The 260,853-nt window shown below is 41.5% G+C and overlaps 1 protein-coding gene and 1 non-coding gene across 2 annotated transcripts; both read right to left on the minus strand.

Annotated features, from left to right (window-relative positions):
* Window positions 1-16,085: 16,085 nt before the first annotated feature.
* Window positions 16,086-204,681, minus strand: Dock11 (dedicator of cytokinesis 11). Its single transcript, XM_051141591.1, has 53 exons — window positions 204,370-204,681; window positions 150,189-150,305; window positions 150,015-150,104; window positions 148,943-149,025; window positions 147,836-147,905; window positions 147,405-147,500; window positions 133,173-133,307; window positions 130,477-130,654; window positions 130,013-130,092; window positions 128,794-128,877; window positions 124,838-124,978; window positions 123,466-123,678; window positions 119,202-119,324; window positions 117,826-117,908; window positions 114,996-115,118; window positions 114,739-114,815; window positions 112,814-112,998; window positions 112,660-112,725; window positions 110,628-110,720; window positions 107,925-108,048; window positions 101,253-101,374; window positions 100,718-100,804; window positions 99,889-99,978; window positions 94,038-94,156; window positions 91,613-91,682; window positions 91,402-91,527; window positions 90,224-90,295; window positions 86,934-87,080; window positions 86,081-86,164; window positions 84,386-84,497; window positions 82,060-82,238; window positions 80,355-80,471; window positions 76,898-76,973; window positions 76,236-76,345; window positions 74,201-74,312; window positions 65,069-65,135; window positions 63,451-63,498; window positions 61,316-61,458; window positions 58,351-58,466; window positions 54,227-54,364; window positions 49,333-49,515; window positions 46,816-46,929; window positions 44,365-44,580; window positions 44,219-44,276; window positions 38,616-38,722; window positions 33,908-34,030; window positions 32,099-32,212; window positions 30,954-31,100; window positions 25,178-25,388; window positions 24,353-24,543; window positions 23,572-23,672; window positions 21,912-22,050; window positions 16,086-16,648 (listed from the first exon to the last, which is right to left on the minus strand). Exons 1-53 carry the CDS (start codon window positions 204,469-204,471, stop codon window positions 16,529-16,531), a joined length of 6,222 nt encoding a protein of 2,073 aa, XP_050997548.1. The 5' UTR covers window positions 204,472-204,681; the 3' UTR covers window positions 16,086-16,528.
* A 46,377-nt stretch (window positions 204,682-251,058) lies between these two features.
* On the minus strand, window positions 251,059-251,338 carry LOC127186016 (small Cajal body-specific RNA 13). Its single transcript, XR_007830272.1, has one exon. It is a non-coding gene; the product is annotated as a small Cajal body-specific RNA 13 (non-coding RNA).
* Between the last annotated feature and the right edge of the window lie 9,515 nt (window positions 251,339-260,853).

Consider the following 260,853-nt stretch of genomic DNA (forward strand, 5'->3'; position numbering starts at 1 on the left):
CCATTTGAGTCTTTCTGCTTCTGGGTTAACTCACTCATTATGATCATTTCTAGCTCAATCCATTTGTCCACAAATTTCGGGAATTCCTTGTTTTTAATAGCTGAGTAGTATTCCATAGTGTATATGTACCACAATTTCTTTATCCATTCTTCTCCTGAGGGACACTTAGGCTGTTTCCATGTTCTGGCTATTATGAATAAGGCTGCTATGAACATGGTTGAGCAAAGTTTCTTGTCGTGTGCTGGAGCATCTTCTGGGTAAATTCCAAGGAGTGGAATAGCTGGGTCTTGAGGAAGCCCTATTCCCAGTTTTCTGAGATAGCACCAGATAGATTTCCAAAGTGGCTGTACTAGTTTGCATTCCCACCAGCAATGAAGGAGTGTTCCTCTCTCCCCACATCCTCGCCAGCATGTGGTGTCACTTGAATTTTTGATCTTAGCCATTCTGATGGGTGTAAGATGGAATCTCAGCGTTGTTTTGATTTGCATTTCCCTGATGACTAAGGAGGTTGAGCATTTCTTTAAGTGTTTCTCAGCCATTTGATATTCCTCTGTTGAGAATTCTCTGTTTAGTTCCAAGCCCCATTTCTCAATTGGGTTATTTGGTTTGGTGGTGTTAAATTTCTTGAGTTTTTTATGTATTTTGGATATTAGATCTTTGTCAGATGTAGGATTGGTGAAGATCTTTTCCCAGTCTGTAGGCTGTCGCTTTGTTCTCTTGACAGTGTCTCCTGCCTTACAGAAGCTTCTCAGCCTCATGAGGTCCCATTTATTAATTGTTGACATTAAGGCCTGGGCCGTTGGTGTTCTGTTCAGGAAGTTGTCTCCTGTGCCAATATGTTCCAGGCTCTTCCCCACTTTTTCTTCTAAGTGGCTTAGTGTCTCTGGTTTTATGTTGAGGTCTTTAATTCACTTGGATTTAAGGTTTGTGCAAGGTGACAAATATTGAATAAATTTTTATTCCAGTCATTTTGGATATAAGGCATGGAGAAATCAACCTCTTTTGACTAGGAAATTCCATACTAGTTAGCTTACATAATGCCAGAAGGTATTATTCAGGTTGCTGAGGGATAAAAGACAGAAATGATCTCATCTCGCACCGAACTTTGAATGCTACCATCCTGACTGACCTGTCTGGTAAGATGCATCCACTGGAGTGGCATGACACTGGAGTGGCATGGCAGTTATAGGGAAAACAAACGGCTTTCTGATTGAATATGAGGCCTGTTCCACAGGAGGGATATCATGCCTGGCAGTATAAATCTGCTCAAGAGCTTATGAGTTGGAAGAATCACAGGCCCTAGGAGGAACCTACTGTTTTTTTTTTTCTAAATGGTCATTCTGTCAAGCTGCTTTCTAAATATTTATGTTTATGCCTATAGATTCATGTTCCTTCCAATTTTGGTGAGAGAAGCCTTTTTTTTTGAAATGGGTAACAATGCAGAGATTGATAACTGGCCAAAATGCAAATTTTGAAGAACCCTGAGTTCTCAGCTGTGGATGGAGCTATGTTACCCTCCCCCAATTCAAGGCTCAAAGTATATGTTGGAAGACTGGGAAAAACTAACGTAAGAACTGGCAGGTGAGGGGGAGTTCTTTGAAATGCTGATTTCTGGACCGGGTATGGCTTTTGCACACTGCAACTCACAGCAACTATGATTCCTACATGTATAAAGCCAGCAAACGTTCTAAGAGGAGTTTGGGGGAAGCAATGTCTCTTCCTTGGCAGAGATACTGTAGAGTCACCCTCGTTTGGGGACATGGCTGCTAGTGGGTTGCTCATACCACAGAGGATGGCTCTTCACCTGTGCACATATGGGAGGCACTAATTTGACTTGAGGGTTAGGTAACAACAAAAAGTAGAGGACATGAATTTGGGAAGAATATGTGGAGGGGGACACTAAGGAAAATTGGAGGGTAGCAATGATGGGCATGATTAAAATACAGTCTATACACTTCAAAGGATAACTAAAAATATCATTTTTAAAAAGGGAAGAGGAGGAAGCTGGGGAGGGCATGTGATTGGCAAGTGTCCATGGGCCACCTAAGGAGAACAACTCAGCAAACAGTTGGGTATGTGGCTTTGGGGCTCATGAGAGAGGCCCTAGCTGGAGACTGAGGAAGTGGATATTGCCACTCTTCCCCTTCTCCAGAAATAAGTTTGTTTATAAGTGTCCAACATATCTTCCCACTCACTTCATGAAGGGTCTAGAACTCCATTTATATGTTAAGTTCCAATGTTTGATTTAGTATTCAAAGGTTAGTGTCTACAGAAGGTCATAATGATTAATCTTGGTTGTCAACTTAATTGGATTTGGCATCACCTAGCAGACAGCTGTGACTGCGCCTCTCTCTCTCTCTCTCTCTCTCTCTCTCTCTCTCTCTCTCTCTCTCTCTCTCTCTTTCCAGAAAGGGCTAACTGAAGATGGAAGACTTACCCTAAATATGTGTGTGTGTGTGTGTGTGTGTGTGTGTGTGTGTGTGTGTGTGTGTGTGTGTAAACCTTTGCATTGGGTGGAGTCTTTGAATAAAAAGGAAAAAGTGAGCTGAGCACCGGCATGTGCTTCTTCTCTCTGCTTCTGCTGCCTCACCCTCCTGTTGCCACAACAGAGAGCTGCACCCTCCAACTGTCAGACAAAACTAAACCCATCTTCCCTTTGGTTGCTTCTTGTCAGGTATTTGGTTCTAGCATTGAAGGAAAGAACCAATCTAAATCCCGAGATTGAGCTACAAAGTGGATGAAGACCAGAGGGCTCTTGATAATTTATTTAAAGGGTTGGAAAAAGGAACAGAGGGCTCTAGTAGACTCTGGAACAAATCTAAATTAGCTTTTAGAAATTATGACAATCCTCTTGGGAGTGGGGGGTATTGGTTAGATGGCACAAAGTTGCAGCTAGAGAGTTAGGCTAGTTTTCTAATCTTTCTGACAGTGATGATAGCTTAGTGCATTCTGTATTGCCCAGAGAATGGGCATTAGACAATCTTATCACAAAGAAATAAATATGTGGCATGATAGGCATATTAATTTACCTGTTTTTTATTCTGCTACAATATGTATGTATCAAAACATTACATTGTACCCCAAAGCACATGCAACTTTTGTTAGTTGGAAGTGAAAACACACAGGCATGCGTGCACACACACACACTCAGAAGAATTAAGTTAGCCATTGACCTAGTTAGCTTTAAATGTCTGTCAGCTTGACACATCCCATCTCAGAATTCCTTGATAGGAGAAAGAATATCAGTTGAAAAACCATGCAAATAAGACCTGTGTGCATGTCTGGGGTGGGGTGGGGGCAGCAGATTTTCTTGTTAGTTGATGTAGTAAGCCCAGTCCATTGTGGGCAGCATCATTCCTGGCCAGGTGGTCTTGGAGTGTATTTAAAAACCAAGGCAAGCATTAGCCTGTACACGACTAAACAAACATCATTGTTCCAAGGTTTCTGCTTCAAGTTCCTGCTTGAGTTCCTGTGCTGACTTCTTTCAATGATGGACTGTGATCTGTAAGTATAGTCAAGTAAACCCTCCCCTCTCCTAAGTTACTTTTGGCCAGTGTTTTCTCACAACAACAGAAAGAAAAGTAGAACAGACATTATCAATAATAACACTATTCGTCTGGGGAATTTTTGTGTACCTGTATAGTGTCACAGGTAAAGCACTTGCCTAGGATGTGTAAGGCCTGGGTTCCATTGCTAGCACCATGGTGATACATGACCAAAATGGACTTAAGAAACTGAGCATATCTTCAGTGTACTAAGATGTAGCAGTTTATTACAGCTCAAAAAGGCTCTGCAGCTCAGCCATGTGGGTTGCTGCACGTAATCCCAGAATTTAGGGGGCAGAGATAGGAGAATTGCTGCAAATCCAAGAGCAGTCTGGATTACACATAGAGAGTCCTAGGCCACCCGGGGCTACAGAGAGCTGCCTCTGTCTCAAAGAGGCAACCAAATAACAAGTTGCAACCTTATTCTTTCCTGTGTAAATATCAGCCGAATGCTGGGGGAGGGGCATAAGGAGATTTCTCAATTGGCCTTGTCTAGGTTATGCTTAGGCAAACAGTAGGAAAAGGGACCCAAAGCCAGCACTTTTATGTTACCCAGCTCACATGGATTCCTTCTGAAAGCAGCACTTTTTTCCAGGGTATGAAAAGAGTGTTTACTTCTCTGTGTAACACACACATTTCCCTAGATTGAGCCCCTCTGACCAGCTCATTTCAGGAAGCATTTGTAACAGAGACTACAGAGACGGGTATTGCAAGTACTTGGGTTAGAACTGCAAAGGGGGCTGGGCACCCTCCGACAACTGCTTCCCAATGCCCTGTTTTCGTAGGTTTCTCTTTTCCCTTATGATTCCTCTCAGAAGGAACCTGAATCGAAGTTGAACCATCAGCTCCTCTGGATTCAAGCTCCAGACCTGGCAATTATTAATTAATCTCTAACAAGTTAGCTAGCCTCACTGTCTCCTAGGTCGCTCATTCATACCAAAGGAAGAATTAATAAATTACCTTACAAAGCTATATTGAACATTGAATTAGATAAAACTTTGTTCAAACTTTGATCAGGGCCAGCCCGGTACTATGTGTGTGACATCATCATTTCTTGCCATGCCCTCTTCTTCCCTCCTTACTCACCCGTCGGCAGCAATCCTACATGTGTTGCTGCTTTGGCTCCAACCCTGCCCTATGATTGCTGAGCTTGTGTTTTGTTTAGATATTATTCTGGTCGGGCCAACAGAAATAGGGAAACTTTGTGACTCAGTGGTGAGTCCTCACCTGGACCAGTTCATTCTTGCTATTAGTCATCTTGGTAAAAGGTCTTTCTCTCAAACCAGAAAAGAAATGCAACTAACTAACCAACTGAGCAAAACAATCTAAGAAATAACAACAACATGCGTTTTTTTTTCCTTTTTTTTTCTTTCGGTTTTTTCTCAGTACTGTACTTGAGGGGAAAATAGCACAGCTAGACGCCTCTAACATTGTCTAGTGTTTTATGTGGTCTGTTTATAAAATTCCCCTTTTCTGTTTGTAAGAATGTTCATTTAACAAAAGAAAATGCTGTAAATATTTGTAACAACATTTTTAAAAACAAGGCCAAAAAGAAAGAAAAAAAAAGGCTTTTGGGAACAAGTTAACATATAAAGTGGTTTTATATAAAACAGTGGTTGTCTTGTATATTTTGATAAGCAGCAGTACCAGATTTCATTTGTAATACAGTTTATGGTATTGGAAGAAAAGGATTCTGTGATTGTCTAAGTGAATTATGTTATAAATGCAAAGAGGAAAAATATTTAAAAACCATATTTTCTAAAAAAGAAAGAAAAAAATAACAACAACATGGAACAGATTTGTAATGGGAGTGGAAACCTTCCTTGGCATGTCTCAGGAGACTCTGACTTTGTCAAGATGGCAAGAAGTCTAGGAGGCGCCTGCTGTGTGGAGTAGTAGTTATGGGTGCTACGAAGCAAAGAGAGAGAGAGAAAAGCAAGAAACCAAGGGAAAGATGATATAAGTTGTACCCGTCTCCCCTTTTTATGAGATTGGGTGGCTCAATGTTTATTCCTGTTTTGGTTTTTCTTAGAGCATAGAAGACTCATCCTCTGTTCACTGCTGCTTTACGTACATTTCTTGATATTTTGGCTGTGAGTTTTAGCCTTTCATGGCTGATCTCTCTCTCTCTCTCTCTCTCTCTCTCTCTCTCTCAATAAAAATGAACATCTGCTTATATGTTTCGTGGCCATTTGTACTGTCCTCCTGCCAATTGCCTATTCATATTCTGCCCCCCCCCGCACTTTTTTTGAGACAGGGACTCACAGCCGCAAACTCAGTATGTAGCTGAGGATGACCTTACATTTTGGGTCCCACTACCTCTAATTCCCAAGTACTGACTGGAATTACATGTGTGTACCACTGCAACTGTCTTTATGTGCTACTGGGGATGAAACTCATGGTTTCCTGACCCTGGATTCCATTTTAGGAGTTTTATTGCTGTGTAGAGACAGCATGACTTTGACAACTCTTGTAAAGGAAAACATTGAATTGGGGCTGGATTACACTTTCAGAAGTTTATAGTCCATTATCATCATGGCAGGAAGCATGGTGGCATGCAGGCAGACACGGTGCTGGAGAAGGAGCTGAGGGTTCTACACCTTTATCTGAAGACAGCAGGAGACTGAATGAACTCCCTTCCTTCAACAAGACCACAACTTCTCCAACAAAGCCACACCTCCCATTAGAGCTACTCCCTATGGACCCATGGGGGCATTTTTTAAACACATTTTTATTGAAAAATAAAATAATTCATATTACATCTCATTTGCTATCCCATCCCATGCATCCTCCCATTCCTCCCTCCCTCCCGCTTTCACCCCAATCCCCTTCCCTATGACTGTGACTGAGGGGGACCTCCTCCCCCTGAATATGATGCTAGTGTATCAAGTCTCTTCTTGGTAGTCTGCTATCCTTCCTCCGAGTGCCATTGGGCCTCCCCAACAAGGGGACATGGCCAAATATGGGGCACCAGAGTTCGTGTGAAAGTCAGTCTCCAGTCTCAACTTAACTGTGGAGAATGTTTTGTCCCTTGGCTAGATCTGGGTAGGGGTTTGATGATGACTGCACGTATTGTCTCATGGGGGCATTTTATTCAAACTACCACACTGGGCAAGCATCCTATCAACTGAGCCACATCCCCAGTCCCCACTTATTTTCTTTACTGTGGATTGAAACCAAGGCCTCACACATGCTAGGCAATCATGCTACCCCGGAAGTATATGTACAACTATACTTTACCCATTTCCTTACTGAGGAATGTGATCTGAGTGACTTCTAATGACTCTTGTTATTATAGTTTGTCTAAAGTTTTGGGGTTTTTATGTTAAAAATCTGTGATCCGTTAAACCTTCAAATTTCATGTAAATGCATACTCAGTTATTCCAATATTATTTACTCAGCTTTTCCAAAAAGCTATTAAAATAAAACTTGTTTTGGAATAGGGTCTTGCTATGAAGCACAGGCTGGCCCAGACCTTGGCATCCTCTTGCCTCTGCCTTTTGAGGGGAATAAAGACATGCGCCACCATACCTGCTATCATGTTTACACTGTTTTGTTTTGTTTTGAATAAACTTTAGAATCACTTTGTCAAATTAAAAATTTTTATTTTGGAATGTTTATTGGGATGATCTTAAAATGATAGAGATTTAGGAGAGAAAATCCATCTTTCTGAAAGACATAAAAAAGGTTTACAATTCCCTTGATTTCAGACTTTTTCTTTTTAATCTTTCAATAAATAGCTCCCCCAGCCCTACCCCTACCTACTGATTTTTTGTTTGAGATTAATAATCTTGGGATGTTTTCCTTCTTCTGGCTTTTTCAGACAGGGTTTCTGTAACTATGTACACCAGGTTGGCTTTGAATTCACAGGGATCTACTTGTCTCTGCCTCCCAAGTGCTGGGATTAAAGATATGCGTTACCTCACCTGGTATAGGATTAATATTCCTAGAGGCCCTGTTTTATTTTATTAAAAAACTGAATTGCTTCTCAGGTGGCAACAGGAATAGAATCAGAACTGGTTAGCCTAGTTAGTGCAAGGATGGCTGCTAGTGGTGAGAAAGACTTTGCTTTCCTGGAGGATAGACGGGACAGCCAGCTACTGAGATCACTAAGCCAACTCTCAGCATCCTCTGGTCCCCATGTCTGGCTAACCTGAAAGTCAAGTACTGAGTTAGGAACAAAGGTCCTATGGACCATCCCTGCTTGTGCTATGCAAGCATGTGATGGGATAGATGGTTGGAACTAAAGAGAGAAACAGCCATTAATGGGAACTTAGGGCCTCATATTGGACCTACTGCTGAGATAACCAGCTAAAGGGTCCCCGACCCCCCCCCCCCAATATATATATATATCCAGACATGGAAAAGTCCAGGGAGGCAAATAGTTCTTCCAAGACAATGTTCCACATCTTCTGTGCTGTTCACATCATCAGTTGATTTAAAGATTTATTGTTATTATTTTTGATTATGCATAGATGTGTGGGTAGATATGTGTGGGTAACATTGAATGCAGGTGCCTGCAGAGGTCAGAGGTGTCAGGTCTGCTAGAGGTGGAGTTACACAGTTGTGAGCTACCTGTTGTAGTTGCTGAGAACTGAACTCACATCCCCTGGAAGAGCAGCCAGTGCTCTAAACCACTATGCCATCACTCCAGGCCAAAGTCAATGTTTTTGTTGTTGTAGAAGGGAATTGCGTGTGTATTAACAACACTGCTAGTCATTGCCTGTTGGATGTTCGTAACAACTTCCCCATTCAGTTATGGCAACAGAGTGTCTCTGGGCATTGACAAAGGTCCATTGGCTGGTGAAATCACCTCTAGTTGAAAAGCAGGGCCCCAAGACCTAAAGCAGTGGTTCTCAACCTTCCTAATGCTGCGGCCCTTTAATACAGTTCCTCACATTGCGGTGGCCCCTGACAATAAAATTATTTTTGTTGCTACTTCATAACTGTGATTTTGCTACTGTTATCAATCATAATGTAAATCTTTGTGTTTCCCAACTATTGTCTTAGGTGGCCCAAGATTGCTCAACCTCCAAAGAGGTCTCGATCCAGAGGTTGAGAACTTCTGATTTAAAGTAACAATCACTACTGAAAAAAAAAATGATGAAAGTGAGCATTCCAGACCAAACTAGTAGGATGTTAGTGGGAAGGATGGAGCAATTTAGAGTTAGTTGGCTTCCCAGAAAGGGGAAGTGCAAGGTACCCCACCCCCACTCAGCCACATCCTGATAGCCTGGTGGGTGGTGGCATAACTGATGTCTTAGGGATGTGTCATGATCACAGCAGGAGGGAAAAGAAACAGACTAGGAGCCTTATTTGCTCACAGCCTGTGAAAGAAATGCTTCCTGCAGAGCTTGGGACAGGCAGGGGCACCTAGGGTCCTGAGGTATTGTTCTTAGAAAAATTGTAGGTCTCTGTTGAAGTTCAAATCACCTTAAGGCCTATACCTAGTGGAGGGGACTGATCAAATCCGATCAATTTGTCCCAGTTACAGCAGTCTTGGGGCTGCTGTGCAAATGCTGTTAGTTATAACTGGCTTGGAGTTATGGAGCATAGCTGTGGGACTGGGCTCACCTGGACAATGGAAGTTGAGTAGAATACATAGCATGGGAACTTGGGAGTGCTCCTGGAGAGAAGAAAGAACTGAGTGATGGGGACCATGTGGCTCAGCAATGTTAGGGGAGACTGGGGCTAGTGCTTCACCAGAAAGGCAAGGAGAAGGTGTACTCCAACCCTATGCACACTACTTAAGGTTGGTATTATGTATCTGCTTGGGCTGAGCTGCTTCTAAAGTGTTACACAGAGAAATGAACTGGGTGTGGTAGCTCATGCTTGTAAGCTCAGGACTTTCGAGCCCAAGGAAGGATTGCTGTGAATTTGAGGCCAGCATTAGCTCCATAGCAAGACCTTTTCTCAAAAAAACCAAAACAAAACAAAAAGCTACAGAGGAATGGATAGACACTGGGGAAGGCAGAGTGGAAGGGGAAGTCTGAAAACCTCCCCTTCAATTCACGGGAGCCACAGAATAGTTATCTGTGGGCATTGGCAAGGCAATATGAATGAGAGGCACATGGTCAATTTAAGAAGACTGGTCGTGAGAGTTGTCTCTCCCAAATAGCTGCTGTATCTCTCTCCTAGTGGAAGAAAGCCAGAGTATGTTCCAGTAAGCAGTAAGGCAGGTAGAAACGTGTGCAAGCAAACACAAGACACCTGGCTTCTGTTCAGAAGACTACTATTCAGCTAGGATGTGCAGTGCTGGTTGGTAACAACCAACATCTCTATGTGTTTGCTGGTGCTCCCCACCACCCCCTCACAAAATTACATGTCAAAAGGGCAGAGAACTCCAAGATCTGGTGAAAATAAGGGTAAAAGTCAAAATGGCCTGATCTTGACCTAATCATGCACCATTCCGCTTAAAATGCAGTGGTTAGGACCAGAGAGGGTGTGATGGCTGGCAAAATTCTCTTAAGCTTTGTGGACAATATTGGAGTTACAACTCATGTGTGATGTGACAATTACGTAGATGTAGCAAGCATCACTTTTGTGTGTGTGTACAAGCAGTGCTCCAATGTGAGTGGGTACAAACTATTACATAAGTTACTGTGAAGGTCAGAATGTAAGCTTAGGACACCTTTCACCTTTTGAAACAGGGCCTCTCATTGGCTTTAAAGTTCTCCAAGGGTAACCTAGCTAGTCAGTGAGCTACAGGGATCTGTCTCTAGCACACCATCTCAGTATTCCTAAAATTACAAACACACACTGCCATGCTTGGCTTTTTATACGGGTCCTGGGGTTCCAAACTCAGGTTATTGTGCTCGGAAGGCAGGCACTTGAGTAGCTAATCCATTGCCCTAGTGACCTCATAGTATTTTCTACATATTATACGTGTTGACTTATTGAGCCTTTAGGGGATATAGGTAAAATTAATGCCTCCATTTTACAGGTGGGGAAACAAAGGCATAGGATTGAATAATGTACTCAGTGGAGAGTTGGGAATTCTGACCAAGTCTGGCTTCAGTCAATGCACTTACTAGCTATCCTACACAGAAGAATGCCAAAGCCCTCGAATAAAAGAGGCCAGCCAGAGCCCCTGGCAGTGGTGGTGATCTGTAAGTGCTCCACATCAACCAAACTGTGTCACCTAGAATTACAGTGTTTTAGTGAGACCCACCCAGAGGCTACTGTAGTGGTTGATAGTTCTAATTAGAAAGGAGAAGAATCCCAGGATGGTTCAGCCTACTGGGAGAGTTGGAATTTTTTTCCCTTCCAAATACTGTTTCCAGGGCTAAAATTCCATGGAGAATGTTATGATGGATCACACACACACACACACACACACACACACACACACACACACACAGTGTAGTGATTGGATTTAATGACCAGACTTCACATTGCTATTAAAATGAAGTTAAAAATTTTCCATTTCCTGTTTCAAGTTCTGCCTGAGGTTTCTTCGGCACGTGGAAGCTAGCACTCTCCCAGTCCTCACCAGTCCTCAGAGCTCTGTCCACACCTGCCTCTCCTGTGAAGCCTTTATTCTAGCCTGGCTCTGCCTCATGGAGCCTTATCCTGCCACTCATTTACTGACTCACCAGACTGCACTGTTACCTGGGTTACGCAACCTCTCTGAGGGCTAGGCTCTCTGGCCACATCATTTCACTCATTACAAAGGGCTCCAGGGAGATAGATCACTTTCTATAAGTTGGCCTTCCTTCCTTGACAGTACTTTCTCAGATGAAATAGATGAAAGGTTCTGGCACACATTTCACACTTGTGAAAAAGTAGAAGATGGACTTGTTCTGGGTTGTCCTGAAAAGTTACAGAATGTTAATTCAGAGCATCACTGGAAGGAGTATAGGATAGTTGAAAACATGGAAACAGGGTATCTTGACACCATATCTGATTTTATGTATAACTGGAGTCTATTTTTTGGTAATTTGTGTGTTAATTTTCATGGAACATATAGGGATCCTATGAATAAAATGGGCAATATGATAGGAAGAACTGACTCTGTTAGGAAACAGATACAAAGCATTCTGGAAGAAACCTACTAAAATCCCACAACTGACACCATTCTGAAAAGTAAAGGACTCACACACTTCTCCCAAAGATCAGGCAAAAAATACCTTCTCTCACTATTGTCATTTAAACGTGTTAGAAAGTTCTAGAGAGGGACCAGGTAAGAATATAAAATAAAAGGCACCAAGACTAGAAAGGAGTAGCCTAGGCAATGGTGGCACACACCTTTAATCCCAGCACTCAGGAGGCAGAGGCAGGCGGATCACTGAGTTCAAAGCCAGCTTGCCTAACAGACTGAGTCCCAGGACAGCCAGGGCTACACAGAGAAACCCTGTCTCAACCCCCGCCCTCTGACCAAGATTTAAAAGGGGGAAAGAAAGATTATATTAAGTGGAGAAAACCGAAAGTACCCGTTGAACCCTATTGAAAGTCATAAAAGAACTCACCAAGGTTTCAGCAGAATACAACACATGACTATGATATGTGTTCACACACACACACACACACACACACACACACACACACACACACACACACACACACACACCCCAAACCTGAAGAAACTGCTCAATTGGTAAAATGCTTAACTGTGAATTACTGAGGACCTGCCCTGGATCTCCAGTGCTATTTTTTAAAAAGCCAGGCATGGTGTTACATGCTTGTAATCTCAGCAATTGGGGAGAGGGGTAAGCGATAGGAGAATCCCTTGAGACTTGGTGGCCAGCCCCAGCCAGTTTAGCTGAATTGACCAGTTTCAGGTTTGTTGAGAGACCTCGCTTCAAAAAATGGATGGAGAAGCAATTAAAGAAGACCTCAACTTTGAACTCTGGCTTTCACACAATATACATAAGCCACACATACAAAAAACAAAAACAAAAACCAGTTGTTTGCATAAACTAGTAATAAATAATTGAATAATAGAATTAAGAAAACAATTTCCTATTGCACAGCATAAAACTTTTTTTTAAAAATAAGAAATTAATGAATAAAATAAAACCATAAATACAAGACTTTTGACTTTAAAAAAACTACATAAGAATTAAGAGGCTGTCATTTCTCTTGCAGTTGACCTGGGTTCAGTCCTTATCACATATACAGTGGCTCCCAAGCATCTGTAACTTTAGTTCCAGGGGATCTAATGCTATCTTCTGACCTCCAGTGCACCAGGAGCTTCATGGTGCATAGACTTATATGTGGGCAAAACACTCAGAAAATAAGTCTGAAGTTTAAAAATGATATACATTGTTGAAAGGCAGTAAAATGAGATAAATGAAAAACATTTTAAATATTAAGTGTCCATGTACTCTTAATATTTTGATGGTAATACTCCTAGAGATTATATTCACAGCAATTCCTATGCAAATTCCAGCTGCCTGCCTTTTCTCTTTTCTCTTAAGAAATCAATAAGCTTATCCTGATATTCATAAGGAAGGACCAGATTAGCCTTTGGAATCTTGAAAACGAACAGAGTTGAAGAACTCATACTTCCCATTTTCAAAACTTTCAGCAGAGAGAGGAATTAAGATCGTACACACATGTACATGCACACGCACACACACACACACACACACACACACACACACACACACACACACAGGATTAGCTTTAAAAAATAAACCCCAACTTTGCCTCATACTGACTCATTCTGAAATTTTGTCCTGCTTTGTGTGTATTAAGATATGGGCCACACCTAAGTGGAGTATTCTGTAGCTGTCAGTATTTAGCTGTCTCCTCAAATGCCACTCGCAGGCTGAGACAGGTAGAGTGCTTAAACCCAGGCATGTAGAGCCAGCCCAAGTGAACTAGCAAGATCCTGTTGCTTTAAATAAAAGCACCAGGAGATATATATTCAAATAGTATATGTGGGATGGAAGTTCTACTAGGAAAAAAACCCTGGCAATTCAACAATTAAAAGAAAAACAACCTGATTTTAGCCTACTAATGAGGTAAATCAACACATGGAAAAATAGTCAATATGTATATTAAAAAATTCTCATCTTTGACCGGGCATGATGATGCATGCCTTTAATCCCAGCACTCGGGAGGCAGAGGTAGGTGGATCACTGTGAGTTCGAGGCCAGGCTGGTCTACAAAGTGAGTCCAGGACAGCCAAGGCTACACAGAGAAACCCTGTCTCAAAACAAAAACAAAACAAAAACAAAAAAACAAAAAAGAAAGAAAGAAAGAAAAAAGACTCCTCAGCTTTGCCAGCTACCAGGGAATTCAAATCCAAACCACAATTAGATAGCACTCTACTCCTACTGGGATGACAATAATCAAAGAGGCAGATAATGGTGCTGGGGAAGTCAGGAGAACCTGGAACCCATGTGCACTGCTGTGGGAACCTTTGGACAGTCCTTCAAAGGTTAGAGTTACCAAGTGATCCAGTAATTCCATTTTCCCATCTATGCCCAAGAGAACTGAAAATACATCCACACAAACCAGGCATGGTGGCGCACGCCTTTAATCCCAGCACCTGAGAGGCAGAGGCAGGTTGATCTCTGTGAGTCTGAGGCCAGCCTGGTCTACAAAGCGAGTCCAGGACTACACAGGGAAACTCTGTTTTGAAAAACCAAATCAAAAACAACAAAATAAAAAGTAAAAAGAAAAAGAAAGTATACCACACAAGTACCTGTAAACTCGTGTTCAAAATAACAGTGTTCATAAGAGCTCTGTAATGTAAATAACCCACATGCCCAAGAATGGTTAAAAGACTGTAGATTTATATGAAAGAATATTATTCAGGCATGGAAGGGAATGGATTAATCAATGATATAGTCTGTGTGAATGAGCTATGGACATGGACGCATTGTGCTACGTGAAGTAAGCCAGGCACAAAAAATGTATGCATTGTATGTTTACAGGAGGCAGATCTATAGAGTTGGAGAGCAGATTAATGACTGCTTAGTGCTGTGACCTGACTGCTGCACAAGGGTCTCTCATGGGTAAGAAAATGTTCTAAAATTGAGATGATGCTTGTACAACTCAGTGAATGTACAAAAACATCAAATGAACTGAGTACTTCAAACAAATCAATGTATATGGTATAGGAATTGTATCTTAATAAAAAGGAAAACTCAGGAGGAGAAAAAAGAGCATGCTGGAGGCATTCTCAAATGACTCACACAGATGCAAAGTCTTTGAAGAATTTAACCTCAATTTCCATTAGGACAAAGAGACATACGCATTTCTCAGCGTGACCTTTATGTGTTTAGGGAATAGAAAAGCTGACCAGATAAACAAAATATATTTACTGACCAACTCCCAGGGCAGGAGCATAGCCTGTGCAGAAACTTATTCCTCACCTGTTTTTCTTTCCCTTTGTCTTTCCATGGCAGGAGTATTATGTTGTTAGAACAAGTTCATGTTCACTGGTATATTTCATGCTCAACCGATCAAAGCACAAAGTTCAGGACACACACACACACACACACACACACACACACACACACAGAGAAGTTAGAGGAGTAAGGGGGAGGGATGGAGAGATATTAAATCAATTACTCTGTCCTTCATCTCAGGTAAATCAGTATTTATTCTAAAAAAGCTTGAGTTCTTATTAGGATGATTTGTGTAGTTTATCAACTAATGACTCATCCTGAGTTCTCTGATGTGTTAGTCACGGTTCAAAGGCTGTTGCTAGTACTACTTTCTATTTAATTAAAAAAATGTTTATGCTACTTGTAGAAGGAGCCAAATCATATAAATAATGTAACAATAACAATTCCATATATGGGCATGATGCCATTTATGATGTGCTACTTACTATGAGATCTTATATGAAGTGAGCTATTTTATCTATGCTTTTCTATTGCTAAGAAGTTCCTTATACTCTGGATTATCCCAAATTACTGAAGGAATCTGAGAGTCCCTCGCAGATCGATGGAAATGTAGTTCCAAACTGGCCATTGTTAGATCTGGGTTTCCATACGGATACAAGACATGCTCCTGTAACCAGCAAGTTCTATCCCAGCGCTTGCTAATCCTGCAACTGAAGAAAATAGTTGTGGTGGCGTACACCTTTAATCCCAGCACTTTGGGAGGCAGAGGCCAGTGGATCACTATGAGTTCAAGGCCAGTCTGGTCTACAAAGTGAGTCCAGGACAGCCAAGGCTACACAGAGAAACCCTGTGGGGGGGGGTGGAGAAAAGTAAATAGTCACCAGCAAAGTCACCCCTAGGGCTCCCTTGACAGCTTTCAAGCTGCACAGACTATGGGGACTACAGATTCTCAAGGATGTCTCCCAAAGAGCAAGCTCAGGCAACAAATGTTGGAACAAAGCCCTGCCCTGCAGTACTCTCTCCTGCTGCATGAGGTAGAGGGATGAGCTCTGATGCGGAGAACCCTCAGATCAAACGGCAAGCAGTACATATGGATGCTATTTCTAGGGTAGCTTTTCTTTCCCAAGTTTTCCTGTTAAAGCATGGTTCTGTTATTTTTTTTTTCCTCACCCTGGCCTTAACTACTAATAGGCAGTGCTTCACATTCTCTCCTCAATTATCTATGTTCTATAGGTTTTTTAAATTGTTTTCTTCCCCAAGGATTCATAGGATAATAAGTTCAAGTTCTTATCAAGAACAATGCTAAATTCAAAGCATTATTTCCTTCACTTCGAATTACAAATAAGTTTTACCTTTTATTGGGTTCCATTATACAATTTTACATAGTCTCGTTATTATTAATCAGTAATTAAGCAAATTGAATGAATGGTTTTGAACTCTACTTTTCAGCATATAGATTTACCTAAAAAAGTACAAACCAAGCACAGTGGTGCAATGTTCCAGGCACTTTCAAGTTGCGTAAATATTTACAAATACGTAAGCACCCTGTATGAAAGCATGACAATTTTGGTGTCAGGAGGAAACACTCCGCACATATCAAATCTCTACATTTTAACATTTGCACAGCTCCGAATATTCCTGAGAAAGTTCAGTCTCATTGCCATTTCCTTCCACATCGCTTCATACTTCAGTGTATCTTGGGGAACCATAACCTCTGTCACTCGATGTACCACTAATTGCACAAAATACGTGTAACGTGTTGTTCATCCAGGGAGAATGAATTGTGTCTTCTTGTAATATCTGAAACAAAAACAAACAAACAAAAAACCCCCACAATTATCACCAACCGAAAATTTTACTGCTGAGAGAGAGAGAGAGAGAGAGAGAGAGAGAGAGAGAGAGAGAGAGAGAAAGACTGACTATATATGAAATTATAGGCATATTTTAATTCATCACCAACACTGGGCTACTTAAAACAACAAAGAGTAACATTACCGGCTTCAGGCTTCACAGCTGAGTTACAAAGGCAGCATATCAAAAAAGCAGAAAAGATCTGGTTACTCATTAGGAAAAACAAAAGGTCATGAAATGCAAAATTCAATAAAAAGAGACAGGATTCAATCCTTGAATTCTATTTTAACTTGTCCCCACCTTTAAGTAGGGATTACCCTTTGAGAAGAGGTTATGGGCTATCCATCTACCTTCTACCAGAGTTATTCTCAGAATCACCCAGGGACTTTTCACAAATGCTCCATCCCTGCAGATTTGAAATAATACTAAATGGAGATAGAAATCAAAAGTGCCTATTTGAAAGAAAATATAAGCTAATCAATATAAAATGGAAATAAAAACATATGAATATTATATTTCCACATGAAAATAAAGATATAGATTCATGTTGGTATACATTTTAAAAAGATTCATTTATTTATTATGTATACCATACGATACTTGTATGTCAGAGGGGCACCAGGTCTCATTATAGATGGCTGTGAGCCACCATGTGGTTGCTGGGAATTGAACTCAGGACCTTTGGAAGAACAGGCAGTGTTCTTAACCTCTGAGTCATCTTTCCAGCCCAGTATACATATTTTTAAAATTATTCAGTTAATGTGATCAAAAGCCAAATCAACGAAGGTTTTATGCTTAAATGAAATAGATGAAAAGAATGGTACACATATTACATTGCCTCTCTTTGAGTCCTAGCTTGGATCTTAAGGTTTTTGTTTGGTTCAGTTTTTTAATAGCTTTTAATATTCCTGGTTTTTCAAAGGACCTGAGTTTGTCTCCCAGTAATCTCATTGGAAGGATCACACTGTTTGTAACTCCAGCTCCAGGGGATCTGACACCCTTCTTTTCTTGCCTCCATACTGCACACACATGACACACACACACACACACACACACACACACACACACACACGCACACACACTGAACACATGCATATATGCACACAAATGTAAACAAAAATAAATCTAAAAAACCGCTGGGTGTGCTGGCTGTTTTGGTTTGGTTTGGTTTGGTAAGTTGAACACAAGCTAGAGTCATCTTGCAAGAGGGAACTTATCAGACTGGCCTTTAGGCAAGCTGTGGGGACATTTTCTTGATGAATGATTGATGAGGGAGAATCTAGCACTGTGGACAGGGCCACCCTGAGCAAGTGAGCCTAGTTTATATGAAGAATGTCGGCTGAGCAAGCTATGGGGAACACACCAATGAGCAGCTTTACTCCATGGCTCCTGTCCTGATTTCCCTCAATGATGACTATGATAGGGATGTGTAAGCCAAATAAACCTTTTCTTCTCCATATTGCTTTGAGTCAGATGTTTTATCACAGCAGCGGAGAACAAAGTAGGACATCTGTTCTCAGGTTGGCTTTGAAGCTTTAGTATTAAGCCTTGGTCTACAATTCTATGCACCCTATTATTGGTGTTGTTATAAATCACAGGCTTAAAGATATTTTAGAGGAATTTCATTTTACAAAAGTTTTAACTCATGACATGAATCTGAAAGCATGCTACAGATTTAACTGATGATTAATCAATTATTCATGTCTGTCAGGTGTGACAAGCAAATGAGACTGTCAAAACACCTACCATGGTCCTACTATGGCCACCACCAACTCTACCTAAATAAGAAATTTGCAATCAATAATCTTAAATTATTCTTTGAAAAATTTTTTATCGTCAAAAGCTTAAAGAAAAAAAGTTAAGGCATACTTATTTTATATAAATATAAAAAATTACTATATACTTTGGTATACTGAAACAATGTATATTAAAGAAGCCAAGGAAAATTCAGGCTCTTTCTTTTTTCAAGGAATCAGGCTCAATAGAACAGTTGTGAGCTCTTACTTCAGTATATACTTACCTACGCTTTGTCTCATTTTGTGGTAGGATGATCAATCTCAACAAATATGGCTGAAAAAACTTTTCTTTTAACCTTATTGAATATACCAATTCATTTATCAAAAAGTTAATGGTTTACATAAATAGGCAACATATAGAAACAAAATGTTTTCTTGGTTAGCTAATGGTTAGCGCACATCAAGGGCCTAAAATATTGATTTCCGACTAAGAAAAATGTTAATGGTTTAATGGAGTAACTGATATAGGCAGGTGGGAGATTGCCAGATGATTTAAAAAATTCATGCTTCAAGGGGAAAAAAACACAACAAAATGACCATTCTAAATATCTTGATCATAGTAGCAATAATAAATTGAGTAATTTGCCTTAAATTTGAATAATTTAGAATTCAAGACCAGGCAATGCAGCTGCATGCAAATGAGATAACTGTCAGACAGTATACATGGAGTCATTGTTACTATTTTTTTCCCATGTATTATAAGGAATGAGACTCCTCAAGCAGACAGCTTCTAAGAACCAGCTATGTACACCACTAATAACAGGACACACTGCATAATAGTGATGGTGCAGTGAGCCCTGCTCTCTTGTGCTAAGGGGTGAGGGTGAGATGCAGTCAGTAATGGAAGCAGAAAGCTTCCCTGGCTTCCTAGTCTTATTATCTCTTGGCTGCTCTGGGAAGGAAGGAGAAAGGGGCCTCTGAAAAGCAATGCCTTGCTATTTACATTTAGTTCTAAATAGGCTAGTAAAGGCGTCAAAAAGAAGACTGAAAGCCCCTCAAGCCTTCAGGGTTCCAGCTACAAAAAAAAAAATGGATGCATCTCATTAACCAGAACCTGAGAAAGAAGACTTTTACCCTAATGCCTGCTCAATACCTTTGGTTTCCCATCCTCTTTCTATATCAAAGGTTGGCTTAATAGCATGAATTCTGAGAACTGGAAGGATAGCTGTATTAGTATTAGTAAAGTGCTTACTGTACAAGCATGAGAACCTGAGTTCAGATCCCTAGCTCGTACCTAAAAAGCTGGGCATGGTGGTACCCATCTGTAATCCTAGCCCTGAGGAGTTAGAGATAGGAGGATCCCTAGGGCCCACTGGCCAACTAATCTTGCTCAGTTGCTGAGCTCCAGTTTCAATGAGAGACCCTGTGGTGCAAATCATTTGTCTACTTCCTGGGACAAGAGGCTTTGGAGAAAGTTGGTACTTTTGATGAGCACTTCATGACCCCATGCACACATGTAAAAGCCCTTGCCCTACTACGATGGCATACACCACCATGATGACGACAATGGACTAAACTTCTGAAACTGGAAGCCAGCCCCAATCAAATGTTCTCCTTTATAACAAACAAACAAACAAACAGAATGGATGCATAGAAGACTGGGCTTGACCTCATTAACCACTTATTTCTGGCTCACCCTGGTTCTCCATTATGAGCAGATGACAATGATTAGAAAAGTAAATTCAGGGTCACACCCAGTGATGACATTTCCCATAGCTCTTTAAGTTAAAGCATGCCAAAGAAATGCAACAACCTAGGAGGGTTCACTGAAGCTAGTCAGCTTTTGTGGTCTGACAAGTCTTTCTACCACGCACTGGGCCAAGCTGTAAGGACCAGCTTTCAGAATACCTTCTCTGGAGCCTAGCATGGTTGATGATGCCTATAGTTCTAGCACTTGGAAGGCAGAGACAGGAAGAAGGTCAAAACTAGCTTTGGTTGTAAGTGTGAGGCAGTGTGGGCTACATGAAACCTTGCCTCAGAGAGAAAAAGTATTTATCGGTTCAAGGTTTTCATTCATGAGGAAATGAGGAAAGTTTTATGATAAGCTCAAATGCTCTGTCAGTGAGGAAGCAGACCATTATTCCACAACTTTTACAAACATGAGTTAAAAAAAAAAGTTTAAATGGTTAACTGGCAATCCATATGCAAAGTAGATGTAAATACAAAGTCTAGGGCCTCAACAGATAGTCTACCAACATGGTCAGATTTCTATAATGATCAGTGGATATGTAACAGTGCTAAGTACTTAATGATGAGGCTTTGACTATAAGCTAGGATCAGGTGTTTACTTTTACTTTTCTCAGGCTGTTTTCCTAAGAAAGCTATAACTGTTCCGAACACTCAGTGATTTAGCCTGTCACCTACATCATAGCACCTAGTTAAAAAACTGTTATTGTATTTGCTTATGTGTGATATATGTATTTGTTTATATGGGTGTGCACACAGGTTCAGATGTGCTCATGGGCTCATGAGGGTATACTCTGTGTGTGTGTGTGTTGTTTGCGCACGCGCGCACACACAAGCCAGAAGAATGACACTGGGTGTCTTCTATTGGGCTTCATGTTAGGTTTTGGAGACAGGGTCTCTTACTGAACATGGATCTTACAGGTTTGGCTAGGCTGGCTGACTAATGTGCTCCAGGAATCCTCCTGTCTCCACTCCACTTCAAGCACTGGGGTTACAGGTGCGCACTGCTATGCCTCAGTTTTATGTCGGTGCTGGCTATCTGAACTCAGGTCCTCATGTTTGTTCAGTATCTAGCTTCTTATGGCCAAGATAAGAACATTATATAGGAACTTGGCTGCAGAGCCAGTCTTTTCACCTCATTAGGATCCTTCTTAAGAGACTCCTATAAATCAGTAGATTGAGATTTTCTCAGCTAGTTGTCTTTACTGTCATAGCACAAAGAATACAATGGCCTCTTATTGATCATTACTTCTGCAGCAGTTTTGGGTAATTGCTTCAAGTTTCATTCACATTACATGACTTAAATGGCTGAAGATATGAGATGAGCAAATTTTAAGATATGACCTAATGGTCCAGTAAATACCTCAGTAGGTAAAAATGCCTGCAGTCAAGCCTAAAGACCTGAGTTCAATTCCTGGAACCCGCATGATGTCAGGAAAGAACTGATTTGGGCATGGTTTCCTTTTATCTACACACACACACACACACACACACACACACACACCATGGCACACATGTGTCATATCACATGCATACTGTGGCACATAGCACCATTAACCTACCTACCTACCCAAAATCCATACATGTATACATCCATACAAAGTGAATAAATAAAAAGGTAATGAAAATTAAATGTAAACTAAATTTTAGGGTAATATATTTCAAACTAATATATTTTGGTAAGTAGTACTTTAGGGACCTCAGATTCTGTCCTCATTTTTAATACTTGCCTGCTCATGGATAATGTCAGACAATTCCTTTACCATGTCTCTGAAATTTGATTTTAGTCCTTCATGGTACTCAACTTGATCCTCTTTAATTAGCCTCTCATTTAGTTCAAGTGCAATGCTGCATGCCTGTATGAATTTCCTGTAGATAAACATGAAAACACAAAGGATAAAAGTTTTGTTACTTATTCTTCCAAAGTATCACCAACTATAGTTTGACAATTAATTTTGAGTGACTTTCTTAAATAAAGATCGGAATTTCTATTTTCTCACTATTAGTTGTGGTCATTTCCTTAGTCTGAAATATGTTTTAACTTTCTCTTTATCTTTGCTCTCTGGTTTCTGATCTATTTTAAAGCCTGCTTCAGTGCCTAATGCATGCTTTTAATACAACACTCAGGGGGCAGAGGTCAGCCTGGTCTACATAGCCAGCTCCAGGCTAACCAAAGCTATGTAGTGAGACCCTGTCTCCCTACAAAACAAAAAATAAATCAACACCTGGCTCAAAACATATGTCTTGCTAGGAACCTTAATGGAGTTATGTACAGCCACTCATTCAAACAGAATTCATTTGGGGTTTACTATTTGGCCAGTGTGTTGTGTGTTATAGGTATAAAGTATTTGCACTGGTAGGGATACGAACAAAGAGTAGAAGAACTATATAAAAGTCTTTTCTCCCATTATTTCATGGTAATTCTTTTTTTTTTTTTCCAATACAGGGTTTCTCTGTGTAATAGCCTTGGTTGTCCAGGACTCACTTTGTAGACCAGGCTGGCCTCGAACTCATAGAGATCCGCCTGCCTCTGCTCCCCAAGTGCTGGAGTTACAGGTGTGCACTACCAAGACCAGATTTATGTTAACTTTTATTCATTTATTTTTCAAGTGCTTAATGTTCACAATTAAGAGTGGATGCACATGGGTACATCCATTTTTTGAAATCCTGTCATAGCAATTAGTAGAATCTTGTGTACATGCATAGACTGTTAATAAATAGTACAGTCTATGCATGTACATAGAATGAGTACAGGCTACGCTGCAACCTGTAATAGACAGAAAAGTAATGATAAAAGTAGGGTGAAAACAAGTATATAGGTTACTATCTTTCTCTTTAGTCTATTTTACTCTATTTTGTCCTTATATTCTATAATTAAATTCTGCTTAGATATGAATCAGATGTTTTTCTGACCATTCACATGCCTTGGTTTACAGGGCTACTCACTGCAGATAAGCTAAGGCATTTTCCAGCTCTGCAGAGTCCAAGTGATAGAACAGGGAGACTAGAAGGAAGCCTGTGCAACCTTCCCAGCTCCACTCGACTCCTTCCCTAAATGGTCTGGAATGCTATAATGCAAGGTCAATCGGGCAAGGAAAGGACTCGTGTAATGAATATAGGCTTGTGCTTGTGTCATTTAAAATATCCAAAGCAATAAAGTAAGCTGGCGTATTTAATCCCTTGGGTCACAGGAGCGGTGTTAGTGTCTCTGAGCATGAAACAGATCATATAGTTCCTGACTACTTACTTAACAGTGCCATTTGGAGGACAACTAAGCATTTCAAAGAACACAGAGAATGCCCTTACCTGATGAATATTTTTATTGCTGCACTTTTTTGAAGAAGAAGAAGGAAAAAAGAATAGAGATATGATCTAGGAACTAACACTTACCTAAACATGTCTTTCAGCTCATTCACTTTCTTAAGTGGATACTTGGCAGCGTGGCTTTCATTTAAGAATGCTCTTGCATATGCTAATGGACCAGCATTGACCTAAATTACATAAGGGAAAAAATTTTGATAGTATGGCCAGCATGTAACCAACAGGAGAGTTTGCATTTCCCTTTTCATTAAAACCCCCAAGAGCAGGCTGGGCATGGTGGCACATGGCTTTCATCCCAGCACTAAGGGAAGCACAGGCAGGTGGATCTCTGTGAGTTCAAGACCAGCCTCATCTACAAAGTAGGGACAGCCAGGACTTGTTATTCAGATGAACCCTGTCTGAAAACCAACAACAACAAAAGAAAACAAAAGAAAAAAGAAAAAGTTTGGGAAAAAAACCCAAGGACTTAGGGGATGACAAATACACAATACACAGAAAAACCCATGGTGTAGAGATCTATTTCTTATGCTTAAGAGAAGATTGTGTGAAAAATCATTAACTAAAGGGATTAATGTGGTTAAATGATACACCAATAAATTAGTTAATGATTTCTGATATATAAATACAGGGTTTCACCAGCCTTAGAAGTTTATGTTAAAGTCTTCTGACACAATAGAAAATTCATATAAATGAAATGTGATCGACTTTGAATGTTAAATAAGAACACAGGGGGCTTTTTTGCACCCAATAAGAACATAACACACAATTGTAGTTAATGCTTTCTCTGTGCCCTTACAAAAGCAAAAGAAACAGCCCAAGCCCCTTTGAGCTTACTGGGCAACCACTGTACCTGCACAGAGACGCAGCCCTGCAGCTTTAGCTGCAGCTGAATCATGTCCACGTCAGCAGAGGAGCAAAGCTTGTGCAGCTCAGCAGTTTTATCTTTGATTTCATCAGTAGCAACATCAATTGGTTTTAAATTCACCTGTTGTTCACAGTTTATAGAAATTCTCTTTTTCACATACGGAAATGAGTTTGAAGCTGTGATAATGCGAAGACCAAGTTTATTTTTTTTTTTGAAGTAGCAATGGAATCACTTTATTTATTTATTTTTCTTCATTCTTCCCATATATATAATGCATCCTGACCACAGCCTCCCCTCTCTCCACTCCTCTCAGCTCCAACCCCCACCTCCCCACAGATCCACTGCTTCTCTGTTATCCCTTCAGAAAAGAGCAGCCTTCCGGGTGATATCAATTGGACATGGCATAAGAAGATGCAATAAGACTAGCCACAGACCCCCATGCCAAGGCTGGACAAGGTTATCACAAAGACCAATTTTAGAAAGTTATTAATTCAGTGGAATTGAAAGAAAAACCAGAATCAACATGTTTATGCCTTCCCATGCTTTTTTTTCTAGAAAAATTCCTTAGGGTGCCAACTAGTTCCTTCTACTTCAGGATGAAAGGATAAAATTATCTTTATGAGACACCTCTAAGCAATTAGGAGTGACATATGGGGAAACGATGGTTTATTACAAGGACATGTTTGTATAAACTTGTAAAATAACAAATGATTAAAATTTCAGTTACATGTGCCTGCTGGCCAGCTGGTACTTATGTATATGAGAAAAGACCAAGACAGATATGAGAGCAACACAACGATTCCCACTTACTAGTCAAGATGGTCCGGCGTTTACACTGCTCTTCTATGCAGCCTTGCTTTTTGCCTGATAATGTATATGGGGCCTCAAAAACAAATCTGTTGATATTATGATTTCTTTCAAACTCTGTCTTTCTTTCTGTGAGTTCTTTGTCATCAAAATAGGGCTTCACATAAGTGACTTGTATATGAGCAAATTTTGGATCAAGTTCTTTGGCATTTACCTATAAAGACAGATTAAAACCAAACAACAAAAATCAATGAGAAGAAAAGGAAAGTACAGCTGACTGATTTAAGACCACATTAGAAACACAGCCATAACAATTGTGCTCCTGATTTACTGTACACCTGCCTAGGGGAGATCATAGCTGTGTTTTATAGATAATTTATTTCTGACTATAAGAAAGGTACAGAAAGCTAAAGAGACTAACAAAAGTATAGAAAGAACAACAACAACAAAACCACCACTGTAATCCCGGCCTTCAGCAATTAGCACTATTTACATGTCACATATTTCTTTCCAATTATTTCTATGCATATACATTCTGAAAATTGATATTATACTGAAGAGTTTTATAATCTGATTTCTTAAATATTTAGTAAAATAGTTGTACAATACATGAAGCCTACTGCAATCAGAAGACATTGTAACTACCATTAGTTTATACTGAGTGTTGACACTAGCATTGACACTATTTATATTATTTGAGACAGAGTATCACACTGTAACTCAGGCTAGCTTGGCATTCACTATAGCTTACAGTTGTCCTCCTGGTTTGGCCTCTTCATTGTTAAAATTATAGGTGTGAAACAACACAAGTGGCTTGACATGACTTTCAATGGCTAAATGAATAAACATGAGTGACTGGACCATTCCCTTATTAATAGACACATTGGTTATTTTCTAACGTTTTTCTATGGCATGCCATGTTTTGGTGAACATCTGAGTTGAAAATGAGGTGCTTTTTTGCTTGATTATTTGCCTAACGATTAAGCCTGGAATCTCTCAACATTTACAAACTGGACCACAAATGCAATCCCTGTCTTGTTTAACCATTTTCCCCAATTTTTGAGGCACTTTCTAAGATATTATTTGCCCCAAATCAGCCTGAAGAAACCTTAAGAGAATAATGTCCCATTTCCTCTAAGGGGGGTCGGGTAGGTTTCTGTTTGCTCTCCTGAGCTACAGATACTTATTTTCATTGGGAGGTAGTTATAAGTTATTATTGGTTTTATACAGAAAGAAAACTAGGTTGGACTCAGGGACATATCTCTTTTCCTTTATCTTTCTTTCATAGGCAAGGAGATAGGAGATAAAAAGAAAGAAAAGGGGATATAGAAAAATAGAGGGATGATAGAACAAAAGGTAGATTATTGAACCTACTCCTTAACTCAAGGCCTTAATTGTTACTCACAAAGAAGGTTATTTTTAATTCATTGGTACTGAATTTTGTATATTGATGCAAATCATAGTCGTGTCAAATACTAGTCTAATTTTATCACAAGAATATATATCCTAGGTCTAACAGATAGATAGGATTCTATAGATATATAAGGTAAAATAGTTAAATAAGGTCTTCAAATGCCTCAGAGACCCACAGAATATGACATTTAAAGATGTTTTTATTATTCTAAAGATTCTTTGACAACAAGACAAGTTAACTCCTGACAACACTCAGCCGACCTCAAAGAAGATGAACAACATCAAAGAGCCTCCTTATGGAGTTGGCCTCAAATGTGGCAAACAAGCCACAGGGCAAAATGTTCTCATTTCTGCCACAGACAGAACTCTGCCTTAAAATGGGTAAGTTTGGATGCAGGCAGAGTTGACGACCACACTCTGCCAAGACAGGGTAAGCAAGTCCTCAATGGAGCCTGCCTCACAAATATGTCTGGCAGAGATGTTGGGCCAGAAGGCTGAAGATGAGGCTTCAACGTTATAGTGTTGGGTGACTGTTCAGGCAGTAACCTGTCTCAGTCATTTTTTCATTTTGGAAGCTGCTAGCCTGTACTTCTAGTTCACTCAGATATTTAAGTTTTATTCCTTTTCAAGTCTCTGATGGGGTTAAAGACCAGATAGTTTAGTCTTACAATCAAGTTTAGTTGGTTAGGGGATAAGATTTTTTTAGATAAAGATGGATGATTTAAGTTAATAGAGATGAGATATGATAGATATTGATTTTCATTCAGAAATTTAGACCCAACAAGATAGGAAAGATGTTTACTTCAAGTCTGACAAATACAAATAGCCAAATCACTATGAATGTAATATTTATATAACTCATGATTGTCTCATGGTTCTTCCTGTTGTATGTAGTTTATTTTATTCATGTGTAATAATATAAGTGTGTATGTTAAAAAAGAAATATAATAAAATATTTTTTTAAAAAGAAAAAATATTTAGTTTAAAAATTTATATAGATTTAAGAATTTTAATATATTATCTAAATATATCATCACAAAGTAGCCTACCAATTTGTTTTATCCACAGCAGTGTTTGATATCATGAGCGGATATTTTTAAAAAGATTTTATTTCTGTATTTTTATTTTATGTGTATGAGAGTTTGTCTACATGTATGTATGTACACCATGTGCATAGAGTGCTCACCAAAGCCAGAAGTGAACAACAAAATTACTAGAACTGGAGTTAAAGATGCTTGTGAGCCACCATGGGTGCTGGGAACTGAGTCTGGGTCTCTACAAGAAAAGCAAGTCTTCTTAACTACTGAGCCATCTCTTAAGCCTTCAAGGATAGGTATTCCTACTTATATCAGTTGACCCTAACCAGCAAAGGAAAGGGATCCAAAGAAAATACAGTGATTCTATGTTGAAGACATAAAAGTTTAGCCCTATGGCTGGGGGTACAATTCAAGTAGTAGAATTCTGGCCTAGCACGTACAAGGTATTTGATTCAATTCTCAGTAACAACAACAACAACAACAACAACAACACACAAAAGTCAAGCTAAAGTTGCTAGCCATTTCGTGAGTCATCTAAACTCCATGCAAGAAGTGCTGCTGCTGTCCTCGCTGTCTTTGTTTACTTGTGGATGCTTGAACTCTCCCGCATTCCCCCTTAACTCCAGACAAAACTCACAATCAGCTTTCAGATTTTCCCAACAAAGTCTGCCTTGTACTCTGGGTGCTGGTGACTTGTTTGCTGTCTCTTTGTCATTTATTAGTCACATCTGTCTGTGTTTAGTGAAAGGAAGGAAGGGAAGAAAAAAGAAAAACCAAAAACCAAAATCCAAAAAATATCTCCTTCCAGTCTCTGTGTCCTTTTGCCCTCCATACCAGGGAATAGGAAATATCTTAACTCCTGTTAAGTCATTTAAATCCCTTCTATTTCCTTGGCTTGCTCTAGAAACATTAACCTTTCCCTCCTACTATCCTTATCTTAGCTAAAAGATTCAGAAAGAATTCTCTCACTTTTTAGAAAAACCCCAGTCAATGTAATTATTTGGCTAAGATGAAACAGAAACAGTAAATAAAAAATTCAAGTGGGATGCCAAGCCTAAAATGCTTGTACATACACATATTAGGTAGTGCAGTTTATATATGAATAACAAAACAAACAAATGAAAAATCAAAACAAAACAAAAACACCAACCAACCAACAACACTCCTTCTTCCCAGCCAAGACTCTAGATTCATTTATGTATAGAGATACATTGATATGAATTTCCAATTTTGATACAAATGTACTTCCCATCCCTACTGTCCTGCATCTTGCTTGCTTTCTTTAATGACACATTTTGATATTGTCATACTGATAATGATAAATCATTCATCCTGCCAAACTTGGTGGCTAATAACACCTATAAATCTAGCACTTGTGCAGCTGAAGCCAGCCTGGACTACATAGTGAGTTCCTGGCCTGCTTGAGCTACAAACTGAGGCTGTTGCAATACTACCTCCACCCCCCCCCCCCCACAAAACACACAATAACAATAAATCACTCTTTTCATTCCTAGGAAACTGTACCTATTATATATTATTACTATTGTACATTATTTCTACCATGTAGGTAGGTATATTACTATCAAGCTTTTCCCAGGATTTCATAACACCAAACTTCCTTTAACAAACAACCCTGTGCATGTATTATATTTATAATATAAAACTTTAAACATGATATTGCTGGGCCAAAGGAAACATACATTTAAGGTTCTGGAAGACATGGCTAAACTTCTTTTCAAATTGCTTGTGCCTTTAAGCAGATTTTGTCTTTGGCAAGCAAAAAGAATGGTCTGTTTCTGTTTTTGTTTGCTTGGCATAATAGCTCAGGGCCATAATCCTCCCTAACTGCCCTTCCCCAAAAGCACACAAAGAACGTTTTAACTTTACAAGTCAAAAATTGAATTACTTATATAAAGTGGCAAAATGGTTGCATGGAATCTGTGAATTACCTTTCTGCACCTCTTAAACCATGTTGGGATGACTTGTGACAGCAAATACAAGATAAATTCTAGCAGTTTCTTGTTATACTATATTACTTAGGGAATAGTCACAAGGAAAACACCTTGCAGGTATGGTAACGTATACCTACTTTCAGTACTCTGAAAATGGAGGTGGGTCCTGCATTTCAGGCCTGCCTAAGTCAGTTCCTGTTCAGAAATAGTTTGCCAGCCTGAGTGTTGTTGTGTAACAATTTCCTAATAGGTAAAGCCCTCCATCTTGGTCCCTAAGATACAGGGTATACTAAAGGGAGGTGAAATACTGCATTCGTCAAGGAACCTCTCATCATAAGACACAATGCTCTTTGGACATAAACTATTTCATCTTTCAGGGAAGCTTGGTTAAGGAAGTAAACAACTCAATAGCCTCATGTGGTCCCTAAACTGACTGTAGTCACTATGTCTCTCCTTTCCCCAGCATATATAAAGGCTGCTGTTGGGAGTTTGAGACCAGCAAAAAACCAAACCAAAAGAATACTGGGGGATAGTGGCTGCAGTAAAACCTTTGACAGTACAGGCAAGAGGACCTGAGCTTGATCCCCAGAACCAGATAAAAAAAAGCTGGCAGTGCACACCTGTAACCCTAGTCTCAGGTTGGCAGAGACAGCAGGATCCCTGAGTTTGCTGGCCAGCCAGTCTAGCTAATTTGGAGAGCTCCAGGTTCAGTTAAAGACCTTGTCTCAAAAAATAAAATAAAATCAGGTGGAGAGTGACTGAAGGCCTTTAACATTGACTTCTATCTTTCACATGCATGTTTTCACATGTACATATAAACACATATGCACACACACAATAATAATAATAATAATCATAATCATAATAATCATAATAATCATAATAATAATGTAAGTATAGTCAATCTTTTTTAACTAGGGCTATTTTAGCTCAGTATAGCAGGTCTCTATGCCTCTGGATGATTTTAATGACACAGGAGTCAACTAAGAATCATGGTATAGAACTGTATTACAACAGCTGAACTTTATTAAACATGGTCTTTTCTATTACTATTAGTGAATATTTAATGTAACTCTATTGTCACTTTCTACGCAGTAACTCATTTAATGCATATAACACCACCACAAGGAGGGTACTGTTGTCTCCATGTTACAAGTGAGAAGACTCAAGCTCAGAGCGGCTAAGTGATTTCCCTATAGGCATTATAGTTAGCAGAGAATGGAGATTTGAGTCCTGGCCTCCCTAATTTCAAAGCCCCCATTCTTCCTGTCATTCCCTGATAGGATCATCCTCCATGCTTCTCTCCCACATATCACGAGCAATGTACTAAGTCTGTAAAAAATGAACAGTGATTTCCAAATGCACGGCACAGGTTACCTTGTCTGAATCCTGAATTATTTTGACATTTTCAGTACCAAATTTTTCACCATAAAGTTTCACAAGTCTCAAGGAAATCTCTGAAAGGCCAGTGAGCTTGGGTTCTTTATAGATGTACTCTTTTCCATCTTCTTCTTCAAAAAATGACTATTATAAAGGTAAAAAAAAGTAGTTTACAAATAATATGTGAGAAAAGCATCAAAGGGAAATATAAATCTGCAGAACTAGTGACAATAGATTTGACTACATTTAAAATAATACTGATTAATATTAGTTTTAACATATTTATGCTGGCTAGTTTTATGTCAACTTGACATAAAGTAGAGTAATTTGGAAAGTAGGAATCTCGATTGAGAATATGTCTATCAGAGAGGCCTGTAGGCAAGCCTGTAGGGCATTTTCTTAATTAGTGATCGATGGGGGAGGGCCCAACCCATTGTGGGTGTTTGTATCCCCGGGCTGGTTGTGCTGGGTTCTATGAGAAAGCAGGCTGAGCAAGTGATGAAGAGCAAGCAGTAAGCAGCACCCCTCCATGGCTTCTGCCTCCAGGTTCCTGTCCTGTTTGGTTACTACTCTAACTTCCCTCAGTAAAGGAGTATGGTATAATCTGAGATAAACCCTTCCTCCACAAGTTGCTTTTGGTCATGGTGTTTTATCACAGAAATAGAAACTCCACGTCAGACCATATTAATATTTTAATTTTAGTATATTAACACTAGAATTGTCAATTGCTTAAGCATACAAGCATATTATTATTGTCTGGAAGGGGAAGATGTAATATAGAATTATTTTTATTTGTTATAAATTTTAGTAATTATCCCCATGGTAAAGTTTTCTTCTGTGTGTTCTCAAATTCATAAGCATACAAACATATTATTGGTAGAAGGAGGAAACTAACATGGATTTTTTTTCATGAATTAATAAGAAATCCACACCTGGCATCCCTGACCTAATTAGAGAAGAGAACTAAAGTGAACTAGAACACTACACACTGAGCTCTAGAACACTACACACTGAGCTCTCTCCTGTGGGAAAAGCAAGACACATCTACAGAAGCAAAGACTGCACAAAGGCCATAGAAGTCAAAGGCAAACATTAAAAAAGCCAAACAGCTTGATGAACAAACTTTACTAAAGCACACTTACCTGGCCATAAAAGGCAACTCTAAAGAAAGTACCTAAAAGTCTTTTTTTGGTGTGCATAACCTCCAGAATTTTTGTGTAAGCGCCATGAAGAGTTCTATAGATTTGAGTCAGTTTCTGAAAACGAGAATATAGAAATTATCTCTGTGTTTTTGTCAGTCATGAAATGTATCAAGATCAACATATAACAGTTTAAAATATATCAATATTTAATTTGTTAAAAAAACATTGGGTTTTATTGTTTATTTTATTGTGATTTTGGAGACACGGTCTTGCTGTATAGCCTAGGGTGGCCTGGTACTCACTATGTACTCATTCCAGTACCAGAACATGCTGGGCTATTAGCACGATCTCCCCTCAAAAGTTGCAATAAAGGGGCTCAGCTACAGCTGAGTAGTGCAGAAATGGCCCAGCACGTGCCTGGGTTCAATGCCCAGAAGCGCAGAAACATTTCATATTGTGTGAATATGTGAATTTTACTTATTTATGCATAATTATTAAGTTCTTTCTTAATTTAATTTTTATGTGTGTGAATGTTTTGCTTGCACATATGTCTGTATACCACAGAGATCAGAAGAGACATCAGATCCCCTGGAACTGGATTCACAGTTGGTTGTGGGCCACTACGTGGGTTCTGGAAACTGAACCCAGGACCTCTGCAAGAGCAGCAGGTGCTCTTAACTACTGAGCTACTTCTGCAGTCTGACTTAGAAAAATTTTCAAAAAAATTTTTGGCGAACCAATGAGTTCTATGGGGTTTGCTAACAGGAGTATGGGTGAGATAAGCCTTTATAAGAGCAAAATGGACTCAGTGTCAGCTGTATCACCAAAAGCCCGCCTCAGTGTAACTCGCGAAAACTGAAGGCCAGGAGCACACTCTGCAACTTGCAGGTAGCTCAACAGGTTGAGGAATGTCTGTTTCAGGGACCTCTGTTGATCTGAGACTCTTCTGGGCAGCCCAGTTGCTCTGAGAGTGTCTTTTAGTAGTCCTTACCGTTTATATTAGAGAAGGCAGGGCTTAGCATCTCTGGTCAACTTCAGGGACTTCTTGAAGCTTTTGAGTTTAAAAACAGGTTTTGTTGTTGGGTGGGGGTTTTGTGGTTGTTGTTTTGTGTGTGTGTGTGTGTGTGTGTGTGTGTGTGTGTGTGTGTGTATTTTTAAATAAAGGGCCATTCTATGCAGTCTAGGCTAGCTTCAAATTTGAGGCAATTATCAGTATCAGTTCCACAAAGTGACTACCCTCAGCTCATTTCACCTCTACTCTCAAAATAGCTTAAATCCTAAGCCAGCCTCCTGCTTTCTGTACAGTTGCAGTAGAAATGATGATATAAACCCAAAGACTTGAATATTTAAAAAATTCCGCCCCATGCACATGGCAGCAGCCGTTCATTGGAATCTATCAACAGTTTTCCAGGCAGGGAAAATTGATAATAAACCCTCATAGCTGAATTATTGCTGGTATCCTCCTACGTTCCTTTGTCTGCCAGCACTTTTAGTCCCTGCACTCTAGCTCAACAAAGAATCATGTTTCTAGGGAGGAGAGTTACAATCTGCAATGGGGGAGTCTTGGAGATAGGATATGTCCCTAGCATGCTCAAGGCCCTGGGGTCCATCCTTGGCCTCACAAATTAAAAAAATAAAATAAAATAAGTATATTTATTTTATGATAAAATTCCAATGTTCTAATATAATGAACAACCCGTTTTCTTCAGAAGACACCAGAGTAAAAAGATAGGAACACATTCTATAAACTATCAGCCAAGACTGAAACAATGTATGTAAGGCAGGGATGCCAGTGTGTCCATTCCCTACCTCAAATTCACGGCGTTTCTCATAAATTGGAATGATCAACTTGGAGATCTCAGAAATGACTTCGTAACGCTCTGCCTTCCACAAGCCATCCACACACTGTTCTAGCAACTCCAGCAAAACCTCCTGCAGTAAGAGAAATAGTCAATGGGTATTAGAAAATAGCTTCGGACAAAGCCATCTTAAACCATCTTACCTTACTTGTAAGACCACATCTTGCCCCCTGCCCACTGCTTTCTTCTGAATCAGGATCTAGCTGTGGAGCCCAGGTTTCCTGCCCTCCAGCCAGTGAGCTTCGTGCCTTAGCCCCGTGAGTGCTGGGATTAACATGTACGCACCAGCATATACAGCATCACAACTATTTTCTAAATCAAATGTTACAAGCACTAGAAAATTAGAAATATTTCTAAAAAAATGAAATTACTATCAACAGTCAACTATATTTTGTTGATGTGAAAATAGAGAGCCTATGCTTGCAGTATCATGTTGAATTGAATCTTTTGCTTGTTCCAGATTATGGGCTCAGTGGACGTGAAAGTTGAAGAATGATTCACTAGAGGACAGAAATTATGCCAGGGTGGCAAAGGGTGGGTGGTAAGTGTCGAAGAAGGATGGTTGGATATCATCAATGAATGCTGTATGCACATTCAGATATAGCAATAATGAATCTCATGTAGGTATGCATATACAATATGTCTTAATAAAAATAAACAGAGAATATATAAATGCTTAGCCAAGTAAATTCCACTAAACTTGTACATCTCCATTTCTTTTCTTTCATATTGAAACAATATTTGCCCAGAACATTAGTCTTAAGAGAATGTGCCAACTTTTCAAGCGAATACATTAGTGGTTTAGGTCGCCATTAAACTGATACTATCCAGAGAAAGAACTCCTCCTTCCTATGAATGACCAGTAGGGATAGGATAATATCCTATAATAAAGCACTCTCACCTTCCAGAATCATTAACAGCTGCATACAACAATTTTGTGAAGCATCACTTCACTCAACAATATAAAGATAAGGCCAACTGCTGTGCTGCTGGCTTTAAGTTTTAGCAACTTGGTTTCTTTCAGATCTATGGAACTGATTGCCATAATGACCCCGCCTGTCTCTTAGACAATGGAACTCATCTTCTAGATGAAGCAGGTAGCAATATTCTATATATTCTTAGCTGGGAAACGAGGTGCAGTTTTGGCTTTATCCTGCTATAAATTGAATTGTATTCCCCTACATCAGTATTTCTCAACCTGTTGGTTGCTACCTTTGGCGGGGTTAGGGGAGGGTGGTGAACTACCCTTTCACAGGAGTGGCATGTCAGATATCCTGCATATTGGATATTTACTTTACGATTCATAACAGTAGCAAAATTACAATCATGAATTAGCAACAAAATAATTTTATGGCTGCGGGGGTGTGGGGGGGCTCGTCACAACATGAGGAACTGCAACATCAGAAGGTTGAAAACCCCTGTCCTAAAGTTGATGTTCTCATCCACCTCAGAATGTGACCTGATCTGGAAAAGGGTTGTTAGAGATACAATTGATTAAGATGAATATACCAATAGAGGGTGAGCCTTCAAGCCAATAAAGCTGGCACCCTCATAAGACACTGCAGGTATCCAGGGAAAATATGTGATCACAGAGCCAGAATCTATGTATCTGCAAACCAAGGAATGCCAAGGATCAACAGCTATCACCAAAAGCCAAGGAAGGCTTCTACCTGACTCTGGGGAAGTGGACTGTTTCCATGATGAAACCTCAGTTTCAGATTTCTCAACTCCAGGATGCTGAAGGAATGTATTTCTGCTGTTTGGAGCTACCCACTTTGAGGTACTTTGTGTGTAGCAGCCTTGGTGCCACGGTCTAAGTGTTCATTTCCCTCAGACTGACATGTGAAAATTCTAACCTTTTAAATTGTATTAGAAGATGAGCAAGTCGGGGTTGATGATGTCAAAAGGCAGAGCCAACATGAGTAGGATTTCAAGCAGCCTTTGAAAAGAAATCCTAGAGATGAGAGATGGAGCTCACTCCTTCTACTATGTCAGGGCACAGCAAGAAGAGGTCATCTATGGACTGGGAAGTTTGCCCTCCGTGGGCACATTGCCACTGGTACTTTGATTTTGGACTTCCCAACCTCTAGGACTCTGAGAAATTAATTTCTGCTGTTCATCAGCTACCTAGTCTATTGTGTTATGTTACAGCACTGCAGACAGAATAAGATACCCAGGAAACTAATAGTCGCTTCCTTCCCTCATCCTCTGAGCTTCTTTTCAAGCCCTGTCACTTTTACTTCCTAGATATTTTCTCAGGTCTGACCCTTCTCCACTTCTGTATCTATTGCTAAAGCTCAACATCTCATTATGTTTTTCCGTAACTGATCTTCCCGACTCCAGCCTTGGCACCTCTCAATACGTCCTCTACAGATAGAGCACAGAGTTCTGACTATGTCACTGAAAATGTGAAAGCATCCCATTACTCACAGGATAAGGGCAAGCTCCTTCATGTGGACACAGGGCTTGTGATGAGATGCCTCAAGTTTCTATGACCTCACCATTCAACATGCCAAGTGCCTCAATACCAGCAATGCTCACAGCAATTCTCCCGATATACCTCATGCCCTTCAAGCCCCTCCTTCGAATAGCATGGTACTACCCTTCTACATGTTGTTCCTGGTCCAGATAAGGAAGACAAGGTACAAATACTTTGCTCCCCACTCTACTAATCAGTGGGGTAAATATTTATAGTTCCGCAATATTTGCGCACTGTCTAGGTAACGGACATTCCAAATAAGCTGTGATTCTTTAGGGGTAGGAACAGGCTTATTTATCTAGACTGCTTTCTTCTGTGATTCGTATAGTGGGACTGTACAGCAGGTACTCAATCAATGTGACTACGTGAAGAAAGGGTCAGCATATTAACATTCAATGTCTATAGTAAGAATTTCAGCAGGTACATAGTAGCACACACCTCTACTCTTAGCACTCAGAAGGGAGAGGCAGATTGATCTTTGTGATTTCAAGGCCAGCCTGGTATACATGGCAAGTTTCAGGCCAGCCAGGGCTACATAGTGAGATCCTTTCTCCAAAATACCAAAAAGTCAGTTACAAACTAATGGTGTTTATTTCAGGAACTGAAAGGAATATACCACTACATATGCCTAATAAAGGAAATAACAAATGCTGAATAGAATATTTAATAATATACATACAAGTAACATTGTATATATGTATTTAAAAATACACACAGACACAGACATGTAACAATGAAAGGAAAAGAAGCTATGAATTTGGAAAAGTGTGTGGGGTATATGGGAAGGTTTGGAGGGGGTAAAAAAAAAAAGGGAGAAGTGATGTAAATATATTATAACCTCAAAAAATAAAAAATATATCAAATAAATCTTTAAAATTATCATATATCATTAAAAATCAGTATCTGATCACGATAGCCAAAAAGAAGTCTGGATGAAAATGAAAAGAAGAGACTTTCCTTCACCTCACAGAACATCTACTATACAATATTTACATTCAGTATATACAAAGGATCCTCACAAATGAGTTACAAAAAGTAGACAGCATAGCCATTAATCCCAGCTCTCACGTGACAGAGGCAAGTGGATTTCTGTGAGTTCAAGGCCAGCCTAGTCTAAAGATCTAGTCCCAGGACAGCTAGAACTACAGAGAAGCCATGTCTCAAAACCCAAAACAAATAAATATTTTAAAAATAAAAATGTAATTTTATGGGATGGCACACCACTTCAATCTCTGTGAACGTCACATTTGCCTTTTAAAAATTGACACCTATTTTTAAAATATAGGTTTCTTTGTGACATTGTCATGCATCCCTATCATATACTCCAACGATACTGACTCCACCTCTCACATCACAACCATACTAATCTCCCCTGCTTACACCTCTGACTTTGCATGCCACATACCTACATTATTTCAGTGATTACCTCCAGAGCGGAACTTGGAGATCATAGTTCACCACTTTACAGCCCTTTTAGCACCAACTCTACAGGCTTGCTGCTATGTTAGTGCTTAGCAGATCCTTACTGATGGACAACTAAAGCTGTTTTCTATCCATCTGAGGTAGAGAGCAGGAGATTTCCATTTGCACTACTTTGTTGCATATACTTTGCCTATTTGACGTAGAAGACAATGTTAACTCTAGTTTTCTGGAGTCCTTTTTCAGATGCTAGATGGGATCTGGTCACAGAGATCATGGTATAAAGATGGTAGAGACTGTATTTTAAAAAAATACTTTTATTAACTTTATTTTTATGAGTATTTTGCCTCTATGCATGTATGTATACCACTTGAGGGCCTGGTGTCCATGAAGGCTAGAAGAGGAAATCAGATCCATCCATGAAACTGGATTTAGAGGTAGTTATGAACCACCATGTGAGTGCTGCAAACCAAATCTGGGTCCTCAGAAAGGACAAATGCTCTTAACTGCTAAGCCATGTTTCCAGGCCTCTAAAAAGCTATGTTTTCAGCCCTCTAAATGCTACATTTTAAAACAAGATAATGGGAAGATTTACTGAGACAAGATTCCTGCCAACAGGAATTCCTTTGACTAGACAATTTATTACGCTCACCAACCCTTGGATATTTTCAAAGTTAAGCCAGATCTAGTAACCTTTAATATAGGTACACTTTGAAATGGGAACTTTCTGTAAATGACAATGCAGGCCCTGGGGTCTTACTTCACTGTAATGAACATCCATCATTCCAGCATCTTCTTTCATGGCTCCTTCTTCATCTATATTGGGAGTAATTTTCTTGAAGGCTGAACACCCACTAGGGAACAATTCTGTGTGGAAAACCAGAAAGGGGGTAAATGTATTACAAAAAAAAAAATGTTTGGTAAGTAAAAGACACCCTTAAAAGGATATGCTACTTTTATAACACAAATGACTTTGGGTCACAGACATAAGTACAAGTTTCAGCTAAAAATAATTTTATGTATTACTCAGATCTATTACATTCTATTGTTCTTCTTCCTTCCCAAAGTGAGCCCAAATTCATCATAAGTAAGTTGTGACTTTGGTGCACCATCTTTAATGGCTGGTATAGATGATTTTTTGGTATAAAAGTTATATTAAAATGTTCATCCTTTGCTTGTTTACTCTGTACATATCATCTAGACAAAAGGTCAGACATTTTTAGGTAACTACTGAATGACCTTAGGTAACTCTAGTGTTTACATTTCACTCTGAGTTGGAAAAGGAATTCAGTCAGTTATTGGAAGAGCCTAGCCTAGGATTTATATGACAGGCAAGAAGTAAAACAGGCAAAGATAAAACATCCTTGGAGAATGCAACATTAAAAAAAAGGCATGCATTTGACTGTATCACTGTGTCATTGTATAAATTTGGATGTTTGTCTCCTTAGTATTTATAAAATTTCATCATCATCACTACCACCACTACCATTATAACAAGAATAATAATAAAGGGTAGTCTGTGAAAAATAACATGAACACATGTTTGGAATAAAGCTTATCATGTAAGAAGGGCTAAATGATTATTATTGCTAAATGAGCCTATCAATATTGTAAAGTAACTTTCTCAAGATAGAATTAAACAACTGCTACCAGCTGGGTCCCTGGGAAGCAGGGAGTAAACTGGAGCTGAAAAGCACTTTTTACAACTGTGACCCATATTGTTCTTGTGGAGCGAGAATCTGGGTGGAGAGAGCCACATGTTTTCCTACAGTCTGGATTTAGAGGAGAACAAAGGCATGCTTCAGATGTGGCTGGCATCACATTTGTAACCATCTGCCTGGTTCTTTTCCTTGCAAGTGCTGAGATGGCGGGGGGGGGGAGGTACAAGCCACCTCACTTTGACTGGAAATCTTGATCTTAATGCTTCATAGCTATTTTTTTTATATTACTACATGCCATGCTAGAGAAAGAACGATGTAAACAGTCCATTTAGGTACACCCACTTAAAGTCCAAGTGACCTCATGAAAAGAATGGGTAGGATTTTGGAGGATGGGATAGCGGCACCAATTCTTTTTTTAAAAAAATTAATATTTATTTTTATTTTTTTACTTATACATTTATATTATTATATCTATATAAAATAAAATACACAGAGCAAGAAGAAGCACCAAACAATCTGGAATTATATTAATGTTATATTCATAGTGTTTTGGCTAATTGTATATGGCAACCTTGAAGAAGACATTTTCTTATCTTGGTAAGTCTAAAATTCTGAATGTAAATCAATAAGAGACGACTGGCAGCCAAAAGAGTAAGAGGTAAGATCTTGAGGGGGAGCATAAAGGGGAGTTAGGAACAAAGAAAGGGATGAAGTGCTTTGTGAAATGCTAGCTAGATGACGCTGGATACAAAAACTTGGGGACGAAAGCAGAACTACCATAAAAGGGATGAGAAGAGGAGATGCTGTGGAGAAGGAAATTGCATCCTCTGGGCTTATGGGCGAAGCTGAAGGCCTGAAGCTTTGCTGAAGGAGGGTGCTATATAGTAGTACAAGAATGCAGAAAACTTGACTCTTGTCTTCCCTGGGGAGAAGTGTTGTGCCCTCTCTCAGGAAAAGAGAGAAGAATGCCAAAGCCTGCTCTTTAGGGAGTGAGATCCCGAAATGCTAAGGTTCTCAGACAAAATGAAAGAAACACTGACTTGTCCTGCTTGGAACTTACATTTGAGAATAAGAAAGAAAGAGTAACAACAAGAGGCCCATTATCACTGCTTCCAGTTGACTTGGGTAAAGGGAAGAGCGTGAGAATCTATCTGTAAGGCATCTCTGGTACAAAGAGCAAGGACACGGCTGCCTGTTTGAGGGTGGGGTGGGGTGGGGTGGGTCAGGGTTGACTCTATACCTCTTTCTACTTTCATTTTCTTTTCTTTTTCTTTTATGGGGGAGGTGCAGGGATGAGACAACCTCTCACACTATAGCCTGGACTCACTATGTGGCACAGGCTGGCCTCAAATTTCTAACTCCTGAATACTGAAATTTCAGGCACGAGCCACCATTCCCTGCTCATTCCTTCCCCCTTTCCTGGCACTTCAGTGCCTCGAACAAAGAATGGAAGATTCCAGTAGTGGTCCTGCACTTATGTTGACACTCCTGGGGGCCAGGAAACTACTAGCTAGAACAAACTTAATATTTATAAAAAGAAAGTCTAAACAATAGAACATTTGGTTCCAATGTGTCAGCTAATTAGCATTCTATTGCATCTCAATTAAGAATATTTTTACAGTGCACTTTAAGAGAAATGGCTTAGGGGGTGGCAGAGGGTATAACTCAACAATGGAGGACTTGTACTATGTACACTACCCAGAGTTCCATTTGAGAGAGTTGGAGAGAAGAAGGGGGTGAGGTGAGCTGCAACTATGAAGCTTAGAAATAGCAGAAAACAAGTTTTTGGTGCTGCATACCAAAACTGCTGTCAGGGATTGAAAATGTGAACCCGCTTTTTGTCTTCAGTATCAATGGACAATTAATTGAAAACAAATTCTAGACTGTCTTGATGGTCATCACTAAATGTTATTTAAAACATATTTGCTTAAAGAGTCAGGTCTTTTCTAGATCTGATGCTGATGGGTTGCAGAATTCTCACACTGGATTCCCTAGGGGCCAGGAAACCACCAGCTGGAACAAACTTTATTTTTATTTAAAAAAAAAACCCAAAAACAACAACAAAAAAATCCTCTACATGATAGAACATTCGTTTCCAATGTTTCAGCTAGGCAGCATTTTATTCCATCTTGATTAAGAATATTTTATAGCATTCTTAACTGTTTTAGATTAGCCATCTATCTTGATACCACTCTCATAGTTTAAGCAGCTAATTGAAAAAAAGAAGCTCTTTGGGTCTTTCTTTTTTGTTAATCACTAAATCTAAGGTAGAAACACCCTGAGGAGTTTCACTACTGTTTCCCTTTTAGAATCAGATGGTCTCTAGTTTAAGAAAGTTGAATTCTCCAGGTTCAAAAAATAGACAGGAACACTAAATAAGTATGTAAACAACATTCACATTTAACATTTCTTTGTTAAAGATGTAAAACATCATGTTTCCCTCCTTAACTCTTTGACTTTTACTGAAGGATAAATTTGAAGAACCCTGAGGATATTATGAATGGCTTCACTGACAAGTTTGGGCTTCATCCACTTGTTAAGACAGGTCAGATTGCTGATTAAGGTGGCTGCTTAGTGCTTAAACAACTAGAGGATGAAACAGCCTCTGTAAAGTTAAGGACTGAGTAATGGAGAGAAATTATTTTTGCTTTTGTTTAGTCTGAAGGTCTTTGTACCTGTGAGTAAAACAAGAATCTCGGGAAGAATTTCTAATATAATTAATTATCTATTTTCAAAATCTAACAGGTTTATTCTGAATGGACCTGGAACTCTTATTTCAGGTGTTCACTAATCAGAAAGCTTGGATAACAGGAAGGCAGTTTCTCTGGAAAGAATTTCAAACCATATTACTGTGTTTAAGATGCTCATATTTGTCAATGAATTTGGAATTGCAGGGATGCAACTTCAATTTTTAAGACAACTTGACAAAAATATCAGTGTTATCATTGAAAAAGATGAAGGTAGTCTGATTTTGGAAAAATTCTGTCTCCATTTTAGAACTACTTGTAGCATGGGTATATAGCTTGATGCCAACCATGCCTGTAGCCACTGGGTCAGTCCCTAGAACCAGAAAGAAAAGAAATCAATGACAACAATATATGTATGAAAAGGAAAAAACTGGAAGGCACTAATTTTTTGATTTATTTTCTTATGATACATAATTTTTAGTTTTTGTTGAATTTAAAGTCTTGGTGCTTGTGAGTAAAGCAAGATTATTCTCAGGAAGACTCTCTAATATAATTACCTATTTTTAAAATAGAGGATTAATTCTTAATAATTCTTAATGAGTCTGGAACCATTTCAGGGTCATACTCTGTAACCCACCCTGCCTTGGAATTCACCCATGTAGCCCAGGCTGCCTTGGATTTGTGCCTTAACCTCAATGTGTTGGGGTTTCAGACCCCAGTAGCTCTAGCTGAGTCTATCAATTTGAGAAATTAGATTGTTCTGAAGGATTTCAGTGTTAATTTAAAATACAAGTAAAATGCTGGAGACTCTGCTCACACACTTGCTTGCTTTGCATTCACAAAGCTCTGGGTTCGATCTCCAACACTGCATGAACTGGGCATAGTGGGTGCATGCCTATAATCCCAGGAGCTAGAGGCAGGAAGAGCAAAAGTTCAAGGTCACTCTTGGCTACATAAAAAGTGTGAGGCCTGCTTGGAAAATAAATGCATAGTTTGATCATTATAATCATATTGGGAGAAAAATCTCTCAAATGGCTATTATTTTACATGAACATGGGACCTTAGATGTGAAATGAAAAGCACAGAAATTCCAGAGTTAAAAACAAAACAAAAAAACAGGGAGCTGGAAAGATTGTTCAGTGGTTAAGAGCACTAACTGCTCTTCCAAAGGTCCTGAGTTCAATTCCCAGCAACCACATGGTGCCTCACAACCATCTATAACATGATCTGATGCCCTCTTCTGGTGTGCAGGAGTACATGCAGGCAGAAGACTGTATACATAATAAACAAGCAAACAAGAACAAAACCCATAAGGTTGTACCATAGCCAAAGGCCAAGTAATATGACTCCTTTACATTGCTTTCATTTTGCCCTCCTGTTACTTAGTTGACTGTCTTGAAGACAGCAGCACAGACATTGTGATAGATAGCAGATGTCTCAATTGCAATCGCCATTGCCAATTAATCTGCAAACCTTACTCAATTGTTTTGCTATTTGAGTACTAAGTCAGTGATATTGTTTGGGGACAGAGAACCTTTCAAGCTGATGCCTGATTTAGGTATGCAGAGCTGTTGCTATCCTTCAAGGACCTGATTACCTTTACCATTCAGGTGTCTCAGCATAAAAACCGTTCTAGATACCTAGACCATGGTGAACTTAAGGATGGGGGCGGGAAGCGATCTATCTGTATTAGAGTTTCTCTTAAGCCCCAAGGGAAAAAAAAAACCGAATTTGTGGCAGTTGTCCAGGCAAACAGTCTTGGGAAATAAACACTGGGCATCAGGCCCAGCCGTGTACTATTTAACTTATTCTTGTAACCTCCCACAGAAACTGAAGCCAAAATGAGCAACCCAGGCTTCTTTTATAAGGATGTCTGCTTAGTTAGCACTGAATGACACGGAAGGTAAACATAGTTTTAAGAGCTCGATCCTATCCCATTCACATCTGCAAGCTGCAAAGATAAAGATTATTTTGCCAGCTGAGAGTCCTCCCATCTCAGAACAGAAAGATCTTACTCTTTCGGTGAAGAAATTCTGCAACTAGAGCCGCTACATGGACATAACACATTGCAGCCTAGAAATGGATGACAAAGAAAGAAGTGTCAGAATATGTCCAAAGGAGTTTGAAGAGTCCCAGTGGGAACAAAGTTTTAAGTAGTCACCTCAGAAAAATCTCCATTTTTTATGTGAATTTTGGCCATGCTGTCAAGCCAAGTTTTCCTCAGTTCTGGTGTGCTGGCATAAGATTTGGCTAAGCTATACTGAAGATCAATTAGCATTTCGGGGTCTTTCTCATGCTCCTTCATTTGGGCAGTGGCCATAAGAACAGTTCGGATCCTCTTGGTCAAATCTTTGACTTCTGTGGGAAAAGCAGTTGCCTAATTTCAAAACAAAAGAAAACAAAAGACCCACATGGTTAGCAGTATTAACAAGAGGATTTAAACACGAACATGCACTCCTTAGGAACACAAGACAGTTTCTATTCCTTATTAACAGTTTTAACACTGTGTTGCATGTGGCAAGTCTAACAGGTTTTACCCTAGTTCTTTTTAAACATGTAACTAGGCTTTTGAACTTGATGGTAATATTCTCAAAGCACCAAAACCCATAACCTGTGCAGTCAGGCTATCTGGCTTTGGACCCTGGCTCTTCCATTGTGAGTTCTGTATGTTTGTGGGTTTACTTACAACAGTAAATGAAAGTTATAACCTTAACTGAAAGTTATTGACAGCACATTGGTACCAGGTACCAATCTGGGTGTTTTACATGTTTTACTTTTAAGAACAACCCTATAAATTAAGTAGTCTTCTCACGTATTTCTACCAATGGGAAAACAGACACAGAGGGCAGTTGAGAAGCTCAGCCAATGTCTCCCGATTGGCAAGTCATGGAGACAGGACTTGTATCCAGGCAATCTGGCTCCAGACCTAGTGCTCTGCAGGCAATTTCTCATATTGACAAGTGTGCCTATCTTGCTCACTCACTGGAACACACACCTCAGTGAAGACCCTGCTGCCGGTTTTCTCTTTCCACAAATGACAGGTTGTGAGTCACATCATATTCCAGAGAGGTTAAAGAGAACATTAACCTCTCAAAGTGTTTCTGACCCTATGATGGGGATGGGGCAACACACAGGGAACTCAATATGAAAATAATATACTGTTCTGCCTTGTTATCTGCTCTAAAAATAATTAGTAGCTGCATCTAAACCCTCTGTGCTCATTAACAGAAACTCCACTTCCTGAGGGAAAGGCTTACCTTATTGTAACAGGGATTATTGGTAATGGTGGCCTTTACAGTTAAAATTAAGTCATTCACAAATGAGTCAAGGGGGGAAGCCAAAGAGTTCTTCACAACCAGAGCCAACATCAACCCTATTCACTTGGAAAATGCCGCTAATTTCCCTGTATGCTCCAGCATTGAGCATGGTAACAACTGGAAGCAGAAGTTCTTGGAGCATGAGTAAAATAGCTGAAATAGTATACGCTGCTTTCACACTCATGGGATTAGTTGAACTGTATACTGATCCCCTGGGAAACCACCAGAGCTGTTTGAGAAGCAAACTTTCCCAGCCTGTGGGCAGCTGGCACTGCTCAGTGTTCCCCTCCCTGCAAGCAGCATTCCTATGGGAATGGCTCTTTTGACACACAGATTCCACATGTCCCAAACATCAAGTATGTTGTGACTGTGAGCTTTGGATTTTTTTTTTTCCGAGACAGGGTTTCTCTGTGTAGCCTTGCTTGTCCTGGACTCACTCTGTAGACCAGGTTGGCCTCAAACAGAGATCCACCTGCCTCTGCCTCCTGAGTGCTGGGATTAAAGGTGTGTGCCACCACAAGCAGCCGTTTTGGATTTCTTTTAAAAACGATTTTATACAATATTGTCAAATATACCAGACTCTGACCTTTCCCAAGAATGGAGACAATTCATGCCCCTGGGAAGACCCCAGGACCTGTCTTCCAGGCAACACAGCAAGAGGCGCAGTTTTACAAGGTTCTAGTTGTTAAGCTGTGTGAAACAGCAACGATGGTCAGAATCTTTGGCTTGATTCTGGTGGACTGCTGCTTAAGAGTGACAGCGTTGGGCTGTTACAGCAAGCCATAGTCGGTTCACATAGCTTTTGAAAATCACAGAACCAACAAAGAATGAAGCTCTTTTGTTCCATTTCTCATCTGTTGGCAATGGATCTACGAGCCAGGCTATGAAGTGAAATGTTTCTTCATTTTCAAACCCAGTGTTTAATTAGCCAGTATTATAAATGATAACAATTGTTATGAAAGAAACAACACTTTTGTGTTCTGAGCAAGTTTAGAAACCAAGCAGAGAAAACAACACAGATTCTATTACTAAGTGATGCACATTTGTTTCATCTATTTAGTTGGATAGAGTTGCTAGAGAGCCAGTGGTAGGTAAAAGCCATCAACTCATAAAGCTCACATTCTATCCATTCCGTATGAACAACCACTGGGAATGCCATGACAGTCTAAGGATATAAACTCCCTTTGTTAGTTTAAGTGCTTTTTATTCATTATTTTGCTGTTGAGGATCAAACCCAGAGCATTGCACATGTTATCTCACAATTCCAGCCAACACGGCTTCAGTTTACTCCATACCTTCATAGGTCTGTCGCTATTCGCAAAATTATTGATAATGAATAAAGACTCCTGAAATCTTGATCCTCCACTTAGTGCTACATCAGCTATCAGCTGACTTACAGCGATTATTATCTGTGGGAAGAAATAAAGGTTATGATTTCAAATGGCTTTGAAAACAATTGCACTTTGGGAGTTGGGGAGGGGTATCACTATACAGTGTCCAGGCTAGCATCTAACTAGCTATACTTGACCTCAGTCTCTTCCATATCTGGGACTGCAGGCTAATAGCTGTTTCCCTACTAATAACCCTTCCCCAGCTAACAGCTCTAATGGGACAAAGTAAGGCAGTGAAGATCCGCAGCTAGAGACTGCCTATATTACACAGTAGCACTGAGCCGAGAAGACCCAATCATGTTTAGAATCAGAGGTATTTCATCAGATAATCACAATGATATGAAGACGTAGAATAATCACTATTACCCACTGTGTTTTCTGTGCTGGGCATGATGCCAGTTGCTATATACACTTCATTTTTCACCCTCATACTAACCATGCAAGGTGGTAAATACTTGGCCTCATTTTACAGCTGAGCAAACTGGTTTAGCCAGATTAAGTAACTTGCCTAGGGGCGCTCCACACAGCAAGTAGTTGAGCCAGGAGCTTATCACAAGCAGTTTGTTAAATTCTGTGATTTCCACAAAATCTTGAGATTAAGTCCATTGTTTTGTTTTGTTTTTGTTTTGTTTTGTTTTTTGAGACAGGCTCTTGCTATATTATCCAGATTGATTTCCACAAAATCTTGAGATTAATACATTGTTTTTTGACACAGGTTCTTGCTATATTATCCAGATTGATTTTACATCTGTCTCAAGTGCACATCTTGCCTTGGTCTCTCAAGTATATCAGAGTATAGAGGTGCATGCTAGCATTCCCAGGTCAATTCTTTTTCATTTTTGGTTTTTGAGACAGGTTCTTGGCCTGTAGACCAGGTTGGCTCAAATGTGCAATCATTCTATCCCAGTCTTCCACATATTTGGATTTAGGCATGTGCCAACATGCTTGTTACTCTTTCATTATCAAATAAAGGTTTTGCTGATGCATGCAAAACAACGTGTATCACCTGCTGTGTCTTATCTAACAATCTTATTATTCAGTCATCTTACTTAAGCCTCACAAAAGTTCTGAGGTAGAGTATCTCCTGTTTTATATTTGAAGAAGCTGAGGTACAGAGAGGCCAAGGAAGTTACCTGCTCCGTGTCAGACTGTCATGGAATCTGAACTTGAGCACACAGTATCAAGACTCACACTCTAGAGTAGCCTTGTCCAAGAGAAAGAGAATGTGAGTCACATATATAAGTAGCTACAATGAAAAAGAGATGGAAGTGAAACTGACTTTATTTTTCATATTTATTTAGTGCGTGTGTGTGTGATCCGAGAACAGCTTGTAGGAGTTGGTTCACTCCTTCCACCATGTGTGTTTAGAGGCTCAAACTCAGGTCATCAGGTTTGCCAGCAAGCCCTTTTACCCACTGGGCCATCTTGTTGACCCAAAATTTATTCTGGTATCTTTTAATTACTCCCCAAATTTGACAAATCATTTCAACTTATAAACAATAAGACAACTTAGATGCTCCATTTTTTATGTACTTAGTCTTCATGTTTTCAACAGTTTGGACCAGTCTCACTTCAAGTAGCAGATATCCACATTGTCTGAGAGCTACGGCACAGAAAGGGAAATCTGAATATTGATTTCTTTTTAATGCTGAGACTGGAACCCAAAGCCTTGTGCATGGTAGGCAAGCACTCTACCACTGAGCTATAGCCTCAGCCCTCTTTTTACCTTTTGTTTTGAAATATTGTCTTTCATATTGCCCAGGTTGGCACTGACCTTGCTCTACAAAGTAAATCTTGAGGTTAATATCCTCTTGCTTTAGCCTTCCGAATGACGGTGGTATACATGTGTTTGCAGGTGTAGATGTGTGCCTGTGTGTGGAGGTCAAAGGTCAAACTTGTGTTCCATTCTTCAGATGTTGTCTTTCTTAACTTGGGAGTGGGGCACAAGGTCTCTCACTGGCTCAGAACTTGCCAAATAAGGTTAGGCTGGCTGGCCTGTGAGCCCCAGAGTCTCACCTCTCCTTATTTTCTCAGTTCTGGGATTACAACTGCATACTAACATGCTTGGCTTTAAAACAAAAATGCTTTTTCTTTATGTGTATCGGTGTTTCGCCTGTAGGTATGTCTATGCTCCTGTGCACCACGTACATGCCTGGTACACAAGGAAGCCAAAAGAAGACCTCAGATCCTGTAGGTTCTGGGAATCAAGCCTAGGTCCTCTGGAAGAACAGCCAGCCAGCTCTAAACTTCTGAGCCATTGCTCTAGACCCATGCTCAGCTTTTTGGATGGAATTCGGGTACTCATGCTTGCAGAATATGCACTTTGCCAACTAAACTATCTTTCCAGCTATAGATGTTGGTGTTGATAGAGACCAGTGACTGAAGAGGAAACAATAAAGAGGACCTTTGACTGGTACTCACCTGCAAGTGTGTCCTCAAAAAGGTTTTCCTTTTGGTATACTCAAAGTTGTTTCGCATCAAAAGATATAAAAGTGCAGATGCCTCATTCCTGGTTGAGCTAATCTTTGAAGTACAGCACTTTAAAACCTCATAGCAAAATGCAGCACACATGTTTACTCTTCCTTTAAAAAAGGCCGAGGGAAACTAAACAAGGAAAATAGAGATGAATACCTGAAAATCTAATCAAATCCACCAATTATCAAGTGCCAACTGTAACCTCACCTAAAACTCTGCTGGGTGCTTCAGAGGATAACAAATCACTATGAGGTCAGAGCTCTGTGCTCAAGATAGTCTGAACTTGTTACCATACAAACAAGCTTATGTCAATGACAGAACAAGTCAAGCCAGTAGAGAAGTCGCTATGATAATGTAAAGGTACTTGGCATAAATGCTGTCAATCTGTGAAGAGTCCAAGATCATCCAAAACATAAGACGACCAGGGCTTCAATGACATGCTGAATAAATGAATGATTGAATGATGAATGATGGCTGTCAAATGGGGCTTTAAAATGGGAAGAACACTTGCTTGTGTTCTAAAGTTCCACATGCTGAGAAAATTATAGCTGAAAAGCATTAGTAGTGAGATTGATCTTTTTTAAAATTATTATTAAGGAAAATGGAGCTAGGTGACGTGAAGTGCTCATATATACCTGTCAGTTTTCTACTCCACAAATATGGTCAATTAAGACATATGTTGCCATAGAAAAAGAGTGCCCAAGTGATCACTGAATTCTCAAAACAAGCAAGTGGCCTGGTGCTTTGAGAATGTATTCAGCCTGTTACTCTGTGGAAGATAAACTATAGATCTAATGTAGACTTATTAGAATATCCAATCCTTGCAAGTAGAGATAAGCAAGCTGCTTTAGAGGGCATAATGGCCATTTTTTAAAAAGGCATTCTGAAGCTTGAGTGTTACCAACTCAAAGTAGCTTCTTACAAATCTTTAATTTTGATCCACATTTCAGAAATCTATCTGCTTTATTTTACCTTGGTAGCAAATGCAGTATTAGGTTAACAATGGGTGTTTGATAAATGCCTTCTGGTTGTCAAACTGGGAAGTCTCAAAGTTTCACAGGATTAGATCACCTCTTGCTAGACAAACACTCTAGCATAAAAACCATTTAAGAGTGAACATAGCTAGGTGTAGTTAATACTTACAGTAAGTCTTCTTACACCACTTGAGACATGAACAATAGCCAAAGTCATGAGTAACTTCCTCAATGCCAGTTCTAATGTGCCCCTTTCATCTCACGGAGCACACTGTACCTCACAAGGATGCTGATACTCTTTCCTTCTTTGGCTTCTGTGACATCTTCCATTCTTGCCTTTTTTGCTACCTCTGTCACTGTTTCTTCTTGTCTCCTTTACAGTTTTCTCTTTCACCCCTTTCTGTGTTATCTTCTCCAATAGTTTTCCTCTATATCCTTCCCAGGAGAAATTCAGCCACTCTCCTGAGTTCGAGTATCCTTTGATGCTGATGTTCACCCTACTATGCTCTAGCTATACTAGAATATTCCAAACTTTTTCCTGATGCAAGACATTTGTAAATGCATGTTCTCCTTGGAATGTTCTTTCTTAAACCTTTTGTGTGGTTAGTCCTTCTACATACTTCACATCTTACTATAAAGGTGTATCAGTTGGTGACGACGCCCAAATTATGATGGTTCAAATGAAGAATTTTTAAAACATCACAGTAACAAAACCAGTTATGTGTTCAGCAGAAATTGTAACATCAAGTTCTGAGTTCTGTTCTCTTTCTGGGTGCAATGTGAGGTATGAAATTCATATTCCAGAACACAGGTGAAAGACATGGGATCATGAAGGAAAGTAACAAATGCCTTCCTTGTGCTATGTTGCTAAGGTATAGTGCTCAATGAAGTATATTGGTGGCCATTTTGACGCAGGTAGACAATTCTCCACTTAAAATGGGTTAACTGGATTGCTGCCCCATCCTTAGTTGAGGAACATTTGTACTCTATCTTAGCACTTTGCTTGTTTCTGTTCTAGACCTGAACATAACTATAAATCGTTCTTTTGCTGATCTCTATCTCCCAAGACTGAACTGTTGGAGGTTGGTCTGATGTATTTTGATGCTAATTACTGCTTGCTACCTTTTAATGTACCCCAAATATTGCCGTGTAATCTTGTTTGAAAACATATTCCAGTTTGAGCAATAAAAAGGCAATATACTTGGGCAGACAAATGGGATAGGTATGGCTAAAGTTTGAGGGCATTTGGGGCAGAGAGGTTCTCCGGATGAGAAGCAGTCAGATACTGGAAGAGGATATTGGGTAGAAGGGACAAGAGAGGAAGAGGAGAAGGAAGGAGGCTGTCACTGACTGTGATAGAAATTATTAGAAGCAGATGGTATGGGATTGGGGCAGAAAGATGTGGGAGGTAGTTTAGGGGATTATTATCTGCCCTGCCCCAGGTGAACCAAGGCTATTTTAAAATATAACAGGTGTCTGTGTTTTTGTTGATTGATAGCGAGTTAGAAAATAGCACCATAGTAATTATAGCCTAATAATAAACATTTATTAGGCCATACGACACTGAGCACCTTAGGTTGGAGAGTATTCTTGTTTTGTACCTCTACCATTGTCTCTCCAGTAGCTAGTACTGCAATTGACATAGGACTATGTTTGGTAAATACAGAACAGATGTATAACTCCAAGGCTAGCTCTCTGGTCCAGGGCTCTCTCCAGACCCATGTATTTCAATGTTACAGAGGCACCTGAAATCCAGTATGTCTACAAAACATTTTTGCCTTAGGAATAGTTTGTCCTCCAGATTTTGAATCTGCTGAACACCCACTATTTTATCAGTAAACTGGTGATCAAGTCTGAAAATTCTCTTTAGCATGTATTTTATCTCCACATCCACCCACCAATGGCTTTTTCTAGGCCTTCATCTCATTTTTTACTGTTTTATTTACATATTTTACAATGTTTTGTACTACCAATGACCTTTTTCTTTTCTTCTATTCTCCCTTTCTTTCTTTCTTTCATTCATTTGTGTTTCACTACATAGCTCTGGCTAGCCTGGAACTTGCTACATAGAGCAGGCTGGCCTTGAATTCAGAGATCTGCCTGCCTCTGCTCCCCAGCTATGCCTTTCCTACAGTAATTTCAGAGAAGCTTACTTTCCCCCATCACACCGATTCTCTCTTAATATATATCTTAAATACACGTTGTGGTACTTTCCTGCCCAAAACCTTTTCATGCCTACCTGATTCCCAAAAGATAAAGTCTGGCTGTTAAGATGACTACACACAGTTTTCTACTTGCCATTTATACTTCCAGTCTCATCTCCTGAGTGCACAAGAACTCCTCCAACTACTGTTGAAGGGAAACTTGGCTGAGCATTTTTATTTTCTCCTGGCCACACTCAGTTCTCTGTACAAACTTCACATCATGATGACATTTGTTAATTTACATATATTTGTGCATATATGTCTTACGTATACATTTTCATCTGTTGCACGGTAAACCCTCAGGATTGCATGCAGTAATTACCTACCTAGTACTGCCTAGTAACTGTTAAATGAATTGTTTCAACATGTATCTTCATGCATTTATCCTTTCATGCCTGTACAGCACTCACTTTTCCATAGGTTCCTTTATTCTTAAAGGATATTTAAGAATGGAAAATATTTCAAGCTTCATTTACCTAATTTGTGATTTTACGTAGAGTGAAAGGTAGGACTTGTTCATTTGATCTTGTACTGGCTGCCTATGGTTCATTTGCAAGACCCCAGAGTTCTACAAGTTAATTTCTACTTACAAAGTGCTTATATACAGCTTTTTTTGTTGTTGTTAATAAGCATCAGTGCAGTAGGTGGTATGCTAGGCTCATATGATAAACAAGATAAAGAAAAATTGGTTATTTTTAAATGACATTAAGGCTGAGCATGTGGTATCTTGGGTTCAATCTTGAGAGGCTAGTCTTATGTCAACTTGACACACAAACTAGAGTTATCTGAAAGAAGGCATCTTAATTGAGAAAGATGCCTCCATAAGACCTGGCTGTACAAGGCTCCTCTTTTTCTGTTAAGGCTGGACAAGGTAACCTAGTACAGGGAAAGGGTCCCAAAGGCAGGCAAGAGTCAGCGATATAACTCCTGCTCCCTCTGTTAGGAGTCCCACAGGAAGACCAAGCTACACAACTGTAACATGTGCAGAGGGCTTAGGTCAGTCCCATGCAGGCTCCCTGGTTGGTAGTTCAGTATCTGTGAGCCCCTATATTAGAGGCAGGTTAATTGATTCTGTGGGTTTTCTTGTGGTGTCCTTGACCATTCTGTACAGCCTTTTCTTAGTTAGTGATTGATGGGTGAGGGCCCAGTCAATTGTGCGTGGTGCCATCCCTGGGCTGGTGGTTCTAGGTTCTATGAGAAAGCAGGCTGAGCAAGCCATGAGGAGCAAATCAGTACACAGAATGACTTTTGCATCAGCTCCTGCCTCCAGGTTCCTGCCCTGACTTCCTTCAATAGTGAACAGCAATGTGGAAGTATACGCTGAATAAACCTGTTCCTCTCCAACTTGCTCTTGGGTCATGGTACTTTGTTGCAGCAATAGAAACTGGAACTAAACAGGGAGGAGATCCTTGAAAATGGGAATACTGAAAATGGGACAGTATGATGGTAAAAGCAACAGCAGATTCTGATTTTATAGGATTCTTTGTCAGGCCCTTGGCATACATTTTGGTATGGTGTGTGTGTGTGTGTGTGTGTGTGTGTGTGTGTGTGTGTGTGTGTTAAACAAGGCAGTGTAGTGAATGGCTTTTTGTGTATGTCACCATGATGAGCCCCATCGCTCCATTGTCCCTTGAGTTCCTAGAAGATTAAAGTTGTTCTTACCTTGCTGATGAAAGATCTCAGCGAGGCAAAGACATGCTTCAGTGATACTTCAGATTGTCCATTTTTAAGAAAAGCAAGGTGAATATCAAACACTTTCTTCATTAGTGGGTTGTGGCCGTCATTATTTAAAAGTTGGCTCTAAAAAATCACGGGGGAACAAAACCAATACAGTTAGTACCTCTCCCCTACATACAAGAGAACTAATTGTATTGCACCATAACTATCTGCTTATGAAACTGCTGTTTGGACTTTGGAAGTTTTAGACTATTTTACTAGAGACTATTCATGTGGTCTTTGACTTGAATTGAAAATCTCAAAATACCTTTAATCCCAGCACTCAGGAGGCAGAGGCAGGTGGATCGCTGTGAGTTCAAGGCCAGCCTGCTCTACAGAGCGAGTCCAGGACAGCCAAAGCTAACACAAAGAGACCCTGTTTCAAAAAAAAAAAAAACCAAAAAAAAAAAAAAATGAAAAAGAAAATCTCAAAACATCACATAAATTATATGCAGAATATTGAAATTTTAGCATTTATAACAGCTTAAAAATATACTCTTCCAATGGAGTTCATCAAAATGCAAAATGAACATAGGAAGAATATTTCATCTCCTTCCCCCCTTTCTGTCTTCTTCCTTTTCTTTTTTTCCTGAAGTTCTCTCTATGCAGCTCAGGGGCATATAGAACTTGAGATATATATATATATAGCCACCAGGCTGGCTCAAAGTCACAATCCTCTTGCTGGAATTATGAGTTTGCCCAGTCATAACTGGCTAGGAAGAATATTTTTTACTAACTCATACATTCAGAAATTTAAAAACAAATTCAAGGCAATTGGCCTTTGCATTGCTCTGGGAGAGTAATAATTAAGAGAGCTAACAATTCTTTTAAAAAGCCTATTATCTTATTTACTTTTGAAAGTGTATTTAATAGACGATATATTTATGCACTGGTGATAAGTTGATACCACAACTGGCTGTTTAAATGTCTCTTGTAAATGAGCATAAAGAAACAATAAACAGAGTTGTACAGAGGTATCATTTGGTTTATGAAATTAGCTTTAAAATAAATCACCAAAGGGCCATGATGTATATATAGCTCATTGGTAAAATGTCTCTCTACTATATGAAGGTCTCCCTGAGAGATCCCGAGTTCAATCCCCAACACTGAAAAAAATTGGAAAAAAAACCAAAAATTAAAATTAAAACGGGGCTTGAGAGATGACTCTGTCAATAAAAGTCCTTGGCATCCATCCTAGCACGAGAAACTCAGTTCAAATTCTTACAAATCATGTAAAATCAGACCTCACAGCAGAAGCCTCTGGAATCCTAGAGTTCCTATGGGAGTTGGGAGTCAGAAACAATTTCTGGAGGCTCTTGTGCCAGCTAGCCTATAGTACACAGTGGAAAAACAATAGAGACCATGTGCCAAATAAGGTGGGAGGCAAGGGCTCACAGTCAAGGATGTCCTTGTCCTCTGCACTTGGGCCTGCAGTCATATGCATGAATGCATATAGGTATACACAAATACACATACATACATACATACATACACACACAGAGGGGGGGGGACAAATTATCTAAAATCAAAACATTAGTTAACTTCTCCAGTTCTGCCTTTTTGCCTCTCAAGAAACTAAGCAGGTTACATCAGTTCTACCTGCCACACAAAACTAGATAAAGCTGTGACGGATCTAATGATAACACTGGTGGCGAGTACTTAGCATCATGGACTTCCATTATGATTGGTCTAACTCTGAATTTTGATCCTGCCACTGATGAGCTTTGCTATGTGAACCTCCCTGTAGGATCGAGGGTCCCTGTTTTACAATGAGAATTGTAAGTTTCTATACCATAAGGCTATCAAGAAGAGTAAAAGTTTAATCATTATTTGTATTTTTAAGTTTACAGGGACATAATTTGTGTTACTAAAAATCCACCAGTTTTAAGAGTACAATTCAGTCACTTTTAGTAAGTCTGGCAACAGAACTGAACTACTGTAATCCAACTTTAAAGCATTTTTGCAACTTCATAAAGATCGCATGTCCTCCTATGTCATTTTACCTCCCTTTATTACTCCAGCCTTCAAAATAAAAAGTAAGGCAACACAGTGATGTAATATGTGCTTTGCACACATGACGACATGGTTCGATGCTCAGCACCAAAACAGCAAATTAATGTTTGTGAAGCATTTAAAAGAGTGTTTGACTTTCACCAAGAAATACACAAGTATCTGTTAAAAAGTATCAGAAAAGCAGGGAGGAATGAAAGACTAGCCACGAGACCCAATACCTTATCCACTGACATGATGAAAAATAATATGTGTGTTATTTTAATTAAAACAAATAAGTATTTTGTACAGCCACCTACTAAAACTTCTTGTTAGTATGTTATATGATTTTCCTTTATACTGTCTTTGAGAAGCATGGAGCAATTTTCTACAGTATACCTGGAAGCATAAAGCAACTGACCATATTACTTAAGAATGAAGAAAAAGCAAAAAATCAACAAAGCAAAACAAAACACAAATAATCTGTAACTGAAGAGAAAGCAGTTGTGATTTTCCCTTTGGGGTTCTCATAGTTATGCTACCTTACATTATGTTCATGTAGTTTTTATTTTGTAAACACTCTCACATCTGTGATGTTATTTCAGCCTTCCAACATGCCTGCAAGCTAACTGACTTAACTTTATTTTTACAAATCAAAGGAATGATAATTTGGGTTGAGAGGAAAACCTGAAGAGCCTATCAGCGTGCCTGGACATTATCCTTAGAATTTACCTTGTTACAGTGGGTATTTTGACTGACTCTCCGATGATTTCAAGGAAAAACTAAGTTATTTTAATAAAAACATGAAAGAAAATTCTCCCTCCCTCCTTTCCTTCTCTCATTTCTTTTTTTTTATTATAATGTATTCAGATTACACCCTGATTGTTATCCCCTCACTTATATCTTCCCATTCCCCCTCCCTCCCTCTTTCATCCTGTTCCCCTCCCCTAGGTCTGTGACAGAAGGGGACCTCCTCCTCCACCATATGACCACAGCCTGTCAGGTCTCATCCTGGTAGCCTGCTTCCCCTTCCTCTGAGTGCCGCCAGGCCTCCCCACTAAGGGGAAGTGGTCAAATAGGGGACACCAGAGTTCATGTTAGAGTCCACACAACTGTGGAAAATAAGCTGTTCATTGGCTAGATCTGAATAGGGGTCTAGGTTTGCTGCATGTTTTGTCCTTGGTTGGCACAGCAGTTTGTGCAGGTCACCCTGGGTCCAGATCAGCCAGCCTTGATGGTCCTTGTGTATGGATCCTGAACCCTCTGGGTCCTTCTATCTCCCTTTTCTCCCAAACCACTCTCACCTCGAGTCACAATAGTGAGACCCAGCATCTGTCCCTATCCCCCACTGAGTGAAGACTCTCAGAGGGCATCAATGTTGCGTTAGTATCCAATTATAAGTGAGTATATACCATGTGTGTCTTTCTGGGTCTGGGTTACTCAGGATGATCATTTCTAGTTCCATCCATTTGCCTGCAAATTCAAGACTTTCTTTCTCCCCCACTTCCTTTGTCTACATAGCCTTGGATGACTTGGATCCTGTTATATCAATCAGACTAGCTTCAAATTTGTGGCTACTCTCCGGCCTCTGTTGCTCAACTCCTGACATTATAGGCAACGAGTCAGTATGCCTGGCAGAAAACTGAATCTAAAGACAAATATAAAACATGATTTATTTTGTTGTTGTTTTTGAGACAGGGTTTCTCTGTGTACCCTTGGCTGTCCTGAACTCACTTTGTATACCAGGCTGGCCTTCAACTCACGGAGATCCATCTGCCTTCCTCTGCCTCCCTGAGTGCTGGGATTACAGGCCTGTGCCACCTCTTAAAACAACAGAATTTAAGAGGCAGAGGTGGATTAAGAACATTTTAGTCTGAACACTTACACTTTAAGAATGATCAAGCTTCAGTGATTTCCCAACATTATACCATAGTTAGTCAAACCTGGCTGGCCGCCAGTGTTTCCTCACTTCTCCTACCAGGTTATTTTAAACTAGTCTATCATGCCTCTCACTAGCTAGTTACTGTAAAATGCTCTTCCTTCCTTGCAATGACACCAACCAATTTCACACTCATCTTTACCTTGAAGCACTGGGTGAAAAATGATATAGTGTCCAGTACTGTCAGAGAAACTTCAGTAGCAGTATTGCCTTCCAGAAGAGCCTGATGGAAAATGTCTGCTTCCGTCGTCACAGAACCTAGGGGAAGAGAAGCATAGTAAACTGTGCCCAGCACACACCTACATTAACAGCACTGAACGACTTCCTGCCAAAGCCTCACTGAGACAGTCTTGCCTTCTTAGAAGGAGCTCATGATACCAACAGGCCTCAGTGCACTCGTTCCTGATCGAGAGCCATCGACTGCTTGAAATCACTTGGGTTCACTTTTCACATCAGCACGCTATCATCTCACAAGCTCTGCAGCATGGATTTAGATGGCCTCTTTTGTGATGTGATCTCAGTAATGAGCTAATGTGATATAATTAGGAAATCCTGTGAGAGGCCTCTTAGGCTGTGCTGCCAACAGGGTTGGGAAAAAAAACGAGAGAGCCACTCAATTCAGTGTCCTACAGTCAGATGTCTTCAAGTCTGCCAGTGACAGAAGACTTGTTTCTAAATCCAAGGCTATTTATGGGCTGATGGAAGCAGGTTCATTGCACTTTTACAAGAAGCAGAAACTTGTATAATTTGTGTCCTCAGTCTTTTCACTTAGGCTTTATCTGTGGGGACTTTTTTTTTTCTTTCTTAAACTATTGGGCTTCACAAAGCCAGTTTTCTTGGCTTCTTTTTCTGTGACCTTTGGAGGACCATATGAAAATGAAAGTGTTCTCACTCTGAGCTTTGATTAATATTTGCTGATAGGGTATTTTCCCTTTATCTAATCCTCTAATGGCCCCAGTTAGGCAAGATTTCTCTCCTTGCCCCAGATGCCTTTTCAATGCTTTATCCCATTTAAATATACCTTCAACAAATAGTATTTAGACCTCATTATTATTATTTGGTGCTACTGGGGATTGAACAGAAGGTCTCATACATGGTACACACTCTATCGCTGAGCTAGGTCCTCAGCTTTTTGTTTTGTTTTGTTTTTACTTTTCATTGTATGATACAAGATCAAATTTTCTCAAGCTGGCCTTGAACTTGTGAACTACGTGCCTCACCCTCCTTGGTAGCTGGGATTACAGGCATGTACTACTAAGCCCAGCTAGAGTCAATTCATTTCTGCAGTGAGCATAGTGAACATAGTAACTCTAAATGAACATTGTACATGCTCTTTTATTAGGATGTTAGTACTTTCTATTAAAATTTAACGAAGCTAAAGAGATAGCTCATTAGTTAAGAGCACTTATTGCTCTTCCAGAGAACCTGGGTTCAATTCCCAGCATCCACATGGTGACTCACACTCATCTGTAACTCCAGTTCCAGGGGATCAATCAAATGCCCTGTCCTGGCCTTTACAGGCACCAGGCACACATACGGTGTAATACATACATTCAGACAAAACACTGATAAACATAAAATAAAATCAATAGATCTATAGTAATTGAAAAAAATAAAATTTGACAGTTGTGAAAAGGATATCTAATGTAAAAATTTATTAGCAGCAATTGCACGGAAAAGATCCTTAACACTAAGGAAAATATTTAAATCACATACAGTTGTTGAAAAGATTCATGTTACTAAACAGTCATGCATGATGAAATTATCCTATATCAATAAATATATAACAGGGATATGCAATTATAACCCTATGCATGAGAAATTATTTCCAATCACATCAGGGACTTAAACCAGGCCTGAAGAGATGGCTCAGTGGTTAAGAGATTGCTTTTCCACAGGCCCCAAATAGCAGCTGACAACTGTGTGCAACTCCAAGATCTGACACCCTCATACAGACACACATGCCGGCAAAACACCAATGTATATAACACAAGCAAATAAATGGTTAAACCAGGACTTGTGATTTAAAATTGGGCTTCATTCACTTACCAGGAACTGGGACAGAGGGGAAGGCATCCTATTGGGACTCTAAATGAGAGACGCATGGGAGAATAGCAAAATAAAAGGATCCAGAGGGTCCTAGAAATCTACAAGTAGAACAATATGATAGGCAGATTTGGGCCCAGGGGTCCCACTCAAACTAAGGCACCAGCCAAGGACAATACAGGAGGTAAACTTTAAACCCCTTCCCAGATCTAGCCAATGTTCAGAATATTCTCCACAGTTGAGTGGAGAGTGTGATATGACTTTCTCACGTACTCTGGTGCCTCACATTTGACCATGTCCCCCGGAGGGGGAGACCTGGTGGCACTCAGAGGAAGGACAGCAGGTAGCCAAGAAGAGACTTGATACCCTATGAGCATATACAGGGGGAGGTAATCCCCCTCAGGAACAGTCATAGGGGAGGGGAATAATGGGAAAATGGGGGGGGGAGGAATGGGAGGATACAAGGGATGGGATAAACATTGAGATGTAACAAGAATAAATTAAAAAAATAAAAATAAAATTGGGCTTCAGTGGTGACCCAGGGTTAAGTGCTTGCTGCAGAAGCATGATGAGCAGAGTGGGTGTGGAGGGGTGCCCAGAAAGAGGCAGACACAGGGATTTTCTGGTGTGAGTGGCAAGACTGGCCATATCTGGATTTGACTGAGAGACCCTGCCTCAGCGGATAGTGACATAAAGTTAAGAAACATCCCAGCTGGTTGGGGTGGTGCAACTATAATCCTAGCACTCAGGGAAGCAGAGGCAGATGGAGCTCTATGAGTTCGAGGCCAGCCTGGTCTACAGAGAAAGTCCAGGACAGCCAAGGCTACACAGAAAAACCGTGTCTTGAACGAAATTAAATTAAATTAAATTTAAAAATTAGAAAAAGAAAAAAGAAAAGGAAAGATCCCTGTTACCAACTTGGACTGCCACATACACCTGCACATACATTTGCACCCATAGGCATGGACATACCTATATACACACTACACACATACACATTAAAAAAAGATTAAATAGCATTACCAGGGCATTTCATATATCTCCCCCCACAGCTTACTTACTGTGATTAAGTGTGAATGAACTTTCTAAACTGCTAAGATGCTGAAGCCGAGCCTGCATCACTCCTGATCTGTTTCGAAGAGCTGGCATAGTTTGTGATTTTCGATCTATTCCAAAGTGCTTAGATAGCCAGGCATCATGTACCCTGAAATAAAATTTGAAATCAGTAACTGAAGTAAAGCTTGGAAGTGGTGGTATACACCTTTAATCCTAACACTTAGGAGGCAGAGGCAGGCTCTATGAGTTCAAGGCCAGCCTGGTCTACATAGTGAGTTCCAAGATAGCCAGGGCTACACAGTGAGATCCTGTCTCAAACCTCCATCAAAAAAACAAAAACAAAAACAAAACTCAACAATAACAAAAACTGAAGTGCTTCGATAATATACTCATTGTTTCTTTTAAACTGAAATGTGATTTTAGTTGATGTGTTTCCAGATAAAGATAATATGCTGCTCAAGATTCTATCAACTATTACTTGGATTAAATGAGGCATATTAGAAACTGTGAGCCATCTCTCCAGCTCCTAAACTATATAAAATTTTAGTGGATTTTAAAAAGAGCTTATACTATTAGCTAAGGCATTTAGAAAGCGCTTCCCACTTCTATACTTCTCAAAAACACTGGGGTTAAGTAGTCATCAATCCAGTAATACTGTCTTTTTGCAGGAAATGAGGAATGAAAAAGAGAAGACAGACTCTGAAATGGGAAGAGGCTGGCATCAAATGTTTAAGAATGAATATCAATCCAGTCTCCTTCTGGGCCACTTGCAACTGGGTCATATATAATCTCAGGAAGGAGAAGTTTGTCCTCTTATAATCAATGAGGTCAGAGTAACAGGATCTGAGATGCTCAGGTCTATGGTGCTGCTGATCAGAGCAGCTCATGGTCACAGGAAAAGATGGAAGTGGAACTCTTCTCACTTGAGATCTATACTAGGCTGTTCCAGAGACGCAGCAATGAACCACATAGAAAGGTTCTAATTCATGAAATTAGGGCAGGGGTGGTATGTTTACACATCCTATAATCCCTGCCCTTGAGAAGCATAGGCAAGGGCATCAGGAGTTTAAAGTCATCCTGGAGATGGAACAAGTTCAAGGCAAACTTGAGCTCCTTGAGAATCTGTCACCCAAACCAAAACCAAAACCAAAACCAAAGAAGAGATACAAACTCCTATGGATTTTAACTTTGAAAAAGACACCATTTGGTACTGGAGTCATGGCTCAATGGTTGAAGGTGCTTGCCACCAAGCTTAACAACATGAGTTCAATCCCTGGAACACACACTGTAGGAGAGAACCCACTCCACAAGCTGTCCTTTGACCTTCACACATTTGCCATGGCATGCACCAGTCCAAGCAAACACATTTTAAAAAGACTCTATATTCGAATTACTTTAATGAATATTCTACTTCATTTACATACATACACACTCATAATTGAAATATCCAAGACCTTTCTTTGCCTTGGGGACCTTCAGACATTCCCAACTGTTTTTTCCCAGTGCTTTGGATTGAACCCAGGACTTCATACATGCTAACAAAGTACCTAGGTGCACAAATTTATTTTCCTTCTTTTTCTTTTCTTTACTTTTTTTCCCTTTTTGTGTGATTTGGGGAATTGAATCCAGGGCCTTGTGCATGCTAACCAAATGCTCTATCACTGACTATGCCCCTGAGTCCCTCAAACTTTTCTTCATAAAGACTTAAGAGGCAAAGGACTAAACAGATAATATATAATGTATGTCCTAATTACTGCTCAGGGTTTCTATTCACCGTAGTATTGGGGGTGTTAACAGATTGTAGGCAAAAGTTAAACATCTAACAGTCACCCTTGCCTTTTGGTTTTCTGCCTGCCCTTATTTTCAGCCCTTACTTAAGTCCTCCAAGAAACACAAAAATCTGCTCGATGCTTAGGAGATCTCAGAAGGTAGAACCCTTCTGTATCGCTCTACTCATTCCCCTTTTGAAACCACAGTATCAGTTCCCATTGGTTTTAACTTTGACGGGATATGCTGAATACATCCCAGCTGCCCTCATGTTAACCTAAATCAGTATCTTAAGATTGACATGCCACAGATGAGATTGTTCTTTGTTGGAAAAGAATGAAGAAAGGGCAAGTTGTAGCACTGCAGGAATTACCTTGCTATGTTTCTTTTTCCCATATATCGGAAGTGAAACAAACATACTCTGGAAAGGCAAACAACAGTATGTTAGTAATATAGCCTACCTGCTGCAATTTAACAACAAATAAGTAGAAAGTCATATGTCCCAAAGACCAATTTACCTAAATAATATTATCATATCATACATTTCCACAGAATCTTTCCACATATATTTGCTATAGTTAAACAAACAGTAAAAGTCCCAAGTCTTTATATATAAATGTAATGAGTGGTTAAAAAAAACTTGCCCATGTGAATCATCCTTTGTGCACCATAACCTAGCAAAGGTGTCTAGCACTCAGTAAGACCAAAACATGTTCCTTAACTACAGAACTGGGGGTGAATGCTGTATTTTGTACAATGGTATTAAAATACTCTCTACTATTAATAATCATAAACACACGAAAATAGGAAAACTAACACCTACATCTCCATGAGCTCATTATTTCCCAGCTTCAACAGCTGTCACAGTCTTGTTTAAGTTCCATGAAAAGCAGGCTGCTCTTCCTCCTCCCTCTCATTCATCCTGTCTCTTTTCAAGCAAATTCTCAACATCACTTGTGTCTTCATTAGTAAATATTCCCCAGAATCTTTACAGTGTTTACAACCCTTGGGGGGGGGTGGAGAGGTGAGTCAGCAAACTAGAAAAGGGACCACAAAAAGGAGAAAGGTCTTCAGGGAAGGTTAGTGGAAGAAAAAAAAACTGGAAAAAAATGCAATAGACAACATGTACATGAAAGCAAAAATGTGGCTAATGGATGAAGGGGGCTAGCAGGAATGGGAGGAGCTCAGAGGAGAGGGCATGGGAGGATCAACAGAAATGACTTGTATGAAAATGCCACAATGGAAATCCCATTGTCTTTTATCTAATTTTTAAAAATGAATAAATACATATTTGGGAGAACTCCCTTGAAATCTTAACTGCTGATCTGCAGATATTTTCTGCAATTAAAAAAAAAGTTGAATCCACTGGTTATGTATCAATTATTCTTTTTATTTTATATCTGCATATATAGCATATGTATAATGCATATGTACTGTTTATATAAAAAATCCCTACATTTCATTCTGTACATAATTTTCCTTTTAGCTTTTGATAATGATAACATAGTAGCTCAGCATATAATACCTTTTAATCACTACAGTTGGTTTCCCCAGGATACATGTAGCTTTACATTTCTATATAGATCCATAAAACTGCATCTATTTGTTCCTAAAGTGGGTAGTATTTAAACTTATTCAGCTCTATTTAAGAGTTGAAAATCTTCAGTAATGCAGCATCTGCTTCAAATGAACGATACAAGCCAGCTGATAGCATTCTAGTTTCCAGAGGAATAATAAATACGAGTCCCACTCATCTGTAAGACAGTCTATTACTAAATCAGAGTTTTTCTATGGAGATCACAAGCATCCAACCTCCTTGCTTTTCTTTATCACTGGATGAAGAATGCTAGACTTTAGATTATTAAAATAACAGCATTTTCTACAATATTAGCAAATGAACAGCTGAAAACAGAAAAACTGTAACATTCATTTTTTTTTTCAACCAACTCTTCCCAAATAAATCGACTGTTTAGGAAAATACTGTAACTTACTCTAGAAGTATGAGAATGTTTATGAGCTCCTGAGGAGACACTTTATTCCAGTAAGTTAAGAGAGTATCTGAAAATAGGAAGAATAAGGTGTTAGATTCAAGAACCAAAAGCCATCACCACACTTCATCACTATCTTTTTCTTCCCACTGCCCAACACCCACCCTTTCTATCTTTTTAAAGACTGGGTGGTATATATTCCAGGCTGACCTCAAATCCACGATGATGATTCCTAATCCTCCTGCCTCCACTTCAGAGTTCTGGGATTCTAGGCCTACACCAGCAAGGGGAGTTTCCCCTTCCCCTTTCTTTAGGTAGGATGTCACTATGAGGCGAGGCTGGCCTTAAACCAACAAGTGCTCAGACTTTCTGCTTCCTGCTTTATCTCTTGGGTGCTACGATTAAAAATGTGTTTCATCACACCGTGCTTAAAAGAATACACACCTCTTTTTTTTTGCATTGATTTTAAATGTATTGTGTTCTCTTTTTATTCTAACCTTTTTATTTACTTTGTAACGTTGTTTGGGATCGTTTGTTCCAATCTATCATAGCTGAAGACAGAATAGGACCATTTTGTTTCTCTTTTACCCCCAAGGCTTAGCCAACTCTAAAATTTCACAAACAATGGTAAGGGTCAGGTGCCTTTATCTCCTCCAATTCAAAATATTTAAGAACTTTAGAGAAAGAGATTATTTTCTTCTTTAGATAATAAGGCTGGTGTTCTATTTCAGACAGAAGAATGTATTAAATCTATCCGTGTAAGTTTCTTTAACCCATTTCTTTCATTTTTTCCAATATACCTATTATGATCTACCTACCTACCTGCCTACAGGGTTTCATTTTGTTTGTTTGAGACAGGGTCTCATAGTCCAGGTTAACTTTCAATTCCTGATCCTCTTGCCTCTACCTCCCAAATGCTGAGATAAAGGGAATGTGCCACCTTCCCCAGCTCTGACTAAGAATATAAAAATAAAAATAAAGAAATAAAAATTATTAAATTTTATCAAGATACACCTTTCGTTTTATACTCTTCTGATATAGCTAACAGCATTAGCTATCCCTTTTGTAAATGGCAAAATCATTTATCATAAATAGTAGATAAATGACTTTCCATCTAAGCAACAACCTTCGGTAGACAAGGATTGAGGAGACAAAGCCGGCCTTGTGATGGAATAAGGTAGAATGAAAGGGTTTTGGTGTTGCTTCTCCTATTCTTAATACATCTTTTGATCCCAGTATGATACCAGGATCAAACCTAGTACTCTACATGTGCTCTGTTTCCACATACGGGCCTTGGGGATTGAACTCAGGTTACAAGGCAAGTGCCTTTGCAGCTGCTGCCAGCTATCTCCCTAGACCAGGTTGAAGACGCAGCCCAGATTGGCCTTAAACTTTCCATTCCCTTGCCTCTGCCTTCCATCGGCTGAAATTATAAAGCATTTTCTAAATTTTATTTTTTAACTGGGGTCTAGAGTCTTAGGAGGTTGTATAGGTTAGCCCTGAACTCAAAATAGTTTTACTTCCACCTTCTACAGTGCGGGAGCGGGGAGCACTACAGCATGGATCACTGTCCTCACCTTATTCCAAAACTTTTATATAACCCAAATATTAATAATCAATAGCCAAAATGTTCTTCATATAATTTGCTCTAAAAGATTAAGCTAACAGTAATTTCTGTGCGCGCACACACACCCCTGCCGCCGCCTTTTGGTATCTCCCAGAGAGGACCCGCCCCTTCCTTAGGGGGCGCGCATGCGCGGCCCTCGGCTTTAAAAGGGCTCTTCCGCTTAGGCTCAGAGGGCATTGCAGCAGCGCCATTTTAGAAGGCGGTGCGTTTCTCTTGCGCTCCTGCTTTCACATTTTTTTCTTCTTTCAACAACAAACTTTTGGTTTCTTTCTGGGAAAAAGAAACTGGGCGTTTTTTTTCATCCTCGGCCCCTGCTCCTCTGGACTGCGTTTTAAGGCAGCTTCTTTGCAGGTCTGTAAAGGGGCAGGCGGTTGAGTGTGGTGAGGGGCCTCACCGGCCCAAAGGCCGCGTCCCTCAGCGGCCCGAAGGCCGCGTCCCCTCCCGGCAGGCCCAGTCACCCTCCCAGAGGGCCGCGTCCCCTCCCGGCAGGCCCAGTCACCCTCCCAGAGGGCCGCATCGCCTCCCGGCAGGCCCAGTCACCCTCCCGCAGGGCCCGTCGCCTCCCGGCAGGCCCAGTCACCCTCCCGCAGGGCCGCGTCCCCTCCCGGCAGGCCCAGTCACCCTCCCGCAGGGCCCGTCGCCTCCCGGCAGGCCCAGTCACCCTCCCGCAGGGCCGCGTCGCCTCCCGGCAGGCCCAGTCACCCTCCCAGAGGGCCGCGTCCCCTCCCGGCAGGCCCAGTCACCCTCTCAGAGGGCCGCGTCCCCTCCCGGCAGGCCCAGTCACCCTCTCAGAGGGCCGCGTCGCCTCCCGGCAGGCCCAGTCACCCTCTCAGAGGGCCGCGTCGCCTCCCGGCAGGCCCAGTCACCCTCTCAGAGGGCCGCGTCGCCTCCCGGCAGGCCCAGTCACCCTCCCGCAGGGCCCGTCGCCTCCCGGCAGGCCCAGTCACCCTCCCGCAGGGCCCGTCGCCTCCCGGCAGGCCCAGTCACCCTCCCGCAGGGCCCGTCGCCTCCCGGCAGGCCCAGTCACCCTCCCGCAGGGCCCGTCGCCTCCCGGCAGGCCCAGTCACCCTCCCGCAGGGCCCGTCCCCTCCCGGCAGGCCCAGTCACCCTCCCGCAGGGCCCGTCGCCTCCCGGCAGGCCCAGTCACCCTCCCGCAGGGCCGCGTCCCCTCCCGGCAGGCCCAGTCACCCTCCCGCAGGGCCCGTCGCCTCCCGGCAGGCCCAGTCACCCTCCCGCAGGGCCGCGTCGCCTCCCGGCAGGCCCAGTCACCCTCCCAGAGGGCCGCGTCCCCTCCCGGCAGGCCCAGTCACCCTCTCAGAGGGCCGCGTCGCCTCCCGGCAGGCCCAGTCACCCTCCCGCAGGGCCCGTCGCCTCCCGGCAGGCCCAGTCACCCTCCCGCAGGGCCGCGTCCCCTCCCGGCAGGCCCAGTCACCCTCCCAGAGGGCCGCGTCCCCTCCCGGCAGGCCCAGTCACCCTCCCAGAGGGCCGCGTCCCCTCCCGGCAGGCCCAGTCACCCTCTCAGAGGGCCGCGTCCCCTCCCGGCAGGCCCAGTCACCCTCTCAGAGGGCCGCGTCGCCTCCCGGCAGGCCCAGTCACCCTCCCAGAGGGCCGCGTCGCCTCCCGGCAGGCCCAGTCACCCTCCCGCAGGGCCCGTCGCCTCCCGGCAGGCCTAGTCACCGGCCCACAGGGCCGCGTCCCCTCCCGGCAGGCCCAGTCACCGGCCCGAAGGCCGCCTCGCCTACTGGCAGGCCTAGTCACCCTCCCACAGGGCTGCGTTGCCTAAGGGTAGGCTCAAATCACGAACCAGCATTGCTGAGACTACCCACAAGGGAAGCGCTGCTGGTGCTAGTGTTAAGTGGCTGGTGGTCCCGCCACTTGCTAGCCAGTGACAAATTCTCAGCAGAAGCTCTTTGGCTATTTTGTCAGTGGCTCTGCCAAGCCCAAACCCACCTCTCTTGGTTACCAATAAGTGAAAAAAGATGGAGGCCAGCAGTAGTGGTAGCGAAGGCAGGGAAAATGACCCAAAATACTCGTGGATTGGTAAAGTAAAGGTTAGTGTAAATGATTTGGCATCAGATGATTTTAAAAAAGCATGGGTATCACTGAAAGAGGTCCATGATAAAGAGCTTTACCGCTTACAAATGAAATTAGCCAATATGAGGAAAGCACCGTTGACAGAGGGAAGGAGGTCTGGGACAGGATCAAAGATTAAATCACAGACACTTGACTCCTCCTACAGAAACCTATGTGAGCGCTGTTTAATGAATGAAACATACAAGGAAATGCTACAGCAAGAATTTAGTAGCTTGCAACAAAAAAATCTAGTGCAGATTGCTCAGCTCACTGTAGAAAATAACAAATTAAAAGAGGAGAACAAAAGGCTTTCTGAAAAGCTAAAAAAAAAGCCATCATATGTTCGTTTGAGTTTTTCAGATAGTGAGGATGATGATTTTGTTCCAGGTACTCAAAAGAAAAGGAAACATGTTTATACAGTAAAGGAGCCTTCCCAATCAGTAGAGGTGCATATCACTCCTAAGTATCCTGCAAAATCACACAATGAGCAGAAAAAATACAGGTGTAAGGCAAGAGTAGAACCAAGTAGAAGCGATCCAACTGCACAAAGCAATCAGGTAATCACTCAGGTATCAGAGACCTCATTTGAGCACGCCTCTGATGAGGATGATCAGGTTACCAAAGAGGCCTCATTACCGACAAGTAAAACTCATCCTGTAACACCCACAAAGGAAAACTCAAAGAAGGGTGAATTGAGTTTCTCAGCCCTTTTGGGAGTGAAAAAACATAGCTCCACACAAAAAGTGGGAAAAAATACCATGCCTTGGAGCTTTGAGAGCCTTTCCTCTGGAGAAGCTGTAATAGTATATGAAACCCCAGAGGAAAAGATGCCTAGTAAATCTCGTTTACAGTCATCCATGGCAAGGAAAAAAGATTCAAGTAGTACAGACGTGTTTCCTGTGGACTATACTTCAAAATATGTTCACGAAAGGAGATCAGGGCATTCTGTTCACAAAACTGACAGTTCAAAGAAATCTGGTAATGCTGTTTTGCCTTCCAAGGAAGACCCTACTGTAAATGTTACTGAATCTCAAAATGTAAGAAGTTCTGCAAAGAAGTCTAAAAGTGATTCTGACAGAGTTCATTCAGAGTCTGAGTTGAAAAGAAAACTCAACAAATAGGAAGACGTAGCAGCTTCCCTTCATGTTTTCAGGAAAATGTGGTTTTCCCCAATAAGATAGTGTCTTCTATAAATTCACATTATGCAACTAATAATAAAGCAATTCTATTTAGAACTCTTTGACACATGCCCTTTAGGTCCTTAAAATAGTGAATTGCTGTTAGTAAAATATATACAGATAAACATATATCAAAATCCCCTCCCCCTAAAACAATTGTGTACAAGTAGAACAAAGTTGACATTAAAGTTACTAAGGTTATAACAAAATGTAAAAAGTTAGGAGCACCTGAAGGATATGAACTTGTGAGAGCTCAACATTCAAATGTACATAGAGTAATGAAAATACTATTTACTAGACAAGGTCACTAGAACCACGCCTTTGCAAAGGTTCTGGATGTAAACTTTTTTTTTTTAAAGAATAAAATGAGTATGACTATGGGATGCAGTGTGACTTTAAACCTGCAAAAGATAAAGAGATTTGATGGAGACAACATTTATGAGTTACTGAAAATGTTTTCTCCACAAAGTAAAAACAGAAGAACAACCTAATTAATAAGGACAAAATACTCGACACACTAAAATTTGTAAGAGAACTATTAAGTTAATAAGAAATGAAAGTTATAGTTTTATCTGTGACATCAAAACATGCATCCAGACTTGGTTGGCAAAGTACATGGTGACTGCATGTATGGATGTGTGTGTACACTGCATTGGAAGGAGAGAAGCAGTCAGCAGTATTACTCTTTCCCTCCCCGGTTTTTCCACATGTGTCTCATATATATATATATATATTTGGCTCTTGGAATAGGAATACTCCTGTTAAATTCATATAAAAAAGAATGAACTTAACAGTATTCTCATACAATAATTTTTTTCATTTGAGAGCCAACAATATTTTTGAATATCACAAAACTATTAAAATTTTGATGAAATGTTTTATTCTATTTATGGTTATTTTTTGTATTTTTAAAAATTAATTCATTCATATTACATCTCAATTGTTATCCCATCCCTTGTATCCTCCCATTCCTCCCTCCCTCCCAGTTTCCCCTTACTCCCCTCCCCTATGACTATGACTGAGGGGGACCTCCTCCCCCTGTATATGCTCATAGGGTATCAAGTCTCTTCTTGGTAGGCTGCTATCCTTCCTCTGAGTGCCATCAGGTCTCCCCATCCAGGGGACGTGGTCAAATATGGGGCACTGGAGTTCGTGTGAAAGTCAGTCCCCACTCTCCACTTAATTGTGGAGAATGTCCTGTCCGTTGGCTAGATCTGGGTAGGGGTTTGCTGCTTCTATTTATGGTTCTAATAAAGAAACCTCATAAACATAACAATCAGTTTCCATATTATCCCACTTTTTATCTTTGTGGGAAGGCAAGAGCATTCTGTTTTTTTATCATTTGGAAAGGCAAAGCATTGTGTTACTGTTATATCTATTATTTCCTGACATGAACCTCCTGTTTTAAAAATTATTTTCTTTCCCAAAACATGGAGATACAATCTTTGACTTCAATATAATTTTGACAGTTTATTCTTAAGTTATATATTCCTGAAACCAATAGATTACAGAATTATTTGTATTGTTTTTTTTACTATGAAATGGTAGAATCCCAGCCTTTAGGAGGCTGAGGCAAAAAAAAAAAAAAAAAAAAAAAAAAAAAAAAAAAAAACTTTGACATCAGTGTTAACCTGTGCTACATAGTGAGTTCTAGGATAACCTAGCTAAGTGATGAGATGCCATATAAAAATTGGTTTTTGAGCTGCATCAATTTATTTCTCAGTTAATTATTTATGTGTGGCTAATAGTTTTAATATTTCTGTAGCTAACTGGCTATTAACTTATCTAATAATCTGTATTATTTTTATTGTTATTTTGTATTGTCACAGAAAAGCAAATAATGTTTGCTAAAATATGTAAAGATACCCTGGGTTTATAGCTCATGTGCTAGGCCCTAGGTTTCATCTCCAGCACCAGAAAAAAAATTAAATGAAAAATAGCCATGCATGCTGGCAGCTATGTCTAGTCCCAGCATTTGGAAGATAGATAAAAGGATTGAGAATGTAAGACCATTCTTTACTATGAAAAAAATGACTTGTATTATTGTGCTCTAGACTTTGTAATTCATATCTGATTGATCTGTTTTATTGTTTCTGCCTCACAAAAAAAAAGTATGTAATAGTTAGACTGTATAAAATAGCTGAGTATATAGCTTATGTGCTAGGCCCTGGGTTCCTGTCTCCAGTAAACAAAAAAATGTTTAAAACTATGGCCTAGGTGTTAGCTTGACAGTGAAGCACTGCTTAAGCATGTGTAAGGCTCTAGGTTGGTCATCTGACACCAGAGGGGAAAATGAAACAGCCAAGTGTGATGGGAGAAAAATGAAACAACCAAGTGTGATGGGAGAAAAATGAAACAGCCAAGTGTGGTGTGTACCCTTGTAATTCTAGCACTCAGGAGGCTGAAGCAAGAGGATCGAGAGACTGGATATATAGTAAGGCACTGTCTCCAAAATGTGCATAAGTTGGGGCTGGAGAGATGACTCAGCAGTTAAGAGTATTTGTTGCTCTTGCAAAGGAACTGCGTTCAGTTCCCAGCACCCACATGGTGGCTCATAACCATCTGTAACTCTTGGTTCTAGAAGATCTCATGCTCTCTCCTGACCTCTGCAGGCACCAGGCATATATGTGGTACACATTAAAAAATGAAATAAAATAAGGGGCATGGTGGTACATGTCTTTAATACCAGCACTTGAGCAATACAGGATAGCCTGGTCTACATGACAAGTTCCAGGCCATTTAGAGTTACACAATGAGACTTTTTTTTTAAAAAGCAAAAATAAGACGGGCATGGTGGTGCACGCCTTTAATCCCAGCACTTGGGAGGCAGAGAGAGGAGGATCGCTGTGAGTTCGAGGCCAGCCTGGTCTACAAAGCAAGTCCAGAACGGCCAAGATAACAGAGAGAAACCCTGTCTTGGGGGAAAAAAAAAACCAAAAAAAATATATTAAAAAAAAATAAAGATTTAAGATACCTAATAATCAGCACAAGATAGCCATAGGATAATGGTGTTTAAAACCCAGGTACTTTAAAAAAAATCTTATTTTAAATTTACTGATTTTTGCAGTGCTGAGAATTACTTTTCTTTCCATCTGTGCTAGGAATTGAACCCAGGGTCCCACATATGCTAGCCATGTGTTCTATCAGTGAACCCTCCCCTAGTTTACATTTACTTTGTTAATTGTACGTATTTATGAGGAACAATATATGTGTATACTGAACAATGCCCAGTTAGATAGATTTTACGTTCTTTAGCTTTGCATACTTTTTGGAAATGGAAGAAGAGGGTGGGATTTTGTAAGTAAATGTGGCATTTGAGGAAAAGATAATTTGATTTTAACTCCTGAGTACATATTGTTAATCCCTTGTTTATCGATAGTCATATAGTATAAAGAGAAATTAGTAATGCCAGCAGAGAATGCTGTTCTTCTCCAAGAAGAGAAGCAGCCTGACAGCCTGACTCCAGACAGCACCAGTGATGCTTAAGAAACAATGACTGACTCCAGACAGCACCAGTGATACTGAAGAAACAATGACTGACTCCAGACAGCACCAGTGATGCTGAAGAAACAATGACTGACTCCAGACAGCACCAGTGATGCTGAAGAAACAATGACTGACTCCAGACAGCACCAGTGATGCTGAAGAAACAATGACTGACTCCAGACAGCACCAGTGATGCTGAAGAAACAATGACTGACTCCAGACAGCACCAGTGATGCTGAAGAAACAATGACTGACTCCAGACAGCACCAGTGATGCTGAAGAAACAATGACTGACTCCAGACAGCACCAGTGATGCTGAAGAAACAATGACTGACTCCAGACAGCACCAGTGATGCTGAAGAAACAATGACTGACTCCAGACAGACAACACCAGTGGTACTCTAGAAACAATGGTGGCACCCCTTACCTTCAGAAAACCCTGGTTTTTTGTTTATGTTTTTCAAATCCTGGGTCAAATAAATGTTAAAATATTAATTTTGTATTACGGTTATTTCCTTCATACTTAACATATTTTATGCTTTGCTAAATAAATCCTTTAAAATTACTATTTTATAAGTTAATTAGTAGTTATTTTTAAATCCTATCAAAGATTCATATTCATGGGAACTTATTTTAATGTTCATCTTAGGGGATATTTTATGACTTAAATCTTTATAACTCTGTGTCTAACATGTATGTTCTCAGCTTATAGGCCTGAACCTATGAGGGGGATGTCTAGTACAGTTCCTACTGAATATGCTAGTTTCTAACCTTCAGAAATCATCTTTACTATATATAAGTAGCACATCAAGAGGTTTCTGATTTCATACTGATCCAGACGATTATACTGGGATACACTACTCCTTGAAGAGCTCTGTCGGGTCTGTAAGATAAAAGAGAGGAGACTTAGGAAAAAATATAGCAATTTTACACATCCTTAAACTCAATTATTTTTTTAACCACGGTCCTATTGGGGAAAACTATAAATTTAAATTTTATGGCATGTCTGACAGGTAAATGGGCCGAGTCTTCATTGGTACCATACCTAGTGATATCACTGGAAATTATTTCAAGGTTTTTATAAAGATATAACCATTAATGATATACTTGTTTTACTTCCATATGCTTTGTGTTGTAATAACAAAATTAAAATACCCAAATATAACTTTAATGAAAAATAGTTATTATATGGAGGAGGGATTATATGAAAACATGACAAACATTTTAGGGCTGGAGATAAAGCTCACAAGTAGATCAGTTGTCTACCCCATGCAAGTTCTGGGTTTAATTCCCCATCACTATCTAAAAATTACACTTAATTTTTTTTTTTTGTTTTTTTGAGACAGGGTTTCCTCTGTGTAGCCTTGGCTGTCTTGAACTTGCTTTGTAGACCAGGCTGGCATCGAACTCAGAGATCCACCTGCCTCCCCAAGTGCTGGAATCACAGGCATGCATCACTGTGCCAGGCTACACGTTTAAATTTGAATCCCTACATAGAATTTATTAATACCCAACTCCCAATCATCAAATAATCTATTTAAAAATGTGCTAATGATAAAAATAATTAAAATAAGGACTACCAGCTAATATTCCAGTGGCTCTTAAGGGGTGCTTCCCAACCAGCAGAACTGGCATCACCTTGGGACTTAGAAATACAAATTAGCAGGCCCTGTTTCAGACCCACTGACCCTCTGAAGGTGAGGTGCAGTCATTTTGTTTTGTTTTGTTTTGTTTTTCGAGACAGGGTTTCTCTGTGTAGCCTTGGTCATCCTGGACTCACTTTGTAGACCAGGCTGGCCTCGAACTCACAGCGATCCGCCTGCCTGTGCCTCCCGAGTGCTGGGATTAAAGGCGTGCACCACCACGCCCGGCTTTTTTAAGCCCTTCAGGTGACTGATACAAACTGAATGTGGCACGAAATAGTAGGAAAATTGCTATTTATAAAGACAGGTTCAGTAAAACAGCTTAAGTAAAACATCCAGTTTCACTTAAAAACAGGAGTGGGAGTTTATTAATAATTTAAAAAATATTTACAGACTCAGTAATATATGATTTCATATAGTGTGGCAGAACTTTACTGTCTAAAATGTGGGATTTTGGCCTCAAGGGAGGCACAGTTTTCATTTTAATTTTAGGCTTGAAACAATTTGATGGAAGAGTTAGGGGACTCTAAGACCCTAAGTAATACCAGGACTCTGAGACTATCAACTCAAGGACCTCAAGTTTCTCTCAAATGATTGCCATTTTAAAAAAGAAAGATTGAATCAGCCTTGCTCTGATATGTTTTAATTAAATGCGAGGCAGCTTAGAAATTTTAAACTGGGACCTTCCCTCTAGGTTACAGTGAGCTACAGTAAAAGAAGGTAAGAGAGTACTTGAGGATAATAGGCTTAGTCCCTATAAACAGAAAGATAACCAGGTAAACTGGACATCATGGTATTTGTCTGTCATTGCAATTACTCAGGAGGCTGAGACAGGAAGATTGCTTGAGGCCAGAAGTTTGAGATCAGCCTGGGCAACATAAGAGCCCAATTCAAAGCAGTAAATTAGAGGAGATTAGGAGTTCAAGGCTTGTCTGGGAGACATAATGAGCTTTGAGGCTTGCTTGAGCTTTGTCAAAAAACCCAAGACATCCAAGTAGCAGCTGCACGGATAGAAAGGTACTACTAAAATATTCAAAAATTGTGGGATTCGTTTTACAGATCCAGAATAGCCTATAGAAGAGCAGATGGCTGCATGTTTATTTTTAAAATTTTTGGTAGCCTAGCATGTCACTAGGTTATCCTATATATGTTTAGAGTCTTACATTGTCACCAGTACTCCCAGGATCTGGAAATCCCGTTGCTCCTTCAGGGATAAGGGAACCTCTTGAATCCTCCCTCTTAATTCCATGACCATTTTGGAAAGACCCATAGGCTGGAAAGAAGTCCAAGTTCTTGTTAGCAACAGAACGAACCATCAAAAATATTTTTTAAACTAAGTGCTATATTATTTTAAGTAAATCTCTGTTACAGGGAATAGATCCTGGTCTAAAATGTGAAATTTATATATCAAAACACTACAAGAAAACAAGTAAAGGCTAAGTGATTTCCCCTCTCAGAACAATTTGCTATGTATTACAATTCCTTGGAAGTCATATAATAGAGCCACGTAATACACAGAATAGTTTATATTATAGGCAATGAAATACAAGCCCAGAAAAGGAAGTGTCCTAACCAGTATCGGTGACAGTTAAGAGGAAAGAAAACCAATGTCTTTTGCTCTGATTTTTTCATTTTATTTTCTAGTTTTTCTGCTAGACATAGCCATTTTGATCATGCTTAGACAAACTAGAAAATGTGGCTGCATGTGTGAGTCACATTTTAACTAAACCTTAGGAACGCTCAGGCTATGTATAGTTTTATTGTGAAATATTTCAAAAAGAGTAGAGGTTCATTGTTAAGCATAATTTTTAAAGGGATTCATTACCCATGTCTTTGTCAGTGGCCAGGCTCCCTCTGTTTGTAGGTGAAACAAAGCCACATGGAAACTCATCCCTGGATGCCTGTAATAGAACATGATGCCTGAGTCATTTAACCAGTTTTTAATAGCACAAGAAATCTGAATTAGATTGTACCCTGATTTTATACAAAGCTCACTGTGAAAGTTACATCAAACACTATTCGTATTGAAATGGCATGGCTGCTAGCACACTTTAGTAATCGTAACCTCGGACCAAATGATAGAACTAGATGGCCGCAATTGGTATAATCTAAACATTGTTTCATTCTCTTCCTTGGAACCAAGAACAATGCTAGAAGCTGAAGTGTAACAAAACTCCCTAAGTGTAAGCTGCAAAAGAAAGAACAGACAGTAAAACATTTTCAAATAGCACTGTCAAATGTGTGTGGAATGAACATGAGCATAAACTATTATGTGTGAAGAAACACAGACCAATGTGGCACCCAGTGAGGTTACATCCACATTCCACTCATTAACACAATCAAGGGCCATAAGTAAGACAGTCACCAGGCAAGCTTAAAAGTGGCTTTTCCAGCTGGTGATGGTGGTGCATGCCAGTAACCCTAGCACTCAAGACATTCAGTGAGCAGAATTGTTTCAAGTTCTAAGTTAGCCTGGACTATAGTCATAGTAAGACCCTGTCTCAGTAAACTAATGGGACTGGAGAATGGCTTGGTAATTATGAGTGCCTAATTGCTCTTGATCAGAAGTCAATTCCAAGCACCCATGTGAACTGCCCACAACTCCACCTCCAGGGCATTTGCCACATTCTTCTGGTCTCCACAGGCACCTGCATACATGCACAAACCCACACTGACACACCATATATATATATATATATATATATATATATATACATAACTAAAAATGAAAATCAAATGCTGCCCTCATCTGATCTTTAAAAAGGTCTTTCTCTTATGGAAAAGTTAGGGGATAGAAGGACCTGGAGGGGACAGGAGCTCTACAAGGAAACCAATGGAGCCAACCAATCTGGGCCCCAAGGGGTGGGGGTGCTGCAGAGACTGATGCACCAACAATGGACCATGCATGGTGAGGACCTAGACTCTCTGCTCAGATGCAGTAAATAGACAGAACAGTCTCCTTGTGGGTCCAATAAGATGGAGAGTAGGGGCTGCCTCTGATATGGACTCCGGTGCCCATTCATTGATCACTTCCCTTTGGTGGGGCAGCCTAGCTAGGCAACAGAGGAAGAGGATGCTGGCTGTCCAGATGAGAGTTGATAGGCTGAGGTCAGATGATAGGAGAAGAAGGCTCCCCTTTTCTGGGAATGAGGGGAGGAGAGGAGTCGGGGAGAAAGGAAGAGTGAGACCGGGAGGCAATGACGGAGGGGGCTACAATTGGGATGGAAAGTGAATAAATTTTTTTAAAGTTCTTTCTCAGGAACTTGGGAGTGGCTTTCAAAATTAGCAGGAGCATTTTATGGGGAAATTTTTCCAGATTCCATTGTAAAGCATAGTTCAACTTGTCACCCAACAATATGAAATGACTATGCAAATTATATAGATGATCCAGGACCATTCAGAGTATGAAGATGGATAGGTGCTAACACTTCCACTGGGCCAACAAATACAAAGCATACAATTTGGGCACCGTATTTTTTGAGGTAGTCTTTTGTATAGTCCAGGCTTGCCTTGAATTTGGATCATCTTGCCCCAGCCTTTCAAGTGTTGGCACTGGCCTGACATCACTGTTTTTAGTAGGGCCAGTGGCAAATTAAAGACTATCCAGAAGCACTGACCAAGAAAATAAATGGTTTGGAATGACAACATGGTGATATAGGCCTGGAGAAAAATTTAGAAGGCATATGTGGAAAGGACAAATAGTGAAGGTGGAAACAAATGTTTTATAGGTCTCTGGGGGGGCAAAACTAGAAGCAGTTGACAGAAGCCCTTTAAGTCTAAGGTTGAGCAGGAATATTTTAATTATTACAAGTGCAAAGATTGTTTTGACAAATAGAAATCTAGTTATCTTTTAAGTCTTAAGTCACTCAACTGTAATCAACTAGAAGGGACTTACTATGAAATACTAAACCAACACTCTTAATAAGAAGCAGCAATGGAATTTTTTCATTGTCTGTAATATGTTTTAAGTAATTTATTTATTCACTTTACATCCTGATCATAGCCCTCACCCTCCTCTCTACCTTGTCCCTCCCTCCTCCCTTCTCCCCTGGTCCCTATTTCTCAGAAAAGGAGAGCCCCTACCAACCCACACCAGCTCATCAAGGCATGAGGACTGAGTGAGTCCTCTTTCTCTGTGGCCTGGAAAGGCAGCCCTGCCAAGGGGAAGTGATAAAAAATAAACAGGCAACAGAGCCCATGTCCCTTTCCTAGGGGACCCACATGAAGCCTAAGCTGGACATGGATACATCTATGTAGGGACCCTAGGTCCAGTCTGTGCATGGTCCTTTGTTGGTGCTTCAGTCTCAGTAGGCCCCTCTTGACCCTGGTTAGTTGACTCTGTTGGTTTTCTTGTGAAGCTCCTGTCACCTCCAGGTCCTCCCCCTGCCCCTTTTCCACAAGACTCCCTATGCTTCTTTTGATCCACTGCTGGGTGGAGCCTCTCAGAGGATAGCTATCTTTGAGCATCACAGAGTATCATTAATAGTGTGGTTGGACATTCTCTCAATCTCTGCTCTACCTTTATCCCTGCACATCTTGTAGGCAGGGTAAATTTGGGGTCAAAAGTTTTTGTGGGTGTGTTGGTGTTCCCCTCCATCCACTAGGAGTCCTGTCTAGTTAGAGGGTGTCCTCTTCAGTCACCATGAGCCCTGCTACTAGAAGTCTCAGCTAGAGTCACCCCCAAATCCACCCAGGAGCCTACCCAAGGAAGGAGTGCAGAGAGAAAATGAAGGTGGAGATCAGACCTGGGGAGAACGAGGTCAGGAAGACAGAGGGCTTGCAGAAAGAAGAGAAACTGGGCAATGGAATAATTTTTAAAAATTCATTAATTTACTTTACATCCCAAGCAAAGATATTTTAATCCCCAGTGTCTGGTACTCTGGAAGTGAACAGTCTTTCATTTTGTTCTTAAGATTAATAAATACACTGAAATGTATTAATAGCAGCAAATCTTAAAGAACAAAACAATAGAAACATCTGTGGGGTTTTTTTGGACCTTATTATTAAAAATGTGGTCTTTGGACTAGGAAGAAGCAGCCAAAGCTTGTTAGACATGCAGATTCTAAACTTCAACCTATGGCCTACTGAATTAAGATCTGTGTTCTAATACATTTCCCACACATTATTGTTTGAGATACACTGCTCTAGGAAAAGCAGTACCAATGTAAAATGGACTGAAAAGTAAATGCTTAAAAATAAGGATCATATAGCAAATTACCTCAATTCCAAATATATTAGGTAAAACAAGATATAACCCAAAACAGAAATGCATTAACACTTACAGAATTAGGCATGGCTGCACAGGAATACAAAGTATCTCGGCCTGCTAGTCGCTGTATATTTTCCAAGAGCAGACCAATGAATGGAAGGTACAACTGCGCTATTTTAGCTTGCTGGTTCTGAAAAATATCAAAACTTTATTGATCAATACTAGGTATATGCTACAAATGAATGGGATTGACCCCATATATAAAATTAAAGACTAAAAGTGAGCTAATAGGTACAAAAGGTAGAAGTATGAGATAACAGTTACAAAAATTATCCAAGAACTTTGTTGCTATTTGGACTTAAGTCACAATACAGAGTCCAGTGACAGCTCTCAAACATAACCACATAGAGGAAAGGTTGTTTATAACACTGGTATGCATATTTTATTTATAATTTGGTAAAATATCACAAATTACAGTAATATAATTACTTCTTAAAATGAAGGAGTCAATTTACTTTCAGAAAGAATTGTGAAAAAATGTCAAGATCTGCAGTAAAACAATCTTGGTAACTAAAACACACAACATGATTAAATTGTAGGAAAAAAATCCACCAGTAAATCAGCTGTTCAATTTAGTTATGATAACAAATTAAAGCATAAGTTTGTTTGTATTTGAATGTTAAATATTAAAGGATGAATTATCAAACATGAAATATTTTTTCCTTGAGTTACTCAATACTAGAGAAATAACTTAGGGTTATTCCAAATTTATTCAGTTTGTAACTTAGTTTTCCATGCCCTTAAATTGCAATATTAACGACATTTGAATACATAATTTAAATAGTAGCAGACAGCAACCAGAGCTATGGCTATACATAATGTTAAGTGTAGGTAAGATTTTTAGCCACATCCATGGTTATTACAGTAATATATTATCATACCATGTTTTTATTATAAAGAAAAATTCATATTACATGAAAAATTCATTTTATACATGACATACTAAATATGTATTATTAAACCAGTATCAATATATTTATTTAGGGATATGTGTATATATCTAAGGACATTAAGGTATTTGATAGTATATGCATGGTACAACTCTATATGATTTGTGTGTGTGTGTATGTGTGTGTATGAGACAGAGAGAGAGAGAGAGAGAGGAGGGGGAGAGGGAGAGAGAGGAGGGGGAGGGGGAGAGAGGGAGAGAGAGAGAGAGAGAGATGGAGGCCAGAGTATGGGATTTCTCTGGAGCTGAACTTACATCCTTTACAAGAGCAGCAAGCACTCTTAACTCCTGACCCATCCATCTCTCCAGAACCTATATGACTTTTAAAAACTCCTGGTTGGTTTATGTAATAAATGATGGAAGAGTCTGACTGGCCTAAATATTTATATTGAATACAAGAAAAATACATAAAGCAACCTAATCTCACTTCATTGTTACATATAGACCTTTATATATGTTAATTTAAAAATGTGAGTTGAGTAGCTGGGAAGACAGAGCTCAGTGGTAGAGACTGTGTTCACTATGTACAAGACTAAGGTTTGTTCCCTACCCAGATTCAAACTAGTAAAAGACGATTTGAGATAATGTTTTTCTTCAAGTAAACTTGTACATTAAAAAATAAAGTAACGATCTGAATTTATACCTTATCTATAAAAATACCTTTTCACTGATACTTACATTATGGTCTTCACTGTCATCATCATCTTGAATGAAAAATCTTAGTAGAAATTTACTAGTGTGCTCCCCAGAACTGTGTAGACATTCTTACCTTGTGCTGGTATCTAGTATCAAATGCATGCTTTATCAAAAGATTCTTTATGACAGAGATAGCTGTATATCTGATCTCATAATTGTCTTGAAGTGCAATGGAGGTTTCCCGTAGAAGTAGACCAACTAAGAAGTGATGTTTGCAATACTCATCTGATAAACTGTATTCAAGATTGGAATCTGCAGTACAATAAAATTTGTAACTTTAATAAAAATACACAATTTATTATTAGACACTTAAAATACTATAATCATTTGGTCATATGTGATCACGCTAGCAAGAACTATAATTTTTATTATTAACCAATCTGAACAATTCCTCTGTAGTACAGAATGAGCATGCAACATTTTTAGTAAGTAAGGACACTCCTAATTAGGGAGAGATGATTTGTTTTAATGATTCTTTCAGTCAGCAAGAAGGTCATGAAGATATTTTTTTCTGCTAAATTATTTCAAGTCTTAGGACCCTTACAAGAGAACCTAGAATGAAACGATTTTGTATTTGGCCATCTTTTAATACATTTCTTTATATCTGAAGAGATTTCATTTTAACTATAAGCTCAACTTTGTAGACCAGTGCTTGATTTCCTTATCCACTTATATTTATAAAGTGGGACAAGTAGACAAACTAGACAGCCTGATCATCACAATGATATTAAGTATTGATTTTTGCAGTGATCATTACATATTGGCTTGACCATTCATAGTAGATACAATGATAATACAAAAAGGCACCACATCTCACATCAGTTCAGCATCACATCTCATACCAATTCATAATCACATAAGTACAGCTCGTCTATTTCATAAAATCGCCACTGCAAACTGTATCTTTCACTCCTTTCTATCTCCATTAAATCCTACACATTAATACTGTGGTTGGGAGGGAGTTGGGACCAAATTTAGTAATTTCTATAGTAGGCTCTATATTTCCATTTATTTTAGATAAATGGCCTTTCATTTCTTTTGGCTGATTCAGAATGTAATGCAATGCAGTATATCCAGTTAGGACTTTTAAATGTTGTAAATTGTCTAATTTAATCCTAAATCCCAATGCCCTATCTACTCCTTTTCACTAACTGCCTCATCCCTATCAAAAAGACAGAGGAAAGTAGATGAGCCACACATGTGCTTAACTTAGTAATGGGTAGTAGATAGTGGTACTATGGTCTTAAAATATTTATCCATTTTTACTGGCTATAATTTCACCACTTCTATTAAACACTACCCCTGAATAGAGGCTTCCTTAAAGACCAAGGCATTGACTCTCCTGCACTGTCATGCTCTTTTGTGAATTCCAATCACTTTCTAGATTGAAGGACAACGTTGAATAACCAAGGTGGACTTATCTGGGTAGATTTTTCAAATGGCAATTGATTTTTTTTTTTTTTTTTTTTTTGCTTCAGTGACTTGAATAAATCCAGTTTGGTGTTTTCAACCACACCTTCAAGACTGTGGCTAAGGAGCCATTTAACAGGGTGGCAGAGAAAGCAACAAGCCTAAGAGAGGTGACAAACACTTAAAACAGACACTCGGCCCATCCCATGTCCCCAAGTGCCTTGCAGCAGAGGAACTTGCTTTCTAAGGACAGGCATTTGAAGGTTGATTCTTCAGACAACACTGAAGCTTATTTTAAGGATAAGCAAGCAGTTGCCTTTAAGATTCTTAAATATAAGAAATTAAAGGCTTACTTTGGCTAGGGAGGATTTGAAAAGCAAATAAAGCCCCCATTCATCTTGGCCATTCAGCAAATCAATTGTGTTTAAACACAGCATACTACTTTAGAGTGAACCGAGTTAAACCTACCTACTGAAGTCAAACGGTCCACCGCAAATGAAAAAAAATCTAATTAATATATGAAAAGAAAAGGGACAAATAAAAAACATAATAACATAAGAATAGTGCTATACAACAAAGCATTCAATAAAACTAACAACGGAGATTAAAACTGAGATGTTTCATAAAATTAGTGCATACAAGTTATTATTTTACTTTTTATATTTTTGATGATATCAGCAGAAATGCATTCACATTTTTTTATTTTGTCTTAAATAAAATTTAATATACTATTGTAGAAAGAACTTTCACTAGTGTCTGACATCTGTGTTTAGCAACAATATGTAACATATCAATTTTTTTCATACTAAGACTATTGCTACTGATACAATGAAGGAAATACAGAAAGCCACTAATAAGCCTATTATTAGATAGTAACAATTGTCAGGTTACCTTCAAGTTAACTGGTTTCATCCAAAAAACATTATGCTACACTAGTGCTATCATAAAAGGAAAAACAATCCCAAGTAATGGAAAATACAAATACATACCTTGAACTCTCTGTAGTTTAGGTTTTGCAAATGCCATTGGTAGGTTCAGAGGAATATAATGTTCATGATTGCAGATTGTTTGCAGGAACTCAAACTTGTATTCAGCAAGAACCTAAATGGTAAATGATATATCAGGTCTCATTTTGTATGCATTTATTTGTCGATGATTTAAAAATGATCTTCAAGGCCAGGTGTGGTGGCGAATGCCTTTAATCTCAGCACTCAGGAGGCAGAGGCAGGATCACTGTGAGTTTGAGGCCAGTCTGGTTTACAAAGCAAGTCCAGGACAGCCAAGCTAACACAGAGACCCTGTCTCAAAAAAACCAAAACAACAACAGCAAACAAACAAACAAACAAAAAAAAAAAAAAAAGAAAGAAAGAAAAGAAAAGAAAAGATCTTTAATTTCCCAACAGAAGTGCTTATCTTCCAAAGTATACTTGTGGGTGCAACCTGTATAGGAAAGAGTTAACATAGCTGGCCCAAGAGTGTAAGATTTTTAAAGGCCTACTGCAACATTGATGTTGGCTGGTGTCTTAGAAAAGAGATTTTGACAAGTTCCCTATGTGATAAGGTTTTTTCTTGGTGCCAGTCGGCTAGGCCCTTTGTACAAACAATGTGATTTCTGGTGAACACCTGGTTTTCATTCCTTTCTAAGAGTCTAGAATTTTGATCTGCTTCAAAACAAAACCAGTTCCTCAGTAAGAACTGTGGGAAGCAAGTATACAGCTTCATGTATGAGCATTCATGACAGAAACAGAGCCATGTGCAAGCCCCTAGTGACTCAGACCCTTAGGAATGGCAGTGCCTTCTTCCCCTGGCCAGAGTACAGAGTTTGTCAGAGTGTGCAGAAATAGCGACCACAGCTTCCTAGTCCCCTGTAGATGCCACCTGCCGGACTGCACACTGAAGCTGTTCCCCTCCTGTGATCCCCTACCTCCTCCATACATAATAACCAAAATAAGCCTGCTCCCCATTCAGCTATATGTAATAAATATACTGCATTTCTGGACTTCTGGCATGCCTTTATCCCACCCTAGGTTTCCTGTATGTGTGTCTGTTATTCCTTCATTCCCATCACCTCAGTTGGGTAAATCCCAAAGAAGCCTAAATTCTAAACAGAAACACTGCAGTCTTTTGGCTGTATTCTCGGCCTCAGTGGGTAAGTATGTCTTCACAAGAGAGAAAAAGCATGAGATGCCGGCGTTTGGATCACCACAGATGTCTTTTTCTTTCTTGCTCCTGCTGGGTATCCATATCCTACCACTTGAATGGATGGTGGTCAGAATTACGGCTATATGTTGAATCCTGTTAGTAAATTGCTGTATCTGTGGCTTCTCTTGAGGACCACCCCCCCAAACACTACCCAAGAGTCCTTGCTTTTGACAATACTCAAAGTACATAAATGAAAAGAGCAGTTCTGAATCCTCCAGAAGAGAATATAACTGTCACCTTTGACCTCATGCTTAAATGTCCAATAACCTACTACAAGTATGCCCTTAGAACTCACCTTGGGCCAGGTGTGGTGGCACATGTCTTTAATCCCAGCACTTTAATCCCAGGCAGAGGCAGACAGATCACTGTGAGTTCGAGGCCAGCCTGGTCTACAAAGCAAGTCCAGGACAGCCAAGGCTACACAGAGAAACCCTGTCTCGAAAAACCAACCAACCAACCAACCAAACAAACAAAGAACTCACCTTCGGATCTTTAGGACTAAATCCTGATATATAGTCATTTATCAAATTGAAAACAAATCCTCTATCCATCAGTGTCAAGCAGCGCTATTAAAGCAAAGAAGGAAGGTTAGTTACATAACTCTTTGTCTTAGTATGACTTTAAGTAACTTTTAAATTTGTTCTACACAAAGGGGAAACAGGAAGATTTCTGGGGCTTTAGGCTGCCAGCCTAGCTCCAGGTTCAGTGAGAGACATTGCTGCAAAGGAATATGGCAGTAACTGATACGGTTGCAGCTCTAGCCTCAGAGCAGGCACTTGGACACATGTAATGGGTACACACACACACACACAAACACACACACACACACACACACACACACCACTCACTCACACATACACTACACAGAGAAAATCATGAACCCAAATGCATAAGAAAGTCAGGGCTATGATAAAGACTGGTGGGGACTGACTGGCACAACAATTGCCCCTCCTAAGAGCATTCCATTTGAAATGTAGTTAAAGGTTTTGTGAAATGAGCACAACCGGTTGGTCTTCTGGGTCACCCAGAGCCTCTTATTTAACTACTTGCTTCAGCGGGAGGGGGAGTAAAACCTGGCTGAACTGATCCATCAGTCAGAGTCCAAAGAGTTATTTCAACAGCCTTGTAAACACCTAGCTGGGGGGGGGGCGGGGAATTTAGCTCAGTAGTACAGCATAAGCATGCAGAGGGCTTCAATCTTCAATAATGGGAACGAGAACCCAAAGCACCCAGCTTTTCCAGGAGAAAAGGACAATGTTACTGTTACTCCTTTGGCTTCCCAGCCCCCCTATCAGTGAAGGGCTCCTGAACATGTGTCGCCTGCCTTCAACTCACCTTCAGGAAGCTGGCCAAGCTATAATTCACGTTCCGGGACTCATCAGGGATCTCTGCATAGCGAATGGTCACATGGGGGATTATTGCAAGAAGCAGCGAATGTAAGACATGATGGTATGCCTCAGGAAACCTCTGGCCCCTGGGAAGCTTAAACACAAAGAGGAAAAAAAAAGATTCAGGGCTTGAAAGGGTCTAATTCAATCAACTGCCCTTTGACTGTCAAACATGTTCCATCATGGAAATGCCTTTCAACTAAAGTACAATGTTGGTCGTTCAACTAAACATTGCTAGTTGTTCAAGTATACTTTTTCCTAGACCAGTGGTTCTCGGTCTTCCCAATGCTACAACCCTTGAATACGGTTCCTCGTGTTGTGGTGAGCCCCAACCGTAAAATGATTTTTGTTACTACTTCCTCACTGTACTTTTGCTACTATTATCAATCATAATGTAAATATCCGATATGCAGGATATCTGACACGTGACCCCTGTGAAAGGGTCACTAAATCCCCTAATAGGATCATGGCCCACAGGCTGAGAACCATTGTTCTAGACCCTAAACTTAAAGGAACGATCTGATTATTTAATAACGCAAGTGTCTGGGAGTATCACTAGGCATAGCACAGGTCAATATAACCCAACTCTGGAATCCAAGCTCCTGGGATGCAGGCACAGCTGTTTTTTATTTGATTTTTTTTTCTGGTACACAACATGAGCATGTACCACAATTTAGTCTATTTTTATGAAAGTTCTACGAGATAGGTTTTTATTTTCTTTCCCATACCATTTCTATAACTGAGAAAACTTCTTTGTACCGGTTGATTTTTCTAATTAAAACATCTCAAATCTGAAGTGCTCTGACACCTGAACTTCTTTGAGACCTGACTCTACACTACAGATGAAAAATTCCAAACATGATGTTATGTGATGGGCTGAAGTTGAAACACAGGTGCAAATGTAATATCAAGCATAAAATTATCTTCAGGCTATGTGTATAAAGTATTCATGACACATGAATGAGTCTCATGTTTAGACATGCATCCTATACCCATATGCCTGTCTCAATATACGTATGCAAATATTTCCAAATCTGAAAGTGTCTGAAACCTTAAGCATTTTAGATCCGTAATTCTCAACGTGTATCTTTAAAATATAACCTAAAAACAAATTAAGAGGGTCCTGGGAGATTTCTCAGTGAGTAAAATGCATGCTGTGCAGACATGATGTCTTGAAAGAGCCAACACCACAAAGTTGACCTCTGACCTCCACACATGCTCTGCAGCTCACATGGGGCCCCACCCACACATCATATACACATAATGAAGGAGGAGGGGGAGGAGGAGAAAATTAAAAAAGAAAAACAAGTAAATGTACATACCACATTTCAGAAATTTATCTAACTGCATAAAAGTCTTTTTACCCTTTTTATATAGCTTAATCCTAATAGAAAGAGCATGTCTGATTTGCAACTTTTTCTAGTTGAATCTTTCCAACAAATTTTTATTTAAAAATATTTTTTTTATTTATATGTACGTGTGGGGGGCGGTACCTGTTGGGGTCAAAGGAGGGTGTCATATCCTAAGACTGGAGTAATGAGTGGTTAGGAGCTGCCTGACCCTGGTGCTAGGAAACACACTTGGGTCCTCTGGAAGAACAACAAACACTGAGCTATCTCGCCAGCTCCTCGACATTGACTTTATTTTTTCTTTTTATCTTTATTATTATTATTATTATTATTATTATTATTATTATTATTTATTTTTGGTTTTTCGAGACAGGGTTTCTCTGTGTAGCCTTGGCCATCCTGGACTCACTTTGTAGACCAGGCTGGCCTCGAACTCACAGCGATCCGCCTGCCTCTGCCTCCCGAGTGCTGGGATTAAAGGCGTGAGCCACCACGCCCGGCTTTATCTTTATTATTTTTTATTCTAATTTATTCAGATTACATCTCCATTGTTATCCCCTCATTGTATCTTCCCATTCCCCCTCCCTCCCTCTTTCACCCATTCCCCTCCCCTAGGTCTGTGACAGAAGGGGACCTCCTCCTCCACTATAAGATCACAGCCTATCAGGTCTCATCCTGGTAGCCTGCTTCCCCTTCCTCTGAGTGCCACCAGGCCTCCCCACCAAGGAGAAGTGGTCAAATAGGTGACACCAGAGTTCATGTCAGAGTCAGTCCCTGCTCTCCACACAACTGTGGAGAATGTGCTATCCATTGGCTAGATCTGAATGGGGATCTAGGTTTGCTGTATGCATTGTCCTTGGTTGGTATAGCAGTTTGTTCAGGACTCCTGGGTCCAGATCCGCCAGCCTTGATGGTCTTCTTGTGGGGCTCCTGAACCCTCTGGGTCCTTCTATCCCCCCCCATTCTTTTTAATTCCACAAAAAAAGCACAAAACATTAAAGGCGATCATTCTGTATAGTAAATAACTGGAAGATATTACCTGTAATTATTTCTAACTACATAGGAGATGCTGCACATTAAACTGTAGCAGGATATCTGATCGCACTGGGAACCCTGAGATTGTGTTGTTTAATGGGGAAAAAAACTGTTTGTAGTTCTGGTGTGTCTCAGCCCTAGCACACAACTTTAATCCAACAGCTTTCTGTAAACAGGATTAAATAAAGTAAACTCTAGGTCAAGAGGGTCAGGCAACAAGTTAACAGGAAGTGAACATAGGATCAGGAAAAGAAAGTCAGGACAGAGAGCCACATAGGAAATAGAAATGGGGAGGGGGACGTTCAGTTTGAGGGTTTCTTGAGACAGCACAGGGAAGGAGGCTTCCTTTTCCTTTTGGGAAGTTGGCTGAGGAGGAAGATCAGTAGCTGGGTGCTTTCTCTGCCTCTCTGAGCTTAGCAGGCTTTCTCCCCAACACCTGGCTTCAGAGTCTTTATTGGTAAATCGAACAATTAAGATTTTGTTAAAACCAACATTAAACTGTACAAACCTATGAACTATGGGGCCTAAGATTTATGTAAAATCCCCATTGTTTTTATAGATAACAATAGAAAAGTTAAAGGCAAGAATCATTTAAAAGAAATGGGGATTTGCATGTTATTCCTATGTGTAACATTAGCTTTCTTTATATATGTTACATGTTAGTCTTAAAAATATGCACAATTGCCACTTATCAATTAAAAAGGCATAGTGTGGTGGCTCAGGTCTTTAATACAAGCACTTGGGAGCTTGAACATGGGTTTGAGATCGGCTTGGATTAGCTTGAGACAGGCTGTCTCAAACATAATCAATGAATGAATTAATTAATCAAGAAATAATTATTGAACCTACTTACCTTAATTTTATTCTCTTCCAGTAAAAATGTGGCCATTGACTTTGCAATTATTTCAAAGAAAAACCATGAGTACTGAAAAACAAACACACAAGCCACAATAAATACCCAAATACTTGAGGTTTAGAAAAAAATTGACAGATCAAATCAGGAGTTTGATAACACTTTCAAGTGACCTCAGTTGACTATTAAAGATCTCAGTTGACTATTAAAGTCTCACAAAATACTTCTGAAGTTTTTCAAACAAAAAAAAATTACTGGTGCTGTATTGCAAGGTCAAGCTGCATGTACAGTGGAAAAATGGGAAAGCTTCCTTCATGAGATAGGATTATTTTATTGCTGACGTTGTTTTGGGGTAGCCATGATTGGTGATAGGAGCAAACTAACTTTTAGTTGTTTTTATTACTTCTTTTAAATTCTCTACAATGAACACTTAAAAGTTTTTATTAGCATATATTAATTATATATTTAATGGGTTTAATGATGACAGTTTCATTCATGTATATAATGTATTTTGATCATATTCATCCCACTGCCCCCTCTTGTCCTCCCTCCCTTCCCACTTGTACCCCTTCTACAAATACAGATAATAAATCCTACTGCTGCCTCCACTTAATTTGGATAACCCACTTTGGCTTTAGTATAATACTGACACAGCCTTGTAGGCTGACCTATATGGTTGGCCATATCATGTAATTTTAAAACTGGCATCAAGTCATTAACTAACACATCCCCCAAAGCCCATAACTCTATCACCAATCAGAGACAGTACAAAAGAATGAGAATCCTAGTTACCTGTTTATTGAGTGCCTACTACTTGCCAGAAATGATACTGTCAAACACTTGAACATAGGCATGAGGTAATAGGGGCCCAGAGCTGGTAAATAACAGCCCTAGGAGACAGGCAGACAGACAGACAGACAGACAGACAGGCAGACACACACACACACACTGTAACAGATACAAGATTGTGCCTCATCCAAAATGTATTTTTTACACATTTAATTGAGAGCAAGGGGTGTACAGGGAGGGTGAAGAAGGTTCTTCAAAGGATGCATGCGCAATGTAATAGAATGAGGGAGGGTCCAGGGCAAAAAAGATAAAAACAAAAATTAATACAGACGGTCACCAACAAGTATGCGGAGACTGGTTTTATTTCCAATGTTGTCCTCCATCCTTACCTTTAGAAGTTTATTTATGGCTAAGAAATCTGCAGACTGTTTCAATATTGCTATCATAGTAGTAGCCAGGGTTTCATGTATCAGCTGGGCCTGAAGAGTGCTCGGTTTTTCAGGTCTGAAGCTATACTGCAAACAGAACCAAATGAACCATCAGACACAATTGTCCTGGGCAATGGGTAAATTAACTGGCAAGAAAGCTTACTCCACAAACCTTGATGAAGGATCGTAAGTAGCTATCCAAACCTTCTTCGTGGCACTTTGACACAATGTGTAAGAGAACCCTGAAACGACATTCACGAAGGTCAGCGGGCTATGCTTCAACTAATCATTCTAGTGTGACTGGCAGATAAGAGCAAGTCTAATCCTGGAAACAAAACAAAACTAACAAAACACCTAAATGACGACAAAAGGGGTAACAGAACAGGTGGCTGTGGTCTAGGACTAGAACATACTTGGAGCCTTGCTATAAGTACTTCCTGGTTCACAAGGATCCTTTATTTTGGCAGCCCAGATGTTTCATCTCCTTTCTAAATCTGTGTATTCATTTAAAGTATGTTCATAGCCCTATGTTGTGAAAGAGCTCAAGTCAAGTGAACACTGAAATCCCTTCCAGTGAAGAGAAAAGGAACAGAAGTGAAAGATAAAGTGGCTGGGCAAGGTGGTGCACACCTGTGATGCTAGCCCTTGAGAGGGTAAGGCAGGAGGAGCAGCGTGGGCCTGCGTCCTGTGTGGGCTTACAGAACAAGACGGTCTCAACCAAAGAGAAGCAAAAACAACCAACGAACAGAAGACACCACAAAAACTGTGTCAAGGGGAAACGAGGGGCCAGACAGGGAAAACAATGTGAAAGCTGGAGGTCAATTTAAGAGACTAGCTGTACCCCTCCAACTGCAGCAAGCATCCGTGGCACCTGGAAGGTGTGCTAACAGACTGCCTGGCTCCTTGCCTAGTGTTTCTGACTTTGTAGGGCTGAGGTAAAGTTCAGTGATTAGCATTTTGATAAGCTTCCTGGGCATACTGCTGCTCCGGTGGCAGCTGCTGCTGCTGCTCATCTCGGAAATGCATGTTGAAAAACACTGTATTAGAATACTGCTTCTTCAATTTGCAACTGGACTGTCCGTGACTACAGAGATGGGCACATAGCAATGCATGTATTTGTAGTCTGGGGTCTAGGGCAAAAGGCTGTAGCAGCAGTACAGGCCGGAGAGGCAGACAGATCCTACACTGAGCACAGCATTTGTTCAAGTCTACTATTTTCACTTTGGAATGCAGGTGTGTTTTCCCCTCTACCTTATAATGTATCCTTGTTTGCTTTTATACAGCAACAACTTATTCTTCCTAGTAGAAGCTCTTGGCTTTAGTGTCACATCCTGTCCAGTGGGAGAAATACTGGTCATAGGGGGCTATATTAGTTTAAACTAAAATATCGGTTAAAAGTGAAATGAAATGCAATGAAATATTTGTTCCTCAGAAGAATTAGCCACACTTCAAAGTGCTCACTCACCAAATGTGTTAAGTGGCTACCTTATTGTTCAACACAGGTATAGAAGAAAAGTCAACTGAAATTTGTTTGTCTTAGAAATAGGCGTGGGGCAGTAAACAACAGTGCAAGAATAGTGTAGGGTTTCAACAATGTATGGGTCAACCAGACATAAAGTCAAGAAGCAAATATTTGACTTGAATTCTACTTAGACGAAATATATGCATAGAACACATTCCATTCAACAGTAAAAGAAGACACATTCTTATGTGCACACAAAATATTCTCCAGGAAAGAACATATATTAGGCTATTTTTTAAACTCTTAATAAGATTTAAGAAGATTGCAACCATACCCAGTATAGTTTTCAACCACAGTATGGTAAAATGAGAAATTGGCAAGAGAAGAAACTGTGGAAAACAAAAACAACAGTGGAAAGTGAACACCATGCTTCTGAACAAGCAGTCAAAAAGAAAAGAAGAAAGAAAGATAGAAATAAAAATAAACTTGCAGGAAAATGAATGGATTCAGAATGTATAACATTAAGTGAGGTCACACAATCTCAGAAAGAAAATACTCAGGTGGTCTCTACCATATGTTGACCCTAGCATGTGTACATATGTAAACAAATAAGCCTGTGAGCTCAGTGTAACGTGTATGAAAGAACAAGAGAGGCTGACTATCACAGGATTAGGAAGGCTGAATGCAGGTAATAAACACATGTTATGAAAGAGGATATACAGCTAACTGTTTTTCTACTTTTCTGTCGTGGAGTTTTTGGCTTTGGTTACATGCATGAAAATATGACAAATAGAGAAAGTGTAAAATCCAATGGGAAGCCCCACAGCTTCCATTCTGTATTCCTATTCTGGCCGCATAGAAGCTTCCCAAGACGTATGAACTTTGGGTCTAGTTAATTTAGGTGTGTGCTGTTTAATTTAGTTGCAAGTGTTTATAATAATGTTAATCTTTTTAAAATGTAAAGAAAGAAATCAAATGAAAAATTAAAAAAAATATCTTTCAGACCAGTGACAATGGGACATCATACCCAAACCAATGCAATACCACAAACACAGTTCTAAGAGGGAAGATTAGAGCCATGAAAAAAAGAAGATCTGAAGCAATTAGCTTCTTTCGTTATAACACCGAAACTCACATGGTGCAGTTGATGGGAACGTCATCTTCATGGGTCATGTTTGTGAGAACTCGGAAGAGTTGCATAAGAATTACAGGTAGAAACTGTATCATGACTTGGATCTCCATGGCATGCAAACACTAAAATAAGTCATTATTAGTTATGGAAACAAACAGAAATATGATCTAATTTGCAAATGTGAAACAATAAGAAAATTAAGTAATGAGCGATATATTGACTAGACTAGATGCTTGCTGAAACGTGCCCTTCTGAGACAGGGGACTTGCTAATAACTTAATCCACCCGTCATTTTGCTCCTTGGATTCTGCGAATTAAGTTGACGCCAATATAAACTAAAGACAGCAAGTACAACTTATCTATGGGCTTTGAAGAGAAGACAAGCAACTTTTGGTAAATCTGTACTCAGTGATGGGTGGAGGTTGGAAAGATCTGCCCACAAGCCCCACACATTGTATACGCTTTCTAAGATAACCATAGTCTCCAGCCACCCTAGCGGGAAGTTACATAAATAAGCTTTAGCGCAGAACATGTCTCTGTGAAGTTTGCTCTACTTTATCCCACATCATCTACTAAAGTGAGATCATTTTGCGTTTTAATATTCTTTTAAAATTTTGATATTTTACTTTGTACGTGTGTGTGCATGTGTAGGCACACATGTAGGAGCCTATGTGCCACAGTGCATTGTGTGGTCATAGGATAATGCACAGGAGTCGGTTCTCTCTTTGATTATATGGGTCCCAGAAATCAAACCCAGTCAGGCTTGCCACCTTTACCGACTACCATCTAGCCAGTCCTCCAACATTCACAATCTCACACACTTCTAATAATGGCAGTTACAATCATCCACTTGAAGTGTTGTGTATTATATAGCACTTTACATAGAAACGTTACATTGCTATCTGCTACATTTCTTTCTTCTTTCCACTTTCACTCACTCCATCTCTCCATCAGCCAAGAAAAAAGAAAATCCAACTTTGCCCAGAATTGTTCACATCAGTTCTATGTGTAGTGCTATAAGAAACACAATGGTGGACAAGCCAAGTCTTTGCAACACACACACACACACACACACACACACACACACACACACACACACACACACACACACACACACACACACACACACACACACACACACACACTTCCAGAACTCCATCATTTTATCTCATTTATCCCGACAAGAAATTTAGGATTCTGTGTAGCTTCTCTTCCAGCAGGTTCCCAGGGTAGGCTGGCAAGCTCCAGAAACATAGGGAGTGTCCTTCCATGGTTTTCTTTCCTGTGCACTCTCTCCTCAATTGTCTCTGCCACTGCCCCTTTCCCGGATACCCCCTTGACATTTTTCTAGAACATCTACACTTTCTCCTCATTCTCAGTGTATCCAGCACATATTTCCAAATGGCTTGTCCACCCCTCTCAGATACTGATTACACTAGACTCCGGTCTACCAAAATGGTTTTTTTTTCCTTTCTTTCTTCTTTTCAATTGCTGCTTAAGATGTGACAATTTCCCACATTCTAGGTAAGCACTCTCCTGCTGATGCATATCTTCAGCCAGCTAGATGTCTGTGGTGGCTTCCTGTTACTGTGAGCAGTGGTTCTCATTCAGGAGTCATCCATGGGAACCTTAGCAATGTCTGGGGTTATTTTTGGCTATCACAACTTTGCTGTGTACAGGCAGCGCGACTGGTACCTTCTGGGTAGAGGTCTAATGTTCTGCTAAACATCCTACAACAACGAACTCTCTTCCCCTAAATGCCAGCAGGGCAGAGCTTGAGCTATCCTCATCTGTGGAGTTAAGTTGAGCGAATTGAAGACCTAGCCTACATTTTGAATCTTGAAACTGATTACTATTCTTCAGAAAGCCAAACTAGCATCACCACTGCTCTTTAAATGTATCATATGCCTTCTTCCCTTTGTTCCTTCCTTTCTGGTTACAGCTTTTAGCCAAATCCCAATTAGTCATCTGAGGCGAATTCAAACCCTCATTTCAGCGAAGCCACTGCAGTGTCTCACTCACTGGGTGTGCTTCCAATAGCCAAACAGTGGAGAGCAAACAAACAATCTGAACCCGGCTCCTACTGTGAAGCAGTTCAGGGTCTAAAGGGGCAAAGACACGGAACTGAGTCATTGCAGTACAAACAGCAAATAGTAGGACAGGCACATGGACGCCATGTGCGAAAGACGTGGCGAGCGGGCTGCGAGGTGGTAGAAACTGTGGACTAAGCGGACAGGGAAATAAGCACTTCATGCAGACTGGAGCTCCTTGCTACCACTAGCTAGCTCTTCTATACTTGATTCTCAACAGCAGCCAGGGGGTCCTTTTTGAAATGCACATTGGATTATGCCACCTTTCCTTTGTGAAAACCCAACCAAACCAAACCACCACCAAGGCCATCAAGGGTCCTCCATGCTCAGGACACTCTGCAGGCTCAGCTCCCAGCAGCCTCACTCCCCACTAGCTGTTCCCTGTGTTCCAGCTAGCTTGTCCTTTTGCTTTCCTGCAAACAAACCAGTATAGGGTATGCACACCTGCCGTAAGAGTCTGTCATCGTCACCTACGTGTGGTTGTCTGCTTTGCTTTCGGGTTCTCTTTGGCCTGAAGTTGACTTTTCCACAGACAGGCCTTCCCTGACAACTCTACCTAGAATGTCCTTCTGGTCACCCGTGTTCCCGTTAATCTCTTCTTTTTTTCATGGCACTCATGGTTTCTATAGTTTAGTTATAATCTCCCTACCTCAACAAAACTAGGTCTGTCTACATTCTCCCGGCTACACTCCCAAGACTCAGGACAATGCCTTGCCCACAGAAAATGCTTAATAAGTTTTTGGTGAATGGCTGAATAAATAAATAAAGTCACAGAAGGCAAGGCAAAATCGGAGTCCCCGCTCTATATGTCTCAATGATATGAATCTTTAATACCTCTAATTCCACGTTAAGCATCTAACATTCAGTCACCTGTGTCTTTCAACAGTCCTCTGTATTAGGAAGAAGTAGCTAACTTAATTTTGATGTGTCTTTGGTTAGGCTGTAGTATGTTTACTGACATTTCTAAGTCATTCTTCGCTGCAAGCCCTTTAGCACGCACAAAGCTACTAAGTGCATAACAAAATTCAGCAAATAAATGAATTCATGAAACTGCCATTTACAGGAACAACGGGTATAAAGGTTTGCTGGGACGTTCATAGGACTAGGAGATAGGAGCTGTGTCACAGACTCGGCTTGGCTACCAACCACTACAGGCAAATCACCTCTACTTAGACTTCTGTTTTCTCATCCTCAAAAACTTTTGCACACCCTTTCTGCAGTTTCTGCAATCACATGCCATTCCACTTACTGCCACTAGAGGGCGTGTGTGCATTATATAAATATCAGACATTCCACACCCTTAAAAACAAATCCAGTGTACATTGTGTTCCCTTTGAAGAATACCAGTCTTTGAAAATGATGTACCTCATACCACTTTGTGAGAATTCTCACAAGGTTCCCTCCAGAAGGGAAAGCAATGACCTTAACGGATAACACATCCATCAATATAGCTGGAGTCTTCCTAGATAGTACTAACACCTGGATTTGAAAGTTACATGACTACTATACTTCTTAATGCTAACCAAGGCTGAGAGCCACCACTGATTGAGTGTGTCTCTGGAACAAAAATTGAGCATTTTTTACGCGGCAGGGAGAATAGTACTATAAAACTAAAGTTATGCCTGACCTGGTAGCTCTGTTCACCCCAGGTTAGTCCAGTCTGGGAAGATAAGGGAGGGGTATTGGCAGGTCAAGGCCTACTTGGGCTACATAGTGATTTACAGACCATCCTGGGCAACTTAGCAAAAAAGGCCTTGAAATTAAAAACTAAAGTACACATCTGAGAGAGAGCTCAGGAGGTAAATTACTTGCCAGCCAAGTATGAAGACCAGCAATGAGATTAAACTTCTGGGCACGGTGTTGCCTGCATGTAATTCCACTGGGAGGGACAAGGCAGCCTACCTAGTTTATTTGATGAGCTCAAGGCCAGTGAGAAGAGTCTGTCTTAAAAAACAAGCTAGACAGCTCCTGAGAACCAGAATACAAGACTGACCTCTGGCCTTCACGTGCATGCACACGCTTACACACACAGGTGCCCACACACATATGAACACGCACACGTATACAAAGCACCAAAAGGTGAGGCTCTAGGTGCATGGTAGAGGGTGTTGAAGTACCTGCCATGTGTGAGGTCTTGGGTTCCATTCTCAATACAACAGCAGCAAAAGAATCAAAAGCAAATCACACTTTCGTCTAACTCCTGCAAGGCTTCCTATCTGACTTGCAGAATGATAACCCCCATCACTACAGCCTCAGGCTCCCCAGCTCCTTGAGGCTTACCACCCCGCGCATCAGCCATACTATACTGCTTCCTGCTCCACAATACACCAAGCCAAGCTCCTCAGGGTCTCTGTACTGGCTGTTCTCAGCTCTGCCCCAGCCAGGAACTTGGATGCCATCGACTCTTAAGCTGTTGCTTAAATAGTACATTGCCAGAGGCATCATCATCTCTGGCCTCCGTAAGACAGAAAGTCCGCCACAAGCCTTGTTTTATTATAGCAGTGTTTGTCAACTTTCCTAAATGCTTGTAGCCATTTCATACAGTTCCTCGTGTTGGGGTGAGCCCCCTCCCAACCATAAAATGATTGTTGCTGCTACTGCATAACTGTGATGTTGCACTGTTACGAATTGTAATGTAAGTATCTAATATGCGGGACATCCGACATGCAACCCCGAAGGGGTCGCGACCCACAAGTGGAGAACCACGGCTCTCTAGGCTCTATCATCACCTGATGTGACATCTCCACTTGCTTCTTTCTATGCTCATTCCCTCCACAACAGGGGAAGCTCCTTGATAAGAGATACTGTTTTCTTTGCTTAGACCCCTGCTGTGGGCATCCCAGGAAGCCCTCCAGAAGCAGCCTGTCATGAACAATTACGGCCCAGCAGATGAGCTGTCTTACTTAAGCCTCACAAGCAATGGACATTACTCTTATCCCAATGTGACAGCTAAGAGACGGTCCCTGACTTTGTAAAGGTTAATCACAGATCTAGTAAACAACAGATCTGTGACCCAGAATCAGCTTCTGATTCCTGACCCGGAAGCTTGATCTCGCGCCATACCATCTCTCTGAAAGAAAAGGGTTTCCCGAGACCACTGCTGGGCAAAGCCTATGAGTAAAGGGCAATCTTGTGGAGTCTTCAAAGCAAGATGCCTCAGATTTGCCACAGCTAACCTACTAAGGAAGTAATGAATGAAATAAGTGCTGCCAGCCGGGGCCTAGGAAGTGCACCACAGTCCCAACCCCCAGGGAATAAGCCTACCATTACACTCTGCTACAGTATGGTATCTTTAAAGACTCCTCCGTGCCATGTGTAAACAGTGTTTGTATCTTTAGTAGGCCTGTACAATAGTCTCCCACCAATGCGCGCAGGGACATTCCACACTTTATGATAAGGAAAAGTGTTTTCATTCTTTCTGGCCTCCCACCTCCCCTCCGCCCCCCTTCTCACCCCCGGCCCCCCCCCCCCCCGACACAACAGCATGTTCTCCTTTTTAGTAGTAGTTAGCAGGATGAGCAAAGACCCCAAAAGCCATTTATGCGACTCAAATCATGAGGTGTCTAAACCACTGAGCCAAATTTTGGCTATAGCATTTTTCTCCCTAAACAGACACTTGATGGAAAAGGACAAAAGAGAAAGTGTCCTCCTCAGGCCCAAAGAATTTTCAACTGTTTGGCTGGTTCCTTTGTTTCCACATCAAAAATGCAGCCGCAGAAAGGCACGAGAAATGAATCTTTTGCAGAAAGCTGCTGTTTATTTACCTTTAAATATTTAATGAGCTCCCCTGGAACTTCCTTGGAGCCTGACTGAATTAGCTGGCAGTGATGGAAGAATTTGTGCACATGCAGATCCTGGAACAGAGAGGGAAAACGGCCATCTGACATTTGAGTCATTATCCTCAAGCATACGCTTTCCAGCTTTCCAGCTCTCCCTGATCTGACATCATGAAGGTCTCTCTAGCCGGGTATTCGAACACCCAGACCCCGTAGCCATCTCTACCAACTTAGGCACCCAGTGACCTCGGGACCATCATATAAAGCACCATAACCAGGCAAGCATGGTGTTTGCCTGAGCACGCAGGAAGTTGCCCAGCCAGGAAAGCACCTATTGAAGCCTTAAAAAAAAAAACTAGTGTACTCTATCAAATTGAGTTGCTTCTCTATCTTAATGAAATAAGCAGGAACAGAGGTCTGAAATGACAGCTGAAGAAAATGCAGCCTCAGGAAGGTCTGAGATGAATCATTTCTGGTATTCAGTATCCAACGTTACCATGACACTCTGCTGGGGAGTTCATTTGTCCCACATGAAGTCTGTTCAGGTTGACTCTGTGGATGGCGTGGGCCACATCAGAAGGTAGACAAATGAGATATTTATTTTGAACTGGCACTCCCAATTATTATTTGGGGCCCTTGAGGAAGCTACCTGTCCTGGCTTAGCCTTAGATTTTTGGTGTTTCAAATGGTCATGATAGCCTCTATGTGCCTTTTAGAGTCTAATTTCTCCGAGTGAGCAGGAAATTAAAAACAGTCCAGTTTCATGAGGAAACATATTCCACCATTCAGATTGAGAAATGAAGGTGCTGCCACTTACCTGTGTATAAATGGTTGATTCCAAGTGGCTCTTAATCTTCAACAAAGGCTTTGCACCATCCACCCACTTGATATCCGCATTTGATTGCTGCACATAAAACATGGCCATGAGCATCTCTATTTCAGCAAGTGATACATGAAGAAGCTACAATAACATCAGTGCATTTTAAAAGATTTCAGAAAGGAAGGTATTAGGCTGGCCCAAAAGAAGTACTGGAGAAAAGATGTGCCATTTAGAATAAATGTGTCCTAAATAATTTTAAGACTTCCAATCCTCTTTAGAGTTATACACATTACCACAAAATGAATTACTAAAATAGATGAGTTTTACACTTCATGCCCAAAATCCAGTTTTTACAAGTTAGTGAAACCATCAGTGGTAAACACAGAACAGAAAATTCCCTGCCTCACTTGACTGTAAAGGAGGAGCAGCCTGCAGGCCATACTTTAACGATTTCTGCCCCAAACTACACCAACAGAATTCTACTCTTAAATATAAAACACTATCACTTCCGCAAACATGGATGGCCCCCTACCCTTCTTGATTCTGCATCAGTCACATTCAGGTAGCCTGGGGGAAGATTGGCAGAGACTGGCAGCTGCTGTTCAAGTGTGAAGACTCTTCCATCCTTCAGCAATGGTACCCAGGCGAATCCAACTGCCAAAACAATAAGCAACCATAAGAAGTGAAATCACAAATACAATTAGCTACACAAATGTCTGCACGCTGGGGGAGGGGGCGGGATGGTGATGCTCCCGGGGATCTGTATGTGGGAACCCAGGTGCCAGGCAACTGCGGCACAGAGAAGGAAGAAGGCATTAGGATCATTTCCTACTCCCAGCTTGTCCACTCAAAGTTATTGGCTCTGTTATCTTTGGCAATAAAAATGGGAGCAACATAGCCTTTTCAGTTAAAAGAATTGAGGAGCTGGTTTAAGATAATACATGAAAAAAATACTGAAATGTTTAAAATGTGCCTCGATATCACCATCGAGGGCTGTTTGGGTATGTTTTAGAAGGTTCACATCTTTCTTATCCATCCGTCTACTCAGAGTTTAACGTCTCATGGTTGACAGCATCTCAGACAGCAGTGTGTTCCAAAACTTCTGACAGTAATCCTGGGATATGTGGTAGTATGGAAAATTAAGGTAATAAGTCAAGATTGCAGTCTACATTTGATACAAGGTAGTAAAAGTGTCAATCATTTAGACAGGCAGCGTTTTCCTGACTGGAGGTAGAGGAGGAATGGGGGGAGAATGCAGCTGGGCTACAGTGTTTAAGACTTCAGTCCACTAAGAGATCTCCTGCCACCTCTACATTTCTTAACACTTCTACCCCCAAAGGGGAAATCTTGGCTTTCTATTAGAAAACGTATTATGTTTTGCTATGCTAAGCAGAGCCATCTGTGTTGCTCAAGCTGTATAGTGTCAGTCTTAAAATTATAAAGATTACTCTGGACTTTTGAGTGTTTATAACTCAGCTGTAAAAAAAAAAAAAAAAAAAAGATAAAAGAATAAAAAATCCAAACTTGCTCTTGATGGACTTCTGGCAGATGAGAAGGGCATTTTGCAAATCCACTGCTTTCCAAGTCTTTAAAATTCTCTGCATGAGTGCCTATGCACGTATATGCCTGTGTGTGTTTATACTGTGAAACATAGAAGTCAACACAAATCTGGTTACAATGTTTTTATGTATATGTTTAATTTGGCAAATATGTTTACCCTTAAAAGACAACCAAAACATGGCCTTCACAGATGCTGTATCATGTCCAAAGAGCATCTTCTCTGGGGCAACTTCAAAATTGCTTCCCCCAGACCTCTGCTCTCAGAAAAAGCAGCCAACTGATGTGTGCAGAAGCACTATGAGGAACAACAGTGTCAGGAAGCCCAAGAGGCCTCCGTCCTACACAAAGAGCTACAGCAATTAAGGAATGCTGAGAGTAGAAGAAAGTCTTCCCCAGGGAAAGCACACCAATTGGATATCAAACACGAAATGGGTCAGCCCTGGAGGTATATACATACAAGTAACGTTATACAGACCGAGCGGGTTAAATTTAGGAATGCATATTCATAGACATATATGCATGTAATAACAAAAGGAAAAAAGAGGCCATGAATTTGAAAGAAAGCACAGAAGGGTATACAGGAAGATTTGGAGGGAAGGAATGGAAGGGGAAAATGGTGTAATTATGATCTCAAAGAGAGAAGAAAAAAGAGAGAAAGAAATGACGCTGTTGATGCAGTGAAACTGAAAATTTGACCAATGGGGGACAGGAGGCTTTCAAAGTAGAAACTAGGAAAACATATTTCTTATTTTAGAAATACTTCTCTTTATGGATTTTTTGAGGTATAATCTATACACTGTGTGTGTGTGTGTGTGTGTGTGTGTGTGTGTGTGTGTGTGTGTTTGCAGTTGCTCCATTAACAGAAATTAGAGAAAATTGTCATCACTCCAAAAAGAAACTCGACCGACCTTAGCAAGTCACTTCCTTTTCTCCCTGCCCCTAAAACCTATCAATCTACTTTCTGTCTGCACAGGAGTTGCTCAGGTGACAGTTTTGTACTGTGAGGCATCAGAGCCCGGCCAAGTGTTTCCCATTGATAAGAGTCATAGACAGCCCTTGGAGGCTGTAAAGGTACGCTATCAAGCATGCCATCTGGCTCAAAGGCAAGAAGCCACTTCAAGGCGGACAGTTAAAATTGATGAGTGACATAAAGAACCCCCACCTCATGCTTGGCGGACCATCTTGCCCATTGCTGTCTCTGTCTAAACTTTGGAGGAGGAAACCGCACTTTGTCACTCAGGAGGAGAGTGCTTGCATGTGTCGCTTAGACTTGTGTCTGCTTTCATCTCACCTCTCCAGGCTCCTGCTCTAAACTAACTGCAGTTGCAATGAGACTCCATAATATATTCAGCCCCTCCGCTTATTGGTAGCCCCAAATACATCAGTCCTGAACCTGCCACATGCTCGTGTGCCTTTTCTCTGCAATCGCCTAATTTTGAAACATCAGCGTTTACTCTGAATCATCCATCTGTTAGTCAGCCACTTGCCAGGTACAATATACAGACATCCCTGGGAATCTATAGGAGATTGGTCAAAGATCATCCCAGGGACACTAAAAGTTGTGCATGCTTAATCTACCTATATAAAATGAAATATTTATATGTACCCTACATATACCCTTCTGTATATTTTAAAGGATTCTTTTATTATATATAATATCTTCTGCAATATAAATGCTATTTGTTTTAGTCCACTGATTAGGGGACAAAAACAAGGGGGAGAGCCTATATGCATTTAATAGCAAGGCATTTTTGAGGGGTGGGGGTAGTTCAGAGTCTCTCTATGTAACTCTTGTTGGCCTGAAACTAGCTATGTAGACCAAACTGGCCTCAAAACAACAGAAATCCACCTGCCCCTGCCTCCCAAGTGTTGGGACTAAAAGCATATGCCACCAGGCCCAGATGCAATTTTTAAGAATGGCATTTACAGGGACTGGGGGAAACAGGCAGTTGGTAAAGTGCATGCCACTCAAGCATGGGGTCATGAGTTCAATCCTTAGCACCAACCTTTACAAAACCCAAGTATGAGGATGTCCAATTCCCAGCTCAGGGCAGTGGTGGGAACAGGTGGCTCCCTAGGGCTTGCTGGGCAGCTAGCCTAGCCTACTTGCCAGGTTCCAAGTCAGTGACAGACTCTGTCTCAATAAAAGACTGGGTGGTACCTAAGGAAAGACACTGGAGAGTGTCTTGCGGCCTGCTCGTGCATGTATACATTCATACACACAATGAACATAAACACAAACGCATACAAAATAATGCTTGTAATCCACAGATGGTTGACTATTTTCATAAGGAACTCTCAGGACTTGGAGAGGAGTTGGGGGGGGGGTTCAAGACAGGGTTTCTCTGTGTTATCCTGGGCTGTCTTGGACTCACTCTGTAGAACAGATTAGCCTCGAACTCACAGAGATCTGCCTGCCTCTGCCTCCCTGAGTGCTGGTGAAGGAAACAGCCTACCCTTCTTAAGGACCCCCATTAAGGCCAAAGTCTGGGAAAATGTAAAAGCTAGCCTACCCAGTCCTTCCTTAAGGACCCCCATTAAGGCCAGAGTCTGTAAATCTCCTCTGCTTAAAAAGTCCAGCTTGAACCAAGGACAGCCAGCTTGTATAGGGCCCAGCTTGAATCAAGGACAGACAGCGATATCACTATGTGTGTGGCAGAGTCCAACTTGACTCAAAGACAACAAGTTTGTGTTACAGCTTATGCTTAAAATTTCCACTTGAATGTACTTACCCGTCCCAACTAAGAAAGTTCCTAACGCCCCTGTACTGCTTCAACTAATCACATACTGTAAAATTCATTTCTTTGTCTAAAACCTATAAAAGGCCCATGCCTCTGCTTCTTAGGGTCTCCAACTCGAAAGAGTTGGCAGACCCGGTCAACAAATTCCTATGCGTTTGCATCGACAAAAGACTCTCTCAGTAGGGACTCCAGGAATAGACTAGAGGTCTCTCTAGAGGTCTCAGTCGTTTTTTTTTTTTAAAGATTTATTTATTTTTTATTAATTTATTCTTGTTACAACTCAATGTTTATCCCATCCCTTGTATCCTCCCATTCCTCCCCCCCCATTTTCCCATTATTCCCCTCCCCTATGACTGTTCCTGAGGGGGATTACCTCCTCCTGTATATTCTCATAGGGTATCAAGTCTCTTCTTGGCTACCTGCTGTCCTTCCTCTGAGTGCCACCAGGTCTCCCCCTCTAGGGGACATGGTCAAATGTGAGGCACCAGAGTACGTGAGAAAGTCATATCACGCTCTCCACTCAACTGTGGAGAATATTCTGACCATTGGCTAGATCTGGGAAGGGGTTTAAAGTTTACCTCCTGTATTGTCCTTGGCTGGTGCCTTAGTTTGAGCGGGACCCCTGGGCCCAAATCTGCCTATCATATTGTTCTACTTGTAGATTTCTAGGACCCTCACAGAGTCTTACACAGGGATCACAGGCATGCGCCACTGCACCTGGCTCCACAGAGGGTTTTAACTGAAAAGATTTAAGCCTTACACTTTTCCTTTTTTCTTTTTTTTTTTTTAAAGACAGGATCACACTATAGCACAGGCTAGCATTAAGCTCATGCCAATCCTTCTGCCTCAGACATCTGAGTGCTGCAATTACAGATGTGAGCCTCCACACTTGGATTTGCCGTTTTTTTTTTTTTTTTTTTTTTTTTTGTAATTCTTTTTTATTCTTCTTTTCTGAAATGGTCATAGCATGCCCTCCTCTTTATACAATGTTTTAAATAGGTTCCCCAACTGGTGTCCTTCTGTTCTTCTTCCTTCTTCCTGCTCTAACACTGTCCTTCACTTAGCTTCCTGGCCCATTTTCCTCCAAAACAGCTGATACTGGTGCTAATGGCATTGCAATAGTCCCACACTGCTAATAAAAGAAAGTCAAATGTACAGCCTGGTACTCAAATGCTTCTCAATCTGACATCCTGTGCGTCCCACACAGCTCCCTGGACTTCTAGGTATGTCTACTATGTACAACTATGTATACCCGACTCCATAAAAGCTGTTTCTTCATCCCAGAATGCCCCACCTTCCTGCTGTCACAGCATTACCAAGCACAATCCCATCCTTTTTTGTTTGTTTGTTTATTTGGTTTTTGAGACAGGGTTACTCTGTAGACTAGGCTGGCCTTGAACACACAGAGATGTGCCTGCCTCTGCCTCCCAGAGTGCTGGATTACAGGTGTGTGCCACTGTGCCAGGCCTCAATCCCATCCTTTAAGACTTCATTCAGATACCATGTCCTGAAAGCCTTCCCTGAGTCACAGCCACTTGTCCTTCCAGTAGCCGAGCCACTCACTCTTCCTTGTTCACAGATCATGACTTTCTCGTTGCTCACTATCATCGATCTTAAATTAGAACTGTCTACATAGGACCCATGTCATTAGCCAGATCATGTGCTCAATGAAGATGAGCTTTGGCCTGGTCTGGTTTTCTGTCAACTTGACATAAGATAGAGATCTGGGGGCAGGGAGCAGGGAAGGACCTTCAGTTGTGAAAATGCCTCAGTAAGACTGACCTACAGGCAAGTCCATTAGGCATTTTCTTGATTAATGATTGATAGGGGAGTGTCCAGCCCACTGCCATTCCTGTGCAGGTGGTCCTGAGTTCTGTAAGAGAGCAGGCTGAGCAAGCCATAAGGAGCAAGCTAGTAAGCAGCACCTCTCTGTGGTCTCTGTTTCAGTTCCCACCTCCAGGTTCCTGCTCCGAGTTCTTACCATGACATCCCTTCACAATGGACTACAAGCTGCAAACTGAAATAAACCGTTTCCTCCTCAAGTTGCTTTTGTGGTCGTGGTATTTTATCACAGCAACAGAAACTCTAAGGCAAGCTCTATATTGGAAGTTTTACTACATTCTCCACAGCATCTCCACAGAAAAACAATATCCAAAAATATTTGCTGGATGACTACATCCTGAGGCATGCTGACACTCATAAAGTGACAGTGACACAGGCTATGCTCCCAGTCCTTGGATGTTCTCCTAAAGCTGTCTACCACTGGTTTATTTAAAGCCTTCATGACACAGGACCAGAACTGATGCCTCACTGCCAAAGCTATTCGCTGTCATTAAATCTGTTCTCATTAGCAACAGGCAGTCCCTAGTCTCCCTCCAGCTCACAGATGCCCCTGGATCTGGGCTTATTTTTCTCTTCCTCAAAAAGCGGAACTGGAATTGCTAGGCAATTCTCCATAAAAGAAATAACAACACTGTATTGTAATAGGGTTCTCTTCCCGAGAATAGCATTACTACTTTATGTTGCTTAAAGTAGTTTGGCTGTGTTGATGAGCATTTGCACAAAGATCTTTGATACACGTGGAAGGAAAAAAAATCAACATATAATTTGTCTTTTGTCAATGAACTGTTTTCAGATGAAGCTGCCCAGGCTGGCCTTGAACTCCTGGGTTCTAGTAATCTTCCTCTCTTAGCCTCTAGAGTAGTCGAAACTGCAGATGTACACCAATGTGCTCGGCTTAACAATGGACTGTGTAACTCAGAAATACAATTTTTGGCCAAGGGGTGAAGTAGTCAACAATCTGATGAAAAGATGTCACATCCCAGAGAAAGCATTTATGGATGACCCCGGGTAGGATCCCCAACACCACAACAATCAAACAAATAAATAAGTAGCACGCATACCTGGAGTCTCCACTGTGTCCTGTTTTTTGGTTGTTCCTTTTGTATTGATTTCACAACTTACATGATAAAATGTAAAAAGCAAGTGATGTTTCTGATGCAGGTGAATGGGAAGTTCGATTTTAACCTGAAATGGAAGAGAAATTGCATACAGTATTTTGCTCTGCTTTGTTTGAGCTGTCAGGCTGGACTGTCAAATATGTAGCTCAGTTTCACCATCCACTTCCATAATTCTCCCCAAAGGATAAGCCACGTAGCCAAAGAGTGGATTTCATTTCAATGTACTTGGAATATTTTTCTGGTCAGCTTCAGTTTGACAGCACTATTCTCCTGAGTTGTAGACTTTAATACTTTTGCTGATTTAATTCTTCTTTCTGTATAACTCAATGGATTCTCCCAGCTTCAACTTCATAGCAGGGTTTTCTAAAACACTCGATTAAAACCCATAGCCTCAAGCCCAGGTATGACATGGCCCATTGTGATTCATTTAAAAGGAGCACTGAATTTACCTAAGTGGTTGTTCCTGTGTGCATAGAAAAATAAATGAGCTCTTATTACAAATAATATGTAAATACTCACCAGGGCTTTATGCTACCCACAAACCAAAGTTCATAAAAATTTCTCTTGGGAAAAAAAAGGTAGTTTTATTTTTGAACAGACAAAAAGATGTCACACATGACTCAAAAAGTTAAATTCAAAAGATGCTTACAAAAAATGATCAAGAGATTTCCTAATTATAAACCAATTACATGCTTATCTTTCCTATTAGCAGGTAAGAGACAAATTAAAGATGTAAATGATTTGATAACATGCCCATAGCCATTCAGATAGATGAAAATAACTATTTTCTCTGTTTTGCCTCATCAATATATAGTGAATGAATAAAAAAAGTCTATTATTTTAGACACTCTAAAAATAGCATATGTTCTGTGCACTAGTTGATAATGGCTATAGAGAGGCATATAAGAAACAGTATGTCGATGGACATTTGGTCCAATTATAGTACATGCAAGGCATGGTTGGCAGTACTGTCATCACCGTCTGTTATAGGTATATTTCATTACAGAACATGCCTATTCACAGCATCCAGACCATCTGGGCATCTAATGCTCTACTGCACATAAACATGGACATACTCTCCCCTGGGTAGCAAAACTGCTTCCTCCCCTAGCCTCAAAGAAACCAGGGGAAGTGCATTGAGCAAAGAATGAGTGGGGCCCAAAGCTGGGACATGAGGGTCCATACAAGAGCAGGTGGATCAGGAAAAATCCTGACAGCAGGGGGCAGGTGGTTTCAGACTAAGCCAAGAATGGAGACTTTAGGCAGAACCAGTGGAGCATCTGGCCCAGGATATCCATTCAGGCCACATGCAAAGACTAGGAATCAAAAGCAGCCTGAAAATTTGGATAAGCAAATATACAGAAGCCAGAAGAGGTGTGACAGAGGTATACTGGGCAATACGAAGAGATACAGAGATAGAGAAGCAGCAAGAAAGAGCCAGAGAGAACAGAAGAGGATGGCACAGCACTCCCCATTATATCCATTCCAGTGAGGTGGGCAGGGCAGCCAGTGGGACTGTGACACTCAGTTGTGCAGAGCTCCCCCTCTAGTGCTCCATTTATAGGCAAGCTGCCACTTACCACTCAAAAACAGTATGAGAAGAGAACTGGGTGTGTCTTCAGAAAAGCTATTTTGGATTTAGTTAGTTTGATTTATTTACTTATTTAACTTTGTTTTGAAATGAGCACTTGAGGTATTAAGTTTCAATGTGGCATTTTCTATAGGTCCCCCACCCCCACCTTGTCCCTGTTGCTCCTCTCTTGCCTCCCTCAGCCCTATCCCCCTGGCCTCATTTCTACTTCCTTCGTAGATATTCTCTATTGCCCCTCCCCTCTTTCCTCTTCCTCAACACCTCTTCCTCTCTCCCGGTAAGCTCTTTTCTAGTTTCATAGCCTACACCCACATTTATGTAGTTCATTCATTAGCTAATTTCCAATCCCGGGGTTTGAACGCAGGGCCTCGTGTATACTAGGCAAGTTCTCTACCTGAGAACTTCACCTCTTTTCAGTAAGTTTTTTGAGCTACATTTTCATATAGCCCAAGCTAGCCTCAAGCTGGCTATGTCACTGAGAATGATCCTGAACTTCCGCTTCAGCCTTCCAATCAAATGTTGGGATCACGGGCAAGTAACCATGCTTGGCTTACACTGAACTTTTAATGTTCATTCTGAGATACATCCTCATGAAGTCTTGAACTTTCACTACTCCAGAATAGCCAGGGTTGTAGGTCTACACCACCAAGCCTCGATCTGGACTTCTTATTTAAATGCTGAGGAAATGGGAGAGAGCCCAGAAGAGAAAGTGACTCCCTCATTCAAACAGAGCCAGTCTGATGAAAGTGTGCAGGCCCAGAGTCCCTGTTTGTGATTTGTGTACTATCTTAACTCAGGGAAGCCTTTAAAATTGTGACTAAATCTCTTACTGTCATCATAGGACACCATGAAGGCATAAACACCTCCTTTTGATGTGACATTTTCAATGTTAATGGAACAAAACATTCAGATGAGTGGTTTGAAATTTTAAATAAATACATACATACACACATACATACATACATGAACAAATGAGTGAGTGAATGAATGAATGAATGAATGAATGGAATTAGCAAGCATGGCCTTTTGTAATCACTGAAATCATAGGTCTTTACCTCATCATAGAACTCCGGATTTTGGTTGTGATGTGAGACCACAGCATATGCATTTGTGGTAAAAACAGACCCTGCGGGTTTGCCATAAATGCACTGCAAAAGAAGGAAACAGAATCACCACTCCAAACCTAGTTCTTTAAACAAGGTGCTATAGAACCACATACCTCTAAAGGCAGTGTGAGTAGGGGCGGGGCCAAATCCCATCAGCTGCCCTCCTGAGCCTGGAAGTGCCCAAGCATTTATGCAGTCACTCCAGATACCACGCCAGACAGTGCCTCGCTCAGCCATAAAACACTTTCCAACTTGTGGCCATGGAAGAAATACACTCCCTACTAGCTAACAGTGGAATGCTATATAATATCTTCTCTATTAGGGGACAACTCCTCTCTATAACCTTCTGGCTCTTCATGTGGAGAGCTTGATATGACAGGTGAACCTTAGTGAACAAGGTTTTTCTTTTTGAATGTTTCTTGTTCAGTGTTTATTTAAAGATGTTTAAAAAAAAACAACAGCAACCTAAAACTTTTTTAAAAAATCAAATGTCCATTAAGCTGCAGACAGACAAGCTCACTGTTCTCTTACGTTTTAAGCTTTGTTTGTTTGTTTGAAGCTAGGTTTTACTATGGAGCCCTGGTTGGCCTGGAACTTACTATGCAGACCAGGCTCCTCAACAACTCACAGATATCTGCATGCATCCTGGCCTATGCCTTTCAAGTGCTGGAATTAAAGGTATGCCCAGCTTCTCTTTACCTGTTATAATGTGACACTTTTTAAGGTACACGTTTTTTTCAAAATCATTTCTTCTCGGGCATTAGACATAAGACTTTCTATGGTTGCTTGGAATGCTCCCATTTCAGGACTAACCTGATTTTCTTTTACTTCCATTGGCCCAATAAGCTCAAGGATGAATATAGAGGCAGCATGCCAAGTCACTAACTGCTTCTCTCCTCCTGTGGATTGAGCCTCTAGGCCAGCTACGACATGAAATTGAGACTCCACAAGTACACGGTCAATTCTCCTGAAATACAGCTATCAAGGATTTTTTTTTCAAGAACTGCTGAGAAGTCACCTAAGGGTTTCTAAACTATATCAAAGGATACTGTAGGCAGGAGAGAGAATTGGCTATTCGCATCTCTACTGAAGAGACAAGAGGGAGAAAAACACCACTGCATTTGAGTCAGCTAATCCTTAATTTAATTTAATGTTCTCTTTGGGAACAATTGGGGAACATTGGGGCAATGCAATATTCAACATTTTAGTTGGGAGTACATAGGTATCGTTCTCATCCATTTGGCTGATTTAGATTCAGGTTAGAAGCAAGGAACCAGATACATACTTTGTAATGGTTGCATGGTTTGGGGCTTCTGATCAATGGGATTAAGAGTAAAGGTTTATAATGAAGCCATAAAGGCACTGCACCATGGTAGGTATTTGTGGCTGCACTGCATTCTCCTGAGACTCTGCCTTGTAGCAATCACAGAGCTATTTAGAGGCACTGTTTGGCTAGCCATAGAGCAGAAGTCATGCCGTCCTTTTGTCATCTCAAAAAGCCTGTTCGGGCTTCAAAGGGAAAGGAGTTTAAAGTCTCCTAATAGTAATATTATAAGGTCCCCTGAAGGGAACATTATAAACTATCCAGTCATAAAACATGACCTTGGAGTTGGGCCTTCGAGCAACGCAAAGTCAAGTGGAGCAAATGCCAAAACAGAATAAGGAAACCGTATCCACTTTCCCCTTCTCAAGATGGAACCCAGGACCTTGTGCATGCTAGGCAAGTACTCTACTACAGAGCAGGACCACCACATAGACAACCATCCCTATCCCCAATTTACCCATCATCCCAGCTTTGTAATATAGATCATTTAAAGGAACCCTTTCATTCACATGTAATAATAGGAAATGAAACATTACCTTTGTCACTCTAACACATTTTCTTGTTGCAATTTAAAGACATTAACCTTAAAGCATGACTCCATCAAGTACTAAAATTTTCATCTCTCTGATCTCTTCCCAAAATACACCAGAAACCAACCTTTAGCGCAGATGCATCACTCTCATCAGAATCCCGGAATTCCACACAGACGGCAATGTTCCTAGCCTAAAAGCATCAATCAGGCAAAATTGAGTCTCACAGTGAGCAGATGCTAAAGAGCATTACATGCTCCAAGAATGTATAGCTTCCTTACCTTGGCAAATGATTTCTGGCCGTCATATTTTAATTGCAAGGGATAGACATACAGATGGTTTTTGTAAATAGTGAATGGATAACAGTATTTTGTCATTTCTGGAACAAACTCTTCAACCTCCACAGTAATATTTTGACAATTCTTTTCAAAAGGCTTCAGAGGCACATATGAAGGAGTAATACAATCTATGGTGGGAAAAATAAACAGATGCAGCACATGTAACTTAACAAGCATCAACACAGTCCTGAATTTGTAAAAGATAAAATAAAATACATAAGGATTGTGTTTGCAAAGAACAGTTTCAGAACAGAATTCTTGGTTGGTGACAAAAAGTCAAAGAACTTTAAGAACCCGAAAAGGACACAGCCGAGTGCTGATTTTCATGGGATCCTTTACACCAGAGATGGGTTGCTATTTTATTCTCAACATTGAATGACTTGCCAAATATAACACATCATAATTTTGACAAATTGAAACTCTGCAAAGAACCCCACTGCCTTGTTCCCTCTGGAGGCTGCAATTTTAGCTTTCGCTGCAAGTTTTTATTGGTGTCAAGGAAAGCAATGAGAGTAAATTTATGCTTCCAATTAGCCCATGGCGAGTCACTTTAAAAAAAGTTAAGTTAGTGCAGGTGCAAATTTTCACTAAAGAAATAATGGAAGCTTTTTGAAATTATAGACCTTATGATGTGTTACCAATAATAAAATAAGATCTTACAGTCTCTGGGCAGTTTAACCACACGTGTTCCTGAAGCTGCCACTGTAGTAGAGGCCATGAGCAACATGTAGGGCTATGACACTGTCCTTATTGTAGAACCATGTGGCTGGATGAGGAAGACCCAGGCTATCCTGAGCCTAAGGACACAGCTTTGATTACAGTTGTTTTTTCTGATTACTAAAGCAATGGATGCTAATCATTGAACATCTGGAGGGACAGAATAAGGATTTAACACAGCAATCCATCACTCCACTCTCCACAGATGACTAGTGTGGCCATTTGACTGGTCTCCTGTCTATGCACATTTTACATAGCAAAATGAAAGTTCTATGGTATGGATCCAACTCGATTTTGATTATTTGACATTTTATCTGATATCTCTTTGAACAAATCATAAGCGCCACATTGAAACATTGCACCAAGTTTGATGGCACTCCTGTGACATAACTACTTGAAGCATACTGACAGTTTTGATTGTGTTAGTTTCCAAGTCCCCTTTAATGTAGAGAATGTTGTAAAGAACATCTGTATGCATATGCATAAACTCCTGCCTATATTTTAATTATTTTATTAAAGATGTATTTCATGATTCATTTGTGTGTTTGTATCTGTACAGATGTGTTCAGGTGCCTGCAGAGGTTAGGTTGGCCAATTTACTAAAGCTTGAATTACAAGTGGTTGTGAGCAGCAAAATGTGGGTCCTGGGACTGGGCTATTTCTCTAATCTTCTCAGTGATTCATTTTATGAAAATATAATCTCTTTCATTCTTACATGTTTTTAACTGCACATTAGCTATTGTTCCCTGTGTACAATCAATCCTTTAATGTTTTCTCAATGTACTTAAAATAAAATCTAAGGTGTTACCACAGTCTATACAATTCTCTGTATTCTTTTCTACTCCCATTTCCTGTTCTATTGTTCCCACCACATCCTACCACAGAGGCACACCAACTTCCTCTCTATTCATACAAATCAAGACTGCTTCCATCTCAAGGTCTTTACAATATATAGGATGCCCTCGGTTTGCAATGTATGACCTCGAACATCCTTTGCTTGCTAGCTCCTTCCCTTGTTGATGGGAGCAGCCCTAAGAAATTAAGACACTGGGTAGATCTGCAGTAAACTACTGATAGATACTCAAGCTCCAATTACAATTGTCAGTGTTTTGTTTTGTTTTGTTTGTTTGTTTTTTGCAATACATTCTTACTTGGTAAATCTACAGGAACACATTCCACTGTGATGTTCAGCTGTCCAGGGATAATCTGCAATTTTGTCTTTTCTGGCCTAAGTAGAAAGCAAGAATATTTTAGAGCTAAAAATGATGACTGGTAAATGCATTACTGGAAATCCAATCTCAAAGTTTTAAGTATTCAGTTTTGCCCATATGTAACTCACATTCATTACTTTAAGAAATAAAAAATTCATCCATTCTATGCATTCAGTATAATAAGGTCACACACTTACTTTTTGTATTCGGATAGCAACTTGAGAATGTCTTCATTTGACAGCTTGCTACTGTCTTGCTTATACAAAGGGGAAAATCTCCCATCCAGATCCAGAGAGCCCTGAATATCTTTGAAAATGGGTCTAGAATAGCAATAGAAAAGCTTGTAAAAAAAACAAACTTGGAAGGACCGATAAGTTCAACTAGTACTGATGAAAATGCGAAACTGTAAAAGTGCTGTGGGGTGCTTTGGTGGGCTCTCAGAAACTGAAGCACACACCACCTACTCTACAGCAATGCCATTCTCTTTCTAAGCAGGGATCCACATACTATCTGGATGCTCGCAGCATATTTATCTGCTACAACTCCAAACTGGTAATAAGCCACATACCAATTAACTAGTAAATGAATGAACAAAAATTTGGGGTGGAATGGCATCCAAAATTCTACACAGGAGGGATGAATCTCAAAATTATACTAAGCATAAATACCCAAGGCCAAGAATACACAGTGCAGGATTCCACTTTTATGATGAGGTCGGACAGATAAAATTTTATCTATAGTGATAGTCAGATGGGTGGATGCCTGGATACATAAGGATGCATAAAGGTGGGTAAAGGTGACCGGACAGGGCCTTGAGGAACCTTTCTGGGGAAAAACATTCCTTCTATACCTCATCAATCATGGTTAAAGTGGTCCTTACACTTGTGAACATTTATTAAGGTGGACTCTTAAATGTATATTCCTGAAAGGGATGTATTTTATCATAAAAATGATAAAAATTACATTGGATCCTAAAGATAATTTTATATAATGGATATATATACATATATACATACATACACATATATACATATATATTCATATAATTTTGAGGCTTTCCCTGCCTCCACTTTTGTTTTGTTTTGTTGTTTTTAAGATAGGGTTTCACAAAATAGCCTTGGCTGGTCTAGAACTTGGTGTATAGAGCAGGCTGGCTTCGAACTTACAAAGATCTGCCTGCCTCCCTCTACCTCTTAAGTGCTGGGATCAAAGATGTGTGCGCCACCACACCCAGCCTTGTCTACCATTTTAAGCAGCTATTTTACTGCTAAAATGGAAAGTAATATACAAGGACCTAATGCAACAGAAGTAGCAATAGCCAGAAATCCGATGCTCCTCAGCAGAGCCTGATGCGCACTCTTTAAAGTATTTACTTCTAGTAACAGGCTTATCATATACTTTGAAAATGTCCTGAACAAACCTTAGTAAATTCCTGCTACTGCTGCTGGTGGAAACAATCCAGGAAGGAGAAAATAGCCTACTTCCTCACCAGAACTGGGGGTCAGAGTTTCTCTCTGAAGCTTCCAGAATTAATTGTCTCAACTGGCAACACAGCACCAAGCGGTGTCTGTAACTGTCTGAGAACAGGAGACTGCCACAGCGGTCTGGAATTCCTGCTAAAGTGGCAGCCCATGTCCTGCTTCTACTCTGTCACCTGCTCTACGACTTAGACACGGCTTTCATTTTCTTTTTCCTTTCGTTCTGTGTCTCCATTTCTTCCTCTCAAAGATGGGGCAAGCAATGGTACCTGTCTCTTAAAAATATATACATTAGGCCCAGCGTGAGGGTGCATGCCTGTAACCCCAGCATCCTCAAGTCAGAGGCATAAAGGTTGCTGCAAGGTCAAGGCCAGCCTGGTCTGCTCTAGGCTAAGTAGAGTTTATTCTTTCAAAAAGAATAAACAAACAAAATGTGCATTAAGTACTCAGATCAGCTAGTGTTCTGAACAGAGGTATTCATAATAAACAGTAGGAGCAGCAGCTGGAGACTTTAAGGTAAAGGCATTACAGGCAATCATGTCTATAGTTATAAGCCACATTTGGCCTTCTAGAAGGCTAACTTGCATTAGTTTTTGCCATTTACATATCCTTGGCAACCATTTATTTTACTGGTATGAAAAACAAGGAAAAGTGGTGCCTTATCTATCAGCACGTGAAAGATTTTTAGAGCTTCACCCCAAATGCAATGGTTATACTGACAGAAGAGGTGAGTCACTTCAAATCTCCTACCTTGTGCTATTCCCCAGCGCCCAGAGAACATAACTGATTGAATTATTCAGGACATGGTGCCCTTTCCCAACAACTCCCAGTCAGTTGTACAGACTGTACCATAAACAGGCTGATGAATTTACAGTTCGAAGTGGGGATAAGCAAGACACAGGCTTCAAGTCCTCACTGTCTGTAGATTTGCAAGAATTGGACAAAAGACTTTCATAACATAAGAACCATAGGCAATGCATGCTTCTCAATACTCTATTCCCAAAGGACTGGCTGACTATGTCACCAGGAAACAAGAAAGTCTATTAATTATGAGCTTGCACATCATGACTACATTCTTTGCCATCCAGTTTTTAGTACGTTTTCCAGAATGATGCTGATGGTTTTCAAAGCCATAAACTCAGCCAACTCAGAAAACTGGGCATATTGTACATAATTTGTTACACAATCAAGTTCTCTGGGGGGGGGGAGCCTATCATGTTAGCAGTGAGCTCTGTTAAAATGTAAGATTAAGGAGCGGCCATCAGGTTAATCGAAGCCAAAAGAAATTTCCCTAAAGCAAGACTATCTAAACACAAGAGAGGTTTGGAAAGGGGTCTTGAATGTACAGCAAATTCTTGAAAGAAAGAAAGAAAGAAAGAAAGAAAGAAAGAAAGAAAGAAAGAAAGAAAGAAAGAAGCTTTACATCCGGAGTGTCCCAAGACACAACTGGCCTACCAGAGATGGACCAGTGAATGGCTGGTAAGAACAGTGGTCCCCAACTTCACAGACAACTAAAAATAGAAGGCTCGGGGACTGCATTTACACGAACCTGGCTGCCCAAGCAAAGGGCATTCGGTATTGTCCAAGGCGGCTACACACTTGTTTAGCTGTCCTGTGTACTTTCTGCGCTGTCTATGGTCAGAAAAAAGAAGATGAGTTTAGATTTGTTCAGTCACCGTGGATTCACCCTCAAACTTCCCCCAGATCATCACCACAACACACCAACAATCTGGAAAGAAACGTCTATAAAAAATATCAAATATTAAAATACATTATATCCTTAATACACACAAGGCTAAAGTATTTATTATTTTAAAGTGTGTGTGTGTGTGTGTGTGTGTGTGTGTGTGATGCTATGCTGGAGATCAAATCTACAGCCTAACATTCTACCACTGTGCCAAATACCTATCCAAAAAAGCAATTCCTAAAGGCATGTTGTTTTCTCCTTGACAACTCTTTCTTCATTTAGGAAGACAGACTAAAGAGATGCTGTTTGCACCACAGCCCTCTGCTAGGAACACTTTGGGCACTGTTAGTTAATGTGGATTTCCTTTCAGGCTGCTGGCAGATGCTCATTATTCATGGGGGAAGTTTGTTCTAGATACAGTTGACCTTTCTACTCCCAAGATAAGGCACAAGTGACAAGAGTCAATGCAATTAGTCTCATGTGGGCAGCAGCCGCTGTTTGAACAGGCAATGAGAGATGACAAAGGCGATAAGCTGCCTATAAGGCCTAAATAGGCTGCAGAGCACTGGCTGAATGCTCATCCCTAGGGATGCAAATTGTTAGACGCTTTTGTGTACATTGCAAAGATACCCCCTCCCCTCCCACACACACTATTGGTAATGTCTCCTCAGCATCTTCCACTTGATAAGTATTATTTGAATACAGTAAAATGCAAAATACAACAGATTGATGGCAATAACTGAGGTGTTATGAATGAATTGTTTCACAAACCCTTCTCTTCCCCAGATCTCAGATTTCTCACTTATAATGAGAGAGGACAGGATTCAAGTTTCTAAACAGTCAGGTGTCATGATCTAGAGTTTTGATAATGATAAAAGTGGCCAAATTTTAATGTTGGCATGTAAGAACATTCAGGAAAAAATATAAAAAATGAAAACTCCCCACCATGTAATATGTCAACATATCATGAAAGAAAGGAATAACACAGAATAAGTATGAAGGATGACATGGACCCATGGATAGCAGCCCTGTGAAGTCAATACATTGATAAAGTACTCACTGTCTAGCCTCAACACATCAGAGACAGGAATGGACCAGCTTTCCATAGCAGACAATGTGAAAGATCCTCAGTGAATATAATTTCCCATCAATAAGGTCACTGACAGTGCCTTTTAAGATACCAATAAAAGATAAGTTCTCTACTTAGCAGGAATATTTACCAACGATTTTTAAAATACCTTTATCGGATCTGAGTTTTTGATGTAGGGTTCTGCACAGTGTGTGATATTTCCCTGCAGCACCTTCTCGATTCTCACGACTAGAAAAATTTCAGGATGTGGGTTCGTCACTGAGAAGATTCCCTGTAAGGAGGGGAGGGGAAATGACTTCTGTTAAGATATTTTTATGTAACATACATATGGCTGTTTGGCAACAGATGTCGTGTAGTGTGCAGAGTACAGAATGTTGATATTCAACATAGGATCATATCCAGGATTCTAAGAATAGGTAGAACATTTTTGTTATTTACAGGGCTTTTGCCTTTTTGAGACAGGGTGTAAGTATATAGAGGCCAGGATAGGTTGGAACTCAATGCAATCATCTTGCCTCTGCCACCTGCATGCTGGAGCACTAGAATCCTAGGCCTGTACCACCGTATACAGAGGGCAGTGCTGGCTGGTTGCTACAGATTCCAAAGCTTTCATTGAATGTGTCTTTCCAGATGCAATTCCTATTTTGTAACTACTTTCACCACATTAAGTCCGTGAAGTACAAGTCACAATATGTTGCCAAGCTCCTTCCGCTTGGCTGTTTTGCAAGGGGAGTTCTAAAGACTTAATGAATACAAAACACATTGTTTGGTTTAATTGGCATATACTAAAGATAATCTATGTACCTCCCAAGTAGCTATAAGAACCACGCAATTCACTCACAATTTATACTGCATACAGTGAAGAAGGAAGATTAGACTTCGCTGCTCTAGATGACCAAGAGGTAACTCAAACAGGAGCCACACAAACAGGAGCCCCTGAGTTTGCCAGTCACATAAAGGCAGAAGTCACTTTGCAATCCCAGTGCTGGGGAGGAGACAGGAAAGTAGATATCTGGAGTCCACTGGCCAACCAGTCCAACTGGGTTCACAGTGATGCTGACTCAAAAAAAATAAAGTGGAGGAACTAGAAAGGTGGCTCGTACACCTCTTGCAAAAAGGCCAAGGAAGTCACTTCCCAGCACCCATGTTGGAGGTAGGGCTCATGACCACTTCTACTTCCAGCTCTAGGAACCTAACCCTCTTCTGACCTCCACGGATACTCCCACACCTATTCCTGTATATGCACACATCAGCACACACATGATTTGAAACAACAAAACATATTATTTGTTTGAAAAAAGAAAAAAGAAGTGATTGAGGAAGACACTATTTTTGACCTCTGGCCTCCACAACTGCATGCACACATATGTACACATACCCACATGGACACATACAGGCAATGCACAAACCCCTAAACCATCTTATGGAAAACTCTACAGATTAAAAACTTTGGTGCTGTCAGTGTAAAAGAAGGAAGCAAAAGCTCTAGAACTTGCCTAAAGGGCACAAATGCAGATCCAGACAAAGTCACATATCTCTTTTTGAATATATTTGGAATAACTACGCCATCCTTTGTCTTTCCAAATAAGAAATCCTCTACATACTGTGTCAGTGGATTTTTTTCTCTCTTGAAGGAACATCAAATGAACGTCAATAGAATAATTCATCATTGGGTCTTTACCAACATTTTATTTTCCTATTTGGTGTATTACTAAGTTTGTTAAATATTGCTTTCTCTTTTTCAAAGCATTTCAAACACATTATCTCATTAGTTCCAAATGGAAGCTTCTGAGATTGACAGAACATAATAGAAAACAGTGCGAGGGGTTAGCAGTGTCCCCTCCCCCACCAAATCAAAGAGCTTGTAGAAAGCCTGGGTGATGGATTCCCAAGCAGCAAGTATGAGCAAAAATGGAACAAGGTGCTTAAAATATGGGTGAGGAGTTAAACAGCCTGGGTTCATCTTCTGGCTTGGCCATTTATCAATTTAGGTAATTCACATCTTTTCTAAATCTCAGATTTCGATTTCTAACCCATGAAATGACATACTGAGCATAATAGTGTCATTGGAAACTTCTTATATGGATTAAATGAAGTAACAAACATTAAGTGTCTGGTTACCACTACGGTGCACCATCAAATTGTATCAAGGAGCCAGGCACAATGGGGCATACCTGTAATCCCAGCACTCAGGGAGGCAGAGGCAGGCGGATCCTTGTGAGTTCAACTCCAGCCTGGTCTACAAAGTGAGTCCATGATAGCCAAGGCTACACAGAGAAACCCTGTCTTGAAAAATCAACAAACCAACCAAACAAACAAAACAAAAACAAAAAAACTGAATCAAGGTCAGAAAACTTGGTTTCTGGCATTGCCGGAAACGTGCTGCTTGATCTGTGAGCTGGGCTAATAGATCTGAGCTGGGCTAACAGACCATCCCAGCTGGCCCCACAGAAGGTTTGCTCAGCACTGGACCTTGCATGCTGTCCTTTTTATTTTAATTGCTTTTATTTTTCAAGAAGGTAGGAGACAATCTATTCGAAACCAAATATGAGCAACCGAGGCCTGGTAACATAGATTCAGGTTACCCAAAATTTCCATGCTCCAATATAGTAAAAGCGTTGTGAAGCTTTTATAGAAATGAAACAATGGAATTAATAAATCAAGGCACTTTTCAAATCTGTTGGTGGAGTCATCAGGTAGGTGGATTATAGCAAAGTAAGAGAATCTCGGCAGAGGCTTTAGATGCTGTCCAGTGACATTCTTAGCCTTTTGGTTAGTGGAAACAGTGCTCTATTAACACAGTCCAAAAAGTTTCACCTGCAACATTCAGGTTATCCGTGTCTATAGTGGTTTCCCATTTGCATTTATTTGGCCCACTGTGGTTTCTTTGCTCTTCTAAACGTTTCTTTTTCAATTTTTCTTCCCTTTCTATTATTTGGCATTTCCTCTCCCCTTATTTCCCTCCCCTCCCATTCCTTCCATCTTACCTGACTTCCTCCATTCCTCCCTTCTTCCTTCCTTCCTTCCACTCACCCATCTTGCTATGTTAGTTAAGCTGGCCTGGATTTCCCAGGCTCAAGAGATCCCAAGTAGCTGATATATACTATCATGCCCAATAACATCAAATTCATGCTAAATAACTTATGCATAACTATGCCTAGCTATCTGTTTGCTGTATATTATTCCATTTTATTTTTCTGATTTTTCTTTAAAAATTTTTTTATTTTATTATAATCTATTCACATTACATTCTGATTGTTATCCCCTTGTTCTTATCTCCCTGTTCCCACCCCTTCCCGCATCCGCCCTATTCCCCTCCCCTAGACCTCTGACAGAAGGGGACCTCCTTCTCCACCATCTGACCATAGCCTATCAGGTCAGGATAGCCTGCTTCCTGTTCCTCTGTGTGGCCACAGGGCCATCCCCACCAAGGAGAAGTGATCAAATCAGAGGCACCTGAGTTCCTGTCAGAGACAGTCCCCACTCTCCTCCCTCATGCAAACATAGATATAAAGGTGCTAGTTATATACATGTTTAAAGGCTTTCCAGAGGCTCAGATATATATATGTACACACACACACACACACACACACACACACACACACACACACACACATACATACAGTGAGGCGACCGTGAAGAAGACTTCACCCTGGGCTTCCAGAATGACCCAAGTCATAATGCCAAGGAACTGATAGGCTCTTTCTAAAGGGGATTCTTGGCATCAGCCACTGTGGAGGGGCATTACTAGCGGGAAACTACAGTTCCCTCCTTTTGCTTTTTCAAGAACCAGTTTTAAAAGTTATGCTCCTTATACAGGGGGAGGAGGCCTCTCTCAGTCACAGTCATAGGGGAGGGGAGTAAGGGGAAAGTGGGAGGGAGGGAAGAATGGGAGAAATACAAGGGATGGGATAACCATTGAGATGTAATATGAATTAATTAATAAAAACATAGTTTTTTTAAAAAGTTATGCTCCTGCTTATAAGGGGCATGAGAATGTAAGGTCAGTTTTTCTTCAAAGAATAAACATTTTTGCCACCCATTGCCACACTTAGAATAGCACACCAATGTGTGTGTGCATGCGTGTGTGTGTGTGTGTGTGCTTGCGGTCACGTATGTGTGGCTGGCTCTATATTTGCATCGTATTTTACAAAACATTCCCACTGAATTTCATATCACGGTTCCACTTAAAATGCCACTCTGAAAAAAAATGCCACTCTGCCAACATGCTATTGACATGTTCATTGCTTTCCACTTTTCATTGCCAGTCTCAGTCAGCAAAAGACCATCTGTAACCAGATATTCGGAGAGGTGGAATGCTGTAAGAAAATTGCCTGGAACCACGAAGTAAGGCAAAGACGCTTCTCTTTCTTGTTCTGAATGTGCTGCCACAGCTAATGACCAACACTTACTTGCTTTATGTAGCATAACTGCGACTCGGCAATTCCATGGACCAGAGACTCTGGTGAATAGCCCTTTGCACTCCCATCATTGGCCAGTAGGGTAGAGGTGCCCCACAGCATTTCCCGTACAGAGGGCGGGTTCAGGTCCACATGAAAGTCGGCTGAAATTTTACAATTATTCTTTACATCAAATAAGGCAAGGTTGATGAAAAAGGGCTCGACCTAGGAATGAAGACAGTTGACATTTTAAAACTTAGACCTTAGAAGGCAAATCAAAAAATGAGGTTGTTTTTCTTTAAGTTTATTATGTTACTTTCTCAGTTTATTATTTAGTTAAAAGTGTACTATTGTTTTGCATAGAATAACAGGAAAGGCATTCAGAAATGGAAAATTTTGTTTTTAATTTTGTTAGGTATAAACTCCCAGGTTGTGAATTCACAAAAATTAAAGTTATATTTTAAAGATGAGTAGAATTCAAAAGTTTCATCTAAAGAAAAATTCATCTATGAATAAAACTTAAATATCTATACATTTACTGTCATGACTCCAAAAACAATGCTAACATTATAGATTATTTTTTTAATCCTTCTGGCATACTACAATGTACTAGACTTTATATTTCATAAGCATTAATATGAGTCAACAGCAAATTGTCCAAAAAAATGCTCTGCCCCATCAGCAAATTTGGAAGACATGATTCCTCTCTACAGATGGCATTTGAAAGGTGGTCACAAAGAGAAATTTCATGCCAGATGGCATAAAGATTAACCCTTTACAGCAGGAAACTGTTCTGGTATATTTTAGGTACTTTGAGAAAGAATCAATCATTACTTGATATTTTTGAAACTAGAAATCATAAATAAAGATGAAAATCAAATAGTCTCTTTGAGGGTTTGACATTTGCAGCGGCAAGGATTTCTGACTGTGTCAACTCATGATTCCTAATATTTACACAGACCAAAAGTGAATTTCATTCTACAGAGCAGTGAGAGAGCCTGGGAGATGGCACAGCAACTGTGCCTCATCAGGGCTTGGGGGCACTAATTTATTGCTATGAACCAATTTTCCAAAGGAAATCTTATTTCTTAGTCAAATCCAGTGCGAGGGGGATTTTTTCCAGGTTGGGGAGACATGCCAATCCTGAACAAAAAAGGATATTTTCCATCTGCTACTCAGAGTAGGTAAGACTTGCAGGAATCCTCTCAAGATGAGAAAGCATTGTATTTTGGCCCAAGAAAGAGGTGAAATTCTTCATGCCAAATTTATCATAATACACAACACTGGAATTTTTGTCCCACCAGTTAGTCCTAAATTGTAAAACAAGAAAAGTATTTCTTTAATAGGCTGGATCCAAGGCAGTTGAATGAAAGGTCATACATACATTTGTGGGTGGTCCTTTCACGTTGTCTCCAATGTGACCCAAGATATTGAAAGTTAAATCATGGCAATTCACCAGGAAACGCTTGTTGCACTTTTCTTCAAATGGCTTTACATCCGGCTCAATCCCTGAAAAGTCCAACCTCTGCAAAACAGATAGTATGTCATTGAAAAAGACAGGATTCATAGTAACATGATTTATATTCATTCGGATCAGTATATTGGAGATGGCAGCAGAATCCAATAGCTCTGTCCAGGCTTCAGTCAAGATTTTCCAGGAGCCTTTACAGCAACTTTCAAGCACTGACAAGAGAAGTTCTGGAAGAATCTGACCTAAGGCAATGAGCACTTCAGAAACCCACACCCTTGCCTACAAAACCCTACGCTACACTGCATGACTCCAGGACTCTCATTCCCCACATTTGTGACCTTGTCTTTCACTGTTTTTGCCTTTCACTGCCACTTTACTGCTCCAAATTGCACATGCCTCTTGGTTATTTTTCGAATATATCCAGCACCTCTCTCACCACAGGGTCTTTGTGTTTGCTGTTCTATGAGGAAGCCTGGCCCAGAAAGCTGTGTGGCTTGCTCTCTTATTTCACTTGTCTCTCTAATCAATTTTCACTTCCCCAACTATCTGTAAACAAAAAATGCATACAGCATGACAGTCTAAATGTCCTTCCTCATATTTATCTAACATTATTTTTCAGTATGTATTTAGCTGGGGTTTTTTTCCTTCCTCTTCTTTACAAAATATATCGTCAATGGTGACAGAATTTGTTTTCCTCACAAGCTTTTCAGGAGGTCAGACTGACAGGGATAGGTTTGAAAGCCTACAAGAGTAACATAGTGCTGTCAGACACAGGAGATCACATGGACACTGATGTCGTCATACAGATGAATGATAGTTTGAGGGGAAGAGTGAGTGGAAATGAGTCAGGGGTGATTAGTAGGCGGCTGGGAACCTAATAGAGGTCTGGGTCGGGGAGAAGGATTCAGAAGTCACTAGTATCTAGGGTGAGATGAGGGGCAACCCAGGCTGGAACCCTGGGGGTCACCTACATTTAAACGATGAACAGAGAGGAGTTTCTGCCTAGAGGCAGATAAACCAGCTCAGCTTGGAACAAAACTGGGGGATGTGCCCTAACTGCCACAAAAGATACATTTTTTAATGAATACTTGTATTTCAAGATAAATACAATTTTTAAACAAAAGATACTGGGAGTCAGTTCCTCTGAGGAGGGTAGGCATCTGTGTCTCCTCAGAGAAGCCTCTAGAAACTCCTCCAACTCCCAAGGCTCCCACAGACTAAGCCCCTCTGTTTACTTGCAAACAGGAAGCCACATGTAGATTATGGTTCACCTTATACTTTCACTAGGGCCATAGGCATGGGTAGGGGAGAAATGACTCAAAAGGAATTTGGTCAGAAATTACTGCCAAAAAGGAACAGTCAAGCCAAGAAATATATATATATATATATATATATATATATATACGACTCTTCTCAGTTACCTTAGCATCCTGGAGACTCTTAGGTAATTATGGCTGCTTTGACCCAATCTGTGTCTCTAACAGAATCCCTCTTTATAGGGCCTAACATGTAAAATGTGTGGCTTTCCACTCTGAGTCTACTTATCCACAAAAATAATGCAAGTGTGGGACTAGGCAGCTCCTTTTCTAACACTTACCTTTGGAGCCAGCGGAGGCAAGCCATGGCCATGGAGATCAATTCTAATTTCTGCCCACTAATCTGTTCTCTTTTCTGTCTTACTCACAAAGCAGAATGTGAAAAGTATCAGGGCCAAAGCACCCCAGCCTCCAAATCCTCCCTTTCCTAAGGCCCCCAAGTATAAACGTTGAGATGGATGGATGGTTCAGTTTGGTCCATACCCCATGAGTCAAAATAGCATTTCATTATCTCCTAAGTCCCAGGCAAAAATCTTCTCTCTCTGCATTGAAATGGAAGCAGAAATGGAAGCTGGAGTTACGGGACAGCACTCTGCCTTTCCTACTTAACATGGCATAGTCTGTGCTGAGCTGACCTTCCACAAGCAACGCTAAATTCAGTGTGTTTGTGCCTAAAGATTTATCACAGTTGTGGGTTTTCTCTTATTGTAGCCCACCAATAAACACAAAATCAGTTCAGTTTCATGGCCACAAAAACACTACACCACAAGTTTTTAAAGATACTTGGTTTCGTTTCAACCACCATCAATTGCCTCCTTTGTGCTCAGTCAAAGAGCCTGGCATGCCCAATTACAGCCAATTCTCTGAGGGCAAGCAAAGGCTCAGTCATGCTTGCAGCAAGTACATTTATGAATGAGTATCCCAGAGCAGCCATCTCGGAAACTCACTATTCTATTTTTTATTACATTTATTTACTTACTGCGTGTCAGTGTCCATTCCATGTCCATGTGTCCGTGTCCGTGTCCGTGTGTGTGTGTGTGTGTGTGTGTGTGTGTGTGTGTGTGTGTGTACACAACAAGCAGCACATGCATGAAGGTCAGAGGACAATTTTCTAGAGTTCTCTTCTATCTTTAAATGGCTTCCAGGAATTTAAGTCATCAGGCGTGGTAGCAAGCACCTTTACTAACTGGACCATCGCACCAGCATGTATGTATGCTTGGTTTTTTTTTTTTTTTTTTTGGTTTGTGTGTGTGTGTGTGTGTGTGTGTGTGTGTGTTTCACATAATTGACATTAAAACAATACATAAAAGTGCTATGAGTAAAATAGAAATTGTTTTGAAAAAACAATTCACTGGCACTAGGACCACTGGGTAAAGTGCCTATTGTGCACATATGAGTACCTGAGTTGGGAGCCTCAAAAAAGTCTGGCACAAAACTGTATACCCATAAGCCCAGAGCTGGAGGAAGGCATGGAGATAGGGGACAGGTGGATCCCAGGGTTTAGCTAAAACAGTAGCTCCAGGTTCAGTGAGAGATCCACTTCAATGTAGGAGGTGGAGACTGATAGGGAAGATGCTGTAAGTTAAATCCCAGGCCCCACAGCTGCACAGAAAGGTTCTCACACACCCTCCTTCTCATGCATGTATATGCCACATACACACCACACACCATCAAGTTTACATGGTAATTTTATTAATGCAGGAATTATACATAAACACTTTTTCAATTTCAAGCCACATTTAAAATTCAATTAGAGAACTCTATGAAGCATAAAAAAGAAATAATGAAATCAGTTTTCCTCCAATTATTTTATATTTTCCTAATATGTTTTTACTGAGCTAAAACCTGCTAGGCTCATGTAATACTTTTTTTTTTTTTTTAATTTAAAACAAAATCAAGATGGCTCAGCGGGTATAGGCACTTCCATGCAAGCCTGTAAACCTAAGTTCAATCCCCAGCACCCATTTAGGGGTGGCATATCTGCCTATACAAATAACACACACACACACACACACACACACACACACACACGTAATAATAACACCAACAATAATAAACTGTTCAAAAGAGGTTTCATATAGAAAAGGTGGAAAGAAGATGAAAATTTCACTCCCTAAATAATCTCATGAAATATTCATAATTAGGAAAACTATAATAGTTGCATTCTACACACTTTTCCTGGTCTTTATACCAATATCAAATGGAAAAAAATCCGTATATTCCATGAAATTCTGTACTCTTTATATTGCAGATATTCACTGCCACGAGATCACAGCTGTACTTAATGGATTCAGAGAGCACTGAAATCATCATTAGGCATTATTTAATTTATCCATGGTGAGCAGCAAGATGAAAGGATCTAAGAGGCTGAGAAAAAGATATATACATTCTGTCCCATGCTATTGACAGCCCTCTTAAGTGAGGAATCAGTCAAAGTGCATGTTTAAAGTGAGTAAGACAAATCTAAAACAATCTGCTTTCCCCACTAGTGGCCAAAAATCAATAATTTCAACATTTCTCTCAAGTTTATTTGAGTAAGAAATAGATCAATACCTGAACCTCTGAGTCGAAAGAAAAGAGATTCTGTCTTCCATCTCCTCTACTGAGTTTGTTCAGCTGTTCTGTTTCTCTGCCATACTAAAATTTAAAAATACATAACATTGCTACATTTCCATCAGAACAGTGCTAAATACCAGTTAACTATGCTGTTTATACAGATCACCAACACAATACGCCATTCTTTGTTTCCATGTATGTAATATGGGTAAACAAATGCTTGATTGGCTGAGGAATGCATCACCATCATTCAGAGTCATCATAAGATACAGATCTGATTGTTATACATTTCCACGAGACCAAAAATAGTCTACATTTTGTACTCAGTGTTAAAAAAAAAAAGTCCCAAAGACTTTGGATGCAAACAAGAAATGAAAGAGAAAATGCCATATTTGGGATCTCCATAGTGCTGGTCACGAATTATTGCATACAATTCTGATCCTATTGTCTTAGGGAAAATAATGCACTGTACAGTCTGGCATGAATAAAAATACAATAAAGATTTAACTAAATTCCACAAAATCATAGAAAGCTCAGGACCATGGTGTTATGAGTACATTTGCAATATTTTTTAAATGTTTTTAAATTTTTAAGAGAGGGGCGATTTAAAAGAGAGAAACAAAACTAAGTTTGTATCACTAGTCCATGGAAATGAATAAAGTAAAAATGTAAGTAGGCTCAACAAACATTCAAAGGAATAAGCGCTTTGCAACATTTAATTTTTTATAACATGGAGCACAGAGCAAATATATACCCTAAGACACACATGGCAATAACTATCTACGTTCAAAATTTGTTCAGCTCAAACTCCACACAAAAAGGTTCAGTAAAATAATAGCTCTTCACCAAAGTCTTTATCTGAGTAAATTATTCACATAATTTACATAAGAAATTAGCATGTGTCATAGGACTGAATACCATTTGCATGAGCTGTATCATTAATCAGCTGAAAGAATACTTATTTAATGATATATAAAAATCGATTGAAAAAAATGGATAAAATTGTTAAAGGTTACAAAAGCTTAGAAGTATTTTTTTGGTGTCTAGAAAAAAAGAAAAAAGATTTTTCCATACTGAGAAGTGGACACTTCCAAGTCCATCATTTAGAATGCATCTTTTTTTTTTTTTTTTTCCTAAAGGAAGCCCAGCTCTCCTATCTTACTAGCTTGCACTGCACTATGTCAATGGAAGGCAGGCTGTCATAAGAAACATATACCTTCATCAGCTCCGGATGCATGCTCCTTTCCAAACTGGCCATGATGTTTTCGGCTTTTCCTTGGCTGCTAGTTTCATCATCTGCAAATTCATTAAAAGCAGATGTTCCAAACCATACAGAGACCATTACTAATCACGGAGGAGTACGAGCCTCTCCCCCGCCCCACCCTTGCCCACTAGATTTATGGCAAAGAATTGTGATTACGAAAGTACAGGGGAAAATTTAAATGGACTTTTGAAAATCTGCCACGAATTTCTTATCCATTTCAGCATTGGTTGTATTTTAAGCGTCAGGTCCCATATGCAGTGCCAACTCTTTTAAAAGGCTATCCTGAAATCACTCCTCATAAAGAAGCACGTTGGCCTTCGATATTAAAGGTCTATCTTCAGCAAGCACAAAAGATGTTTCCTATATACAAAAAATAGGGTTTTACCTCAAGAGCGAATCACTGCAAAAATCCTTACCTTGTATTGTTTCCACTGTCTCCTTTTTCTCTTGCACTAAACTGTCAGTATTGATCTGAATAATCTTCTTCAACGTTATCAACCATTCCTCCATTTCCTGCTCCGTTTCAGCCGCCAGATAATGGCTATACTTATCTAACATCTTGAGTTCAAAAGCATGACGGCGCATTTTGGGGCACTAGAGAAAGGGGGAGGGAAAACACCTGGTCAATTGGACTAGCTACCCTTTTAATATTAATTAATTACATTCATTTATTTACTTTGATCTCGGCTCAGCCTAAATGTACACCATCACTTTCACCAACTCATTGGTGCTTTCAATAAGGTATAGACACTCCCAGACCATAACAAACCTATCTTTGGTGCTCCTCCGAGGCCTGAACCGAACGGAATGAGGACAAAGTCAGCATGAATCGTTTAAGGCCTTTGGTAGCCCTCACACTTACATTACCAAACTACTGCCAGTAAAACAAAAGTGAATTTTGTTATGTTCACTTGAAATTTTTTCCTTGCTCTATTTATAGATTTTCAAAACTAGCTGTTAGAAGCAAGCTAAAAATGTGACCTGAAACAAATACAATGTTTCCTTTATATTTCCTCATTAACACAGACATATTATTCTCCTCACCATGAACAGTATCAAATATGTCACTAGGGTCAAAGAGGGCCATAACTGTCTCACATAAAATTTGTGATTCTAAGTAAAATATGTAAAATGGTCCATACCGAATATTACAATAAAAAGGAAAAGAAAAACCCTATCCTGTCCTCATGCCTAATAACACATCCGTTTCTTTTACCACCTACTCTGACAAAAGAAGAGGCATACTGGCCCCCTCTCTAGCGCCTCAGCAATCATTTTAAGAAAGGTCCATAAATCAATACTTCCCCATTGCGCAGTCATTATTCAAGAAGAAACCATCCAAGTTCAAAGCATAGAAAAGAATGAAATTAAGCCAGCAGTGCAAGTCATAAAGATTTATGCATTTGAAAATACTAGAGAGAGGCAATCATAAATAGATGGGTGTGGGAACGACAGAAAGAAAAGGTCACTGGATTCGGGCTGATTGAGAAAAGCCAGAAATCATGTGTGCCTATCTTTTCTTGAAGTAAAACTTAAATGTATGATTATTATGGGCTGGGGCTGATGCTCAGAGGGCAAGCACTTGCCAGGTGTACTCAAGACTGGAAGTTCCAGCCTCAAGACTGTGTGCACAAAACCAAACCAAATAAAAAGCATATTGAATTTACACAAACGGTTACAGTTCCTTTTTTTTTTTTCCCCTCATTCAAACCTCTTATTGGTAGGGTACGTGGATCTTATTATTCCAATATTACAGTTTTGAAAAATAAAGATTCAGATAAATTGAAGTTATTGAACCAATCATCACTGTCTCTCCATCAGCTCAACACTCCTATTTGAATTGCCGTGTTGTGGCACCTAATAAGGCCTCCTCTCGCAGTCAATTAACTTACTATTCAAATATTTTCTCCGTCTTCTCTTTCCCACCTGACCTTCATCTATAGCTCCAGGAATCCAAATCAATAAACATTTACTAACTCCCTAAGGTGTGCACAGCCTTATTAATTATTATAGGAGGCCCAGAAAGGAGTGAAAGAGTGGTTTTGCAATACAAGCCCCAAAAGGAACAAAACACAATTTAAAGTGTGATTTCAATAAAGGAAACAGCCAAAAAGGTAGCCCAGGGGATATGAACCTGGTTTCGAGGGGTAGACAAGAGAGTTAGGAAGGAAACAGAAAACACTTTAAGGTTGAAATGGAATTGGAACTGAGTTTTAGAAAATAAGGGTAATTTAATGAGGGCCTTGCATCAAAATAAAACATGGATTAAGGATATTGCCTAACATGCACAATTCCCAGTATCGCAAAAAGAAATAAGAAACAAGGACGCCAGAAACATGCCTTAACTCCATGGAATACGCAGCTTATGAACAGAACACAGATTTACACAGGGGTGCAAAGGAATGAAGTACACAACAGGCTAAGGGCAAATCCCCATGGCCTTGAATTCCATGGTAAGAGCTTTAGATTTTCTTGTAAGCCTGGATCCAAATGTTTTGAAAAGGCAAGTGAAGAAGGATGCACTCCATGTCTCAGAAAGATGGGCTCAAGTAAAACAGCAACTGGAAGGCAGGAAAGCAAGACTTGGGGATAGAGAGATGGCTCAGTGTTTAGGAGTATCTACTGTTCATACAGAAGACCTGAGTCCAGTTCTCAGCACCCACTTTAGGCAGGGGATAACTGTCTGTAACACCAGCTTCAAGGGAATCCAGTGCCCTCTTCTGGCCTCCACAGGGACCTGCGGTCATGTGCACACACCCACATGCACAAGTACACATAATAAAAATGTTTTTTAAAAGCCCATCTTAAAACAAAAGGAGAAGGCAGAACTCTAGGGCAGGCAGTATACAAGGGATACTCAGAGAAGAATTAGGTTAAATTAAAAGAAAGTACGAATCAACAAGTACTTTGGAGTCAGTCTCAAATGGATTTGGTGGAATGAATACTGGTACTGAATGCAAGTGGCATACTGAAAAGACTCAGAGATTTCTAATACAGGTGTCTGGTGCAAGGAGATGCTATCAACCAAGAGGGAAAGAAGGCTTCGGTTTTGATGAGCTCATCAACAACCTGCTTGGAAGAAGACAAAGAATGATAACTTCAATAACCTTACCTGAACAACATCAATGCAGGCATCCAAGTAGATGCAACCTTTAGACTCTTTGGAATTTTTCTCATCTTTATAAGAATTGAGAATATATGAACCATCAGGAAGTTGAGTCAAGTAAAAATACCGTCTCTTGAACACCTATAATGAGAAATGCAGCAAAGATCCACATGAAACATATACTCATAGCAGTAGGACTGTTTACTTGAACTAAAAACCGTCAATGTTTTGCCAGCTACCATATCTGAACAATAGTCAGTCAATGCCCAGATTTTGTTAGGAATCAGGTTTCTGGGCTAGTGAGAGGGCTCAGCAGGTTAAGGTCCTTGACACTAAGCTTGTTGACCTGAGGTTGATTCCCAAGACTCAAATCGTAGGAGAGAGCCAACTCCTGAAAATTGTCTTCTGACCTCCACACATGCACTGTGGCAACTATGTACATATGTGTGTGTCTATATATATATACACATATATACATATATACATATATATATAGACACACACATATATGTGTGTATGTATATGTGTGTATATATATGTATATATATACTCAAGCACATCATGCATGTGTGCGTGTGCGCGCGTGCACAACCCCCCCCCCCGCGACACACACACACTGTGTTTCTTTGTTCCTTACTTCTTTAAAGACAGTATGAATTCAAATCATTTACCCTCAGATAATCAAATATATGGAGGATGATGACTATTTAACAGTTTAAGATGTATAAAAGCACTTAAATCACTGGCTTCTTCGCCCAACATCCTTTCCACCTAACTGCAAGCCACAACTGGATCTTTTCCAATGTTGTTTTATCACCACAAATCCAAGTATTAGAAGGCATTGTATTTGCATCACCTTTGTATCATATGACACTTACAGTGGAGCAGGGAGCTTGCTCTTGAACACTCCACTTACAGCTTCCTCCCAGGGAAGCAGAGACTCATGGGTTACCTTGCCAGTTGTTTGATGCCCTCGGTGCTGAAGTTTGAGTCAATAGGCCCAAGAGAACTGGGCCATGTGATCAGAGATGGGGTTGGTCTTTTGCTACAACTCACAGCAAAGCCACCAAGAATGAGAGAAAAGAACAAGACTACCTGAATTCCTTCATGTTGTTCCTTTATTTCTCCCTCAAAACACTCCCATTGAGCCCAATGAATAGAGTGAGCAGAGAGGATTAGGAATGCTATAATAATGTTTGTGTGCTTTTCTTCAATAGATCACAAACTATAGGCTGTGTCAAGCATTTGTCACTGTGAAGAGTAAAACTTATGCCAGTCATAATTCCCCAGGATGGTGCACCTAAAACCACTCCAGAATGTGAATAGTTAACAAACACAGAAAAACAGACTCCAAGTAATTATTAAGGAAACACATGCCTATGTGTAATGCCTTCCTCCCAGAGGCTGGCTTTAAGAGTTAATCTTGCCATTTGCAATCACCCATCTGATGCTCCAATGTGATCTGTGATCTGATATTTAAAGGACTTTAATCATGAAAAGAGCATTATGTGACCCAACTGTTCCTGCCAACTACTTAAAACTTCTGGCAAAGCATGTTGAAATACCGACTATTTGTTTCTCCATAGCATGAACAAGCAAAATTATACAGATGTGCTGTGTACTATTTCATTTTAGAAAAAAAAGAGCAGTGAAATAATAATAATCCTTACAGACATTTTGGACTTGTTTAAGTGCCATCTATTTGTGAATGAATACAAAAACAAAGCAGTAGGAGGAACCCCTTAGCAAGTCACACTGAGAAATGCTGCAGCTTCTATTTCAGGTAGTAGCCATATGGACTAGGTGGTATCAACAGCAGGAAGACCAAGCAGAAAACAGCTTGTTTTTTAGTGCCTCAAGGAAATGCTCCTTTATTGAATCTCAGAAATACAGAAAGTGTGCCTGTATGTGCATTTATGTCTTTCACATATTTCTATACAAGTCAAATAGCCTTTAGCTAAAGTGCTTGGAGCCAGAGAAGTAGTTGTGGTTACATCCTTAATCCAAAAACCTGAAATCAGTGAGTTTAGGATTTTTCAGATTGGTGGTACTCAAGGACTTCGTATATATGGATACATATTTGATATGTATAATTATAATATAATAACTATACCGCTATATATGTAACACACTGTATATAATATATAATTAACACATATTTATGTTTATGGAAAGAAATCTCTATTAATATGCAAGAAAATGTTGAGCAAAAATGACTACCATAGCCGGGCTGGCTGGCACATGCCTATAATGCCAGTACTCAGGAAGCAGAAGGGTCAGGAGTTTAAGGCCTTCCTTGGCTACACAATGAGTCCAAAGCCCGTCTGGGCTATGACATCCTGTCCCAAAAACAAACAACGAAAGCAGTGAAAATATTTTTTATATTTATGGATTTTTCATGACAGTGGTTAACATCTCTTAAGAAAACGATGGAACCAGAGAACCTAAAATTACATATTGAGCTTATTTTAAATGAGTAATTTACTGAGCATTGAGACTTTGTGAAAATATGACATTTTTAAAGTTATGACAATATTACATGAAAAAAACTAGAATATATCTTCTAGCCAAAATTAGTATGATTAAAAAACTGCAACCCAATTAAAATTTTAATTGTAACCAAATCTAAAACTCAAGGTGTATAGATTTAGTGATGCATCTGGCTGAATCGGCTTGCAGAGCCCACAGTCAATCATAAAGAGAGGCCAGAGAAGGAAAGACACAGAGCAAAACATTTGTGGCCCAGAGTCAAATTACAGTCTGCACAAATGCTTTCACGTACAGCTGTCTCACCAAGCAGACATGCTGCAGCAGCCACCACTTCCAAGATTAACAAAGATGTAAAATGATAGGAAACCACTCCCTGTTACATGGCAATTACACCTCATGGTGACACTGTGGGTAGTTCACAGATCAACGAGAGCATTTGCCTAAAAGAGTACTTGGAAGGAGCAGATGTCTCAAAGTTTTAGGATCCCCACCCTCATCCAGGATCCACTGTGACAAGGTCCTTGAGGCCGCTTCTTTTAGTCTCCTCATTTGCAACACAGATGGACCAGACTGGATATCTAGGTCATTATGTCAGACTCTACAGTCATTCACTGATCATGAAAAAATTACACATTAGCTTTCCTAGTGAGTTATCCCCATACACACACAAACACACGGCCATACATTAGAAGTTCACTGAACAAGTTATCCATTAGCTTTTCTAGGCTGACAGTTACACTTCCCATACACACTCACATGTGAGATGGCCATCCATCAGAAACAGAATGCTTGCACAGCGAGAAATTGTTTTATTTACTTTTTTTGAAATGGAGGTCTCACTGCATTGCTCAGGGTGACCTCTTACTCATGGTTCAATTGATCCTCCTGCCTCAGATACCAGAGTAGCTGTGACTACGTAGGTGTGACACTGTGTGTGTAGTTTGGAATGACTTTAAAGTCATCAATGCATAGAAATCAGTTTGTAAACAAACAACAGATCAGGAGATGTCTATGATCTCTTCTCATTCTAAAAGTCAATGATTATCTGGTTTTTTTTTTTAATTAATTTTAAATGGTTGTTTATGTGTATGGGTGTTTTGCCTCCATGCATGTATGTGCACCACTTGCATGCCTAGAGACCTCACAGGCCAACAGAGGACATCAGATCCCCCGGGACTGGAGTTTCAGATGGTTGTGAGCAGCCACACGGGTGCTGGTCATGAAGCCTGCATCCTCTGTAAGGCCACCAAGTGCTTTTCACCTCTGAGCCATCTCTCTAGCACCACTATAGGTTAGGTTTTGACTTCTGGGCTGTTTGTAGGTCCCCTTTTCCAAAGAAGAAAGGAACACCCTAAATCACACCTACAGAACCAGGAAGAAATCAGAAGCATGGCATTTTCAAACTGTAGGACACAGGTAAAGATTGTTGAATATTTCAGAAAGAAGAGAGATGTTCAACTAAGAATTCTACATCATAGCTCTCACTGAAAGGCCTCCAGTCCTCCGAAATCAATAGTGAATTATTTGACCGTTACCTGAAGCTATATATCCGCCCACCTCTTACCACCTAACAGAGGGGATGCGAAGAAATTTAAGTTCACAGTGGTCACTACTTAAACCGGAGTCCAAATCCTATGACATCCACAAAGAGAGTCTTTCCCATGCTCTGCAATGGCTTCTCACTAACATTACAACAAAATCTAAGCTGTGGGAGGGTGCAGAGGAGAGGGAGGGAGGGGGCTGGCCAGAGAGAAAGCAGCAGCTCTGCACTGCTACTGCATAATCAGGTGAGCACAAATAACAATGTAAGTTTCCACAATAAAGAAACGATAAATGGGAGCGTATGTTCAAGCTAACTTAAACATGATAAAGTGAATGTGTGTTTCCAAAACCTCACAATGACCGTTAATTCATCAGCTACTGCCAGCATGTAGTTTGTATGTTTGTATGGAATAGTTCAAATGGCCAGGTATGATGCCACACACTGTAAGGCAAGCACTTGGGAGCTTGTGATGTGGAGGTTGGAGGATCAAGAGCTTGATAGTAGTCCTAGCTACCTGAGACACTGTCTCAAAAAAAAAAAAAAAAACAAAAAACCACCAAAATAATAGTAATAATAAAAATAAAAGTTAAATAAAATTTCTGCCATACTTCAGAACATGGTATAGCCTCAGGTTTCTCCCTCCTCCCCTCCCCCTGGCCCTCGTGTGTGTGTGTGTGTGTGTGTGTGTGTGTGTGTGTTCAAATGCTCTCCATCTTCTTCGTCTTTTTTTTTTTTTTTTTGAGGCAGGCTCTCTCAGTGAACCTGACTTGGCTGGCTTAACTGACCAGCAAGCACCATGGTCCTCTGCCTTCCTAATGCTGTGATCACAAGCACAGCGGCACTTGGCTTCTATACATTGGTTCTAGGGGATCGAATGCCACTCTTCCTGCTGAAGGGCAGCGCTTTACCCACAGAGCCATCTTCTGAGCCTGCACCTGTGCATCTAATCATATTTCTCCAGCAACAGCGGTTTATGTGCCATTGCTCAAGAACCCCAAGGGAACTCCTTTGTCTTTTGTCTTCCTGCTCGCAGCCTGGGGTCCCCTTGCCTGAATGCTCACACAATCCCCTCTCTACTTCCTTTCAGGACTGTACTTGAGCCTCATCTCCTTGGACTGGCTTTCTATAAGTACCTGTAAACATTGTAGCACTATTCTACAGTGTGAGCCGCTGTCTCCAAACCTACCTCATTTATCTATCTCTTCTTAAATTTTCATCATTTCTTTCTAGACTATTAAGGTCATCTACTGCTTTAAGTCCATAATAATGCATATAAGTCATTAAAGTTTTGCAAAGAGGGAAAAAAAGAACCATTCATCCTGCACTATCTTATGAGTGGTTTCAGTTCATAGAGCAGTTTCTGTGCAATACCCACATCCTCTCATCTTCCTTGCCATTCTTTTTCCCTTAGAAAGTTAACACAGACTACAGTTCCCCATCTTACTTAATGAGACCTATGGATCCTGTAGCATGGTCTATTCAGGAGAGTGAAACAGACAGCAAGGTAGAAGAACTAATTGTCAGGGATCAGGTAATGCCAGGTCTTTTCAAGGCCCTGAGACGTTGGGATGGTAACCTTTTGAACCTCTTCTGGACCAGGAGCAAAGGCTGTTTGCCACTCAATTGCATCAAAGATAGAAAACAAGAAAAAAAAAGGTAGAGTACATCCTACCTTGCCTTCCAATTAGGAAAACCTTCTATCATTTTATATAACACATCACAAGGGTGTTTATCCATGTGTGTTACCTAGAGTGTGGATACTTCCTCTACAGTGTATGAACCAGAAATCCTAAGAAGGAATGCACTGAAGGACAAGACACAGGGGGGGGGGGCAGCAGCCATGTAAAAATGAGGCAGGGGATCTAATTAACTGATATATTAAACTAAACAGAATGGTAGGGGTAGCACTAAAGAGGAGAAAGCAGGATCCTAGCACTCATGAGACAGAGGTGGGAGGATTAGAGGTTCAGGACCAGCCTGGGGCTGCATGGTAAAACTATGGTCTCCTAGGAAAGCGAGGGAGCAAGAGCCATGCTGTGTCTCTGAGCTGTTCTACGCAAAGGTGAAAGAAGCGGTAAGAAGAAAACACAAGATCGACTTACACTCCGTTAGACAAGAATGTCAAGACATCTGTCTTTCTGGAGAGCCCCTTCCAGAAGGTGGGCAACCTATCCCTCATCTCTCCCCAGATCATTTTTCACTCCTACCACGTTTTAATAGATTTCACAATTCCACACTATGGGAATCTGGACAAAAACCACTTTTCCTTTTTTCTTGACTAGCTTTATCACAGCTGAGCACTGGAGATTTTTAAAAAATGAATTTGAAACAAGCCATAAAGAGGATAGCTACAATCTCCCTATCGTTGTGGTCATATTATTTTCTCAGACAAGGATGGCCTTGCTCAACTTCCTTTGGTCCTTCTTTCCTATTTCTTCCTCCTCCTCGTTTGCTTCCTCCTCCCTCTCCATCTTTTGTTTTGTTTGTTTGTTTGGTTGGTTGTTTTTAAGACAGAGTCTCACTCTATAGCCCAGACTAGCCTCAATCTCAAGGTGATATTCCTTCTCCAATCTCCCAAGTACTTGGCTACCAGCAAGAACCTGCAAACCCAACTTTTTTCTTACTTAAAATTTTGATGGTATCCTGTTGCTTGCATAATCAGGCTTACATGTCAGATCCTGGCCTCTCATAATCTACATAATATTAACTAATAACGACTGGTGTGCTTTCTGCTTGACTGTCTCTGACTAAGTGCCTTGCCTATGTCAGTTAAAGCTCTTAAACAAGTATCTTCATCTCCACATCACAAAAGAGAACCGGAGGCATGAAGTATACAGGGGAGCCAATCAAGTTAACCTAGAGTGGCTACCAGACCCCATCTAGCATGTGCTCTTTCTATGCTGCATCCACACTTCTTTGCCTTTGGAACTCCCTTCCTTTAAGGCTTGGCTATCTCAGATTCCATGCTCATGGAGTTGGTATCGGGGCAACCATTAAATAACCAATTATTTTTATTATATGTCTCACACATACCCCTAAGGGCCACAGGTGATACTTCTCCCTACCTTCCAGAGTACTAATACTATGTACTAATAAAGTATTCCTTGTATATTTGATGAAGAATTTGATGATTCCTAGGAGTATATGGCATATAGAAATCACCTAATACGTGGGTTGTGAGCAGTAGTCACCAAATGAGGGGAAAGAAAGTAGAAAAACAAATTATTGAGAGACACTGCCTATGATAAAGAAATATTAACCCATTCTGTTTCCTGGAAGATGCAGTCTAGTAGATTGCAGCATACAAATGGAGCAACCAATCAAAATAGATCTTAACCTGCTCTTGTTCTAATACACACAGTGACCTTGAGCTCCTCTGTTTTCTTGGATGAAATCCTCTTTTGATTTGCTGCTCTCCTCCTACCAAGAAGAGAACACTCCTCAAATAGTCAAACAGTAATAAGGACTTCTAGACTCTAGACGTATAACAAATGGCTCTCTTTTGTAGGGGAAAAAAAAAAGGAAAGGGCACCAGAAATGAGTCAGACATCAGGCAGTTGAACTTGCAACCCCGATAACACAGCAAGGCACTTCAACATTTAATTGCTGAGAATGGGGAGTAGAAAGCCTGAGGAATGTGATCAAACTGAGCCAAGAAGATGCACAAAGGTGGGTGTCCCAAGGGTTAGCCAAGAATGTGCAACTCTTTCAAACTAAAAACCACCCTCAAGAGCAAGGTTTTTTCCCCCTTTATTCCATATATCACTATGTGCCTTAGGAAAAACAGTTCTAAATACCAGGGGAAGGTCATGCCTGATAGGACAGCTATCTAGTCCACATTAATTTTCTCAGTGATAAGGAACAAGTTGGAAAGCAGATGTCTCTAGCAGCTACTTAGGAAAGAGAATGCAACCCAACACGCTCCTCTTAGGACTGCAGTTTCTTCCCAAGTGGTGATGTATTATTCTCTGCGATTGTCTTCAGCTTCTCTCCAGTCCCTTCCCAGGAATTGGAATGGGGTAGTAAAGTGGTTTCTCACTAAACAGGAAGCACAGACTGAGGAAACTGCTCACTGTAATAAAGCTTGTCCCGTCTTCATATAACTGCTAACAACAAGGCAATTTACAAGTGCTGGATTTAAAAAAAAAAAAAAAAAAAAAAAAAAAGGTCACTGTGTCCAGACAACAATCAGCGCTTTTGCCTTTGCAAGAGCTGCATGAGGCCAGCATCTTCTTCAGGGAGAGGAAATGCTTGGGCACCGTGACTCTGAGGAGTGACTGTGTCTCCCTGCAACACTAGATACATCATTAGCTGCTCCCCCACTGCCTGAATGTCTCAGTGATACTTTGTTGGTGGATAATGAGGTTGCCCAGGAAGCACTTTGGGGAAGATAATGACAATTGCAGTGAATAGTACTGACTATAGCTTAACTGCTCTGGGCTAATGGGGGGAGAGCAATACATTGGGGAAAATATAATTTTTATTCCAGCATCAAGAATTCAGCATAGTCCATGTGCCCTTCTTTTCTATAGAGTCCAGCACTATCAACTTGAATGCTGTGGCAGTCACCACAGGAGGTTTAATTTTTTTTTTAAGTAGTCCAGGCATAATTTACATTGGCTGTGCTGTTGATAGTGCATAACACTGCATGGTTGCTTTCTCAAATGATCACATAAATTGATAGTCTTCTGATTCTTTTTGTAAATCAACTGGACTATGCTGGGCAACTTCTGTTCCTTTTTTTTTTTTTTTTTTCATTTTACTTTTACATCGTCACTCATAAGTCTAGTTTTTTCTTTCCTTGCTCTTTGACTATCTTGCTCGTGACAGCTCAAAGGCCTAGGAGATTCAGACTTGCTTCTCAAAAAAAAAAAAAAAAAAAAAAGAAAGAAAGAAAGAAAGAAAGAAAGAAAGAAAAGAAAAAGAAAAGGAAAGACGAAGTTCCTGTGTATAATTTCAGCCATCTTCAAGGACTGCTTCTACCCAGCACTCTAGGTTTGGGTGTCTGTGAAATCATTTCACTGTGTATCCCACCCAGGCTGGCTTGAACTCTCCACCTGCCACCATCTCACAAGCGCTGGGATTAAAGGCCTATGCCACTAGGCCCAACTACTGAAGCAGACTTTTTTTTTTAATTCAGATTTTTTTGGTTTGTATGTTTTGAAATGAATTTTTAAACGCTTCTGAATACATAACTGACTTGAAGAAGCACACCTGTCAGCCACAAGGGGATATGCAAGCTGGTGTCAAGCCACAGCCCATCACAGAGACTCAGACAGTGTACAAAGAAAGAAGCTTGGCTTCTGTGGGCTGTTATTTGCCAACGAGTAATGATTAATATCTAGGCCTCCTGCAGCAGCTTCCTGGCTACTGGGAGTTAGCAAGGCCTCTCACAGCATGAATTTGCTGAAAAGAGAAGATTTTTCTGGGGGGGGGTCACTTCTGTGAGCCCAGGCACTGTGGTGCTGGTTGCTTCTCACCAGCTGCACCCAGGATAGACCTGCCTCAAGAACAGGGGAAATGACTCATCTTCCCATTGGCTTATGAGATTAATTAGCAGTCTTGATTTGGAAGATTTGTGTACTAGGAAGAAACGGAACATTTCCTTCCAGCATACCTCTAGCTCTGTCAGCCTTTGGCTTTCCTTGTAGCTCTTCCCGTCCTGACTGCAAGAGCTGGGCTGGCTACTCTCCTGGCCTGTGGGTACTTAGCATCTCTGAACCAATGCAGACTTCCAAAGAACTTCTCAGCCTGTGTCAGGGCATCGAAGGTTGCAAGGCCAATGCCCTCCTTGTGCTGTGCTTCACAGACCTGGACTGTTGCTTTAGCAACTGCCAGACCACCACCATTCCTAGCCCTTTGCTACACAGCCTTGTAGCCCCTCTGTTCACAGTGAATGAGAGCAGAGTAAAACTCTAAGGGCGCTAGCCCAGGAATGTTGAAGTATGCAATGGGACAATAATGAAAATACTTTAGTCTATATTGAACAAAGAAAGTTTGGCAAACTCTCTCAGAAAGTTCTAGCTGATCCTTCCTCTCATGACTATTCCAGTTTTGGCAGATCCCCAAATATAATAGTACTGCTTTGGTTTAAGAGGTGAAAGCGGAGAGCTTGGGACATAAGCCTAATTTGCAAAATTGCAAATAGAGATCCCCAACCCATAGTGGATGAGGATAGGGACAAATGAATTCTATAAGCAGAAATAAGTCTCAAACCTCAGCGTGTTCTTTATGTTTCCAAATGACTCTGTTCAAAGCTATGTAGCCTCACATGGCCAATTTGGTTTCTTTCTTTTAACTTCCTCTGTCTATTGTTTTTATTGAGGTTTTAAGAAGAAACAATAGGCTGGCAGTGCAACTCATTTGGTTGAGCTCATACCTAGCATGTATGAAGCCCTGGGCTCCATCCCTGGAGGAGATGGAGCAGACATTCAAGTTCATCCTCAGCTACATAACAAGTTGGGATACCTGAGATTCTATCTCAAAAGTAAAAGACGGAAGGGAAAAAAAATAAAATGAAAATTGTATTCTATAAGGGGTCCGGGGGCGGGGGGAAGGCAGGAAGAAAGAATAGAGGAAGGAAAACGGAAGGAGAGGAAGGGAAGGAGAGTGAGGATAAAGAGACCAGAGAGAAGAAAGATAGTTAAAAATGTGAGCAGCTCGAATAAAAAGAGATAAAGCAAAGAACCTAGCTCACCAGGACAAGGCAACAGAGCAGCTGGAGAAAAGGAGCAGCTGGCCTCTTCACCTCGCCCATATGGTCACCAGGTGACCTCAGACCTACTTACTATCCACTCCACGGATTTATGGCTCTTCCCTGACACCTCTGTAAGTGTGGGAGTTTTCAATTCAGAGATAGATGACAGCCAAGCTTGAACAATCAATCTTCGGCTGGCTGTATTAGTTTCCTAGTACTATAATAAATTACTTCAAACTTGGTGGCTTAAAACAACCCAGTTTTACTATGTTACAGTTCTGTAGGTTATACTGGTCTCCCAGAATAAAGCCTATGTAGGGGAGGGTCCATTTACACACCTTTGTTTTCATTTTACCTTCAAGAGGATGCTCAGTGTCTTTGGGCTTGGACTCCTTTCTCCTCCGTCTTCAAAGTAAGCCTCATAGCATCTCTCTATAACCCTGCTACTGCTCACATCTTTCCCTCCAACTCCCTTTCCTGCCTCCCTCCCTCTTCCACAGATCAGGAGCTTTGTGCTTATTCTGGGCCTGCCTGGATAATTCAAAATGGTCTCCCTACTGGCTTATTAGCAGCTTGAATTCCCTTTTGTAATGTAAGCAAACATTTACAGGTTCCAGGGGTTAGGACACAGACATCTTTGGGGATTCATTAGTCTTGCCACCACATCGCTGTGTGTTTTAAAAATTATAAAGGAAAGTATAAGCCATGTACTCCTTTTTTTTTTTTTTTTTTTTGAGACAGGGTTTCTCTGTGTAGCCTTGGCTGTCCTGGACTCGCTTTGTAAACCAGGCTGGCCTTGAACTCACAGCGACCCACCTGCCTCTGCCTCCCTGAGTGCTGGGATCACAGGAGTGCGCCACCACACTTGGCTCCATGAACTCTCTTATAGGCAACTGGAGGGTTGTTGTTTTTTTAACCTAAAACAATGTCTTCTTGAGAAGTTGAAAAGTTGTCAGCAAAGCAAATTGTTCTTCAATGGTATTTGAGAAATAATTTAAAACAGCCTTCTGGTGAACTGCTTAGTAAGTATTAATTTCTTACTGTCTTATGAATCCAGCTTGCCATACAGCATATTTCCTTAGTACTGTGCTAAACGTAAGGTGAAGGTAAAACAGCTCAATATTTGAGAATGTTATGGGAGGGGAAGGGAGTTCAATCTATGGCATACAAGAGCATATAGTCAGATGAGGGCAATAATCTCTATAGCTCAGCACAGCTGGCAACCATTAAGCATGTATTTAAAGATTATTTCAAATGTTCCCAAACACACACACACACACACACACACTCATGCCATGTTGATGAATATTTAGGCTGGTTCATGTGCCAAATATCCTGATCTACTCAATGTTATTATACATATATTGAAAGTTTACACTGTAACTCATAAATATGTGCGGTATGTACCCTTTTTTTTGTTACATACTTTTTAAAAAGAATAAAAACCCTAGAACCATTTCCTGACAATGGACACAGAGTTGTAACTCCCTCACACGTGCTTCTGCACCTGATGACTCTGATAGAACATGGCAGATAATAAGGATGGCAGGATGCTGGCCAAGAGAACAGACCTGCATCAGCTCAAATCATACTTCTCTTAATAAATTCTATATAGCATCTTCACAATACACCCAATGTTTATGATTATGTGTGACAAGGACGTAGAATAAGATAAATTACATATCTGTAAAAAATTAAGGATACAGCCTATAATTTTAAGTGTTTTTCATCTCAGCATATTAGATTTAATTTATTAATAGATTATTAAATAGTAGATATGCTGTTCATTCAGGACTTCATTTGTATTGCTGAAATAACAAAAATGTTTATGTGAGAAAAAATCATATTTCTGAAAACTTGGGGTGTGTTTCTTTATTTCTTGTATGTGTGTTATATACATGCATGTGCACATGTATGTTCTGGTGTATTCACCTGTGCATTCACATGCAGAGGCTAGAGGTCAACATTTATCATTTTCCCCTCATATTCTGAGACAGTCTCTCAGTAAAGCTGGAGCTCATTGCTTCATTTAACTTGCTGGTCTGTAAGCCCCTGTGATCCATCTGTCCCACATCCCAAGGGTTGTGATTACAGATGAATGCAATGTTACCCAGCTATTTTGTTTATATGGATATTGGGGATCTGAACTCAAGCCCTCACATTTGCACAGCAAGCACTAAGCACCCCCATGTTTGCATAGCAGGCTCCCACTAAACCATATCCCCAGCCTGGGAGCTCTGTTTAGCCATTGGGGTTCGCTGTGCCTAATTTGCTGGTTCTGGAAACTAAGAAGAAGAATGCCTATTTCATGGGGTTGCCATGCAGATTAATTTCAGAATATAAAAATGAGATAGATACAAAGTAACCCTGGTATGTTGTTTAAAATACACTGAGCCTCCAGTAAATGGATTCTCTTATCTCATATGTGAAAAAAAATCCCATGCTCTGATGTAACAAATACATAGGAAACATCTTACAACTTGGATTCATTAACTTAGGGGCTAGGAAATGAAAGTGAGAACAGGAGGACATAGCCACTAAAGGGAAAAGCAGCAGGCAAAATATTAAGATAGAATTTGAGTATTCCTTTGGTAGACTTGTATGGTTTCTACTTTCAGGCTATTTGAAAGCTAGAATGACCTTCAATACTTAATGGACCTGTGAGTCATCCTCAGTAAACCACATGAGATTATATTGAATATCTGAAAGAGCAGTTATATTGAGTATCATGGAAGAACTTGTTCCTCTGCTGAGAATCTTCTAGAAGCCCATTTGTTCTTCCTCTTAATTTTAATGTCTCATAAACAAAAGCCAAGCTCATGCCACCCAAGACATCCAAGGCTCAAAATGGTACTTTGTCCCTTTCAGTGTTCTTGGGTTTGTCTTCCACAAGTCTCTTCCACGACTTTACCATCTGGTCAAACTACTACCCTCTCTAACTAGGCTCTGAGCACCTAAGTCACTCGGTTTCTGTAGGAGTTAATGCGGTGGTATGTCTCTAATATAATTTTGAAGATACTGGACACAAGGGACTTCCCATCTTAGATATCAATATATTTCCCCAGTCACTAGTATTTAAAAAGTGTCAAATCCATTCATTAAATCCATTTCCACATAGGAACCTCTGATGCCTGTTTTTGCAAAGCTATTTTCTTCATTCAAATGACAACTTCTTTCTTAAGCTTCCTTATTCAGACTATAAGAATTTCATTACATGTATTTAAAAAGTTAACATTTCTAAACTTGTTCTGAGGCTGAAGTTTTAAAAATATGCATCTGTTAAGATTCTTCCATTAAAGTTTTTTTTTTTTTTTTGGTAGGGGAACAAATGAGAACAAAGTTTAATGACATATGTTTTTTTTTAAAAACCCACAATGAAACCTATTATTCTGCACACTAACTTGAAACAAAGGATTTCATGAGGGTTCATTCAAAACTAAACACTTCTCCGGATGCATTATGCATGCCAATATACTTCATATGACAGAATACTATGGCTACTACGTACCTTCATGGTTACTGTGATGGTGCTATTTACATTAGCTTTATGCAACCAACCTTGTTTTATCACACCACCCTTCTGAGAACATAAAGAAGATGAATCCTGAAATAGAATGAAAGCCATCAGTAAAATAGCAATCATCCAACCATTTATTTAGTCAACATTTAGAAGACACAGAACAGGCCCTGTTCCCATTTCCTAATTAAACATAAAGTTATCACTGTCCATAAATATTTAAAATATTGACCATAGAATGAAAGGCCCAGTGATATAAACACAGTGGACACTCAATAGTTACTAAAGTATAACCTTTTTTTTTTTATTAAAAACTATTTATTGGTTAGAAAGCTGGTCACAAATACTCATAGCCACTTGTTCCTGTATCTTTCATCTTTCCTTAACGAATTCCCTTTCATCAGAAGTGACCCAGTTATTACCTCATCTTTCTCACAGTCTTCATCAATCTCAAACACATGATTAGGGATCTTTTCTGGTCTCAGAGACTTGCTGAAAACACAAGGAAATTATTTTAGACACTGAACAAAACCCCCAAACATCACCAACAAACAAAAGTTGAAGATGTTGACTTCATTCCTTGGAAAACAAGAAAACGTGACACAAGAGATGGAAGAGGACTCTCCTCTTTCCAAACATGTAGAGCTTCTGTTTGCTTGTCTTATTTTTGCTAAGCAAAAACTCCTGAGTAAGCTACCTCCTCGGCCCTGCATTATTTGTATATACAGACTCCCACATATGCCACCAACTGCAAAGATAAAACAGAGACCAGGTAGGAATCAAAAAGGGCAGAAGTTGCTAAGAAACATACGCCAGGGCTGTTAGCAGAATGTTATCTTTTCACAGGTCAAAAAGCAACAGTGTCATTTTGGCTCTCCCATTTGTTTGCTTTGGGAACCTGGACTGCTAATGTTACTAGTTTCTTTCCTGGGAAAATGTTTTTGAAAGCTGCAGAAGGCTGCACAAATATTGTCTCTGTCTCTGTCTGTCTCTGTCTCTCTCTGTGTCTCTGCTAGATAAGAAGCTGTGAGATCAGCAGTCATGAAGTGGAGAAACGGATTCATTGGGTGGGTCAGACCTAGCCAGTTAGCAAATAGCAGAAAAGCAACTTGAACCGGGAGTACTGGGTCAGCGTTCTCCGGACATTCCTTCAGCTTCACTGGGATTCTCCCCCACCCACCCAAAGGATATCAGCAGGTGTCAAACTGATTTAAATAGCTTCTAACTTCTTCACTGACACCACTGGAAAAAGGTTCTCTATATTTTCTGGAATGAACTAAAGATTATTCTATTGTCAATATGGATGCACCAAAGCAATTGAACTCACACACAGTGGGAAGGGTGTCCATAAGCACAGTAAAAACATACTCAACTAGTCAAAATAGTGCATGAGCTAAACATGCTGTTACTTGAAGTTTGACTTATTAGAAATTACAACGGGGGTTTCACAAGGGTTTTCTAAAAAGCCAAATAGTAACAATGATGATGATAATGATAACTCTCCTGTTTCCCTTGGTCTCTGAACTTACCAAGGCAACATACGAAAGTCTCCAGAGAAGTCTTCATACTTATAGTTCAGCACATGCCAATCAGTGCTGTAGGTCTTAATACACTGTAAGAAAATAGGAATCGTCCACTTCAAACATAGGAAAAGAATACAAAGGAATATTTCTTTATAGACTGATAGAGCTGTCCGTGGTGGCACACACCTATAATCCCCAGCAGCCAGAGTTGAGAAAGGAGGATCTTAAATGTAAAGCCAGCCTAGGCTGCATAACAAGTCCCTGTCTCAAACAACCAACCAACCAAAGTCTGGCGAAATACCATCAGACTTTGTAAAATGAGTTGAGAAGTGTTGGTATAGGGATCTTGCTTGGGGGATCAAATGTGAGTTTATACCCCAGTGGTTCTCAACTTGTAGGTCGTGACCCCTTTGGGGGGAGGATGAATGACCCTCTCATGGGGGTCACCTGAGACCATCAGAAAACACAGATATTTACATTATGATTCATGACAGGAGCAAAATTACAGTTATGAAGTAGCAATGAAAATAATTGTATGGTTGGGGGTCACCACTACATGAGGAACTGTAGTAAAAGGTCACAGCGTTAGGAAGGCTGAGAACCACCGACCTAGCCCACCTGACAACAAACCCTAATTCATACATCCTTCTGAAAACTCTGACTTCAAATCCATGAAGAAATATTCAAATTCAAAAGAGAAATACAAATAAACAACGAATGAACCCCATGAACTACTTATAAATGTTTAAGCTTTACCCTCACACCATACAGACTTGTTAAGGGGGTTAATTAAGTCTAGTACTTTTATCTCCCATTTATAATAAAGTAAAAGGTTCTTTCAATAGTTGATAAACTAAACTTGAATTTCATACATGTATAACTGTTTTTTTTTAAATACCAAAAGCGTATGACAGGTGGTTTACAACTCTCTATAACTCTAGTGTCATGGGATCCAATGGCCTTTTCTGGGCCCTGTGGCCACCTGTACACATAAACTCATTCAGGCATATACACACAGAAATAATAAAAAGAAAAGAAAAATGATCCATATATTCTTTGGCTGGCCACTAAGCCTTACCTCTTTGACAAATAAGCTCTGGGCCCTCTTTTCAGCATCTTCTGGTACAGTAGACTGCACTGTTCTGCGCTGACGACCAATCACTGAGATCTAGAAAACAAACCACATTCTTGCCCTAAGAACTGGCTTGGAAAATAAAGTACTTATTCTTTTAAAAGGTGCTTGTGAACTCACAGATATGTCTTCCATGGGAAACATAAGCAGATCTCTGAGGGGGTCGCTGTAAATCTGCGTTTTCCGTTGGGTGATAACATTCTCATAGTCCAGGGGTTCAACAACCTTGGCCTTTTCCTTTGTAAGAGACCAAAAAAAAAAAAAGTCACTGTCAGACTTTCAGAAGAGGGAAATTCCTTTTTGTGTAGCAAAGGTACACTATTTCACAAAAGAGGGGGGGTTGTGACTAGGTGGTGGTGGCACACACCTTTAATCCCAGCACATGCTGTGAGTTCAAGGCCAGAACTATAGAGTGGCTCTACGGAGTAAGTTTCTGTACAGGCAGGGCTACACAGAGATACCCTATCTGGGAAAAAAAGGAGGGGGGAGACTATTGATACTAGTAGTACATAAAGCTACTTTAATGAGAGAAACCTTCAGAAGGGGAAATAGAATAGACAGAGGTAGCAGTTGAAGAGAGGGAGCAAGGTAGGAGAGGGAGCCCAGAAAAATATAAGGGTGGACATCAGACCTGGGGAGAGCAGGAGATGGGAGGGGAGAAAGGCCTGTAGAAAAAAGAGAAACTGTGGACAGGGGCATCTCTGTGACAAGCTGGAGACCTAAGTCAGGGTAGACTCCTGGGGCGATATAAGAGGGACTCTAGCAGAGACTCCTGATAGCAGGGGTTATGGAGACTGAAGAGGCCCTCCTCTAAACCAGACAGGACTCCTAGAGGACAGAGAGGAACACCAATCCACCCACAAAAACTTTGACCCAAAATTTACCCTGCCTACAAGATGTGCAGGGATAAAGATAGAGCAGATAGAGCAGAGATTGAGGGAATGTCCAACCAGTGCCTGCCCAAACCTGAGACCCACCCCATGGGAGAAAGGCAACCCCTGACACTATTAATGATACTCTGCTACGCTTGCAGACAGGAGTCTAGTAGACTTGTCTCTGAGAGGCTCCATCCAGCAGAACCTCAAAACAGATATTGAGATTCACAGGCAAACATGGGTGAAGCATAGGGAGCCTAGTGGAAGAGCGGGGGCAGGGGGGGAGAGAAGGACTGAGACATGACAGGAGCTCCACAAGAAGACCAATAGAGCCAACTAACCAGGGCCCAGAGGGGCCTGTGGAGTCTGAAGCACCAGCTAAGGACCATGCATGGACTAGACAGGTTCTTTATACAGATGTAGCCAATGGGCAGCTCAGGCTTCATGTGGGTCCTCTATTCAAGGGAGCGGGGCTGTCTCTAACATGGACTTTCTTGCCTGCTATTTGATCACTTCCCCCTAGCAGGACTGCCTTGCCAGGCCACAGGGCAAGAGGACACGCTCAGTCCAGATGTGACTTGATGAGCTGGGGTGGGTGGGTAGTGAGGACTCCTCTTTTCTGAGAAATAGGGAAGGGGGAAGGGAAGAGGGAGGGAGGATGAGACTGGGAAGTGAGGGGGGATGGGGATACAACCAGGATTTATTAAAGTGAATACATAAATACATAAATAATAAGAGAAACCTCCATAAATGTACACACACACATAGCAAATACATGTGAACACCAAGCATATGCATAAACAAACTCCTCCTCGCTGTACATAAGAATTCTAAAGAAAACAGTACCATTTTCTATATATCTATATGCCTTCCAAAAAAAAAAAAAAAACACCCTGAATTTTAAATCAAACCAAAATGGAATGTTTAAAGCCTGCGAGTCATTTAGTGAACATGTGCTATTTGCTGGGCACCTAAACAGGAGAAAACATGAACATTCATGTGCCCTGTCTATGGCAAGCATGAGTCATAGAAGTGCTTAGTCCTCCTGAAGAGGCATGAGAAGGTGGGGTTCCAGGAGGCAAACTCCATGGACGCTGGTTGAATGGCTAAGTGAGCTGACCACTGATACTAGGGCCCCAGCCAGAGGCTCACGTTACAAGAGGGTCAGTAAAGATGAGAAATCATAATAATATGACGTAGAAAGAGGAATAATAATAGTAGTAGTAGTAGCAGTAGTAGTAATAATAACAACAACACCAAAAGGGCTCTTTTAAAATACTGTATTTAGTACTCATCCAGGCACATAATGTGTTTTCATGAGGTCCACACCCATTCTCTCCTTTCCAATTGTTCTCCTACCTCCTCCGTTTTCTCTTTCAACTTCTTGTTTAAAATTCCACTGAGTCTATTTAGTGCTGCCTCTGTGTACATGAGGGTGGGACCATCTTCTAGAGCATGGGGTGGCTTCTCAGGGCCTATGTCCCCGAAGGGAACCGACTCTACAATGCTCAGCAGCCATCAATTGCCAATAGTTTCTGAGCTCTTTCTACAAAGTAAGTGCGTTCGAAGTGCTTTCTGTACATTTTCCAATGTAATGCTTCTAGCAACCTCTGAAATAGGTATAATCAATTCCCCCATCCTACAGTTGAGGAGGTCCTGGACTTTACTCAGGTTAAATAATCTGCTTTTCTTCAGAGTCAAAAGTCAACCCAGGTCTGTGCCTGTAAAAGACTTATTCTTTTGCTCTCACACAGTCTTTCCCCGACTCAGAAATGCACACAAAGATATTAATGTGCAAGGTCTTGAACTTGGATTATGCCCCTACCTACCTGCCTATCATTTTCTTTCACTGAACATACCATGATCTATTTTTACTTCTCTGACTATTCATAGGCCGGGAGCCTCCCACAATAGAAAACCCAGGCCTGTGAATCAAGCTTCATCTTTGTGAGAAATAAAGGGAGAAAGGACAACGCCCCCCTCCCCGTCCCGCTTTTCCCTCCCAGCGAGAATCATTGTGAACTGCTAGCATCTGAGCCAGTGGAAAGCTTTGATTTCTTCACTGCGAATGGTAGGCATCCAAGCATTCATTATGGGATCAACTTTGAGATATTCAGACTTGGTTAAAAACCATGTCTTGACATGCTATTTTAAACAACTACATTTAAATGTTTGAACATTGTATGTTAATACTTTCTAATAACGATGTTTCTTTGCAATGAAAGTATTTAAATTGGATTGATGGAAACTGAATAAAGATTTAAGATGTATTAAACTGGAGCTGGAGAGCTGGTGGTTAATGGTACTTGTTATTGCAGAAACCCTGTACTTACATAGAGGCTGACCATTTCCTCAGGCACCAGGAATGCATACACAAAAAAAATAAGTAAATAAAATAAATCTAAAAAATTTAAAGACATATTAAATCTTCACCACAAAAAAATGACGTTTGAAGAGGTAAATATGTTTAACAGGATTTAAAGATTGCATAATATATACATATGACATGGCCCCCATTAGTATGTACAATTTCCATGGTTTTGTGTGTCTGCTAAATGTTTAAAAATGAGCTAGGTGTGGTGATGCACACCTTTAATTCCAGCACTCAGAAGGGAGAAGCTTGCAAAACTCTAAGTTTGAAGCCAGCCTGGTCTATATAGTGAATTCTAGGTCAGTCAGTGCTATATACTGAGATCCTGTCTCAATAAAAAAAGTTGAAAAAAGGGTTTCGATCTCAATGGTAGAGCACTTCCTACTAAGCTAAAGGCCCCAGGGTTCAATTTTCAATAACACAAAGTTAAAAAAATAAGGTATATTAGAAATAGTCATCAGATTTAATGTGTGACCTGTTGAATTAGCATCCACTAACTTTTCACACATAATGAGTACCTTAGCAAAATGACAAAAAGAACTCTTCTTTTGATTTTCTCATGTCATATTAATATAAAAAGCCTATGTCAAAAATGAATAATGTGCTTAGAGGTAAACTATATGCCTTCTGAAAATGAAATCAACAGTTTCCCCACATTTCAAAGGTCATATATGCATGCTACAGTTTTTTAAACGGTTTTACTTTTCATTTCAGACTAATTCAACCTAATGTTCTGAGTCTTTATTTCTATTTCCTCTGGCACAACTAACAGGATATTAGAAAAACTAGAGTAAATATTCTGGGTACCACAATGCTTACCCCTATCCCAGTGGTTCTCAATTTGTGGGTTGCATTATCAGATATTCTGCATATCAGATATTTATATTACAATTCCTGACAGTAGTGAAATTACAATTACAAAGTAGCAACAAAAATAGTGTTCTGGTTGGAGGTCAACACACCATGAGGAGCGCTAATAAAGGGCCGCAGCATTAGGTAGGGTGAGTGAGAACCACTGCTCTAGCAGAAGATCTGGACCTGTGGAAAAAGGGGGGGGGGGGGTGGGCGAAAACATACATTTCTCTTCCAATGGGATGAAGTCATCAGAGGCAAGAAAAAGGTTGGACTTATGGAATTATCACAATTTAATAGTGGTTCTTCCCAAGAATCTAGGCTGCAGCCTTTATTGAGGATGCTTTGTTCTTTTCTTTGTTTTAATCATTCTCTCATTAGCCTTCCTTCTATGGTTACCAAACAAGAAAGCTCTTACTACATTTACAGATTTTTCCATGGATGGGGGCGGGGCGGGTTGGATCAAAACACATTACATGCATGTGTGAATATTCAATAAAATATTTTAAATTAAATATTTAAAAAAATAAAAGCTCAGCACACCCTTAATCTCAATGCTTGGGAGGCAGAAGCAGGTGGATCTTGATGATTTTGAGGCCAGTCAGGACTAAATCGAGAGACCCTGTCTCAAGAAAGAAAAAAAGAAAAGAAAGAAGAAAGAAAAACAGTGGAGTTTTCTTTCATGTTTGTGATTTATGATTTGTTCTTTTAGCTTTTGTAATAATTGGCCAAAAAGACATTTTTTTATAACCCCAGAGCCCTGCATTACAATAAATAAGATTTTCCCAATTTCAAGTAATAGCAAGGCCCTGAGGCGTGCTCCTGTGCAGCTCTGTAACAGTGTTGAACAATAGGCAAAGGCATTTATGCAAGCTGGAGTGAAGTGAGCAAATGTTTCAGTCTTGCCTTCCTAAGGAGTGACAAGAAAACTGGCAACCTAAATCTGGAACCTACTCAGTTTTCACGAGGGAAAAACAAATTGATCTGTCTTTCAAAGTTCTCGTTCCCTGAGCCCTACCACTCCCTTGAAATAACTTGCTGGTAGTGATCGTAGTAGATTTTTTTTTTAATATGATCATTTAAAGATCACTGTGAAACCACCTTAAGAAAGCACTTTCATCTGCATCCCACTGATCTTACAAAAGGGCCACCAAGTCCACACATGATCTAGTAGCATTTGAACCTTGTACATGAGGGGAGAGGCTCAGAGGCTCATCTGTCCATAGCAGCCGAATCACCATTCCCACCACTCAAGCTCAGAGTCTTTCTCTTTTTGCCAAGTTGGAAATGGGACCTTGTTCATGGCAGGAAGTGCTCTAGAACTGAGCGGCACCACAGCCCCAAACCACATTGTCTTACTCCTGATCCTTTTCCTTTTCTTGTCAGTATTTCACAAACTGGACAGATCTGTATCCAATCCTCAAATCAAAGAGGTCCATTGAGACTGAAGATGTAGCTCAGTGAGAGAGGGGCTTGCCTAGATTATATGAGACCCTGGGTTCAATTGTCGTTCGAAACATCTCCATTGAGATGCATTTATTTAAGGAAAAGCTTTCTGAGACTCCTGTAAAGGAGAATAAATCACCATTTACCTAATTCCATTTTTTTGGGTTTTTTTTGTTTTTTGTTTTTTGTTTTTTAAGGTAATGTTCACTTTGGAACTACGGTTTGAGATGTAGTACGTTGCTTCAAGATTATTTAAGCTGCGTGAGTGGAACTTTCAATGGCCTTCAGTGTGTAACTCCTACAACTACACATGTGCAAAATACCACGTCTGTAATCCTAAAATATGTAAATGCCTACATGCATGCATGAATTATAGTAGACAGTACAACCACTGGTGTTGATGGCGCGATCACGGAATGTCTCTGAAAGCACACTTGGCTAGTAAGTCTGTACAAATTAGCATTAGAAATATAAGCACGAATGCATTAATTTCAGACACAATAAAGGGGCCAGAGAGATGGCTCAGCAAGGGAAGCACTTGCCACACAAGCCTGATGTGAGAACCCATTTGAGGAGGAAGGAGAGAACTGAAACTGAAATCTACTCTCCAGAGCTGTTTTGTGACTTCCACATGCATACCGTGGCACATGGGCACAATACACACACACACACACACACACACACACACACACACACACACACACACACCACGTATATACAACAATGACAATAAACAATAATAAAATTTAAAGCACAATGACCTCATATTTCTCTGCAAACACCACAAAATCAACCAGCCTTACTTCTGCTTAGGTATTGCACTAAAGGTCATGAGTTTACCAGTAAATCTTCTATTTTAGAAACCAGTTCTCATAAAGAATGCAGAGAATGTGTCTTCTGCAAGTCTAAAGTGAGCACTGGCTACATAGAATCCCTTCTTAATCAGACAGGGAGGGAGAGCGGAGAGCTTAGCAGGGAGGGAGGCATGTAGCCAATTCCTAACCTCCCTCCACCACCACCACCCAACCCATCCTCCACATCAGGTTTCAGTGCAAGAAAAAACATGGCATCAACTGGCTCAAGACCATGATTTTGTCCAACATTTCATGGTTGTGATTTTGACACAAGACTAGTTTCGGTGGCATCTAGACTCTTTGGTTTTGTCCTTTGGTTGTTGTTTTCGAGAGAATGGGGGGCCTCCGCTGTAGTCCAGGCTGGCCCCGAACCTACTAGGTATCCCAGGCCAGCCCCAAACTCATGGTAACCCTCCCAAGTGCTAGGAACACAGGCATAAGGTAGTAGCACTGCTGAACATTCTCTTACGGAAGACGACAGTGTCAAGAAAGAACCATGCTCAAGAAGAGGTGAGTTTCCCTCTCCCTTTGTTCCTCCACCCCTTCACATGGCACTTTCTGAGCTCTCCTTTGTCATTCTGCTTTCCCTTCCCTTTAGCTACTCAATAGCTGTTTCTAGTGTTGTCTCTAGAGAATATCTTAAAATAACCCTCTGCACTCAAAATGGCCACTGGGGGCATGCAGTTTCCGGCAGGAGGGCAGGAGAGAAAACAAAGCAGGTTCAGTGTGTGGCATATTTATTGGGTCCCTACTAAGGGCCAGGTCCCTGCTAGTCCCTGGTGATATGGACATAAAAAGAACTAGTCTGTGCCCCTTAGAAGCCCCTAACCTACTGGAGAAGGTGATAAGCCAGAGACATCTATCTGACTTGATCCTAGAAGCTGTCTTAAAGCTACACTTGGCTCCTGCAGCTCTACCATACCTTTCAATGGCCAGTACTGCGTCTGGCAAAGTGCTGGCACAAACCACTTTACACACAAAAACATGGGAACCCACCTAGTACCATTTATTTTGATCAACAGCTTTCATTACATGAGAATATGCAATCTAGGATCACTTCTAAATGTCTACTTTTGTTCATAATCTCTAGAAGAAAGCCAAGGGTGGTGGCCCTCAGGAGGCTGAGGCAAGAATGTTACAAGTTTGAGGCCACACTGGATCACACAAGAAGTGCTTAGCAACACACACACACACACACACACACACACACACACACACACACACACACACACACACACCAAAAAGAAAAAATACCCAAATCCAGAATATCAGAGTCTCTTAATTTGTTATTCTTATGTGTGTATGTTCATGTGTCTATGCCTGTTCACATGTGTGGACACACATGTGTGGCAGTGCAGTGCAAGCGCACATGCATGAAGAGGCCCCAAGTTGATACCAGGTATCTTTCTTGATTATCCTCCACTTTATTTATTGAACCAATTCAGCTAGTCTGGATTGCTAGCCCCCCACCCCTAGCCCTGAGATCCCTGGTCTCAACCTCCTGAGAAGGCTGAGATTACAGAGAGGTCATTATGTCTGCCTAGCTTTCGAGACAGGTTTCCTCTATGTATCCTTGGCTACCCTGGATTCACTTTGTAGACCAGGCTGGCCTCAAATTCACAGAGATTCACCTGCCTCTGCCTCCCCAAGTACTAGAACTAAAGGTGTGCACCACCATGCCTGCCTAGCTTTTATGTGTGTGCTAGGGATTCCAACCCAAGTGCTCATGGTTGTGTGGCAAATGCTTTTACCTACTGAGCCAACTCCAGACAGAGACAGCCTAACCTGCCTCTTCTCTAACTCATAGTATGTTTACCATTGATTGTGGCATGCACTTATACACTCAACTATGCTATGGTTTAGTTTTCTCAGCAGAATCTTAAATACCTGGTTGGGGAGGGAAACTATGCCTTGTACTTTGCTTCATAGACTCAGCACCATCACGCACACTGTTAAGCACTATACACCTCTTATTTTAATTCTGTCAAAAATCCTATAAGGCTTTCCTCTTTTTTTAATGTTCATTTTACATAGGAGAAAAGTAAGGTTTAGGCAGATAGATGGAATGCCTCCTATTTATAGAGTAGGTCATTGCTCTTAACCACAATGTGTACCCATAAGCCTGTGTGCTCTAAACTCAAGATACTTAATAGTCCTTCACTCTAAGACTTGGAAACATGGCATACTGCCTGGTTTTGTGTGTCAACTTGACACAAGCTAGAATCATCAGAGAGGAAGGAGCCTCAGTTGAGGAAATGCCTCTATGTGGCAATTTTCCAACTAGTAATCAATGGGGGAGGGTCCAGCCAAGGTGGGTGGTGCCACCCCTAGGCTGGTAGTCCTGGGGTCTATAAGAAAGCAGGCTGGGCAAGCCATGGGATCAAGCTGATAGGCAGCATCCCTCCATGGCCTCTGCATCAGCTCCTGCCTCTAGGTTCCTGCCCTGCTTGAGTTCCTGTCCTGACTTCCTCCAATGAATGGCTGTGATCTGGAAGTATAAGCCAAATAAACCCTTTCCTCCCCAACTTGCTTTTCATTCATGATGTTTCATCACAACAATAGAAACCTTGACTAAGACTTGTTATCTTTTTCTGTTGTTTTGATTTTTTGTTCACTTGTTTTTCGAAACAGGGTTTCTCTGTGTGCAGCCCTGGCTATCCTGGAACTTGCTCCATAGACCAGGCTGGCCTGAAACTCACAGAGATGCACCTGACTCTGTCTCCTGAGTGCTGGGATTAAAGGCGTGCACCACAGTAAGGCTTTTCCTTCTTACCCTGAAGATGCAGGGCAAAGCTGACTGGTTTCTCTTAGATTGTAATTGGATAAGGAGTTTTGCGTTTCTAGACTGTCGCTTCCAATTTAGCATTTGTCTTCAACAAGCAGGGATTAACACCTTGGATCTTTTACTTTGGGGAAAGGAGCTGGCAGATTCAAGTGGGGAAGAATCAAATTACAAAAAAAAAAAAAAGTAAGATATTGTCAAGGGACCCATATCTAATTCATCTCAATATCCTCCACGGAACCTAGCAGAGAGTCGTGAGAACTCCAAAGCCAGAAGCTTTTGTGGTTCCTGGGGATATCCAGCTGCATAACACAAAGAGGCCAGTCTTCTGTCCAAGCTTTCCAAGCCAAAAGGGCCACCCAGGAGGTCAGGAGAGCGAACAGTCTTCAGAACCGATTTTTAGTTTCCAGCTTCAATTAAGGACTGACTTGCAACTCTAAGGATCAACAAAATGGGGTTTCAAAGTACTTAGAACTGAACAGAAAGGGAAAATAATGAATGATGGTAAATAATCCTCTATCTCTCCTTTCCTATTCCCTCCCCAATTTTAGAACTTTAACACAGAAAATTTTTAAGGCAAAATTACTTCCCCTTCCCAAGACGACTTGCTATTTATTTTGAGAACTAGTCTGAAAAACTCAAAAAGATTTTACTCTAAAGAAAGGACTGTATGCATGCTCTGAGGGGGTCATGCTTGCTTAAAAATATTTTCTTTACTGCCAACTCAGATATTATGCAAATAGTCCATATATTCTCCAGAGGGGTAAGAAAATTCTAATGAACTCTGTAACCCAAAGTTCACTGTAGCCAATAACTATAACTTGACTCAATCCACTGGCTCTCAGGCAAGAGCTGATTTGGACTCAGTTCCTTCTTGCCTGGTATTTACTTTGTGCTAATAAGTTTTCAATGACTCAAAAGTAAGTCAAGAAGAGGGGGAAATGAACAGATGAGCATGAGTGAATTGAGAGAGTGACAATTAGGATAATACTATTTTCATTCTGAGCACACCGTTATTGATGGGAATGCTCCGAGGTAATACATAACAAACAACTTTCCAGAAGAATCAAAGAACTGAACAAGTTCTCAAGACATACAAAATTATGACAATTTATTCTGTGCCTATCAGCTAATTTCAACTTGCCTTGAATGTTTGTGATTACCATAATAACAAGAACTTGAAGAAAATTCACACAAGGAGGAGTGACCCACCTCTAACAGTCCTACACTACTTGGGAAGCTGAGACAGAACTATGTAAGCCCAGAGTTCAAGGCCAGTTACCTTTAAAAACATGTTCTCATTAATCAGGCAGTGGTGGCATATGCCTTTAATCCAGCACTCATCAGACAGAGGCAGGCAGATCTCTGCATTTTAAGTCCAGTTGGTCTATAGAGCTAGTTCCAGGACAGTCAGGGTTATACAGAGAAACCCTGTCTCAAAAATAAACAAGCAAAACAAAAAGTTCTCACTAATGTTTTTTCCTTACTTTTAAACAGAGCCATAACATACTTTGAATTCTTCAGCAGAAAAAAAAATTTTTAATGTACAAAAGTTCCATAGATTTACAGTGAAAAACTAAGCACCTGAAGTCTCCTTTTAGCATCATCTGGACACAACTGTTTTCACTTTAGAATGTGCGGCTGTACATCATTTTCCACACTAGCTTATACCTTTCTATCTCATTGCTTTGCTTCTGATAATGGACTAAAGAAAACTGAAAGGCCCCAGCTTGAAAATGAATCTTGAAAGGGACAAAAAATCATCTTGCAACAAATCCTTTTTAGTCTTCCCTATATCTTGGGTCTACTCATTAACTAAAATGACCCCACCTTTGTTTTTCCCTTTTGTGAACCCCTCCCCATACTAGAAGTCTGTATCATTACATGAAAAAGTATATTGTAAAAGCCAGGCGTGGTGGCACATGCCCTTAATCCCAGCACTCGGGAGGCAGAGGCGGGCAGATCACTGTGAGTTCGAGGCCAGCCTGGTCTACAAAGGGAGTCCAGGACAGTCAAGGCTACACAGAGAAACTCTGACTCAAAAAAACCAAAAAAGAAAGGAAAAAAGAAAGAAAGAAAGAAAGAAAGACAGACAGACAGACAAAGCACCTTTGGCTTTTCTTAAGTTTGCATCTGTAAAAATTTGGGAGCGTTCCTGTTTCTTTGTACAACATTACAGGACACAGTGACCCAATCCATGTTAATCCTATTTATCCTACTATAACTCAATAGACACACCTGCCTCAGGCTGGCTCTGCATTTCACTCCCCTGTTAATCTGCACACACCCTGAGCAGATGTATGATCATATTCATGTGGCTTTGGTCTAATATAAATACTCTCCTACTAGTATGTTGGAGAAGTCAAGACGGGAACTGAAGCAGAGGCCACGGAGGAACGCTGCTTACTAGCTTACTCAGCCTGCTTTCTCATATACCCCAGGACCACTTGCCCACCCACAGTGGTCCAGGCCCTACCATAGCAATTATTAACCACGAAAATGCTCCACAGGCTTTCTTACAGGCCAATCTGATAGGGGCATTTCTTAACTGAGGTTCCCTCTTCCCAGATGACTCTTGCTTACGTTGAGATAACAAAAACCCAACCAACATACAGAGAAAGGGGACTTGAAGTATAACCAACGAAGGGCTTCTTAAACACCTAAAGTATACTGGTGGATGAAGAAAGCCAATTACTTTGTATGCTAAGTTTAACAAAAATTAAGAAGAAAGCTAAAACATGAAAAATAACCTATGCAGTTTCAAATTCTTGTACATACAAAAAGATAAAAAGCCTTGGTGTCTCCTAAGAGATGGGTTCCCAGTAAAGAAACCCAGTTGCTCATTAGATTTTGATGTGTGAGGAGATCCTACACCTCAGTCAAAAATTTTGCCGGCCAACCTTCTACAAAAGTGAAGCTTCCTGGTCAGTTGTTCCCAGAGAAATCTTCCAGGGCACTTACCAAACAAAATGCAAAATATTTAACTTGGCTGGGCACATTTACCAACCATCAGCCATGGGCCAGGCAGTGAGCTACAAGCTGCTGAAAGATGGACAAGCTACAGACGAGGCCCTCAGTGACCTCCTGAACTAGAGGAGCACACAAACATGCTTTCCCACAGAGAGCTAGGATGGGGCATGGCATGGACTAGGATGGTACTGTATTAACTCTTCCCGGGGTGGAAATAAATGTGTATTTATTTCAGTTAGGGCACCCATGGCAGAACATAAAACTGCTTCCACCCAAGTCAAGCTTGGTGAATTTATGGAGTTAGTTGGAGCTACAGGAGTGTGGGCAACTTATTGGCAAAAAACCCTACTCCTGACAGTTGTTGACTATTTATATACGCTGGAGGAGGGAAGCAGGGTCTTAGGACCCTCTCCTGTGCAGACACAGGCGCACTCCCTCCACTCAGTGAGGGAATGTTAGTGCCTGACAGCCTCATACAGTAACCCCAGCGACTCAGATATTAATACAGCAAGAGCTATGTCATGGCCAGAGGGTGAAGTTCACCACAGACATAAAGAGAGTGCTGTGCAGACCCCCCAGTAAGGGACAGAAAATCACCCTGGACTGGTTTCCTACTGTGGGAGTGGGGAGCCAGCAGAAGGTAGGTTGGTTTGTATTTTGTTTTTAAGCAAGGGAATGACATGAACAGATGTTTTGCTCATATTTATGCCCTGAAACCCAGAAGGTCCATGAAAATGGAAATTAACCCATAAAATGACAACATAACCTGAAATGTGCCCTACTGTCTCTATTTTCCAGGAGCAATACAGTGAATTGTGGAAAGCTGCTCATTAGCGGTGCATAGAGTTGCTTGAGGGAAAGCAAGTGGGAGCTTTGTATGAAGACTCTTTCCCTAAAGGACACCGCGAGAGTGTGTGCGTCTATCTCCCTCGCGACAGACTAAATTAACCCGAACATTTCATTTTGAAAAGATCAGCTGCCAATCTGTGACTTAATTTGTTCCCAACACCTCTTCGTTGGCTAATTTGATCCAGATCGGTTAAACTCCTCATGAGATGCAAGTTGGTTCACAGTATTCCTTTGTTTCAAGTCCTTCAGCGGCTTCAGATTCCCTGAACCTGCAGAAGACCCAGCCTGCCAAGAAGGGCTGGAGGACACTTTGTGATCTGGCCTCCAACCCCATTCCTCCTCCAGGCATGCCTTCTGACTAGAGTGGACATGGCTCACATGATCTCACTTTTGCTGATCCTGATTCCTCCATTTGCTTCTCTCTCCCACCCCACTACAAAAAAACTCTGTAAAGCTAACCTGATGTATCCAGGTTCGTGTGGCCAGCCCCTGACAGCCAATGCCAGTCACTTCCTGGAGCGTAGAACAAGTACTTTGCTTCCTTTCCCATCCTAAGCCACAAGCCAAGGGCTCAGATGCCGTTAGCGCTCATCAATTTTTCTCCCTTTCTCTCTCCACCAAAAGCAAGCTTTGTGATTGCAGGTTGATGGTCTTAGTCACTGCTAGGTCCCCGGGTTCTCCCCACATTATACCTGAATAGGTGACTGAGCAAAATACAGACCCATTACCAATATCTTTTGAACCCTCAGCATTAGGACTGACTTCCTCTTGTAGTCTCTCCAAGATGGGCACTCACTGACAGACTTTCATTAGGGAGAGAGCCAGGAGCCCTGTCCTGCACATGTGAAGAGCACGAATGCATTGACACACCACTCTTAGGATACATTCACGGGACTGCTGTATATATAGTTCTCGGAGGACAAGTCATATCTGCGCAAAGAAACACCAGTGATGGGCAGTGGGAAATGGTGTCAGTTTAGGCATTTGAGGGAGAGCCAGGTGGGGCGACACGGGCCTTTAATCCGAACACTCAGGGAGGCAGAGGCAGGTGGATCTCTGTGAGTTGGAGGCTAGCCTGGTCTACAAAGCGAGTCCAGAACAGACAGGACTACCCAGAAAAACTCTGTCTTAAAATACCAAAAGAAAAAAAAAATTAGCGGGAGATGACAATTCAAGCAAAAGCCCATTCATACCGGCTACAGTGGTTTTCTTCCATAGGGTTCCTCCCAAACAATCAATCTTTCTCTGTTTCTCCCTCCTGCTTTCAATCCCCTTCCATGTGCTGGCTGAATATGCCCACAAGAACACTCGCTGGTTTCCCCTGGCTAAAAGCACCCCAAAATACAGTCACATATGCACAGAAAGCAAGAAAGGCTTTTGCTATAACAAACATGCCCCCGGGTGCCCTTCCCTAAGCACTCCCACTCTGCAGTGCCCACTGCACCTCCTGCAGACTCTACCATGAGGACTGGGGACCTCTTCAGACCTCAGCCTATAGCACTGACTGAAAGGCCATCCCAATGACAAAACACTAACTGTCCTTGAGGATGCTCTGCCTCTTCTCCCCTGCATAGTCTTCAGCCAGGTGGACAGACTTGCCCTGCTCTCCATGTGACAGTGCATTTGGGTCCTGCTTTTGAACTGCATCTACTGTGGCCTCCACTCCAAGCCCTTGATGAGCCTCCCTGCTGTTTTTTTCTGCTATGCCCAATCCTAGGGGGAGGGAGAAATCTCAACTTGGTGCTCATAGGCTTCCCTCACTGATTCAAGTCCTAAGCTTAGCTGGGCTCTCCACCCTGCCCTGAAGCTTTTGCCTTAATTTCTCTGAAGCCTCTTATACTGTGGGCACCTGTGCCACCAGCCCACAAACAACAGGGAAGCACTAGGGGACACCGCTCAGTGATAAAGCACTCGCCTAGCTTAGGAAACTTGAGGTTTTAGGAATGGAGAGAATTCATTGACAATACCACATGTATAGCCCTTCATCCTCAAACGGTCTGGACCGTCCAGCAATCTCAGAATAATGGGTGACCCAGGAAAGAGTAAGATCAGCTGCCATGCTAACTTTCCTATAAATGAGCTGCATTATGGGAGAATTTCTGATTTTTCTATCATTGGAAAAGTGGTGCATATTCACTGAGGAATTGTTTGTTTGCTTGTATTTTTATTTTGTTTGGTTTGGGATTTTGTTTTGTTCTGTTTTGAGACAGAGTTTCACTGTGTAGTCGTGGCTGTCCTGAAACTCTCTCTATAGGTCATGCTGGTCTCAAACTCAGAGATCTACCTGCCTCTGCCTCCTTGAGTGCTGGGATTAAAGTCCTGTGTCACCAATGAAAAAATTTTTAATCCCAAACTACAACTTAGAAAAGTAAAGTCACTTAGCAACTCACTGCCTAGGCAGGAGCCCTGTGGACAGTTTCTTGTTCCTCCATCTCATTTCTATTTAGGTTTCTAGTTGGATTCCAATTGCATGTGAAGTTGCTTTCCGGTGGCCACAATGTTTCAGGTTATGTCAGAGCAACTTTAGCATAAAAGGAATTTACCATGAGTGTTCAAAAAAGTCCCTCCATGAGCATACTGGCTGTGTGAACACCAGACTGCTAGGCAAGAAGGGGACAAAGTTTATGAATTCTAGGCATTTTGCTGGGCACGGTAGGATTCCCCTGTGAATGTCAGCAACTGGGAGGTGGGACCGGCAGCACCATGAGTTCAAGGGGGTGTCAGGGCTATATAAAGAGCCCCTGTCTCAAACTGTCTAGGATTTCAATAGGCTATGTGAATCCCCAGCTTACCAAGTAGAATCTTTTCACTTGAAATGTCTGGACTTGCATCAACTGGGCGGGGGGTGGGGGGAATGCACGCAAAGACAGACAGTAGCAATAATCCAATTATAGACTTGGAGAGAAGCAATTAAGCAAATAAGCCTGGCTTTTTACTTTTTAAACATTTATTTTATTATTTGTTTGGTGTGTGTGTGAGAGGGGAGTAGGAAAGCGAGGAGAGAGAGGAGAGAGGGAGGGAGAGAGACAGAGAGACAGAGTCCAGTAATTGTGGTCAGAAATTGGTTCTTTCCTTTGACCATCTTCATCCCAGGGAATTGAACTCAGATCCTGAATCTTGATGACAAGTGCTTTGTTTACTGGGACATCTCATCCACCCAATGCTCCTATGCCTTAGATACACAACATCTGGGTATGTGTGCAGCACATGTGTGGAGGTCAGAGGACACCTTGTACAAGTCAATTCTCTCTTTCCATCTTACAGGTCCCAGGGATCAAAGTCAAGTGACTGAGCTTGGCAGCCAGTAACTTTCCCGGCCATGCCATTTCAATGGTCCACAAAAGTCAATTTTTTAAAAATATTCATTTATTTATTTTATGTATATGACTGTTCTATCTGCATGTACACCTGCAGGTCAGAAGAAGGCATCCTGCCAGTATAGACAGTTGTGAGCCACCATGTGGTTGCTGGGAGTTGAACTCAGGACCTCTTGAAGAGCAGAGTGTGCTCTTAACCACTGAGCCATCTCTCCAGCCCAAGTCAATTTTTTTTAAATGATAAATTTTCCTTTACTCCCAAAATGCACTTGTGATAAAACATATAGTATATGAAATATCACTGCATGGGAAGGCCCCCTTCATCTCTCTTGCATTCTCACAAAATTACTGAGGGTCACCCCTTGTTTTCACTGGCGATAACATTAGGAAGTAAGTGCATGGTCCCCTACATAGGTGGCTTTTTGGGGACATCCATTTGGTCTAATTATTTCATCAACACTGCCTATATATCTCACAATCAAGATAATTCTTGAAAAATAGCATTGATTTTCTTGGGTCAAGTGAGAGATTTGTTGCCATTTATGTCCACTCTATGGTGAGATTTCCTTTCTTTTCTTCCCCTCCTATCATCTACCTCTCAGGTTTGTAGTACTGGGGGGGGTGGCTGAAATCCAGGATCATGTGGTTGTTGGGCAACTGTCCTATCACTAAGCTACACCCACAAACCCAATAATAGTCTATTTCAAGAGGAACAGCAAAGACGGCTCTTTTCAAAAATCAGGCAGTGCCCATGAAAATGCTGAACACCTTTCTACAGCCTTCAGCACCCCTTCCCCTGCTAAAGGGCTACCAGTTTTCCTTCCTTTGACACCAGGCCACTTCTCTGAAAGAGAGCCAGGAAGAAATGTAAAGCGCTCAGGAATGCATAGTCAGCCATGTAGGAGCCACAGGCCCTATCCAGATTGGGGACTTCCCCTGTTTTCTGGTGAGCTCCACCACCAGACAGTGACCAGTATGCACAAACAGGCAGGTAGTCGCCTGAGGTTCCAGCAGTACACTTCTCTGACACGGAGACCCATGGGTGCACTAGCCACTGGAAGGCCCAGAGAGAAACACATGAGGGTACGGCAGGACCACCCAGAGTTCGAGTAGGGACTGTTCTCAGCATCTCTCTGGAAACCAAGAGCCCCACCTGCCATATGAAGTTTTGAATCTACCCCTGCAATGTGTGCTGCAGAAGCAGTGCCCTGTGTGTAGTCTGACAATAGCCAAAGCCTTCCCAAAACCCTGTTCTATACTGCTCATGCTATTCTAGGTGGCAGCACAGCTGCCCCCGGGGTTCTCTGCTCTTCCGTACAGTTGTTCCCATGCTGTGGCTGTAGCTCCGAGAACCACTACTGCTGAGGACAGACTTAGCGACAGAACGCCGGCTGTGGAGCTGTGTTTGTCCCAGCTCTGAGGCCTTTTCTATTTCTCTTCCAATAATGGATGAGACCATGAAGGTTCACTGTGTGTCGCTTACACAGGAAGTGGTAGAAAATGACTGTTAACTGACAAATGCAAAGTGGTTAAAAATAAATATGGTGAAATTAAAACATCAGCTTTACTTATGCAGAGTGGTGGATATGGATGTAATGCTTGGGGTTTTTTTGTTTTGTTTTGTTTTGTTTTGTTTCCTTTCAGTGTCTGAGACTGCTACCACTAAAGTATTCCTACTACAGTCCAAAAAATACAAGGACCAATTTGGTGGAAAGGTTATTATGGTGGGGAAAAATCTATATAGTATTCATCTGCCACTTCCACTCTTTTAAGGGTACATTTCAGTGGCAATAAATACCCTCCCACTGCCACATACAACGAGGCACATCTCTACCCCAGCATCAGGAACCTGAGGCAAGGGGATCAAGAGGTTGAAGCCACCCTGGGCTACATGGCGACACCCTATCTCAAAAACCAAATTACCAAAATAGAGTACAGTCACTGTTCTGCCATCAGTGCTTTTCACTTCCAAGCTTTAAATTGTATCAAAGAGAAACTCCTTATACATTAAGTACCAACAGTCCACCAACACCAACAGTCTGTTCCTCTTAGTCCCTGGCGGTCTCTATGTTCAACTTCTATGTATTTGCCTTGTCAACATGTCTCATTTCATTGGAATTGTACAGTATCTCTCAGTTTCTGTCTGGTTTTGTATACTTCCATGATGCTTTCGAGAATCACCCATTCTGTCACGTATGTGAGAATTTCATTTTGTAAAAGTGAGTGTTACACTGTACATACATATCACATTTGGGGTGTGTTTCACCTGGCATCTGGGATATTTCCAACTTTTGGTGACTGTGAGTAACACAACTAGGAACCTTAATGGGCATATATCTTTCAGCATCTCTATTTCAGTTCTTTGGCGAGATGTTCCTAGTTCTGTCTAGAGGCAATTCCATTCCATATTTAAAACTCTGTGAACCACTAAGTTATTTTCCACAGCAGTCACACCACTTTTAAATTCTCATCGGTACTAGACAAGCTCCCAGTTTCTCCATGTTTTAACACTTGTTAATTTTCAGGATTTTTTTTTTTTTTTTTGGAGGGGGTTTGGGCAACAACAATCCAAATGTGTGACATGGTACCTCACTGTAATTTTGCTTGATATTTCCATAATTTTTGAGCATCTTTTCATGTGCTTATTGGCCATTTGTTTGATCTTCTAAGGGAAATGTCTATTTAACTTTCTTTGCTTATTTAACAAGGTTTTTCCACCATTGTTGAATTGGAGGAGTTCTTCACATAGTTTAGATATTAGTCCTTTTGCAGACATATGTTTTGCAAATATTTCCAACCATTTTGTGGGTTGCCTTTTCACTCTCTGGCTAGTGACCTCTGTGTGAACAAAAGTGCTGGGTTTCATTTTGTTTTGGCAAGCTGTGCATGGTGGCAGAGGCAGGCAGATCTTTGTGAGTTCAAGGCCAGCTTGGTTATCAAAGCAAGTCCAGGACAGCCAAGGCTACACAGAGAAACCTTGTCTAGATAACAAACAAACAAAAACAAAACACTGAGGTTTTTTGTTTTTGTTTGTTTGTTTGTTTTTTATGTAGTCTAGGCTAGTCCAAGCTAGCCTTGAGCAGATAGTGGGCCTAATGTCTCCACCTCCTAAGAGCTAGAACTACTAATATGTACCACTAAACCACAGTCTCTTTCCATTTCGGAAGATGGAATCATGCTTTGTAAGCTTGGCTGGCTACTGTCTAGTCAATACATAGTCCAGGCTGACCTCGAACACTCATTCCTCTTGCCTCTGTCTACTCCCCTACTCAACCTCAATTTTGTTTGAAGAAAGCCTGTGTGAAAAAGGTAATAATTTTTTTCACAGCATGGAGGAATTGGGTCCTACCTCTTTCAGGCTGTTTGGGAACAGGAAGCTTCACAGCTTTGTTGAGAAAGGGGCAAGCAGCGAGGACTTTCTCATCACATAACTAACTCAGGACTCCTTCCCTCCAGGTTCCTCTTTGGAGAAGCTGCTGCTATTGAACCCCAGAGAGCCACAGAAAGGGAGCCCTTACTGGCTATGGCAGTGAGCTCTTTGGGTGCAGGCAAGGTGATGGAGACATGAGCTCTCATATGGCTTTTCAGTTTCATCAGTCCCCTTCCCCTAAGCAGTCCTTAAATACACAGCCTCACAACTGCAGGCACAGGAGAGAGTAGACTATTTGTCATTGTTGTGGAAAGGGACACCCAAGTTTTTTCTGCTGTGAAGAATCAAGACTCTCCAGAAGTGACTCACTGTTTTTGAATTTGCAAGCATATCTTTTGGTTTCGGTTTGTTTGTTGACACAGGGTCTCACAATGTAGGGTGGTCTGGCCTCAAATTCAAGACCTTTCTCCTTTGGCCTCCCAAGTACTGCAATAACACCCCTTCTAGCATGTCTCAGAACCGAGAACCTATTCATGCTTGCCTAGTGTTCTACCACTGAACAGCCTGAGCCCTAGGCATTCTTTCTTTTTCTTATCTGTCTGTTTTTCTTTTCTCTTTACATCTCACCACCCTATCCCACTCTCTAAATACTCTTGCTTGCAAATGGGCCTCCTAAATAAGAGGTTGTCATATGGGTGGTTATTCTCTAAATATTGTTGAAGCATAATTCTTCTGGACAAGGGGGAAAAAAAGTTATACTCAGTTTCTTCTAAAGATGGCCATGTGTTCATACATGCGCTCACAACCCCCTAAAATGGCCATGGCTCAGTACTTCATGTGAATAAACTGAATGTGCATTCCTAGAACACCAACGTCCTTAGCCCACAGGTTAGAAACACACTGCAGGCTGGGAAATTTGCTATCTTTAAAAAGATTTATTGATGTATGTGTGTATTCGCACATGGGCTCCTATATGCTCAGAGGCCAAAGAGAAGGCCAGAACTCTCAGAGCTGGAGTTAACAGAGTATGTTTCGGTTGTCATGTAGATGCTATGATCTGAAATCTAGTCTTTATGATTGGACAGCAAGTGCCAAGCCATATTTCTAGCCCCCCACAAACACAAGGACTCAGCAGGTAAGTGAAAGCCAGGGAGTCAGATACAGGGGACTCCTGGGACAATTCCCAGCAACCACATGGTGGCTCACAACCATCTATAATGAGATCTGGTGCTCTCTTCTGGCCTGCAGGTACCAGAGCACTGTATACATAGTAATAAATAAATATTTTTAAAAGAAATTGCTTTCTCTTTTCTTTTTTCTTTTTTTTATTTGTTTTAACATTGAGTCTCACTCTATAGCTCAAGCTGCATGGGAACTCACAGTGATTGTCTTGAGCCTCCCTAATACTGGGATTCCAAGTGTGTGTCTGTCATCTCTCTTTAAAATAACACAAATCATGAGGGGAACAATCCTGAACATTTTGAGCATGTTAGTATGAGGTTTACCCTCAAAACCATTGCATTCTGGGTAGTGCTAAAGACAAGGTGAGAGAGAAGGAAGGAAAAAGTGCTTCTGTGCTATGACTCTGGTGCCTATGGAAAGCAATGTTAGCATCTTACGCAAGACTAGCAACATCTCCTACAGTGGAGAAGGCTATCACATAGTATTAGGAAAACAAAAGAAGAGAGTGTAGGCACCTTGCTCAAGTGACTGGTGGAGTTGGTACAGCAAGTAGAGTTTGATGATGCCCCCTAATACTGTTCTGTGGTCTACCTGCCTCTCACATGTAAGTGGGAACTGTGCCTATTAGGAAATATTGCTCTCCCAGGTATGTTACCAAACAATTGACTTTGAGTTCATCAAAAGGAGACCTAGAAGAGGGGCAGGGCTCATCTTGAAGAGAAAGATTCGCCTGCTGAGTTTGGACCAGTAGACTGCCATGTACTACTAAGACAGCCACCAGGCTGAGACTGACAGCTTTCTTTGCAAGTTGCTGGAGGCTGACAGCTGAAAACCAGCAAATGGGACCCATTCCTACAACTAACCACAAGGAACTGAATTATGCCAGCCTGCACAAGTTTGGAAAAAGCATTTGAGCCTCCAGATGATGACCTAGTGCTGCCAAGACCTGTGAACTCAGAGGAGCACCTCGCACTGAGCCCTGCCGTGCTACTGCTCCAGAGAAACAGGGAACTTATTTTAAGCTTCTAGGTTTGCGGTAACATGCCATGCAGTAATAGAAAAGTAGTATGTTAGGGATTCAAAGCCAGGGCTGCTTAACCGTGGAGTGAACACTTTGAACCACTACAGGAACTTCTGTAGCACTCTTCTGAATTCCTAAACATTCCAACGCTTCCAAACCAGTAGAGAGGCTATATAAACTTCAATGGCAGAATGTTTGCCTAGCCAGTGTGAGGCCCTGGGTTCCATCCTCAGCTGGAGGGTTGCAGAAACAGAGGGAAAGAGAGAGAGGGGGAGAGAGGAGGCGGGGGGGGGCAGAGACAGAGAGAGAGAGACAGAGAAAGAGAGACAGAAAGAGACAGAGACAGAGGGACAGACAGAGAGAGAGAAGAGATAGACAGACAGACACAGAGAGAGACAGAGACAGAGAGAGACAGAGACAGAGACAGAGAAATGAGAAAAATCCCTAAATCTATGGAACAGTAATGTTTATCATCTTTTCCCTTTCTGGGGAAGTTTTTCAAGTTCAAGAATTTGGGGGGCCCATATTCTAGCACATAAGTCCACTTGCTGCTGCTATCTTTGAGATCTCCTGAAAGAATCCATAATCAGTAGAAAGCTGCCCCAATATAATGAGACTAGGTAAGTCATGGAAAATGAGCAAGACAGAAAACATAAGTTTTATTTACCCAAAACACCTTATAAGAGCAGACTTGGCTTTTATAGAGTTCCAGGCTGTGTTTCTGGCAACTACTGGCCCCCTGACTATTGCAGGAGCTACAAAAGCCACCATCTGTTGCTTGTAAGCAGATGATGACAACACAGTCCCTCTTTTCATGGGGCTCAGCTAAAAAGTCACTGAATGTGAGAAGCCCGTGGATTCCCTACTGGAGTTAAGTACTATAGAGGTGGAACCACAAAACCCTAACACTGTGCCGGCTTCCTGGAGAGCCTCCATCTGCAAGTCAGATCTCCCACTCCTCCCTCACACCAAACTACACACAGAGGCAACTCAGAGAACTATGTGGAGTGTTTGCTAGGGATAACCTCACTCAGAATATTATTACTATTACTCCCGATATATAAATAAAGAAACCGAGATGCTAAAGTTCATTCTCCCATATTCTATAGATAGAAAGTGGTTTCCCAACCCAGACAGCAGAACAGCCATTCTCAGCCACGTCTGTGCTATTCATTCTGCTCCTGCTCTGCAAACTAAGGTCTTCTCTCACCCTTCCCAGTACCTAGCAAAAAGCCTTCCCACAGGCATGCACAACCAATACTCACTGGTAACAATAAGAAACAAGAGCCCAAGAGAGTAGGGATCACTCATGGACATTATGAAAACACAGGGAAACTTGAAGAGTACAGAAGGCAACATGGGATTAAAGGGGCAGCCTGGGGACAGGGCCCACTTTTGTGGATGTCATTCTAAAAGTATGCGAATAGGATCTTACCACAGAGAACCCCAAATAAATAGAACCAACTAACTCTGGCTCGAAGATCATTTAAAAGCAAGAAAACTAACCCAGTTTTCCAGAGCCGATTTCTTCCTTTTGGGAAAGTTTCTGCTACACATCTGGAAATGATTTTCTAACATACTAATTCCAATGAGTCATCTACAATATTAAGCAATGATTCCATAGGGTGAACACTGATCATATTTTTCCATTAAGTGGCATTCCCTGAGGTCAATGGAAGACAAAGTCTGAGCCAGGCTTGAAGAAGCTTTTACCCTCCACAGCCCCATACTTGACTGTCAAGAACATGTGTTTAAGAGGCACAGAAGCACAATCTCTCTTCAGGCACTAATGCAAGACACACTGATACCCTTACTTTCCTTTCACTGGCCACACACAGAAGTTGGATCCAAAGGCTACTTGAAAGAGAAATAACCATGAGTAAAGCTAACAGAATATCATGATGGGGGCATGGAAAAATAGGACACTCCAAAATGCATGAGGTCGGGGATACAGTTGGGCTCCCTAAACAAAAGAGGAAAACAGGTCACAGTACACAGTCTTACAAGTGCTCAAGACCCATGAGGCTGCCAGAAAGAATCTACTAAAGGAATAATCTGCAAATGGTTGCTAGTACATCCCTTGCTCTTTCGGGCACATATTTAATATACTGGCTCCAACCACTTACTTTTAACCCATATCACATGAGCGCCCTAATATTTGAGACTGCCACTATTTATATTTAGAAGCAGGACTAAAATCCCTTTCTTGATGTCCTCTGGCCCTCGGATTTCTTTCAGGTTTCAATGAAGGAATAACTCATGTACTCACAGAACTAGTAGTCAGTGTAGAGCAGAATACCTACCTTGTGATCTCACCAGTTGGGAGGATGAAGGCAGGAGGATAAGAAGTTCAATGGCACCTTGAGAAAGGGGGGGGGTGGGAAGGAGGTGGCAGGAGTGGAGGAAGGGTAAGCTTTGGTAGGGATGTATTGTATGAAAGAAGAATCTATTTTCAATGAAAAAAAAAAAACACCTCTCAAAGGACAAAAAAGGGGGGAGGGGCTGTATCACTTAGTTGCCAGACATGACAACTGATTATACAGGCCAGAAGGAGTTAATGAAACTTCCCAGATTGACTCTTACTTCCTTAACACCAAATCTCATTTTAGGAGAACCCTCAAACACAACTCTCCTAAACCAGCACAATCCCCAACTACCCTCTAAACATTTGTCCTTATACACACAGACAAGTGTAGTCCTCACTCCTCACCAAGGAACCTTTGTGTTGCTACAGAGACTGCTACAAAAAGCCCACAACCAATCCAAATGCAGAACTGTGGAGTTCATTACAACTGGTAACCCGTACAAAACAGTTCCTCCACCTAAGGCTCAGGGAATGTTTCGGAGGAGGTGGGTGGGAAGGGTGCAAGAGCCAAAGATCAAAGAGTTTGCTGTGAGATTGTGTCATAGAGTTTCAGCAACATGACTGCCTAAACATGAGCTGAACAAGGAGGACAACAATAGACATGCCAAAGTGGACAGGAAAAAGCCCACAAGGCCTCAACCCTACGCAAAGAACTACCAGACAACTAAAGAATTCTGAGAGTGGGATGAATAGCCTTCCCCTGGGAAGAGCACACCAACCAGTCACTCTGAAAACATACATACGAGTAACATAATACAGACCAAGCAGGTTGTATTTGTATTTAGGAATATATATAACAGAAAATGAGTATAATATAAATATATAGTAAAATAAATAAAAATATAAATAAATATGTTTCAATTAATTAAAAAAGAGTTCACATGTGTGAAAGAGAGCAAGGAGGAGTTTATGGAATGTTTAGATGGAGGAAAGGGAAGGAGGTAAATGATGTAATTATAGTACCATCTTAAAAAAATAGAAAGAAGAAAAGTCTTTATATTCGTAACATAAAAACAAATGGATGGGAGGCAAACACAGTGGCGCATGCCTTCAATCCCAGCATTCAGGAGGGAGATACAGGAGTGTTTCTTTTTTTTCTAGGTCAGCCTGGTCTGAGTAGTGAGTTTCTTCCAATCATCATTATGTAGTGAGACCCTCAGAAACAACACAACACAACAAAAGGAATGGATGGGTAAATTGCTGATGAAGTAGGAGCTTTGAATGGAAAGGCTTGCCTCTCTTAGGACACTCAGATCATAGGCCTGGTCTCTGTAAGCAGGAGCTCCTTTTCCCTCTGCACTCGTGTGCCATTTTCCTTAATAGCATGCACACATCTTTGAATTTCACTCCTTATTCTTGTTGTTGGTTTTTAGCTTCTTTCCACTGCACTGTCCAAGCCTTTTCTTTTCAAGAGCACTTCTAATCCATAAGATGGACATCAAACATAACTGTTTGTATTTAGGTTGAATTTTGAATATTTCCTCATAACTTAAAAAAAAATAAGACAGGGGTGGGGTAAATGGCAGGAAGAAAGGCTGCTTAGTTTATTTAGTAAAGCCATTCTGCAGAACAAGAGTGATAGATACAGGCACAGGTTTGTACTCACAGAATGTTTAATATGAAGACTAAACCCCAATATGAGCCGTAGGCTTGGGGTGTCACATCAGTATGGCTTTGTTTATTGTTCCTCTTCTTCGAGACAGTTGATTAGCAGCATAGCATGGCCTTGAACTAGTACTAGTCATCTTTCTGCCAAAGTGTTCCACATGTTGGGTTTATAGGTATGCAGCACCATGCTTAGCTATTTTTTACACTAAAATATTTTTTTTTTCCGAGACAGGGCTTCTCTGTGTAGTCCTGGTGATCCTGGAGTCACTTTGTAGACCAGGCTGCCCTCGAACTCACACAGATCCACCTGCCTCTGCTTCCTCAGTGCTGGGATTACAGGAGTGCACCACCACGCCCCAGAAACATTAAACTCTTTTAATATTACATCACATACTTCTTCCCTTTCCTCCCTCCAACCTCTCTCTTCTCCCTTGACTCCCTCTCAAATTGATGGCTTTTTTATTATTGATATACATATGCATAAATAAATAAAAACAATATTCTGAGTCTGTTGAATATTGTTTCGGTTATATGATTTCAGAGATGACCACTTTGTATTGGATAACCAATTAGGGGATTCATCCCTAGGAGAGGCTAATTCTCCCTCACTCAGCAGTCATTGGTTGCCCATAGTTCTTTGTCTAGGGGTAAGTATATGAACAGGTTTTAGAATGCCGTTAGAATTATGGTGGTCTAATAAAGTGGCTGTAGAAGGTCGCCCTCTAATATCCATGACATCACTAGCCCCAGGTAGTTTGGCTAGGGTTCTAGTCCCACGACTTCCCTGCTACTGAATGCTCCTTACATCCATGTAGACAGCTGTTGTTTTACTGCCAAGATATGAATGCCACTTTCACGCCTTTAGGGATATCTTGTTACGCTGGCCACTGTAGTTCCTAGGCATCACTACTGGATAGGACTATTGACTGCTTCCCTCCCTTGGTAGCTTACACAGCACTTTATAGAGGTTCTCACATTAGATCCAGCTGAAATCTTTCAGGATTACTGAAGTCCTCTGTCTGAAGTGTATAGTGCCTTAGGCAATAGGGAATTGCTCTGAATCTCAGAGAGGCAACCAAGAGCTACAGCAATAGTCTATATTGTTTTGGTAATCACTTGGACTACCCTTACCAATTACTTGAACAGAAGTTTTTTTTATTTATTATAATTTATTCAGATTACATCCTGATTCTTATCCCCTCACTTGTATTTTCCCATTCCCACCCTTCCTCCCTCTTTCACCCTATTTACCTCCCTTAGACCTCTGACAGAAGGGGACCTCTTTCCCCACCATATGACCACAGCCTATCAGGTCTCATCTGGATAGCCTGAATCCCCTTCCTCTGTGTATCTCTGGAGGCACCAGAGTTCATGTCAGAGACAGTCCCATTCTCTACACAACCATGGAGAATGAGCTGTCCATTAGCTAGATCTAAACAGCGATCTAGGTTCACTGTATGCATTGTCCTTGGTTGTGCAGACTCCCATGGGTCCAGATCCTCTAGCTTTGATGTTCTCCTTGTGGGGCTCCTGAACCCTCTGGTTCCTTCTGTACCCCCATTCTTCCATAGCACTCTCAGCGCTCTACCCAGGGTCCAGCAGAGAGATACGGCATCTGTCCCTATCCCCTGCTGGGTGGAGTCTCTCAGAGGACATCTATGTTGGACTAATATCCACTTATGAGTGAGTATATACCATGAGTGTCTTTCTGGGTCTGGGTTACTTCACTCAGGATGATCTTTTCTAGTTCCAATGATTTGCCTGCAAATTTCAAGATTTTCTTGTTTTTAATAGCTGAGTAGTATTCCATAGTGTAAATGGATCACAGTTGCTTTATCTATTTGGTTGAGGGATATCTAGGTTGCTCCCGGATTCTGGCTATTGCGAATAAAGCTGCTATGAACATAGTTGAGCAAATGTCCTTGTTGTGTGGTGGAAAAATCTTTTGGGTATATGCCCAGGAGTGATATAGCTGGTCTTGAGGTAGAACTATTCCCAATTTTCTGAAAAATTGCCAGATTGATTTCCAAAGTGGTTGTACAAGTTTGCACTCCCACTAGAATGTTACCTTTGCTCCACATCCTCGCCAGCACGTGCTATCACTTGATATATATATATATTGTTTATTTTGGTTTTGAGACAGGGTTTCTCTGTATAGCTTTAGCTGTCCTGGACTAGCTTTGTAGACCAGGCTGGCCTCGAACTCAACAGTGATCCATCTGCCTCTGTCTCCCAAGTCCTGGGATTAAAGGCGTGGCTACCACACTCAGCTTGTCACTTGAATTTTTGATCTGAGACATTCTGGTAGGTGTAAGATGGAATCTCAAGAGTCATTTTGATTTGCATTTCCCTGATAGCTAAGGTTGTTGAACATTTCTCTAAGTGTTTCTCGGCCATTCAATGTTCCTCTGTTGAGAATTCTAGTTAGCTCTGTACCCTATTTTTTAATTAGATTATTTGGTTTGGCAGGAACAAGAGTTTCTTATGCTTGGTTGTTGTGTAATGGTTTCCTTTGAGATTGAAATATTCTACCCTTCAGGGCAAATTCCTTAAACAGGAAGGTAAACTACTCAGAATAGCTTCAGAAAGTCCCTGAAACCAAGCAGATTCACTAGGCCCATCTCTACTAAAGTGGAGGTCCACCTCAGTCACAGTCATAGCGGAAGGGAGTAAGGGGAAAATGGGAGGGAGGGAGGAATGGGAGGATACAAGGGATGGGATAACCATTGAGATGTAATATGAATAAATTAATAAAATATATTTTTTTTAAAAGGAAAAAAATGAGAGTCCCCCTCAGAAGAGCAGAGGCAAGCTGCAGAGAAGATTCTCAGACAAAACAACCTGCCAAGAAGACTCCAAGAGCCAGCCAGCTGCCTGGAAGCAGCAGAAACCGCAGAGCTGCCTGGAAGGAGTTTAGACCAACTGAGGCACCTGGGAAGGACCCTCTCCAACCTGTTGAGCTGCTGCCTGCAGGCTGGGCAGTGTGCTCCAGGTTCCCAGCTTTGTGAGTTGTTGGTCACCCATGCTGGGGTAGACTTTGGTGATACAGCTGTCTTTGAGTCAATTCTGTTCTTGTAAGTGACCCAGATAAAACTCATTGGTTCACCAAGTTGGACTCTGGTGGGATCTGTATTCTGGTCTAGTGTGGGCTCCCTATCTGGGGTGAGTATAGATGTGCTGCTTCTCCCCACAAAAAAAAATTTTTTTGACATTCAATACTAATCCTGGGCTTTTGCTAGCTAATCGATGGCTCTTGTGGGTAGCCTGTGAGCCCAAGTACCAGAACTTCATCATGTATGTGCATGTGTGAGAGACAGAGAGACAGAAAGAAATGGGAAAATGAGGAGAGGAGAATACAGAGGAGAGACGGAGGGACAGATAATACCAAGGATACTTGATAAAGCCCCAAAGAGTCACATTTTATATTTACCTACAATTTTCTTTCATCTTATTTTTTGCCTTCTGAGGGAAAAAAATGCAAGACCTTGCAGATGCTTAGGCAAGCACTTACTGCTGAGATAACCTCTCTACCTCATATTTCAGAAACATTTTTCTACTACGGATTAGAAGCCAGCTGTAACCCAATCTATTTTATTTATTTTTAGTAAACACTACCCACATTGAATATTTTTGTTTAAAAGACAGGGCAATGGGGGCTAGAGAGATGGCTCAGTGGCTAAGAGCACTGTCTGTTCTTCCAAAGGACCTAGGTTCAATTCCCAGCACCCACATGGCAGCTCACAACTATCTGTAACTCCAGTTCCAAGGCATCTGAATCCTACATACCAATGCACATAAAATAAAACTAAATAAAAATTTAAAAATAAATAAATAAAAGACAGGGCTAGAGATAAAGCTGGTGATACAGCGTAAGTTCCCATAGCTACAAAAAATGTAAAGATACTGAATAAATTGAAAGTCAACTTATTACAAGAAAGGTAAAATAAATGGTTAACTGGGCCTGATTACATGCCTATAATCTCAGTTATTCAGAGGCTGCAGTAGGAGAATCCTTGAGTTTAAGACCTGCCTGAATTAGAGAGTAGGTTCAAGGCTAGCCTGGGCAACTTAGACAGCCCCTATCTCAAAATAAAAGGTAAAAAGAGGTCTGGGAATATAGTCCAATGGTAATGTGCTATCCATACAATGTGAAAAGGCCAGGATTCAATCTCAGTCCTGAAAAATATTATCATATTATTCATATATGAATAATAAAATATAAAATGCATCTATATATTCATATTTATTTGATGTGGGGGGCTCTGTATGTGTGCATGTGTACTTCCCTGGGTGCAGTCAATTGTGGGTACATGTATAGAGGAAGCCTTTGGCTGTCTTCCTCTCTCCATTTCCACCTTGAGTTTTGAGACAGGCCTCTCACTGAGCCTCGTACACCAACCAGAGATTTGCCTGCCTCTAGTTCCCAGCACTGAGGTTACAGGCCTGGCTTTTGCTCACTGTGCAGGATCTGAAGCCAAGCCCCCATGCTTTCACAGCAGTCCTCTACTCACTGAGACCACTCCCTAGTTTGTTATAGAAGTCTCCTCTTTACTCTTAAGACAGACTCGCACTGTGTAGCCCAAGTTGCCCTCCAATTCACTATCCTCAAACTTCAGTCAACCAAGTATGGAATTGCCGCAGGCCTCTGTCACCACACCTCACCACCCCAATGCAGGGGTTTTTTTGGGGGGAGGGTGGTTGTAATCACCAATCTGGAACAGAGTAATAATGAAAGGAGGATGTGCAGTGTATGAAAAGTGATCTCCATGCTTGCTGCTCAGGTCTGTCCCAGGTTTTACAATTACTCTGAAATTGTTCATAAAAGATACATCAAATATTATAGTTATCGCTCTGAAAATAAACTAACTGTAATGGTTTTGTGCTGTGTTTTCTGCTGCCAGTGGACATGACAGAGAATTAGTTTCTCCTGTTGCTGGTAGTTTGGAAGGTTGCATTCCTAGTTCTGTTGCTGACTCACTTGGTATAATTACAGGGAAGCAAATGTGGATTGAACACTTTGAAGGTTTTGGATGAAAGCTACTAAGTAAAAGCCAAGCAATTTTATTGTTAGAATGAGGGATTATAAGTCAGAAATTATAACATCTGCTCTCCAGTGCGTGACCTGGGTGGCAGTATATCCTTACAATGAGTTTGTGGACAGCCCAAAGTCATGGTACATAGATAGCTGCCAATCACTGTTCTGGCTTTTGTACAGCTGTGTTTGCATAATGCTGGCTTCAGGGAAGTTAAATTTGGGGGGAATCATATCATTTTAGCAAACACTTATTCCATTTTTTATTGTGAATGAACTCTATTGACATTCTTTGCAAAGTAAATAATTCCTTTGGGATGCAAATGACCATTCATTAATATACATCTTTTGTAAGGTAATATTTTGTAAAGTTACATGTAATTTCTAGCACAGGGGTACTCCTATGCCAAAAGAGCTAAACTTTTGTTTTTGTTTTTAACAAAAGAAGCAAGACACAAGCCTATTCAAAAACCTACTAATTAATTTTACCTGAAATTTAAGTCCCCACCAGATATGATAGCTTACAGATAGAAGCACTCAGGAGAAAGAGGCAGAAGATTTGAAGTTCAAGGCCAGCCTGCCTGGTCCATATAATGAGTTCCAGGCCAACCTGGGCTACAGGACAAAATCCTGTCTCTCTCGTGAAACAAAACAAAACAAAAACAAAAAACAAAACAATAATAAAAATTCACATTATAAAGCTAGATGTGGTGACACATGCTGTCATCTCTACGAATGGAAGCTTGAGGCTGGAGGGTCACAGGTCCAAGGTGACCTGAGCTACATAGTAAGACTTTGTCAAGAAAAACTGAGTGTGGATTACGACCCCTTTGGGGATTCAAGGGACCCTTTAATATGGGTCAAATATCAAATATCCTGCATATCAGGTATTTACATTATAATTAACAACAGATGCAAAATCACAGTTATGAAGTAGCAATGAAACTAATGTTCTAGTTAGGAGTCAGCACTACATAAGGAAACTGGAATCAAAGTCTATTTCTAGACCATGAAAACTGTATTCACTCAACAGACAGAGAAGCTGTGATGTACAGATTACTGGGTAAGGAGCTGAAGGTCTGCAGAAGAAATTGTCTTAATTATTACTTGAAGCTGGTGTGACGGCACATGCCTTTAATCCCAGCAGTCAGGCAGCAGAAGCAGGTGGATCTCTGTGAGTTTAAGGCCAGCCTAATCTAACGTATTTCATCCCAGGACAGCCAGCTACATAAAAGAGGGACCCTGTCTCAAAAAAATAATATCCTAGCTCTCAGAAGGCAAAGCCAGGAGGATTACCACAAATTCAAGATCTGTCTGGTAAGTTAAAGCCTGCATAGTGAAACTCTGTCTCAAACAAAACAAAACAAAACAAAAAACTAAAAAACACCCCAGTATGTTTTGGCACATACACATAATCCTAGCACATAGAAGGGAGAGGCAGCTGGCTCTCTGTGGGTTCTGGGTCAGTGGTCTGCATGATGAGTTCCAGGTCAGGCAGGGCTACATGGTGTGAATCAGTCTCAAACAAAAGCAAAACCCAGAATACAAATAGCAAGAATAACACACCACCACCATCCTGAGTATATACTCTTATAATCCACATGCATATATCCATTATCAACAACAAATGTCCCACTGATACTGTCTTTGAGAACATCAATAATACCAATGGCTGCAATAATTCAGTGCTTCCTCTGAGCTAGGCACTGTTGAAAGAATGTCATTGCGTTGTTTTAATGAAGCTTCTCAACATTCCCATTGTGGTCTACACCAGGATTGTCTCCATACTGCAGATGAGGAGACTGGGGTAGAGAGCAATTAAATGGCTAAATTCACACCTATCAGAGTACATTATTCTACAAGGATAGAATTATACTTTATATCCAGTTTTACAATGGAAACTTTTCCCTAATGTGAATCATACAGTAAGAAGTCATGTCAATGGCTGCATGGTTTTCTGGCATATGGGTGTTAATTTGTTGGTTTTTTTAAAAGATTTATTTGTATTATTATTGAGCATGTTACATGTCCATATGCACACACTCATGTACACACACACACACGAGTGTGTGCATGTGGAGACCAGATGCATTGGATCTCCCAGGAGCTGGAGTTTCAGGTTAGTTTGAGCATAGCATCTCTCAAGTCCCTACTCCTTATTTTTGCACACTTAAATTTGTGTTTCCTTTGTTCTTGTGAACAGCATCACCGAGTCCCGAAGACAATGTTATTCTTCCCCTTTTACAAAAGACTGCAAGGAAGTCCCCTAAATCAATACAAACTATCAGTGCTATGCTGGGTCCTCTGGCACACTGACTACTGTGCATTAGCTCTTGCTGTTCGCCGTTCTCCGTTCTCCGGCGGGTCCCTTAAGGCATCAACATTCTAATGGAAGAGAAAGGCTATCAACAGCTAAAACGATGAGGCAGACTGAAATCAATGCGTTCTAATTCCTAAGAACTAGCAGGCAAACTGAAGAATGGCCTCAGAAACGCATAGCCCTGTCTAAAGTCTGGATCTTCTAATGCAATGACTTTATGGCAAAAAGGCCCATAGAGATGTGGTTGACTTGAAGATTCTGAAGTAGATCACTGTGGCTTAAAAGGCTGGGCTCTTAATGCTACTCCAAGTGTCCTTTAATATAAGAAAGAAGCAGAGGGAGATTTTTCACAGGTCAAAAAGATGATAGCAAAGACCAGAGTCAGTCAACCTCAGACTAAGGAAGCTGGTAGCTACTAAAGATGGCAGAACAAAAAAAGCAATAGATGCTCTTTCTGAAGTCTCCTGAGGGAATGTGGCCTGTGATTCTGATTTTGCACTTCTGACCTCCAAAACTATAAGAGAATAAATGTACTGTTTGATGCCACTTAGTTGGCAGCATGCTGCATAACTTCCAAAAAACAAACAAAACTAATATGCTACTCAGTGAGGTGGTAGAGTTGAAAATGGCCATTTGGTGTGGGCCCTCCTGGATAGACACACCTCCCCTTAGTAAGAGGGGGATGGAAGGGAGTTTCAGAATAAGAGGTAGTTAACAAAGGCAGGAAGTACCTTGGAAGCAGTGATAGCTCAGAGAGGCTAGAGTTCAGTCTGTAGGTAAGGATGTAGTGGGGGAAGAAGGGACAAAGGTAAGCCTACATTCTTGACTGGGTGACATGAAGGAGTCGGCATTTTTCTGGTCTTGGGGATTTTCTTTTCCTCCACCTTCATGAGAAGCAGCAGAATAGTGGACTATTTCTATGCATTTCAAGAAGATGGCTTGTTGGCCAATTGTCAAGACAGTTGCCACTAATTTGTTACAGCCCTCAGGGATATGCAAGCAAAGCCCTGCCCAGGTTAGTTCTCCAGGGAAGAAACAAGACACATGGGGGTGGGGTTCATCTACTCAGCTCCACCTAGTAACATCTGGGAGGATGCTCCTATGCCTCAGGAGACCCACTCGGGTTGCTCTGAAATGGAGCTGGCCTCTGCCAAACAATGACTCCAACAAAGTGAAATCCTCAATTAAGATGAGCTGTGAGAGCTGCGTTTGGTTCTTATGCAAAAGGTTGGACTCTAGAAAGGCCTAAGAAGCCAAAGGCTATCCTTTCCCAATTAAGCCCAGCAGCAAAGAAAAAAGAAATGCAGAAAGAAAAAGAAAGTGATGTAAACCAGGATGTTTTGTTGTAACTATTGATTTCATCATTGCTTAAAAATCTCCCTGCTTTAAAAAAACAAAAACAAAAACAAAAACAAAAAAACCTCTTCTTCTTTCAAATGGACCTAAATTCAAATCCAGAACATTTCAGGGAACGACTTTTCCAGATGTGCAGCCCCATGACATTCCCTTGGCACTCCAGCTACTGGATTTCCAGAAAAGGCACCTAGCCATCAGTAACTCAGGCCTCTGGAATTTTCCATCCTTGGCTTTAAAAAAAAAAAGTTAAAAAAAAAAAAAAAAACAACGCAATGCCTCTGACCGATGAACACTTTGAAGTCAAACAGAAGAGAAAAGGAAAGGAGAAGGGGAAAAGATGGGCAATGGAAATGGGATCTGGATGCGGTGGTATCTATCTGTCATCCTAGCATGAGGGAAGACGAGAGGATGAAGGAGAGAGAGAAAAAGAAGAAAGGGGAAAGGAAGCCCAGCGGGCATCTAGAATGATGTTAGCACAATGTGAAGTGAAGCAGAGAGGATCTAGAGCCACAGATTTGTCCTAAAAGGTGGCAGTGCAGAGAGGTGAGTACCAGGAACATGAACCAGCAGGGAGTCTACATGTGGAGAAAGGGCTATGGATGTAACTCAGTGATAGGGTTGCCTGCTAAGTTCACAATCTTCCAACGCGTGTGCGTGCACACAAGCACATGGAAAGGAGCAAAAAGGGGAGGAGAGAAGCTATGAGGAGAGAGCAGTGGAGCAGTTAGTTTGAATAGAAGTTGCCATATTTTTTTGGACCATAAGATGCACTTTTTCCCAAAAAAAGGAGGGGGGAATTAGGGTACGCCTTATGGTCCGATTGCTGTTTTTACCGTTTTTCTTGTTTTACTGCTCTAAAAACTGGGTGTGTCTCATGGTCAGGTGCGTCTTATAGTCCAAAAAATACGGTAGAAAAGAAAAGAAAGTGGTTTTAAAAAGAAAGGAAATAGTAAGAGGAAGCCAGCCCCAGTGGAAGCTGCTCTTGCAGTTACAGTGGATCAGAGGCGCAGTCTCCATTTGCTGTCATTCCTGTCCAGCAGGGTTTGCTGCCTCAAGAAATACAGGTTTGGAAGAGGTGTGATGTGTTGCCATTCAAGGCTAAGAAAAGCTAGGATGCAGGAAGAGAGGGCAGGCATGCCTGGTCCCTGAGTCCCTCTACCCTTGTTTCCCAAAAGAAATCAGACTCCTGTAGGTGTCTGGTAGTCAGTAAACTTGGACCTCCATTGGAGCTGGACAGCTGGTTTTCAACTGTTACATCCAATGAAGAACAAGTGCTTTTGAAATACATCAGCTAATTGATTTGGGGTCCTGAAATCTGCTGCTAGACAGCAGGCACTGTCTTCAGGCTTGAATATGTGTCTATTCACAAAGCCATTCCACTTACCTAGCACAAGTTTGGAAGCTTTTGAATTCTTCCTCTCTGGCTCTCTAAAAATAGGCTGCTGCCCCATTGAATATTGTTAATATTTTAATCTGTGGTATTTTTGTTTATTGTGATGTAAAAAAAATTCCTTCAGTTCTCTCGGATTATATCCTTTTGCCTTCTCTTATGTCTACAAGTTGGCTCTAAATAGACTTAGTCCATTATAAAGAGCCCACCAGGAAATGAAGCCTGGCTCCTGTTTAGTTCAAGCAACAGTTCTAAAAGCATGTCCCTTGGGATACTAGCATCAAGTGAATGAAAGTATCCATATTGATCATCAGCCAAAACAGCTATATACTATATCCCAACACACCTTTCTCCCCAGTCAGCACACACTCCAACAATACGCTGCTTTCTACTTGCCTCTGCTGTCTACAACAGGCCAAGAAGTTGTGGCCATCTAAGGAATCAAGTCTATCTTGAGGTTCATAGATGTAGTATATACTACCTCTCAGCCATGGAGCTAGGTGGAAGGCAAGGAGAAAGGGGAAGACCCCAAAACAGAGAGCAGTAAATTGGGAAAACAAGCTACAAAGTAAAGGCCAGTATGAAGGAAAAGAATCCATCACTTGGAGAATACAAACACCACCATAGAAGTCTTTCTTTAAAAAGTCCCAAATAGGACTATAGTTAATACGCTTGCACCTTTAAAAATTAGTAGATCACTCTTATGTAAGAGCAGAGTGCTTAAACACTGAAAATACCTGAAGATTTCTCTTAAGGTAGCTTAGAAAAAGAATGGGAATTAGTTTCCCCATGGAGGAGTCCAAGAACGTGGACTGGAAGAAACTGAAGAGAGTTACTGGACATTTTGTAGCTGCAGATTTTGAAACAAAATCTGTGATTTTCCCAGGGTTTTCAATGCACAGCCAGATCAGTTACCGGAGGGCTTGTAAAAGAATAGGCTGAGCCAGGGAGAAATGTAGCTGTGGCCAATTGGAACTGCTGTAAAAATAGCAGACACAACCCTCATCTGTGACAGAGTGCTTCTTCAGAGCTGTGAGGCGCTGTGCCATCAGGCCATCATGGATATTATACTGGCCAGGCAGAGGCTGAAACAAAAGCAGCCAGAAAGTGTTTGCGGTGCAGCCCTCTAAAATGGCAGGGACTGCATTCTGCGGAGAGAAGACGTTTCGAATTATCTCTCAGTTCAAATCATCACGAAGAAGGAACTCAAGAGGTTTCCCTGTCTCTTCCTCTGCCTTCTCCAACCAAGTGTTTTAGAAACCTATCTGGAAAGGGCTCCTGTGATTACCTTGAAAGCTCAGGAAGGTCCGCGTTGCCCCATCTAAATTGACCTTCAGCCTAGGTGAAGTATCTCTTACACAATGGACATGTGAGAGGCATCTTGGGACTTGTCAGCCAGAGTTACTCCGTGATGTGAAACCATCCCTTTCCCTTTTAAACACGTCTCCTGCATACACACATCTACAGCACCCCTACCCCACCAGTACATCTACATACCCTTACGGCTTCTCTTTTCCTTAGCTGAGAGTGGAAAATTCCATAGGCCTGAACTGGCTAAGCGCCTGCCTGTGGCTGGCCAACTTGTATCCTGAAACACCTTAAGTCTGAAAGCAGTGCCCTCTGTAAGAACTCCAGACTTATGAAGTCCTCTGCGGGGGCAAGGGGCGGGGGGGGGGGGAAATAATTAATTATGAAGAATGTCAGAAAGCAAGCTAATGAAAATCGCAGGTGAGAAACCTGCATTGCTTCCTTGTAGCTAAAATTCTCAAACAAGACTGTGCTTCTTCACTAGAATGCTGGGAAGGCATCTGCACCTGGCCTGTTTTCCAGTCTATCAAGATGCTGTTCACTTTTTCTCTTCCATCATAAGATCGGGAGCCCAGCCAACCTCAGGAGCATACCGATGCATTAACCTTTAGCAAGGCTTCATGGAGGTTGAGCACAAAAACTGCTCCCCAACACGGCTTCATCTCCATACCTGAAGCCAGAGAATATTTCCTTTACACATTAAGAGGAAAGTGCGAACGTGATTAAATTAAGGATCTTGAGATGGAGACAGAGATCATGTGCCAAAGAATGCACGAAGCCTCTGGAAACTGGAGAAGGCAACATATAGGATTCTCTGCTAGAGCTCCTAAGTGGACAGCAGTTTTGCCAAAGCATGGTTTCATCCCAGTGAAGCCCTTGTCAGACTTTTGATCTCTAGAACCAGAAAAAGGCTGTTTTCTGCGTGAGACTAGCTAGGCCACTGATCCAGGAGAAAACCAACTAGCGGCCTGCTAATGCAGTGGTTCTCAACCTGTGGGTCGCGACCCCCTTGGGGTTTCATATCAGATATCCTACCTATCTGAAATTTACATTACAATTCATAACAGTAGCAAAATTACAGTTATGAAGTCGTAACAAAATAATTTTATGGTTGGAGCTCACCACACAACATGAGGAACTGTATTAAAGGGTTGCAGCGTTAGGAAAGGTTGAAAGCCACTGTGCTAAATTTATGTAGCAATACCAGCCGCCATCAGAAAAGCTTCCTTCTGCAATAGAAAGGAACAAATACAGAAACTCACAAACAGCCTATATGCAGAGTAAGAGACCTTGGAACATTCAGTCCTAAATGGAATGTCTCCAACACGTCCCTCCCCTCAGGGCTCAGTCAAAGGTGATAGAGAACCAGGAGGAATCTAGGTCTTCTAAATACAACACAACTGACAGATATGAGCTCACAGAGACCATGGGAGCATGCACAGGGCCTGCAGAGGTGTAACCCAGATGAAAAACCAGCCCTGAGAGGGAGAGTGGGCACAAGCCCCCATCCCTAAGCCAGAAGCTGTCTCCAATAGACAATCGCTCACAAGGGAAAAGTTCGTTTTCTCCTTAGTCTCACCGGAGATACAAATCACACTTAAGGGCAGGCCCCATGCTCAGCAGTAGATGGCCAACACAAAATGGTATTTAGGGAGGATTTTTGTCTCCTAATGCTTTGTCTGGGTATTGTTTTCATTATTTTAACTTTATATACCTTTTGCTTATATATTATGGTTTCTGGTTTTTTTGTTTTTTATAGAATTTCTATATAGGTGAATGTGTGTGCCTCTGCATCTATGTGTTTCCTGTGTGTTTTTTCTGTGGCTCTTTTTTCCTGCTTATTTGTATTGTCCTATTCTGGTTTGTTTGTTTTTATTATTATCATCATCATCATCATTATTATTTGCCTGTTTGCTTTCTAAGGACGTGGATTTGGGTAGGTGGGAAAGTGAGAAAGATCTGGGAGGAGTCAGAATATATTGCATGTAACTGGGTGCGGTGGCTCACACCTTTAATCCCAGCACTTGGGATGCAGAAGCAGGCAGATCAATGTGAGTTCAAAGCCAGCCTGGTCTACAACGTGAATCTAGGACTGCCAAGGCTACACAAAGAAACCCTGTTTCAAAAAGCCAGAAGAAAAAAAAAGATTATATTGCATGAAAAAAACTGTTTTTAATAAAATAAATAAATAAATTAATTAAAAGTTCATGTCCTTTAAAGACACTAAGTTTGTGACAATATGCTAAAACAGGAATGGGAGCCTGATATACCATCTATCCCACTGGTCCAGCTCTTAGAACAACCCACCTGCGGACCTCCTTACCTGGGCACTCAGCCTCAGGTGAGTTTGCCCTTTCCTCCTTCCCTCCCTCTTTCCTTCCCTCTCTCCATCGATCCCTCCCTCCCTCAGGACACTGTTCCAACGTACAGAGCTTTAGCTGAGCAGCTGTAGAGGCACAGCATCCCTGCTCAGGAAGGCTAGCAGAGTGAGAAGTCACCTGTAGAGGAGCTGGGTAACCTGCCCAGAAACCAAGTAGGAACTCAGATATGGATGGGCAAGGGATCAGGTTAGAGACATAGGAGCTGAAAATTTAGTGGATGGTAGATTACCTGCTCAATGTATGGGAGTCTGTTGGTTCTATATCTAGAAACACACACACACATACACACACACTCATAACAACTCAAGCTAGACCAAAAAAAAAAAAAAAAAAAAAAACCTCAGAAAAAAAAACACACCAGAACCCAATAACCAGAAGTTAATTTTAAAGACAGCAGATGCTGGCTCTGTAGCCACAGCTATTCAGAAGATTAAAAGCAGGAAGACAGCTAGTTCAACATGTGCATGAACATCTGGAATGAGTTCAAGGCCAGCCACAGCAACTTATTGAGATCCTGTCTGAAAATTAAAGATAAGGCTAGAAATATAGCAGTGGTGGAGCACTGCTGGGCCCTAGTTCCAGTCATTAGTATCACCAAAAGAAATACAGAAAAACACAGAGCTGATTGTGACAATTTACACTTGAATCTCAGTACTTGGGAGGCAGAAACAATGGTCTCTTAGCTACAAGCTTTAAGGGTCATCTTAGCTACAAGTTTGAGACTAGGGCCCGTGAGGTGGCTGAGAGAGTTAAAATAATTGCTGCAAGCCTGATGATCTGAGTTCAATCCTGAGGCCTACATGATAGAAGGAGGTTGTCCTCTGACCTCTATAAAAGCACTGTGGCACAAGTACACACACAAGCACACACACATACACAAAATTCTGTTTTGGTTTTTAGACAAGATCTCAATGTGCAGTCATGGCTGGCCTTGAACTCACAGAGATCTGCCTGTCTGTGCCTGATGAGTGCTGGGATTAAAGGCATGCACCTTTAAGTTTTTAAATTTGAGGTCAACCTGGGTTACATGAGACCCTGTCTCAAAGTAAGTGAATGAATGAATAAATAAATTTAAGCAAGTCAATGCGCACAAACATACAGGGTACAACCAGTATAGTTTATATGACTTGAAACCAAGGACATGGACACTGAAAGTGAGAAACACTTGATGCTTCCAGGACTGGAGCAGGGCTGAGCTCTAAGTAGAGAAAGGAAGGAGGGTAAGCGGCAAGGGAGAAAGCTAGCATGTTATTAGAGAATTGAAGCAAGAAGCCTTATCGAGTTCACTTCGGCATAGCTTTGGCGGTCCTAGTGAGAATTCTGACAGACTATTTGTAAGGGACAGACAGAGGCCAGTTTCCTTAGTGAGCAGTCAGGAAAGTCACAAAAAAATGAAGGACCAAGTCTCCTGGGGGCAAACTTGAAAGCATTCTTTGCTTCCGGAGCAATAGAGCATGTCATAAACACTCTACTGGACACATAGGAGAAGCACCAGGCCCGGTGAGATTTTAAATAATGATTCCTTTCAGTTTATGCAAAAGTCGATGCCAGGTCTCCTTGGACATCAGCCATTTCTTGGTGGTAAGGTAGACACCTCGGAAGCAGGCACTCCTTCCTGCATGGCTCTACAAAGTCATTTGGTGCACTGGAGCTTTCGGAACTTGATAGCCTGTGAAGATAAACTGGTCACGCCAACAGCACTGTTCCATGTACTCGTGAGCACTGTGACAACAGGCCCTGTAAGGCATGCAGTTGGTCCTTTCACAATTGAGAAAACTAAACTACAAATATAAAAGGCATGGAAAGAAATAGAGATGGTGCTATTTTTGGACAGTGTTAACCAATCTGGAAAAAAAAATCCAAAAAGAAGTTCCAGGAAAATGATCTCAGGTAACTTTGCAGACCTCTAGTTCTTTTTTTTTTTATTATTAATTTATTCATATTACATCTCAATGGTTATCCCCTCCCTTGTATCCTCCCATTCCTCCCTCCCTCCCATTTTCCCCTTACTCCTCTCCCCTATGACTGTGACTGAGGGGGATTTCCTCCCCCTGTATATGCTCATAGGGTATCAAGTCTCTTCTTGGTAGCCTGCTATCCTTCCTCTGAGTGCCACCAGGCCTCCCTATGCAGGGGACGTAGACCTCAAGTTCTAAAGTGCCCCTTTTCTATATATTTAGTCAAATAGTCTAGAAAGGAAGAATAGCCAACTGTAAGCAGTTCTCAAAATTTCAACAACAACAAATAATCTTGTCCTTAACGTCGACTTTCCCATTAAAGAAACAGGAATGGGAACCTGATACACCATCTATCCCACTGGTCCAACTCTTGGCACAACCCACCTAGTGGACCTCCTTACCTGGGCACTCAGCCTCAGGTAAGTTTGCCCTCCCTCCTTCCCTCCCTCCCTCCCTCCTCCAGGACACTGTTCCAAGATACAGAGCTTATTTGGAAATGCAAATGACTTTCCATAAGCCATCACCAAGCCACACAGGAAAGGTTCGCTTCCCCCTAATGCTTGTAGAACTTGAGAGGCACACGTCAGTGCTTCTTCTCCTGTGCTTCTTCTTTTAAGGAGCAAAGATACTTGGGATTCATTACTGCTCAGTCATTTGGGAGTGACAGATGACCTATGGCCTGCCTCACTAGAAGCCAGGCTTCTTTTTTTGCCATTTATAGGATAGGAGTGATGACAATATGATATATGTTTAACACTGACCCATGGCCATATGACATCACAGACATAACAGCCTTAAAATTGGCCTGTAATAGGGCTGGAGTGATGGTTTAGCAGTTAACTGCACTGACTGCTCCTCTAGAGGACCTGGGTTCAAATCCCAGCATCCACCTGGCAGCCCATGATTGTCTGTAACTCCAGTTCTAGGAGATATACATATGCATACAAGCAAAAATACCTCCACACAGAAAACAAAATGAGTAAATCTTAGAAACAAAAATGGGGGTTATGGAAAACAAGGCCTTGACATCATCTGAAAAACATTCCACACAAATGAAATCGCGGGCCTTCAGTCACAATGCACTGAAATGCTTCAAATAAAGATATTCTCTCGGGGACTTCAAAGCACACTGGCAAATGATCTCCAGTTGCCTCTCACCTGGTAAAATATCTCTAGTCATTAGAGAAAGCAATATGGTGGAGAACATGAAGAAGCTAAACATCTTTCAACACTTTCCAGCACCTTGAAATATATGCAATCCAACACAAGCTGTCAAGAGAGCAGGAAGCACCTTCCTGTGGATGATAAACTCCAGAGGCAATAAAAATAAAGTGTCGAAGAATCGCAGGAAATCATTAAGAACACGATTTAGGTAGGATTGTGCAAGGTTGTGCACGAACAATAGGGAAACCACGTGTAGCTGGAATGGTTGCTGTGTTTCCCGACAGACTTGACTGGGGAGCTGGCTACACCACCCTTAACAGAGCCTAGCCTGCTATTACAGAACATGAATAGCAGAATAGAAGAGGACATGGGGAGTAAGGGTGTAGCTCAGTAGTAGCACGCAGGTTTAGCATCTGTGAGGTCCTGGGGTTGTATTCCCCAACACCACAAAAAAGGACATGAAGCCTGGAGATAATTATGAGTGGCGACAAGGCAAGGTTTCTGTGTATTTAGGTGTGTGCTCATGCGTGTATACACAGGTGTATACAGGGAGTTATGCATGCCCATGCATATAGAGGCCAGAGAATAAACAGCTTCATTCTCATTTTCTCTCTCTCTCTCTCTCTCTCTCTCTCTCTCTCTCTCTCTCTCTCTCTCTCTCTCTCTCCCTCTCTCCCTCTCCATATCCCCACCACCACCACCCCCAGCTAGGTCTTACCGGCCAGCTAAACTGGCTGAGCAGTGAGCCCAGGGTTCCACCTGTCTCACCTCCTCAGAACTGGGACTACAAAGGTGCACCACCACATCTGGCTTTCCTCCCATGGGTTCTGGGGATCAAGGCCATACCCTCATCTAAGCATTTTACCGACCAAGCTATCTCCCCTAGCACAACAGCCGCACGAATTATGTGTTCCAATGTGCTCTTAATGCCCTGCTAGCAAGTGGTTGGGTGGTCTGCTTTACCCATGGCTCTAACAAGCACGAGCTTAGTGGCAATAGCAGCTTAGTGAGACTGTCCCTTTGCCCCACTCCAGTTTCTGTGCAGGAAGCCTCCAGGGTGGGGCTGTGCAAAAAAAAAAAAAAATCAAAAAGGCATCTGGCTCCAAGCTGATACAAACGGCAGACCAATGTTAGCCAGGAATCCTTTTGCCCTCCTGGCAAAATCTATAGGAAATTATGAGATCTAAGTCCCCAGGAGAAACTTATTCTAAACGGACACGTATGATTTGTAAATCATAAAACAAAACAGAACAAAACAAAAACCATAAGAAAGGAGGAACTGCTTGAGCTCCCTCTCCCTCCCATGGCTTCCGGTTTCAGTGGTAAATAAAAGTTAGAGATTACAAATATATTTTTCAATACATCTTGTCTATGATTCTGTATCTCGGGAGGAAAAAAAATATCAGGCATGCGAATTGCTTCTCTGTACTAAATTGTATATCCCTGTGTGTGCACGCATCTGTGTGTGTGTGTGTGTCTGTGTGTGTGTCTCTGTGTGTGTGTGTCTGTGTCTGTGTGTGTCTGTGTCTGTGTGTGTGTGTCTGTGTGTGTGTGTGTGTGTGTGTGTGTGTGAGAGAGAGAGAGAGAGAGAGAGAGAGAGAGAAACAATTAAAGAAGTGGAGGTCAGGAATTGTGGAGGAAATGGGAGGAAATGGAGAGTGGGGGGATGGAAGAGTTGTGTCAATGCACTGCTCAAATATGAAGTTCTCAAAAAAATTAAGAATTAATTTTTTTAAAGCAAGGATGGGGCTAGCAATATGATTAAGATATATCACCAAAGCCTCTGGACCTGAGTTCAGTCCCAGACACCCACACAGTGGAAGGAGAGAAACTCCTGCAAGATGTCCTCTGACTTTCATAGGCATGGTGTCCCATACTTGTATACACACACACCAAAAAAATAAAGAAAAAGTTTAATATAATTAATTAATTAAAAGCCAGAAGTGTGGAATTTTAGGGGTTTTGTTTGTTTGTTTTTTCAACACAAGGTTTCTCTGTGTACCCTTCACTGTCCTGGAACTCACTTCGTAGACCAGGCTGGCCTTGAAATCACAGCGATCTGCCTGCCTTTGCCTCTCGAGTGCTGGGATTAAAGGCATGCACCACCACTGCCTGGCAAGTACCAACCACTGATTAGAGTCCACAGAGGTCAAGAAAGGAAATGCCAACATGAGCAACACATACATGTATTCTACAAATTTCTCACCATGCCCATAAAACATGGGGAAGGGGAACTCCATAGGAAAAGTCATACAGCTCAACAAATAGTGTTCATTCGTGAAGGCCTATTCAGCCTTGTTAAGACCAGAAGAGACTAAAATCTAAACAAATGTATAAAGGGAAAAAAAAAAAACACAAAGTGTTAGGGAAAGGGGGCAAGGGTAACAGGATTAAACAACTGAAGGTAGAAGGCAAACCCATAGCATCTCATCTGTTCTCCATCTTCTCTACATCAGTTATTATTGTCCATCTCATCTTCATGTCTGGCTCAGGACTCTCCCTTAAGGGTAGAGTACATTAGTCTCTCTGGGCACCCAGAGGAATCTGGCTAGCTTCTCATTCCATGATGTGCTAAAGCCAACTGCTCCAGCAAGATCTCCCCCTCCCCCACCCGAGTGAGTGTGTGTATATGTGTGTGGGGGGGGGGTGGGGGACTTCTACTATAATTCTAATGGGAAGTCTAGGGCTAGCCTACAGGTTATTCCTCCCCACTCTGGCTCCCATTTTCTCATGACCCCCAAAGGTACAAGCCTCTCCATCAGCCAATCACTCCTACAATCTCCTCTCTGTCAGTTCAGCCCCCGTCCTTTCCCGGTTCTTCCTCCCTTTCCTGATTCCACTTGGAACACTTTCCACTCTGACCTCAAGAACCCCAGGCTTCTGCCAAAACACAGCCCTCCCTGCTCAGCTTCGCTCGCCTAAACCTGGCCTTGCCCTAGCAATTCTTTCAAAGGGAGCTTGCTCATTTTCTCTTTCCTTCCTCTAGCGCCTTCCCCCCTGTTCACCAAAGCTATAAAACCTCAAAATTCGCTTGACTCCACCCCTCTCTCTTCCTCTTTGTTGTTTCTCTTCCCCTTGCTTCCACTCCCTCCCCCCTCAATGATCACGATCACCAAATTCTATAGATTTTATCACTGAAAAGCTTCTTATCTCCTTCTTACTGCTTCAGTTAAGGCCTTCCTTGGTGAAAGGCTTTCTTATCACTCTCCTGGACTATATATCTTCACTAGTACCCTGCCTCCAGGCTCTTCTCCCAATACTTAAAAATATCCCACAGCTACCCACAAAAATGCAAACTGTATACCTCCCGCATTCCAGGCACCCTGTGAAGTGCCCAGACCCAAAATGAGTAGGGGACATTCTGTGGGAGATCCTGAGGTGGGGGTATTTTTCAGCATTCGCTATTTATTTTTTCAAATTTCTTAGATTGTTTTTAATTCTTTGTGTGTTTCATACAACATGTTCTGATCATATCTATACCCTCCTCCAACTCGTCACAGATCCAGACTTCCTTCTTTACCCCATCAACTTTGTGTCCTTTGTATTTTAAACCCATTAAGAGCAATTTGTGGTGTCCAGATGTTCTTGGATGTGTGGCCTCCCACTGGAGCATGGTCAACCTTACTTTCACATTAAAACTCTAGGAACCAGCTGTACACCAAACATTTTTCATATATTAGTTCTTTATTCCTCACACAGAAGCTACTTATGCCTGTTCCCATTTCATAGACAGGGTTCCTGACCTCTCTTCATTCACAATGCAAGAAGTCAGACTTCGGGCCAAGACTCACTCTAGACCTGGTGCTCTTGTCTGCCTCTTCCATTCAGTGGGACACTCAACGCTTGGAACAGAGTCAAACAGAATGACAGAGATGGGAGGAATCCCGAAACTGAGTCACGTGTGAAACAAAGGAAAGAAATGAAGGCTCTCTGACCTCAGGAAGAGTGACACTGTAGTCTTTAATCCCAGCACTTGGGAGGCAGAGGCAGGTGGATCGCTGTGAGTTCGAGGCCAGCCTGGTCTACAAAGTGAGTCCAGGACAGCCAAGGCTACACAGAGAAACCCTGTCTTGGAAAAAAAAAAAGAGTGACATTGTAAATGGCATGGTGGTTGTCTCCACATGTTTCAAGGGTTGTCATGTGAAAGAGGAAGCAAACATGCCATGTGGCTCCAGACAGTAGGGTTTGTTGCAGACCAGCACAGAGCTCAACAGAATAATTTCAGCTCAAGTTTCCCAACACAGCCTCCTGTGAGGTTGGCTAAGGAAAATCAAAACAGTGCTTTCTCAGAGATGTGCCTAGGGGACACTGTTGCCATGAGTAATTGAGTGGCCAAGATCAGCATTTCGGTGCACAGCAGTATCACCTGGGGTGGCTTTAAAGAATATGTATGTGTGGCCCCACCCTTGACTCAGCCAAACTGAATTGTGAAGGGTGGAGATGACTATTGCAAGAATCCAAAACAAGGAAACAAGTCTGTGTCAAGGTTTCCTGTCCTTAAAAGAAGTAATATGGATGGGCCATCAACATAGGAAACATGTAAAAAAAAAAAAGCCCATAGGAAACACTGTTCAATTTCAACAATAATCAAAGAAATACAGATTAGAACACCAATGTACTCTTTATAGGTTATCAGATTATTAAGATGAAACATCTCCACCAGTGTCAGCATGGGAGAGGAGCAATCTATATTCTTGTACTTTATCTGTGGAGTACATTGGAACAACTTTCCACAGAACAATTTAACTGTGTTCTGTCCTGTTCTGTTGTTTTGTAACAGGGGATTGTAGTGCTCAAGATGGAACTCAAGGTCTGACACACAGAGTTACACCTCCACCCCTAAGAGAATTTTTCTTTTGGGGGGGGGGTTCGAGACAGGGTTTCTCTGTGTAGCCCTGGCTGTCCTAGACTCACTTTGTAGACCAGGCTGGCCTCAAACTCACCTGCCCCTGCCTCCCGAGTGCTGGGATTAAAGGCGTGCACCACCACACCTGGCTAGGAGAGATTTTCAATGTAGAAAAATGTATATGGGCTTTGGACAGGCAATTTGAAAGGCAGAAATTTAATCTACAGGCAAAATCTTGCAAATTGAAAATACCCTCCCAAAGATGTTTGGCCCAGTGCTAGCAGAACTGCAATCATGGAAATGCAGTATTTTAGCACCAACTAATAGGGTAGTCACCAAGCACATTTGGCTCCTAAGAAGATGAACTGTGGCAAGGGCAATTTAGGAACTGATTTTAATTCATTACATTTAAACGTCAGGCACAGTAGCACAGGCCTGAAATCCCAAGAGGCTGATGCACAAAGATTACAAATTCAAAACCAGCCTGAGTTACACAGAAAAGACCCTATCACAAAAACAAAAACAAAAACAAACAAACAAACAAACCAAAATAAAGTAAAACTTTTAAGGTATCTAAAGATACCAGACAACTCATGTTTAGGGCAGCATAAGACGAGAGAGAAACTATTGGGCCAGGGAGATAGCTCAGCAGGTGAAAAGTGCTAGCAGATCAAGCCTGAGGACCTCAGTTCAATCCCTAAAAGACATATAAAAAGCCAGGTGCTGTGGCCCTTGCCTGTCATCCCAGCACCCCTACTCAGAGATGGAAGGCTGAGATAAGAGAATTGCCTAAAAGCTCCTGGGCCAGCTAGCCTAGAGTAAACAGCTGCTCAGCAGAAACAATAGAGGTCCTATCTTTGTTTTTTGGGGGTTTTTGTTTGTTTGATTGATTGCTTTGTTTTTGTTTGTTTTTGTTTTTGTTTTTTTGTTTTTTCAAGACAGGGTTTCTCCATGTATTCTTGGCTGTCCTGGACTCACTTTGTAGACCAGGCAGGCCTCGAACTCAGAGATCCGCCTGCCTCGGCTAGAGGTCCTACCTTAACAATGCAAAGCAGAAGAGAACCAACTCCTAAAATTTGTCCTTTGACCTCCACACAGGCACTATGATGAAAATGCCTATATGCACACACACACACACTCACTCACAAGTGTACACTCGCAAATAAATACTTTTTAAATCTAAAATCTACGAAGAATCGATCAATAAAGGATCTATAAAAACTTGCTTATAGAATTGTCGGCAACCTTATTTAACATGTTTATATAGGAGTATGTTGACTAACATGAGCAAATATAAATAAGATATAGATAAGAGAAAAGTTATTTAAGGGCTGGGGAGATATGCTCAGCATAACCACAAAAAATTTAATTATTCATATATAAAAGTTAAACTGCAGGGCTGGAGAGATAGCTCAGAGGTTAAGAGCACTGACTGTTCGTCCAGAGGTCCTGAGTTCAATTCCCAGCAACCACATGTCACAACTATCTATAATGAGGTCTGGTGCTCTCATCTGGAGTGCCGTTGTACATGCAGGCATAACATTGTATACATAATAAATAAATCCTGAAAAAAAAATCAAGTGATCTTTTTTTTTTAAAGTTAAAATGCATACACTAGGATATTAACAGTTCCTTCTGACCAATGACATGGTGATACCTTAATCTTTTTTTCTAATTTTTCTTTACTGGATATCTATTAGGTGATAAAGCAATAAGAGTTTAAAGAAAGATGATCAGGATAGAGAAAGTCACAACCCTGAGAATGGCTTTAACATGTTAAGTGGAGGAAACCAATTCTGGGACTGAGGAGATAGCTAAGTGTATAGCAGCGCTTGCTATGCAAGCATGAGGAGCTGAGTTTGCCCCCCCACCCCGGCTGTGGGCACAGTGGGGTGGGAATGGGGGTGCAGAGACAGGAGGATCGATTGGTCTAGCCAAAGAATGGCTACTTCCAGGCAGTGAGAGACCTGGATTCAAGGAAATTAAGTGACACATGATAGAATGGAACACCAATCTTCTTTGATTCATGCATGAGTGCACACAGACGAGGACACCGCATGCGTGCACATGCCCACGAACACACACACACACACACACACACACACACAAGGAACACACACAGGAACACACACACACACACAAATGCACCAAGGGGCGGGGGAGATGGTTCTACTACTGTTTCACTGATGACCTAGTGAGATGGCCTCTCTGGTTTTATAACAGACTGAGTTTGTCTTTTGGACAAACCTTAGGAGTGGGTCACTCTGAGCCCTTGTAAGAGAAGCTATTAAAAAGGATTAATAAGGCCTGGCGGTGGTGGCGCACGTCTTGAATCCCTGCACTCCAGAGGCAGAGGCAGGTGGAGCACTGTGAGTACAAAGCCAGCCTAGTCTACAAAGTGAGTCTAGGACAGCCAGGGCTGTTACACAGAGAAATCCTGTCTCGAGAAAACAAACAAACAAAAAGGACTAAGAAGGGATTTTATGCCTCGGTGCCAAGGTTGTGGCTAACTTTTCTCCCTCTTAGCTCAATAAGAGCTGAACTAAGTCTTTGAACTCGAAAAGCATGCTCAAAAAGCCAAAATTGAAGCCAGGTATGGCAGTACATGCCTATAAAGCCCCAGTATCTATGAGGCTGAGGTAGGAACATTGGTGAGTTAAGGTCTTGATAAACAAGCAAACAAACAGCCAGGTCTGGCCAGGAATGTGGCCAAGTGGGAGAGTAGCACTTAGCATATTCCAGGGCCATGTGTTTTGTCCCCAGCATTGGGGGGGAATGTTTGAGGCCAAGCTGAAATTGACTTTATTCCACAGTGGAAGCTGTCACCTCCTTCCAAATGAAGCTGTGGGTTTTGTCCTATATTAAGTACTTTCCACAACCCCCCTGGGAAGAGGGAACAGGGGAGCTACTGAGTTTTTCAGCACTTGCCTTTAGGCAAGGCATGACAACCATTCTGCTCAAAGGTAGTCGTGAGCAGCCGGCTGGCGAAGGACGTGAACAGCTGCCGGCCCTTGTGAGCCTTTCTCCATCCTGCAGCACTACTCTCATGTGAAATCCTTCCATGGACCTGACCAATTTGCCTTGCCTTAAGGGGCTACGACTAGTAATATCTAACCATTTTTTTGCTGATCATAAGGAGCAAGCACTATTTCAACACCTACTTAGGAGATAAAAGAGGTTTCTCAAATGTCTTTGGTCCCTTCCAAGCGTCAAGGACTGTATCACCTGAAGCATAACAAAAATACAATCAGAACTCTGCACTTTAAACGTGCGTGTGTGTGTGTGTGTGTGTGTGTGTGTGTGTGTGTGTGTGTGAACATTTTCCATTAGCTTCACTGCTTGATGGTGGGTTATCACTGCTCCCCAAGCCTCTCTTAACAAATCCTGGTCAATGTCGAGCCAATAATTATCTCCTTCCCTGGTTTAAAATTGACCTTCATAAAAATGCTGAACTCACAGGAACAGGCAGCCATGAAACGGCCTCTTTTCTCTGCCTGGTCCCATACATAGTTAATACATTCATGGAAGTAGCAATGACGGCATGCTATATATAGCCAAGGCCCAAGGCTTCTGAATTTTTTTCAACAGTGAACAAAACTGAATGATGTTATGGACGTGCCAACAAGGGTGTTGCTGTAAAAAAAAAAAAAAGAAAGAAAGAAAGAAAGAAAAAAAAACCTAAACAGGAAATAGGTATATTTGTTCAGCTTGGTAGGGTTTCCAAGGGCTGTCAAGAATTACATGGGAGGAAAATCGTAGCCTGCTGTGCTAATCTTGCTGAAACTCTAATACTATCCCGGGTTTATGGCAGCAAGTGTAAATCCTGCCTCAGCTGTCCCTCAATAAACACTTGGGGCTTACATCAGAACTGAACCAGCAGTTGACAGCAGCTGCAGCATGGTTGTTTTGCTTTCCAGTCACCCATGGCTTTCCTAACTCTGGTTAACAGGCTAACTATACCGAAAGAAACAAAAACAGAAAGTGAACATACAACTTCGAGCTATTTATTTAGTAACCAACAAAAAGCATTACTGAAGACCCTAGATCCTACACACACACACACACACACACACACACACAAAAGACTGGAACTGATGGAAGGAAACAAAAAGGTCATCTTTATCCTTTTATAATCATAAAGCACCTAATGCCTTGCCTTGTACCAAGTAAGAGCTCAACAGATTGATTTAGATCACTAGAAACTGCTCCCCCAACTCCCCAAGCACTATAGAAAGGAGTAGACTGCACCCTTCTACATCCCAATATAAAAGCTAAACAGTAAGAGGTCTTAATCCCAAGTGAGGTCGCTGACCAGGAAACCCTGGCCACAAGCTGTAGCTGCAAGAAGAGTCTCGGTTAATAGATTGGTTTTTTTTGTTTTGTTTTGTTTTGTTTTTTTGCCCCAGCTTTGTCAAGAATGGACAGCTAGGAAGAAGCCTCTGCACCTGTGCTACACAAAAAGAATTATTGGTAGCACATGTGTGTAATCCTAGGACTCAGGAAGCTGAGCAGAATGACTCCCACCAAATACAAGGCCAGAGTCCCAGGCCAGACTCAGCTACAGACTGAGACCGTGTCTCAAAAACTGATCTTTCTGAAAGCCTGAAACCTTAGGAAGAACGTTAACTTTTCACTGTTATGGGAGGCTGGTCAAACGCTGGTCAAATCCCAACAGAGGTTGCTTCTGTCCCATTTATTCTCTTGCTACCATCCATCTGTCCATCTTCCCTCTCACTACTACGTGCTGTGGTAGATGGCTAGCCAGCCACCACTGTTCAGGGAAGGGTTTCTTTATGATTTTAGAAAAACCATCCTTGTTCTAGGCTGTCTGGATCACTTGCTGATAACCACTGAGGAAGACAGCCTGGTATAAATGCCTTGCACACAGCTTGTGCGGCTGCTCTCTTAAATGGCTGAGATGACAAGTGAAGTTCTGATCTGACCTCAACAGGTTCTTGCTCCAAAATCCAAGTGAAATATACAATAAGCCAAATCCTTTAAAATAACATGAAAAGTCTGGGTTTAGCTTCACCAAACAGCAGGATTAAACTTCAAGGGTCCAGACACGATAAAGAGATTTCTTTAAAGTCACTTGGCTCTGCACAGTTGCAGCTATTAGAAATCCGATTTTTATCTCAAAGGTACATATTTTCCCTTTGATCCTCCTCCAGAACTCCCACTAATGTCAACGTTCCCCACTCTCAGGATCAGGACCCTTGCCTCGCTTTAATGTTGGTTTTATTGCTGATTCTACAAGATCAACATAAAAATTACAAGGAAAAACTGCGAGGTTCCCTTCCCAGGAGAAGTTGTGCTAACAAAAAAGCCCTCACTTAAGTGGTGAAATTTAAACACAGCAACTGACACAAAATAATACACGAGTAGAAAGAGACAAAAGCCAGCAAAACTAGCAAAACGCACATTAATGAACCAGTCCCGACGCTTATTTAAGGCTTGGTCCCTGTTCAAAATAAATAAATAAATAAATAACTGGCAATGGGGGGTTGTTTAAAAGCAAAGGAGCAAGTGCCCCTCACCATCCATGGCTTTCCTCCAGATTTGGGCAATATGAACAGGGCTAATGAGGGTGCGTTAGGAGGGTTGGGGGGAATGTCAGAAGGCTCTCCAATCCCCATCCCCCAGCTCTGTCCACCGCCAAAACACCCCCAGTTCTCTGTGGTAGGCGTCTGGTTCTAGGTTCTTCATCCTTAAGACAGGAACACCGGTCTTTCCCTCATCTTCTTGCCTCCGAGCGCTAGCGAATTTCAGGGGCCACCCTCTCTCAGAGGCGACAGACTCAAAACCCATTAAGGCGCAGACCCCCCGTTGTTTCCAACCCCTCCCTCTGCCTTAGTGGCAGTACCCCTCAACACCCAGGCCCTCCCTCTCCCCAGTAGCAGGAGGAAGTCGCTGTGCTTCCTCTGTCCACACCACCCGCCAGAGCTTGGGCGCCCCAGGCTTTTTGGGTGGGGTTTTTTGTGTGTATGAGTGTGTGCGTGTGTGCGTATGTACTCGACGTGTATCCGCGCTTGAGTGTGCCTATGCAAAGGGTTCAGCGCATCCTTCCGCCTAGGCTGCCCCAGGTGCCCTCCCATGGGGGATCCGGATCTCCTCACGCCCTCATCTCCAGCTCTTTGTGCGGGGTCCTGGGGAGCGGGAGGTGCGCTCTGCAGCTCTCAGCCACCCCCGCCGGGGCGGGGACCCACGCTTGGTCCGCAGCTGTGTGAGACCTGCTTTGCCCTCCAGCTTCCAGCCTGGAGCCGGCTGGCGGGGCAGCTCTAGCCCTGTCCCCAGATTCCCGAGACTCCCGCCCCAGGGGCAGCCAGTCGCCAGAGCGAAAACTTAACTAGAACCGAGAGAGAGAGAGAGAGAGAGAGAGAGAGAGAGAGAGAGAGAGAGAGAGAGAGAGACAGAGACAGAGACAGAGACAGAGACAGAGACAGAGACAGAGACACAGAGACAGACAGATAGAGACAGAGACAGAGGGAGACAGACAGAGAGACAGACACAGAGAGACAGAGAGAGAGAAAGAAAGAGAGCTCATAGCGCACCGGGCGGCCGCTGTGGCGCCCATCCTGCTTACAGTCCCCAGCGCGCGCGCGGGAATCCACCGCGCTGCTCCCGGCGTGAGCGTGTGCTCCCCCCCACCCCATCCACGGGACTCCCAGTCGCTCGGCTACTCACCAGCACCACGGATCCCCGCACGGCCTCCGACACGCTCTGACGGAGCTCCGCTGCTGTGCCGGGCTTGCTCAGCCGCTTGGTGAATTTGCGCACTTCGGCCATGGCAGCGGCGGCGGGCAGGTCTCGGCGAGAGCGCTCAATGCCCCGGGCCCGGGCGGCCGCGGCTGCTGCTACTGCCTGTGTTTACACGCCAGCAGGCCGGCCACATCTCAGCTCGCCGCTCCGCGCCCAGCTCCCGTGGCTCCTCCTCCCGCCCACCGCTCCTCCCCTTTCCCTCCTTTTCTCTCCAGCTTTTGCAAGCTCTGGGTCCGGCAGGGCGGCGGCAGCGCCTGCTCCCTCTCCTTGAGTGGCCAAAAGCCTAAGAAGGAGGGTGTGTCTCCTGGAGGGGGAGGGAGTGCTGGAGGTGGGGGCGAGGGTCACGCGGGAAGGAGGGGAGGGGGGGAAGTGACAAGCACCGGGGCTCCGCCCGCAGCTGATGTTGCTGGTGCAGCAGCATCCGGGAGGCGAAATGAGGCAGCTTCTTTCTTGAGTGTATGGGGCGGGAGGGGGTCAGAGGTGAGTGATGAAATGTCTCCAAGAGTACGATGTGCCTTGGCCCAAGGCTCCTCTGCCTCCCTAAAGACCACTGGACCAGGGAAAAGGGGTGGGAGAAGTCTCAATTACCCTCACCCAGCAAGCCCCTGGGTCCCAGACAGCTTGAAGCTGGGAAACAACATGGAGCTGCTTGCAACCTATTGTGTACTCAGCCTGGTTGGGTCTTGCCTATGTCAAAGGACGAAGAGCAGGCTTGCTGCAGGAAAGATTCGCCTGGCTCCTGCACCCAACCCACTTCATTTCCTAGCCCAGGCATTCACCTCACAGGGCAATCCCAAGGAGGGAACAGGCTTCTAGAAGTGGGGTTTGCCCAGACAATGAGAGTCAGGTGATGATGGCCTCCAGATCCTATGATGGGTTGTGTAGCTCTGCAGTGTCTTTTTTTTTTTTTTTCGAGACAGGGTTTCTCTGTGTAGCCTTGGCCATCCTGGACTCACTTTGTAGACCAGGGTGGCCTCGAACTCACAGCGATCCAACTGCCTCTGCCTCCCGAGTGCTGGGATTACAGGCGTGCGCCACCACGCCCAGCTCTCTGCAGTGTCTTCACAAGGAGTAGGTGGCCCTAGCCCTGGGAAGACCATAGCCTTAGCTTCTGAGTTTCCCCAGAGCCCATATGGATTCCTGGTGATGGGCCATTTTCAAACTTTAAAAAATAAAATGAGCCGGGCGTGGTGGCGCACGCCTGTAATCCCAGCACTCGGGAGGCAGAGGCAGGCGGATCGCTGTGAGTTCGAGGCCAACCTGGTCTACAAAGTGAGTCCAGGACAGCCAAGGGTAACACAGAGAAACCTTGTCTCGAAAAAATAAATAAAATAAAATAAAATAAAATAAAATGAAGTGGGGCCTTTCATTTCATAGTAAAGGCTTGCAAGGTCACTAGCACTCCCAGATTCTTCTTGTTGGTGTCTTAAGCATGCATGCTTTACACCTAGTCAGAAAAATGTTCTTCAACTCTCAGAAAAACAATTTCTTAGAAGCTGGAGAAGCAGTTATCTCCAAGGTGGAAAACTTCCCCAGCAGGCCTCTCCATCTCGAGTATTGTAGAGTTCACCAAGTAAGAGCCAGGCACACAGACACTCATCATCCATCGAACACATGGCATGAGATGGTGCTGATCCACCTGCAAGTAACAGTTCCTACATTACACACACACACACCGAGTGAGGTCAACATGTAACAATGCCTGTCCCTTTACAGGAATTCTAGGTCCCAGATGAAGGAGACATAAACATGTTTTTTTGTTTGTTTGTTTGTTTACATCCCAAGTGTGGGATGAGGAACAGATTTGTGAGAGAGCAGGGGATGTTTATCCCCTTAGTAGTCGAACCACTTTGTCTGGAGCTTGGCTGTTACCAGCTGAAAAACATCCTTGAACAAATTCTGAAAGGAGCTATAAATGTGAGCCAAAAACAGGAGGAAAGGGGTCTTTGGAGACGTGGGATTGAGTGGCTGTTCATCACTGGCTTTCTAGACGCTCCTCCTCACAAGAACCTCTCCAGTGAAGGCTTCTGGGGCTTGGGATTTCAGCTGCTGCTCCAAGCTTGGACTGCTGCTCTGGGCTCCGCCTGAGGTTAGGGTTCCAGTTGATCCAGGTTCCAGCAGAAGAAATCCTGCTGATACCCAGGTTTCATTTTTGTGTTCTTTAATCTTGTTTTCCTCCAATTTATGCTAGTCAGGTTATAAGGGAGGTACGCTTGTTTGATAAGTTCATAATATGATTGTTAAGCAAATTGAGCCTTCACCAGGTCCTGGAAGAACCCTCCACCTGTGCTTTATCAGGACCAATGTGAAGGTGGTTGAATAGGCTTGCTGCTAAGAGATTTGGTCTTTTATGGGTTCCTGGATTCTGGAGTCTGTTCCCATACACCTGTTTCCATAACAAAGTACTTGTGTAGGTGTTCTTTGCAGTCTGGACAAATGTGGAAAATGTTGACCCCTCTCTTTCTCTCTCTCTCTCTCTCTCTCTCTCTCTCTCTATCTATCATCATCTCCCTCTCTCTATATCTATCTCTCGCTTGTGCTGTGTGTGTGTCGTTGTGGTGTGTGTGTGTGTGTGTGTGTGTGTGTGTATTCCTGTATGGTCATTCTTACCTCATAGGTTCAATTTTCAGAGCCTTCTGCAGAATCCAGTCTCCTCTGGGGATAGAGAGGCAGCTTAGAAGTCAAGAGCACTGGTTGCTCTTGCAGAGGCCATGAGTTCCATTCCCAGCACCTGCACTGTGGCTCACAACCACCCTTAACTCCAGTTCAGGGGACCAATCGAGTGCTTCTTAACCTCTTCAGTCACCAAGCACACGTGTGGTACACATTCAGGCAAAACATTTACACACTGTTGCTAAAATTCCTTCCCTGGCCAACATCGACCCCCTCCTGCTAAGGTCCCAGTGACAATCAAAGATATGGTTCCAAGAAAATGTACCTGGGGAGCCAAAATAATTATTAGACTCACAGAGCAATAGGTGAGCTGTTACTGGCCAGATTGTACGTGATCTGAAAGCAGACACAGTGAATGGTCTGCCCCCAGCAGGGAAGATAGCTTCCCCCACAGCAACAACATAGCCAGCTATCCCCCTTCCCTATCCGTCCCGATTTACATCCTCTATGCCTTCCACGAGGCCATGTACAATTAGGATAGAACTGGTTAGGAGGGGTCCTGTGACCTTCTCCACTCCCTATTTCCAAGAGTCAATAGTGAACAAGGCCAGCTTTGACAATCTTTAGAAAGCAGGCCCTGCTGGACATCTAAAGATGGCAACAGTTTGCCTTGGAGCATAGTCCTATACAATACACATAAAACACATGCATGCATACATACATACATACATACATACAGACAGACAGACAGTGAGACCTCTGTCCCTCATTCCTCTCAAGAGGATGTATTTTTGCGTTTGAAGAGTCAGCCCTGGGCAGCTGTACTGAAGAGGGAAGACCAAAACAACTTCAAAGAAGCCAAACCAGAATTCAGCAGTGCTGAGCTATCAATTCTACTTTCATACTATGTAGCTCTGAATTTCTTTTCATAGAAGGAAAATTAATCCTTGAGTCAGTCTCTCCCTGTCTCTCTCTCTGTGTCTGTTTCTCTATGTTTGCCTCTGTCTCTCTCTGTCTCTGTCTCTCTGTCTCTCTGTGTCTCTATGTCTCTGTCTCTCTGTTTCTCTCTCTCCCTCCCCCCCCCCCTCTGTGCCAAGCTGCCTTGACACTCTCTATGAAGCTAAAGCTTGCCTTGAACTCAAGCCTGAAAGATGCCGTTCTGAGGATCACACCTACGGCTTTGTGCATGTTACACAAGTGCTCTACCAACTCCAGCCTTTTCTGTCTCTTCTGTGTAGTCAAGTATTCTGTTACCCTTAGCCAAAAGTATCCTTAGTGCTGAAGGCTTTTTCACAGCCACAGAAGGTAACATAGCATTGAATATGACAAAATCCCTCTTCTCAAGGAGCTGGCATTTCATTGTAAACAATCGAGCATGTTTATTTCAGGAAAACACATTGCATACAGAGAGTTAAATTGATATGACTAAGAGTCAGTGGAGTTGGGGGCTTTATGTAGCTGATATGGTCAAGAAAAGCCTCTTTGAGCTGAATCCTGGGGAGGGGCTGCTGCAGGTGGAGCAAGAACGCAAGGAATATCCTGAAGATGGAGATAGACTTAATGTATTCAAAGATCAGAATTCTTTTAAAGGCCCTGGATGCTGATGGATTGAACTGAAAGGTAAGAGCTAGAGCTAGAGAAGTAGCAATTTCTTCAGAGCCATGGGAAGCATATGTCACGCTGACGGTGCGCAAACACCATCTGGCCGTGTTGCAGGCTCCATGCTCATTGGTGAGAGTGTAGGTTTTACATTTTCCGCTTTAGGACTTCTCTTTAATTACTTACACATCAAGAGTGGTGCTATCTGCTGAGAGGATGATGGATTAATGGCACTGTCTGTTTCCTTCACACAAACACACACAAATAGCATGTTTAATGAGAGTGTGTTTGTGATACAAGGGAATCTATGATAAAGAGCTTACTACAGTTTTTTCTTTAACGTGCTAGAGATCACATCGATGGAGCACTTCTGAAGGAAGGGCTGTTAGAGCCGGACATTGATGAATGAGTGGGATTCAGACAGAACTTCACTCACATGATAAAGAGAAATTTGTAGTGGCAGCTCTCCAGCCTCTAAGAGGATCTTTCTTTCTTTCTTTCTTTTTCAAAACAAGGTTTCTCTGTGTAGCCTTGACTGTCCTGGACTCACTTTGTAGACCAGGCTGGCCTCGAACTCACAGTGATCTGTCTGCCTCTGCCTCCCGAGTGCTGGGATTAAAGGTGTGTGTCACCACCGCCTGGCCCCAAGAGAATATTTCACTGGGTGACATCTTGTCAACATTTGTCAAATTAGCTTGGATGCTTCTCACAAATTTACCTGTCACCTTATCAGTATCCTAACCAGGCATGGTGATGCATGCCTGCAATCCCAGAAATTAGAAGGCTGAGGCAGGAGGATTGTGAGTTTGAAGTTTGAAGCTACTCTGAAGTACATAGAGAGTTTGAGAGCATAAAAATAGTGGGTCTCAAAGAAAAAAAAGGGAGGAGGAGGACATGGTGAGACGGAGGGAGAAGAAGCTGTGAAATCATTTTACTTATGAAAAAATGATGCCTATGCTTATGTCCTTATATGTGAATTAAGGGGTTTGGAAGGTGTCTCGTGAGTGGACAGTAGAGGTAAGAAGCAAGGGGCCTTTCCATTTTATTATCCAAATGGGACTGCAAATGTGTACACCTGAACCCTGCTAGTTTGTATGTTTAAGTATATGTTAATTAAACAACATTATACATTTCATCCCTCCATTACATGAGCCACATTTCACATGCTCAACAGTCAAATGCAGGGCAGGCTTAGAAGAAGGCTCAGGACCATAAAAGCTATTCAGGACAAATTGTGTGAGCCTTTTCCAATGTGAATATAATGAGTGTTATGTGAATGACAAAAATAAAACAGCAGAAGCAATCATAATACTGCACCCACCTTTTGAGCTTTGTTAATGTCTTTATAACAACTGAATGGTCATTGTGGGGAGCTGAATAACCTCCAAAACACACTCGTGCCCATATCCCTTTTTTTTTTCATTTTTTTAAGATTTATGTATCTATTTATTTAATGCATATGAGCATTCTGTTCACATGTATATGTGTGTACCACATGCATGACTGATGCTTGCACAGGTCAGAGGATGGCATCGGATCCCATGAAACTGGAATTATGAATGATTTTGAGCCACCATATGAGTTCAGGGAATCAAACCTGGGGGAGGTCCTCCTCAAGAGCAATAGGTGCTCTTTACCTCTGAGCCATCTCCCCAGCTCAGTGTCCATATCTATTTCAGTCCTCAGAACAATTTTGAGAGGTAGGCAGATTTGAGATCAGTTTTTCCCATTTTACAGATGAAGAAGCCAAGAAAGACGAGTCACCTGGTAGTTGGCAGAGACAGGCCTTTTGCAGATATGCCATAGAATGTCCAGAAAGCCAACTGTTCTGGAGAGCAAGTCCATTGATTTTTTTATACTGTATCACTATACTGTGAGTGTATCACCACAAATTTTTTTTTTTTTTTTGAGACTGGGTTTCTCTGTGTAGCCTTGGCTGTCTTGGACTCCCTTTGTAGACCAGGCTGGCTTTGAACTCACAGCCATCCACCCGCCCTTGCCTCTCGAGTGCTGGGATTAAAGGAGTGCGCCACCATGCACTAATTTATATTGAGTGTAATAATATGTGTAGCATATGAAGATGTGTATGGAGAGCCCTGTTGCAATTATAAGATGGTTTTAAATAACAGAAACCTTGCTGAGCATATAATATTGGAATGGCAGTGCCATTAGTATAATGGGAGATTTCTTATCTTCCTAGACAAAGTCACAAATGTTTTCATGTTTTCTAAATCCACTTTCTTCAGGGGCTGGAGAGATGGCTCAGGCTCAGCAGTTAAGAGCACTGGCTGCTCTTCGAGAGGTCCTGAGTTCAATTCCCAGCAACCACATGGCAGCTCACAGCCATCCGTAATGGAATCTAAATCCCCCTTCTGGTGTGCATGAAGACAGAGCACTCTGTTCAGAAAATAAATAAATAAATAATATTTTAAAAATAAATAAATAAATTCACTTTCTTCAAAAGGTATTATAAAGATACATTCCCATGGGCCATGATGATGCACACTCATCCTAGCATTTGGGGAGAACTGCCCTCAGCTACATAGCAAGACCCCATCTTAAAAGAACGATGAGCAGGGGCTGGAGAGATGGCTCACTTACTGCTCATCCAAAAGACCTGGGTTTAATTCCCAGCACCCATATAGCAGCTCACAACTGTCTGTAACTCCAGATCTGACACCCTCCCAGAGACATACATGCAGGCAAAACACCAACGCACATAGAATAAAAATAAATAATTTTTTTAAAAAAAAGAATGAACAATAATACTCTTTATGAGCAAAATGGAAGAAGGCATTCAAGGTCCTCCTTGGGCCTCTTCATGCACACTGACACATACACCTGTGTCCATGTACACACACACACACTTAAACATTAAAAAAGAAAAGAAAAAGTACTCTCTCCACATAGCACTTTGTGGATTTAAAGATGCCTTTTCTCTTCCAAGAATGCAGTAATAGGCCTATGGAGCTGCCAATGTGTGCTTAAGTATTTCAAATGTTACAGAAAGCATCAGGGATTGCTTCTCTAATGTAAATGTAAATTCCTTAAGGATTGTACAAGCCATGGAAGGCAAGCCAGTAAGCAGCACTCCTCCATGGCCTCTGCTTCAGCGCCTGCCTCCAGGTCCTTGCCCTACTTGAGTTCCTGCTCTGGCTTCCCTCAGTGATGAACTGTGACATGGAACTGTAAGCAAAATAAAACTCTTCCTTCCAAAAGTGCTTTTAGTTATGATGTTTATCCCAGCAACGGAAAACAAACTAGGACACTAACCCTGGGAACAGAGTTGAAAAGAGCAAACTGAGACTTTCAGGAGCCTCTGTGGAACAGGTACATTGTTCCCGGAATGTTTCAGGAAGTAGGCTCAAAGCAAGAAGGGGACAGGGAAGGCAAAGGTGTGGAACTTGGAACAGACCTCCTGCCTTTTACAGTGACTAGCTGGTAGGGCAAAGTGCTACTACCAAAGTGTATTTTGTACAGGCGCCAAGGCTGGGTCCCATCTAGATACAGGAATACAAACCACTCAGAAGGTGAGGCCATCTTACAAACCAAAGGACAAGGACAGAAAAGTCATTAATGACGATAAAAAACCTTCTACTGATGCCCCCAAACTGGAAGGGCTACATCAATGGAAAGGGAGGGGGTTAAAATGAACTGAACCTCTACTATGAAGCAGGCAGTATGAGAACTTCTGATGTCTGGCCATTGTAGAGACCAAGCATAGACACAACCCACATGGTTAGGGTCATTGAGGCTGCTAATCAACATGACTAGGTAGCTGGTAATGTAGTTGGTAAGTAGTAGGGGGCCAGAGTCACAACTTGTTCCTCCACCCTCTATTAGATTGCAAAAATGGAAATACTAACAGCACTTGGCTTACCTGCTTATGGAAACGCAATGAGATAAAGTGCCTTGGCCCACACTATTCACTTAAGGATTAACTGGTAGACTGTATTCCCCAAAGATATCTGCAACGATACCTCCCATCTTGTGGGCTCTCTTCACAGTGTGGCTCTGGTGTTTCTCCTTTCAAGGCAAAAGTGGCTGTTAAATCTGCTAGGCCCAGGGAGAAGTGAAAATGCAGGGGCTCATGCTCACCATTTATTATGAATTTCAAGACAGCAATAAGACAGCATGAAGCCAAGCACAGAGACCTTGTGAGCGAGGAGCCCTATGGTTCTGCATAGGTGGCCCACCATACATAATGGTCCTGCCTCAAAAGGAAAGGGTCTGTGCTGTCCTTGTTAGAGTCTGGGTGGAGTTGTGACTAAGTCGGAGTTCACACCATATAACTTCTGATACTAGGATGGAAAGAGTGTTCTAGTACTTGTGTGCTCTTTGAAAGACCTTTGTTGGAGCCCTTGGCTGTCATATAAGCATCCTAGCTAGCTATCCTGGGTCTACCATACATAGGTCTAAAACTGCCCATGTGCTGAGCCCCCAAGTGTATGAGAGGTGGAGACAATGCAAGCCCAGCTTTGGCAACTATCCAATGTCAGTCCCAATCACCATCTCACCAGTGACATCTGTGAGGCTGCAGTGATCAGCTTGCCTCTCCCTCAGACCACACACAGCCTGCTAGAGCCAGAAGGAACTAAGAAGGTCATCTTTCAGCTCAGCATAGCTGGACCAGTAATCTATGAAGTGTTCTTATTTAGTGCTTATTTTCTCTTATTTCATTTCCTCTATTTGTGTGTGTGTGTGTGTGTGTGTGTGTGTGTGTGTGTGTGTGTGTGTGTGTATACACACATCTCATGGTAGTTTTGCTTTGATTTGTATATTATTCAGTTAGGCTTAAGGACTGTGTTTGTATTGTAAGTAGATGGTAAGGCAACATACTTGAGTTGTAAGACACTGACAAATCAATCTGGCATTGATTGGGAAGCCCTCCCTGCCGGCAAGCTTTCATAGTGCTGAAAGGTACTATGTGGAATGCTGGTTTGGGGGGAAGCTGCTGCTGCATGCTATGCATGCTACAATAACAAGCCAGGTGTGCTTCCTGGTAAAATAGTGGCAAGGCTGTTTGGGGGCAACCAATTTCTCTCTTGATTCTATATGAGGGATTTCATGTCTGAGTCAAAAGCCTGTGACAGGGGAGATCATAGGCTCTAGAGGAACCTGCTATTGTTAGTTTGCTGAGTGGCTCTGTTGGCAAACCTCCTTCTAAACACTTGTTTCTACCCATAGATCAGTGCTGCTCTCAACTTTGCTCAGGAAGATTCTTTTGGCCGTGGGCAGCAGTTAATACAGTGGTCCATAACTGGTCAAAAAGGGTTAATAAGTGGGTGTGAGTGCTCAGCCCTAAATGAGACATCTCCATCAACCCTTGACAATGGCTCAGGGAACAGCAAAGAAGAAGAGATGGAAGAATGTAAAAATATGGAGAGGAATGCTGTGAAATGCCATCTTCTGGACACAACAGGGTTGTATTCAAGAGTGCCACAGCAGCTGGGGTTGCCTGCACAAAATCAAGCCAGTCAAAATTCCAGCCTGGGACTGGGCGGTGGTGGCACATGCCTTTAATCCCAGCACTCAGGAGGCAGAGGCTGGTAGATCGCTGTGAGTTCGAGGCCAACCTGGTCTACAAAGTGAGTCCAGGATAGCCAAGGCTAACACAGAGAAACCCTGTCTTGGCGGGACAGGCTGGGAGAGGAGCTTTCAAGGCCGTACCCCAACCTGAGGAGCTATTGGCAGTTGTTGGCTGCTGGTCAATTATCTTTGGGGATGTGGCCAATGGTAGGCTGTCCATGTGACCCACCCCCATGTGTATAAGGGCAGCACCAATTAGGCTCAGTGCATTATCGAAGAAGAAAAAGGAGGAGAAGGAGGAGGAGGTGAAAAAGGAGGAACCTGGAGAGATGGCACAGTGGTTAAAAGCCCTGGGTGCTCTTTTTAAAGGGCCTGGGTTCAATTATCAGCATCCACATGGTGGCTCACAACTGTCTGTGACTCCAGTGCCAGAGGGTCTGACACCCTCTCCTGGCCTCCACAGACACCAGGCACACAGGTGGTACACATACATATTCAAGCAAATCACTTCTACACATAAAATATTTTTAAAAAAATGTTAAGGGTCCATGTGATGTTGGGAAAGGGACATGCTGAGAAGTGGGTATGGAAGGAGTTAGAGTGGGAAGTGGATAGGATCAAACTACATTCTAGAATTCTCAAAGTATTATATTTACAAAGTCAAAAGATAGGAGCTAGAGAGATACTCTTGCAGAGGACTCAGATATGGTTACTAGCACCCATAGGGTGGCACACAACCATCCGTAACTCCCTCTCCAGGGCATCTGAGGCCTCTTCTGAACTCAGTGGGCACCAGACATGGATGTGGTGCATGCACACAAACAAAACACTTAAACACATAAAATGAATGTTTTAAAAGCCACCTTCTTTGCTTTTACATTGCACATAAAATTTCCCTGGTAAAAAGACAAAAGTTACTGGTAAAACAGTAGCCATATGACAGATAGTGTCTGTTTTTACAAATTTCTTTTCCTTGTGCCCTGTCACTCTATTTATTTATTTATTTATTTATTTATTTATTTATTTATTTATTTATTTTTGCGGGGCATTGGGGGAATTAACAGGAGGATGGCTAATGGTGAAGAGGATGCCAAGGAAGCCAGGGGGTTGGAAGCAATGAGGTAAAGGGGACCACATTGATGTAGTTCTTATTATCTAATCACCTGCCTCATAAGATGCTATGCTGTGCCCAGAGAGCTCTTGGAGAGATCAGCAGGGGTATGAATACATGCTCACCAGGAAGCACTTTTGAACTCAGCTTCCTACTGAAACTCATTGACTTCCCCAACAACTAGTTTCTGACATACATTTTCAGGATGCTGTACTATAACTGTGTGCTGCTCGAGTTGTCACAGGGAACAAGAGAAGGAGGATCACACTGTAGCCATGTATGAATGATCCCCCCTTCCCCCCCCCACCGTGGAGATGCATAGTCTGTTCATCTATATGCAAGTGGTCCTGTGTTATGTACACAGCTTGCCTTATTCTCGTTGCCCAGGATATTTGACTGCAAGAAAAAAAAATTATAGATCCACAAACCCAGAGTGTGTGGGATTCAAACTGCATCTGAATCTATCAAATAAATAGAATAATTTAAAATTAATGTAAATAATTTGATAAAATATAAATATAGTGGACTGGTGACTATATGTAGACAGACAAATAGAATGAACCTTGTTTACAATGATAACTCAATACAAATTGGGTTTGCATGTGTATAAGATTTCTCAATGATGCTTCCATCAGTTTTCTTTATAAGGCAGGGCCTCACTATGTAGCCCAGGCAGGACTTAAAGTCACATAAATCCTTCTGCTGCAGCCTCCTGAGTGCTAGGATTGCAAGTAGATGTCACCATGTCTACTTCATATCAGTTAATGTCCAGAAACAGTTTCCAGCTACCAGACCTAAACCATTTGTGCCACCCTGTCTTCTTCTTCCACATGTTGCATCCAACCCACAAAGAAACCCTGGCGATTCTACCTTCAAGCAGAAGAGCAGTTCCCAGTTCCCACATCACCACTAATGCTAGGGTCCAAAGCTCCATTATCTCTTCTGAGAAAACCATATCTCCTACTGAGAATATCAGCCTCTCAGTGGCATCTGAGCTTGCAGCCTTGGCCCCTTTGGAGTGGCCACAACACAACAACCAAAGGAAAGTCATCTCACAGAAGTCAGCTCAGAAACCACGATGCTTCTCATTTCACTTAACAACCCCCCAGGTCCTTTGGATGACTCTATACCCTCACCTCCTGTGACCTCTGTGCTCTCCTCGGCCCAGTCACACCAGGCCTACTAGCTTCCTTGCTCTTTCTTCAAGCATGCCTCAGGCCGCCTTTCCATTGATTGCCCCCTCTGTCTGGAATGCTGTCAGGTAGCTGCAAGGCTCCCGCCCTGCTCTCCTTTACTGAAATGCTTTCCTTCTCTAAAATTGCAGCCCATTCCCTCCCCTCCCCCCAGGCTTGCTATTTTTTCTGTCTAACCTGTTTGCTCCCCACAGCACAAACCACTTAAATGTTTTGCATACTGTGTCCTGTAGTCCCATCCCCATTCTCCCACCACCACCACCACCCCTTCCTCCACCTCCCATCCCCCACCCCCTCAGCACAGTATAAGTTTTGGGCAAGCAGAGGCCCTGTTTCATTTAGGTAGCTCCAGCATCTACCACTGTGCCTAGCACAATGCCTGGCACATGGCAGGTGCCCCATGCCATGTTAGATGTGTTAGATGATAAGAGTGACTGAAAATTCCCACTCGGCATGATTTTTCCTCATGTTCAGAGCACTTGCGCTGAGAAGACACAAGGGCACTGCTGGCATTTGTAAACTTTGATTCTTGTCTATCATATTTTATATTTAAAAAACTCTAAAAACACAAGATAGCTGAAGTTAATATATATATATTCTTGGCTTTGTAGACCAGGCTGGCCTCAAACTCACAATGATCTTCCTGCCTCTGCCTCCCAGGTGCTGGGATTACAGGCGTGCGCCACTAGGCCTGGCTTAAGTTAATTTTTAAATTTAAAAAAAATCCCTCAATCTCTTGCATATGTTACCTTAGGCATTTTGGTGTTTCAGAAAACTTATAAAGCTGGTGAGTCACACATTAATAGTTTTGAGAACCAGTTTATTTGCCAATAAACCATTTTTGCTGCTTGCCAGTCAACTGGAATTCAAATGAATATTATATATTGAGTTCCTGATGTTATTCTAACTGTACATATAAATTTCAAGGCTGTCCCTTGCCAAGTGTGGCAGCTCATGCTTGAAATCATAGTACCTCAGATACTGAAGTAGGAGGATCACAAGTTCTAGGCAAACCTGATCGAAGTAGGGAGTAAAAGGCCAGCCTGGGCTACACTGTAAGACCTTCTCCCTGACAATCAAAAACACGGGCTGGCAAGGCCTGGCGTGATGACTCATTGGATAAGGGTGCTTGGCCGTAAGGTTGAAACCCCAAGCTCCTTCTCTGGGACTCACATGGAGAAAAGTGACTCCTGCAAGATGTCCTCTGACCTCCACATGTGCGTTGTAGCCTTCATTCAACCATACTTCAAAGAAATAAACAGGTAGAAATAATTTTAATAAAATAAATGGGTGTCCCTTTGGTGCTGGGGAAATGGCTCAGTGACAGTGTTTGGGTTCCACTCCAGCACTGCAAAGGGGCAGGGCGGGGTGGTGGTGGTGAGGGGAGGGGGAGAACAGGGCTGGAGAGCTGGCTCTGTGCTTCAGAATGAATGCTTACTGCCCTCACAGTTTGGTTCCCAGCACCCATAAGATGGCTTACAACCAGGGGATCTGATGTCTCTTCTTACCTCCAAGGGCACTGCACCCACTTGGTGTGCCTACACCCAGTCACAACCATACACACACATGAAATGAAATCAATGAATATTTTAAGAGGGGAGGGGAAGGAGTATCCCTTGGCCGAGTACCTGTGAGAATTGTTGCTAAGCTTGTTCTGTGACAACACTCCTCCAGCTCCCTGTTTCTTGCCGATGCTGTCTCCCTCTAGCTCAGGGGACTTCATTTAATGTGTTCTGCTTGGTGCCCAGCTCTCTCCAGATGTTGCTTTTCCATTAGTAGTTAGGGGGCAGTTTTCAAGTTTACTGCACTTGGAGGACCCGTTGCTTTGAATCTGATTCTTAATGGCTATTGACTTCAGGGTCACGTTTCCCTTGAAATGGCTGAATGCATCTTAGAGTTGATGCGTATTTGTTTTCTTCTAGTCCTCGCAGTACTTCTAGTGAATAGCTTTCTAAGCATAACTCTATCATGAAAACATAGGGCCTGAGATCATCCCAAATACAAAACATCTACACTGACATATATCATCATGTATATGCCACAATCACACATAGGTAAGTAAACATGTTTATTCACTGGGAGAGACTTTGGAGAGCACATTAATTAGTATTGTGAGTGATGAAAACACTCTACAATGTACACATTATAACATATAAGCCTATATGGAATTCAGGTATGTTTATACACATGTATTTTCTTGTACATAGTCAGTGCTTCCCATCACTATAATAGTTTTTGCACTTTTGCTAGCTATATCCATAAATAATATATAACATTGCCCTCCTTTTCATTCCTCATTTTCTGAAATGGTCAACTACCACATCCCCCTTGCTGCTCAGCCCGGGAGCTCTCTGTCACTTGGCAACCTTTTCCCAGTCCTCATTGTCTGAGCTCATCACTGTTCCTCCTCCTCTCCTTTTGAATGGCTTTTCTGCTAAATACTTTACTGGCCTAGCCCTTGGGACACATGAGACATTGTCGCTTAGGGGAAATGACCTGATTTGTCAGTCTTTGCAAGCTAGTTTCCTGTCCTGACCTCCAGCGTGACACATCTTGGTGTGCCTCTCTGCTCTATTATTTCTTGAAGCTTGTCATGTCTGAATTCCAGCTCCCCATCCTCCATGAAGCTAGCTTCTGAGCATCTCCCTGTGTCATTGACATCAGCACCAGCTAGACAACCTGAGTCATCCCTGACTCCCTTCCTGACTGCACACCCACGTTAGAGCAATCATCTCCCCTGGTTGTTTCTTTTTTTAATGTTTTGAATTTATGAAATATTTCAAACACACGGAGGACAGAATAAACCCGTGACAGTACCCCCTGAGTCCCGCTAACGAGTATTATCAATGTGTGTGGAGTCCTCCAAGTGCCTCTTCCTTAGCCCCTTCATGTTTCCACTGTCTCAGAAGGTATTGCTTTCTTCTTTTTCTTTTCTCCTTTCTTTTGTTTTTTCTCTTCCTCCTTTCCTCTTTCTTTCCTTTCTTCCTTCTTTCCTCCTTTCTTCCTCCACTCCCTCTTCTTTTTTCCTCTCTCTTTATTTTGAGGGAACATCTTAGTCCAGTTGGCTCCAAACTTGATTTTCTCTTGTTTCAACCTTCTGGGTTGATAGGCTTATGCCACTTTACCACGATCTAATGTCTATGTATATATTTCCTGAGCAAGATTTTTATACTTTTACTACTTACACAGTTATCCATATAGCACACATAATATTGCTTTGTGCATTTTTTTTTCACAAATTAAGGATTTATTTAGTATGTGTCAGTGTTTTGCCTGGATGTATGTATGCACACCACATCCATGCCTAGTGTCCAAGGAAGTCAGAAGAAGGCATCAGAGTCTCTGGAGCTGGAGTTACCCTATGGGTGTGAGCCACAATGTGGGTGCTGGGAATCAAACCCAGTTCCTCTGCAAGAGCAACAGGCACTCTTAATCATTGGACCACCTCTCCCAGCTCTCCTCCAGCATTTTCTTTCTTTTTTTGTTTCTTTCTTTCTTTCCTTCCTTCCTTCCTTCTTTTTTGCATGGCTTCTTGGACATATCATTCTATAGCTTGTGCTTGTAGTTTCACATAATGACTTGTTTGAGCAGTGCAAAAAATGGCCTTGTGCATGCTATACAGATGTTCTACCACTGACCCCTCCCCATACTCTTCATAAGGCTTTTGAGTTTCGACTGTTTCACATAATGTGTGACTTACCCTGGGAAGACAGAAACAAATGTCTGTTCATCACAGATGTGACACTAATGACAGAACAAAGAAATTATTTTATCTAAGTTTAGTTTGGTGAATCAGAGAATTTATTGGGGTTATTTATTGGGGTTACGCTAATTACTCAAAAGCAACTGCACAACCTGCATGCAGCTCCATTAGAGCCTCAAGGCCTGGAGAGACTGTTGACTGCTTTTTATAACCTTGAGGAAGGGCCATGCGAATCATACACCTTTCTAAGCTTCTTAAGTGTCCTAAGTTTCATAAGCTTCCTGGTTTATGAGCCCCTCTCTAGTCTTCCCTTCCAGGAGGAAAAGTTTCACTTCAGAAGAAATACCATAATCGATTAATTAATACATTTACATCTAGTTTGTTCTTTTGAACTTCATTTCATTCTAGTTACCTTTCTGTTGTGATAAGATACTTGACCAAATGTGACTTAGGGAAGCAAAGAGTTTATTTCAGCTCATAGACCATAGTCCATCATTGAGAGAAGTCAGGCCACAAACTCAAACAGGATCTTGAACTAGAAACCACAGTAGGATGCTGTTTTCTTGGCTCATTTCAGCTCATGCTTAGCCAGCTTCTTTATATAGGCCAGGGTGTAGGCTCAATTTTTTTTAACCAATATATTTTATTAACAACTTAGTGACTGAGCATTTGCCACTTATAACCCGACTAACCAAAACAATAGGAAATGAGGATTAATGGACACAATAACAAAACCTTAAGGATATCAGTTCTGAGGAACGATTCTCTTGGCACAATCTGTAGGATTTCTTCTGCTGGAACCTAGAGTAACCAGAACCCAGAACCTCAGCAGGAGCCGGAGCCCTGAAGCATTCCCTCAAGTGGTTCTCTCTAGGAGCTTCTCGAAGTGCAGCAATGAACACCCAAAGCTATTCCAAAGTTTCCAAAAAGCCCCGCCTTCAGTTCTGGGTTCATTTATATATCTCCTCCCAGAGTCCATTCATGGGATCTTTTTAGCTGGCAACAATGAAGCTCCCGCACGAGGTGGGTCTTCTAGTGGATTAACCTCACCTGTTCTCTCACAAGACCATTCCGATCCCACACTTGAGATCCTAAAAAACAGGTTTATCTCTCCTTCACCAGGGCCACCTGCCCTGGGAATAATGCTACCCATAAGTGGACTAGATCCTCTCACATCAATTACCAATGAAGACTCACCTGGCCAAACATGCCCACAAGCCAATCTGATCTAAGTAGTTCCTCTCTCAACAACTCAAGGCTGTGTCAAATTGACAGTCAATGATAACTAGGCCATTTATTTATTTTAATATATTTTATTAACTTATTCATATTACATCTCAATTGTTATCCCATCTCTTGTATCCTCCCATTCCTCCCTTCCTCCCATTTTCCCCTTACTCCCCTCCCCTATGACTGTGACTGAAGGGGGACCTCTTCTCCCTGTATATGCTCATAGGGTATCAAGTCTCTTCTTGGTAGCCTGCTATCTTTCCTCTGAGTGCCACCAGGCCTCCCCATCCAGGGGACATGGTCAAATGTGAGGCACCAGAGTACATGTGAAAGTCATATCCCACTCTCCACTCAACTGTGGAGAATGTCCTGTCCATTGGCTAGATCTGGGTAGGGGTTTGAAGTTTACGGCCTGTATTGTCCTTGGCCCGTGCCATAGTTTGAGCAGGACCCCTGGGCCCAAATCTGCCCATCATAATGTTCTTCTTGTAAGTTTCTAGGACCCTCTGGATCCTTCTATTTCTTCATTCTCCCATGCTTCTCTCACCTAGACTCCCAATAGGATGTCCTCCCCTCTGTCCCACTTTCCTGGTAAGTGAAGACTTTCATGGGACATATCAGTTGGACTAGTGTCCAGATATAAGTGAGTATATACCATTTGACTCTGCTTCTGGGTTAACTCACTCATTATGATCATTTCTAGTCCACAAATTCCGGGAATTCCTTGTTTTTAATAGCTGAGTGGTATTCCACAGTGTAAATGTACCACAGTTTCTTTATCCATTCTTCTACTGAGGGACACTTAGGGTGTTTCCAGTTTCTGGCTATTATGAATAAGGCTGCTATGAACATGGTTGAGCAAATGTTCTTGTTGTGTGCTGGAGCATCTTCTGGGTATATTCCAAGGAGTGGAATAGCTGGGTCTTGAGTAAGCCCTATTCCCAGTTTTCTGATATAGTGCCAGATAGATTTCCACAGTGGCTGTACTAGTTTGCATTCCCACCAGCAATGAAGGAGTGTTCCTCTCTCTCCAAATTCTCGCCAGCATGTGGTGTCACTTGAATTTTTGATCTTAGCCATTCTAATGGGTGTAAGGTGGAAGTTGTTTTGATTTGCATTTCCCTGATGACTAAGGACGCTGAGTATTTCTTTAAGTGTTTCTCAGCCATTCGATATTCCTCTGTTGAGAATTCTCTGTTTAGTTCTGAGCCCCATTTCGCAATTGGGTTATTTGGTTTGGTGGTGTTTAATTTCTTGAGTTCTTTATATTTTTTGGATATTAGACCTTTGTCAGATGTAGGGTTGGTGAAGATCTTTTCGCAGTCTGTAGGCTGCCGCTTTGTTCTCTTGACAGTGTCTCCTGCCTTACAGAAGCTTCTCAGCCTCATGAGGTCCCATTTATTAATTGTTTACATTAAGGCCTGGGCCGTTGGTGTTCTGTTTAGGAAGTTGTCTCCTGTGCCAATGCGTTCCAGGCTCTTCCCCACTTTTTCTTCTAACTGACTTAGTGTCTCTGGTTTTATGTTGAGGTATTTAATCCACTTAGATTTGAGTTTCGTGCATGGTGACAAATATGGGTCTAATTGCATTTTTTTACACGTAGACATCCAGTTAGACAAGCACCATTTGTTGAAGATGCTAGCCTTTTTCCAGTGAATAGATTTTGCTTCTTTGTCAAAGATCAAGTAATCATATGTGTGTGGATTCATATCTGGGTCTTCGATTCGATTCCACTGATCAACCAGCCTATTGCTGTGCCAGTACCATGATGTTTTAATTACTGTTGCTTTATAGTATAGCTTGAGATCAGGTATGGAGATTCCTCTGGAGCACCTTTTATTGTACAAGATTGTTTTAGCTATTGTAGGTATTTTGTTTTTCCATATGAAGTTGAGAATTGAACTTTCAATGTCTTTAAAAAATTGTGTAGGTATTTTGATAAGGATTGCATTGAATCTGTAAATTGCTTTTGGTAAGATGGGCCATTTTTACTATGTTAATTCTCCTGATCCACGAGCAAGGAAGATCATTCCATCTTCTAATGTCATCTTCAATCTCTTTCTTCAGAGTTTTGAAGTTTCTTTCGAACAAGTCCTTCACTTGCTTGGTTAGAGTAATTCCAAAATATTTTATATTTCTTGTGGCTAACGTGAAGGGTGTAGTTTTTCTAATTTCTTCCTCTGCATGATTGTCATTTGTATATAAGAAGGCTACTGACTTGTTTGAGTTAATTTTGTATCCAGCCAATTGGCCAAAGGTGTTTATCAGCTGTAGTAGTTCTTTGGTGTAATTTTGGGAGTCACTTATGTACACTATCATATCACCTGCAAATAGGGATAATTTGACTTCCTCCTTTCCCATTTGGATACCCTTGATCTCCTTTTGTTGTCTTATTGCTCTGGCTAGAACTTCGAGTACTATATTGAAGAGATATGGAGAGAGTGGGCAGCCTTGCCTTTTTCCCGATTTTAGAGGAATTTCCTTGAGTATCTCACCATTTCCTTTGATTTTGGCTATTGGCTTGCTGTATATAGCCTTTATTGTGTTGAGGAAAGTGCCTTGTATCCCTGATCTCTCCAAAACTTTAAACATGAATGGGTGTTGGATTTTATTAAATGCTTTCTCTGCATCTAAGGAGATGATCATGTGTTTTTTTTTTTCAGTTTGTTTGTATGGTGGATTACATGGATGGATTTCCGAATATTAAACCATCCCTGCATGCCTGGAATAAAGCCTACCTGGTCATGATGAATGATGTCTTTGATATGTTCTTGTATTAATTTTGCAAGTATTTTATTGAGTATTTTTGCATCAATGTTCATTAGAGAAATTGGTCTGAAATACTCTTTCTTTGTTGAGTCTTTGTGAGGTTTAGTTATCAATGTGACTATGGCCTCATAGAATGAATTTGGTAATGTTCCATCTATTTCTATCTTTTGGAGTAGCTTGAATAGTATCGATATTAGTACATCCTTGAAGGTCTGGTAGAATTCTGCACTGAAACCATATCTGGCCCTGGGCTTTTTTTGGTTGGGAGACTATCAATGATTGCTTCTATTTCTATAGGGGAAATGGGACTATTTAGCTTGTTTATCTGTTCTTCACTCAATTTTGGCAAGTGGAATTGATCAAGAAAATCATCCATTTCCCTTAGATTTTCAAATTTTGTGGCATATATACCTTCGAAGTAGGATATTATGAATCTTTGTATTTCTTCAGTGTCTGTTGTTATATCTCCCTTTCCATTTCTGATTTTGTTGATTTGGATACTGTCTCTCTGCCTTCTAGTTAGTTTGGCTAATGGTTTGTCTATCTTGTTGATTTTCTCAAATAACCAGCTCTTGGTTTTGTTGATTCTTTGGACTGTTTTCTTAGTTTCTAATTTGTTAATTTCAGCCCTGAGTTTGATTATTTCCAGACATCTACTCCTTTTGGGTGTTTCTGCTTCTTTTTTTCCTAGGGCTTCCAGCTGTGTCGTGAAGTTGCTTATGTGGGATGTTTCCAATTTCTTTTTAAAGGCACTTAGTGCTATGCATTTTCCTCTTAGCACTGCGTTCAATGTATCCCACAAGTTTAGGTATGCTGTTTCTTCATTTTCATTGAATTTCAGGAAGTCCTTAATTTCTTTCTTTATTTCTTCCCTGACCCAGGTGTCATTAAGTAGAGAGTTGTTTAGTTTCCATGTATGTTGTTGAATTGCAGCCTAAGACCATGGTGATCTGATATGATACAAGGTATTATTTCAATCCTCTTGTATCTGTTGAGGCTTGCTTTGTGACTTACTATGTGATTAGTTTTGGAGAAGCTTCCATGGGGTGCAGAAGAAAAAGGGTGAAAGGTTCTGTAGATATCTGTTAGGTCCATTTGATTCATGGCATTGGTTAATGATGTTATTTTTCACCTTAGTTTCTGTTTCAATGACCATTCACACCTGCTACTTAAGGGCTCAACCACTGAGCCCTTACATCCTCAGATCTTTTTTTTTTTTTTCCACGTCTCATTTTGAAATTACTCAGGGGCTCGAGCAGTCATTGAACTTGCAATTATACTTTCTTAAACTCTTTAGTAGCTGGAATGGCAAGTCTGTGGCACCCCACCCCTCCACATTAAATGCAACTCTGGAATCATTTAGTTCCTCCTATACAATGTGTTGTGTCCTTTCCTTTCTTTTTCACCCTCATTTTCACAAATCTATTTCTTGCCTTTAGGTGATTCCAACAGGTTGCACATTGCCGTAAGTTTAGGGTTTTTTCCAAAGACTGTTTTCAGGTTTTTGTAATTTGAAAGATTTCTAAGTTCCCCCATTGTTCAGGAAAAAAAGTCAAAACACCTTTACCCAAACTCCAGATATTTTTTTGAATTATCTGATTCAATTTTAACTTCATTCCAGCTGGGCTCATTTACTCAGTATCCACCCCTAGTCCATATTTCTTTTCCTGTTTCCACCCCCATGCCTTGCCTCCCAGGAAGCACACTTTTAATCCAGAGGAGACACTGTAGATTTTTTAGTTCAACGTCTTCAGTTTTCTGAAAAGTAATTAGTCATCGAAGAGTCTTAAAGCAAATACTAATGTTAGATTGCTCTAGCTTCTTCGTGGAGAATGAATTATAGGAGGCAAGGTAAGCAAGATGGCTCAGTGGGTAAAGGTGCTTGCTGCCAAGCCTGACGACCAGAGTTCGATCCCTGGAACACACATGGTGGATGGAGAGAACTGTTAAAAAAATTCTATGAGTGTTACACACACACACACACACACACACACACACATACACACAATCTTTATATAGATTTACTGTACAAAACAGTTTCTATTACTGAAAAGACACCATGACTATGACAACTCTTACAAAGGAAACTGTTCAATTGGGGCTGGCTTACAGTGTCAGAGGTTTAGTCCACTGTCGTCATGGCAGTGTGCCTGGCAGACAGGAAACTGGAGGAGCAAGTGTTTTACATCTTGATCCACAGACAGCAGGAGACTGTGTGCCACACTGGATGTAGCTTAAGTATATGAGACCTCAAAACCCCTATAGTGACACACTTCCTCCAACAAGGCCATACCTTGTAATAGTGCCTCTTCCTATAGCTAAGCATTCAAGCGCATGTATCTATGGGGGCCAAACCTATTCAAACCACCACAGTCCCTAAACATACTTCCTTCATTTTACATTACATATTTAGATGAAGCAGTGTCCTCCTCTTTGGCAATTATAAAAATCAAGCTATCAGGCTGGGCATGGTGGCACATGCCTTTAAGGCAGAGGCTAGGGGATCTCTTTGAGTTCCAAGCCAGTCTGGTCTACAAAGTGAGTCCAGGACAGCCAAGGCTACACAGAGAAACCCTGTCTTGAAAAACAGAAAAACAAAACAAACTAACAAAAATCAAGCTATCAGGCTGGAGAGGTGGCTCAGAGGTTAAGAGCACTGACTGCTCCTACAAAGGTCCTGAGTTCAATTCCCAGCAGCCACTACAACACGGCATCTACAATGACATCTGATGTCCTCTTCTGGCCTGCATGCGTACATGCAAGCAGAACATTGTATACATAATGAATAAATAAATCTTTAAAAAATCAAGTTATCAATCGATTCTGACAGACATTCCCACAGAATGTAAACTCACTTTTATCTTTAATAAGTGGTAAAATTACACACACACACATGCCTACATATTTTTCTTTTTTAATATATATTTATATTATTACACATAAATAAAGTAAACTACATACAGCAGGAAAAACCATGAAACAACCAGGAATTATATAAATGTTACATTTATAATCATTTGGCTATTTGTATTTGGCAAATCTGAAGTAAACATCTTTCCTATCTTGTTGAGTCTAAAATTCTGAATGAAAATCACTACCCCCTTAGTAGAAGAATGGATAAAGAAACTGTGGTGCATATACACTATGGAATACTACTCAGCTATTAAAAACAAGGAATTCCCGAAATTTGTGGACAAATGGATTGAGCTAGAAATGATCATAATGAATGAGTTAACCCAGAAGCAGAAAGACTCAAATGGTATATACTCACTTATATCTGCATACTAGCCCAAGGGGCATGTCCCATGAAAGCCTTCACTTACCAGGAAACTGGGACAGAAGGGAGGACATCCTATTGGGACTCTAGATGAGAGAAGCATGGGAGAATAGCAAAGTAGAAGGATCCAGAGGGTCCTAGAAATCTACAAGTAGAACATTATGATAGGCAGATTTGGGCCCAGGGGTCCCGCTCAAACTAAGGCACCAGCCAAGGACAATACCTGCAGTAAACTTCAAACCCCTACCCAGATCTAGCCAATGGACAGAATATTCTCCACAGTTGAGTGGAGAGTGGGGTATGACTTTCACATGTACTCAGGTGCCTCATATTTGACCATGTCCCCTGGATGGGGAGACCTGGTGGCACTCAGAGGAAGGATAGCAGGCTACCAAGAAGAGACTTGATACCCTATGAGCATATACAGGGGGAGGAAGTCCCCCTCAGGCACAATCATAGGGGAGGGGAATAAGGGGAAAATAGGGAGGGGGGAAGAATGGGAGGATACAAGGGATGGGATAACCATTGAGATGTAACAAGAATAAATTAATAAAAAATTAAGAAAAAAAATCACTATCTATCAGATCTCATCTTTATTAACTTAAAACATCTATCTAGATCTAAAAACATCTTAACCCCTAAACAACTAAGCTTAATTGTAAGACTGAACTATCTGGTCTTCAACCCCATCAGAGACTTGAGAAGGAATAAAATTGATTACCCGAGTGAACCCCAAGTTAGAAGCTTCCAAAATGAAAAAGTGTCAGAGACAGTTTAGTGCCTGAACAGTCACCCAAAACTTTAATGCTGGAGTATCATCTTCAGCCTTCTAGCCCAATATATCTGACAGACATATTTGCGAGACAGGAACTATTGAGGACTTGGTTACCCTGTCTTGTCAGATTTTGGCTGTCAACTCTGCCTGCATCTAAGCTTGCCATTTTTTAGGCAGAATTCTTTCTGTCTGTGGTAGAAATGAGGACATTTTGCCCTGTGGCTGGTTTGCTACATTTGAGGCCAACTCCATAAGGAGGTTCTTTGATGCTCATCATCTTCTTTGAGGTAGGGCTAGGTATTGCCAGGAGTTAAGTTGTCTTGTTGTCAAAGAATCTTTAGAATAATAAAAACATCTTTAAATGCCATATTCTGTATGCTTCTGAGGGTTTTGAAGACCTTATCTATTTTACCTTATATATCTATAGAATCCTATCTATGTGTTGGACCTAGGATATATATTCTTGTGATAAAATTAGACTATGACCATGATTTGTTCAGCTAACAATTAGCTTCTGTTACTTAATTATAAATAGGCTACAGCACCACTTTTAAGGTATTGCAAGTAAATCTTGAATTATAATTGACTTGGATAGGTATAATACCTCATATTAGAGTAGAAATATATATATGTATATATATAGTGTGTATGAAGAATAATCTTAGATTTGAATTCTATACCAAAGTATCAGAATTACACTTATTTTGCATCAATATACAACATTATATACCAATGAATCAAAAATAACCTTATTTGTGAGTAACAATTAAGGCCTTATATTGAGGAGTAGATTCAATAATCTACCTTTTGTTCTATCCTCCTTCTATTTTTCTATATTCCTCTTTCTTTCTTTTTAGCTCCTATCTCCTTACCTATGAAAGAAAGATAAAGGAAAAGAGATATGTCCCTGAGTCCAACCTAGTTTTCTCTCTGTATAAAACCAATAATAACTTATAACCAACTCCTGATGAAAATAAGTATCTGTAGCCCAAGAGAACAAACAAAAACCTACCCACCCCCCTTAGAGGAAATGGGACATCATTTTCTTACGGTTTCTTCAGGCTGATTTATGGTGAATAATACCTTTGAAGGGGCCCATATAAAATTGGGGGAAATGGTTAAGCAAGCCAGGGATAGCATTTGTAGTCCAGTTTCTAAATGTTAAGTGATTCCAGGCTTAATAGGAGTCCTGTGTGGGATAGTCTGTAATGCTGGACCAATTAGGATCAGAAGCTTTCTATAATACTATCCTGGGAGCTGTTCTGTTCTGATGGGCAACTGAGGCACCTGGGGCTGGACCATGAAGGATGCAGGATGTCAGCGTCCATCATGTTGAGAGGAATAAATCTTGTCAGGTTTGAACCAGCGTCAGTGTGCAGTTCTTTTGTTCTGAAAACAATTTCTCACAAGCATTATATAGTTGTAAAATTATAATGGTATGAAGTGTGTGGGATGCACAGAACAATTAAGGCTGGTTCTCTGTTCTTTGTATGAGCAGAAAAAATACACCTATAAGTCTTCATTAATGCCATATGAGGAATCACATCTAATAATAAGTCACAGGGATTCTGTGACCAACAAAAAGCATTGTCTATGCACAGACATTTATGTCTCAGCCAGTCTCAGAGCTATTCCCATGCAGTGGGATTAGTAATATAAGTTACCTGCTTGTTCTGCTGTTTGAATTCTTTACATCTTGATTGTAGCCCCCTCCCTCATCACTTCCCAAATCCCATCCCCTCCCTCGTCCCCTGTACCTCCCTCCCCTAGTCATTAGAAAGGGAAGCCCTCCTCCCCTAACATCTGACCTCAGCCTATCCAGCGTCAACTGTACTACCTATAACCTCTTCCTCTGTGGCATGGTAAGGCCGTCCTGTCATGGAAGTGATCAATGTTGGGAGGCCAGAGTCCATGTCAGAAGCAGTTCCTATTTCTCATATTGTGAGACCTACAAGGAGACTGTGCTGCCTATATACTACATCTGAGCAGAGGGTCTAGGCCCACATCCTACATGGACATTGGTTGGCACATCAGTCTCTGTATTGAAATGCAGTTATCCTGAGTTAACTATGCCAATACATTTTTAAGATAAACTTCTTTACAATGTATTATCAATAAATTGTTGTGGTTGTACAAATTGGTCTCAAGTAGAAAAAAATTTAAGAAGCCCTGCCATAGAGCGTCCAATGAAAGAGAAAAAAATCTAGCCCCCTTTATTAGACACATTACCTCAGCAGCTGTTATGGCTACTGTTCTCATTTCTTCCCACAATTCCGCAAGTGACTCCTTAATGGTAGCTACTGATTGGTCAAAGATAGGCACTTACATTATGCAATCAATCCATACACCAGTCGACAGTAAACGAATTGGCTTGTGTAATAGTCTTTGCCTGACATAAGTGTGATAATTAACGTGATCAATAGTTTTTCTTTCTGGAATCCCATTTTTTTTTAGTACCAGAAGAAAGGACATAACATAAAATGACATGCAGCACCCTCTTCTTGACAAGGAGTCAAATTAAAGATTTATAATTTGTTAAGATGAAAGAGTGACAAGGGGAGTGGTCCTAAATCTTTTATCAGAAGAACAAAGTTAAAATTTACCTTATGGTGAGAAAATAATATATATTCATTTGGTTTTTTTTCCCCTTGAGCCAGAGTTTGGCTACATAGCCTGTGCTGGCTTGTGACTATATGATCTAGGCAACCTCAAAGCCTTTCTGCCTCAGCTTCCCCAGTGCTGGAATTAGAATTATATGCCTCCATACCCCTTGAGAAAATATTTTTGTCCTTCCACAAATATTTAAATAGGACTTATGAATTTGGCATATAGAGTGTGCTGGCTAGTTGTATGTTAACTTTACTCAAGCTAAAGTCATTTAGAAAGAAGGAACCTGAGTTGAGAAAATGCCTCCACCTGATTGGCCTGTAGGCAAGCCTGTGGAGCATTTTATTAATTAGTGATTGATGTGGGAGTATACAGCTCATTGTGGGTGGTGCCATTCCTGGATTGTTGGCCCTGGGTTCTATGAGAAAGCAGGCTGAGCAAGCCATGCAGAGCAAGCCCGTGAGTAAGTTGCACCCCTCCATGGCTTCTGCATAAGATCCTGCCTCTAGGTTCCTGCCCTGTTTGAGTTCATGCCCTGACTTTTTTCGATGATGAACACTAAGCCATATAAAGCCTTTCCTCCCCAAGTTTCTTTAAAGTCATGGTGTTTTATCCCAGCAATAGTAGCCGAAACTAAGATAATCAGGCTGTGTATACATACTTACAACAATGGAATCCATTCCTCTGCCCCTTAAAGATCGGACCGTCACACTTTGACAGTTTCTATGTAAATTTATTACTCATATAAGGGGATGCAAGTGTCAGAGGGTCAATCTTGTCTGAACTGTGTCCTCTGGGTGAACTTTTAGGGAGAATCCTCTATTTGCCATCTTATACCCATGCATAACCAGGTATGCATATTAATAAAATTAGATGCATTGTGCGAAGGGATGTGTGTGGTGAACAAAGTCTTGCATACTCAGAATCTACTAACCAAAGTAGAAAACCTCTTACACTGCGCCCTTTAGCAACCAATTTCCCCACTTTGAACTCCATAGAAGGAAGCACAAACAATAATCTTGAACTGGGCCCCTTGACTATCTCCACTCCTGTGCTGGCTTCACCTGCTACTCTCTTGCAGCATGTCAATCCACTAATGTCTTTGAAATCTTCAACTCTTTTTGCTATGACTAAAGGTTCCTCACTACTTTGCAGTCCATGTGGGCTTTTATTTCATTCTTAAATAAGAGCACAGAAATACTCAATTCAAATCCTGATTATTACCAATCAAGAAAGCCATTGGGTATCAAAACTACAATTTAATCATTATTTGGGCTACTTAAATATCAGGTATGACTCTTCCGGGGTGTACAGAGAAGGCTTGTTGTTCTTATTGTTTGGTTGATTGGATCAGTCTCAAGCTCAGGGTGGCTTTGAACTTGAAGGAATTCTGTCTCAGCTTTCTGAATGTTGGGATAACAGAGGTACACTGCTACACATGTCCTGAAGAGAGGACGTTATACTTTTTGACTTGTAGACTCAAGGATATGGAGTGAGAATACTGTTATTATTGGCACACATTGGCTTTAAGTCAGCCAGAGAAATGCTAAAAGAATGAGTTGAAATATCTCTGTGCTGCCGAGTAATGAGAGAAAGAAACTACGTGGAGAAATATTTTGAGAAAAGAAATCCTTTGGATTGTTCAATGAATCCTACCAGGATAATTGGTTAACAGCTTAGGGGGGAAAGTCCTTTTGTTTGTCATCCTTCTCCACATACATTAAGCAGAAAAAAAAACCCAAATATAATAAGCTAGAAAATATAAATAAGTCTGATCTACAGACAGGGGGAAACTGCTTTAAGTAGTGAGTAGAGAGTAAAAGACATGGGGTAAAGATCTGTAAAAACAAAAACAAACAAAACTGCCACAGACCATCTTGGGGTCCTTGGGAATGAGTTCTCAAAGCATCAGTGGGCAAAGATTGGTGAGTGACAAACAGAGACAAACCCAGAGGTACTGTTTGAATCTGAATGTATTTTTCAGACAAGCAAGCTAGGTTTTTATACACATTTTTGAAACGGGGGGTGTTTTACCCCCCACGATCCAAAACAACAACAACAAAAAAGCAAGCATCAAAAAAGAAGGAAAAAAACCCTATCAAACAAACACACCAATGGGCCAGTAAGATGGCTCATAGGATAAAGGCACTTGCAACAAAAGCCTGATGATCTGAGTTCAAATCACCATACCTGCAAGTTCTCCTCTGACTTCCACATGTACCCCTCCCCCAATGAACACAAAACTTACAAATAAAGAAATGTGATCAGATTTGCTTCTAAATATTTTAGGTCTAGTTATATGTTAAAAAAAAAAACTAATTCTTTTTATCGAAGATTCAAACTTAACTAAGCATCCTTTTCATTTTCAGTGCTTAAAATCAAACCCATTGTCTGGTTCATGGTGTGTTAGGCAGGGTTCTCTAAAAGAACAGAACTGACTCTGTGTGTGTGTGTGTGTGTGTGTGTGTGTGTGTGTGTGTGTGTGTGTGTGGAGAGAGAGAGAGAGAGAGAGAGAGAGAGAGAGAGAGAGAGAGAGAGAGAGAGAGAGAATATTTTTAGTACTGTATGAAAGTATCACCTGTCAATAAAATGCTGATGCCTATTAGCTGAGGCAGGAAATAGGAGGTGGGAGTTTTGGTGAAAGAGATATGAACTCTGGGATAGAGTAAGAGCAAGAGATTCGCCCTGGAGCCCAGCATGGTGGTGCACACCTTTAATCCCAGCACTCGGGAGACAGAGACAGGCAGATTGCTGTGAGTTCAAGGCCAGCGTGGTCTACAAAGCTAGTCCAGGACAGCCAGGGCTGCACAGAGAAACCCTATTTCAAGCCCCTGCCAAAAGGAAAGAAAGAAAGAAAGAGAGAGAGAGAGAGAAAGAAAGAAAGAAAGAAAGAAAGAAAGAAAGAAAGAAAGAAAGGGATTACCCTTGGACTCTCAGGAAGATGGATGTATGGATGCATGAACTTATTATAAGTTTATAATGAGCTAGTCATTTCCTTTAGTTTCCTCAAGGAACCCAAGTATCTCATATCTTTTTTTTTTTTTTTTCTTTTCTCTCTTTTTGAGACAATGTCTTACTATGTAGCTCTGGCTGGCCTGGCACTCACAGAGATCTGTCTCTGCCTCCTGAGTGCTGGAATTAAAGGTCTGTGCTACCACACCTGGCCTAGCATCCTGTATCTTTTGTTTTGTTTTGTTTTCGAGACAGGGGTTTTCTGTGTAGGCTTGGCGGTCTTGGACTCACTTTGTAGACCAGGCTGGCCTCGAACTCACAGCGATCCGCCTACCTCCCCAATGTTGGGATTAAAGGTGTGTGCCGCCACCACTTGGCTGCATTTTGTATCTTATCTGCCAAACTTTCTAGATTTATGGGCATCCTCTAAGACTCTCAATGTCCATTGCAGCTAGCCTACAAGCATGTGACTTTAGTTTTGCTTTCAGAAATCCTATATAGTGAGGCAGATGGTTAAATCAGATTCAACCAGGGCCCTGGCAGCACTGTAGGGGAAAGGCCTTTTAATAAGAAGAGTTTTTTTGTTTTTGTTTTTGTTTTTTGAGACAGGGTTTCTCTGTGTAACAGCTCTGGCTGTCCTGGAACCCACTCTTTAGAACAGCCTGGCCTCAAACTCACAGAGATCCGACTGTCTCTGCCTCCCAAGTGCTGGGATTAAAGGCATGTGCTACCACCACCCGACTAATAACAAGGTTTAAGGACACCACTAGTAGGAGTCTACAGAATGTCTTTTATATAGACTTTGATAGCCTGTCCAACACATTTTTATTTTGACCTAACAGCTTCACTTTGTAGCCTTGTAGCCCTGGCTCCCTGGAATTCACTATATACATAAGTCTTTTTAAAAAAAATATACATCTCAATTGTTATCCCATCCCTTGTATCCTCCCATTCCTCCCTCCCTCCTATTTTCCCCTTTCTCCCTTCCCTTATGACTGTGACTGAGGGGGACCTCCTCCCCCTGTATATATGCATAAGTCTTATCATGAATTTGTGACAATCCTCCAGACACTGTCTCTTGAGTGCTGCTGGAATTATAGATATTTGCCACGAGGCCCAGCAGGCTTTGACAGCTTTTCTATGATGATAGTTCTGTGGCTTGGTTGGGGTATCCTTTCTGGTAACTTAGCCTCCTCCATCAATCTGTAAAAGACTCAAGATTAGTAGACTTCTCTGTCCAATCTCCTACAATCAGCCTTGTTACTTGTGACTAAGAACCCTGATTGATACACTATGCATCAGACCCTTAAATATATGGAAGTCTTTTGAATTCCTGTTCTAAGACACCATGGCAATGTGTACTTCATAGCATAGGCAATATTTTGTATGCAAAATGTTCACCTACATTTTAATTTAGAAAATTGAACAATTAGCAGCAATTTAAACCTCTGACATTAAAGGGAAGGTTAAATAAATTTTGGTACATTTACATATTGAGACACTGATGTAGTCATTAATCAGAACCATTAGGGGATTTTTTTTTTCAAGACAGGGTTTCTCTGTGTAGCCTTGGCTGTCCTGGACTTGCTTTGTAGACCAGGCTGGCCTCAAACTCACAGTGATCCACCTGTCTCTGCCTCCTGAGTGCTGGGATTAAAGGGGTTGTTTTTTTTTTTAAATCCTGAGTTTCTCTGTGTATCCCTGGCTATCCTGGAACTCAATCTGTAGACCAGACTGGCTTCGAACTCACAGAGATCTGTCTGCCTCTGTCTCTGGAGTGCTGGGATTACAGGTGTACACCACCACCTCATTGCAATAAAAGGATTCTTTAAGGACATGAGGAAATGCTACAATGTCAACTGATAAAATTGAGATAAAAAAATGTGTAAATGAAACCTGAGAAGAATCTGAAAGAAAATATGACAAAAATAGCTTTCTCTGAGTTGTCACCCTATGTTTCTTGGTTTTTCTCCTAATGTGCTTGTTGGTGAATATAAATCACTCTTGTAGCCACCAAAAACAAACAAACACCCCACCATTACCACTACCACCAAACAACAACCCAGCCTTTACTCTAGTCATATTGGATGACCTATACCACAGCAGACTTTTCCATTGTGCAAACCCTTGGTGACTTCACCAGGGATGGGGATTACAGAAGCACAAGAGGATTTTAGAGATTTCTCAAAGTAGGCCAGGGAGCATAATAGCAACTCCCCTCTCCGCTCCTTTCTGTCTCACTCATAAAAGACTCTCTTTGGCTTGCGCTATAGCTCAGCAGTAAAGACACCTGCTGCCAAGCTTGATGGCCTGAGTTCAATCCCCAGGGCCCGCATCGTGAAAGGAATGACCCCTGAAAGTTATTCTCTACCTTTCGCTTGCATACCATAACACATGTACACTCACTTCTACACAAGACAAATGAATAAATGTACAAGGAAATGGGTTTTGGGAGGATTACCCCAAGTCTCTTAGGGTAATCTTGCTCTTATTGACTGTGACTGTTTGGTTTCTACTTATTAAAGGGCATTTCAATTCCATTGTGGCACCCCTTTTTGGAATCCCTTTTATGTAAGGTGTACCCATGAAGATATCAGTCCAATAATCTGGCTGATATCATAAAAACAATGATTTAAAATCAAGTCTGCTTGTCAAATGAAAACAAATGAGCCCCGAAAAGGGTTGGGCAGGATGGGAGGAAGAGAGTCATATGTAAGGGGCACCTTTCAGAACTGCTTAATTTTGTTTGTTTGTTTGTTTTTCAAGACAAGGTCTCTGTGTTAGGATTGGCTGTCCTGGACTCGATATGTAGACCAGGCTGGCCTCGAACTCACAGCGATCTGCCTGCCTCTGCCTCCCGAGTACTAGGATTAAAGGCGTGCGCCACCATGCCCGATTTAGGACTGCTGATTTTATTAGACAGCTATTATTGCTGTTGTTCTTCAATACAGAGATTCTCTTTGTAGCCTTGGCTGTCCTGGACTTGCTTTGAAGACCAGGGGGACCTTGAACTCTGTCTCCCAGCATGCCTGGCTGACAGCAATTCATTGTATTCAGTATTTTTATTTGGAAGTGGGGTTAGGGTAGCTCAATGATAGACTACATGTCTGTAACACAAAGTCAGGCTCTGGGTTAAGTAAGTCCTCAGCATCCCACATACAGACAAACAAAAGCCCACCAAAACTTGGTGATATTACGGAATAGAAAGCAAACATTCCATAGATTTTGTAAATAAAGCCTGCAACTACAACAAAAGTTGTGCCTGCAGCAGCACTTGTCCGCCTATCTTTGGGATGCTTCTGTGGGATGCCCTAAGCAGGCATTCAGGTTCTGCCTGAAGCTTAGCAACCAGCTTCTTCATTGGAACACCTCTGTCTGACTAGTTATAGTTCCTGAGTAGCTTGCCAAGAATGAGGGGCATTTTATTTATCCAGTTAAGATTCATTCAGTGCAGCTAAGGAAATGAGCAGCGATGATTTCTTTCTCCCCATCAAAACTTGTGTAATGATTTTTCGCCTTTGCCTACTTGGTTGGTGTCCTGGAATTTTTGTGAAAGACTGGACAACATGTTTCTATTTGACTTTCCTTGGTGATGGCAGAAATCAATGTCAGCATCAAGATCCTTCTTAGCCAGACTTTCCAGATACAGTCTGTGATCGCAGAGCCAGACCTGCTCCAGCTGGTAGCTTCCCCTTTCAGAATCTCTGAAACAAGTTTTGGCCCCTTTTAAATAGTTTCTTCCTAACTTCCACAGTGACTCCTGCTCTACAAAATGATTCCGGGGCATTCCTGATCAGACTGCAAAACAGACAGACAGCTGGGTGGTGTTGCACTCCAACAGCAACAGCAACAACAACAGAGAGAGAGAGAGAGAGAGAGAGAGAGAGAGAGAGAGAGAGAGAGAGAGAGAGAGAGAGAGAGAGAGAGAGAGAGAAGAGGGTCTAAAAGTTCAGAGGCAACCTGAGCTACCCTATGAGACCTTGTCTCAAGACAGAAAAATCAAACAAAGAAATTCAAAGTAACCTATAAGCTTCAAGAGTATGATTTTTACAAACCCTTTACCCAGATCCACATGTTTTCACCACTACAACTCATTCACCCCTGCACGTCCTCTCTCAGTCACTGTAGATATCCATCTTTTCCTAAACCACTTGCATGTTCCATTGTTGATGGGCCTTAAATACCTTTGTGAGTATTTTCTAAGAAGGATGATCTTACACATAACTGCAGTAAGGACTGTCTTCAACTTAATATTGATACAGGGATTTAATCCAACCGAATCTCCATATTCCAATGTTGGTCTAGTTACCCAACTAGTGTCCTTCATAGCCTTCCCTCCCTGGCGATTTACAGGACCCAGGCTGGGATCAGGAAAAGCTATAATTGTTATGTTGCTCTAATCTCCTTTAATCTGGACACATTTCTGCAAGTTTTTTTTTCTTTCATGACATTGCTATTTTTGATGAATAGAGTCTCCACCCACCTCCTCTTTTCTCCACTCGATAGTCTTTGCTTCTGATTTGTCTTAGCATCTCATGCTTAGATTGAAGTGAATTGAATCTAAGTGCCAGATTGATTTCCACAGGGGGATGTGAGGGTAGGACTGGTAGAAGAGGGGAGAAGGGGGCTTTGATCATGCTGTAAAGTGATTAGATAAATAAATTAATGAAAAAAGAAAAAATTAATTTAAGAAGAACCCACAGAAGGGGCTGGAGAAGTGGCTCAGAGGTTAAGAGCACGTGGTGTGCTTCCAAAAGTCCTGAGTTCAACTCTCAGCAACCACATATGGCTCACCACCATCTATCATGTGATCTGATGCCCTCTTCTGGCCTGCAGGTGTACATGTAGGCAGAAGACTGTATACATAAATTAGTGAATCTTAAAAAACAAAACAAAACAAACAAACAAAAACTCCGCAGGGGGGAAAAAAACTCCACAGAAATGTTATGGGAATATGTTTTTGTTTTAATCCCAGATGTGGGATATGAGGTTGCTTCAGATTGTCCATGGCAGTTGACTATGATTTGCCTGGTGCTCTAGCAGGGGCATGCTTCTTTACGTTTGGAAGTTGGGGAAAGTCTTGAGAGGGTATATAAATTTGGCAGCAGATGCTCCTCCTGCTGCTGTCCCTGTTGCTGTTTGCTGTTTGTGGCTGCTTGCTGGGTTTCTGGTTGTTGGTTGGAGATATCGTGATGACAAAGATCAAACTCACCCCAAGGAACTCTAATCAACAGGAAGTAGTTTAAGGATAATGATGCCCCCTTCCCTGTCTATTCTTCTTTTTTTCCCACCTAGTGTTGGGGGGTTGGAAGTTATAGGGGTGATGTAGGGAGGTAGAAAAAGAACCCAGTAAAGTAGCCAAAAGTCCAGCTACGCATACCAGACTAGCTGGTCTATGACCTTATGGGTGTTCTTGTCTCTGCCTGCCATTTTGCTGGAGGAACATTGGGATAAGAGAAGTATGCTACTTGGCCTGGCTTTTAAGGTTTTCTAAAAAGTATTTTAGTTTATGCATATGAGTGTTTTGCCTGCAGGTATTCCTGGTGACTGGGGAGGCCAGAAGAGAGCACCAGATCCCCTGGAACTGGAATTACAGATGTTTGTGAATTGCCTGTGTATGTTTGGAATTAAACCCGGGTTCTCTGCCAGGGCAGCAAGTACTCTTAGCTGCTGAGCCATCTCTCTAGCCCTTTGCCCTGACTTTTTTTTAATGGGATTTTGGTATCTGCGATCAGGAGTTCCTTTACACATATACTCTAGGCCTTTTATCCATCTCCCCAACCCATGTTGTATAATCTTTATACAGATCATTCTTCTATGAAGCAGTATTTATCATGATAGTCACAGAGGGCTGGGTTTCCAATTCTACGTTTTCATTCATACTCAACAATAAATTCCTCCGTGAGCAAAATCGCCCTTACCTCAGTTTATTTATTGAGCTATTCCCTGAATATTATTAATATGGTCTCATGGCTTTCTATTTTTTAATACATCCCAGTTCGTTTGTTCTGTGTTTCAGCCTGTGACCCCTTCAAGCTGATTCCCATCCTTGTTTCCTATCCCCATCACATATTTTGTGCCCCTTGTAATTTCAGTACCAACAACATGTCCTCCCTATGCCTACCTTACCTTAATTATGTCTGGTGTCATGTGATCCTTTGACTCTAGCTTGAAGTTCCTTTCTTTTCCTTTTATCTTTTATTTTTTAAAGAACAGGGTCTCTATTATATAGCCTTGGCTGTCCTGGAATTCACTCTGTATACCAGGCCAGCCTCGAACTCAGAGATCTACCTGCCTCTGCCTCCCAAGTGCTGGGATTAAAGGTGTGTACCACCACGTCCAGGCTACATTTTATTAGGTAACTGGGCAAATTTATTTTCAGCATCAACCTTACAAACACCAAGATTGTTTGTTGTATTTCTTTTTTTTTTTAAAGATGTATTTATTTATACAATGTTCTGCTTGCATGTACACCTGCACACCAGAAGAGAGCAGCAGATTTCATTATAGATGATTGTGAGCCACCATGTGGTTGCTGGGAATTGAACTCAGGACCTCTGGAAGAACAGGCGGCGCTCTTATCCTCTGAGCCATCTCTCCAGCCACTCTCAATTGTAAATGTTAATAGAGAATGGGATGTCTATGTGGATGTCAAGCCTTAGTAAAGACTAGGTTTATGGATTTACTGGTTGAAAGCATTCTCTCTCTCTCTCTCTCTCTCTCTCTCTCTCTCTCTCTCTCTCTCTGTGTGTGTGTGTGTGTGTGTGTGTGTGTGTGTGGTGCTTTCTACATATTTATTAAAAAGAAAAGTATGTAAAACACCTCTCTCTTATTTTCTTTGGTTAATGCGTAATATGAATAAAAACCAACAGAAGTCAGAAATCTCAATTTCATTTTGTCCTCCACATAACATCAGTTTCTTCCGCTTACTTTTTTTTTTTCCTTTCTGATACTGACTGCAAAAAACACAAGAATTTGATTTGAGCATCATCTTCTTTCCCTGGCCACCCTCTAGTGGATGGGAACTGAAATTAAGCAGAGGCTCATAAACAGCAGGGAAAGAGAAGTAAATTAGGCCCTCAATCTATGGATTGCAGCCCCACAAAAGACCATTGAAAAACAGAGATATTTTACATTATGATTCACAACAGTAGCACAATTAGTTATGAAGTAGCAATGAAATCATGCTGTGGCTGGGGGTCACCATAGCATGAGGAACCGTATTAAAGGGTTGTAGCATTAGGAAAGTTGAGACATGCTGAATTAGAAAAATCAAGCTGTGAGCTTACCAATTAGAGCTGGGAAAACTTGAATGGGGACCTAGACGCATGGAAAAGGTTGAGAAGGTGGCCAAGCTTCAAGATATCATCAAAGGGCTCTGCTCTGCTTTGCTCTGCTTCCAACCTTTAAGATGCAGCTAGGCCCCTCTCCTTTGTTGAATCTCATAGTGGGGCTGGCCATCCTTTGAAATCTTGCTGCAGGCCCCTGAAAGACATTTGGCAGAGAGGCTGCCCTGTTTGATGACCTCTTCTATCAGATCCAGACACTGAGCTGTGATGACTTCTTCAAGACTGGCCCCCCTCCCCCCTATCCCCAACCCCCCATCCTCTGAGGATTTCCGGCAGAGAGGCCATCTGTTTTATGAGGTCTTATCATGGAGCCAGTCTATGATGACCTCCTCCAGTGATGACAACTTTTTAGGGGCTTTCCTGGTTGGTGATGTCTTGTAGCAGAAACAATAACTCTTTCTGATGATGCCTTTTAAAAATTTTTTTTATTAATTTATTCATATTACATCTCAATGGCTATCCCATCCCTTGTATCCTCCCATTCTTTCCTCCCTCACATTTTCCCCTTACTCCCCTCCCCTATGACTGTTCCTAAGGGGGACCTCCTCCCCTGTATATGCTCATAGGGTATCAAGTCGATGATGTCTTAAAAGCTGGCCCACCTTCTTCTGATAACCTACAGCACGTAGACCCTCCAGTTGTCAATTTAGAAGGGAGTGTTTTAAAACAGCCTATTTAAGCAAGAGACTTGAAATGCCTTTTAAAATTATTTGAGAATTTCATAAACATACAATGAACTATGTTTAGCCTCCATTTGTCTCCCCTTTCACATATTACGTCCCAACACCTCCCCCTCCTATCATCATGTCTTTTTTGATAATCCACGAAGTCCAGTTAATATTGCCCACATGTGCATGGATGTGCAGCCATCCACTGGAGCAAGGAAAATCTACAAGAGACAACGCGCCGCAGAGAGCAGAGACTCTACCTCCACCAGCGGCTATTAATTGCCAGTAGCTCCTCAGTAAGAGGTGGGATCATGTACAAGGTCATTTTGGCTGGCTTGATCTTGTATAGGTCTTATGTGGGTAACCATTGCTGATGTGACTTCATGAGTGTAAAGGCACTAAAGTGAACAGGTTTTGTATGTATCCGTAAGGGTGCTTTCCAAAGAACATACTATTGAGTTGTTGGTATATAAATGTACCAAAGACTCAGTTTTCTTTCTTTCTTTTTTTGTTTTATTTATTTATTTATTTATTTATTTTTAGTTTTTTGAGTCAGGGTTTCTCTGTGTAGCATTGACTGTCCTGGATTCACTTTGTAAACCAGGCTGGCCTCGAACTCATAGAGCTCCACCTGCCTCTGCCTTCTGAGTGCTGGGATTAAAGGCCTGTAACTACTTCATCTTTCTTGATCATTTACAATTTGGTTTTGCAGTATAAGACGCAACCTTGCTTTATGAGTCCGTGTTTAGCAACAGCAGTAGCAGTTTCCCACTGTGCCACATGGGGTCCTTTCCCTCATCCTTGTTTCATCTTCAAAGGGATGCTGTAAGGGAATCACCAGCCAACTGCTACAACTCTGGTCCAGGACACTGCCATTTCATACCTGGATTACTGAAATATTCTAAGTGGTTCCTCAGTCTTTGTTCTTAGCCCTCTTTTTTTTAAATTTTAAGTCTATTTATTTATTCACTTCACATCCTGATTGCAGCCCCCTCCTCTCCTCTCAGTTCCCCCTTCACATGCCCCTCCCCCCATCCTCCACTTTCCTCCTCAGAGAAAGGGGGAGGTACCCATGGGTACCACCCAGCCCTGTCACATTAAGTTACTGCAGAACTAGGCACATCCTCTTCCACTGAGGCCAGACAAGGCAGCCCAGTTATGGGAACAGGATTCAAAGAGAGGCCTCAGAGTCAGAGAGGGCCCCTACTCTAATTGCTGGGAAGCCCCTGTGAAGATCAAGTTGAGACCTGCTACATATATGCAGGGAGGCCTAGGACCAATCCTTGTATGCTCTCTTAACACTTGCTTTAAGAAAAGATTTGCTTTTTATTATTTTGAAGTGTGTGTGTTCGCGTGCGAGTGCAATTGCCTGAAGAAGCCAGAAGGGTTGTGTCCCTCTCGAGCTGAAGTGACAGGCAGCTATGGCCTTACCCCTCTTGACCCTCCTCTGCCCACTCATTCCCCTTTCCACCATGTGGCCTCTGGCTCTGAAAATTCTGTCCCAATGGCCCACAGCGCGCTGGTGACTCAGCTCCGGATCACCTTTCCCCAGGCCTCTTATCCTTTAAGCTCTGCCTCGGGATGTGTCAGTCAAAATAATTTCTGGCACCTTATTTTTTATAAAACATGCACTTTGGGGAAATAGAAGGATCCAGAGGATCCTAGGAACCTACAAGAAGAACATTATCATGGGCAGATCTGGGCCCAGGTGTCCAGCGCAAACTATGGCACCAGCCAAGAACAATACCTGCAGTAAACTTCAAACCCCTACCCAGATCTAACCAATGGACAGGACATTCTCCACAGTTGAGTGGAGAGTGGGATATGACTTTCACACGTACTCTGGTGCCTCACATTTGACCACGTCCCCTTGATGGGGAGGCCTGGTGGCACTCAGAGGAAGGACAGCAGGTTACCAAGAAGAGACTTGATACCCTATGAGCATATACAGGGGGAGGAGGTTCCCCTCAGTCACAGACATAGGGGAGGGGAGTAGGGGGGAAGCGGGAGGGAGGGAGGAATGGGAGGATACAAGGGATGGGATAACCATTGAGGTGTAATATGAATAAACTAATAAAATAAAATTAAAAAAGAAAAAAACATGCACTTCTTGGTATCAAATCTTGATCCTTATATCTACCAGGAAAGCACTCTACCACTGAGCTAGCTTCCCAGTCCTTTCTGATAAATTTAAAAATAAATACCTGAATATTTATAACATGAATGAAAATATCAAAGGATGGGATTCCAGAATTCTGTGTAAGTATCATGAAAGCAACATTATATTACCTTTAGTGGAATCGTAATAACAGCACAATGCTTTTTCCTCCTCCTCCTCCTCCTCCTCCTCCTCATTTTCTTCTTCTTCTTCTTCTTCTTCTTCTTCTTCTTCTTCTTCTTCTTCTTCTTCTTCTTCTTCTTCTTCTTTTCGAGACAGGGTTTCTCTGTGTAGCCTTGGCTGTCCTGGACTCACTGTGTAGACCAGGCTGGCCTTGAACTCACAGGGATCCACCTCCTTCTGTCTCCCCAAGTGCTGGGATTAAAGGCGTGCACCACCAGGTCTGGCTGCTTTTCTACTTCTTAAATGGCTTTATGAAGACATATTTTACATACAAGATACTATAGCAATTTTGCAACTACCACCATTCATTTAAAAAACCCTGACAAGCACCTTTCCAGCAGCTGAGAGACACACGTCATTCCCTTGGCTTTGGACCTAGAGCCCATTCCTCTTCTCCCTGAGATTTCTTTGCCCTAATGCAAATTATTTTCATCTTGAAAATGTTCTTACTGGACATCCTGTAAAACTTCTTTGAAGAAGTGTATGTTACACTTGAAGTGATTTATGCTTGCTTGTGACTATAATACTCCATCTTCTCTTTAATTGAATTAGCTATACATTGTACCCTTGCCATGAATGTCAATAATTTCAAATTTTAGTGGGGGATGAGAAATCGATTTTCATTGGAAATTCAGCTCTAAATGACACATACAGGCCATTTTTATCAGTTCATATTTCTGTTCACCCTGTTTCTCACTGAGAGGCGATAGGATTGATCATCAGCTCTAGTCCCACTTTTCTTTGATGCCTATAAACCCGGAGGCCAGTATTTGCAAATTTAGGTAGATGAAAATGGAAATGTTGTTACCGTGGTGACTTTTATTTCTTTGGACTCTAAGTTATATAAAACCGGTATCAAAGTTATCTTAAACGATTAGCTGGAAATTAGACAGTCTTTCAATTTTGTTGCAAACAGTAAATGACCCACCTGCCTGAGGAAAGAGAGGGAGGGAAGGAGGGATGGAGGGAGAGAGACAGAGAGAGAATGAGAGAGGGTAAAAGAGAGAGGGGGTGGGGGTGGGTGGGTGAATGCAGCACTTTTCTCAGTATTTTCATTTGTCCCTCTGCCGGCCCTCTCTCCACGCAGGTCGTATCTTCTGCAGTCATGTGCCATACAGATTTGTGGGGATGGCTGAGAGCTAGGCTTTTATTTTGTCAAGGAAGATAGTCAACCACAACGGGGGCCGGGGGGGGGGGGAGAAAGAGAGATTCTGCATGCTGTTTCGGCTTTCTGGAGCAAATAGAGCTTGGGAAATCTGAGGCCATAGAAGAATGAGTTGGAAATTGATGCCTTTAAAGCTATTTGTTCCTCAGAAGAATATGTGCTTGTAGTTTTCAGCTGCTTCAACCCAGGGGTTCTCAAATTTAGGTGCTTATCAAATTTGCTTGGAAAGGCTAAATATATAAGTTCTGGACCCTGTTTCCAGTCATCCTGAGTCCATAGGGCTGTTGTTAGGCCCAGGACATTCTAAACACTCCTTTTCTCCCTCTATCATCTATAGCTTGACTATGCTGTTCTGCTTGAGCTAGGATATAAAACGCAGAGGCCAGTTTGCCTGCAGGGTAAAAACGCACACACAGTCCCAACTACGGGGCATCAATTTTCTTAGCTCAGGACCCATGACAGGCCTCAGAATGAGACTAAAGTGGCTGCCTGGTTGGCTCAATGTCACACTGATACCCCTTCATGTTGGTTACTGACCCAATATGCAACCGCAACATTGCCTTCTTGCAGTGTTTCCACATTTTCCTCTTCTTACCTGATTGCTCATGTGGGATAATTAGCCCATAGGCTGTGTGTTGTGTGTCTTTGAAGAATGACTGTGTACAGTGGTGTGCTAGCTGGCTGGTGAAACTTCCAAGCCATAAGATATAGCCATAATTGAAATGTTAATGATCGCTATATTTCTATTGAATTTAATTATTTGTGTGTGTGTATATGTGTGCATAGGCTTTCCACAGCCTTTCTCTCCAGCTGCTGCCAGTACATGCCCCCATTGCCATTACTTCAGCAGTCTGTCTGCACCCGCTCTGTTCCCCACCTATGTCTTCAGCATCTACCTTTTCTGGTCTTTCCATACTTAGAGCATCACCAGGACCAAGTACATGCACCCTTCATTTTGCCACATCCAAAATTTACCTTGAGGTAGACTTAGCCAAGATTAGACTCTACTTAAATCTTCTTTGGCGAGGCCTCCTCCTCCTCTTCCTCCTCCTCCTCCTGCTCCTCTTTCCTTGAGACAGCATCTTGCCACATTATGCAATTGTACATGTTGGCCTCAAATTTGTGGTCCCTGCCTTAGCTTCCTGAGTAGCTGTTATAATACTCTTTTTTAAAAAAAAGATTGTTTATTATGTATACAGTGTTTTACTGCATTACACCTGCATACAAGAAGAGGGCAGTAATTCTCATTATAGATGGTTGTGAGGCACCATGTGGTTTCTGGGAATTGAACTCAGATCCTTTGGAAGGGCAGATAGTGCTCTTAACCTCTGAGCCATCTCTCCAACCCCAATTATGATACTCTTGTCCATCCTTTTAGGAGTTGTCTTACTGATGTTTAAATGTTTAAGGGAAGGGTTCAGTTCTAGTTTATACTACATTACTAAATAATCTTTTTGGTTTAAAAATGTCTAAGGTTAATTTCATGGTTCACTAAAAACTTAACTTGAGGGATGGACAGGTGGCTCAGAGGTTTCAAATTCAAATCATGATATTGGTCTTTCTATCCTGGTAGTGAACAATATGCACTAAAAGATTTTAAGTGTCATCAATTACTAGAACTGGACCTCAAGTGAGGGAGTCCCAACTCCTATGCAGGAGACTCATGCAATGTAGGATCATTGTTTGTCCTCAAGGGTTTGTGCTTTACACATATTTTAAAGATGTACCCCAAGTCAATTTCTGTCTCCCATTGTTACAGTGATACAGACAGGTGGCAATTTAATGTTAGAAGGTTATCTAAGTTGTGCCTATAAGATGGAATATTTTCATACTATGAATATACATGAAAATTTCCATTGATATGTATAGCATGATTATTATTCCAATTGCATTGTACCATTATATAAGCTCTTAAATACAAATGTACAAAAAGAAACTAAGTATAGTAAAATAGGGCTGGAGAGACAGTTCAGCAGTTAAGCAGTCTCTTGTCAGCACTCATGCTGGATGGCTCCAAGATCAGGATGCAGCAGGTATCTGCAAACATTCTGTCTCTCTCTCCATCTCTCTCTGTCTCTGTACCTCTCTGTCTCTCTCTGTGTGTCTGTCTCTCTCTCTGTGTCTCTGTCTCTCTCTGTCCCTCTGTCTCTCTCTCTCTCTTGAAAAAATACTAAAATAGGGGCTGGAGAGATGGCTCAGTGGTTTAGAGCACTGGCCACTCTTCTAGAGGTCCTGAGTTCAATTCCCAGCAAACACTTCATGGCTCACAACCATCTATAATGAGATCTGGTGCCCTCTTCTGGCCTGCAGGTGTACATGCAGGCAAAACACCATATACACAATAAATACATCTTTAAAAACTATAATAAAATAGTGCAAGCTATCTCTGAATGGTAGTTTAGATAGTTATTTATACACTTGGTAGATAGAAATGTAAAAATTTGATCCAAGTGTGGTGGTGCACGCCTTTAATCCTAGCACTTGGGATGCAGAGGCAGGCGGATCACTGTGAGTTCGAGGCCAGCCTGGTGTACAAAGCCAGTCCAGGACAGCCAGGCCTACACAGAGAAACCCTGTCTTGGAAAAAAAAAGAAAAAAGAGGAAAAAATGTAAAAATTCAGAGTACTGAAGAACATCTTCTTCACCTATCAAAATTAAAAATATTACCCAGCAACTCTACTCCTAGGTCATACGTAGGAGAAACGTAAATGTTCACACAAAACAAGTTTGCCTAAATGAGCAGAACAGCATTATTCATAATGTCCAAAGGCTGGAAATAATTGCTTCCCAACTGATAAATGGATAAACTAAATGTTTAATGGATCATTACTTAAAAATCAAACAGAATTACGTACCAATCCACATGTTGTTTCATTCCTCTTACTGAAAATGTCCACAGTAAGCAAGTATCCATAGAGACAAACCAATTATTAGTAGGATGGGAGACATGACAACTGACTGCTAATGGGTACAGTGTGTCTTCCTGGAATGGTGACAATATTCTAAAGTTAGGAGTGATAGTTGCACAGATCAGATTATATGCAGGAAGTATTGCACTGGTGTACTTTAACTGGGTAAATTTTGTAGTGCATTAAAAAAATCTCAAAGGTTTTATAAAATGCACTTGAGGGAATGACTTGGGGTTTGAAGCATTTATTTCAGTATCCGTATGTGTCTAAATTCATGGTTATCAACTCCTCATAAACCCTGACATCTAGCCGGGTGGTGGTGGCACACACCTTTAATCCCAGCACTTGGGAGGCAGAGGCAGGTGGATTGCTGTGAGTTCGTGTCCATCCTGGTCTACAAAGCGAGTCTAGGACAGCCAAGGCTACACAGAGAAACCATCTCAAAAAACAAACAAAACATAAAACAAAAAAAAACCAACCAACCAAAACAAACAAACAAAAAAAACTCAGCAGCAGCAGCAGCAACAACAACAAAAAACCCCTGACATCTTTGATTTAGATATATTACATATACAGCTTTATACATTGAGCCAACAAAGCAGCCACAGACCATTTAACTTTACTTAAAATTTTCTAGCTCACCATTGTTACTAGTTTCATCACTTTGAGATTTTATTTTAAAGCCAAGCATAGTGGAACATGCTTGGAGGGCCAGCAATCTGGGGGACTAAGATCATTTGAGCAGCAGAATTCAGGGTCAGCCTAACCAAATATAGCAACATCCTGTTCATTAAAATTGTTTGGAATACAATAATTGCTTGAGGTAGGGTTATGGACTGGAGATAGGCTTTAAAGCAGAGACTAAATTAACATGAGGTTTGTGGGTGGGTCCTACTCCAGGCTGAATAGTGTCCTTATCGAAAGGCAAGATTGGCACATACAGAGAGATGCCTGGGCCTCATATGAACAGAAAGAGGTCTGCTTGATGACAACGTGAAAGCCAAGGAGTGAGGCTTCAGAAGAAATGGAACCTGCCGACACTTTGATCTTAGACTTCAGTCTCCAGGAAATTAGTTTCTGTTGCATAAGCCACCTGGCATTTTGTTGTGGCAGCCCTGGCAAATGACTGTAACAGAGCTATTGCAGTCAACCTGAGGCTTCTTCATACTTGTGCCTAACAAGATGTGTATGGTATGCGTAACAATGCGCAGTGCTGTGGCCCCAACTTTGAGGGGTATCTTACCTCTTCCCCTGGGAGGATGAATGCCTAATTACAGAACTGGGTTCCTATTTGGCCAGACTCTCAGTACCGTCCCCACGCTCACATACACTACAGCCATGGCACAAAAAGTAAGAAAATCACAGAACTCGTGCATTCTAGACAGTGTCTTTCCACGGGTAGATTTATTTCTTTAAGGTCTTGACATAGAGTAAGCACTTGGTAGTGGCTGAGGTGCTGTAAAACTACTGCAGGCTAACAGTTTGGTATCTGACTGTAATTGGCTAAGTACTGCTGATTTGAAATACTATGATTTTGTAGATCATCAAATCTCAAAGCACAGTTAGAGCAGCAGTTCTCAACCACTGGGCATCAACCATTTCTAACAGCAGCAAAATCACAGTTATAAAGTAGCAATGAAAGTCATATCACACTCTCCACTCAACTGTGGAGAATATTCTGACCATTGCCTAGATCTGGGAAGGGGTTTAAAGTTTACCTCCTGTATTGTCCTTGGCTGGTGCCTTAGTTTTGAGCGGGACCCCTGGGCCCAAATCTGCCTATCATATTGTTCTACTTGTAGATTTCTTAGGACCCTCTGGATCCTTTTATTTGCTGTTCTCCCATGCGTCTCTCATTTAGAGTCCCAATAGGATGCCTTCCCCTCTGTCCCAGTTCCTGGTAAGTGAAGGCTTTCGTGGGACATGCCCCTTGGGCTAGTATGCAGATATAAGTGAGTATATACTATTTGATTCTTTCTGCTTCTGGGTTAACTCACTCATTATGATCATTTCTAGTTCAATCCATTTATCCACAAATTTCGGGAATTCCTTGTTTTTAATAGCTGAGTAGTATTCCATAGTGTATATGTACCACAGTTTCTTTATCCACTCTTCTACTGATGGACCCTTAGGCTGTTTCCATGTTCTGGATATTATGAATAAGGCTACTATGAACATGGTTGAGCAGATTTTCTTGTTGTGTGCTGGAGCATCTTCTGGGTATATTCCAAGGAGTCACATACTCTGGGGCCTCACATTTGACCATGTCCCCTGGAGGGGGAGACCTGGTGGCACTCAGAGGAAGGACAGCAGGTTACCAAGAAGAGACTTGATACCCTATGAGCATATATAGGGGGAGGTAATCCCCCTCAGGAACAGTCATAGGGGAGGGGAATAATGGGAAAATGGGAGGGAGGGAGGAATGGGAGGATACAAGGGATGGGATAACCATTGAGATGTAACAAGAATAAATTAATAAAAAAAAAAAAAAGAAAAAAAATAAAGTAGCAATGAAAACAGTTTGATTGTTGAGGGTCACCACAACACATAGAACTGTATTAAATGTTCAAAGCATTAGGGTGGTTGAGAAACCACTGTGTTAGAGGAACAGATAGTTTAAGCTAATTGAATATTTAGTTTGGCAAAATAAAACAATTTTACTTTTGGATTCATTATTAGAAAAGGAGCAAGCTGGGCAGTGGAAGTTTCCCACCGAGTGATGGTTTAGTCGACTCCACCGCTCACTTGTGTGGAATTTCTGATGTGACATTTACTCTCCAGATGCGAACAGGTCACATCCAGCAATATTTTTAGTAACTTGAGGTTTTGTACCAGTACTTAGCGTCCAACAGAAACCATGCTGGCTGCCAAACAATATCCTGACTGCAAAGCTTCTCTTATTGTTGGTGGATCGATAATGACATGGCCCAGGTGCTATCACCATGGTAACGGTACCCAGGCCCTATCAGAGGAAAATTGCACATGGAACCACTGATTGGCGAGCAGTCATGCCTCGGCTTCTTCTTCTTTTTTTTTTTTTTTTCCTGCAAGTCTGGTGTACTCTAGTGTACCACCAACGCAGCATGAGCCCAAGGCTACAGCTAAAATCTAATATGTACATGAGAATGTAAATAGAGAAAAAAAGGTGCTGATCTTTTGTGTGGCAAAGTTGTTTCTTATTAGGGTACAAGTTGGTGATCTCGAAACTGCTGACTAAGCTATGGTGGGATTGAACAAACAAGTGACTGGATAGTGCAAGTGTCAGCAGGTTTTCAGTGGTGGAGGAAGGGGTTGCAGATAAGGAAGGAGAGGGTGCTACGGTGACTCATGCACCAGAGAACTCTAATAGAAATTGTCAGAAATATTTATATGTGTGCATTGATGTGTGTATGTACACATATTACTGTGTATATATGCACAGATCAGTGTACACACCTATCTATCTTTGTCACATCTACTCTGATAGCTTCTGAGAAACACATGCCTAACTTGGTACATAAGATACTCTTTTTACTTTTATTTTTATTTTTTAAATTATTTTTTTTTTATGTGTGGATGTGTTGCTTGCCAGTATGCCTATGTACCATGGCCATGCACTGGCAATAGTGGCCAGAAGACGGCGTTGCATCCTCTAGAGTTGGAGTTACAGACTGTTGTGAGCTGCCATGTGGGTGTCAGGGATGAAACCAGGTCCTCTGGAAGACCAGTTAAGTATTCTTTTGTTTGTTTTTCGAGATGGTTTCTCTGTGTAGCCTTATCTGTCCTTGACTCACTTTGTAGACCAGGCTGGCCTTGGATTCACAGAGATCCGTCTGCCTCTGCTTCCGAAGTGCTGGGATTATAGGCGTGCGCCACCACGCCCAGCTGTAGTAAGCATTCTTAGCTGCTGAGCCACCCATCACTCTAGCCTCCAAACAATCCCTTTTATTAACAAACGTGCACACATGTGACTGTTGCAACTAATGCTTCAAGGCAGATTGTAGAGAACGGGATCAATTGTGTCTTCAAAGATAAAGATTGAAACAACGTTCAGCATGATCGAACAAAGCTTGTCCTGGGCAAGGTCGTGCATAACTTCAACCCCAGCACTGACGAAGCAGAGTGACGCCGGTCTCTGTTAGCTCAAGGCTAGCTGAATGAATATACATATCAAGTTCCAGGCCACTGAGGGCTACATAGTGAAACATTGTCTCAAGAAACCAACACAAGCGGAAAACCACAACAAGACTCATAAATTTATGGGATTAAAATTTTTTCTTCTCCTTTCTATCCTATTAACCAAGAGCTAACATCCCTTTTCCCTACAGTATATGAAAATTACAAAACACCAACTATTTCAAAGGGAAATGTAAGTTAAAAAAAAAAAAAAGATGTCACACAAGAGATGAATGTAACAATAGTTAAGTCACTTACGGAGTGTTAATTGCTAATTTCTTATTATTATAAAATCTGTGAAAGCAGGGGATTGCATTCTGTAGGTTTTTCTTTTTCTTTTTTCTTTTTTAATGGAACTCTTTTTATTTGATTTAAGATTTAGTTGTAGTTGTATTTGTATGTTAGTGTGCTCAGAGGGCCAGGAGGGAGGTGGCACATTCCCTGGAGCTGGAGTCCCAGGCAGCCATGAGCCACTGGCTGTGGGAGCTGGCAACCCAACTCAGATCCTCTGGAAGAGCAGTGTGCACTCTTATCCAAGAGCGAGTCGGAAAGAGTCTCATAAGTAAGAGTTTACGGCAATGAGCCCTCTACAGCAAGGTGAGTGTGGAAATGAACACATCAAAAAGCTGGAGAGAAAAATAGGAATAGAGAGCAAGGTGCCTTGTCACTATTCCACAGTAGCAGTACTGTTTTCACTTGTGTGGACTTGATTTCCATGGAGTCTCATATGCTTGGTTTCACAGAATGACATTAATCATGTTTCTGAGTTCAAACAAGTTCTAGAAACGCTAGATGGGACAGACAGACTTCCAGACCCTTTCCCACGCACCACAGACCTCTAGGAAGACTGAAACAGGTGTCACAGCCTAGAAGCCCCAACAGGAATCAATCAGACAGGATGGGACGGAGAATGCTGCAGTGAATGGCTCCATCTAGTGGCCGAAGTACTGCACAACATGATAATGGCTTTTTTTTTTCCTTAAAAAAAAAAAAAAAAAAAAAAAAAAAAAAAAGCCAGGCATTGGTGGAGACACAGGTCTTGAATCCCAGCACTCAGGAGGCAGAGGCAGGCAGATCACCGCGTTCGAGGCCAGCCTGGTCTACAAAATGAATCCAGGATAACTGGGACTCTATTCCACAGAGAAACCCTGTCTCAAAAAACCAAACCAAAACAAAACCGGTTACAAATCAGGGCTTCATGGCTAAAGCTCTACTTTGATGTATAATCACCTCAAATCATCTCCTGTGTCATGGAGGCAGCACATCCCACACTTGAAAAAAGGGAACCGTTTATCAGGGAAGGTTGAGGGTTGGAAAACAACCCAATAGACCGATTGACCCCCAACTTACAAGGCTGAAGAAATTGACAGTGTAGAAAATGGATAACAAGAAGGATTTTTTGGCTAGATCAGGGTAGGGGCTTAAAGTTTACTGCCTGTATTGTCCTTGGCTGGTGCCTTAGTTTGAGCGGGACCCCTGGGCCTAAATCTGCCTATCATAATGTTCTACTTGTAGGTTTCTAGGACCCCCTGGATCCTTCTACTTTGCTATTCTTCCATGCTTCTCTCATTTAGAGTCCCAATAGGATGTTCTCCCCTCTGTCCCAGTTTCCTGGTAAGTGAAGGCTTTCGTGGGACATGCCCCTTGGGCTAGTATGCAGATATAAGTGAGTATATACCATTTGAGTCTTTCTGCTTCTGGGTTAACTCACTACCCTGATCTAGCCAACGGTCAGAACATTCTCCACAGTTGAGTGGAGAGTGGGATGACTTTCTCACGTACTCTGGTGCCTCACATTTGACCATGTCCCCTGGAGGGGGAGACCTGGTGGCACTCAGAGGAAGGACAGCAGGTTACCAAGAAGAGACTTGATACCCTATGAGCATATACAGGGGGAGGTAATCCCCCTCAGGAACAGTCATAGGGGAGGGGAATAAGGGGAAAATGGGAGGGAGGGGGAGGGAAGAATGGAAGGATACAAGGGATGGGATAAACATTGAGATGTAACAAGAATAAATTAATAAAAAAATTAAAAAAGAAGGATTTTTTTACTTTGTGGATATTATTCTGGAGGTTCATCAACAGGAAAAATGGAAAAAGAAATATCTGCCAACTTGGGGAAAATAAAAAGGAAATTGGGGCTTAAAGCCCCTTGCCAGGCCCTAAGACTGGGCAACGATTAAGTGATTCCCTTCTGCTATGGCTTGGATTTTGCCTTTCCACAAAAGCCCCCTGTGTTAAACAATTAATCCCTAGAGTCCATGGTACAGCTTTGTAAAAAAAAAAATCAAACAAACATATATTTGTATGTATATGTGTGTATTCCAGCACGGGTTTATGTGCATACATGTGTAGATACCCACAGAAGGCAGAAGGCATCGGATCCCCTGGAAGAGGAGTTGTAGGCAGTTGTGAGCCACCTGATATGGTGGTCTCAACTAAACTCAGATCTACAAGAGCAGTAAGCACTCTTAGGCACTGAGGAACTTGTAAGAGGCGAGACCTAGGGGAAAAAAGGTAGGTCCCTGTGGGAATGCCACTGACGGTGCTAGTGGTGCCACACTGGTTCATCTTTCCTTGGCTTGCTCTGTTACCATTAGACAACTGGCTTCCCTCTGTCACATGATTATTCTACAGTGTGCTACTTCAGCACAGCTCCAGAGCATCAGGGCCAACCATCAAGGACTGGAACCTCTAAAGCTTGGGAGGTTTCTTTCTAAAGTTGATTACTTCAGGTATTTGTTACAGTGCCAGAAAGCCGACCAACAGAACTTCCAAAGAGTCGTAACTCTAGAAGAGAAACCTGGCAACCACTACCTCAGCTAAGACATGCTGACCGATGTGATGCAATAAAAAAGTAACTACCTCAGTGGTCTTCCTTCCAAAAAGTCCATAACCATAACTGCACCACGAGAAAAATACCAAATAAGCCTAAATTGAGGGACACCCACAAAACAATCAAATCCAGGTTATGTTTGGCAGCAGGTATCATTATCCAATGAGCCATTTTGTTAGCCCACTCTTTTTTTTTTTTTTTTTTTTTTTTTTGTTTTTCGAGACAGGGTTTCTGTGTGTAGCCTTAGCCATCCTGGACTCACTTTGTAGACCAGGCTGGCCTCGGATTCACAGCGATCCGCCTGCCTCTGCCTCCCGAGTGCTGGGATTAAAGGCATGCGCCACCACGCCCGGCATGTTAGCCCACTCTTAATTGAATTGAAAAAAGAAAACATATTAACATAAGTCTAACAGCAGGGGAAAATGGGAGTAGGTGATAGAGGTATTTTTCCAAGTTCTTTAAAAATCTGAAACTATTTGATATTTAAAAAAAAAAAACCATGGTGGTGGTGCACACCTTTAATCCCAGCGCTCGGGAGGCAGAGACAGGCAGATCATTGTCAGTTCGAGGCTAGCCTGGTCTATGAATGAGTCCAGGACAGCCAGGACTACACAGAGAAACCCTGTCTGGAGAACCCCTGCCAAAACAAAAACATGATGTTGGGCTGGAGAGATGGCTCAGAGGTTAAGAGCAGGGACTGCTCTTCCATAGGTCCTGAGTTCAATTCCCAGCAACCACATGGCAGCTGTCTGTAAGTCCAGTTTCAGGGGATCCAATGCCCTCATATAGACATACATACAGGCAAAATCCCAATGCACTTAAAGGAATATTAAATAAATTACTTTTTAAAAAAAGCACAATGTCTATAAATGCAATGTGGCATCTAGGTTGGATCTCAGAACAGTGGAAAACCTGGTAGAATACAAATAAAATCGGATTAATAATGTATTGGTGCTTCTTACTTTTGAGGGCTGTACTCTGGTAATGTGAGACAAACATTAAGGGCAGTTGGGTTAGGAGTGTAAGAGAAGTTTGTATGTTACTGCTATCACCACCATGTATGCATGTAATGAATGTGTGCACACCTCTGCAAATGTTCACATGCCAAAGGACTGTGCCCGGTGTCTGCTCTCCTCCCTGCCTATACCTTTGAGACATGTTCTCACCGAACTTGGCACTAGGCTGACAGCCAGCAAGCCCCATTGATCTCCCGGTCTCCGCTCCCTATAGAACTGGAGTTATAGGCACATATATGGCCATGCGAGGCGTCTTTACTGGAGTGGCAGAACTTAAACTCAGGTCCTCATGCTTTAGCACCAAACCATCTCCGCAGTGCTTTTTGTAACATTGCTACCAAGCTGTACAGTGGTTTTGAAATCAAAGAAAACATGTAATGCAGGGCAGATGAGTATACAAAAAAAAAAAAAAATCAGATTGTATCCACTATAGGTAAACTGCCCAAGGGCACTTGAATTAATTAGGACTCTGTAGTAAAGTCTTTCCTTGGACACCTATCTTGATACTTAATATTGCCCCCGTTAGAAGAGTGTAAATGTATTTCCTGTGCACATATTTATTGAAAAAAATGGCTGCAGTGACCAGTGGAAACTAGATAATCTAAAACTAGAGAATAAAAACAAAACAAAACAAAACAAAAAACAAAACAAACAAACAAACAAAAAACAAAAAAGGGACCAAAAGAAGAGAGCAACTGGAGGAAAAGACCTGTTAATCACATAGATAGCTCAAAACAGAGATGGTTAAGATTTTGGGGCAGGGGGAAGCCAATGGTTCTCACAGCTGGAAAACAGGGAAGGGCTAGAGACTAAGAAAAATATCAACAGCATGGGTGGTACGCCATTTTTCTGCCTTACTTATGTCTTGTGCATGAACGCTTTGACCCATATTATCCTTAAGGCTTTATATGAGATTACCAAAGAGCAGTTTAATAACCTAGATTCTGCCACGAGTTACTAAGGGTAAGACACACAGGGGTAGGCAGAGAAGAGGATCCATCTAGGCACCGGTCACAGACAGTTCCAAGCTTCTTGTTCTGCAGCCATCTTCTCTCCCGACAGTGAATGTGCTCTTCTGGCATAGTCATCTGCCTCACTAACTTTCTCAGCCCAGCAGTTCCCTATACATAGTAGGTACCTAATGCACATCATGTAATTAGTAAGCAAAGTGGCAAGCCAGAGACTAGTGCAACTAGCAGAAATACTTCTTTTGAAAACCTGTGAAGCCCGCTGTAGAAGTATATACCCATGATCATAACACCCTGGAGATAAAGACGATCAGGAGTTCAAGGCTATCACTAACTACATAGATGAATCCAATGTAGGTGTGCTGGCTAGTTTTATAACAACTTGACAAAAGCAAAAGTCATCTGAGAGGAGGGAACCTGAATTAAGAAAATGCCCCCAAAAGATAAGGCTGTAGGCAAGCCTGTATGACATTTTCTTAATTATTCTGTTGTGGGTGGTGCCACCCCTGCGCTGGTGGTGCTGGGTTCTATGAGACAGCAGGCTGAGCAAGCAATGAAGAGCAAACCAGTGAGCAGCACCCCTCCATGGCCTCTGACTCCAGATTCCTGCCCTGACTTCCTTCAATGTGGAAGTGTAATCTGGATAAATCCTTTCCTCCTCAATTTGGTTTTAGGTTGTGCGTGTTTCATCGCAGCAACAGAAACCTAAATTAAGGCACTAGGTCACATAAAACCCCGTCTCAAAACACCAAAAAGCAGGTTCAATATTTAAAGTGCTTGCCACACAGGCATGGAAACTGGTGGTTGGCTCTTCCACAAGCCATGTAAATGCTAGATGGATGTAGTGGCCTGCCTGTAACACTAACCTCTGAAGGGTGAGTCAAGGGACCCCCAGAGCAAGCTGTCTAGCAAGACTAGCTACAGCGACAGGCTCTGGGTTTAGATGTGGGAGATCCTGCCTCAAAGAATAAGATGGAAGAGTAACTGAAGATGATCCTTTTTTGGGGGAGGGGGGTTTCGAGACAGGGTCTTTTTGTGTAACCTTGGCTGTCCTGGACTCACTTTGTAGACCAGCCTGGCCTCAAACTCACAGTGATCCGCTTGCTTCTGCCTCCTGAGTGATGGGATTACAGGTGTGTGACACCACTGCCAGGCTTTGAAGATGATTCTTTTTTAAAAAATTAATTTATTCAGATTACAACTAAATTGTTCTCCCATCACTCGTATCCTTCCATTCCTCCTATCCTACCACCCCCACCCTATTACCCTCCCTTAGGTCCATGTCCGAGGGGGATCTCCTCCCCCACTTTATGGTCGCAGGCTAACAAATCTCATTGAAGATGATTCTTGCCATTAACCTCAGGCCTTGGTATGCAGGTATATGCATACTCAGACCACACAGCTGCCCACCCATGCCAAAACATGCATACACACCAACATATGAAAAAAAGGAACACGTCAAAGTAAAGCTAAACCACACAAAAAAGGTAAATCTGAGGAAACAATCTCAAACATTTCATCTTTTGTCCCCATATTAAGTCAATTAAGATATTTTGATAATTCAAATGTTCACTGTAATGGAGAGAGATATGGTTCCTTACTCTTAAAATTATAAACTGGAAACAGAAGAAATGGATATGTTAATACTAAGTAAACATTGCAGAGGATAAAAGTTACTGCCAAATTGTGGAATCTGGAGACTTGTGAAAAATGGGCCATTAACAAGACAAAGAATAAGACTCGATACTCTATAGAGGAGCTTTGAATGAAAGATTCAACCTGTTCACCTAGGACGGTGGCTCTCAGCCTGCCACAGCACACAGTGAAATTTTCATGAAAAAGGGAAAATTTGATGAGAAATAGGTGAATATAATTGCTTTACTCCAAAAGTTAGATTTATTCATCATTGCAGGCTACTTGTAATAAGACTGCACTGTTTCTGCTTTGTTTTCTCTTATCAAAATACTCTTTCATGAGAAGGTGATAATTAAAAGAAAAAGGGGTTGGTCTTTTAAAAAAGACTTTGAAATGCTATTGTTGGCTGAGCATAGTGGTACACTCCTTTAAGGCTAGCACTTAGGAGGCAGAGGCAGGTGGATGGTTGAGTTCCAGGCAGCCTGGTCTACACTATGAAGGGTCACATAGTGAGGAGCTAACTAAACAGTAAAACAAAACAAAACACACTATTGTGTATGTGCCCGTGAATCCATGCATATAAAAAGCACGTACGAGTGTGCAAATGTTTTGTTTGGTCTAGAAGGGAAGTCAGGGGATTATAAAGGGCAATGAAAATGCACATTTACTGAGTACAGCTACTAGCTAGATCTCATGTTTCACACATATGTAATTTCTTATTGAATCTTTATTTTGCATTAGCTATTTCCATATTACATATAAAAAGGATAAATCACTTGCCCAAGGAATGTGCTAAGAGTCAGATAAATGCTAGTTTATCTGATTCTAGAACCTGATTTTTCCTAAGTCACATCATTTATAGAGAATTTTTAATGCTTGCTTTAGAGAGAATGGTGTTCAACTGATCTTTCTATTTTTTTTTTTTGCAGTGCTATAACTGAACTGAAGGCCTTGTACATGCTTGGGAAGCACTTAACCACTGAGCTATATCCATAGTCTTGTTTTTTGTGTTAGTCAGGGTCATAGTTTTCCAGTGCAGGCAAGCCTGGAATCTATGATCCTCCTGCTTGAGCTGCAATTATAGGTGCACACACCGTTCCCAGCTTCTCTGTACACATCTTGATACTTCCTTTGCAAACATACTTTCTTACTTATGGTTTCAGTGTATATGCAGAGTGACAGCAGTATCAGCAATATCAGCATTATGTTCTTAAGCAAGTAGTTTTTCTTTTAACTAGCCTTTTCTTTAAGCAACTATATGACAGGTATCAGAAAATACCACTATGGCACTACCCTGATTATCTGCAGTTGAAACAACCAGGCAAGATAGAACGCTCTGAAAGATGTCAGTTAAAGCCAGGTGTTGGCAGTGCATTCCTTTGATCCCAGCGTTCTGGAGGTGGAGGCAGTAGATCTCTGTGAGGGCAGCCTGATCTACAGAGCGAGTTTCAGGACAGCCAGGGCTGTACAGAAACCCTGTCTCGAAAAATCAAATCCCAGAAAGACTGACATAACAATTCAATTTATCATATAGAGTACAGGAGAATGAGAGATCCAGCATCATGAAAAGAAATGAGAGGCAGCAGGGGGCAAGGACAAGGAGGGGAGAAGAAGAAAGCACTGTCTAAAGAAAGAAGGCAACGAAGGGGAAATCCAAGGCAGATGACAAACAGTCAAGTAGAAAGCTAAGAACTCTCAAGATCAAGACCATGCTGGATTAACTAGGATATGATAGTGATTCCTTAGCTCCTCACATACAGGAAGGAAATGCAGAAAGAACATGTGAGCATAGAGGACCGCACTACTCAGCTTAGATTTAAACTCAGACAATGTTTTAAAGGCATGTATCTATGCATCATCACTTAGGGATTTAAAACCTGCTCAATATCAATTTAAGACAAAATTTGTTTCTTGCATCTTTTGATTTACTCAAGTCATTTGAAAATAATTCACTTTTAACAAATGTTGATGACCAACTTTAATGATACATATTTAATTTTCAGAAACAT

This window comes from Acomys russatus, chromosome X (assembly GCF_903995435.1).
Source record: "Acomys russatus chromosome X, mAcoRus1.1, whole genome shotgun sequence".
Classification (NCBI taxonomy): domain Eukaryota; kingdom Metazoa; phylum Chordata; class Mammalia; order Rodentia; family Muridae; genus Acomys; species Acomys russatus.

Excerpts from the sequence above, each read along its gene's own strand:
- Dock11 (XM_051141591.1), bottom strand. The coding sequence starts at position 204,471 with ATGGCCGAAGTGCGCAAATTCACCAAGCGGCTGAGCAAGCCCGGCACA. Across the intron at positions 124,979-128,793 it reads CTTTCGACTCAGAGGTTCAG|AGGTTGGACTTTTCAGGGAT; the intron begins GTATTGATCTAT and ends TCTGTTTTGCAG. Across the intron at positions 54,365-58,350 it reads TTTTCACCCAGTGCTTCAAG|AGCCAACTTTTAAATAATGA; the intron begins GTAAAGATGAGT and ends GTGATTTTTTAG.